General features: G+C 42.2%; 3 protein-coding genes across 22 annotated transcripts; 2 read left to right on the top strand and 1 right to left on the bottom strand.

Moving 5' to 3' along the window:
- Nucleotides 1-57,383: 57,383 nt before the first annotated feature.
- Nucleotides 57,384-105,226, top strand: JAKMIP3 (Janus kinase and microtubule interacting protein 3). 18 transcript variants are annotated; one of them, XM_062579627.1, is made up of 22 exons: nt 57,384-57,518; nt 66,025-66,522; nt 78,422-78,637; nt 80,285-80,404; nt 81,629-81,775; nt 82,247-82,257; nt 82,626-82,755; nt 85,010-85,069; nt 86,178-86,180; nt 86,610-86,735; nt 87,999-88,127; nt 90,964-91,047; nt 95,186-95,248; nt 95,715-95,813; nt 96,486-96,584; nt 96,668-96,721; nt 98,988-99,053; nt 99,458-99,526; nt 99,629-99,706; nt 103,252-103,455; nt 103,808-103,873; nt 105,176-105,226. In XM_062579627.1, exons 1-22 carry the CDS (start codon nt 57,384-57,386, stop codon nt 105,224-105,226), a joined length of 2,508 nt encoding a protein of 835 aa, XP_062435611.1. The 18 variants fall into 18 exon arrangements, with proteins under 18 accessions (XP_062435611.1, XP_062435621.1, XP_062435602.1 ...); XM_062579637.1 differs by lacking the exons at nt 78,422-78,637; nt 82,247-82,257; nt 86,178-86,180 and adding exons at nt 83,819-83,854; nt 87,146 and having other exon boundaries at nt 82,624-82,755; nt 88,087-88,127; nt 96,668-96,727; XM_062579618.1 differs by lacking the exons at nt 82,247-82,257; nt 86,178-86,180 and adding an exon at nt 83,819-83,854 and having other exon boundaries at nt 80,294-80,404; nt 82,624-82,755.
- An 18,726-nt stretch (nt 105,227-123,952) lies between these two features.
- On the top strand, nt 123,953-131,846 carry DPYSL4 (dihydropyrimidinase like 4). Of its 2 annotated transcripts, none has more exons than XM_062579640.1 (14): nt 123,953-124,261; nt 125,422-125,510; nt 125,777-125,955; nt 126,033-126,197; nt 126,286-126,347; nt 126,439-126,519; nt 127,412-127,480; nt 127,596-127,716; nt 128,730-128,886; nt 129,174-129,315; nt 129,505-129,675; nt 130,730-130,909; nt 131,443-131,608; nt 131,755-131,846. In XM_062579640.1, the coding sequence occupies exons 1-14, from the start codon at nt 123,953-123,955 to the stop codon at nt 131,844-131,846; spliced, it is 1,983 nt and encodes a 660-aa protein (XP_062435624.1). The 2 variants fall into 2 exon arrangements, with proteins under 2 accessions (XP_062435624.1, XP_062435625.1); XM_062579641.1 differs by lacking the exon at nt 123,953-124,261 and adding an exon at nt 124,502-124,540.
- A 2,964-nt stretch (nt 131,847-134,810) lies between these two features.
- STK32C (serine/threonine kinase 32C) lies at nt 134,811-244,825 on the bottom strand. Of its 2 annotated transcripts, none has more exons than XM_062579954.1 (12): nt 244,689-244,825; nt 186,198-186,253; nt 150,121-150,272; nt 146,496-146,669; nt 145,897-145,934; nt 142,493-142,582; nt 141,848-141,951; nt 141,628-141,744; nt 138,274-138,399; nt 137,962-138,093; nt 135,845-135,912; nt 134,811-135,582 (listed from the first exon to the last, which is right to left on the bottom strand). In XM_062579954.1, the coding sequence occupies exons 1-12, from the start codon at nt 244,771-244,773 to the stop codon at nt 135,444-135,446; spliced, it is 1,281 nt and encodes a 426-aa protein (XP_062435938.1). In that variant the 5' UTR covers nt 244,774-244,825; the 3' UTR covers nt 134,811-135,443. The 2 variants fall into 2 exon arrangements, with proteins under 2 accessions (XP_062435938.1, XP_062435939.1); XM_062579955.1 differs by lacking the exon at nt 244,689-244,825 and adding an exon at nt 162,750-162,803 and having other exon boundaries at nt 186,198-186,213.
- Nucleotides 244,826-266,331: the final 21,506 nt, after the last annotated feature.

Below are 266,331 nucleotides of genomic sequence, written 5' to 3'. Positions count from 1 at the left end.
AGTTGGAAGGGGGCACGACGTTTCTCGCTGTCCTCATCCGGAAAACGGAGGTGGTGGTCCCGCTCCTGCCCCTCTCTTCCTCACAAAGCAGCGCAGAGACACCCATGGTGCAGGCAAGTGTGAGGTGCCCCGTGTCCACCATGTCCCAAAATCTCGCCATCGCCCATGGGTTAATATGGGTCAGTCAGCCCAGAACGATTGTTTATGTATATTTATACTTTTTACAACTACTTAAAGTAGCTGCTTTGGCTCAAGTATCTTGAACTACCCTATCTGCTGTTAATGTGTGGCTTTGCCAGTTTAATGCCTTAGTATTTTGGCTTGAAGATAGTGTAGAAAGTTGATCTGCTGTGAATTGTGTTCCTCAGTGTTCACTTTCATGGGGGAATTGGACATTACGTAAGCCTCTCTCTGCCTTCATGTCACTATGAATAGCTTAAAATAATGGTGGAGAAAGGAAAACAAAAAATTACACAAGGAGGTCAACATACGTCCTCTGATAGAAAAGGTTAGTTGCAAGCTCAGAGGATCACCTAAGCTGAGAGCAATAACAGACCTTGCATTGGCCAACGTCTAGAATTGGAAAAATAGTAACTGAGGAAGGAACAGGACAGCTTCCTCGGAGAAGTTGGCTGTTTTTCCAGTCCATACGTACTCTGTACTGCATACCACCTTCATGCTACATATCCACATACGTATTTCAACACGTTGCCAACTTTTGTTTGTCAATTGAATATGATGTTTCTTACGTAAAATTATGCAGGACGAATAAAAAGCTGTGCTCGAATTTCAAATGCAACCATATCTGATTGCAAAAGCACAAGCTGTGGCCTTGAAACCAGTCTCTGACAGCTCTAAAATTAATGGCACAGAATCTTAAACAGATAATAATTATTTCTTTTTTTAAAATATTGACTAAGGTTGTAATGTCATCAGAGCAGATAGCAGGGGTTCTCCAAATAGGAGACCACATAGCAAAAAAGAGTGTTGCCATTTGGAAACAGATACTGACTTACTGCAGGGAATTAATCTAATAAACACAAATAAATTTTATTTTTTTTTAGCCAGAGGATGGCTGAAATTTTGCTTACTTGATTGTAGGATGCAATAGGCAGTCGTGAAGCTCGAGTAAAATATATCTCTGGCAAATTTTCAATTAAGTGCCTTGATAGGAAGGAAGATTAATCTATGATCTGCCCTTATGCTGCTTAAGGCATCAAGCGCACATTCTCTGATCGTACTGTCTCAGCATAGCCCCAATGCATAGGGATCCACAAAGATACAAGGTCAGGATTTTACTAATTCGTATAGTATACTGAGTACGGCCAATGGATTATTGGACTAAGAGCAACAACAGGTTGGCCCGTGAAGACATTTTCATAGTCAGTTCTCCAGCTTTGCTTAGTGCATCCTAACACACTATTTTTCCATACCTTGGTCCTAAGCCTTCTGCAACTAAATTAGAGCTTTAACTAGGAATTTACTTAAAGATAATTGGTCTTTTAAGTATGAAGGAAGTCCCTTCATGGTATATTCTGATTGGTATGAATTCTGAATGTGATAAATTCTGTATGTGATAAAAATTTGATTTATGTGTTCATTCACAAGAGAAAAACTGCTTGGATGGTTGCTGGAAAACAACCCCAAAGCCGAAGCAAATCCTTTTAAAAATAATTCTGAGACATCACAAACTTGTGACATTAGTTCAGATGTTTACGGACTGAAGATATTCATGATTTATTTTGCTGACAGATTTTGTACACAGCTCCCTCACTAAGGAGAAATGTTGAAAGTGCAGCATGTTTTGGGGTCAATATATATGCCTTGATTTTGTCTCCACAGTCATTAACAGACATATTATGCCGCAATTAGATTACTGTTAAATTGCATTGGCATGTAATTAAATAGCTTAATCATCTTAATATGTTCATTTAAATACAAGAAATTACAAATGTTATATCTATCTAACAGGCTTTTAATAAAATCCTGTTATTGATGGTCAGTCATTTTTTTTAGCCTGGCTTCCTAAAGGAAACACTGTCTATCCAGTCTGTCAGCCTTCTCACCAGAATAACTTAAATCTACTGGCCAAATCTGAAAGCAGGTATAAGTCTATGAAATAAGTAAGTTCTTGCAATTTTAAGAAGATTTGTGTCTGAGTAAAGAAGAAATATCCAAATCAGTAGCCTAGTGAGGGACAAACAGGTAGAACTCGAGTGTTACGTGCTTAGGCTAGTTATGTACTGGTAGCAGTGTCCAGCCTGCCCTTGTGCAGGGGCTCCAGGGTAGCTGCAGAATGTGCTATCTTTGCCTGCAGGGGTACGGAGGACCTATGAGAGGAACTGGAGTAACAATCATGAGAGAAGTGAGGCATTTGAAAAGATAAGGAACATAATTGTAAGGGTTATAAGGTTTCAACACTTATGTGTAGAATAATTTGCAAGGCTGGAACCTCTGATCTAGACGATCAGGCCCTGAAAGAATTTAGTCTTGGAGATGTCTTGGTGCTCTCCTAGTTGCATATCTAGCCGGACACTGTGCTACGTTCATCTGCACCTGCCCTAAAGGCATGTTTTAACTCATCTGTGGCCTCACTCTGCTACTTCCAATGGTTATGGAAGAGTCAGCGCTCCTCAGTGGCTGCAGCCACTTTCTGTAAGGAAAGGTTCCCAAGCTCCACTTTGACTAAGTGCCTGCTGTGTAGCTGGTAGAAGAGCAGTGCACTAGACACAGAATTTTTATGTTGGCAGAGATAATCCCTTCCAATCTCCAACTTAATTCGTATGGCTTCAGGCCTGCATTGTTCTCTGTAGGGGCATGATTTTCTCTATATGAAGAGAAAATCAGACCCACTAAAGACAGTTTGAGCCTGGTTTCCTGAAACATAAGAACTCTGAAGGTTGCCAGAGAGGAACATCTTTACTTCTTCCTTACTACAGCCCCAAGACAGCTCTTCAGACGCTGTGCCCACAGGTGCAGGTGCAAAGGAAGTGCATCCTTCAGTAGCTGTAGAGCTCCATACATCTGGACACACCTGAAGGGCTAGCTTATTGCCAAGCTGCACTCAGGCATGCACGGAGCAATGAGAGGTGGAACTTGACATGCATATAGCTAGTCCAGAGATTAGTTCTTCAAAACATACCAAAACCTATTTTTTTGTTATTCCTGGCCACAGGAAATCTGTTGAGAAGTTTGTATTTAATTTGTACAGTTAAAGATCTGTTTTGTTCTACTAAGAAGCTTATGGCAAATCTGCCCTTAACAGAACAAAATACGATTTTAAATTAGGTAACTCTTCAAGAAGCAATTTCTTTATACATTCATTTATTTTCTCTTCTTGTATTAGGCCCAATAGCACAGACAGCTGGAGGCTGCCACAAACTGGACTTTGTGTTCATCTATAGCTCTCTGCTGCTCTCTGCTGTCCAGCAAACCTTTGCACCTAGTTCTGAAGAATAATCCACAGAAATAAAAGAAGTCTTGAACACTGAGGAGCAACTTAATCATTCCACAGTACAGACAGAATTGTGTTAGTTTTCTCCATGTCAATATGATATTACGTGTTCCACAGGGACTGTAGCAGCATTTAAGGAACAGAAAGCTAACCACTGTATGAATGAGAATATGAGGCGACTGGCTCAGGAAGAGAGGAAGAAATCACTGAATTGTTTCACCTTTTTCTGTCTCCTCCCGCAGCAAGAAATCTATGGGGAGAAGATTTGCCCTCTGAATATCCACCAATAAACAGTCCTGAATAGTCTTTTCCTGCACTTTGGGAACCAGGAGTAATTCCATGATATTCATAGCAGGTGGAAATCTGTTCTGAAAATGTCTCTTAATAGGACAAAAGAAAGAGACAAATATTTTATCTTTTAGTGCTAAACACTGAACATATCCCATGTGAAGCAATACCTTTACCATGTGCTATTTCCTATTTCAGCAGCATGAATATTACATTGTCTTAGAACTGACTTCCTCTGTTACCAGTTTTTCAGCAGCAACAAGCCCTTCTGTAATTGGAATTTGAGCAAACATAAATCTATGTTAGGATTTCCTGATGAAGTTGCTCCTCTGTTGTTTTACTGGGAAGAAGAGAGGAGAGGAGAGCTTTTCCCCTTCGCAGGATGTGCTTCATAGTTGGGCAACTGTATGGGAACATAACAAGAGACTTGATATTTTCAAGACTTTTTTTTTCCAACCTGATGGAAGTAGCTAGTTTGTATCCCATCTATTTAACATTTCATTAGATTCTTCAGTTGCTCTAGAGTGCTGAATTAAGAAAAGGTCAAGGTGTACAAGACAACTGAGAGCAATGCTCAGATTTATTTATTTGTTATCATTAATGCATAGAGATTTTATTAAGAGAATTCTAGAAATATTCTGAAGTGAAAGTCTGCAGTTTGTGGGTCAACTGTTTGAATGTGAGAACCTTATTCATCCATAATAAAACCATGTTTACTGTTTCTACTAATACCTGACAGCACTTCTTTGTCCTCCATATCGCTGCAAGAATCCCAACCAGAATACCCAGTCACACATGTCTTGGTACCTAAATGCCAGACAGACTATTGGACACACATGTCTTGGTGACTGTGAGTACAGAGATGTGAGAATGTGACTGCGTCAAACTGCTTTTATTTCAAAATAAGATCACCTTCCTCTCCTATAAGGTCTTGCATTGAGATATGTTAAAATGCTACAAAGTTATTTCTGACAAAAAAATATCAGGGAAAGGTCTCTATGTTTAATCTCTGAATATGCATTTATGATTTTACAGTATTACATTTTTATCCTAAATGTCACAGAGAATTCATTTGAATTAAAAATAATTCAATCACAGTAAGGAAAAAGATCATAAATTGCTGAGAAAGGGATTATTTAAGTAGTAAATCCTGAAAGGTTAAAGCTAAGTTTTAAGGAAAGGTTACAATTTTGTTACCAAAACTTCTCTGACTTTGGAAAATAATTAATTCTGCAAACCATGGGCCAGAGTCTGTTCTGATTTTGCTGATCTAAAATTAATGGAAAAAAATGTACTTTTGTAGTAACAGCAAGTGTAATTTTGTAGGTAGTTATAATTAGGTAGTGGTGCATAAAATGTGATGCTATTGTGTAAGAGGTAGCATGAACTCTCCAGAGACCTTGCCAGGATCATCAACACTTCAAAAGGCCTTAATGGTCTTGAGTAGCCACACCTGGGACCCTCCACACTCCATCTGCCCATGGCCTGGGAGCCCTGGACCTTCATTCCCAGCCTGAGTTATACCATAGGTGTACCTGGTCCCAGCCCTGTTCCTGAGTTATTTGGATTTGCTAGTTTGACCTAAGACCTGACCTACTAGCTTGCCTTCACCCAGTGGTTGCTGGACAGTCTATGTGGCTGGTTGCTGTCATCACCCTGCCCCGCTCAGGTGTTGCGGGATCATACCCCATCAGTGGGGATGTTGCGTCCATTGCAGCTGCCCTTGGCTCCTGGCTCATTTCCTGTTGCAGAGTAGCCCAGCTCTTACTGCTCCCTGACAGACCTCAGTATGGCAAAGCATAACAATTACTAGGCTACATGGGGTGGAGAAATGCATGTCATATATTTATTAGTAAGTAAATACCCACAAAGGTAACAAGAAGGTGTGCTTAAACTTGAGCATCTTTAATTCTGCTAGTACTCTGATTTATGATTTAATCAGCAGCTGTCCACTCCTGCTCACAGTCATCATCTTCTCATTGCTGTAGATGAAAATAGCTATAAATCCTAGTTCTTAAACTCCTCACCGTGGGTAGATATCACAGTGCAGATACGGATTAAGAAACCATCTTTGTTAATGGTGGTGAATATTGGTCAGAGAGAGACCAGCCAATCAGCAGGAACTTGAACAAGCTCAGAAAAGCTACAGGCCTTGACAAGAATAAGTGATGCTCGCCCTCAAAAAAGAAGGAGATTAAAATGATAATTTGACAAGTCCTTAGTGTTTAAAGAGCAAAAGGTGCGGCATGTTTGTTAGGCAAAAGTCTGTTGTCAATTCTGCTTGCCCCAGCTCTGTTAGACAGCAGTTTTTTGCATTCTACTGCCACTTATCAGTAATATGTCCCCACCACACAAAATTTTGTTAAAGCTCCCTTTCTCTTTATGCTCTGTTTTCTGTTGACTGACCTTTATTCCAGGAAATCAACTTACTAGAAGTCTTTTCCGCTTTAAGACAGATACAAAGCAGGGTCAAATTAAACTTCAGACATACTAGTAAATATGACAGTAGTGCTGCGACAGCTTACCTCCAGGATCTTTTGTTAGTAATTGGATGCATTTATTTTCATGTAAATCTTTGTGGTAAGTGGTTTTTGATCATTGCCAGAAGAGCACTCTACTGTAATCACTGAAAATTGTAAATTATATTAGACTAAATATTTAAAAGCTTACTGATCTGTTAACCTGTGATCCAGTTTCAAGATGAAACCCACATTAACTTTGTTTACTTGCATGTCAACAGAAAAATCATGCGTTACTTCCTTTTAAATCAGAGACAGTAGTGCACCTCTGTTAACTAGAAAACTGCAGCATTTTAAATGGTTATGAAGTTATGTTTGTGGATCAGACTCACTGAACTTTGCATTTAACTTTGAGCATGTCTTTCTGCACTGTGTCAGCCTGCAACAGTTTTGAGGGAAAATTATTTCAGGCATTATGCAAAACCTGTTAATAATTTTGTTTGAATTAGTTTAAAATAGGTAGTACTGATTAAACTTTCTTTGATTTTTTTATTGATATAAGATAAATCAGATTGAGTAATTTATACCCACTTTATAATGGATACCATGTAATGAAAAGTGCAGACTCAGGGCTGATTTGGGAGAATGAGGCTGTATGGAACAAGTGCCTAAATCACTTGAGATGCTGCTACCACTCTGTACAGTAGAAAAGATGAAGCACGCTATTTTCACAGAATCACAGAATGGTTGAGGTTGGAAGGGAGATCATCTAGTCCAACACACCAGCTCAAACAGGGTCACCTAGGTCATGTTAGACAGGATCACGTCCAAGCTGTTTTTGAATATCTCCAGAGAAGGAGACTTTACTGTTCCAGTGCTCTGTCGCTCTCACAGTAAAGAAGTTCTACCTCATATTCAGGCAGAACTTCCTGTGTTCCAGTTTGTGCCCATTGCCTCTTGTCCTGCCGCATAGCACTACTAAAAAGAGTTTGACCCCATCCCCTTGACACTCTCCCTTCAGGTATCTGTAGACGTTCATAAGATCCCCTCTCAGTTTTCTATTCTCCAGGCTAAAGGGGCCCAGCTCTTGCAGCCGTTTCTCATAAGGCAGATGTTACAGCCCTCTGATCATCTTTGTAGCCCTACACTGGACTCTCTCCATGTCTCTCTTGTACTGGGGAGCCCAGCACTGGATGCACTACTCGAGTTGAGGCCTCAGCAGGGCTGAGTAGAGGGGCAGGATCACCTCCCTCCACCTGCTGGCAGCATTCTTCCCAGTGCAACCCAGGAGACCATTGGCCTTTTTGGCCACAAGGGCACTTTGCTGGCTCACAGTCAATTTGTCATCCACCAGCACTCCCAGGTCCTTCTCTGCAGAACTGCTCTCCACAAGCTCAGCCCCCAGCTTGTACCAGTGCCTAGGGTTATTTTTCACTAGGCGCAGGACTCTGCACTTGCCCTTGTTGAACCTCAGGAGGTTCCTCTCTACCCAACTCTCCAGCCTGTCCAGGTCTCTCTGAATGGCAGCACAGCCCTCCGGTGTGTCAGCCACTCCTCCCAGCTTGGTATCATCTGCAAACTTGCTGAGGAGGCACTCTAATTTTAGTTATGTGCCTCCTACTGTTCTCCAGTGGAACAGTGCAGAGCAGATCTTGTTCACCTATGTAAAACTTAGGTCCTCAAAAGCTTCTAAAATCCAAGAACCATTTATTTCCTTAAGTTTTTTTCACTACCTATAATGGCTTAGTTATTAACTTTATCAGCTGCCTCTGTAAATCAAGTCAGCATATATATTTTCATACCAGGGCATTTCTTGGAATGGTGTTCATCATTAACTTACCAAACTGCTCTGTTACTCATTTCTGAGCTATTCATTCTTATCCAGACTGTTGAGATTAGGAGATGTAACAGATACACATAGTCTACTCATTTGGTGTAGCTCTGATTTAAAAACCAAAACAATCTTGCCAATGTATGTTTTAATATATAATCTAAAGAAGATAAGGAATTAAGAGTTAGGTCTATACATGATAATCATACCAATTTAACCAAATCTATTTTTAAAGTTATTTAAATTAGAACTTGTGGAGACAGTATTAAATTGGTTTAAATTAGATTAGAAGTGGATAGTATTGATCAAACTTTCTTTGATTTCTTAATGGTTTAAGATAAATCATGTTAAGTAATTTATACTTGTTTATCCAACAGCTCTTTCTTATGTCCTGAGCAACATGATGGTGTCCTGCAGTGCACCAGACTGTATCTGAATTGCTTTAGTAATTTGTCCCTGCTGTTTGAGGACAACATTCTGAGCCTTGGGTGGCACAGACTGTCATAGCCTGTCTCCTCAGCTCTGCTTTGCTCCAAACACCCCCCAAAAACAGCAACAACAAACATCATTAGCCCTAAAAGCTGCTGGTGGGGGACCATGATCTCATTCATTTCTTCTGGCAACCTAAGAGTCAACTGATTCAAAGGGTTTGGGCAGAAAGATTGTGAACAAGGCATACATTTTATAAGTGATGAGGGAAGCAAAAGGAGATACTAGCTCCCTAATGCATCAGGATTTTGGAGAAAGTAAATGAACACAAAAGTTTGCTTTGTATCATTTTTATAAGGTTTAAAAGGCAGCAGCACTACAGGGGTGAGGAGTCGGGGGCAATCTTGTAATATATTTCCACGGTTTGTTTTGTTCTTTGTGATTTGTGAGCATGCATCACCATTTCTTGCATTTTTCTTCCTGTGTGCTAGTTGCAACAATCTCTGATGACCCAGTGACAAGAATCCAATCATTAGTATCTTTCAGGCCCTATAGCATCACTGGTTAGCTTTGCATGTTAGAGATGTGCTGGAAACAAGACTCATTGACTGTAAGTAAGAGTAAATTGATTTTAGATATGCAAACAAATACAATACCTGTAAGACTCAGAAATATCTTTCTCTTTCCTTACTTCTATCTGATACATACAGAATCATGTTTGACATTAGAAATGCAGAATGGAGCTTATCTGAAAGACAAATAAAGAAGAGTTCCCTCAGGACATTTCTTTTAACTTGTTACAGACTCAAAGGGTCCTTATATCACTGCTTAGCAGGATATGCAAGGCAACCTGCTGGAGGATATGTAGTGAGTAGGGCCTTCTGTTGCTCCTACCTTGTTTTTATTCTTCAGCCAAGCAGTTTCCGTGGTCATTAAAAGCATCGTTTAATACTCTCCTTCAGGATCTCATCACAATAATCACAATGTTATCTTAACTAATAAGGTTTCATTTTGTTCCATTTGCAGAAGGGTTTTTGTTTGTTTGTTTGTTTGTTTGTTTTAAACTGCTTCTGGCATAGCTACTGTAATCCAAGGGCTGTACGGTGCATTTTGTATGTGTTATACACTTATCTCTAGAAATTACTGAGTAAGAGGCTGAGGAGAAGATTCCTAGCTAGTTTCCTTAGACAGCTGCACAGAATGCTACATCAGAAATCACCTAGCTGACTTACTGATTATTATGGTAAAGTAGTAAACATTAGGCTACAATAGCTGAAAAAAGGAGGTAGATTAGAAATTTAAAAACAGAAGACAGACTTCTGTTGGTTTTTTAACCTCCACTTGTAAAAAATTCTAACTACCTCTAGAGTGAATCAGAAAAGGGGGACAGGAAAATTTCTTCAGCTCTTCTTTTACTTCTAAGTTCAAAATTTTAAAGATTGTTAACTTTTATGTTCTAGTTGATAAAATATTGTGTAGTGGAATGGACAGATTTGTAATGGATACGGTTCAGTAAATGTAAACTACGAAAAGAATGTCCTTTTGTTAGCACTTCCGAGCTGAAAAACAAAAATGGTTCTTTGAATGATGTAAACTAATAATGGTCTCTTGCTTTATATAATTTATAAGACTGTTTTCTATTTTATTCATTTACTTACAAATTCTCACAAAATGTTCTAGTTCAGCTCTAAAAATAGAAAACTGTTCTTAGTACAGCAATTCAAAATCTATTACGTGCACAACTTTATTCAGGTGTCACAGTCAACGAATCAGTCAACCATTGCATTGTGGAAAATGATTCTTTGGTTAAATTGGGGAACTGGATGGGGTGATCTTTGCACTGTGGGATGGGCTGAGCTATAGAAGTGTGGCTGTAGCAAGACGATCTAGTTATTAAGAAATATTTGTGTCATAAAGAAGGTGCAAGGAAAACCACCAAGTTTTTGTCAAAGCTAGAAAAAGAGATGTCCAAAGCTTGTAGTGTATCTTTGCTTGTGTATTGTACTAAATTCAGTAGCTTTGTGTTTGTAGATTGAGGCACTGATTCTGCAGTGTTTCTTGCAGAAAGACTTTGCACTTCCAGGAGGAATTACTGAGTCCAAGTGGATGCCAAACAGGTATAAAGTCCCATCTAAACAGTCAGGATTGAGGCTAAGGAAAAAATGCCTCTCTAATGAGGAGTATGTCTGTGAGTAATCATTACTTTTTCACTTCAGTGCTGTATGAATGGGCAGAGAAAAGGAAAATTCTGGCAAAATCGCAAAAGATAGATAGATTAATAGATTAATAAATAGATAGATAGATTCTGTTCTTGTAGCTTCCTGTTGCTAGGATTTTGATATATTTTTCTCTTTCAGACATTTCTATGAAGTAATCAGAAATTTTATTCTAATTTAATTCTAATTTTCTCAAACTATGACTACATGTTTGTCAAAGGATAAGTAAATTGCAGAGCAGCGAGAGAGAGTATGAGAAATACAACAGCGGTTAACCACAAAAATAGGAACAGGTTTAGGAATAGATTTCTAGGAAGCTGGTTAGAGCAGTCATACAGTACACATTTCCTTCATTGGTGCTCGGATGCTGCACAGTCTGTGGTTCTGGACTCAGGAAAAACTAGAAGATTTTTAAATTGAAAGTTCTAGATACTTAGATATTGCTTTTCAGAAAAAAGAAAATACACACAAAAAACCCCACCCACCTTTCTGAAAACTAAAAATAAGCTTTAGGATAGGTTTCCGATTTCCTGTTCTGTGCTCAGATCACTGTATCGTGCCTGTCAGCAATATGGTGAGTTTACTCTGTGTGGTTCCTAATCTTCACCATCAATAAGAAATTAAAAACATACAAATAGGCCCAGTATCCTATTGGCTTCTAGATAATTTTGCAGTGTGAGGGGCAGTTTTAAGTATCTTGTAACCAAATAGCTTCCGTTCACTTTCTATCTGTATTTGTTACTAAGTACTGAATTAAAGGAGAAACTTCAGTATGATGAGTTTGAATACTCATTTTTCAATCCTGAAAAGTAGTGAGAGACAGTAAGCTAGGGGTTAATGAAAAGCTAGGCTTTTTATTTCTGTAGTGCTTTAATTCTCAAATTGTACCTTACAGGAATTTATAAAGACACCTGCCTCTTTGCCATCATATTTCCATTTCCTCATAATTGCAGAGTAGAGGATTATTCAGTAATAATACTCCTATAAAAGATAATCTCTAATGCTTGGCCCAGAGCTTGCAAATGTTCAAGGATTTCCATGTAACTTCAAATGTTTCCTTTGCTAGGAGCAAGTGCAAAGGCTGCTAGCTATTTTTAAATCCAAATATCCTTCAAATCTTAGCTACCTTTTTCTATAATTTAGCTCCTGCTTCAGAAGGAGTTCAGTTCCAGTTCATACTGTGCTGGATGCAGATCTTTGGCTGAATAAAATCTGAAAATGCAAGCACTTGTGGCAGTATCCAGGTATAAAATGACTTTGGGCTGCCTTGGAGGTGAAATGTTTTTATGTCGGCATGTTTGACTTAGATTTCTCAAAGGGAGGGCTTTCGGTTTTTAGTGAGTCCCTGTGATGACGTGCCTGCACTCAGCTGCTAGCTGCAGTGACACTGCAATGGCTGAGGGGCGGCTGTTGGATGTTCGCAATGAGCTCATTCTCCCAGGAGGGAGCAGGGTTTACAGTGCATCACCCAGCAACTGCAGCGTTCTTGTAAAATCCATCTTTAGCTTCTCCTCAGTTAGGCTGATTTGATTCTTCACTTTTGGGGTGTGTACATGGTGAGCAGATTTTACTGTATGGTTGATTCTTTTTTTTTCTTTTTTTTTCCTCTCTCCTCTAAATGCTTCCCTGGACTGATGAATCATTTCTCGTCTGGTTCCACTATTCAGAGGAGAGAGATGGAAAATATAGTCTTATGCAGCAGGGCTGGATTTTTTTGTTTTTTGCAGTGTGAATCATAAAAATCCTTTTAAATCTGTCTGCTAGGAACAGCCTACAGGTCTTAAAATGAAGTGCACTGCATACAAGAAATGGTGCTGTCCTCAGGTAAAGCAGAAAAGCAGTGTGCATCATGATGGAGCATGCCTGTAAGGTTAGTTCCTATACATGTTTATTCATATATAAATATGTATATAATAAAAGTGTGTTGGGGGGATGTATATGTGTATTAGTTACGTATATGTGATATATACTACATACAGATTTTGTTTAATCCATTTTCAAATGTCCTGTTTTGCATGCTATGTTTGAAATTTTTCCCCTTAATATCTAGTTTCTCTTTGCTTTGGTTAATAAGCATAGCTCTGATTTTACAACAGCTTTGCTTTAGGATGCATGCAATCCCTTCTAACATAATGTCTGTGCATTTCGTTGGTTAAATGGGCTGCACCTTCTTGCTGCGTTTCTTCAGTCCGGATCTTGGTAGAGTTTCCATCACATGTAACTGAGCTGGAATGTCAGAGCCTGTAATTGTAGATAAATCCCCTCCACAACTGTGAATGTTGGTGTTTCAGGGTAATACAATTTGTGATAAATTACTGTAACAAAGTAATCTGGGTTCTTTGCTCATTGAATAATTGATTGGACATTTCCTGTTTTCTGAACTGTGATGCATATACTGTGTTGCTTGAGAACTGTTTCCTGTCCCTTACTGTTTAATCTGTTAGTTTTTTAAAAAGTTTTTTTCCAACTGGTTGCTCCTTTGATGGCTTTAAATGTCACTTATTAAGATTCCTTCTCCTTTCAATTAACGTTGCTGCCTCTGTACTGAAACTGTTTAAAATGCACACAGAGTCTATAGGACAAATACATTGGATTGGAATCAGATTGACTTTTGTTTGTTATTTCTCACATTGCGATACTTTCAGAGAAACCCATGTACTATACAATAGTAATTTATTGGCAAGAGAATTGTTCATTGCTGTCAGTCTGGGCTCACACCTCTTGATCCTCATATAGCATTTTTAATATACTAACTATTCTAAGATTTTGCTTTTCTCTGTATTTTTACATGCATGATGCCTAAATTAGGCACAAAAGAGAAAAGTTTGGCATAGGGGCTGTCTTAATACTTTATTTTTGTGGTGGAATATCCATTTATTTTATACTAGCTTTACCACTTTTCTGACTAGTGACTTCTCTTTCTTCACCTGGAAATATCAGAGTGGTGGAAAGATTAGCATTTGTAGTGATGTTGGATTAAAAGGTAAATGAAACAGATATGAGGATGAAGGAACTCTTTGACTAGAGGAAATTGCACTTGTCACCAGGACCATGATTGAAAAAAAAAGCATCCTATTTTAGATGACTTTTAAGAATGTGTTTAAGGCCCACTGATTGATTTGGAAAACACTAGTATTAAATACATTTGTGGAACTGTGTGCCTGTAAAGCTTTTCCATACTATATACTCTGAAAGTGACAGTTGTCAACACCTCCTAGCTTGTGAAGGTTCAAAAATTTCTAAGTTCATTGTCAATTTATGTGTAATAAAAGAATAAAAATTTACTTTACTTTTTCAAAATGCATCTCTGGAATATTACCCTTTAATGCAGATAGTTCACACTGGAAATCAAATAGTGTCAGCAAATCAATGCTAACAGATAAAAGCTCTAAAAGGTGATCTCTTTTTAATAATTTCCATTAAAACATCTGTCTTTACCTGTGCATAAGCCTTCTAAGTTTATTACTATCTCAGATGCATGCTCTTCATGTATAATCAGCAGCGGAGGTTCAAATTCAATGGAGCAATAAAAGGAAAGAATGATGCAAAAATTTTCCATAAACCAGTTGTTTTGAACTTAGGATTTGAACATAAAATTTCCACCAAACTGTTCTGGTTGTTAGATAGGACTGAATAACTTTAAGACAAATAGTAACACTTGTATTATGGTAAAAGCAGCCAAATAATAGCTAACACTTCAAACTTCCTTTAATCCTATCTTTATTTCTGCAGAACTGACTAATAAACAGCATTTATCTGGATGTTAAGGAAAAAGGAGAGCTTACTCATCTCTAGAGCATCAAATTGGCTATTATTGGAGGCAGAATGCTAAGCAAACTCTATCTGTGGTCTAACTTGGAATGGTAATTCTGTTTTTCCTTTGTCACTTGCAGTCAAGACTTCTATAATCAAATAGACCTAAAACCAAGAAAGATCATAGGAATTTAATATAGTTCTGTAGAAATTATTCTAATGGGAAGTTACATCATTGTAGGGTTTTTTAAAAACACTTAAGTTCTAGAGGAGTTCTACATACTGTTTTCTTCAGGAGCACTTAAGGAGTTCAGCATCACGAATTATCCTGAAGCAAGATAGAGCTTCAGTGAATTCCAGCTGTGTAGTTTCCTGTGGTGTCTAATGTGACGCTCCTTTTTGTATTCTAGCCAAACAGGGCTGGTGTCTAATGTGGAATAATTAAGAAAGACTTGAGAAAATGTTTAGAGAACAAAATTTGTTTCTCAAAACACATACATAAGCTATGGGTCATGGAGTCTTGGCTTATTTTAAATCAAATGAATATTCCTGTGTGTTTCTGTTTCAAGTTATTCCACCTTTTCTATGATCATTGACCTTGACAAGGTCATGTGCAAAAAGGAGACCTTATTTCTCATAGAGCTGAGGTGAACAGAAAGTCGGATTAGGATATAGAATATGTATTTTCTATCCATTTAATTTACGTTTCTGGATTGTTATTTTTCCCCCTTTGCTGGTTCCATGCTGAGCTTCCATTTCCTAATGTAGCTGTGACGCCTAACCATTTGATGGAAGTGGTTTCTGATTCAGAGTTGTATGGAGAATAATAGTCTCTCTAACTCTCCTAAACTTTCCCAGACTTATCTGGGAATGTCCCACCTTGTCTAAAAGCTGCTAGTGACCCTGGATATTTCATGAAGCTTTATTTATCATAATTCATAGCTTGAATTTATTCCCATGGAAGTAGTCTAACATTAATTGAAGAGCAAAGTATTAGCTGTGCGAGACTGCTATGATAGGAGATGCTGTTGAGACCTGTCATCAGTCTGTGGCAATCCTGGATTCTGTTTCAACCTTGTGAAGATCTGTGTAGATGTTATTAATTGATTCAACTTGTGCTTTTGATACACAAAAAGTCTTCTCATCTTTTTGCTTACTGCTCAGTTTTGTCTTTCCTGTCCCTTGGTTGCATAATATATGTATCCTCTAGCACATATTGTAAGTAAGGGAGAGCATTAACACATAACACATGGTACGTGCTATATTTTAGTGGGGTGTAAATCTGAAACAAAAGAAAAATTACAGAGAAAACACCTGTTCCTGATCCCAGCAAGTCAATGTCAGAACTCTTACTGCCTTCAAGGGACTCAGGCTATGCCCAGAAGGAGAATGCAGCCCACAATGCAAAGTGGCTGAAAGATTTACTGAGTTGCACTAACTTTTAATAGGAGCCTTACTCTAAAATCCCCAAAGCCCTTTTAAAAAATTCTAGCTACTTTTCAGTTTAACTAATTTATCATTAAATACATTGATTCACTTAATACTGGGTTACTTCTCTAGCTGTCTCCATGATAAATGAATTCTAGACAAGGTTTATAAGGGTGTGTTTAGTTTGGATGAAAACTGTGCTTTTGAAGCAAATCCGATCATCCTCATCTGCTGCACTTAGTTTGCGTCTTGGTGTGGTCTCAGATGTACATTCTGGATTCCTTTTGGATAGAACTAAATCAGAAGATGTTCTCCAGCCAATAACCAGTGCTCACAGCACAGGACAACGCTAGAGTTTGAAGTACCCTCAAAATGTGTATAGTGTGAATGCCAAGTCTTCAGTCTTAGCTGTTTCGCTTTGCAATACAGTATATATGTTGCACTGCTTGATAATAGAGACACAGCCTAAGACAGTCTGCAAGAAGCATCAACTGTCAATGGGTTAGTAACCTTTCAGTAGGGTGAAAGCTTGAGTTGTACCTCAGAAAATTCACATATTAGTTTGTAAGATTACATGAGGTGTTGGACCATCTCTAATGAGGGCTAAGTCAGGTAATCAGCAACAGAGTCTTTTTAGTTCATGGTAAAGAACTGCAGTTAGTATGGAAGGATATAATACTTCTAATGTGGAAAGGACCTCAAAATACATTAGACATTTAAGTAGGATGCTTATATTTAAAGAATCTATGCATTTAATGCTAGTGTGCCTGTTAATTTCTATAGTAACTGAATGAAAAAGTAATGAAGAGTGCAAATAGATGGTAAATATGAAAGACATTTCTTCTCATAAAGGATTCACAATCCAGGACTGCAGGCTGTGTGACAGAGAGATCTGCTCACACAGAACACAACCGTGGTAATACACCCCAGGCACAAATATTAGTTGTTTACTGAAGAAGGGGAAAATAGATTCTGTATCTTAATGTTGTTAACATTATTCTTAACTCTGTACTTATACAGAGTTAACTCTGTACTTATACTCCTGTACTTATAACTAATTATAATCTTTGCAATTAATGTACAGTAATGTTTTTGCTACATATAAAAATTACTGGTATTTAAGTCATGTATCTTTTCCCATTTAATTCTGAACAGAAGACACAGGTTTTCAGATTTATCAGATATTATGATAGATAGCAGAGAATGCAAATTTAATTAATATGCAAAGAATAATTCACCTCCCAGTCAAAGTGACAACAACGTTTGACAGAGTGTATGGCAGTGATACCCCAGAATTCACTGATGGAGTTCAATTCATTAGTGCTCTATCTTAAATACAACAGGTAGAATATTCAAAATTTTTCAGTTCTGACTGTCAGTGAACTATGTTAGGTCAGTGTGATTTTTTTTCTTTGAGAGGTGCCTTTTGAGATGGAAAAACCTTCAGTTTTTCCTTCTCTTGCTTATGTACTCCTGGAACTTTATGGCACCATGTCAGAATAAGCATTTGTTTTCCAAATTGCTTATTCTATTTAGTCTGTTTTGAGGCTGGGCAAAGTGAATTTCACTCAATCAAATCACAGGGTAGTTTCATAAGAAGCAGATTCATAATTTTCTGGGGAATTATTTCTAACATTAGAAATAGTTGGGTTTAATATGTTAACATAGACTAGAGATTTAGGGAGCATGACAAATGTATGAAATACTTCAAACTTCTACTAGTTTAGTACTGTCATAGTAAAGTTGCCTTTTATTTTTATCAAGAGCCGTTAAACAAGCAATGATAGTGCTGGTGCCACTTCTTAATAAAGGTATTGCCATTCCAAGCTCTCAAAATATTTTATAATGCTGGTTCTTTATACTTGCAGTGTTCTCTTTTTTACTTTTTAAGATTTTTATTTTGACATTGTAAAGAAAGGAAATAACATTGCCAAAAAAATTACAAAAGCAGATCACATCTTTTTCACACAGTCAGTATACTTACAGAAGGTAAGGTGTTGACGTGGAGGATAGGAGAGGACAGGCAGAGGAGAGGAAGGAAACAGGGCGTAGTGCAGCAGCTCTTTCATGTGCCCCAAAGCAGACGTCGCTGGGCAATGCTCATGAAAGATCAGAGGCTGTATGCCCTCAAACCCTGTATTCTCTTGGTGAATCTGTCTCTGCTTATGGTGTGCATGACTGTGAAAGCTCTTCTTTTATTTTCAGATAGCACATGAAGTCCTTGTTATACTACATGGGAACAGCCAGGATACATTTTACCCTGCGGTGCTGTACTCTGAACTGTTTGGGTGCTAGGAACAGCGTAGTTGAATTTGTTGTGATCACGCACAGGTAGCAGTCATTGGGATGACATTTTCTGAAGTTCATATTTTCTGATATTTGCACTAGCCTGCATGGCACTCTTGATAACAATCCCTTATACTATATGGATGAGTCCATAAAGACTGACAGTCCAAGCTTGAAGAGATTATAATCAATTGGTAAAAGGGGGAAAGGAAAAAAGGGAAAACTAAATAGGCCTGTGTCAGACTAGGTAAGAGAACTTTGGCTCCCAGTCGAGCACTCCATGTACTAACACGTGAGACCAGTCATGCAGTGGAGCTAATTTGTTGTTCATTGGGAAGCAACTTGCAACTATTGAGAGTACAGTTATCTGAAGTAGCATTTTCCTTGAAGAAGAAAACAACAAAGGAGTTGAGTTTTCTGGAAATGAAAAAAATTACACAGTGAATGATACATTCATTTTATTTTTATCCAGATTAAAGATTTCAAGTTGTAACCATTGACATGTTACAGAGTAATGAAGTTATGAACTACTGCTCATCCTGGAATATATTGCTATTTATGCAACATTAACTCAACTAAAATATTTTAAAATTAAGACATCTTCCAATATGTCACAGCAAATTAAAGCAATTCTCATGTCTAATGCTGTCATAAAAATAAAGCTTCAGTATTAATAGCTTATGAGTTTTTATATATAAGCTCATTTAAATTTGAGCACTTAATTGTCCCATTCTTTTATCTACCTGGTTTATAAAATGTTTTCTGTGACAGTGCAAACTTCCATCAACTTGGGTTTTTTTATATATAGGATTATTACTCGTATGTGATATTTTCTCACACTGCCTGAGAAGAAACATCTGCAAAGAAAGTTCCTGAGAAACTTGAGGGTGTACTTTAAATCTAATATTGCCATCCAAAGCACAGATTTTTCTTTACCTCAAAGGGTAAATTTCAAACTTCCACATAAATAGAAAAGAGGTTCTCTAAACAGGTTGATGTGGTCATGTGTGCATGTTGAACTATATAGTAACTTTTGGTAATAGCCTTTTTCATTTTGGAGAATTCCAGGGATGGGCATCCCCAGATGTGATATCCAAATTTTGCTCTGGTTCAAAGAAGGGACCTGGCAAGTACCTATTACTTGGTTCATAACAGTAAATATCTATAGTTATTAATGGAGTGATAATTGACATTTTTATTTTTATATTGTGCTTGTTTTATTAGCAAAGTAAAATGATTGATCACTGTCATCTAATAGCAAAACTTCTTGCATGTTAAGGAAGGCCAAATTATTCCAGCAGTATTTCTTGGGTAATGCTTTTTATATTGACTAGGGAGGCAGATTATCTATGTGGTTCAGTTCAACAAAAAAATGGTTGGAGCACACCTGAATAACTAAGCAGGAATGAGGCAGAGTGTGGAATACATTCATGGCTGGAAACCTTCAGGTGCTCCTGAGCACAGGCCACCCCACGCATCGCTTAGCCGTTCCACTCATCGGCAAGAGCTTCCCTGTCTGGGAAATGGAGATAATAGACTGAGCACATGGACATTTGCTGATAGGAAGCATATGAGTGAGAGGCAGATATTGCTACTGTAGGCTTTTGGGATTATTATTGTTAAATTTCAATATTTCTAATTTGTTTGGATTTAAAGCAGAACCAGAAGAATATGCAGGCAAATGAAATATTTGCATGAAGTTAGTAAAGTAAAAGTGCAAAAGGTCGTAAAGAGGAACTGGTTAGCTTTCTCTGGAATACTGATATGTACATGGAAAATTTACTGACGTAACTGTGATAGAATGGATGAATATGGATGGTTAATGTTTGCAATTGTTATAATCCTTTTCCCCCCAACCAGAGTAATTTGGGGATTTGTTGTGTTTTGAATGGTCACCTAAAGTCTTAATTTATGGTGGATCATATGTTGCTTTTTTACTATATAAGCTATCTATTTTAGCAGTTGTTCTTGAGGGGAGCATTATGGATTTTTTTTGTGTAAATAAACATCTGACATTTCCATGAAGATGTTGACTCAAAATGACCATAACTTAAAGCCCTGTTGGGAGCTGCAGGAGATTTCCATTAGCTCAAGTGGATGCCTGCACTTTCTGGATTTGAAGGGCTAAAGCACTGTGTCACGCCAGGGGAGAATGATACATTATTTACATTGTTTGCAGAAGGATATGTTTGCATTAACATTTTCACCTTTTACTTGTATTTGTGTCAATATTTTACACTAGGTCTTATCCCATGCTCTTTCATTCTATGCCTGTTCTGCTGTTTGCATTTACTCGCAGACAGTGAGAGCTAGCTGGGTGTGAGGGGAGAGGGAGAGGCTCTCAGTATTTAGTGGTTTCAGACACTGGATTATTCTTTTTCTGTCCATTTCACTTATTGGCTTATTTTTTCCCCACACTATGATAGAGACTGTAAATTCATTTGGCATCTGATGTTGCATAGGTCAAATAACCGTGCGTTAGGCATTGAGAAAGATTAGCTGACTTTAAAAAGTATAAAAATGGATGGTTTTATCTCTTGTGATCACAGTTAGCAACATTTAGCAGCACAAACAAAAAAATCAAACAAGGTTTTGAAACAAAGAGATTTGTTTCAAGTTGGTTTCCTCTTCATTTCTTGAACTTTCGTGAGCTTGCTGGGCATGTGGTTCCTGGATTTGCGTGCACACACACACACAGATTGTAGTTGAAATTTCAGTTACACATATTGCTCATGCCTATTTGTAAGATTTACATAGACAAAATCAGGAGTGTCAGAGATTTGGACTTAGTTAGCTCAATAGCTTGTAGTGGAGGGGAAATCTCATTATCATCATATAATCTCATTATTCTAGACAGACCATAGGATGCATTTGAGCTTAGTAGGAGTTGAAAACTAGTTGTTTGTTCACAGGTGCCCCTCATTACACTGTCAATTAGCCCAGCAGGCTGAAAACTGTGGACCTCAGCTTAGGCAGGAGCTTGGCAGGGTTGTGCTAGAGAGCCCTCCTGAGCAGGTCTTCTGACTAAAGACAAGTAATCTTGCTGGATTCTCTCTGCCTCCTTACCCCCCCCCCCCCCCCATCAAATATCTGTGTGTTGTTTAAGACTGCCTAATAGTTTTGACCTTCCAAGGTGAGGATGGGTGAGAGTGAGGCAGGCAAAGCAGGCAGGACCACAGAGGAGTGGGCAAGAACCACATTTGGACATCAGGCTCATTATCAGGAGTAGGAGCTGTAAGTGAGATACAAATATGCTTTTTGCCTTCCCTTTTTTTCTTACTTTGTCTGTTCAAAGGAAAAAAAATGAAATAAGAAAGTATATGGAAATTACTTTTTTCAGAAGTGCCCTGTAATAACAGGATAACAGTAGATGGTGAGAACAGATTTGGTGTCATGACAAAGATAGTACATCCTAAATGACAGGAGACCAGCAAGATGACTAGAAACTCCAGAATACACACAAGTAGCTGATGCGAGTTCTGCTGCTGTATTGTGACGCTTATTAAAAGACTTGTAAAAATTTGGGAAAATCCCTTAGCATAAAGCTAATTTCCCCCCTTTATTTGCAAAATACACACTGTGAGGAATTTTTTTTTGTCTCAAAAGTGAAGGAGGAGGAGAGAGAAAATCCCTGTTGCCCTTATTTATGGCCTATGCTATCAGGCCTCATTTACTGTGTTAGATTTTTTTAAAACCTTATGACTGTCTTGAGGTTGCTAGAGTAAGTTAATGTAGTGCCGAGTGTATTAGCTAGTGCTATGGTAATACCCTTTTCAGGTTGATCCTAATCATCTGATGGCTCAGGAGAGCTGTAGACTCCACAATCTCTATGGAAAATATGTATTTTGCTAAGGAGAAGGAAACAATAGGAGCTAAACTTCTTCCTGTTTTCACTCTGTTATCACCATCTCTATCTGGCATTAAAGAGAAGTGTATGTATGGCAAGAAAGTGAAGTGAGCCTTGGGGTGGGATAGGTTTATAGCAGATCATGCATTGGGCCCTGATGTGGCCAACAGGCATTGTGTGAGGGCTAAAGGAAGCAGCTTATGCAGAAAACTAGACTCTCACAGATATGGAAAGAAAACAAGAATGGAATTAAAATAGTGTTTTTACATTATCTGATCTCTCTATTCGAAATTCTGGAGCTAGAGGAATTTTCTGGGTGAATGTTTGGAGCATACTGAAGCACACAGTGTTAGTCACCTTCTGGTTCTTACTGAAGATCATAGACTTTGACTTAGCATTCACTTACCAACATCTCTAGCAGCCTCCTTAAAGCACTCAGGAGCAGAGAGCAGATGTGGCCTGTGATGTGTTCCCTTCCCTAGATAGGCAATGATGGCAGCTGGGCATTTTTCGTGTGTATAGAGTTAACATGAAAAAGATGGAGATAGTTTCTTGCATCTGCTAAAGCTAAAGGCTTGGCTGTTGAAATGCTCAGTAGGACAAGATTTATGCCTGCAATGACTGCTTTTGAAACAACATAAATGGCTTCCAATAAGCAAGACATTCATTGGCATTGGTGTAGTTATTCTTATTGGTGAGTGGGTAGACATTAGTAACAAACCCTGTTTAGCTGTCCATCTGAACATAGTAACTGCACTTTCCATCGACCTGGTCTTATGCCGTCAGAAATGTTTGGATGTATTTTACTGTGAAAGCAGTAACAGGTATGTGAAGAAAAAAGTTGCTAATTAACTCAGTGTTACGAATAAATATGAAATTAAAGAAAAAAGATGCTCTTGCTAAAAATACCATTATTGTCATTTAAAAATAAGTTACTCAATGACTGCCTTTGACACCTAATATTCATGGCCGTATGTTATGAACAGTTTTTTCTTCTGATTATATATCTATGTCAATCAACAAACAGTAATATCAAGTAGTATTGGTCAGCTCAGGAGTAGAAGTAAGAGAGGGAATGTCTACATAGAAATAGCTACATACGTAAATATCCTCACATTTCTTGCTTCTTATCTTTCATTTGTGATTTGGAGATATTAAAACAGCAGAGGCATCTGTGGAACAGAATTTGAAGGCATTGATCCATAACAGCACTAAATGAAATCAGATAATTCAGCTGGTAATAAAAATTGTCCCGGAAAATCTGAAATGCTTTACTCTAGCTTCCGTCCAAACCCTCTAGCTTAAAGCCTCATCTTTTCACTTACTTTAGCATCTATTAACTTTTTTATCTTTTTTTAAACTATCACTGTCTCTAGGAATGTATATAGTAACTCTAGGCCATGATTTAAGAGCATGAGAAAATGTCTTCTGTTCTGTTTTTAGCCATTCTTAAGCGCTTTGTTGCAGTCCCCCATGTCTGTACTCTTTATCTCCAGGCACATCTTGCAATCCATAGACATAACCATTCAAGAGGCTACTCAGGCATTTTTAGAAGCACTTTCTTTAATAACTTAAGTCATCTGAGCCCATGCCTGAGCTAAAATGCCTACTGCAATGGTGAAGCAGTAATGTGATGTGTGCACATGAGCATTTGCTTGTTTGGGCTCAATAAAAGAGATGTTCAGAGTGGCTGAGGAGAAGCAGGCATGCAGGTCCTGCTCGAATTCAGTCTGTGTTCACGTGGCTGGGTGTGCTGTCCTCCGCGAGCCTGCAGTGGCCAACCACCCACACCGCTGAACCCAGCTGAATCTGCTCCTGCTGGTGGCTTTGCTCTCTGCCCTGGCAGCAGTCTGGAGCGTGCAAGGTTGGTTTAAGCTCTTTAGAAGTGAAACAAAAACAAACTCATTTTTTCTAACAAGGTTTGGGTGTTTTTTTTTTTTTTTTTAAACTATGATTAATGTTGAAGAGCTGAAGGATTTTGTCTACTTAATAGCAATAATAACTGTTTTGCCCAGAGGACCCAGTTATATACATCAGCTATATTCACTGACATAAATGGAAACATGTTACCTCACAAATAGAAAAACAGATGGAAAATAAAGAACAGACCATTTTCCCCAGATGAACACTTAGGAAACAATAGGTGATAATATGCAAAACCCTGTTTGCTATTTTAAAAAGGGCAATTTTTTATCAGTGAAATTTCATAAAACTTAGATTTTATTCAGTAGTTCAAGGTTGCGAATATGAAGATCACTCCATGCTTACTTATTTTGTACTAATGTAACTAATTTATTTATTTGAAGTAACAAAAATATAAGCTTAAATCTCTGAAATTTTCTTTGAATTTTGGATTCCTAGCACTACCTTAACTGATTTTAGGTCAAAATTTTGTGATATTATTTCATTTTATTTTCAGCCAAAATTACTTTTTATTACATCTAAAGTTACGCCAACAGTCATTCAGGGGGATTGATAGCAGTTATTGGTTACAAAAATGTAACTGTTTTGTTACAATATTGAAGTTAAATCAAGTTTCTGAATTTGGACTGTATCTGACCTACATCTTGTTTATAAAGTCTTTTTTGACCACAATAAATATGAAAGGGAAAAAAAACCATATATGACTCCAACTTGCCAAATGGACATTAGAGCATTGTTTAATTTTTTTTCTGCAACTCATAAGAGTTTTAAAGCATTGTTTCCCAAAAATAACTTCGTGGAGTAAGTAATAAGCACCCTAAGTGTGCTAGACTGCTTTTCAGAGATATATGAATATCTTAATTGCTAGCTGTCTTGTTCGTGAGAGAAGGACTGGAAAGATGGTTATAGAGACACACTTGCATGTAAGATTTCAATTTGGCAGATTTACAGTACCTTTTCATAAAATTTAATCCTGAAACATTTGCTGTAAAAACAGCATTTGCTACTAAGTTGTCAGAGAGGATAAAAAAAAAAAATCAAGATTTGCAGTTCTCTTTTGTTTGGTAATAGTAGAAATAAAAATTCTTGCTTTCTTTCTGAATAAGATGTTTTCCTCCGCAAACTCTGCCTCTTCCTTGAATCAGCCTGCTTTAGCTGACTAGCTTGAAACATGAAGAGCTCTGCTCTGTGTCCTGACCAGTCTTTAGGCAACAGTTTGATTTTTTTTTTTTAACTTAAAAAAAAAAAAAAAAAAAAAAGTAGATCACATGTAAAGTGTTCCATGCTTTGTGGATTTGCTTCTTGCTGCCTTTTGAGATCCTGCTGTACGAAAGGCGGATGGTACTGTGTGCTGAATGTTGTGTCTGTGCCTCTGCTGCTCGAGATGCTGTTCTGTGAAAGCCTGATCAATCAGATCCGGCTGGTCTAGCAAGACTTCCTGGGATCAGCTTGCATTTTTATCTAGATTCCTTTAAGATTTTGTTTTTCCATAAAGGATAATTTATGTTACCAAAAAAAAGGTGAAAATTATTGGCTTAATTTGTATACTAGACTAACTGAAACATCGTCTCAAATATATTTTCCCCATTTAGAATTTTTTTTTCTCCCTTTAAGACCCTCCCAAATGAAATAGAAAGTTTTCACTTGACACAAATGCATTTGTCTTGGAAGAAAATGTTTTCGTTAGGAGCTTTTAAAATTATTTTTAATTTAAGCAATTCTTTAAAAAAAAGCATTTAAAAACATTTTATTTTAATCTCTGGCATCATTGCTTTTTTATCCTAATATTTTGACTAAATTATTTGAGAAATAAATCCATCATAATTCTTTATTTGCAAAGTTCATAATGATAATTGTGTGTTTTGGTTCTTGCCTTTTGCCTTGTGGTCATCTGATATTGTAGCATAAATATAGCTCACAGATCTAGAGCTGAGTTATTGCCCTTTTTGCAAAAAACAGAATCTCAGAGGAGGAAACATAGCGTAAAGATGCAGTTGTAGTCTGCTGCAAGCTAGGCAGGAAGACATTCTGAAATACAGCAAAAACCAGCACGGACTGCTGTGCTTTAGTCTGGGTAACCTAGCAACTGTGGCCACTTGGATGAGGCAGGATGTAAATGTTCTGCTGGGTTTGGATGTGTTTTTAAGATGCTGCACTGGTAAGAAGTTTTTTTTTTTAATATATATTTGTTTTTAAAATCTTTTGCAAGGAAGAAAGTCATCTTTCCTTTAAATCTCGTTAACAGGAATGATGATACCCATGCAAATAGGTTGAGTATGTCTTAAGCAGCCCTTACAAATCATACCATCTGGGTTGTCTTCTAAATAACTCAGTTGGCAGAGAGCATAACACTAGTTTGTTTTCTTCTGGTAGAGAAGAATATGGATTTATTTGCATCTTGAACTAAGGAGGATGTAGAAAGGAGTGATACAATAGAAATTCCAAACTAGTAGTAGCCCACAAATACTTGTGTTTTCAGAAATCTATGATAAAACTTGTTTTCTTTTTCCTTTGATATGGTCTTATGCTGAAAAATTGTCAAATAATATGGACACCAAAATAAATTTTATTCTCTTAACTTTTGCTATAAAAAGAAGCAGGAAGGGAAGAAGGGTGAGACAAGGCAAACTTTGACCACAGGAAATATCTGTTTGGCCCCCCAAAAGATGTTTTTTCTCCATTTTGAGGATATTATATCAAAAACAAAGCAGTGGAAATACAAAATCAGTGAGGAAGAAATAGAGATCTTTCTGCATTTCCTCCTAGCTTTCTCCACCCCTTCCAAAGACATTATTTTAGCTAGAGCATAATTAGAGGGAGACTAAAGCAATTCTTTCCCTTGTCAGTGGTTTCAAACCCATGTCTCCCACCTCTCTGAAGAAAGGCTTATGTTTCAGCTGGATATAAGGATAACCTTTTTCAGCATGAGGACAGTCAAGCAGCGGAACAGGTTGCCCAGACAGGTTGTTTGGTCTCCTTGGAGGTTTTAAAGACCTGACAGGATAAATCCCTGAGCAAGCTGGTCTGGCCCCAGAGCAGATCCTTTTTCGAGCAGAAGGATAGACTTGGGACCTCCAGCATCCTTTCCCCAGGTTATCCTGTGATCCAAAGGTGGTAATACCAAACGGCAAATTCTTCGCAAGAGACAGAGGCTCAAGACTTTTCCTGGTATCTTGTAGTTTTCTTGATTCCAAGTCTAGGTGCCTCTAGGGTGCTAACAAGGACACAGCATATCAACAGATGTGCTCTCTGCTGCAATTAATAGCCTTTCTTTTAAAGCAAAACACCATTAACAGATTTAAAAGTACTTTATAGCCTGGAGTCTTCTGAGGCTATGGAAGACCTGAGGTTTTTTGGTTTTTGGGTTTTTTTTTTAATAATTCAAAGCCAATTTGAGACCATGAATTCTGGTATTTCGAAAGAGCACCCTCAGTACCCAGCTAGAGTACCATTCTCTGGGCACACCAGTGCAAATTTGGGAGTTCCATGGCAAGTCGAGTAGCATTAGCAGGGGAATATGGAGAGCAGCTCACCACAGCATGCTCTGTGGTGACCCCATGGATGGTAATCAGGCCTGATCACAGATCTTCCCAGACAACAGCTTATGGAAGCTGAGCTCACCTTAGCTAAAAGAAGGAATCAGGTCCAGATGTTTTTATTTTGTTGAGAGCTGTGAAACAAGCCTGAAACCTTTTAGCTTCAAAAACTTCGGCAAATTCAGACTACATCCATTAAAAGTTTTGGATTCACAATTAAGTATAAAGAATATGCCTAAAAAATAATATCCTTTCAAATAATGTAATCCTTCTCTCTGCTGTCACTTATGTTATAAACCTGGTGTTCAGTATTCTATTCAGGCAATCCAAAATTTTAATAGAAGCAATCCTCTGTTTTAAATGGTGATTCGATAAAACTTCAGGCTACTATTGATTTTTGTATTCAAGTATTTTCTTTACTGTATTTCACAAACAGTGAAAATTGTATTCCTCCATTTTCTTACTAACTCACCCATTTAATCCATTGTAAAACTTTACATTAGTGACTCCATCTGCTGTCATTCCTACTGCATGATTATTTAGTTCTATAAATGTTGGTGACAGAAATACTAGATATTTTATTGTGGCTGTAGGCAGGTGTTAAGATTCCCATCAGATGGCCAGTGACGCGCTCACGTACTGCCAGCCTGAGCCTTGTGGGCCTGTGCCCTGTGACACCATGAGGTTTTGTACTGTATCCCTTATAAGAAGTACTTTTGCTCCCAGTGAAGTCCTGTCGTTGTAAACAGGCACCTTTTTTCCCCCCCTCCTCATTGCAAAATGACATGTAAGTGTACTAACTGAGACAGGCGATAGTGTGGCTGCATTGTTTTGGCATTGCATATGGTAGCGTGACAGCATGGAGAATCCCGATATACACTGCAGCACTTTTCTCCTTGTTCTGTGTTACATGAACGTCAGCGTATTAAATGCGGGGATTTTTTGATGATGTTACTTACTGCCACTTGATAGGCAGTGTCCTCACAGGCCTACATCCCATGCACTTCAAAGGCTTCCTGTTCCCCCCTAGTCTGCCTCCGACACCCTGTGGCATTGAGGAGTTATCCTTGAGAGTAATGTTGGCTGTGGGTCACCAAGGCCACCTGTGGAAATACTCATTCCCAGTGGTGGGCAGCAGCCGAAAGCCTCTTGAAATCCACGGATGTCTTCTGTGCGATTGGGAAGCTTTTCTGTTGATGCTGCTTTTTAAGCCCACATTCCCCAAGCATGATCCCTGCCATGAAGCTACATACAAATATGTATAGAATAAATATCCGAAAGTCTTACTGATAAACACCTGTCAAGCTGATGTCAAGCTCTAATATTCTAATGGTTTAAACATATTATGGCTGCAGAGAGTCGTAAAACTTTCTTCTAGCCATCTTTTATGCACTTACTGGCTGATGCTTGAGTATCATGTATCTCGAAAGCTTGTTCAGAAGACTTTTAACTTGGCTCAGCTCAGTTGGTTAGAGCGTGGTGCTACTAATGCCAAGGTCGCAGGTTCAATCCGCATATGGGCTGTGCTGAGGGCTGGACTGGATGGTCCTGAGGTCCCTTCCAACCTTATCATTCCATGATTCTATGAACTTGGGAGGTTATATTATATTTATCTGAGACTTACAGAGTGTGGAAACAATTCAGTTATACTGACAGTGCAACAAGTCCAAGAAAATCCTTGTTTGTAAGTAGCACCAGTACCTTAAATAGAAGATTGAAGAGGATGTATTTAAAAATAATTAACGCATAGATAAAACATGACCATTTGATAATTTGTCACAGACAAAATGCTAGAACACTTCTTGGTCAAACGCTTCTGAAAGTGAGATTTTAGCTTTCATTCTGCAGACACTAACAGGCTATTGAAGGCTTCTTCGTTTGGCTATTCAGAAGGTGATATTGCTGTTAATGTGAAGATTAAAATGTTGTAGCTATTCATGAAAAAGAAACCCATTGCCAAGTGCACACCATGTGGAGGTGCTGACTGGGATGGGAAGTGCTACCAGGTCATGGTAATGGATGTTGTAGTATTGCCTAGCCTGATAAACAGAGCATAGTTCACTTTAGGTTTGAAGGTGGGGTTTAAAAAAATTTTTAATTTTAAAATAAAAAAACTTAATGTTTTAAGTTTTCAATAGCTCCATGTAGATGAAGTTGAGTTCTTACCTGAAACTATTTGCTGCTTTTGCAACATTGGCTTGCAAACTGTCTGCATGATGCATTGTTTTAACAGCTAGTTAATATTTGACTAGGCTTCTTTATGTCCTTTAAAGCATCAGTGACAATGAGCATTAACAAGAACAATACTACTTTTTTCTTTTTAGAGTCACATGCTAGTATGGTATTAAATCTGATTTTATTAATATTTTTAAGATTCTTGCAGGGAAATAAGATGGGGGAGGACCTAAAGTTAAGATTGCCCAGCTGGCACCAAAGAAGAATGTTTTTGTTACTGCTGTTTGCTTTTTATGGTATTGTGATTTTAAATATAATACTTCAAGCATTGTATTGCAACATTGTAAAAGTATCTATTTCTTCATGTAGGTTCAGTTTAACCTAAAAATTATACTAGTCTATACAACTCACTTCACGAAATAGAAAATTTTGTGTATAGTTTTTCTTCCTCCAGTTAACAGGAGATGGGAAATATAATTTACACAAATGTAATAGACTGATTGTGTGGCAAAGAGATAATACTTTCCTAAAACAGGGGGAAACTGTACATTCTGAGGCAGATTCTGACTGTCCTGTTCCCATCGGTTTGGCAGTGAAAAGCGGTTCTCTGCCGGGGAGGAGGTTGGGGTAGCGGCCAGGAGGTCTCTCCTAGCACCTCCTGCGCTCTGTACCACTACTCACACTGCCAGCTCTCCAGCTGATTTATGTCTGGGGAAGGGCAAGAGGGATGGCTTTAGCAGGCATAAACAGCTACCTACCTTCTGGAGTGCTTTCCACTTGGGGCTACCTGTTTGATGGGGATTTTGATGCAGGAGATCATTCTTTTATTCAGCTTTAACTGTGTCACAAATACTCAGAAATCTAAGGATGCTCCACTGTTTAGCAGCATAAGTCCTAATACTAAGACTCTACCTCTTCTTTTAAATACAGTGTGGATTGAGGTTGGGAAAATTTTCCTTTTTCATCAGCCTGATTCACATGCAGACTTGCACTTGATTTTCCAAAAGAAACTGTTTCTGCCTGTCATAATGCAACCAGCTGGGGAGGGTTTAGTGAAAATATCTCAGGAGAGAACGGCAGAGAAATGGATCTGGGAAGCAGGTCCTCCCCTTAATATTGTAACAGTTTGGTAAGTTCCATCTGAAAAATAAAAAGCTGATCTCTCTGCTGAGTCATAGACCCTTTGGAGCCGAAGTGCAGTAGCTGGAGGTCTGGGAAGCCAGGAAACCCTGAGGTTCTTTAGTTGAAGCAAAGGTGAGGTGAGTTCATGTAGAAATATTCTCCAGTATGTTACTAGTATAAAATGATTTTAAAATCTCATCAAAATGTATCGTAAGTTTAATTTGGTCTGTATAACTGTACACTAATATTACAATGTTTAGGATTGCGTGGCTCTTCTAAAGCAAGTGCATGGGAAAATCGTGGTAGTAAACACTCCCTTCTGTACAGGAGGGTCTAGTCCTGCTTCAGGAAACGTGCTGCATGTTTCACTGCCGTTGTAAGCAATTCTTCTGAATGCTGTTTGACATGTACTTGCAACCTACTCTTCCATTTTCCTGACCTGCACGTTAGCAACTCAGATCTAGAAAGTCTGTATCTGTAAGGAGGAAGAGGAGAGGCAGCTGCATGAGAGATTGTTTTGCTGAGAAAGCAGGGTGGTCAGAATAATGAAAAAGATTTGCCTTTGATAGAAAGGCAAATTGCTTTTGTCTGTTTTCCTCTTGCAGATCTGCTAAGCAGACTGAATGATCAAGTTGATTGTTTCCTCCTTGAGTAAAATATCCCTTGCAGCAAGAAGCTGATTTTCAGTTTTAGAGGCCCCCTTCAAAGTGCCCTGAGTCTGTTCTGCTTTGCTCACATTTATAAATCTCTGTAGGTACTTGGCTTTCTACTTTCCCAGTCTTTGGATCGAATTCTGTTTGCTGGAGTTTTAACAGCTTTATACTTGTTTTTGTACTATGTTTTGGTGGTTCAGCTATATACTCAAAATTTTGTTTGCTTTCTGAAGCTTTTCGTCTTCTTAAATCTAGCAAACTGCATATGAGATCCAGGGAACACAGTTACATGGGAAGGAGGCAGTTAAATCTGTTGTAAGAGCTCCAGCTAGATTTCCTAACGCTGGAGAAGCTGTACGTAGTGCATACCTACAAAGCATTCACTGATCACTATTTAAATTAAGCATTTGACGTTTGAAAATAACTTCTTTTTCTGGAAATACTGCTAATATATGTGTTATGTGGCAATTACTTCAAATGCGTATGTGGAGATTTAACTTGCTGTCACTTCACCTGTAAGTTACAGATACATATTTTAGGAGTATGTCAAAAGCAAATGTTACAATTAAGAGACTACAAGTAAATAAGTGTTTTCATATACTTTTTTCTAGGTTTTTGGAAAGTGAACAAAGAACTCATTAATACCCATTAGGGCTATTTGATGCTGCATGGCTGGCCAATCTGCCTGGCTAAAACTTTTTTTCCACTGTGTGTATCTCTGTAGCTTGAGCCAACATTCACTGATGGCAGCAGTAGAAGTTGCCATCAGGTACGTTGTTGGCACAGAAGGCAGAAGAGATGCATTTGACTTCTGGATTTTACAGCTATTTCTTGACAGAAGAGCAGTAATACTGTGCTCCATTCCAGGCTTGGAGCGAGCTTTTGGAAATGGAAACAAACTTTTCTGCAGCTGCTGCATCATTAAAACCTGTGCCTGCATTTATCCCTGCATAAAAGTTGCAATTTTGTCTCTCCAGCTCCACTTGCATTCCCCAACCAAGTTTCTACTTGGCCTTGGAAATCTCTCCAGGTCAGATTAAGTTCATCCCAGGCTTTTGCCTTCTCTCCTAGCTGTCAGATCTCCTGCACAAGATCATCAGTCCTGATTCTTCCATCCAGTCAGTTCCTGTTTCCTTTTCCTCTCCTGAGATGTGTGTTGTCTCACCTTCAGGCATATCCTCTCCCACCCCGCTTTTTTTCCCTCACCGTTGAGCCCCCTTTCTGGTCACCTTACGCAGGCAAGTCCATTTCCAGACTTTCTCTTCATTCTACTCCCTCTCTCGTCAGGATGTTTGCCCCACTTTTTTTTCCTCTCCCCTTTCTGGTTTAATTTTACATTTCTGTATTGAAATTATATGATTTCTTCTTCCATCTCGTATGGTGTCAAAAACAATCTCATTAAGTTGAAGGCTCCAGTAGCTTCGTTGCTGCCATCTTAATGTGCCCCTTGCTCTGCCTGATGCAGTTATTCCAAGGAGAGTCCAAACCTAAGAATATTTTACTGCTTTGTGGAGTTGATGATCATATGGTCATTTTGTACTGGGAACTATGAACTTTTCTGAAAGTTCATTGAAGATGGAATTTTTGGCATATTTTGCCATTGAAGTCAATTTGGTAGCCCCCCTTTTTAACAGTTGATGAATTTTGACTATTTTTTCCCCCGAAACAAATGAAAAATAGTTTCTAGTGGTTGACAGCTGTGCTGAAGGCTAACATGTTGCAGGACTGAAGCAACTGAAACAGTCTCTAAGAACAGAGTGTTAACCCCAGAGTAGACAGTACTGCAAGGAAAGCTGATGTTGCATGCGTTGATATATTCCCTCTTTCTAGTTCTGTGTGATTAAGTTCTAAATACAGTATTATTTGTCTTATTATGCTTACTGAGGGCAAATGTAAACAAATGTAAAGACATGTTAGCTCTATAATGCTCATTTGATGCAAGCTGGCAGTAAGGTGAGACATTGCCAGAAAAGAAGATAAGCTCATTGTCTTCCTTGTTACATTGTGGTTAGACTGTTAGACTCCAAAATCCTATTTATAGACTGTATTCTTATTACTAGACTGAATATTACCTAGCACATGGTCCACAGACTAAGTAAATTTGGGTTCAAGGGGCCGGTCATCCATGTATACACATCAGAGCTGAAAGATGTGGGGCTAATATATTATGAAGGCTTGATGAGGTATAGAATTACGACTGACACAGCAATCCTGGCTGAAATAGTGAGTGAGTATACAGGTGTATTGAGGAGCTTTAAATTCAGAGTTACTTTCTGCAAAACTCCAGATTATGTAGGGGGGATGCTTTAAAGAAATGAAGCTGTGGAAATTAAAATGCGTGTCAGAAAATGTGTAGAAACGATAGCTCACAATGAGAAATGAAGCTGGATCTTACAAATTATGACTGGAAATAAACTGAAACTGCAGTGATTTTTACTGTGAGCCTCATTAAAAAAAAAATCCCCTCTGCACTACAAAGACTACATGATAATTTTAATGATATTTCTATTGTTTTTTTTAGCATCCTTCTGCAGTCACAGTACGTAAAAGCTGGAACAGAGAGGAGAAGCAAAGATCTCTTAATACTGTAAATTTGATGGCTGGCACTGTATCTGTAAACTAGAATAATTATCTCTTCCACTTCCTGCTTTACTTTTTCAGCAGGCCACCCTGTTTCATCTGGAGAGTTGTGTTGTAAAACATCTTTCAATGAAACAGGGGCTCCGTTACCAATGGCATGCTGGGCAAGGAATGCTGTGGTTCTTAATTTGGGAAAGGGATCTCTGTAACATATATTCAAAGCAAGGGTTTCCGAGCAGCTGTTTCGTATGGCTTTGCTCTCGACTATACTTGCAAGGCATTTGCTGCAATGTTCTTTTCACATTCATAATATCAGTCATTTTATAGCTGTCTGTTAAATGTCTCTATCTTCAAAAATCACAGATTGTAACTCTTTCATTGCCTGGTTGTCTCAACTCTGTTTTCTTTAGATGAATCCTGATGTTATAATGAGAACCTACCAGTTGTCTTTCTGCAGCATTACATTGCTTTTCATCTTACTTCCTGTCTCCTGCTATTGCAATCTAATCTGTTATTTACCTTTTAGGCTGCATACACAACAGATGTTCCCAAAGATGACTTGATTTTTACTTCAAAATCTCTGTGTGCAGGATATGTCAAATTGTACTTTTAATATACATTATCTTGTACTTTCCCATATTGAATTTCGTGTTGCCTAGTTACCTACTTTTCCAGTCTGGGGGTTTTACTCTGTTTTCCTTTTATTGTTTTTTTGCTTTATATTCCTCTCTCATCTTGATTGACCTAAATAATCCTATGTTATCTGCAGATTTTGGCATCTTACCCTCCACTCTGTTTTACAGGTTGCCAGCAGAATAGCAAATGCTGCCAGATCTAGTTCTGATCCTTAGCGTTCACAGCCATCGATGCCACCGTTCCAACAGTTTATTCATCCTTTGCATCTAGCTCAGCTCCATGACTCAAATTTATCCTACGCATTGTATTAATAAATGTTCTTAAGCTGGTAAATTATATACCTTTATACAGGTTGCACTGCATACAGTGTGAAACAGATTTAGATTGACAGTCGTATATCCTTTACACATAGTTGTTTCATTCAGATCACACCTGTTAGTGCAAATTCAGCTCAAATCTTAGTTTGTGAAGTCCTTTTGCCTGCTAGCAAGCAGCTGCCTGTGCAGGTAGTCACAGGAGCATCAGTGCATCTGCTTGTGCGTGGGGTTCTTCAGAGGTTATAGGTTTAATGTATAAATGTATTTGTACAGTTCTTACATATGTATTTTTATCATAATGAATTCCTTCTAAAATAGAATAACCATAAACAGTGAAGTTGTGTGTAGATGATCTATCATGCGAATGTGAATGTGTGTTGATGTACTGGAAGAGTAATGAGCCAGGGTAAGGAGAGAACGTAACACGGAGGACTTATCTCCTAGTCTTTCAAGGTTATTCCTCTTGGAATTGTGCTTAAAAGGATTTCCAGCATAAAGTTCCTGATTTACTCTGTGGAAATCTGGATGGTATTTTGAATCAAGTGTTCTCTCTTGAACATTTTCAAGGGCCTGTGTTACGTTCTTATTAAACTATATCTGATCTTGGCCAATCGATTTCTATGTCCCTCACGTATGTAGAAATGGTACTAGCAATGGATTTAGCTGTTTCTGTATTAGAGTTGCATCTGGAGATCTCAGAAATACCTCTCCCCACCCTTACAGCTATTGCACTGCATTATTTGTGATACCATAAATAGAAATTCCATTTTTGTTTGGAGGGTAGAAGGGCACTCTAAATGGGCTGATACATTAGTAAGACTGAAATGTGGATTTGAATTCTTTGTTTGACCATTGTACAAAGAAGAAACAGTGGATCAGATGTTGCACATCAGCTGTCTTCCAGAGTGCTTTACATACTTGTTCCATCTTCCTCCATCAGCAGAGATTTTGCCTCAGTGCAGAAGCAAGAACTCAAGCATCCAGCTTTGGTTCTCACAGACAGTCCACCACCTGCTCTCTTAATGTAGACACTGGCTGGTCTTAGGAGCAAATGTTTGCACTGGAAGTCAGAAGCCAGATGGACACATCCTCTGAGCTAAAGATTGGTACAGTGCAATCCATACTAGAAGTAATGTGCTCCAGAGATGTATGTGCAGAAAGCTAAAAGATTGGAAAATTTTGAGTTCTAATCCCAGATTACCTAGGTGCACCAGTAAACAGAAATAGAAAATTCTTCTGTCTGCTTCCTGTCTGTAAATGAAGACATTTGTGATACGTAGTTAATGTTCTTGCAGTTCTTTTATATAGCATTTTTTCACAATGAAAAGCAAAACTAGCACTTCTAGCTTTTTCTTGCCTGAACAAGTCTTTGAGAGGGATATTATCTACATAGGAGTATATCCTTTCTAGACAAGCTATCAACGGGCACTACTGCCATAAAACGCCACTGAGGAATGAGTGACTTAGTTCCTGGTGCTTTAAATGCCACAGTTTAGGTAGCAAATGGAGGGAAAGAGGGGCACCATTTAAAAAAAAGGCTGATACTTATCTATCATACTGTAGACACTGGAAATACCCATTTTCTTTTTGGTGCTGTGTTATCTCCATTTTCCATTCATTTGAACAACATTGCAAATTTGGAAAATACAACTAGATAACTTTGTTGCTTCAACAGCATTCAGAGTAGAGCTTGGGTATACACAGTTCCTTCCCTTTTGCCTGAAGAGAGCTAGATGCAGTAGATACTTTTTGTTAAAAATGACTTGATTAGTGGGTTGATGGAAAATGTGCATTTGATGATGGCAGGATTTAGCTGTACAAGGACAAGAAATGTTCTTGTTATATTCTATTAAAGAGCTTAGCATCCTATGCTGAATTGTATTTATTTACATCAACACATCTAAAGTTATTTGTACATTTTCTATTACAAGTTTGGTTTCTTAGAAATCATTATTTATCTGCATTTTCAGTGTGAATAAAGCTGCACATGAAAAGGTGAGCTCTAGATCAAATAATCTAAATGGAGAGACCATAAATAAAAGCCAGATATAAACTGAGTACTGTTTATTGAGTAAAATATTTTTACCATTTAATTTACCTTTAGATTTTAGGGGGGGGGGGGGAGAAAGAAAACCTTGTATTGCTTGCTTGTGTGTTTTGAAAATTTTACATATATTAAGCAACCAAATGTAGATCCTGAAATTGAAAATTGTGGTTGCAAATAGATTCCTATATTTCCATTGCATCTAATTTTGGCAGTGTCCGAGTGGCTAACTTCACTAGCAGCTAGCTATTGCATGACTGTAGTGCAGCAGCAGCAGCTTCTAATATGGGCAGATCTTCTAGCCTCATAAAAACAGTGCTGAGCAACATGTAGACAACTTATTTCTGGAGTAGAATCTGATGACTGCAACCAGAGACGTATGTAGACAGCCACAGAAATGAACTCTAGCAAGTAAACTGAAGTGAACCAATAGAGAGGATGAGCAGAAGCTGCTGCTGAGGTGCCCTTCTTCAGAGCAGAGCAATACGGGACATTTATTTACAGTTATCTATTCTAAGATCAATGAGGTTTTGTCCCTTAACACAACTAGCAAATGCACCTCAGCATCAACTTGGCAGTTGCTAGCTGATACTGGTCTAAGCATGTTATGCTGAATTGCTTTGTGCTTTTTATCCTCATAGCTGGTAAGTGACGATCAGGAGTTCATTGAGCCAGCAATGTGCCCTTGTGGCCAAGAATTACTGTTCAATTTTAGTGCTAGTATTCTTTTTTTCTTTTTGTATTGGTCCTTGGATGTCTCCTGTAGGTGGGCAGAGCCACATGGTATTATTCAAGATTTAATTCCCTGTGTACCCTTGTCATTCTTGATCTGATAGCAGAAGGTAGTACTTTTATCTTTATTGCTTGTTACATTTAATATACCATTATAAGGATTGATTTTTATTGTGCTTATTAGTAATTGAAATTATAGGCTCTTGAGTGTGATAAAGTATGTAAACTGGATGTGAGTCAGTCTGTCTTCCCTGTTGTTAGTCTTGTTAAGAAAGTTAGTGAGTTCTTGTATTGAAAATAGGATCCATTCCTTTGGGGAAGTCTTTTGACTTGCAGTGTTAAAGCTAGGTTAAACAACCCTTACCCTTTTTATTCCTTTTAAAAACCTGAATTATTTTAGAATGGGTCTATTTTTGACATGCTGATAGGAAGCCTTAAGCCCGCTTATTGTTCTATTGCATGAAACTACAGAGAAATGCCAGCAATTTGCATGCCAACAAACTGACTAGAAAGATTGATGCAGCATCTCAAATCAAATCAGCTTTTAAAAAATCAGATTATAGCTTAAAAATTCTTAGCCATGTACATCTGGTTAATGCACAAAGAGAAATCACCTTGACAAAGTCAGCAGCAGTGAAAAAAAAATGCATCTGCATGTCTGCAGCGTAACAGTAGATTCAGTTATGTGCCTCATACACAAGAAGACTTTGTTTCATTTTGCACTAAGCATTGCTTGTTCTTTGGTGTGTTCTTTCATATGTGCTTTGCACATTTTTATTTCTAGATGTTGCTTTGTCTCTCCTTTTAGAAGCATGAGCTCTGTTACTGCGAGGTTCATCAGTCTTCCTGCTGCATTATCTGGGAGAGGATTTGTCTTTAGGATTTTAATCAAACATCTTTCTGGAGGTTTCTTTTTTTTTTAACCTTTTTAAATTAGATCCTTTCTTTATAGTTGGAAGTATGTACCTAATGAATCTAACAAGACAGGGAGAAATATTCTTATCTGATCTAAATACTTAGAGTGGATTAAAGGTTCTGCTTTTAGAGTTTGCTTCAAAGCACATGTGTGTCAGTAGGGTTTTTTCCTACTGACTTCAGTGCTTGGGATTTATAGGAGCATCTTTGAGTTCTGCTCTATATGCTGATAAGTTGTTGTTAATTAGAAGGACCTTTTATATACCTGAGGCAAATACAAAAGAATTATTAAAGGAAGGTTAACTTACTAATATTTGGTACATTCATGGCTAAATATTAATTTTCTTTCATACTTAAAATATTGCCACTTTGAAAGAATTTTTCATGGTCATCTGGAAAAAAACACATTTTATTTGATATTATAAGGATTAAGTATTATACGTAAATCCTTAGGTAGTGGTATTCATCAGAGCACTCAACTGACTCGGCTGTCCTTATTCTTCTTGACTACTTTCCTGGTTTTTTTTTGTTTTTTTAATATTTCCCCTGTACCTACAGAGAGATAATAGAGTAAGGGCAGGCCCTGCTGACTTGTATCTGTGCGTTTCCATGCATGGGTCAGGAACGTAGTCACTCTGCCGCCTAGAGACTTGAAGAGATTCTTGCAAAAAAACAGTAGTGACCTCCAAACAGGTGGCCCTTGTGAATCATTGTAGTGCCAACTCTGAGGATAAATAACACCTGAATAATGAAAGCCTTGTTCCCTATCTTTTCATCTGACTTTAAAACAAAGATCTAATTCATCAATGTGTCTTTGCTTAATCCTCTGTAAAATTCTGACTCATGTAAGTGAGCATGGCTTCCAACAGACAGACAAAACATACCCTGTGTAATGCACACGCAGAGTGTGAATATATGCATAGTGATAATGGAAAGGTTTTATGTGTAATCTCAATAAGCTTGAAATGCAACCAAAGTCAGCTGAAGTTTAAATGTAAAATGCAGGAAAGCAAAATTTGATGGGCTACCCATAGCCAACTCTAAACTGAACGTGTTCCTTTTTCTCAGGATACGTTCATACTTCAGCCGTGTATGTCAGTATCAGTTGCTGCTCCCAATTATTTTGTTTCATTCTTCTTTCAAAAATATTACTAGAAATTTCATAGATGACATAAAGACCAGGTAGATAAATGTGAATCATACATTTTTAAGAAATAGAACTTTATTTTTCAGTACTCGTCTTGATACGATTGTCTTTTTCCTTTCATTCTCCTTGGCGCCAAGACAGCATGTGTATAGAAGAGAAAAACTCTACATGCCCTTGGAGAGCAAAGTGTCTACCACCAGCATTAGTGACCTATTCTAAAATCCCAGCAAAACCACTACATGCTGTGTAAGGGCCAAGGCTCTGTTTCTGTCCTCCCTCTACCCACGAGGAAAGCTATGGGGCCATTCTCTTCTGTGCAGGTACCAACATAAGGCAATACATCTCCGGTTGTGTTTCTCTGCCTTAACGGAGTTCTCATTCTGGCTCATATTTTTACACCATCCAGATTTGGTCTGTTTTTAAAGAGATAATTTTTGCTTTTAAATTGATGGTCTTAAGAAATGACTTTTAGGCCCTTATTTTTTGACTTCCTAATGTATTAATGACATGATCATTATCGTGGATAAAAAGTCTCCTACCTACTTAAGTGGAACTTGGCTCAAGTGTCTAATTCATAACTCAGTGAATAAGTGGAAGGAGCCTGATTTCAATGGGCTGAGTGAGACTGCAGCAGAATAACAAAGTTCCCAGATGCATCATGTTTCTGTTGCTACTTCTGCCTTTATCCCTTTCATAGCTGAATTCTTTCCTGATGTGCCTTAGAGCTGTTATATGAAGTTAGCTAATGTGGTTTTCCCTTTTTAAAAACCTCTTACTGCTTGAAAATATTTCTGTATTTATTCTTGTTAACAGGTACATATTCAGTACATAAATTAATGTGTAATGACAGAGCTGTGCGTTTTTGCTGTTTCTTCATAAAATTTCTTAGCTGTGAAAAGAATTGCATAGGTGATCATTGGATGAATCATGGAATCTGTGAAAACTATGAAATTACCTCGACTTCAGCAAGGCTTTTGACACTGTCTCCCATAACATCCTACTAGATAAGCTCAGGAAGTGTGGGTTAGATGAGTGGACAGATAGGTGGATTGAAAACTGGCTGAAAGGCAGAGCTCAGAGGGTCGTCATCAGTGGCGTGGAGTCTAGCTGGAGGCCTGTGGCTAGTGGCGTCCCCCCGGGCTCGGTACTGGGTCCCATCCTGTTCAACTTCATCAGCGACCTGGATGAGGGGACAGAGTGCCTCCTCAGCAAGTTTGCAGATGACACCAAGCTGGGAGGAGTGGCTGACACACCTGAGGGCTGTGCTGCCATTCAGAGAGACCTGGACAGGCTGGAGAGTTGGGTGGAGAAGAACCTCAGGAGGTTCCAGTTCTGGGCTCCCCAGTCCAAGAGAGACATGGAGCTACTGGAGAGAGTCCAGTATAGGGCTACGAAGATGATCGGAGGGCTGGAGCACCTGCCCTACGAGGAACGGCTGCGAGAGCTGGGCCTCTTCAGCCTGGGGAAGAGCAGACTGAGGGGGGATCTTACCAATGTGTACAAGGACCTGAAGGGAGGGTGTCAAGGGGATGGGGACAAACTCTTTCCAGTTGTCCCATGTGACAGGACAAGAGGCAATGGGCAGAAATTGAAGCACACGAAGTTCCGCCTGACCGTGAGGGGGAATTTCTTCCCTGTGAGAGTGACGGAGCCCTGGACCAGGTTGCCCAGAGAGGTTGTGGAGTCTCCTTCTCTGGAGATCTTCAAGGCCCACCTGGATGCAACCCTGTCTGACATGCTGTAGGTGACCCTGCTGAGTGGGGAGGTTGGTCTGGATGATCTCCAGATGTCCCTTCCAACCTTGCTGATTCTCTGATTCTGTGATTCTAAAATGAAACAATTCATTTTAAACAGTGATACTATATTCCTAAGAATGGTAGTGGTAAATTCTGTAGTTTCTTACGCTTTATATATATACACAAACATACATATATATATATATATATATATATATATATATATATAAAATACATGGGGTATGTATATGTGTATACATATATATATACATATGTATATGTAATAGATTTCAATCTGTCCCTATATACCTTACAGTTACATCCAGCACTGCTTAATTATAGTTTGTGTGTTGCAGTGTATTTTGAATCATGTGTGAGCTATATTCAGTGGAATTCAGGAAGCTGTGAAAAGTAATTTATATTGTATGATATGCAGTTAGAAGTGTTCAGGTTTCTGTTGTGTTTTTGTTACCTTTTTTCTTTCTTTTTTTTTTTTTCTTATAAAATATAATCTCCAGGTCAGGATAAGGATTCAATTCTATATATTTTCTGTAGTTTTAATGTTCATGTTTTGTAACAGAATCTAGTAGTAGTAAGCTAAATCCTGAAATTTTGAGCACCTCCGTAAGGTTTACAAATAACAGAAGGTTTTGTGTGTTTCTTTTTCTGAATTTCCCCATAATAAATTTTGACAAGTACTTTTCTCTAAGATTGCACCTTTGTAAACAATGAGAATATATTATCCTAGTAGGTTCATCCTGGTCTCCTTTCAGTATCTAGTAGAGAATTTGCCTAAAACAATGGTGACATGCAGAGGTACTATATGAGGGAAGCATTTTTTTGCTTGAATTATTGAAATATTGCTAGGATGCTCAGGATGTATTTCTAGCTTTGCCATCAGATATATTCCTGACTTCAGGAGTGATCTTATGCCTAAGATCGTTGTCAGTGGAACTTGAGCTCTTCAAATTTTGTACTCTATAAGGTTTACCTGCTGTAGCTGTCGCAGAGCTGTGAGAAGCAATAGTTTTGAACAGGATTTTGGGGTATGGTTTCACAAAGGCAAATGTATATAGAATTACAGAATCAGCCATTAGCAGTTAATGGTCATAACTTTCGAAACAGCTTCGCATTATTTTATGAATTGAATCTGCAGTCAAATAGAGTAAAAAGCTGACTGTCTGCATTTGGATTCCAATTCCTCTCTTGCTGTGATCAGGAGAAGAGGAACGCTGCCCTTGTTTCCCGGGACAGCGCTGCTCTGATTCGGCAGGGCTGAACCTGCCTCCAGCAAGCCAGCAGCACTGCAAGGAGCTCCTCCTTGAAGGGCTCGTAGGTGACGCTGGCCACTGCTCTTGGAGGGGCTGTCCTCTCCTCTCCCCGCAGCATGGTGCAATGTATGCATTCGTTTTCATGCGTTGGTTCCTAAACTCTTTTTTCCGCTTTTAAAAGTACTATAACTCTGCATCTTATTCATTAGACTTACTGTAAGTCATATAATGTGATTTTTGTTCATGCATCATTGCTGACAATCTCTTGTAATAATTACGCTGTTGACATAAAAAGCAACATGCAAAATACAAAAGCTACTGAAATTCTGCTCAGTACCATGACTGGATGCTACCACATGCTAAAATGTATAATTCTATGGAAAAATAGTAATGACTTGCTGTTGCTGAAGTTAGTGCTACTCAAGCTTAAAATTGCTGTTCTGATTTATTAAAACTCTGGCTTTTTAAAGTTAAAAGTGACAGTAGTAAGAGTCTTGCTTTATCTGTTTTATCTGTGTGTAATTGTGGGACTTTTTTGTGGTGTCTCTCTCCTTTGACATCTCTTTACTTTAAGAAGGCAAAATCTCTTACGCTGTTGGCTTGTCTCCCGGTTTATTTTGAGAGATTGTATGAATACGTGGATCAAAATCAATAATTAAAAAGAACTGGTCTCAGTGAATTTTGCAGAGCTCTGTAACATATTGTATTGCCAACTCCCTTCTGGAAGGAATATAAGACTGATTTAATTACCCACAGACCACATAAATGAAAACTGACTCTGGAAATGATTCCCTTCCACCTGCTATGATGTTATCATTTGATAGAAACCTGCTTCATAATAGTTCCAGCTAACTGTATAAGTGTGTAGATGATTCTGTTTTTATATTCATTATTGTTTTGCCACCCTGCTTCCAATGCTCATATTGAATATGCTTTCAGTGCTACCTGCTTCAAATGTTAAGCAGCAAATACCAAGCACCAGTTCTTAAGAAATGGTAATGTGATACTTCAGCAACTTCTCTTCTGAACTCATTTCTCATCTTTAAATTGGAGATCATTCCTGGTTTCATCTTCTCTAGCAGTATTCTTGCCAGAAGTTTGACCAGTGTAGAAAGAAGCATGTTGTCTCTTCAGCTATTGCAAGGTAAAAGACCTCTCATTTCCTAAAATTCACCAATGTGCTCTGTCTTTCACAGGGAACATCTTCCATTTGCAGATCATGTCAAAAGGCTCCTGCTTGATTTGCTGAGATTTTGGACCTCCTGCCCTCACCAGGATTCCTCTCGTCAAGCACATGTTCCTATTCGGAGAGGAATGGTGTTAGTCCCAAGCGCTGTCATCTTTGGTATGTTCTCTGGTCATTTCCTGCTTAAAGCATCATCAGAATAAATCTCCAGGTACTCTGTTGGTTTGATCATATTCTCGCTTTCTTGTTTTGATCAGCTTATGGGTCAGGACCTGAAGCGTAGGAAATGGTTTCAATGTTGCCACTCCCAAGCTGCTTTTTAACACCTCTTCCCAAGTGGACGAGGATGGTTGGGCTCCCCTTGTCTGCTTCTGTACAAAATCAGTCAGTTAGCTCAAGCCACCTTTGCATAACTTCAACTAACTTCTGGCTGACAGCTGGTAGCAAGCACCAAATCACTGCAGCAGATTCAAAAGGCCTGAGTGTGATTTGGTACTCAGATGAAGAAGAGTGCCTTGAAGGAGGACTGAGAGCTGCTACTGAAGGTGATGGCAAGGGCCAAGAGGGACATACTCACTATTAAATAAGCATGCAGTGATGGTCTGAAATTCAGGAGTGGAATCTTAGCAACTGGCAAGAAAAGGTTAATTAAGCTAGGGTACTTAGTACTGGAAAAACAACTCTAATATTTATTCCTCAAAGAATAGCCTTTTTCTGGACAACAAAGCAGCTTCTCATTAGAGGTTGATGGGCATCTAGTAACTTAGATTCGCTTTTCATTTGGGAGATCAGTTGACTTTCTATTTAAATTATTGTCTGTTGCTATTACATGTGAATTTATAACATCAGTTTGAAACTGCACCACACTTCTAATAAGAAATGAAACAAAGTCTCCCAAATAAAAATCTTTTTTTTTTTCATTTGGAAAACTCTGGTCAGTCTAAAAAAAGATTCTGCCTTGCATTAATGTCCTTCCATGCTGGCTAGTTTCTCAATATCCAGTTTACTGAGAATGAGTCATTCTGAAAGTGAGTCTTATTTATGAAATCTAAACCCCAATGTTTTTGTTGCTACAGTAGAGTCTGTTATTTACAAGCTCATTTATAAATTGAATAAGTCCAAGAACTGAAATTCTTTTATAACAGTGTTTCTAGTGAAATGCTGCCTTTTGCCCTCTCAAATCCAGCTGTGTTGTGTATTCACGTAGAAGAGGGTTGGAGCATTAAATAGTTATTTAGGGATGTTAATAACATGCTTAAAATGTTTTCATAAAGAGGTTTTGGATCGTATGATGCCATCTGTGTTTCTGTTGATTGTGGTTAATTATGCAGGCATGAATTCCATGGGAAAATGGATAGTATTACTAGAACAGTTTGTTTGTGTTCAGGATAATGGAATGATACAACATTAAACCAAATGAATTGGGTCTGAAATGCATTCATCTCTAATAACTATACATAAATCAGTGGAATTACTCCAAGTTGCTCCAGTTTGAATCAGAACTTGGATAGGTGTACTATTTTAATGTTATTGTAATAACTCAAATGTATTTTTGATCCTTGAGTATTGAAGAGTGTTTAAGAAAAGGAAAAATTAGCTTTCTATGTAATAGCCACTGTTTCTAATTTACCTGATTTCTTGACTTGTTTTAGTAATTTACACATAAGAGGTGTATAAGTGAAGTGAGTTGCATATTTAGGTAACATTAAATTTATGGTTTTAAAAATCACATGTTCTACATGTTGGGATTTAGTAATAATTGTGTCTTTCAGTACTTAAATTCTATTAATCCCTTCTGTAATCACTATAAAGTCTGCAGTACATTCACACATTTGAGACCAAGCTATGTTTTATGTTTAAAAACATGCTCTTGTGTAAAAATTCAGGATGAAAAATAAATGGATGGGATTTATATGTGTGTTTGTATGCAAACAGCTGTCCACACATACACACAGTAACTCTGCACATATAAATGTGTATAAGCTACATATATGTAGCTTTCAGAATTATGCTTGTAATTTTGTAAACATGGTCCAACCATCAATGAGTTAAAACTAACTACAGCTGAGGGATTTATCTTTGAGGAAAAATTCAGGTCAGTCAGGATTTGACATTTGTCTGTTAAAGCTGCTCTTGGAATTGATCTAATCCTAAGCAAAACTTTGGCTAGACTTCCATCTGGCAAAACTGATTCCTGTATGTTTTGTCAGGGCTGCCAGAAAATCAGAATACCAGTTCATAAAATAAGCTTCAGAATTTATTTCACAATTGGAAAAAATGATTGTTTTTTCTCCTGTGGAAACGCTACAACAGCCAAATGTTGATAAGTGATTGCATTCCCTATGGGATGTTGGAAAATCATGTTCAAATCTCCAGATACAATATGATAAGAAGCAGGGATATGACTGAACTCTTCCAAGTCATAAGTCATGGTCCTAACCATCAGAAAATAGGCTGTTCTGGATGGTACTTCTCAGGAGAGTGATTATTAATACGAAGTGACAAGTCTAAGATCTTAATTTAGAATTTAGTACCCTGAACTTCTCTTTTACATTCAAGTGGATCTCCTATCTTCTAGTCTGAATAAAGGCATTTGATAGCATAATCTAGTGCGTGCTGGCACTGCTTTCATAGTTAATATTTAGTCCTTTATATAGAGTGGAAGTCTTCAAGACAAGACGCTACATTTCCCAGTAAGTTAGGCACTTGTTTAGGGGTAGGGACTTGAATGCAAGTCTCTCACATCCTGAATGATTGCCTTATGCAATTGAGCATTACTTACCCTCAGCTGTCTTCTACTAGCTCTCATGTGACATTTTGTCATCTGTCAAAACTGAAACTTTCTTAGCAGAAGTATGGTCAAAACAGATACGTTCCTTTGGAAGTCTGAGTTGACTTACCTGCATTTTCTCTTTAATCATTATATAAACAACATAAAAACAGATATCTGCATGGAATACATCTAGCAAATGCACAGTATAACTACATTTACATGACAGTATGTGTATCTGCAATTATTTCTTGATCTCTGGTCTTTCAAGGCTGGCTACCTGCTTAATGATTATTTCTATGTAATTTCTATCAGATATTCTTCCCATGTTGCAGCTGAGGAAATGATATGCTGCTCGTGACAAATATTTTTACAGCAAAAAATGTGGTTTCTGGGTGGAAAATTATTTGTGTTGAATTTATCAAGTAGGTTGGGGCTAAAATTTAAGTGTTCATGAAAAGTGGGAAAAATTCACATTAACATTTTGAAACATTTGAAATTTGTATAGTCCAAGAAATGGAAGCCTAGATTACAAAACTTTTGGAGCGGAGGAGTTTTATCTACATACTGCTAGCACATGGAATATTCTGAATCAGGAAGGTAAAGTAGGTTTAAAATAAGGAACAAATCAACCATTTCATCAAAGAAGTCTGTACTGGGATTGCAAAACTTGTGCTTTTGTCTATTGGATCAGCGAATATGTAAGTATATCCTAGAAAGTATTACCTCCAAGCAGAAATTCCACTTGTGATACCCGTTAACACAGCAGTGAGTGCATTCCTGGGAAGTGGCCTGCTCCCTCAGATGAACAGAGAAATTAAGCATCCTTCTCCTGCATCCTGGCTGAGCACTCTAGCAATCCCCTGTCAGCAGCTAAGTTCAATTTATTTTCTGGCTTTTTGTAACTGCCTGAAAACAAATACTGCATCAGAGCTCCAATCGAATGTTTTATTGGACCTCGGCTGGTCATTACTATATTGCGACTTTTGGTCAGATAAGTGACAAACTTCATTTGGGTCAGTCTGACATATGAAAACCTACTTGGCCAGGATTGCTTGATTTAACAACCAAATTATCTGATTATATTGATGTTGTTCTCAGTGTGCTAGAGAAATCGAGGAGCAGATATTTTCTTATTAGGATGTGAACAATAGATCAGACCATATACTGTCCATTTATAGGTGAGCAAACTCTAGAATATGAAAAATTTATAGATTAAGGGAACTAGGTCCATTCTTTGAACTGAATGAAACAGAGGTATTTTTAAATGGTGCATGATCATGAATTAAAGATTTCCATGTGTACAGCAAAATAAGATTGCAGAGGATAATCAGTGTTCTGTGAGCACTAGAAAATGCTCTAAAGCTTCTTGTCAGTATGGGTCATGCCATTAAAATTGAGGATTCACGGAAATGGATCATAGAATCATAGAATCAGTAAGATTGGAAGAGACCTCTGGAGGTCAACTAGTCCAACCTCCCTGTTTGCAAAGGCAAACGTGCCCCGCTTGGTGAGGTGAATCCCATCTCTCCCCACCAGTTGTTGGTCTTCAAACCATGTTCCATGGTCATAGAATCCAAAACCTGTTGCCAACACCAGCAGCGTAGTCAGTTGTTGATTTGGAAAATCTTCCTATTCCTCCTCCCATGCCTTCTCCTAATCAGCAGAACTGATGAGAAGACCACCTCGGCTCCCAGACCCTTGACCACCGTGCCCAAGGCCTTGAAGTCTTCCGTGATCGTCTCTAGTTTGCTCTCTGCATTGTTAGCACCCACATGAAAGAGCAGCAGACAGGAGTAGTCTGAGGAGCGCACAAGCCTTGGTAGCCTTTCAGACACATCTCGTATTCTTGCCCCCGGCAGGCAGCAAACATCTCTAGAGGAACGGTCAGGTCGGCAGATAGGCACCTCTGTCCCCCTCTGCATGGAATCACCCACTACAACCACTCGTCGCCTCTTCCGAGTGGTCACGCAAGGCACAAGCTTAGGCAGCCCAATGAGAATATATATTGAATGAAGAGAGACAAACAAACACACTTCCAGTTATAATCATGAGCAAGTCGTACAGTAAAGCGTGTGCGTGTGTTTCTTGGGAGAATAAAATACCTCGCACACAAAAATAGCACGTGACATGATTACACTAGCAGAGCACTTAGCGTGAAACATCCTTTCTGCAGAAAACTCGTTTTCTTCCCTTCAGACCTATAGACTATTGAAACCCTTAATGAAAATTTGAGATTACTCAAGGAGAGCCTGCACATATGAGGATATGAGAGCTCAGCTATAGACAGTATTGTATTTTATTTTTTTAATGTTTTGAGGCACCATAGAGACAAAAAAAATTAGCCTGAAGTTATTAACTAATAATTTGTCAAGAATAAAAAGAGAAACATTTTCACAAAGTGTTATCATACATTAGAAATTGTCAATATTTGTAAGAATAATGTTTTGTTTAAGGTGTCTGTTTAGCTTGAAGTATTGGTATTCTAGGCAGGGATTTATTTATTTAAGTGCAGTGAACCATTGATTTCAGAAACTGCCATCTAGAAAACACATTTTCCAATTAGCCTTGGTTTTTGAATTGCAATTCAGGAGGCAAAAAGAATGATGAGGCCTGCTAAAGACAGCTGATGATGCATTATTAATGCTGTTTTCAATATCAAACATGCCAGGAATCATAGGCATAATATATTCTCCTAGTCTCAAAAATATGAAGGCTTTACAGCTCTACTAGGATGATATAAGAGGCTTGTAGATGCCCTTCCTACATAACACATTGCAAAAAAGGGTAAAAATTACAATGGCTAGATAACTCTTTTTATTTGAAATGGCTTTTGTGCCCATTGCTGCTGTGCACTGTGAATATAGGGTCTGGCTGAGCTATGTTGTTAGCTGAAGGGCATGGACTCTTTTAAGATTCTGTTTTCGGTTTTGGCATCTAAGGCTTAGCCTTTCGGGCTAACCACGTGTTAGCTATTCAAGCAGAGAGGCTGAACAAATTGGGAATGGCTGTTTTATATTCCTGCTGCAGCATGACAAACTCTCTCTGTGCTGAGGTCTGTATCAGCACAGTGATATTGGCTTGGAAATTTTCTTGGTGGGTTTGGGGGAGTCCCTAAAGCTAAAAAGCTAAAGAATAAAAATCAGAGCATTGTGCAGCTTTTTTTTATTTTTTTTTTCTCCTGAGTGTGTACAGTCTAACAGTATTACAATTTTGAATCTGCCTCCGTTTACTTTAGATATATCTATTTTCATATTCTTTCTTTGTTAACTGCACCTATAAGTTTGCCCAGGCTCTGCTGTAGGCACAGACCCTCTTATTAGAGAGAACTTCTACCAGTCTGAGATGATTCTTGAGCTAGCTGGTAAAACCTGCCTCTGCCAACCTCTGTTCCCAGGGACTTCTCTTACCTTCTCTACCAGGCGCTGTACCTCCCCGGCCATCTCTGCAGGCAGTTGCAGTCACAGTCACTCCTTTTTCCTAACACTCTCAGAGCATTCTGAAGAACCCATCTGTTCTTCAGCACCTTTCTAGTGTGTTGCATTGCTTTCGTGTTGGCTATAAGCAGCTCAGGCGTGCCCATAAAACCTATTCTCTCTTTCCGTGCAGCTCCCTGTAGGACAAACCTCCTGCATAAGCCTTGTTGAATCAAATTTACATGCTCATCTCCTCTTCAGATTAGTTGCCCTTTCTTTGCTCATTAAATGGAAGTGTAACTTCTAAAACTTTCTACTAGCTAACCTGTTTCTTTTCTTTCATTTATAACAGCAAATGTAAACTGTTTTCATCATTCCCTTTAGATCAGAATCAAACATGATAAAATAAGAAAGATTTTTACAAGGCCTTCTGTAAGAAGTGAAGTTTTAAAATACTGAGAGATTAACTACTAAAGTATTTTCTTTGAGAGCGGACAGGTCTTTCTGGCTTTAACCTTCTAATAGTGTTGAATGGTAGTTCTCCAGAAATGTATCTTCACTGAGAATGTTCAAGACTTGGAGAGTTGCCTGAATTTTTCATTTATGGATTTTCTGGGATGCTTGTGACGTTTATTCAGGAAAGAAAGGTGATAACTATAGTTCGAGGTGGGAAAAATTATTCTCGAGTAGTCACAGAAGAGCTCAGTTTTGCTCAGGTGGTGACTTATACATTATGGTATATAGTCACAGGGAGAAAATAGTAGGAGATGGAGGTCATTTTAATCCATTTGATGTTTGCTGTACATTTGTCTTTGTCAGAAACTTTTCGCTGGGAACACTAATGTGAAGGCCGGTATTGCACAGGAGGTCAGACTGAATGATTAAGCATTGCCTTTTGCCTTAAATCTGTGACAAGATGCAATGATTACTTCTTCCACACTTACCACAGATACTCTGCTTTTGCCTGAGAATACCTTTTTCCCAAATCATGTCAGTGATGGTGATCAATATTGTATCTGAATCAATGCCTAGAAACAAAATTGAACAACAGTATTTTAACATCGACAAGGTTTCATGGACTGTTTGTATAATCCACACATGTGGAGATATAAGGTCTTCTAACAAGTGATATATATAGAATAAATGCAAGTACTTTTATTAAATGATAGTGGCATTGGACTGGAGATATTTAATGATGAAACTGCTGAAGCACATATTCAAGCAAGAGCCAATGTCACTGATCCTTTCTGAAATGGCAGTTTGATCATTTAGGTGCAGGTTTCCAGTTGCATTCTGACATCTTTGTATTTTTAATCACAGATAAAAAGAAACCTGAAAACTGACATAAATATTCCTGTGCATATACATTTGAGTAAGGGACTTGGGGAACACTGTACCGTGGTCATGCTGAGTGATCCAGGAAAAGGAAGACATTCCAGTCCAAGTAAACCATCATTTGCACAGTGAGTGAGCCATTTCTTGAGTGACAAGAAATACAGGAAAAGAGAAATAAGAATAGAGAAGAAGGGAGTGAGGCGATGGGACTGGTGTAGAAGCAGTAGGAGGGAAGGGAAGGGAAACCAGCCACAAGGTTAGGAAGGGGGAAAAGAATGACTCATTTTTTTTTTTTAGAGAGAATAATCCCATAAAAATCTTTTGGAGGACCAACATTTAGAGTGCCATTAGCGATATCTGCTAAAATTACACTGTCAGGAGAATTATGCAGGCCTTGCCCAAACTGATACCGATAGCTTTAATTAATTAAAGGCTGGCAGACATAATTGTCTCTGTAGCCCCCGTAACAGCCATATCAGAATCTCATTATATGAGGGGGAATTTCTTCACTGTGAGAGTGACAGAGCACTGGAGCAGGTTGCCCAGAGAGGTTGTGGAGTCTCCTTCTCTGGAGATCTTCAAGGCCCACCTGGATGCAACCCTGTCTAACATGCTCTGGGTGACCCTGCTGAGCAGAGAGGTTGGACTAGATGATCTCCAGAGGTCCCTTCCAACCTTACCAATTCTATGATTCCCTGGAGCTGAGCGGTATGCTGCTGGATCTTGTTAATGATGGTCCCTGCTATCCACGACTTGGGAGCAATATGCTTTTAATCTGAGGGCATTTGTCCCTCAGCTCCCAGATGGCATTAATCACTTGTGTGCACAGACATACATCAACAGACACCATTGTCTCTGTATATTGCAAGACCAAGGCTTTTTAATACAAAAACCTCCTTTTGTAGCTTCAAATAATGATGCTTGTCCAATTGCATACACAAGAAGCTTATGACTGCCACTAGAAAATCACCCTACTCTATCCAGGATGATTTCCCATTATTATCCCTGGGAATGACAATCTTACAGCCACCAGCTGGGCCAATGACTCTAAATCCCATTATGAGCTATAGGACGATGAGTACTGGAGAGGTCCTCTGTGTGTCAGCAATTTTTGAAAATAAAACTGTTGCTTTGGGGGTTTCCCCTTCTACCATCCAGAAGGATCTGGTTGTTTGAGATATTTTGGTGAGGAGCCTTGAACCCTGCAGTTACTTTCTCATGATATGAGCTCTCTGTTTTAACTCCTAGTAACAGATGGGTTTGATGCTTTGTCTTCAGAATCAACATTCTAGCAGGTAAATAGCAACTCTAGTTATATTTCTTGATTTCCCAGAGAGAGATAAATAAGGCTGGTCTATAATAATGTATGTTGTTCATAATGCATTTTAGTCTTTTCATGCTTAGAAGTTCAAAACCATCTATGCATTAGTGTAAGTTCCCATAATATCTTTGAAGTTGGTGGAATTTTATTAATTTAGACTAACTAAAGATCTTTGTACTGCTCACATATTTATCAGTTCATGTAAAATAAAGTAAAATTAGAGTTAAATCATTGAAGTGAGAATTTAGTAATACTGAAACTCCCAGTCCTCACACCCAGTTTAGTTTCCCCACGTTCACTTCTTTGGCATAGATGGATACCTTTTGGTCCCTCTTTTACAGGGAGAGAAAGTGTGAAGCATGCTGTGTGTCAGGACAGCACATGCAGTGAAGGCAGAAACTATTTCTTTTTCTGTTGTTCTTTTCCATCTCAGAGAGTCATAGGCTTCCCTGCTGGGGCAGCTTTGAGGTTTGAGATACTCAGGAATAGATGTAGCCATAGCATCACTGATAGGTACTGCCACTTCTTGACCAGAGCACCTACTTCCCTGCTGATTTCTAAAGGCACTTTGAAACACTGCCATAATCTCTTCTGCAGCAGACTTCACCATTTATCTGAGCAAATCTACAACTCATAGACCCATTTTTTACGTTCAGAAATTGGAAACATGGTTTTCTGCTGGAAGGTCTTCCTCTGAGAAACCTTCTTGGTCTCCCTGAGATCTTGAGTTTGAGATGGTGATGTGCAGAACAGCTTTTCTATTGTTCTGCAGATCTGGTTGATATTAGGGATATTTGGGCCATCAGGTCATTACAAAGATAATCAAATTCCTATTATTAGGATCTCTTAATCCTGGGGTGTTATTAGTGGCTACATTCAAATTTTATCATTGTGTCCTTTTTCATTCCAGAAGACTTAATTAAAAAGAGCCCTCAGGTAATTTTTGTGCAGTTCTTCTTAAAACAGGCTTATTATTTTTAGTCCTGGCAAAGGAGATGATTTTTCTTTGGGAAAATCTCGTTAAAGCTTTAGCATGCTATGCCATGTTGAAAGGCCTTTTCCGATGGCAATTCCCATGCCCCGTTCCCTGATGTAGATCTATAGAATTTGAAAGTTAGTTCTGTCCCCTTTCCTTTGTCACCCAGTTGTGTCATCCCAAATTCAATATGTGGTATTTTCGTAAGAACTATATACTTATCTGCATGATAATAAGTACACTTTTATATCATGCTTCATTTAAAGCATTGAATTAAGCATCTTTCCTATTTTGTGGATTTTATGTGTGTATGTATGATTTTGCGTGCATGTTTACATGATTTTGTAAGAAGGGGATTCCATGGGAGAAGAATGGAAATCTTCATTGAAAATGGCTGTGTATTTAAAGAGAATGTCACTGGCTCAGCCTAAATGCTGGTTTAAATCTGCAGAAGAATGAACTCTAGCACAATATCTGCTTTTTAGGTTTGGGATTTTCTCACCCAATCAAATTCAAAATAGCATTCTATGATTTTACTTTAATCCTACTGCTGTAGAAAATTGGATGGGCTAATTATTAAGGAAAACATTAGTAGTTCCTTCAGGGACAAAAGAATGAATCGAGAAGCACTGGATATCAGAGACATTCAGAAATATACAGACAGGAGCCTCATATTCAAGCACTGGTGAAAATGGAATAAAAACAAACACTGGCAGTGTTTCAGATACTTAGGATTTTTCAGTCTGTGCAGTAGTGTCTCTTTTCCTCGTGTTTAATAAAGCAATTTCACTATAAAAAAAAGATCGTTCAGAAAGTATATGAAGTATAAAAGAAACATTGAGGGAACATTCATATTTTTAGGGTGGACCATACTATGTCAATATTCTACTGACTGGTAATAAACACAGGTCATCTATGACACAGCCTTTTGCACAGAATTTCATGTGAACTTTAAGCTTCTATTGAATTAAACCAGTTCATGCTAGTAATAAATATTAAATACTGATGATAGGAAGAACAGAGAGCAAGCTGATCAGCTTCCTATTGACTATTACATGCTCTAGGTGACCCTGCTGAGCAGGAAGGTTGGACTAGATGATCTCCAGAGGTCCCTTTCAACCTTACTGATTCTATGATTCTATGACTTCTCAGCGCAGAGTTTAATTTCCAGTGATCAAGTACATCATAATATTAACGGACTGTCTTTCTGCATCTACATCTATGTGAAATGACTCAAATCAAATACAGACAAACTTTGACAACCTCAGTGAAGTTCATCTTTGTGCGGACAAAGCAGACCACATGGATTACACTTAATTTGATTAATGTGCCATTACTTTGCTTTACACAGAACTCTGATAGAATTTTCTGAACTGTGGGATGCATGCAGCATAAAAATGACATAAGCATATAGAAAATAGCATATTCCTCCCCATTTTTATCTGTCTTTGTCTCTTTGAGATTGAGAATTCTTTGGAGTGAATCTGTGTTTGCTGTATGTGCTATGTGGCAGAGTTCAACTGCAGTCAGTGGGACAAGGGACAATTCAGTATTTAGTTTGTCTAGCGCTCAGACCTTAGTTGTATCCTGTGGCACTACATTAACTTTCTCCCTGTTCCACAGTAAATTACTCAACAATGTAACTTTGAGTCAATGCATGTTCATGTGTAACTTAAAAGGAAGGGTTCAGAGCCAGATAGACTCTTTAATTAAAAACAGGAAAGAAGTGCTGGCCACAGAGACAATCTTTCTCTGGTTGAGTGAGGGAAGGTTGGAAGTATGAAGAAAGAGCAACGTGTGTGGGAGCGATGAAAGGAGTCAGGCTTTTAGGTACGCTTTCTCTGTGTGTTCAATATTAGGGTACACCTTCATAAGAGTGCTCTGGAGAGATTTCAGAGGTTATCTGAGGCTTCGTCAGGGGGCGTGATGTTTTTGCTGTGAACATTGAGTGCTTTTGAAAGATATTTGTAGGGGAAGATGAAATGGGGAGGAGAAAAGTAAAAAATTTAACCTTAAAAGAAGCAGCACAGTCACATATTAATGAATATGAAGGAAAAAAAAATCCTAGATCAATTCCAGATGACATTTTTTCTAACTCAGAATAGATTTTTTTTGCAAGGATATCAATAACTCTAATATTCTGTCCCTAATAGTATTGATTATAAAAGACCTTTGATTTTCATTGATAATACAATATTTTACCTTTGGCACAGTCTCTACAGACTTTAGTTTACTTACCCATTCCAAAATGTTGTTGTTAAATATCCTTGGGCTAAGTCTCTGTTGGAGAATATTGAACTAAAAATTAATGTATTTAATATTATAGGATATGTTTTGTTGACAAATTTAAAGTTATCATTATGAAATACATACACTGTGTAGTTTGTGAATGGATCCCAGTTGATGGGTTAGACTAGAGCCCAACACTATATTAATATAGGAATTGTTTGAGTTTGGGTCTACTTTTACCAAATCAGTTCTTCACTGTTTAACAGAATGAATTTGGTTATCTCAATTCTGTTTATTCTGGTTTAACCCAAAACCTCTTACTGTGAATAAAACATCTACTTTGATGTCAGGCTCAGATAAACCTATGTATACATATATATTTATCTATCTAAGTTGCTGTGCTGATGCATCACGCATACCTCTATGGGATGCTCTTATTGCCTTTGTATAATCTCTGCTTGCTTCTGTAGCTTCTAATTTTATTATTTTCATTGTGAATTTCTGAACAGTACTTTGAATAAAGCAAACTTTGTTTATCCTAAGACATTTTTTAAAGAGCGTAAGAACATTCTGCCTGTATTGAAAATTGTTTTCTTGGTTGGTGCTTTCTGCAAGCCGTGATAGTGCTAGGGGATGTCCCTCCAGAACATCTATATCATCTGCGCTAAATGAATTTGCATGCAAAAGAAGTGACCCCCCCCCCCAAAAAATCTATGGTTTGTACTTCAAATCTTTTGATGAAAACAAAAATATTATTACACTTGAGCTCTGTCCAGCCCCTATTTCGTGTTAGGATAGAGCCACTCTAACTTTTGTATGAATTTATGCATGCCTCTTTCTTTCCTGAAATGTATGGTATTCAGCTGCCTGCTGTTCCTTCTCTCTGTGTACAGACTGTGATGTAAGGCAAAAAATGGCTCTAAAGTTCATGTTTGAAATGGTCTTCTGTACCCTTAATGTAGTCTCCAGATGGTAATGGGTGGGATGCTTTGTGGCACGCTCTGTTTCTGTGTCATGTGGCCTTTCCTATGAAACATTATCAGAAGTGTTTAGTATAATCTGTCTGACCTGTGTAAATTGAAGTCTGTTTGAAAATGGTGCACTACTGGTTATATACACATGTGATCACAAGAATTACCTTGAGTGAAATACCTTTAAATTCTGTTGAAAACACTTGAAACAAATCTTGCTGTCTTGTTGGCTAACTGTGGAACCTGCTCAACTCTGGCACTTTCACAGCAGTTACGTGATTTCCCTCTTTCTAGGCAAGTAAGAAAATGTAGTGGGACGGAAGCAAGGACGAGAAGCCTCGAGGAGTGGAACAGAGGGGTCTCTGCTTGGGATTTCCCCTTCCCCGTCACGCTGTCTCACAATGTCAAAGAAGGGTGCCAGCATCCGAGCTAAGGGAGAAAAGCCTGATGCCTTAGCTGCCTTGCAAGCTGCCAATGAAGAGCTCAGGGCAAAACTCACAGACATTCAAATAGAGCTCCAACAAGAAAAGAGTAAGGTGTGCATCCTTTTTTCTTCCCCCATTAACTAAAATTAAGATAATCTGTTGTTTCTGCTTTCTAACCGCTATTCACCTTTCCAAAACGATGGATGAGCTGGAACCACTTTTGATATCTGCTGTATAGCTTTCTTCAAGTAGACAGTTAGAACTGTTGGCAAACTAGCCAGGTACTGTGGTTAATTTTGCTAGTGTATGCACAGCATAGTTTAAGAAAGGATTTTCTGACTGTTGTGTTGCTCTACACACGCTTGTGGTCACTGGGTAAGGTAGCTGCAAGTTTAACCTTAAACTCAACAGAATGTAATATGGAATACTTTCATTAAGAAGTTATTTCTGCAAGATACTTTTCCATGCTTTCCTTCTCGCTGTATTATCTAATAGCTCTCCCAGCTGACCTCTGTGGTGGCAGAAGCAGCTGATTCAGCAGCAGACCCCAAGCACTAGAAGAAACAGTTCTACCAGAAAAGAAGGGTGTGCCATAAATCTGCCCAGAAAAGCATATCGTGCAAGTGGGAATGCCAGTTTCTATTCCAGTAGCTTTAGTCTAACTTGACTGAAATTTCTACTGAAATCTGGAATTAACTATCTTTGTGTTGAGATATAGAAAACTTTGAATCTTTAGGAAGGCACTGATAAACTAATTAGAGCTTGTAAATGCATTTTGCACCACACACAGCTGACTTGCAAAGGACGTTAAAAATCAATTTTCAGAGTGCATATACTTCAGTAACTGGAACAAACATTATTTATGAAACAAAAGGTAACTCCTTTATTTCTTATCTTAAAAATTATTTTATTTGTATTTAAAATGAATATGAGAAAAAAGATTCCTTAGCTCTGAAAATGATGGTGCTTCGGAGGTTCAGCTTTAGATGGGAAAATTAAATTGTCAGAATTGCACATTTAAAGGTAAAAATTTAAAGTTGCAAACTAAGTCGAAAAATTACATAACTAAATGTCAGAAAAAGATCTGTAAAAATAAACATCTGTCCAAAATAGATGGCATAATCATAGCAGTAGGCTGAAAGCTGTTTGTATTTCATTTCTCTCACTAGGACTTTTTTCACTAAATATTTACACTTTTTTACATTCTCCTTGAAGATAGTTTTGTGTTATTCAGAAATTCTCTTTGCTTATTCAACTCTGTCATGTTTACATTAATTTTATTTGGGTTTTTTTGGGCTCAAAATCCTTCATGGACAGCAGGTCTACTTTCAGTCTCCTTCTGTGATTGCCAAAGTTTAAGCAGCTACCATTTCACTCTAAGCCTTTGTGAGAGTCAGCCTATGCAGTATGAGCCTGGATTTTAAGAGCTTGTGGAAGTAGCCTTCAGCCCATTTCGCAGTGAGGGCGTGACAAATTTATTGCTTTTCCCTAATTCTCCGAATTATTTCACACTGATGAACTTTGGGATCTTTTGTTCAAAAGTGCTAATACAGACATGCATTATTGTGACAAGGATAAAATTATATTCTACATTTTACCATAAATTTGCATCATTATTTGGCATTGTAGACTATAAATCTCATTTTCAAAGAAGCTTCCCAAGGGTATACATTGTTTTTCTTAAAAAAAAATGTTTTAGAAACATGTTGTGATGCACAGGGTACAATATTAAGATTGAGTACTGATTTTCTGTTCTCCCCACCCTGTCCTTTTTGATATAATGCTTCTAATCATGGCTTCTCTTGTTTTCATGATTTTAAACTGGTTTTAAACTGAAATATCTTTTGCCCCTTCTGTGGTCAGATGCTGTTAGTAATTCTTAATGCATAATTCGTTACTGAAAAAGCATCTGATGAAATGCAGTTATTTTGGCATTCACAGAAGCTTGCGTGGAAGATCTTGTGTCCCACATACACGTGTTCACACAGCAGAGTTCGGGTCTGTGTACCTGAGTGCCAAAGTAATGGCTTGGGTATCTGGCTGTCATGTATTCTTTCTGGAGTATGGTACATCTGCAAATATGCAGCTGAAAACTAAAGTAAGGACTTTGGCTTACTCCGTCAGATGCTGGCTAATTATGAGTGCATGTTGTTTTAAACAATAGTCTGCTTCTAAGCAGTTACCCTGAGAACTGAAAAGAAACTCTTCCTAGTTTTGGTCTAAGTTCAGATTCCTTTCTGCAAGTTTCCTGGTTTGTTCATCCTTTTTCAAGACTTAGTCTTCCTTCTGGTGTGGTTCTGCCAGGCAAAGGGCAAGGAGGAAGAACTGGCTGGTTTTGAACTCGAGCCAGGCACACTGAGAACAAGTTTTTTCCCTCATGGCTGCAACCCAGCGGCCTTCCTGGTGTTCAGCTGCCAGGAGGCATCTGTGGTGATCATACACCCTGTTTGGAATAAAACAGAGATGATGAGGTTGATAGGAATGAGCTGTGTAGATCATTAAATGCAGCATGACCATATCTGTAGGATATATCCCTGTCAGACCACTGGGTAATGTTTTTCATAAAATACCAATGGCTACCTCATATGCTTGATGTAGTGTTTGGATATTAAAGTACACTTGCTTTTTTGTGTGTGAATTTATAATATTTATATTGCATTAACTGATGTTTTTAAGGCACTAAATTTGGCATATTAAAGAGTCTATGAAATTGCAAAGGATTGTTTTTTAATTATTAAAACAAAATATAAGGTGTTAAACTCAACAGTGGTGCTTAGACTATTATCCTTATTATCAATTACTTGCAAAATGACAGCATTATATTTTTCTTTCTATTTTTCTAAATATGCAGATATTTCCATGTATGTTTATCTCTAGCAAAAGAAAGGTCTTTTCTACAAATTTATCAGAGCTCTTTTTCTTATTTTCACAAATTACTTACTGCTTAGAAGACTTCTCTAAGTTGTCTGTAATATCACAGGTTCTTTTCTTTACATTTGCACTGTTTGGGTCTGTAATCTTTAGAGTGTTCTCACTTGTGAGACAAGCTTAGACTTATTATTAGTAAGGAAACCTTATTATGTCAACCAAGGAAGAAAAATGCATTTTTACTAAAGCAAATTGAATTGAGCGTATTTTTTCCAATGAACACTTCCATAATTAATTATGATGTAGCAGAATATCTATTTCTTAATTTCAGTATTTAGGGATGTACACAGACTGTTCTATCAAACATTATAGGGCAGAAAAGATAGAGCAAAAGAGTGGGCACTCCCTGCCCATGGCTCAGTGAAGGCAAGCAGGTATGTAGTTCTCTTTCCTCCCTTTTCCCATAGCACAAACATTTTCTGTTTCTCTTAACATCCATTTTTCAAACGTGACAGGAGAGCATGGACATATATGTCCTATGTCCACCGTCATCTTTACACACTGGACACTTTGACCAGCATTCATAAATGTTTGTCAGTACAGTAATTTCAATTCACTTGAACAGGCTCTGTGGACCAACATGGACCTTCACTCCAGCGTGGCTCCTTTGCAAGACTGGAATGTGTTATGAGACCTCCTGAAAACCATTTAAAACAAGCTTTCAATGGGTTTCTCTAGAAATGATCTCTTTGAAATTCCTTTTTGATGTCTTAAAGCTAATTTTTAAACAGTACATCTCATCGACCTGTATGGAGACAGAACTGAGTGTACAAAGGCTTGCAGTAGGTTAACAAGTCATCACAAAGAATGAATCCCTTCCATCCAAAGCCTGTTCAGATGCTCTCGATAGACTTCAGTGGGGTTTGGATCCTGTCCTAATCCTCTGTTTAATGAAGAATTCCCTTTCCTGTCAGGAACATTGCTTATCATTTCAAATTTCAGTACTCTCAAACGGATGTGACTTTTAGCATGTAAATGAATATTAGAGTTTTAGCACTCACTGGTAACAAGACCTGAATAGTGCAGAACACCCAGGTTAGTCACTGAATGCCAGGATAAACTGCACAAACCTGCCTCGACGTAGGAGAGGCAAGCCAAGCACAAATGATCAGCACAGTGGTACCTGCTCAATGTGGTGCCCAGCAGATGCAAATCAAAAGAAAGGGGTAGTTGGTAGGAAAAAATACAGTTTTATCATATATCTTTTTCACTTTTTAAGCTCAGTGCAAAGCAAATCTTTAACTGTAATGAGAATGGCATTCTTTATGTGAAATGAATCTTTAATGTTTTATTGATATCACTGAACTTTGGTATGATACATATTTGCTATGCAAGTCATTGAACTTATCACTACATGTGAAAATAGAAGCATTTGCATTTTGGAAAGTGAAAAAAGTTGATGAAATATAAGCTGTGAAATATGGTGAGAATCTGCTAAAAAATCTGGAAGTGTATTTGCTTTGATTTTACAAAAGATTTGTTCAGCTGAAATTGAGAAAACTGAGAAAAGACTATTAATGGAGAGAGATTGCATACAACAACTTTTTTTTTTCCCTGAGGATATCTCAGCATTCAAAATGTAACTGAAGAAAATGAGCCTTTGAAAAGATGTTGTTATCAGTGTTCTGCTGTTACCCAGATAATGTTTTATTTGTACATTTGTGTAGCTTGCACTGATGAACTTCTACCATTGTGAACATGGGGTTATCAGAAAACTATTACGATTTCCCAATGACTTCCCAGGAAGTGGCTTCTCAGTGTACAGTAAGTCAATGAAAACAATTAACCAAGCTTTCTTAGTCGTCCTACAGATGCTAATACTTAGAAACCATTTGTAGGTAGGAAAGAAGCCACATGTATGGCAGGGAGGCAGCCTGGGATGGTGGGTAGGTGATTCGAGGTTTCCTCCTGGAGTCTGAACTGTTTACCAATGCACTCATACGTAACCCCGAATTTCTTTTGATTTGCATCTGCTGAGCACCGCGTTGAGCAGGTAACACTGTGCTGATCATTTGTGCTTGGCTTGCTTCTCCTACATGTAGGCTAGGTAGAGTGTGCACGATCAGAAGTGCTTTGCCGCGTGGAGGAGGAGTGTTACCTACACGCAGCCTGCAGCCAGATGCAGTTGAAGGCCACAGTACCAGAAGCAATCTGGCTGTGGCACCACACAAGTTCATCCTTGAATAATCTAGCAAGTCCTTGGGATAAAGCCAGGTTAATTGGCCCGAGTTGCTCTTCGGTGTGGTGCAGCCAGTCCCCAAAAACCGAGCATTTGGTATCTGATCTATTTTATTTGAAGCTAGTTTGATTTTCTCCGTGTGAGGCCTCTTTCCACTCTTTTACTGGAAATTAATATCTTTCTGTTATCTGCCAGCAAAAAGATTATTAGACTGAATGTACAGCCTTTTGACTCTGAAGACTTAAATTTATCTTTACATTTATTTTGTACACAGATATTTGATATTTGTTATCAAATAGCTCTGTTTTCCCACCCTTTTCCCAGAACAGAACCAAATAACTGGTCTTAATTTAGACTGTGTTCCTGCAGCCTTTTAAGGCAACAAATCACAAATCAGTTAGTATTTTTAGAAGAGTAACTGCAACCCATTTGAACTTGCTACTGCTTTGAAGCCACTTGTTAAAAAATAAAAAAAAAAAAAAAATCAACCAAAAAAAGCCTTGTGACCTCCCCTTCTTTGTGTCTAGCTGTCCCTCTGTTCAGCACATCCATGGGGACTTGTGTGGAGCGAACGGTCTGAAGCCTTTTGTGCAGGACCGCTATTTCAAACTTCACCTAAATTGGAAATTTCTGCCCTTGTGTGCTGACTGATTAACTGTCCCAAAGAGCAATCGCTTAAGCCATAATATTTGTCTAAAATTTTTTCCTTTTATGTTTGAACATCTGAAAAGCTGATAGCATGCTCTCATTGGGTTTGGGATAAAACTATCCTGAAACTATAGGATTATTTAAGCAGATAACAGTCAAGATGAGGTAAGCTTTGTTGTTAGCAGGCATTGAAATGTGTGAAAAAAGTAATTTTTTTTCAAGGTGCTATTTGTGGATGCAGTAAAGAGTGAATACACTGTAAATTAAAATGATAAATATTTCACAAGCCTTTTTCTACAGCATTCACAGTAACTGACAGTGAGAGTATTGCTAGAAAAATACACAACTTCTGGGGAAAAAGGGTTTAAGCAGGTTGCTAATATGGTATGATTTCTTAACTTTTATTTCACCAATGTTTAGCTTCTTTAATGCACTTCTATCTCCATTCTTTCATCTCAATAGCAACTTTGTCAAACTAAAATCTGTCTCTGAAAGAAAGCATTTGTCTAGAGCATAGGCAATAATCTTTAGACTCATTTGATAGCCATTCTCAAAGAGCAAGATCTTATTTAGTTTTAGAGCCCTCTCATTTAACTTTTATATTCAATGAAGTGAGCCATTTTACTATTTAATGTGTCATAACAAACTCATGTAATATATATGGCTGTTCAATATACAGATAAAAAATAGTAATTCAGCATTAATTTGGAAGTATTGGATGAGATTTTACAATAAAAATAATTTTAGCAATATAGTTCTACTTACTTCTATTGTTTGAATTTATTTTTTTTTAACTCAGTCATTATTAATCAATACACTCAAGTCAGGTTCATAAATTAACCTTTTCTTTTTTTTTTTTTTTTTCTTTTTCCAAGTTTCTGTTGCTGTGGGAGAGTGACACAGTAACTTCAGTTAAATGCTGGAAATCAGATGATCTTTCTTGCTAGAGATGCAAGTTTGTGAGTGCCCTGTGGCTCACTGCTTTTTTTTGCCCATTTAGACCCAGTTTCAAATCCCATTGAAAAAAATGAATTATTTTAACTGACTGTAGTCGTCTTTAAATCCAACTTTGAACAGTAGGTTTTTCCAGACAGAAACCTCCTTGTAGTAAGCTGTGACCTTTTGATAGCTGCTCAGCCAAGCTCATAGAGCCTACAGGGATCAAGGTCCTCTTAGGAGAACTTTTTATTACTATTTCTGCAGCAGTTTGCTAAGAGGAACCTCTCATTGATCAGTCAAATCTGCTGTCATTTAAAATTTTCTGATGCTTCTTACCCTATTTAATAACCAATTTAGTATATTGTTTTCTGCTCCATTTTCATTTAAATATACTGTGTGGATGAGGAGAAGAAATGCCCTTCTAAAATCCTTCAAGCCAACCATCTAAGAGGATTACTGGGCCAGGGAAACCATAGACCGTGTAACCTTAGTGGATGTTGGACTGTCTTTATGGCTTCATCTGGGACTGAGATTCATTTCCTTTCCATCAGATTCCAAGTTCCTACTTAAATAGGAGCTTCCCAGACCGGATGATTGTACCGATCATAAATTTACACTGCAAAATCGGTCTGAGGCAAAACTGTAGGAATCCTTCTTCGTTAGATTTAATAAGAATCTGGGATAAACCTACAAGTACACAGTTCCTCATATCACCTGGTAGAGAAGATAAGAGAAAAACAGCTTCTGTGTCATTCAAGTTCAGCTCCTCTGTTGCTAGTCACATCTTCTACATTTACTGATTCGGAGACAATTTAGAAGTTACCATAGAAACCATTGCATTTTTTTTCTTTGTTTTCAGTAAAACATAGAGGAAATCAGTGGAAAGGTTTGCTAGAGACACGTCTAAGTGTTTAGGAAAAGAATGGTTCTTTTAGATGTTGCAGAGTTGCTTTGGGGTCTTTAGCGAATTATGCTGAGAGATCACAACTAACATGTTAGAAGGCAGAAGTTGTTTTCACAGGGAATTTCAGAGTTTAGTTTGATTCTGAAGCTGAATAAAAATCTAGTATTTCAAGAACTTCTGAATGGAAAACTCCTCTGAAATATTTTGATGAAAATAAAATGCTTATTTTTTATTTCTTTATTTATTGACTTTTATGCAATGGAATTATGAATGAAATTTTTGTAGAAAAGAATTCTAATTCATGCTTTGGTTTCTCAGGCCCCCATAGATTTCCTGTAATTTTAGACTGACTGACTAGAAGGATGAACTTAACAAAAGAAGAAAGATCTCGTTAGCTGAATCTAAATGAAAAATTAATGTAGTTGTTAGGATTATGACTAAACAAAAAATCAAAATGTGAAAGTAGGACATCTAAAAATATCATTTTATTTTCCAAGATGAAATTCTGCTCAAATCATTTTGATTTTTTAAAACACATGTCAATTTGACCAAATCAGTCTGATGAGGTCTCATTAAAATGTAATGTGTTTAACCACTTAGCAGACTGACTCTTTTTAACTCTTACTGAACTGGGACTGAACCTGGATTTCAGCACGTGAAGCTGTTACTCAAGTGATCAGCAATTTGGGTTAGCAGGGTTTTGGAACTGCAAATACGTGCTGCAAATACTCTTTCTCATGCCTGCCATTATGCAGCAATCACTTAAATATAAAAGTGAAATGGATCATATGTTCCCTGAATGCTCACATGCATTTGATTATAAAGCCTTAACAAAAGGCTAAATGTCTAATTATATGTGTAGTAATCCTAATTCACTGCTTTCACACTGAGGCACAGACATATAATGTTAAATTCGAATATTATAAGGTGGCTCACACTAACAATTTTAGATACTATTGTAATTAGTATTAATCACTTTGTTGATAAATACACTGTACTTTTTTGATTTTGCTTTATAGGTCAGCAAGTTGGAAAGAGAGAAAAACCAGGAAGTTAAGCAGATCAAAGAACACGAACAGCATAAAAGTACAGTAGTGGTAACAGAGCTTAAAGTCAAACTTCATGAAGAAAAAATGAAGGAGCTCCAGGCTGTTCGGGAAGCACTTCTGAGACAGCATGAAGCTGAACTGCTTAGAGTAATAAAAATTAAAGATAATGAAATCCAGAGACTACAGTCCCTTCTGAATGCGGTACGAGATGGGGCTCCCGACAAAGTTAAAACAGTGCTTCTCACAGAGGCGAAAGAGGAGGCCAAGAAAGGATTTGAAGTTGAGAAAATAAAAATGCAGCAAGAAATTTCAGAGCTTAAAGGGGCTAAGAAGCAAGTGGAAGAAGCGTTAACTATGGTAATCCAAGCTGACAAAATTAAAGCTGCGGAGATAAGGAGTGTGTATCACCTGCATCAAGAGGAAATCAGCAGAATTAAGAGAGAGTGTGAAAGAGAAATTCGTAGACTGGTATGTGTTGTTGTCTGTATCTGTGTTTTTCCTAATGCTTATCCTACTGCAGGAGTTAAACCTCCAAAGGTGGACTCAGATGAATGCGTGAGGATAGATGTCCAGACTTTAGGAGCTTGCTTCAAATTAGTTTCCCTTTTACTGGTAGTAAAGTTAAAAATGTCTTTTTTTCTTTTTTTGAGCTGGCAGAGTGTTTTATATGGCTCCCCTCTCCCTACCTCCCCCTGTCAGCACTTGCTGAGATTGTTCATCTTTTTCAAATACTAGGAACAAACCTTGTTTTACTGGGTGAGTTAGGGGAATGCTGCAAAACAGTTGTGCTTTCTGGCCCTGAGATGTGCTTTCATGTTCTGCAGGATATATTTTAATAAGCTGCTTCATACTAGCAGAATCTGTGAGTCTCATGAAGACCTGCATGGGAACAACACACTGAAATTCTAATACCAGCTAAATTCACACTTGTTCTCAAATTTGGGCAGAGATATAACTATCTATAGGGGCTACAGAATGGACAGTCAGCAAATTAAAGGAAAAAATATTTGTGAAAAATTCTCTTCATGAATACACACTGCAGATCCAAGTAGATTTCTTAAATCCACAGGTTCTGTTAAATATTATAAACTTTTCTCCCTTCACAGTATTTGTGAAAGTCGAAATATTAACCCTAAATCTGATCATATGCAAACAAGCTATTTAAGAGGGTTAAGTTTGGGTTGTTAGGGTATGTATCTTTCCTCCAGCATGTGCAACCTCCTTAACATTCCTAAAATTGGCATAGGCAAAAGAGCTAAAACCAGCCCAACCTCAGTAAAAACCCAAGTAATGCTAACTTCCGATGTGTAGCAGATATGGCTGCAAAAGTCAAATGACTATGACTTTAGCTGTTACCACTGCAAAATGCATAACGCAGGTGACATGATAGGAACATTTTCTATAGATGTTCCTTTTCTTTGGAAATAAAGAATCTTCAAATTTGTTTGCAAAATAAAGCACAGTTAATAATATAGTTTTAATAAAAGGGAAAAGTGTAAATCTATTTAGGAATATTGTCATCACACAGTAGGAGCAGCAGGAGAACTTAGTTGTCATTTTGTGTTCTGTAAGGTATAAATAACTTCTGAGGCTTTGCTACACATACGTGATGCTCCTACTGTCAGGACGTATAAACACAAACATTCCCTTGTAAGTGAATATTACATTATCCATAACCGTTTGACCTACACATTCAGACTGCAGAGCCAGATTAACTTCTATGAGCCAGCTTAACATCCACGAGCCGTGAATTTCAGATTACTCCAACATGAGAAAGACACTTATTGTGCATACTTGCCAAGGTGCTCCACAGTGGTGAGCCTTTGGTGTTCACTAAAGGCAATAAGAAGGCCGGAAGAGCTCACGTCATTTAGCGCCTCTAAAGTGCATCATTCTTCTTTCAAAGCATACATATTTGTTATTTGTATTTGTTTGTATCGTTACGATAGTGCTTGGGTTTGCTAATGACAAATGAGTGCATTATTGTCCCCAGCTCGACGGAGACATAACACCATAGACCTGAGGCTGCTGTGGCTCCGTGTCCCAGGCTCAGCCAGCGGTAAGGCTGAGCGTGTATTCTCCGCAGCCGTACACACACGCACGCAGCGTATCTATATGTATACACATGTGCACACACACACACACACACAACTCGTGGCTGGCCACACAAATGGAAAACAGTGCCTTACCAGCACACACATCAACATGCAGTACTCACAACCCCTTCCCCTCTGTTTTCTCTCCATTTGTTCCTCCTTGACCTTACAACTAGGTACTCATGGCTGGCTTCTCTTCTATGTTCTTCAGAAGGACAGATGAAAATGATCCTGATGGTCATGTTTTTAAAAGTCAATATACAATTAAATTGGAATTTCTTTAAAATTTACATTTGAAGTGCAGCTACCTTGTTGCAGATGTGAGTGTTCGTACTAATAGTGCTAAACATCATTGTACAGTTTAAGAACCTGTTCTTTCAAGCCTCAGGTTATTAAGCTTTTATCCTCTCATAGATTATTTTATTTTTATGAAGAGGATATTAAAATAACTTATAACCAACTGATCTATCAATACTGCTCAAATATGCTGCAGTGTAAGTACTTTTCTTATATTACTAGAGGCATTAATTTAATACATCAGAATGAGGGGATGGCTAATATACATCCTAAATAAACTTACTGCCTTACATGAAAAGTCCATGTGAATGGCCTCTAATGTAGGAGATATAAAACAAATATCTTCACAGTTGTAAGGAATAGAGTGGTTTATTGTTATGTTTCCTGAATTGCCTTTGAAAATCAAACTTTTTTTTATTTCTGGTTGCAAGAATCAGATTATCTGACTGTATTAATTAAATAACATGATGCCATCATTTTACTAGGTCCAGAGTGCTTCCTAATTAAATAACATGATACCATCATTTTACTAGGTCCAGAGTGCTTCCTGAGTTGCTTTAAGCACTCTCAGTTCCATTGACTTAACTGTTTTCAGTGGGTGTTTGTTGGCTGCTGGCACCTTGTAGGGAAGGGCCCTGAGGTTTTGAGGGGAAAGGCTGAGGCCACAGCGTAAGATAAAAGCTAAATTCTCTATGCAATTCTCCAAACACTTAACTATTACTGAAAATCAGTGCTTTTGCCCCTTTTTGAGATATGGGTCATACATAAGGTATGTTCACTGGCTCTCATCAGAGGAATGTGAAACAGCTCCAGTCTGAGCTGTTGCATCCCAGATGGATGTTGCCTCTGTCAGACTTTGGCTACGTGGACCCCCCAGCTCAGATCAATGTCAGTTTGAAGATCTCTTGATTGTCTTCTGTCTGGTAGGGTGGAAAAATCAGAAGGTTGCACAAGGACTGATTTTACCTTCCAGTGCTGCTGTTTGTCCTACAGGTTACTCTAAGTGCAATTGGTGAGTTTGTCTGATGTCAGTACAGTGGTTTTTTGAGCTAGTTCTGTACAAATGGAGAGCCATAACCCCATGTATGTATATGTATATATTCTGTGGTGCATTACCTCTAGTCCACATTTGGGGATTACATGTTTATGTAAAGTCCATGGCAGACATCCAGTTCTGAATTGTTAATGGAATTGCATCAGGATTTTAAAAGCTCTGTGATTCACGTACAATGCATTGTGTAGTCATTTTAGCAACCTTCCAGCAAATTATTATTATTTTGCCTTTTGAAAAATACTGCTTTTTTTTAGTCAGAATGGAGAAAGATAAGTTGTACTCTAACACGGGTCATGTTTAGTTTCGCAATGATATTAAGCTATTTAAGATAAAATAATCTTTGGAAGTTATTTATTTCTGATAGGCAAAGTTAATTTTTAATTCAATTTTTTAATTTTTGTATTCACTTCTTCACATAGTCAGGTAGAATTTTTTTAAAAAAGTAATTTTATGTTGTTCCATTATCTTTCTTTCAAACTGAAACTATTTTTTTGCTTTATTGGACAGGCAGAAATAAAGTTATTGGTGTCTCATATTAGATCTTCAAAAAAGTGTTAGATGATCTTTAAAGTAAAAGATATGATAGAGAGATGTAGCAATATGGGAAAAGGAGATCTATAGCCGTGCGAATTTACCTCAAGTGAATAGGAGTTTGTTTTGGTCATGACTAATAGAGCAATTGCAGCATCTGCTTAACTTCAGGCCAAGTGGTCTTCCCAGCTTTTGCCAGATTTTGCCAAGTGGGATGCAGGATGTATATGTTCAGACTTTCAAAGTAACCAACTTTTCCATTTTGTTGACTTACTACAACAAAGTTAGATTGTTGATCCAGCATTACTGGATGAACTTAGTCCTTGTCCCATTTCTAAGGAAAATCCCTGCATCTTTGCCCTCTTGCAGATGAGAGGAGAGCCCTGCTCTCGTATAGACACACTGCCACCAATCAAACCAGCTGTGCCTGGATGAGTGGTGTAGTCCATCTCCAGCAGTGAAACTAAATCCAAAATGTGTCTGTGGTCAAAAAGAGACTTTCAAATGTGACCACTTTATTTATATTCTCCTGCCAAGGCATTTTTACAATGGGCCGTATGCACACAGCAAATATTGTGTCAATACTTACAGTAAAAGTATAATAATTGCAGGTGGTGATTATGTACCATAGGCACTCAGACTGTAACAGCTAACAAGGTGTAATCTCTTTATTTACTATAGTCAATATTGAAAGGAGAAGAATTCTAGCTATTTTTCCTAGTTTTTATATACCAAGTGACAGAAATAGCTATTCCATGTTGATACCAATGGCTTTAGACTAATCCCATTCAGTAGAGCCAAGCGTCCTCCAGTTCTGGGAAAACTGCAGGAAAGCAAGAATGAATTCTGCAAAAGCCTATATTCAAATTATTCTGCAGAATGGACTTAACAGGCATTTCATATCACAACGAGTCAAAAAGTTGTATTTTATGTCTTGTGCTTGGGCACGTCTAAGTAGATCCCATACTAATACCCTGTGCCATCTATCAGCAGGAAAGACACCAGTTTTGGAATACAATTTGTAAGATATTTTGCTGTCCTATTTGGAATAGTTTTTTTTTTATATATATATATAGTAGCATATGACAAATTATTTTTTACTGGCTTATAGAGATATGAGATATGAGTCAGACCTAAAATGTGTCTTCTCTTCACTATAAGGTATTTTATTTAGGGAGCCTTTCCTGGCCACCTACTGAAATAATCAAAGAAAATGGATTCATAGCACATTATGTCCAGAAGATGTCATGACCAACTCCCAAACCCAAGCTGCAGAGCATCTTCTGCAGTTTCTTCCCCAGGCTGACGTACTACGCTCTGTAACTTTGGTCCACTTTTATTTGCTACCTTTTCAGGGAAGAATCATGCCTATATTGCAATCCAGAGTTATGACTGGAGTTCATACCAACCCTAACTTGTAGTTACCATTAGTGTTAGAGACCTGGTGGATGTTTACAGTGGGTGTATTAATGCAAACATAACATTCACCGGGTTAAATGCTGAGCTCAGACTGAATCCCACACTGTTCTGAAACAATACTCAGTATTTAAGTGAATCTGGGTATGTGAACATGAATTGTAATTCTGGGTGGTGATGTATATACACACAAAGAAGGTATCTGTGCCAATGTGATTAGGTACAACTAAATATTTCTAATGTTCAGCCACAAACTGTACTGGATGTTTTTTCATCAACTCATCATGCTGCAAGTAATAGTTTTTTTATGGTGACTCCTGTGGCTGGACTGGCACAGTTAGGCTTTTGGAACCAAATTCAGTAGCTTTAGGAATGGATTGTATTATCTGTAAATTTAACCACCAAATAATTTTTGTTTTATGACCGAGATCAAATCCAACTTTAGGAACGAGGATACCTCAGTATTAAAGGTCAAAAAATGGAATTACAATTCTTGGGAAAATACTGATTATGAGGAAACAAGGAGAAATTATCTGGTGGAGGGCAAAAATGTACAGAGGACAGTTATTATTATTATTGGCTACTTGTAATTGGCTATTTACTTGTAATATCTGATATGAACAATAGTAAGATACAGATTTCACATCTATAATTAGAAACCTTCACTCAGAGTCTTGTCTTTTCTACTAGACACAGCATAATTTAAAGTTATTTTAATCATCATGACATAGTGTTTGATCTCTGTTCACACTTGTAGGTTGTGTTGCTGTTCACGTGTTAGACTCTTCCCTGCAAATTTTCCTTTATGGCTGCTGTCAGTCCTTTTGAAAAATGTTGTAAGGATGTTTCCTACATTTAATGAAAGGAAAGCACTGAGAGGGAATAGTCACAATAGCCTGTTAAATCCGGAGTGAAAATTGTAGTTTCTTAATTTAAGATGTCTTGTCTTTTCTGTTTGCACGTATGGTTTGCACTGTTTGTGTCTGTAAAGTCTGAATTTGATGCTCTCCAGAGAAGTACAGCTAACCAAGTTAAGCTATCTCTGGCTCAGAAGCTTAAGAAATATTAATGTAAAAGATGAAAGTCACATTGCAAATTATAACAGCAGGTATGTTAACAACCTCCTTTTTAAAGAATTTCTAATTTTAATAAACTCTTTTTAAATTTGTGCATTTAAAAACAGCTTAAAATACTACACAAATGTATTTAGTTACAGTCTTATGGTTTCCCACTAATAACATGTCCTATGTTAATTATTCTATGCATGTCAAGGGATAAACAGACTTTTAGTCATGAAAATGGTTTAATGGAGTAATTGGCCTAGAGTTTTGCATAATGTGGGCTAAAATTCAATGGTGTGATGGAAGAACATTTACATTTTACAGAAATGTAGACTGGTCAGAAATGAGAAGTGCCAGACAGCAGGGCAACTGGGACCTCCCTTTCTCCTGTTTCTTTTGCAAGGGAACAAATCAAAAATCAGAAAGATTGCTGAAATCAGATTTATTAGAGATTGGAAATTATTTTCAGTTTAAGATAAACTTTAGTTGACAGTGACTACTGAAAGGTTTAACAAACTAGTCTAATACCTAAAGTAAGACCACGCGGGATTCCAGATGGCTTCCTTATAGTAATCCATTAGCACAGACAAAGAAAATATAAATCTTTTCAATATCCTTCTGAAACTGTATGGCTGCATTTCTTGCTGTTAGGCAGTGGTAAATCATTGAAGATGTGGGAGTTAAAGCACAGTATCAGATGAAATGTGTAGGAGGCTGGCTTTTTAAATGTCCTTTTTAGTGGTGACTGACTTAGTTTTTATCTTTTCCTTTTTTATTCCCTTACACCCCAGTGAAAAAATTACCATATTCAGAATTATAAAGGTATCTTGAAAGTCATCCTGTGGTGAAATCTAAACAAATTATTCAAGATGTCTTGACATCTTGGTATGAATAATTCTTCCTTGCAAATATGGATTTTTTTCATCATTTGTAGTTTGAACTTCATTTACACAAATGCATTTCTTATTCCAACTAACACAAAGCTACTGTGGGATGGTTTTGTACATTAAAAAATATACAATATTGTCCCTACATTTTATAGAGTCAATAAACCTACTGGTTTTGCATTGCTCCTTTTTTGTCTTGCATTCTTAAGAACATTTTTCTGCAAATGGGAAAGAACAGTAGAAGGAACATATGGAGGACCCTTTGCAATCCAAAGCAAGAAGTCTGCTCTCTTCTGTGACAGTGTGTTATTGTTGTGTTGCAGCGCACAATACCACAATACCCAATACCTTGGGTTTCAGGCTTCTGTATTTCTGGAATTGCTTGGAAAGCCAAACATAGCTTCTTGGCACTTCTGTAATGTGAAGCCACCCAGTTAGGTAGCTTAGCCAGTGGAGAGGAGTGGGAGGAAGGGATCTCCCTGGCATCACATTGGTGTAATTTAACTGTGGAACCAGCCACGGAAAAAGCAGGCTGGTTTCATGGGAGAGAGAGAGAAAATGTCTGTGTGTAAGAGCTGAGGTCCTATGTGAGATGGAGAGGACGTAGAGAATATTCAGCAGGGCTAAGGAACGGAGGCAGGGAAACGCACTGCTGTGTTTTCAGTGGGTCTGCGGCAGACGAAATAAAGGCAGGTTGTTTTCTGACTCAGTGCAAAAGTTGTTGCGTTTGTTGGCTTGAATCAATGTGCACTTCCGTAGCAAGGGAGTGTCAGCAAGACCAGACTCTGTGAGCAGGTCTGCCAGAGCTCCTGGGGGTTAGCGTCTGGGGGCACTGGATAGGTGGGCAGGGAGATCTCCTTTCCATGAAAGGGCAGTAAGGAAGCTATAATCATTCCAGCGGGAAGGCACCTTGGGAGGTTGCTGGTCCTTCTGTGTGCTCAAACCATGGCCAGCACCTAATTTAGATGGGGTCGCTCAGGGCTTTGTCTAGCCGTGTCTTGGAAACTTCCAAGGACAGAAATCCTACATCTTTGGACCCTTGTCCCAACACTTGACTGTCTTCATGGGGAAACATTTTTCTTTATATCTAGACTGAATCCTCTCTATTTCCAATATACAGTCTAAGATCTGTACGAGTAATAGCAAGGGAAGTCCACTCAGATGGAAAGAAGTGAGAAAGCATACAGGTCCAAGGTGAAGAGACCCACACATGAAAGTCAGTGGAGCCTCCCTCAGGCAGAGCTCTAATAGCCTTGTAGGACACGTGGGAAATGCTTCATCCTGAAATCTCAGGAGCACAAAACATAATAAAGTGTTGGTTTTGTAGGAAAGCAGTAAAAGTGAAGTATGAATATCCAAATCAGGAGAATGGCTTTTCAAATTGGTTTTACTTCTGTAATTTTTGCTTTCTTGCTTACATCAGTGCTTCATCCAGTAATAAGTCAGTAAGGACACAACTGAAGGGAAAAAGCAAGGCCTAGATTGGGGCTGGCTCCGAGAGGAACAAGAGGGCTGAACTCTCCTGCTTCCCCAGGGTGGGCTCTCAGCTCCTCTATTAATGGGATGGTCCCCTCGTGTCTCTCCCTTCCTGGGACCCCACAGGCTGGACACTGTTGTTTGGGGGCGACATGTAGCCCAGGCTGTCACTGTGAGATGGAGCTGGAGATCTGTCGCAGATCTGTGTTTTCGTGCATGGTACATCAGCCGCTGCAGCTCTGTCCGCTGAGCACTTGTGTGATGACGAGGCAGTAAAGGGGAGGTTGCTGTTTGTGCTGCCCCATTAGTACATTCTTGTTTTTCATATTTTTATTGCATGTGTATCCTACAGAGAAGGACTTACCAAATAATTACACAGAAGGAGAGGTGTTAATACTTTGTATTTTTTTTTTTCTGTACAGAAGTAGGAAGAATTTTTCTCAGGAAAAAAAATGAAATCTGAGCCGGCTCCTCTATGATATCGGCTGTGTTTCCATCATGTGTAATGAAGGGGATCAATGTCAGTTTTGATGCTGTAGCATTGCATGACAGCCTGACTTAGATGTATAGGAATATTAGCAGGAGTAAAAACACATTGAATTAGTCACATTAACTAGTTAGTTAATGCGTACCTATGTATGTTAGCTAGTTGGCATCGTTAGCTATGTATATTAACTGGTTAATTGCTAACTATACTTAAATGCTTATAGCACCACACAATTTGTTTGTTAAAGATAAATCATACTGGTTTATGTAAAGGTGCCTTATCAGACCACTAGTTTGAGTTCTTTGCCAACCAAATACTCTGCAAGAGTGACTCAAACTAGTCGGCTGTTCCTGTTCAATGGCACGTACGACTGACACAATTCAAAGAGCCGGTTGCATTGGTTTGTTTGGGACAGCAAGGGGAAACGTTAGGAAAAAGCAGAAGGAAGCCGAAAGTAAGAGCTGCTGCACTCGGGGGCGTCCCCTGAGTGCCGTCCGCCGTCAGCCGCGTGCACGGGTCCCGTCCCTCGGGGGGAAGGATGCACGCGCGCGAGCTCGAGGAGAGAGGCCCGTCCCCTTCCTGCGGCTCTCGGTGCAGCGCGGAGTGACTGAGCCCCCCTGGCAGGGCGAGGGCTGAGCCAGCTGCCAGCTCTGCCACCGGGCCGTGGGGAGATGCCTGTGTCCTCTAACAGGCTCCAGCTGGAAAGGATTTTCTCATTTGCAGATAAAGCCTGTGTCTAGCAAAGGCTTTGGTTTTTTTTTTTTCCACCGTACATGAGCTTCAAAGGCAGATTTCTGCAGCCTATAGCCATGCTATTATGGGATCCGTAGTGCTGCAAAGGCCCCTTGAGTGTTACAAGGAGAAATTTCTCAACTGTAGAAACTTAGATGTTGATTTTACAGTCACAGAAATAATATATTTAAAAGAACTATAGTGCTTAAAAACAACCCAGTATGAGACCACGCTCGGAATTTCTCCTGGTAACATAAGGAGGGAATAAGAAATGTGAATTTTGTTTGCGTAATTGCTATTAGCTGTGCTCACTGGCTGTTTTTTAATTAGCACTTCCACATTAAAATGCATTCCAGGCAGAGGCAGCCTGCTAAAAACAAAGCGGGAATATCCACACCGTCCGGCCAGGCACTCGCCTCCCGATGGCTGGATGCTCTGCTCACGTGTGTTCACCGACACGGTGTCCCAAGGGCTCCTGTTACCCAAAGCAATCCGATCCCAACCCAGGGAAGGTGGAGCCACGCTCCTGGAGCGGCTCCGTGTTTCCCCGCGGAACGGTGACGCCGGGGGGCACGGTTGCCTCCCGGGCACGTGTGGGCACACTGAGACGCCTCGCAGTGAGCGGGAAGTCGTTCCTTTTTCTAGCGTCTCCCTAACATTGCTACCGCCGTGAAGCAATATCTGCTCCAAATAGCCTTATTTTTGCGAAATATCTTCGTTTGATTCACTCTATAACTCTTTTTTTGTATTTTCTCCAGTTTCTTTGTTTCTCTTAAGATGTTGCCTCTGTTGTGTTGTGTCTTTGTTTTTGTGTAAATAAGGTTGAACTACCCAATATCCTGTTTATTTTAAACAAATAATCATTCGTTCACATGTGTTACTCTTTCATTTATACATCCATTTAGATTTCTACCTCGGGTATTTAGTAGAAAGACATCAAGAGGGTTCAAATTAGTGGACTCCTGCCTCAAGCTAAATTGTGGGAAGCACCTTCGATAAAATGCCATCCAAAATGGGTTTGATTTGCTCCATTTCGTTACGAGAATAAAATTTTTGCCTAATCTTGAATAAAGAAAGGGTGGTTTCCATCCATGTATTCTTCTGCGCTGCCTCGTGGCAAAGATAGGGGCCAAGCAGGATATTGCTCCACGGTGGAAGCGATTGCAGTTCGGTTAACGCCGGAGAAGCCCTCGCGTGGCTGGAGCAGAGCCGCCGCGGCACAGCCTCCCGCACGCGGGCTGTCGCGCAGCGCTGAGCAGGAGCCTCCCCGCAGGGAACACCCAACGGAAGTGATTTCTTGACTCCCTGCCTGGGTCAGAATAAACTGCAACCACTTGGGTTTTGCCTAGAAAAGGGAGAGAAAGCGTAAAAGCCAGTTCTTACTGCCGGTTGTCACAAAGCAAAATGTGCTTATTTCAAGCAGCTGCGTTTGAAAACCTGCTTGCTTGAATTGAATGTGTAAAGTTTCAGAAATATTGCCAAAGATCTTATGTATACAGTGCGTAGGCATGGTGCCTGGAACTGGACCAGCAGGCGTTTTAGGCGATGCATGTGATTTTTTACTTTCCAGAGAACCATCTCTAAGCTGCTCCCACAGCTGGAGCGCAGCCCGTGCCCTGGCGCGGCCAGAACGCTCTAGGTAAATGGAAAGGAGAGAACTGGAGAGAGCTGGCAGTTTTTTAGCTGTGTGTTTAAAAATGCTTCTTTTGCAAAAGCAAAACCTCTCCTAGAAAGGGGATAATTAAAGAAATTACCCAAGTGTAAGACATTTGGAAAAAAATCAAAGATTTCACATCTCTTCTGTATTTTGAAAATTTAAAAGATGTTAAAATTTTAACTTTTTGCTTTTAAATATATTTTCAAATTTTAAAAAGGTGACGTCCAAGCAAAATGTTGCACAATAACTAAAAGTTTGACTAAACCAATCCAAACCAGTATATGAATATTCATTTCTTATTTTTAAAATTTTGTTGTTCATTCAGATTAAAATAGAAGATATTCTGAAATGTTACGGAAAATATTGGTTATTTCCTGATCTTTTTAATGAAACACTTCTGCTGTAAAGGGGGATTTTATTCCTGATGGCATTTAAAATTGGTTGAACACTTCAACGTAGGAGGAGTAATATTCACGAGTTAGTTAAGCAATTTGGTTCAAATATTTTTTGCTATTTTATTTTATTTCATTTTCAAAAGAATGGTGTTGGTATTCAATGTTAAAGGGTGTCAGATCTGTGAAACTGGTTGTGATATGGTTGTTCTGTTGTCAAGCTGCTGCTACAAGGATTGTAACATGCACGCGTGTGTGATTTTATTTTGTTCTCCTTATAGATGGAGGAGATTAAATTTAAAGACAGAGCAGTCTACGTGCTGGAAAGAGAGTTAGGGGCTCAAGCTGGGCATGCTCAGAGACTTCAGCTCCAAAAGGAGGCTTTAGATGAACAACTTTCCCAGATCAAAGAGTCTGACCGGCATCTGAGCAGCCCCAAGCGGGAACTTCCTTATGCAAGTGGTGCAGGAGACGCTTCAGATCATTCGGGAAGCCCCGTAAGCACTTTCACGTGGTTTCACCTAAACAAACAAACAAACAGAATGGCAAAATGACCCAAAAGTCACAAAACGACAAAATCTTGATGAGCGCACCTTTGAGCAACAGCTTTCCCATAGCCGTACGGGGAGAACTGAGAGGCACTGATTTCTTGCTCCGGTTCCTTAGCCGAACGTTTAAGATTTAAAATCAGACCTCTTTATGGGAGAGCTCTTGCTTTTTTGTTGTTTTGTTTTTTGGTTTCTTTTGTTTGTTTTTGGTAGCAGGGTGAAATTCTCTTTTCTCTTTGTTTTTTTTAATGTATCATAGTTCTTTGGCCTGCCTTGATTTGATAGTTTGACACAAACTTTGCCAACAAATGATGCAAATGCTTTTCTATCCAAGTAATGTATGTGTGCTGGTTTTCAGAGCTACTAACAGTATATTTTGTAAGTAGATGTACAAGAACAGTTAACAAAAGGGAATCGGCAAAGGTAGAGTAATCAATGCATGAACACTTTTGAAGTCCTGCATTCCTCCTAGCACATCTCTCTTAGCTAATATTTTTATGCTGTGAAGTTCTCTTGCTTTCAGTGAACCAGCAAGTGAATGAAATACCTGTTAACCTAATCTCTGCTATTTCTTTTGTACAATGCAATACCCAGAACATGAATTTTAGTCACCCTCTCACAGTAGCTTTTTAATGTAACTATGCCACATTTCTGCTTTTGCCTTAATTTGCTAATATTAAAAATATTTCAGTTAATCAACCTCATATGTCTGAGACATATGCAAATTTTCTTCATTGCTGATTCTCATCAAGATTTCTTTTGCAAAAGTCTTAATTTTCTCAGTAGAAGTGTAAGTTGTATATATAAGCAAAACAATCTATTTTATTCTTCGTTCAAAGCCTCTCCTGCACCTGTTGAATGAGGAATCCTAGACCTTCTGAAAGCTCCACTAGACTTGGACTATGGATATTTGCCTGTTCTGATTTGTACTTAACTGCTATTAAATATCAGAATAAGTACTAGAAAAGGATAAAGTCTGTCACATTTACAAATACATATAATTTCTCTCTGATTCTGAAGAATATGAACATGCCTAACATGCCTATCTATATTTCTATTCATTTATAATTTAATTTAAACATTTTCACTCGGATAGATTGAAGTGCTACCTTATTTGCTTTGTGAGTGACCCTTTAGAATTCAATAAGGGCCACAATTTTAAGGAAGAGGAGCTTATGCAATGGTATAATTGCATGGATTTTCCCCATTTGTGCTTTGGTATTTTGAATATCATTTTCTTATAACAAAGTCCTCAGAGTGGGTGACGTGTCTGAAACACTCAGTTCAACAGTGGCATACATTGGAAACATTGCCTTAATTTTGGATATTTTCTTTTGTGATTCCAAGTTTCACATTTTTGTATTTGCATATACATACTTCTGCATTTGCATACTTTGTTACATTCTCACTCTTAACTTTCTGTTGGTCTCATCTTGCAGCTCTCAGGGATCAGTTCCACTAAGGCATAGATTACATTCTTCTGTATAATACTTTTGAAGTATTTGGATTTAGGATGAGAAAAAGTTTGAATTTTGAAAAATGTCGATACTCTGTTTACGCTTATGAACAGTTATTTGCAGTTGATCTTTGTTTTAGGAACAGCAGTTGGATGAAAAAGATGCCCGGCGTTTCCAACTTAAAATTGCTGAGCTAAGCGCAATCATCAGGAAACTGGAAGATCGGAACGCGCTGCTGTCGGAAGAAAGGAATGAGCTTGTGAGTAGCAGCGGCTGGCGCGTGGTTTTCACTGCTTATGAAAGCTATTGGCAGCTATGTCTTGCCAATACCGATATTAAGATATTTTATCCTGTATTATCCGGAAATTATTGCAGGACGTTCACACAGTCCTGTGTGAAGTAAGTGGCATATCAGTTCACACAGATATAGGATTTAGGAGAATTCAGCAATTAGGTGATATCTATTCATAGTATTTTCCTAAGTGGCTACATCACTCAGGTAGCCAGAAGGACGTTATCAAATCTGTTTTTAGGAAAAAGTAAAGCGCTCCACTTGCAATGTATCAGAAAGACTGAAAATTAGGTTTTGTATATGGAGGATATGCCTGGCAGAAATAGACTGCATTCGTCCTTTCGTACATGTGAAATGCAAAATGGTATGAGGATTGGGAAAAGGTGCTTTATAAACATTTGATATCTTGTGGCATCCATGCTGCTGGCCACAGCACACCCTTTGCAGAACTGAGCTAGGAAAGTAGATCAGCACATAGGACAACTCCAGCTAGACGAGATTTAAGGTGGATATTAGACTAGCGGTTCGGGGCTATGACTTGGCACTACTTGTAGCGTGCATATTAAATGAGAATTGCTAGGAATGTATGTATAGATATTTGGCTCCTCTTTATGTTCTGTTTTTGGTAATAAGCCATGTTAGACTATCTACCTTATATTTGCTTACAAAGCAATGAATTTTTAGATGAAATTGGCTGGAATTTATTTATAGTTTTGGGGGGGTTCTTTTTTTGTTTTTAGTAAATATATTCCCCAAGAGGTATGTTTTTCCCATAGATGACTGTGTATCTCATGACAGAGGAGCCATCTGCTTCCCAATGGACTCTACTAGGAATGTTTGACAAGTTCTAGTATTAGAAAAACTCTTCAAAGTTTCTTTGCTTCTTACTAATAATCTTCTATAAACATAGAGAAACTCAGTCATAGCGTCTAAACTTACCATTTGAGCCAGTAGCAGGAATGAGTCCGAGGCCTGAATTTGCACGCGGGAAGGCACAGAGGGGCTTCATCTCTGGTGCTCACAAGGCTGGAAAGTAAGGAAACAGCTGAGGCACAAACAGTGCCAATGGACACAAGACCTGTGTGTTGTGTTAAGAGAATGTACTGCTAGTGTGCTAGTTAAAGAAAACGGTTAATATACTTGATAAATAAGAGCAGCCCTGGAGGTGTTCATTCTTTCTTAATGTTTCAGTTAAAACGTCTTAGAGAAGCTGAAAGTCAGTATAAGCCCCTCTTGGACAAAAATAAACGTCTCAGTAGGAAGAATGAAGATTTGTCACATGCCGTACGTCGACTGGAAAATAAATTAAAATTTGTAACGCAAGAAAACATAGCAATGGTAAGTCTCTAGGCTGTCACTGTACGTTCCAGGGAGAAAATGTGGTTTAGTATTTGCAGAGTTGTTGAAGTCAGACATTTGACAAAAATATTGTTACAAACTTGCAAAGCGCTTCCACTTTACTGGAGTTTGCTGCACTCTCCTGCAGTGCCCACGGAATGGTTTGTGGTGGGATCACACTCGCTGCTCCGTCCCATTCACAGCTACAGGGTGAACACGAGCTACCTCACTTTGGCATTTGTATGACATTTGCCACCTGTGTTTGTATGACATTTTATTACCAAAGACATGTGACATTTAACACCTTGTAATGATTGGGAAAAATACACTTGTGACTCACTTCCCTTGTTCAAAATTGAGTACTGGGAGTGGGTAATAGCTGCTGGCTATGTGCTTGTGAAACTACACGACCATGGGAGAATGCAGATCATTTGCTAAGTGCTGCACTCCCTGCCTCTGAAAGCGATCCAGAAGGAAGTGATGTTGAGCCCTGCTCTGTGCATTCCTCCTCCAGCAACATAAAGCCATAAGGCTTTTGGCAGAGCAAAGGAGAAGGTGTTGCTGGAAGCTGATGCTATCATCTGCCTTTGGCAGGCTGGCAGACGGCGTGTGACAGCTCTGCATGCTGGCACGTCTTGCTGCTGATGGCTGCAGTCGGAGGAGCAAGAACGCTTCCCTTCTTTGTAACCTGGATTTATCGCTTAGTAAAGGAGAGAGCCAGATCATAGCTAGTACAGCAACTCGATTAGATAACTCACCGGTTGTGAAAGGGAAGGATTATGTACAACATATCCTTTGCCAACAACTTGTAATTGTTTCCTTTTTTTTGCCACGTGGGTTTCTTTTAGAGGCAAAGAGCTGGAACAATAAGGAGACCAAGCTCTTTAAATGACCTTGACCACAGCCAAGAAGAAAGAGAAGTTGAATCCCTGAGACTGCAAGTTATCGAACAGCAAAATGTCATTGATGAACTCTTCAAGGTAAGATGGAGAGTTCCTTTCCAACTTCTCTTACCTCATACCTTTCTTATGAGAAGTTGACTACGGTCATAGCAAAAGAAGAGGAAACCTAAGCGTGGGTGTACTTGAGGAAAACTGGCGTAGTTTGCGGTAGTAGAAAGATGCCAAGACTTTAAAGAGAAAAAAGTGCTTATTATTTTCCTCCTTCTCATTATTAGTGAAGTGAGGCCTGGATATTGTTAGAAATCTCACAAATATCCAAAGTCACCTTCAAGGGCATCAGCTGAATTTAGGGTTCTTGAGCCACAAAGTACAACTTCACAGAGCTGCATCCTATGGGTAGACATGGAGTTGTGCTGGTCCGTGGGCTGCTAGCTAATGTCAGCAGACCCTCACACCCATCTGCATGTGTAGCTATGTCCATGCCGCAGCAAAGCTACAAAACCCTGGGGGTATTACTGGCAGCTCCCATACCAAACTCCCTCCCCTCCAAAATACGCCTTGTCTTTCACACTGTTCCCAGTTCTAGGAAGATTTTGGTGGGAACAGGAAAACTGCCCATCCTTGGCATGTGTTACCTCCATGATGATCACATCAAAGGTGCTGCCCAGATTACAGCAAGGTTAAGCTTTTCCCGTTCTGGGAATATGAGGACACTTCCACCAAGAATTACACTGAGGAATTTTTACAAGGATGGGAAGTACGTAGTCCATAAAGTGAGTGTTCTCTTGGTTTAATCTTGGCATGGAAAGATCACAAGCTCCATAAGAGAAGGGGATTACTACGCTAAGTAAGTGGCATACGTTTCCACATGTATTCTTGTCCCATTAAAGCTTTGTAATGCCACACCGCAGGATGCTAACCACATGCTCTGGAGCGTTCTTGTCTACTCTTTGTGGGCACATTCTCAGCCTTTGGAAAGAGTAAATGCAATGATTCGTGTGGGTGTTTTTGATTACAGCTAAAAAGGAAAGAATGAAATCCATATACTGGAATAATAATGTTTCTTAAGATTTCTTCAAGAAAATACTTTTTTATATGGATTTACACTTACTGACATTATTTTATTCCATTTTTTTATTAGACCCTGGAAACTGCTGGCTATGTGAAGAGTGTCATAGTAAGTAAAGTATGAAGTTAACTTCCTATTCATTTTTGTACACTTTAAATTGCTGTTCATGAAAACCATGTAAAATATAATGATACTTATTATTACTTTCTTTATATTCAGAGAGCAGGTTAACCCAGTATTTTTGTCAGTGTAGATTTTATGAAAGGCTCCATCAGCAGGGGTTCTTCATCAGAGAAGAAGCTTTGATAGTGGAGGGGAAAGCCAGGATGTCTGTGGAGGCTACAGTCAGCGTGGCCAGGCGAGCGCTAGCGAGGAGCTCATGGTCTCTGCGGAAGGCGTGCTGCTCTTGAGGAACATGAGAACACTAGTTTGGGGTGCTGACTTCACTGGGCTGCCATAAGTGGCACATTAGTGATGCATCCCACAGTGCCTCGCTCACCCTTTAACAAGTGAATAAGCCAGGAGATCACAGGAATTTTTGTTTTAGAAATTCACCGTCTCTTTAATTGTAGAGTTTGCCTGTGCTGTCAATTCAGAATAAACCCAGCAGTCCAGCTGAGGTTTTTTTCAGTATTGTAAAAAAAACAACAAATAACTCTGTGAAGAGTGTCCTAATTTCCACTGCATAGAAGCATTTGCTGGGTGCAATGAATGTTCAGCCCCCTTTTCAGAGATATTGAGAATCTGTGGATCCTGTGAGAAGTCAGCCAAGAGTGGTCTTTTTTTAAAGTGCTGAGTTCAGACAGCTTCAAATTTTTGTACAGCTTGGCACAAGTGGTGTGTGTGCACGTTGCAGATGACAGTGATAGAAGCTGCATAGACAGTTGAAGCGAGAATTCAGTCTTTGCTTCTGAATCCTGCCAGAACAGGCCATCTATCAGAGAACAGCAGCATAGATTTAAATGAGGATGCTTGTTCACAGAGCAGCTGTAAAATGAGGCTTATGTTGTCAGTATGTGGTATTAATTATAATCAGTTGTGTTTTGCTGTTTTGATTTTCGTGTATATACCCAAGCAATTGCCACTAGTCTGTTGCAGACTTAGAAGCTGTTTGAGCACAAGCAGCATGGAACCAGAGATTATGGGGAGTGGCCAGCACTGATATTACTATATTTTTTTTTTCACAAATTTTATTACAAATGCTAACATAGATAATTTAAATAATAGATTCCTGAAAATAGCTAATGTGTCTGATTCTTTCAGGAACGTGATAAGCTGTTAAGATATAGGAAGCAAAGGAGAAAAATGACAAGAATTCCTAAGGTAAAGAAAAACACTCCTATTGTAATGTGCTGATGAACATGCTGTCTTCACTAGAGAGGGTGAGAGCCTCAAAACCAAGCGCAGGTGAAGTGTTAGCCTCGCTGGCTTCGAAACAGAAACCCTTGAGCACCGTCAGCTGGCACCCACAGTAGAGTATGCAAAATTAGAAATCGCTTTTGAAACTTTGGGCCATTAATCTTACATCTGGGTCAAGTTGTCTGAGGACATTCATAGACAGAATATTCTGATACTTTAAAGAAAAAAAAACTGGTACAGCTTAGTTTAGTGATGTGGTACAGGCGAATCACTGCCTCTCAAACATTTCCCCTCCGATTTGAGGCTTTGAATCAAGATTATCCATTAATGACATTTAATCCCCTTGCAATAGACAGGGAGCTGTTTACATTGGATGTTATTAGCATTCAAATGTTCTGCATCTACCCCAAACACTTTCAGCATCCCATGGGACCTCGATAGCACGATTGTTTAAGGCAAGACAGATTTTTTTTTTTAATTAACTCATCACTAAACTATCTTCTAATGGCACTGCTTGAAAAATATGTAGCTTGTAAATAATTCATTATGAAGTTCAGTGACATGTGGAAATTGTTGGTTACAGTCAGCAGCTGCAGAATATTTAGAGCTTGGGGAAAAAGAAAATGTTAGTTAATGAATAATTGCTATGGTAATGTTTATATTATCATTCTGCCAATGACATCAGGAGGTGTAAAGTCATGGAACTGACAATAAGCTGGCTCTATGTATGAAGAATTAAAGCAGTGGTGGAATTACTGAATCTATAAATAACACATTATGATTGATGTGAAATCAAATTCTGAACACCTATTGTGTAGCAAATGAGCACCAGAGAAATTCCAAGTGGCCAGTTATGTGTTAGTGTCTACAGACAGAAATACTGTTGAAGGAGAGTTGGTTTTTTTACTCCTTTGAAAATTATCCACGACGATTTGAAACAAAGCCAAAATCCAGAAATGTTTGGTAAATCACCATTTTAAAAAATCTGTTTAAAAAATGGGTTCATAATGTCTTCTTTGACTCTCGAGCATTTAAAAATAAATACTTCCTTACTACCATTAGCATTAAACAGAAAGTAGCTTTGAGTGGGAAAAAAATGGATTTCTTTAAATAGTAACAATATTGCTGTAATAAGTAACTTCAACAGATTTTTCAAATAGAGTACTTCAAAATCTAACTTTTTTCTGTGAAAATTATAATGACAGAAAGGACATTATGGTAATGGCAACAGAATAAAGGAAAGTCATTTTAACGAAGAATTCCTATCTCTATCTAAGACAAATTACACAGAAGAAAGTAAAAAATAGTAATTTGGATTGAGGTGAATTCAGCTTCACCTCAAGGTGTGTATGCATATTCAAAACCTAGAAAGGCACAGAGTTTAGAAATGTTTTCCGAATCTTTGTTACTTCCCCACAAATTATCAGGATGGTCCAGTTAACTATCCTGTAAGACACTTTGCATGGTTCAGCTGTACTTACCCATTTTATCCTTTGATCACAAGCCGGTTGCAGAGACGTTTTTTGGCTATGATGAAGAAACATCCTTGGAGTCTGATGGTTCTTCTATCTCGTATCAGACCGACCGAACAGATCAGACCCCTTGCACGCCTGAGGATGACTTGGAAGAGGTATTCATCGAACGTGTGTGATAATATTTGACTACTTCTCTGTGTGTTTTAAACCCAACTCTGAATTTTTAATAATATTCCTGGTCAGTTATACCATGCATCTGGCACCACCAACTGAAAAATTAAACATTGATATTAAATTTAATGCTGTGAATGTTGATTAATGTTCTGTGCATCAAGTTTTCAGCAATATCATAGCTTTTGGCAAAGCCAGAAATATTTTGCCTTAAGAGAATTAGATGTAGGATATGCTTATAAGTCAGAAGTCAAAGACTGATGAGTTGGTTGACTGTAAGAAGTACTACCCATATTGAGTTTTATTGAAGGTTGGGGCGTATGTGTAGTTTGGGTTCAAGTTCTTTCATTTGTCATCTGGACCTAAGTACAGAAATATTTCCTGTGTTTCGCAGGGTTTTCCTACAAATACGTTCCTCCTGAATGTATGCCACATTAGTGTACCGTTGCTTGTTTCTGGATTTAACAAAAAACTTGTTTTTTTTTTTTTTTTTTTTTAAGCTTCCTAATAATGATTTGCAATCTTTTTAGGATATGATGGCTCTGATTTCTGATCTGCTATTTAATCTGTTTCATGGATTGTACTGCACTACAGGAAATCTGAATTTTTTAATATATATCATATGGATTTATTTATTTTTCATTTATGTGTGGAAATCTTTTTTTTTCCCTGCTCAGATAACATGAAGTTCATGCATGCAGCCAGCAGAATTATTTAATTTTATGTTGAATGAAATATTCCAGTCAATATCACATGAAACCATTTGATTTTGGATATTGCAAGGAAAGTAAGGCAGATGAAGAGCCCTTTTCATGTTGATGTCATCATTCCTACAAGTTTTAAGTCTAGATTAGTATTTGGATATCTTAGCAAGACAACTAGACTTGGCCTTTTTCCACCGCTTGGAAACTTGTTTTTTCAAGAAATTTTCCCTGTTAAATGTGATGACTCTACAGTAATAGAGGCTGATTCAACAGTTAGTGTGATGCATGGATGGCAAGTTCTGCATCTTTCCAAAGGAAAAAAAAAGCTTTCTTTTTGTTATTCTTGCATTTCATTGAGGTAAGTGCATGACAAGAGAGAAATGATGTGAGAGCACAGAGGCACTGTGCCTCTGAAATTGCGTTTTAAAAGTAATGTTAATTTTTGCACTTTTTAAAGAAAACAGACACCCTTAACTCCTATGACTTTCATTGCAGGGGGAAACAGCCAGCTGGTATAATTAATACTTGTTTTATTGATACCAGGGTATGGCCAAGGAAGAAACGGAGCTGAGATTTCGGCAGCTGACGATGGAATACCAGGCTTTGCAACGAGCATACGCCCTATTGCAAGAACAGGTCGGAGGAACATTGGATGCAGAACGAGAAGTTAAGGTCTAAATGGCTTATATTACGTGAAAATAAAGGATTGTGATTTTATACAGTTTTCTAATTTTGCTTGCTCAGGTTGTTTTCAGATTTTAAAGGTCTCTGCGATCTAGATATACTGATAGAAAAGGTGGACACAAGATTGTGTCACAAACAGTTTAGGAAAGGAGGTGAAGATTACTTTCCAATCACAACTGAAGATATAATGCAGATGAACCACAAGACTTTGCGCTGTTACAGTCTGGACATCAGCTAACAACAAATTCAGAGTCTTTCAGGATGACACTCTTCCCTGCCTTCCTCTGTCTTTTGTATTCATCCTTAGTAGTTTCTCACTGGAGAGCTTGGAGAAGCCTGTCGATAAACTCGGTGACGTTGTCCCTCCGGCGCGTTGCCCGTAGTGAGTGCGGTGCAGGTCCACTTGGCCACTGTGGCTGCCAGCGTGTGCTTTATCTCCAAAGCCAGCTAGATGTCCAGTCTCCTGCAAGGAAGTGCTGGTTTGCTGAAGAAACTTTTAAGGAAAATCCTTAAAGTAAACTTCCTTTCTATACAAAAATCTAGTATGGATAGCTTTAAATATGTAAAGTCTGCTATTTAAATCCTTCTGGATTCTGTGAGATTGCATGGTTCCTCATAAAATGCTTAGAAGGCTTGTTGTTTAGAGATTCATTTCCTTAATCAGGTTGCAAAGTGTCTAATCTGCCTCGGATAGCCCGTGTAACTTCAGCCATCTAGTGTAGCACTTGATTATCTAGAATAAAACATTACATTTAAGTTTGTTGTATGTTTTAGGGAGTCAGGAGGTGTTACTGTAGCATATTAACTGCTTGGGACAAAGAATGCAGTGCTGAATACAATAAATTAAGGGACAAAATCTGTTTGGGGCAAACAATTTGAAGTCTAAGAGGAGAAGAGAATCTAGAAGGTTTTAATTTGGCTTTACAAATGTTTGGTAAATATGCTGACCAGGAACGCTAAATGTAGGTGTGGGTGACGATGGCAATGTAAGGTGACATTCACATCAGCTAGTCTGGTCCACCCTGTCTGCTCTGAGAGATTCCTTTATTTTTCCTTATAGTCAGTAGGGAGAAATAAACCTGCTCGGAGATCCAATTAGGAAGGGATTTGGACAGCTTCTTGCCCGGAGCGGTTCAGACAGTGCCTCCCCTCGGCAGCTGAGCTGCCCTGGCTGCGCACACCCTGAGGAACAGTGTCGCATCCAGAAGTGCCCCTCACGCACTGACTTCCCAGGCAAAGGCAGTTCCTGGCTCCAGCGAAATATGAAACAAACGGCCATATTTCTCCAACAGAATTCCATCGTTAAAATAGTATTTTACCTTTCCTGGCTTAGCTATATAACTTGTCCTTTGCTTTCCCCATTGATAAATTCAAAGCTGGTAATTTCACCACCATCTCCACTGGTGAGTACCTCTGGTTAGTTTGGCAGCATCCCTTGTCTCCTGGTTACCTCCGCACCCAGAAATATATCATCTCCCTCCTTCTGAATGCTAAATTTCTTTTAAAATTAATTTTTCCCAGGAGGATGGGAAGTGTTAGGAATTGCTCATGTAAAGAACATCATCATAAAACAGGAAATGTCTAACAAAAATGACTCAATTTTACTTTTTTCCATAGTAAAACAAAAAGAATAAGCAATATAAATAATGCAAACAAATAAGATGATTTTCACCATAAAAAAGTGAGGTAAATCGCAAATAAATGGTTTGGCACTACTTAGCTAAGTGCTTGGTGGGTACAAAAACTGGAAAAAAAAATCTTAGGACTGTATTTGGGGAAGATAATAAGAAAAAAAATGTTTCTTTCTGAGATGTTTTCTTTATTATTCAGCAATATAGGCCAAGTAAGCTCCTTCTGAGCTTCTCCTTCAGAGTCACTGTGCTCAGAAGACACTTTTTTAAAGCTGAGGCTGAAGACATACAGAATTTTCATTGTATCTTAGCTGAGATTTTTCTGCTGTTGTAAGGGAAGCAGAAGACCCGGAGAAATACTATAGTGTACTGCTTTTGTGTACACAACTTTCCTTAAATTCCAGACTGAAGAGATCTGGTTTTGCTGACTCAGGGCTCTCTGTTCCTCCTAGAGGATATGGCTTCATCATTAAAGTTTAGAGTTACAGGCTGTAGCCCCTGCTCTATTTTTATCTTTTTAGTGGAGACATCACTGTGTCATGAATACAGTCCTTGGAAGGAAAATGAAGGAGGAACTGAATTTGGTCTTTTTTTGATTTTTCAGATGTTTGTTACAGTCTCCAAATTTCTCTCTTGTCCAGAATTCTTTTGCTCTGAAAGTTTATAGATTATTCTAACCTAAACAGAGTGCTGGTATGAAGAAAGAAAGTATTCCATAAAACCATATTCCATGTTTAAAATGCTTAATTATTATTAAATTCATTGTCCAGGAAAAAAGGATAAAAAAGTGTTAAGAATAAATGGATGTGCCCATAAACCTGTCACAGTTGTGGTTTTTTGCTTTTTTCTGTGGAGAAATGGATCTTTCTATTTCATCAGCTTTTTTTAAACATACTGTTCTAAAACAGGAAAGACTGTCATATTCAGCTGTAAGAAGCAATTCATCTTCTACTATCCTAATATCTACTTAATAGGATGCTGTTCATTTTAATCTTAACTTAAATCTTAAAATTACCCCATCTTATACGTTTCTCTCTGTGGCTGACTGATACTGTGCTTGGCTGCAAATTAACTCTGCCAAAGAGCTTTAAAAATCATTTGTTATAAGTATCTGATGTATATAAAATATTATCTGCATTTCTGTATTAGCTTTTCAGAGAAAGTTTGATGTATTCTTTTCTCATCTCCTACAGACACGTGAGCAGCTCCAAGCAGAAATACATAGATCCCAGGCTCAGATAGAAGACCTGGAAAAGGCACTTGCTGAGCAGGGTCAGGTAATGTATGCTGACAACCTACTGTTCGTTCTCCAGTCTTGTTCTGGAAACAGCCATAATGTGTGGATTTGTTTCTAAAAAAAGAGTGTACCTGCTGTTGTATAATACTGAAGATCATAGTGGCAACTAAGTGTTTATATTTCTGTAGAATAATTCTGATGCTAGTTTTTGATAGCTGTTTCGTACTAACTGCAAAACAGATATACTAAAGGAGCAATTACAACTGCTTGTCAATGTGTACAGTAGATGAGTGAACTGCCCTTGCAGAATCACAAAACCACAGAGCAACTGAGGTTGGCAGGGACCTCTGGAGATCACCTAGACCCTGCTCAACCAGGGTCAGCTGGAGCAGGTTGCTCAGGGCCACATCTAGTCGGGATCTGAATATCTCCTAGGCTGGAGATTCCACAACCTCTCTGGGAAATCTGTTCCAGTGCTCAGTCGCCCTCACGATAATCTTTTCTTATGTTCAGATGCAATTTCCTGTGCTTCAGTTTGTGCCTCTTGTCCTGTCACTGTGCACCACTGAGAACAGTCTGGCCCCATCTTCTTTACACCCTCCCTTCAGATATTTGTACACACTGCTGAGATCCTCCTGAGCCTTCTCTTCTCAGAGGCTGAACAGTCCCAGCTCTCTCAGCATCTCCTCATATGAGAGATGCCCCAGTCCCTTGGTCATCTTTGTGGCCTTCACTGGACTTGATTCACTAGGTCTATATCTCTCCTGTACTGGGGAGCCCAGCACAGTACTCCAGATGTGGCCTCACTGGTGCTGAATAAAGGGAAAGTATCACCTTCCCCACCCTACTGTCAATGCTCTTCCTAATGCAGCCCAGGATGCTGCTGTCTTCTTTGCCATGATGCCAGGTTTTTCTCTGCCAAGCTGCTCTCCAGGTGGCCAGCCCCCATCCTGTCCTGGTGGCTGGGGTTATTCCTCTCCAGGGACAGGACCCTGCACTTCCCTTTGAACTTCACAAGATTCCTCTCTGACCATTTCTCCAACTTTCTGAAGTCCCTCTGAGCATCAGCACACCCATCGGTGTATCAGCTACTCCTTCTAGTTTTGTATCATCTGCAAACTTCCTGCAGGTCGTTAATAAAGATGTTGAACAGTGTTGGCCCCAGTATCAACCCCTGGGAGATATCACTAGTGACTGACCTGCAGCTGGATTTCATGCCACTGATCACAACCCTCTCAGCACTGCACTGGCTGTGCAGCTAGTTTTCAGTTCACCTCACTGACCACTTAGCTAGCCCGTATCTCATCAGTTTGTATATGAAGATGTTATAGCAGACAGTGTCAAAAGCCTTGCTAGAATCAGACTAAATATCCACTGCTCTCCCCTTGTCCATCAAGGCAGTCAACTCATTATAGAAGGCCATGTGATTGGGTAAGCATGATTTCCCTTTCATAAATGGATGCTGACTGCTCCTGATTATCTGCCATGGGATTACCTTCCCATGTCTGGAAATAGTATCCAGGACTAGTTGCTCCATCACCTTACCAAGGATTGAGATGGTGATAAGTGGGCTGTAGTTCCCTGGATCCTCCTTATTCCCCTTCTTGAAGATAGGGAATGGCATTTGCTTTCTTCCTGTCCTTGGGAACCTCTGCTGATCACCATGGCCTGTCAAAGATAATTGAGAGTGACGCAGTGACGCAGTGACGTCGGCCAACTCTCTCAGCACTTGTGGGTGCATCCTGTCAGGTCCTGCTCCTCTTCATCACTGTACTTCTGATTTAGGAGGTGTTAATGTAATCTCCTGGGTAATGTTTCAATAGATGTGTTAGTTAATTCAGAAGAAAGCATTTAATGCATACAGTCTAGTTGATGTCAAGAGGAGTTAGGCATCCAAGTGCTTTTGAAAAGCCCGCTCTTCACACTTGCATACTTTAGTATCTTAAATATCAGCCCCCAAATCCTCATCAGTGTTTGTGTACTAACTCCCACTGAAATCAACAACAATTAAAGCTCTATATATCTTTTCTGATATGAATCTTAATGCCTCACTTGCTTCAGAATAATGAAGATAACAATAGACAATAAATGCATTAAAGATTCTGAGATGCTCGGATATAACAGTCAAGGAAGGCATAAGTTAGTTGATCAAGGAGTGCCTGAATTAGATAAGTGTGTAGCTGTGAAGTCAAAATAAATACATCTATAGAACACCGAATTTCTCTGCACAACCAGAGAGGAACTGAGTTTGCGTGCACGTTCCTTATCACTGCTTGAAGCCTCAAAGCAAAGCCCTGCCTGTTAGTCTCAGTCTGAAGACTGCAGCTCTTACTTGGGCTAAGGAATCTATACGTTCTGCCTGAATGAAAAGTGGCTGAAATCTTTAGTATTGAAGGTCGAGAGGAGAAAATGACATGGTGGACATGTGCTGCATGCTAATCAATGAGGTTGCAAGCACACATTTATTTTTAGAACTGTGCATTTTTGTTTTAACACATATTTATAGATAAGTGAACAGATAACTGAGCGCATAGGCTCAGTTTGCTCTCCTGCACTTAACAAATCTAGGGCGTCTGCATCAATTAATCAATTAATGCATCTGCATCTCTCCCCTAACTGTCACTAGTTTTAATTGCCCTCTGCTCTCTTATTGTGTACCCCTAGAAAACCAGATCTGTGGGTCATCGTGCTTGTAGCTTTCCTTGTGCCTCCACAAGTTTTTGCTTTGTTTTTGCTTTGGAAGAGAAAAGCGGGTGTTAAATAGAAACAAACATTTTAAGCAGAGGAGGAAATACATAGTGTTGGCTGGGTAATTTTTAGCAAAAGGTTGCTTCTTACAGTGTGAAAGCCTTTGCTCTAAATGCTTTCTTTAAATTCAGAATAAATTCTTGTGCTAAGGATAACTGAAGTGTTCGGTTCAGCTGTTTACACAGTTTGTTGTACGGTATGTTCCTGCAATAAGCTATCAAATCATCTTAATCTTTCTTACCAACAAGAGAAATTTAAAATGTAATTGTATAATCTATGCAATAGCATTCTGGGAAATTTAGCTTACATCATTAAAGGAGTAACATAAAGCACATCACGTTCAGCCAAATGTCCGTTGAACTCTGCCTATTTCATGCCATTAGGCATTATTAAAGTGTTTAATTCTGGCTTTGATTTGTTAAGGTTTACAGTTGGGTAATGTGGGTTTCTGCTGTTTCAAGCTTTTCTTCATGCTTGCAGAGCTGGGACGGCTCTGATTCTTGTAGCAGAGTCTTGGGCTCTCCTGGAGACAGGAAATTCTCAGCCCAAATCTGTGCTGGTGCCACCAATAAACACCCTGACAGTGAGACGATGCAAAATTGTTAGAAGGTGAATACACCCCATGCTGGAGGGGTACAGAGTTTAAAACACCTTGCACACTAGCATCCAGAGGTGGTAAAGAAGTAGCTACGTTAGACCTTGACTAGCCTGGAGAATGAAATATTGCAGACTGCAAATATTCATTTTCCAAGGTGAAAATCCAAGAAATGTTGCCAGGCTGTTTCTAGCTTGTGTCTTACTTATCCAGCCCCACCCTCCCCCCCAAAAAAAGTGTTTTTTAAGAACTTATTTTAAAATAATGCCAAATCATTTCATCATTAGCTTTCCAGCTTAACTGCTTATCATTACTTTACTGATAAAGATCCAACTGTTTTATGAGGGTTTTTTATATCCAGCAAAATAAATAATTATTTTAAAAATAAGGTTTATTTTGTTTAATCTTGGGAAATATGTTATTGTTTTCAGTGTAAATGAAGTTCAGTAGTAATTGAATTCAATAACTCAATAATTAGACACATTTTTTTTATCTGAAATATTTTAAATCTTGGAGTGCTTATACTCCACCTACATTCTGCAAACTTCATTACGATAAGATTGAAGAGTCAAGCTTTCATATGATAGGAAATAATGAAACTCCAGTTTCCTATGCAATATTATCCCATATGTCCTCTCTGTAAGCATGATTTAATGAAACATTTGCTGTGTGCTTGCATTATATTATTGTGTGTTATTGTATTATTTTTAGATAAATATTATATAAATAATATAATATTTATTATATTGTGTATTATATTATTGTGTATTATTGTGCTTGTACTATATTACTGTGTGCCAGCCTCAAATATAATATTGTTGGTTTGTTTTTCAAGGACATGAAGTGGATTGAGGAGAAGCAAGCGCTGTACAGAAGAAATCAAGAACTTGTAGAAAAGGTGTTGAACGTTTCTATTTGTATTATTCAAGTAATTGTTGTTTAAGGAATGCGCAAGGTGTGGTATTTTAAATTCTAACCTAATTCACACAGCTGGACTGGAAGTAATTCACATGTAATAACTAGATCTTTATAAACTCACCAGAAAAAGCTGCTTTTTAGAGGCCCTGGCTCTAGGAAGTGGGCCCCGAGCTCTCCACGGCCTGTGTAGTGTCCCTGCAATGAGGATGGCCAGTGGCAGAGTGGCAGCCTTAAATAATACCTTTTTCAGGAAGTCATCTTAAAATAACGTGAAAAACTGGCTTGGCAAAGATCCTAGCTGATCAGTCCCCTCTGACATGCCTGGAGCAGAATAATGTTCTTTTAGGAAGGACTAAAGCTGAATACACACAGAGTTGCAGAATCCAGAATCAGATCTCAAGTGAAATTGTGAAAAAAGTGTTAACACATATTACTTTATTTTACAGATAAAACAAATGGAAGCTGAGGAAGCTCGTTTAAAACACGATGTCCAGGATGTCAAAGATCAAAATGAGCTCCTGGAGTTCAGAATATTAGAGCTTGAAGTGAGCAAATGTTAAAATTACTGTCCTTTTCAGCCGCTCTGTGCTCTGCTATCTAAAACCAGAACGCAACAAGGATCTTGGAGTTCCTCAAAGTGTATTCTAAAGATCAGCATTTCAATGAACCTGTCTAAAGCATTTGATTCAAAGTGATAGCAAAATTAAAAAAAAAAGCAGGGATCCATACTGGTATTCTTGATAGGTTATTCTGACTGTTTTACTACATAAGCAGTTTTCAGAGCCAGAAGATTGCTTCATGATACAGATGCACTTTTTACTATATTCCATCTGTTCTTAAAAGGGGGGGGGGAGAGAAAATCAAATGGAACATATCAGAAAATAACCATAAACTTTTTATTTTCATTGCCAAAATCATCCTACTCTATCCTACCTCTTACTAAACCTGCAGAGAGGGAATCCTATGGCCTAGACTGCTACCTTTTCTACATTTTTATACTATTAATTGTATAAACAGAATCTGACAACCCTTGGAAACCAGCTGATGAGGAACAAAGGTGCTCCATTCTCTCTGCAAGACATAAGGCCGGTTTGTGACATTTCCGATGTATTTGTGTGTAATAGGCGCTTTTGAGATAATGTTTATCTGGGTCTTTGTGAAGTTGAAATTTGTAACTTACAGTGGTGAGTAATCAAGCATAATTATTTTGATTTCAGGAGAGAGAAAGAAGATCACCTGCTATCAACTTCCATCACATTCCTTTTACAGAGGGGAAAAGCCCTCTCCAAGTTTACTGCGAGGCAGAAGGTGTTACAGTAAGGGATTCTCGTTTCTTATTTTCCTTTGTCTAAAAAAAATCAAACTCTCTGATCAAACTCTTGGTTTTCTCTCTTCTTAGGATATACAAGTAGCAGAGCTGATGAAAAAATTGGACATTTTAGGGGATAACGCCGTAAGTGTATGTTCCTTTAATAAATTGTGCATGCTTTGGTGAATATTTGTCCTTCTGTTAATGTAGTAAAGCATTATTGGTTTTCTATTGCATGACTTGTCTTTGTTGTGAGCAAAATACTGGGCTGCAAGCTAAGTGTTTTGCAGCTTTTTAAGATTTTTGTTAACAGCCTTCTTAGATGTGTCACAGAATATCTTAATGTTATAAAATTGCTTTTAAATTGTCAATAATTTGGAAAATTTTTGGTGTTTTGATTTTTCTTTTTTTTTCCTGGCAACTGTTCATGTATGTCTGCTTATTTGCTCACTCTGCATTGGCTTTGCTGCTACATTTTAATAGCTGTGCATTTAGTTTCATCTAACACCGTAAATCTTAGATATTAATGAGGATATTAAACAGAAAGGGTTACAACAAAAAAAAGTGAAAAGAAAAACCACACTCATGTGTAGCAGGATGACTCTATTAACACCTGCAGTGGTGTCATCTCCCATAGAATTATTCAAGTCAGGTTAGTCCCACGCAAAGTGTTTTGAGGTAGGGTCCTAAACAGGCAATTTGGACATGAAGGGGAATAGAAAGCGTTAGCTTTCCTCACGTTTCTTATTGCCTTTGCTCTTAGCTTATTTGCTTTTATTCACACTAAAAAAAACTCTAGCCATCTCTAGTCAATGCCTTTTCTATTCCTTCCTATTTTATTTCCCTTTTTATGTACAAAAATTAACTTGCAAATGAGCAACAATTGTTAGTTCCCAGCTATAGTTCTCATCTGTATTTTTCTTGCTATGACATAGAATCATAGAATTCTATGCTTAATTCTTATGCCTAACTGTGTCATAGACTCAGCCTCTAAAGGCGGATTCTGCCCCTTGGTTGTGCAGACAGGGAATATCAACTGAGATAATAACTGATAAAACAAGAAAGACAACCATTAATATTCTGTGTGAGTGGTTTATTTTTAATATGATGTTACCTGTTTTCAGGAAAAAAAAATACTTACACTTATGCAAGAGACAATTATTTACATTTGTCTTTAAGGTCCTTGGAAAATGTCTCCTGCCATCCTGCCTCTCACTGTTCCCAGCCTTCTACAGAAAATTAAAGTTCACCATAATCACACTGCTTATCAATTTCCTAATGTCCGTTCTTGGAAAGATAACTGATGGAGATGGGCCCATCCTCTTTTATATGACATTATTGACCTGCAATTGGCTGTCTGGATCGGAAAAAAAAACCTCTCCCAAACTAGAAGCATTCACTTCCTTTAGTGCTTTCAAACATATCCCAAAATAGTGCAATTCTTGCAGAAGCAAGGATGGGACATCAACGAAAAAAAGGTTGTATCATAATGGACATCCAAATACTTCTATCCAGAGGGCTGAAATTTCATAAAAATTCAGTTTTTGCAATATTCCTTGTGTGTCAGCATCTAGCTCTAAGACTCACTGAAGTATGATCTTCACTTCATACAAGTCCACAGTGAGTCCTTGGTCTGGGATGAGAGGCCTTACAATCTGTAGATGTTTCATGGCCAAACAGTCTGAGAGCTGCTCAAGACGTAACCCCTAGTTTATAATTTATAGTGTCAGCACCTTCGACAATATCAACTAAGCAGCAGCAGCAAAAGTGGTCTCTTTGGCGACCATTTGATGAAACACATCAGGTGGGTCATGGGAGCATTTCCAATCATTTCAGAGCAACTGGTAACTGACTGTTAAGCTATGGTTCTCAAACGTAATTTTAATAATTGAAGACTGCAAACAATAACCAACCAGTACATGATGTGAATATTTTAATTAAAAAAAAACCATGAATTGAAAAACTCACATCTTAATGAATTTTCCAGAATCATGACTTTTGGCAGGGCAAGATAAGGATTGTATATTAACCTGTTGCACATAGAATGAAACACAGGCAACTTACCATTGCATCTGAGTAGCACACCCTGTTAGGTTTGATCTTGTCTTGCACAACTATATGTTTATTCCCTATTGGGAGAAGAAAAGATCCAATGTCTACACTTTTTTGGGTTTTTTGGTAGCTGTCAAAGTTTTAAAAGAATTAATCAGGTATATGATCACAGTTCAGCATTAACAGTTCCAGTTGGTTTTGCAACAACATTGCATCAGAATATTGATTTTATTTGCATTGGTTTGTTGTTCCTCAAATATATTTAATTTCATGTTTATTCAATACAGCAGTGGCCCAAGTAGTGGATTGATAATGAGACACTGGGATTTGTTGTAATTATATTCTGCTTTTGGTGCAGAATCTGACCAATGAAGAGCAAGTAGTTGTCATACAAGCAAGGACAGTTCTCACGTTGGCTGAAAAGGTAATAACGATTGCGTTGCTCGTAAGTTAACTTACATCATAAAAGCATGTGGCCTTCTGAGAGTAGTTCACTTGAAAACACTGGTAATGTAAAGAATATTTTTTTCACCAAATGCCATGATTCTTTGTGTGGAATTATATTTCAACTAGTTTCTGTCAAGATAAAGGTCTCATTCAGACTGTATGGATAGACATTGTTTATTTTAAAATGTTGCTTAATTAGCAAAATGTTAAAAGGTTAGAATGGGTAGGCTTTGAAATAATCCTTCTTTTCCATCACCAATTTGTATAGAATAAAATACGTAATAGATTTGATTTTTTGCTTTATTTATTGCGTTAAAATTAATAGTTGAAGTATATGATGGCATCTCCTAAAGTGAGGCGCCTGTCTGTTTGTGTCTGCAGTGGCTACAGCAGATAGAAGTGACCGAAGCCGCACTGCAGCAGAAGATGCTAGATCTTGAGAACGAAAAGGTATTGAATGATGACAGGAAGGCAAAGGAATGGCAGATGACAAAAAGAACGGTCATTTCATTGCCAGTCATTGCACTAACTTAATCTTCATTGTGTCCATAGGAACTCTTTAGTAAGCAGAAGGGTTACCTGGATGATGAACTTGACTTCCGGAAACAGTCCTTGGATCAAGCTCATAAGGTAAGAAAAATCAGTCTTGTTTTATGCCGTCTTGATTAAATTGCATCATGTAATATGTTTAATTTGTTGTCAGGAGAAAAGCTCCCTGCTCTTGACAGTGTTGCTTATGAAGGGATTTAAGGTCTAAATGCATTGAATTTTAAACAAATCATTTATGTCCTGATCTAATAATGAGTTCAGTATGGATGGAGTTGCTTGTGTTTGCACAGTCCTTGCAGGGTTAAGATTTAGCTATGAATTTATTAAACATGCCATTTAATTTAGCAGACGATCTAGATCACAACTGATAAGAAAATGATGTTTTTAGTAATTTCGGTTTTCCTTCCAGAATAGAGATTTTACCTTAGATCTTAGATTAAGGCATCTCCAACTAAAAACAGGTGAAGATATTAACATCACTTTGTAAATTAGAAATGAAACTGCTTTTAGGTCATGTTCAACTAGCATGTTAGCTAATGCTGACCCATTGCAACCAACTCTTTAGTCATCAGCTGATTGACTTTCTTCAATTTATAGAAAAAAAGTTTTACGTATACTGATGAAAGAAACAAACACATATATTTTCATATAAGTTTGTTTCATTCTTTTTTGTATTTTGATCATGGTTACACTTTCTGGGAAGCAATAGATTTTTATACCTCTTTTTTGAATACCTAGCATCAGCTTGGATGTGTAAGCATTTGGGAGAGTTTACACAATATTCTTTCTGGTCCTTTACTGATTATTTTTAAGACTCTGATTTTGCCGAGTGCTCAGCTTTACCTGGAACTGATGTGCATGCACAGTAGACTCCCTGGAAGATATATAAGCCCCACCATACCTGTAGGCACAGTCCTAATACAACCCAAAAGGCACAGAGCATGGATACGAACTCATCCTAGTTATCCAGCTACACACAGCGCACACGGGACTTGTACCTCAGACCCTCTTCCTGCAGCTTCACTGCTGAGGCAGAATATCACATATAGACCCAGGAGCAGGCTGGCTGCGCTCAGTGAGTAAATCCGGTGCAGGCATTTTGGCCGGACGGAAGGGTAGTGGTGATGAGGCTTGCAGCTTTCTGTTAGATATTTGGTAGATGCTGCAATTCATTTCAACCAAAGTATCTTGCAGTACCTTGAGAGCATAGTAAACTCTTCCTGTTAAAAGAAAAATGGAGATAGTTGTAGAGCTAGTGCTGCTACTGCAGCCCTGAATTTGTCTAAGAATCAGCTTGGTGCAGCTGAAGAATGAGCCTCTAGGATTCATCTTCAAAAATAAGTCCTTACAGCAGTGGTCTGTGCATCAGTCGCCTGTATTTTGCAAGCATATTGAAATAGATTCATAAATCTGAATACTCTGAAAATGGGAACAGTAATGTAGTGGGGAAAATCATATGGTGATGCTTGAAACTCCTTCTTATGTAATGGACTTTGCAGCCCAGCTCAGTCACTAAGCTGTGGACGTTGATTTGCTTGAAAGGGACTTCTGTGGTATTGCTGTGGCTTACAGCTTCTTGCTCTTTCACTTCCCACTTCCTTGCACAGTCAGTTCTAGGAGGTCATATTTACTACAAGATCTAAGAGCAAATAGTTGCACCTTATTTTGCTGCTCACTGAGAACGAATGAGTGCAATGAATTGTGTGATAGCACATTTAGAATTAGCTGAAGATTATTTGCATTTTCCTGTATTCCTAAATATATCATGCAAATATCCTCAGGCAGAGCAATGGACTTTACTCATACATGCAAATATGTAATGTAAATATAGAAAGAAGGCTTTATTATTTCTAGAAATGCTAAGAGCAAAAGCACTTTTTATAATAGAAGTTTAACTTCCAAGTTTCCCTCTGTACTCCTCAAGATGAAGACCCACTAATCTTCCCTCCTCTTTTTACAACCAACAACATTAGCAGCTATAATTGGTAAGTTTTTTGTCAGTTTTTCACTCTGTTTTGTTCCTGACCAAGGATTTTACTATGAAAAATATTTGGCTAGCACAGTGACTACTGATACTTTAACAATAGTGAATCTCCCTACTCTTTTTTTCCTAATAAGTCACCATAATTAGAGAGGTATAATCAAGGCTAGTTTACTAGGCTTGTTACTCAATAGTAACAAGCTCGTTACTTCAACAATCAAGGCTTGTTACTCAATAGTAACATGTTTGAAATAATGGCATTTTGTTACACAGTTAAGTTTAGCAAGAACACTAGCATTATTTGAAAAGTGAATGCAGAATCTTCTTTTGATATCTGACTTGGAGGGGCAGAATTTTGTCCATAGTTTCAGCCGTCATTGCAGCAGAGACAACGTGGTTATTGTCCTTCAAGCTTCACCAATATCTGTAAGTCCTGATGTGTTGTACTATCCTTTATTATTCTTACAAAGTCAGCACTTCTTTCCCTGAGTCTGCTAAATCAGTTAGTAAAAAGTCAAGAACCTCAAATGGAGAAATCTGTTGATACCAATTCTGAATTGAGCCAAACTATTGTAAAAGTCATCTATGGCCTTTTCACACAGGTTGTCCAGAGGTTCAGACATACAATTGCAGTCACGGTCTTCTGCAGGCACAGAGAGCTCTACAAGACACGTTACCATCTTAGGAAAGTCTGTGCAAAGGGGGCATCGCTTACTGTTTTGTCTCTTGCTCTCTGTCAAGTTTGCTGACAAAAATCCAACTTGTTTTTGGCCTATGTGAGGGGAACATCATTTATCTTGGCCTTTGAAATAGAAGATACTATCTGGCAAGGTGGCATGCCGTAGGAGGGTACCCGGTTCGGTGATCCTGTGGAATTTTTTTCAGTCCTGTTTCTAAGCCCTTGTATTTCCATACTGGTCTCAATAAATCTGCAGGGCATATCCATGAGTGTGTGTGAGAGAACTTTTCTAAAGTAGCAAAGTAAAAGATAAGCATGCACAGTGGGTGCAACCTGAGAACACAGGAACATTGACTAGCTACCAGAGGGTTTTTTCCCGAAAATGAGGCTTCTCGGATCTTAGAAATCTCCCAGAGGAAGTGCTGGGAACTCTTAAGACTTCTTAAACTAGCTGGTGCAAGACACTGGTAACTGTACAACAAGGAGCCACTCTTTTCTGACAAGAGCATGAAGTGGTGCTGTTTTCTGCCTCTGATGACAGAATAGATGGCAAAGGTGAACTGAGAGAATGATCAACAAACGTAAAAGATAACCGCAACTCATTTCAGAAATGAGTCTTTTACAAGCCCTTTTCTCTGTCTTTCTTTTCTCCCCATGGCCATCTCAGCATCTCCAGGAAAGGAGAAGTTGACACCTATATAGGTTTTGACTAGCAGACTGTGGGATTAGCAGGCTGTTCCAGTTGCTGGTAGTGTTCAGAGCCCTGACAGCGTAAAAGTGGCTTGAAGCGTTTTCCCTGTGGATTGTTTTTCCCTACTGCCCTGTGCAGGAGGAGGTGCAGCACACAACCCCTCTGTCACTTTCTCTAGAGTCCCACTGTTCGTGGTAGGATCTTCAATTCCTCACAAAATCCTCGACTGACCAGAGAAAAGGTTAAGCTGACAGCCTTATATTGTTTTTGATTAGCAAATTCTGGAATTAGAAGCCATGCTCTATGATGCCCTGCAGCAAGAAGCTGGAGCCAAAATTTCCGAACTTCTTTCAGAAGAGGAGAAAGACAAACTGAAGAGCGCTGTAGAGCAGTGGAAACGTCAGGTTATGAGTGAACTCCGAGAGCGGGATGCCCAGATACTGCGCGAAAGAATGGAGCTCATTCAGCACGCCCAGCAGGTACCCCCAGGGCAAAGGCAGGCAGACACTAATGCTATGACTGTCTATCACATGGCAACGTAATGACCTTGTGAGCTCCAGCCCTTTCACCATGGAGAGCTCCACCAGAACTGTCTGATTTCAGGGCCAGATTTTGGGTTGCCTTGAATAATTCCTCAAAATAGGGCGTTTGGATTTTCATGGATTTGTCACACAGACTGTGTGACTACTCCACTCAGGGAGGACTCATCTGCAGCTTAAAACACAAATTTGTTTAGAAGCACAGTATATACCATTTATATCTATGAAAATAATGTATCTTCTGGGTGCATCTCTGCTTGATTAATAAATATCTTTATTTTAAATCTGACAGAGAATTAAAGAGCTAGAAGAAAGGATTGAAGGACAAAAAAGACAAATAAAAGAGTTAGAGGAAAAGGTAAGGTAATACAGATGAAGCAGTTGTATGTAACCATATATTCATTTCACCCTTGCTGAGAAAAACAATCTTATAAAATGTAATGTTGTGAACACTTTTTTTCTATAATCTTTGTTCTTGCTAACATTGTATATGGCAACATTATTGTAAATTCCAGTTTTGTAGCTGGAAGTAGTTTTCCTCAGCTACGCAGCTGAAATGCCCAAAGCTTGAACAGTGTGCAATGTTGATTCTCCCATTTGTGCCTAACTAGGGAGCATTAGGACTGTTGCTTCCTCCCACTGAAACTTCAACACTCTTTGGCTGAAAACAGCTAGCACAGAGACAAGCGGAAAAAAAGGGGGGGGGGAGAAAAAGAAAAGAAAAGAAAAATACATACAAAAAGTGCCCTTTCCAGATCTTTCATTCCCAGCTTATGTTTATTGGTTCAATGAGCCAATGTCACAGTGCTGGAGGGAACCATTTCACGTTAACATTAGTCCATCTGAGAAAGAGCAGTTGACAGTTTAAAGCCAGTCTTTCCTTCCCTGTCCATCACTGAAGTCCTGAACACAGGCCTTTATGTGCCGTTAGGAACTCAGCAAGAGCTCGGGGGCGTCCGTCCACCTGGGGTAGCAGGTGGCACAGAGGCACAGCAGTGACAGGTGATGGAGTTGTGTACACTTCATGGGGAAGGATTTGCAATCATTGTTCCTGCCTCCCACGTTTGCTGGTGCAGATGCACTAACTTGCTTCATTTCCCAACAGTGGATTAAGAAGCTGCTTGCTCCTCACTTCCCCGCAGTCGCATCCGTGGTCGGCATCAAAGGAGAGTGCAGGGCGTTGGGTGCCGTAGATAGCTTGGCTCCGGGCAAGCGATGGCTGTTGTGTTTTACCCTAAGGAGCAAACAGCATGAAGCCATCTATTTCTAGGGAAATTGCACTGGGAGAACTTGTTCAGATACAGTAGAGATTGATCTAAACTTTCTCCCAAAACTCAACTCAAGTGTAAATGATGCTTTTGTTGAAGTGTCAAAAGAATTCAGTTGATTTTTTTTTCCTGAGCTACGTGGGCGCAGTTGGGCTGGGTTTTACTGTGCAGGAGATGCGGTCCTCAGCGCTGGGACAGACTCTGGGAGTCCAGCTGAAGAATGGGACAGAGTCTAGGACCCCGTGGGAGTGACTTGTCACTATATGTTTCTTCTTAGCTGAAAGTTTTGTTGTACTCTATAGCCAGGGCCTGTACCTCTCACTAAACACACTGTAAAATCTTACTCTCTTTCTTTTCTTCCATTTTTTTCCTCTCCTCCCTTCCCTTTTCAGTTTTTATTTTTGTTTTTATTTTTCTCTTTAGCTTTCATTCTTTGGTCATAGTCCATCAGGCTACGTGCAAAAGGTAAGCGTTTTGATTCTCTCTGGTGTCTACTGCCCCTCGTACAGAGCATCAGGGTTGTGTAAATAGGAGGTAAAAAGCCAGCACATTTGTGCTTCTGGAGGTGGCATTTTCGGGTATCATCACCATTGTATGGAAGGCACTGAAAGGACTAATTCCTATTGTACAGTAATATTAGAAGAATGTAACACAAATCCCTTTATATTAATTGTATAATTCAAACACATGTTAATATAAATAAATATAACCCTTACAGAAATTTCATGTTATTTTTAACTGTGTGTGCTTTTCTTTGATCTATGTTTTTATCTATTTTCTTGTTTCAGCCTGCTGAGGAAGCTAGAAATGCTCATACTGTTATTAACAGGAAGACAGCATTGCTTACCAAGATAGAAAAAGAAAACTTACAATTTCAAAAAACCCCAATATATCTCATATTTTTCTGCTAAAGATGGAAGAACTGATCTTTATGACCCATAGGATATCTGAAAATGTCTGCATATGTGGAGTCTGCACTGCAGAAATCTCTGACTGTGCATTTTCAACTAAACCAACAAAGAAGAAAGCCAAAAACCCCCCTTCCCTCTATTTTATTAACAGTTACAGGCTTCCTCTGAGGAAGTCCTATCTCTGATGCTTGAAATAACTTTCAGCTTTACATAAAAAGCAGTATACTAATTCAGAAAACTGAATGTGTTTTGGTTCCCTGCTAAGCAGGTGGTAAATTGCTTCTCTGTGGAAGTGAACATGTCCTGTTTTGTATGTCACTCATTTATATTTGTTATTCATAGTTATTTAAAAACCTGTCTTGAAAGATTTTAAAAAGAGTTTCAGAGTAGTAACCCACAAAAACCTAAATGCAAATGAAAACAGTGTTTTGTTCCAAGGTATTTTGCATCCAGTTCGAATGAGGAGAACAAACTCCTTTGTGGAGGATCTCAGAAGAATGTATTCATCTCTCAAACCCATGCTCCATCCAACAGTTTGTTGGATATCCCACACACCCAGTTTTGGGGAAAGAAATGAAGCTGTGTTTGGACTCTTTCGGAAATAAGGTTGTCATTAGTTTGGAGGTCTCAGTAGACCATGCCCTATGGTCTATGCACTATGAGAAGAATAGCACAATAATTTATAATTTGCAGATCCTGAATGATGACCAAGACTTACCGTTGTCCCATTGAAAAGTTCAGCTTGAAGAAAAATGAAACTAAAAAGCATGTAATCCCTGTTCCAAACAGCCTAAATCTGGCAAGGTAGAAAAAAAGAGAGAAGAAGATTTTATTACCTTAAGCAAAGGAAGCACAAACACTGCAGAGTACACTTCCCAGAAGGCTGGGTTCAGCAGACAGAAAAGAAAAATGCATCCTCTATAAAAAGAAAGGAAGGAGGAAGGAATCTGCAAGAAATGACACCAAATGATGATTCACCAAAGGCAATTGAAGCTAAGTGCGCAAATCTGGATTTATTAGAGATTAATAAGAACAACATCTCACCTGGAATTTTCCGTGATTAGGATGTTCCTCAAACACCCAGATGGACAGAATGGCGATGAAGAAGCTCCGTCTGTTCCTTGGAAGTATAACACAGAAAGTAAAACCAAAGAATTACTGAAAGGTAAGATGGATTGATTAACAGAAGACTCATTTATTTTATAATTATATATATTTTATAACTGTTTCATAATCACATAACTAGGAGTCAGTCTTTTTAGGTCAAAATATTTAATAAAATAACACAAGCAAATTTTTATCTGACAGGCTTCTTTATGTAAAAATTATTTATCTGTATTTTGCTTTAATCTGTAATTCAGGTATTGTATTCCTGTATGATATAAAACAAATGCTAATTTTATTTTTTAGATTAGTGGTCACTTAGCAAGAAATTACTAGCTAGATAACGAAATAACACATCAAATTTGTATCAACAGCAAGCAGTCATAGTACTTCTAAAAATAAGTATTTCAAATGCAATAGAAGAAAATGATTGTTTCATTTTGGAATAAAAAGACAAAATGCTTTCCTGAATAATATTTATTTTCCTAACACTTTCACTTCCCTTTTTTTCTAATTTCTGCTGGTAATGAGTTACTTGCCTGGTAACCATAATGACCTCAGCAGAGGCTGTCACTGTATCACCGTTTGAAACTTGTCTTTTTTGACTTCTGATCTGGAAATCACATGATGTAGTTCCCACAGTCAACCTCGCAGTGACCAGTTCAGTCCATTTTTCAGAGGGTAATATTATTTCTTATTTGAGTGGCCTCAGGATATTGGAGAAATCCAAAGTAAAAGAACATTAGAAGTAAAATGATATCTTTTCTCCCTCCCTGTTCCTGGTCATCCTCTGGCTCCCCTACTGTCTGTCTTTGAGCCCAATAGTGTAAAACACAAGTTATAACTTAGATCTTGCTTAAGCAGCAAAAGAAAGAAAAGGTTCTGTTCTGGGCTATTTATAAAAGTTTTTGATACAAATTTAAGAATAAAATTACGCTGATGGGGGGGCCTAGAAACTGAGTGAATAGCTGATTAGAAATCCCATGGGATAGCCTGGGGGCAGTTTGTCATGCTCAGGAAGAGAAGTGCTTCATCGACTTCTTTCTCCCTCCCCAAAAGAGGAGAAACATTAAAATCTCCAAAATAATGCTCTCAAACAGAATTCTTGTCATGCAATCAGCCCTGCAGTTGCTACTTAGGGTAAGTCGATCAGCAGTGAGATCTGTGCCAGTAATGAGAGCAAGCGTAATACTGCTTGGAGCCAGCTCTTTTCTTCAGTTTTGTTGGGACTGTCCTGTTACTTGTGGATGCTATACTTCTTAGAGCAACTTTAAGGACTTGTGTTTCAGCCTTGAAGGAGGAATCATCTCTTGGTACTTCATCCCATCAGTTTTCTTTTTTTTTTCCCCCTCCAAAGTACTTTTTCTAAACCGAACGTCTGTTCAAATCTTTGTTTGAATATCTGTCAGATCTTGATATGGTTGAACGCAGGTTATTGATTTGCTGCTCCGGATAGGATTGCTACTTTTGAAGTTAAACAGGCATAGGAAGTCCGCATGCAGAGAGATGCATACAAGAAGTATTAGAATAATTTGTCTTAAATGGTACTTGTTGGAAATAATTTGGGCTTAGTGTTAGATTCGATGATGCAAACTGTTCTTGAAAAGTTAGACTTGTGCATTTCAGGCACGTCTGTTTTTAAAGAAGGGTCTTCCACTGGCTCAGATCCTTCCTTTCTGCCATGCCACGCTGGTCTGCCAGGGGCTGGCATTTCCTAGATGTAGCGGTCAACTTGAAAGTGTGAAGAACAGTGAGATTGATGTATTTAGTAACCAAAAGGAGAAACTTCATGCAGTCACAGAAAGGAAAATTGAGATGAATATATGACAATGGAGGAGCTTTTTATAAAAAAAGAGCAGATTTGTAAAGATGGCAAAGTGAAACCATGAAGAAATAAGCATATATCTTTGATCAGACTGGTTCAAGGTTCATGCATATGCCATAGCTATAGCTATAAACGTAAGCATCTCTTTCAATATCCAGTTAGATTTGCAATAGTTACAAATAAAAATGCATTACATTATGATTAGAGCTGTCTGGCAATGTCTGTTGAAACGACTTTTCAGCAGAAAGCTAGATTTCCTGGCCAGTGCCGGCACTGGCTCAGGTCTGCGCGAGCCCAAGCACCGGCACAGCAGGAGCTGCCCAGTGGGAGCAGCTCCTCCTCCTCCTCCTCCTCCTCTCCCTCCCCGCGAGGCTGGCGAGGGTACCTCCGCACAGCAGCAGCTGCCCGAAAATACCCTCCGCTTTATCCGCTCTGCAACGCGCTCGGCGTCGCTGCCGCCCTGGAGCCAGCTGGAATGGCTGCCGGGCCTGGTGGCTCCCAGGCAGGTTCTCAGGAGCTCCTCAGAGCCGTGGTGTTGAACCAAGGCCATCAGCCTTTTCCTTTTGCATGAGACAGGACGTGGTTCCCCAGCACGGTCCACACTTCCGTACGTAGGACATGGAAGAGCCTTTCAGGATAATCAACTTCTGCCTTCCCAGCTGCCCAGCTTTGCCTGCAACGAGATGTCACAGGCATCTGCTGAAGCAAAAATTGAGTGACCACACATGGCACTGGCAAACCTAGGGCTTTGCCTTTGTATATATTAATATGAGCTCATTATTACAGGCTGTCGGGGTAATACCCTCGGGCTTGCAGGCTTCTGCAGGCTTCAGCAGTGCTCGCGCGTGATGGGGATTACACTATGGCAAAATCTCCCAGGTGTCCTGGAGAGCTATAGCTGTACGAGTGAAGGTCCAGTGAAAGGCACCTGAGGACTGCTCGCTGCGAATCTCGTGATAATGAAAGGGTATTCGGTGCAGGATCTGGCTGTTTGCCTTAGACTAGCTCGCAGGCCGTGCCTAGAACGGGAAATGTAGTCGGTATTGAGTAACATTCTGCTCAGGCGCAGAAGGACACGGGCCACCTGCCAACGTGTGACAGCGATGCTAGGGCAGACCCAAGGGTCCTGCGAGGGCTCCCCAAATGCCTTTACTTCTGGCTTCTCTTCATTTCTCAGCATGCTTTTAGCAACATTTTGTTTTAAGTGTGCGTGTATATACATATGCACAGAGAAAGCTGCAGTTTCAAAGATTTCACAGAAATCGCAGCATGTTGTATATGCTGAGGGTATTTAAATACATATGTCTATAGCCTTTATTTCCCTTAAATACCTATGTATAGAGCCTTTATTTCCCTTTGTTTTTCATTTTGATAACTCATCTGTCTTCTCTCAGATTCATGGCAAACTTTGTGGAAAGTCCTAGGTCTTCCAGCACCTACACGCTGTCTAACCCACCAGGAGCTCCGTGCTGCTCTGAATGACCGCAACAAGAGCAAACGCGCAAAAGATCTATTTGGTATTTTTAATCCTGAGTTTGCATGCCTCCAGTTTGTCTCATAACGCCAAGAACAGTGGCAAACACTGTTTTTGTGCAACGAGACGGGATTTTTTCCTTTAGTTAGACACCAAATCTAAATCTCTCTCCAAGCCTAAGCACTCCTATTCGACTGCTGGATTTAAGCGAAACCAGGCGCCCGCCCACGAGCACCCGGCGGTACCGTGGGAAGCGCAAGGAGGTTGTAAAGCCGGACTAGCTCGGGGGACGCGAGTCGGGGAGAGCCAACGGAGGGGCCGAGTCAGCCACGGGAGGGTGCTGCACGCAAAAGGAGGCTGCGGAGGTCCGCGCGGTGGGCGGCAGCCGCGGGAGCCGCTCTGCTCTCCGGGGCGGCTTGAGGAAGCCCGTCTAGGCAGCGCCACCGTAGTCACTTCGTAGCGTAGATTTACGTTAGGAACTGCAGGCTTTCAAGGATAGGTAATACTAGCTTGTTTTCAAATGAATGAGTAAACTCAGGAAAATAAGCAATTTTCCTTGACGTTAGCTTTTAGATCTACCGAGCATCCTCAAAAATGTAAATTTTCTGATTATCTTAGCTTAATTAAAAAAGAATAGCATTTTTATTAAAATTTCTGTTAAATAGTTGTTCAAATTAAATAAGAACTGAACAAATAAATAGAATTTTATAAGGAATCTACTTAGAAATGTTACATTGCTGTTCTGTCATAAAAATCTGCTATTTCTTTTCTATATTTCAGTCACAGAAATAGAATCTGCTGAAATAACCATTAACTGACAAAGGCAGTAATTAATAAGTACTTAAATAAGTAAGAGGAGTTCTAATGCAATGTCATTTTTCTGTAACCAGTTCTGCTTAGGAGGAGTGTTCCCAGGGACTGGATTTCTCCATGGGCTTGGTGCACAGTGCTTTCTAGCAGAAATTGTATGTAGGAAGCGTTGGGCAGAGTGCAGCCACTAATTCCTTTGCACTTGCTAGCGATTATGATTTGACTAAGAAAATTTGTCACAAATTCAGAATAGGCTGTTAGGATGAGTTTTGCAGTATATTGGTGCTAAAGATTTTTACCAAACATCCATCGTGTGTGTGTGTGTGTGTATGCATGCATGCGTGCATAAAATGAGGACATTGAAGACTAGTCCTTGAAGAAGTCCACGTATGCATTTGAGAGAGAGAAGTCATTGCCTGTCACTATTCCTCAACATCTTTCTTAAATAAACTCCTTCTGATAAATAAATTAGAGGTGTTCCCTCATGTTAAATTATATGGAAGACTGATGCAGAAAAAAATGGAATGCCAAAAATAGGTCCTGTGTCCAGCCTTGTACAGAGATCATTCACTTCATAACGAAGGATCACATCTGTGCAGTGATCCAGTTTGATTCACGACTGCGAAGGCTTCCAGTTAGTAATAGACATTATGAATTAAATTAACATGCTGATTATTTTAATATTAATTAAAATACTAAAACATTAAAATAAGATTATTTAAAATTTGTCAATGATAAAAGGATCATCTAAAAGATCACCTCCTTTTTTTTGAACACTGAGTACTTCACAACCATAGCTAAATGGCTTTCTCCCCAAAATCAATAATTTTGATCAATAGTAAACCAACTATAAACCAACTTTTCCTCATTATAGAGTATAATCTTATATAATGCATATATTTTTCAGATTCTTTAGCCCTTGTGTTTGTTACATCTGTATAAATTCTTTTTAGGATGGTAGAGTGGCATTAACATTTTTAGGAAAGAATTTAAAAACAAACTATATATTTGCTAGTGTAGGCACTATATGTGAGATAGAAATACCAGTTTCGCATCTTTATGCTTTTATTTAAATGTGAATAATACATAAGACTGTCTTTACATCCTCTATTACAGCGGCATTGGTCTGAAGTGGGGGTGGCTATTCCCACCAGGGAGCACGTATGGAGCCTCCTCCCATTGCACCAGTGCTGACTCCCTCCCTGTGATCCTGTTCCTTTTGTGGATGGTTATTTTCCGTAGATCACTTTCTTGCGCTTTTTTATTATTTTCCTTTAGTTGTCAGAAATTATTCTTTTTTTTTAAGGTCAGCAGCACATTTTTCCAAAGAGGATCTATAGGGGAGATTATGAGCTGCTAGAGCTTAATTTTGCTTGATTGCTCTATCAGATGTATTCTGCACATACGTTTCCAAGCATTTTAAAAAGATCATAACTGGCTTGTGTTGCAGGGGTGCAAAGATAAGGGTAATGACCTACTTTGTTAGAATACTAATTGACAAGTCTTTGCTGAACCATACAACCCAAACCACCCTCAAAAATCTTTGTTTAGAGTGACTTAGGGGAATTTCAAGCTTTTGAGAAGCCTACAATTTAGAAAAGGGGCTTAATGGGAAGATAAAGTGAATGGTTCAAAGCCTGTTCATTTTTAGCCTGATTTAATTCTTCTGTAGCTGTCTTGATACCAGTAAAGAGTAGACTATGCTCAATAATAATACAGTGATTTCCTGCAGATTAGTGAACAACAATGTCTATGAAACTGTAGGATGTCGTGCTGCATAGCATTTCTGCTTTAATGTTTCCACCATTGATATAAACTGAAATACATAGAAATGACAATGTCAGTCTGAATTTACAGCATCCAGAGACGAGCTTAGACGGAGAGCCTGAGGCAGGAATAACGACGCCATTGAGGTTAAGGATGGTTTCAGCGCAGAGAAGTAGGTTTGAGGCATGTCTGGGAAGACTACTGGATCGTGGCAAGGTTTGAGTTCATAAAGTGAAAGGCTGCTATTTACTGGTTTTGCTAATTCCCACTGGAAAAAGAATTTGAAGCAGACCTACTGGGATTCTCCTTGTGATTTGAATGTTTATTTTATTACGGTAGTCATGCTTAGAATTAACATTGTTGGCATGAAAATGTTTTGCATGGACTGTTGTTTAGAAGCAGTTTGCGGTCAGGTATATCAGTAAGACAAATAGATATATGTTGCACTACTCTTTCAGGCAGCTCTATTTTTATATTGGTTAAAAGAAAAAGTCAAATTCCATGGAGCACTGGACACAAGCAAATAACCCATAGCAAAGAGTCCAGAGGTGGGGGAAGGGATTTTAATGGTTCAGACTGAAGCAGAGGGAAGGAGTATACGTGTCTCAGTAAATAGCAGGGTATATGTGTGTATTTCCCAGCGTACCACTTGCAAAGCAGACCCCTGGGAGCTTGCTTAGGAAAAGGCAAACGGCAATGGAAGGATATGCTGGCAGCTCAGCACAGTGCTTGCTGTCAGCGCTCTGCAGCGCACGGTGCCTGGTGGAGCTACCCGCCAGGGTATAGCACTGCTTCGGTGCAAGCTGTCCCTCCACATCCCTTGCATTGGAGTAGGGCAAGCTTTGATCCGCTTTTGCTTCGAGAGTGGAGGTGAAAATGAACTTCAAACCTAAAAGTAGAAGCAGCCTAGAAATCCTGTTTGGATTTCACCTGGTTTTCAAAGATAGCTCTGTAAATGATGAAAGTCTCATGGTCAAAGCATAAACCAACAAATAGCCAAGGAAATATATATATATGTATATATGTATATATATAGAGAGAGATTTATTAAAGGCCACATCTGCCCAAAAAATTGTTGACCTTTCTCTAATCTAAGTAAGATTTCAAACTTGGTAATGACACTGGAAAGGGGGGATGCTTGACTTCTTGCTGGCTGATGTCCCTGTGGTATTTTCAGGAGTCCATCTCCTAGCCCTGTGGCAGAATGCTCTTCAGAAACTGGGGTTTGAAACCTGCTTATGCTGCTGGGACAGCTCTGAAGCTGCATCCTAAGTTTCCCCTTAGGCCGTCGGAGCTGCCAGGCTTTGAGGTCTGAGCATCACCGATGGCCCAGGTGACCCCATCAGCCAAGCCCACGAGCTGAGGCGGCTCATGCCACGCTGATACCCTGGGTTTCATTGAGACCATCCTTTCCGTTGTACATGGACAGATTAAGCAAGGGCAGTAACTGGGACAACTCTTTACATCCTTTACTCTGTGATCAAGAAGTCAGTAACTCCTGTTTTGTTGTGTAGATATCTGATGTACAGCATATAATTCATGCAAGTGTTCTTATATGCATGATAGCTAGAGAAGAGCTTTCTCTGAATTTAAAGATGCTGTAAATTGGTGTACAGTAATGGCAATTCTTTTGTGGTGCCTACTTCGCCTTCAGAATACAGTGATCTTCTGTTCCATACTTTTCTCTTGGAAAGATTCAATTTCGAGTCTGTTAGGCAGTATAAAATACCAAGTTAAACACCTTAATTAACGTTTAAAAGGGCCCTTAGGTCTGTTGAGCTTTCTCGTGGTGCTGCTGCTGCGTTTGAGGTAGTTACAGTGTTTTCAGGCAAAGCTTTGGCTGCTCCCATCCGCCGGTGTTTGGGGTTTTGGCCGGAGGTCCTTCCTCCAGGGCCGGCAACACGCCGCTGTGAACTCTGTGTACTTGTGTTTGTCTCTACGGACTAGAAATCGTCCGAAGGATTCAGGACAGGAACTGTAAGTTGGGGAAAAAACCTGTCCATGGAGACCTTTTGCTGCAGGACGAGTTGCAGGAAACCCCTGCGCAAGGTGGCAGCTTGGGGACACACCGGCAGGGAGGGAGCCGCAGGAGCATGGCTGTTCTTCCCCTTCCTTTGACTCCTGCTAAATTCGTGTAAGAAAGGCCCTAAAGGCCAGAGATACTTGATCAGCTAAACCGGAACCATCTTCATCAATCGTCCGGCTTTAGTTGGCGCCGGTGGGCGTCCGTTCTCCGGCGCGGTCACGCATTACGTGTGCTCTGCAGGTGCAGGTCTTCGCAGCGAGGCGTCGGTCGAGGCCAGTTTGGCCAGGCAGGGGTTTCTGCAAGCCTTGAACTCCAGCTTTTCCAATGACTTTTAAAGTGTGGAAAAGATCCTATCAAGAATAATAATAAATTATTCTTTAATACCCTTTATTTTGTCCATATTAGCAACAGATATATTATTTTAGAAAAAATGAAAACCTCCTTATTCCTCTACCAGGACATTTTAATCTACCTTTTTATAATACGAAATACTTTTTGTACTGATTATTCTTGTGTTCTTTAAATATCAAAACTGAGAACCTCCCTTTATCTACTTTTTATAAAGTTATTATAAGTCTGTCGTAATCGGAGAAGATGAGGCAAGCGCCGGGCAACTTTAGAACCTGGTGGAAGCTGAGCTGTACTTTTCTCCCGGAAAATAACACTTTTGTCAGCAGATAGGGAAGACGCGGGAAGCAGACGGCAGCGGGCGCCTCTGGAGACCTAACGCACTGGTGGAACGAGAGCTGCAAGGCGCGCCAAGGCGGTGCCAGCTCGCGCTGCAGTGCGGAGCGGGTCGCTGCCGTAGAAGGACTGCGACGTAGTCACGCTCTCGATTCGGAGTCTCTCCCGCTCCCAAGAAGAACATTAAAACCTGCAAAGGGAATATATTTTTTAAGGCAGTGTGCTTTTATTCTGCCTGGGCTAATTTACCAAGAGAGTGACTGCCGAATCCTAAAGGCTGTAAACTGGGCAGGTTTATGAAAGCATTAATTACAACTCGGTTTTCTAAAAACTGCTACAAAAAGGTCACATGCAAAAGAGAACTAACTACATTTAAGTAAGGTTAAGCCGCTGTCCGAGACGCACAGGAGCAAGGGAATTCCCTGTCAAGGCTGAAATCTAGGCTGACGTTTTGCCCTTAATTCCTGCCACTAGGCTGCTTTCCCCCCGGGGAGAAGCAGGAATTACAGCCAGTGTGTCAGCCTGCATTTTCTGCATTAATTCTGCGTTTGTGACTTGAGTGGGCTCTGCCCTGCTTTGAAATGCAAACGCCTCCTTTCTAAATGTCAGGCTTTAATGCAGCAACCGATCCTAAATCTGTGACCCGGTGATCAATAGTAAAAAAATAATTGGGGGGAATAACTAGGTTCATGAGAGATCTGTCTCATTTTTATCATTCTCTGTCTCTCAGAGCTCTTTCAGGCGTCGGTTTCTTTGCATCTCCCTCAGTTTTCATTTCGTACAGCACACGCGAACCAAATGCATCTTTTTCGTCGTATCCTGTAGCAGGTAGCTGGCATTTCCAGGCGGTGCAGAAGGCGTAGCAGTGGATTTAGCAGCAGAGCCCACGTTCAGCTGACGAGCTGGCGGGGGCCGCGGCAGCGCCCCGGCAAAACGCCGGCAGGGCGGCTGCCCGACCGCAGAGGCGGGCGCGAGGGGTGCCTGCGGCCGGCACCCAACGGCGCGCGCCGCTCGCCTGCTGGGTAGCGCTGATGGTGCAAAATATCTGTTGGAGCGGGTTCGGCAGAAGCCCAATGGCTTCTTTGTCTACAGCTTTGACGCGAGTCCTGCAAATACGAAATCTCAAAATCTCGTGCAGAATCCATGGAGAGAATCCCAGTGAGGAGCTTCAGGCCCTCCTCTGTCTCCTGAGCCCCTCTGGCTGGGGCAGCGGGTAGATGCCCAGGCTGCATAATGCGCCCTGGTCACGTGCTTATTGCTTGCGCATTAAAATTAGACATTCCTGTAGAGATATGCGTGAATAAAAAAGTTTAAAATCTGTATTATTACAAATATCACAAGACAAATATTTTAAACTACTTTTCTTTCTTTACAGAGAAAATAAACACCACTTATATATTCCAGATACGTCATAAGCAGTGATATATCATCTAATATTTTACTAACACAGCATGTAGATATATTTTACATCTACCTTACCATATCTTCCAATACCAGAATGACTGCTTTTTAATAGATCTGTCTTCTAAAAAAGCATTCTAACATCACTTACCAATTATATGAAAATTATGTAAAAGCGAACTAGAGAGTAACCCGTAATAAGCAATACATGCTACAAAATTTGGAAGAAATGACTTTGCTGATTTTGAATTTTGCTGTTCAAGAACCACATTAACATCAGATTTGGAGTCCCAAAGTAATTTATGCCAACCTGTCTTAGAAGTTTTGAGTAACTTCTATATCCCCATTATTGCGTGGTATATCCACTATAAAACCATTTTCTTAACAGATGTGTTTACTTACATGCGGCCTAGATAACGCACATTTATCATCAGATTTGAATTTGCACTGAGATCTTGTATGTGCTGTGAGTTATGGGGGTAGAAGGGTTCGCCTGAACAGGAGATGCAGCAGTGCCTTCACACCTCATAGATGCACGTATATAAATACAACAGCCAGCTGATTTCCGAAGGATTTTATCACTTAATTATAACAAGTAAATCATCTGTAATGGACTAACATGACTTCTAAATACCCTGCTATTCAGCATCAAAGCACTGTGTCATCCTCCAGCAACGTGGTTTACATGCGTCGGCGCTGGACTTCCCCAGGTCCCTGCTGAAGAAAGGTGGGTGAGCTAAATCAGCGGCCAGAGCCCGGCATTCGGCAGCTGCGCTTTATAGGCGTGCTGAGATGCACACTTAAATGTCTTAATTTATACATGCATCTGCTTGCGGTAGGAAGCCGTAAAGATGAGGCGGTGGAAACGGTTAAACATCGGGCCTGCCCTGCTCAGTAAGCAGGGTGAGGAGCGCGGTCGGTGACCGTGAACGGCGGCGGAGGCGCCGCAGGGCCGGTATCTGGGTCAGCGTCCCCGCGCGCCGGGCGCCGTGCGGGGCGGCGGGCTGGCACGCGGCGCCCGGGGGCTGCTTGGCGTCCCCAGGCTTTCGTACTCGCAAATAGTGAGAAACTGCTGGTAGTTAATTTTTCTTCAGAGGGTTTATTTGTCTAATTTAGAAGGGAAAAAAATAGAGTTTCCCAAAGCCACAAGCTCAGCAACAAAATACATGATAAACATATTCAGAGCTATCTTGCAAAAAGTGCACTGAGAAACTGAGAAATGCTTAAATGCCAAAATCGAAATAGCAAGTCGCTGATTTAGGGACAAAATAAGGTTCTTGCATTGTGATAAAATAGTCTATACATGTGGCAAGAATACTGCTTTTTTCATCAAGGGGACGGCAAAAACATTGTTCCTTAGTTGCTGGCTGCTGAGATGCTCGGAGCTGACAGTTGATATTCGTGCCCCAAAAGCCATTTGAAAATGGCCTTAAATGTGGTCTCAGTGCCAAATACTTACTACTGCCTTGGCACCTCTGAAGACGCGTAAGTAGCCCGTAGCTACCCAAGGCAGAGAGACTGCAAAGGAATTTAAGCAGCAGCAATCTTGGCCTCTCCGTCTCTCCCACACTCGTGGCGGCCGGGAAACTGAGGCCAGTTTACAGCAGCTGAGGATCTGGCTTTTCCTTGCAGCACAAAAGTTAACCAGTATTGGATTAAATTTTCTGCCAAAAGGAGGAGAAAGTGAAGCTTGCCTGCATGCATTTGTTTCTAATCATCACTGCTGGCAGCCAGATGTAAACATTGGGGCAAAACGTGTAATGAAGGCTTTATACCCGAACTAGCGTCGCCCACGGTTAGCATCTCACTTAGCTTTGCGCGCAATGATGCTCCTGCAGGGGATTCTGAATATTTTTGCAGATTCATTTTTGCTCAGTAGAGAATTAAAGAAGGAAAACTGCATGAGTGGTCTTCAGCCACTCGCGTGGCTCAGATAGTCAGATGCCTGCAAAAAATGAGGCCGGCTTGCTCTGGCTCGCAAGTCGCTCATGTACGGTGGTCTAATTTGTGCCGCCTGAGCCCCCAGCAGAGTTCCTGCGGGCCAGCTCGAGGCGCCCGCTTGGCTGCCCCGTGCTTTGCGCGGCAGCCGTCCGGGACGGCGGCTGCGACGCCGGGCACGCCGCGACCGCCTCGCTGCTTCAGTCGCTTCGCGTGACCGAGGGCCTCAGTCAAACGCGAGTGCAGATTTTCAGCCAAATTAAACTTGCACTTCTATTGCGGCTGGGTTTTTCCAAGACAGTTCTATGGCTTTGCTCAATGCAGCGGTTACTAAATCTGTTTTTTTCTGCATGTAGCACATTTTCCGTATTTTCATTCCCTGGGAACAGCATTCAGAATAATTATTAATGTAATTTATGGCTGATTCAAGAAATACAGCCACTCTTGCAGGCTGTATTACAGAGCTGGCATCGCAGAGAAAGACCCTCCCGTGCCTCGCAGTTCAGGCAGGAGCCCGACCTGTCCCCGGGGAGCTTTCACTCGTCCGGGCTGTTACTGTCCTGAACGTCTCTTGGAACTTGGTGCCAAGTTCAGTATTTTCCTCAACAAGAAAAGTATTTCTGGTGTTGGCAGCTGTCTTGCACCTTATATTTAAAACACATAGATTTAACCTTGCAGCTATAAGCCCTGTTAAATAGCTACTCTTCAGACTGGGTAGCGTTGCATTTTCTCCAGCTGCAATATATGTAGAAAATATTACCTAGCATTCCTAATAGTTGTTTTGAATTTTCCTTGAGTTATCTTGTCTAGGATAACGTTATCATACGCTCAGATACAAAAAGAAGATGTATTTTTGCATTAACTAGCAAAAATCCAGCTACATAAGCAGAACAAGATGCTATAAAGCTGTTAACTTAGCTCTTTGAAATACCTGTGTGTTTTAGCTACTTCTCATTATTCCTCGGAAATTTTTCATACTTTCCCCAAGAAATTGCAAAATACGCACTTAGAATATTAATGGTGTCTGTTTCCCTAAACCGCGTGGCAGCTGCTGCTGCTGACGCGGGCCCCTCTGCGCGGGCCGTCGGGGCAGAGGGAGCAGCTGCCGCGGCCCGCTGGGGACGGCGCTCGCCGGTGGCCGCCAGCCCCCTCCTCCTCCCGGCAGCGTACGAGCGGCCAGATCATGCCCAAAGGGGACTTCCAGCTCGGGATGGTGGGTTCTGGCGAAATTCTGGTAAACCCGTTTAGCTACCTCGGCGTGTGTATATATACGCACACACTTACACAGGCCTGTGTGTGTGTATGTGTGTATACAAATTTCCTTCAATTAAGGATGTAATAATAATAGTAGGAGGCTAATTAAGGCAGTCATTCGGTTTCAGTATGAAATTTTGTTCACAGCGTGTGATGAACCGCGCTTTTGGACTGCTCTGTTTTAGTGAGGCTGCACGTTTTCGCTGGCGCTGAAAGCTCAGCTGCTCAGAATGCTGTGGCTCCGTTCATGACAATTTTTGAGAAGTTTGCCTTGCTGCGTCTTCTGCCATGGTTTTTTATAGCTTTCCGGAAAACAGTCTCTTTGGTGGAAGACTGCCCGGTGTGAGAACAGTAACTACGCTCCTTTTAAAATAAGCAAGCGTAAGAGCCCAGACGGTGCCCGGGGCCGAGGTCCGAGCAGCCACGCGCCCCCGCGGGAACGGGCCGCGGGAACGGGCCGCCCGCGCTCACGCCTCCGCGCCGGGGAGTTCGCCCCGCTGGTTCCTCTCCGCCAGGAGCCGGCCGCGGCGACGAGCCCCTCTCCTCGAGGTCGTTTCCACCAGGAGAGCACGTGCTGCAGCTGCACGGAGCCTCCTCGGCACTCGCTGCGTCTAGAAATCCCGCTAGATTCGTCTTAGCTGTTTTCTCCTTTGATTTCCGAAGGGAGAATGTTCTGTACCGCGCAGCAGTCGCTGCAGAGAACAGCTGCCCAGGAAATGGTCCTTCTGCTGGGCACCGCCTCTAGCGCAGAAGCCTCGGTGTGTGGGGGGCTGCGGCTCGCCCCCGCTCTGGGGGGCGATGCCCGCGCCCCCCGCCGCCGGAGGGGCCGTGCGGAGCGAGGGCAGCCCCGGGGGGCGGAGGTGCTGCCCCGCGGGACGCCGGAGCCCCGGGGCTGCGGCGGGGTGCAGCACGCTGCGAGGGAGCACTCCGCCGGGGGCCTGAAACCGCTCGGGGCAGGGCTGGGTGGCAGAAGTGATTTCTGTAACGTATGGCAGAGGCTACAGCAAATAATACGCTTTCCACTGAGTACGTTACCTCTGCAGAGAAAAACCATCGCTTCGGTGAGTCTGCTCTAACTATAGGTTTCCTTGAGAGCGACCTAGCTCGATCTACCAAAGCCCAGGAAACAGAAATGCTTGGGACTAAATAAACATCACGCGTTGCAGGGAGGATCCCACCCGTCGTTAATCCTCCTGTCCCTCTTCTTCTGTAGGTATCTGCACCGCCTCCAAATTTGTGCCGATTTTACAAATGAAGCTAAGAAGAAAAGCCCTTAATATGGAAATTGGAAAAAAAAATCCTGTGGATATTTGCACATCCAGTGTATGTTTTAAACAAAACATTGTGAACAGCAAGCGGAGCTAAACTACCAGGATGTACGAAAATGAGTTGTTCATAAAATTGTTATATTTGTACTGAAGCAGTATGATAAAACATTTTAAGTCAAAGGTTATGGATTTTGATATCAGCATATGACTATATTATAAAAGTAACTTAACTAATAACAGTTCTACCAGATAAAAATGCCGGTACTGGGTTGAGCTAAATTTTTACTTTTGCATTTCCTGCTTGCAATATTGTTAAACCCTAAATGTCCATTTTGAGTTCTGCCAAAATACTTCATGTCTTACAATATTTTATTTACTTAGAACAACAGCAAACAACAGTATACCCATCCTTAATGCAAGAAATTACCAAACTGCTACAAAGAAGTTGTTGGATTGAAATCTGATGGCTGTACTATGCTGGCATCTATAAAAATGCCTTAAATTAAATGCCTGACTATACAGACCTAATGTTCCAGGTGAGCATAGGAATTCAGGTGCTGCTATGGTGTGAATATGCATGACATTTGATGCACTGTTTAGGACTTAAAAAAAAACAAAGATTATAGCATTTGAAAGTAGCTTGGATACATTTCATTTTTTGTTTACTCAGGCCATGCTTTTGCATGTTGTGGATACATGTCTAGAAATTTCAGTTCTGTTTCCCCACGAACTAGACTTTCTTAATCAGTGGGGTTTTTTAAATAAAAAGCTAACTGTACAGGACAGATAAGTATTTAAATAAGTGACTAGCTTCTGTATATGTTAATATTTATATGTAAAAAGATATGTACAAAGGAAAGAAAAATGGCTCAAAGAATGTTGTAAAAAATGTTTCTTTCTTATAAATACACAGAAAATTTACATAAATGTGCTACTTAATTTAAACAGAAGTATTTTTCACCCAGTTTGCAGTCCCTTTCGAGCTGCTAGCGGGTTAATTTGCACGGCGAGCAGCTCGCCAGGCTGCGCGCAGTCCCCGCCGCAGCAGGAGCCGGCGGGAGAGCGGAGATGCCCGGCGCCGGCCTCGCTGCCGCCGCGGCGCGCCCGGCTCCCGGGCTCCTTTCAAGCCACGCAGGGGCCCGGCTGAAGCAAGCGCACGTTTGGGTCGTCCCTGAGGTACCGCGATGGGCACGGTTCGCCCAGGAGAATTCGCGCGGTACGCACGAGCGCGCCCACGGGCGAGCGCCGCACGTCACGCACGCCGGCGCGGCGCTCGGCTTTGCGTCCCGCGGGGTTTGCACTGATCGATCGCTGCTCCGCGCGGGTGGGGGGTTAATTACGTCTAAACTAGAATCCATTCAAATTGCAGCTTACTTGCCAACGACTGTACGTTGTGTATTCCCAGCCTGTGCGTAGCGTTCAAGCTGTTGAAGGACTGTGGCTATTATTTAAAGTCTCCTACTCGAGTAATATCTGTAGCCTTCAGTGTATCCCTGAGTGCCTTACACGGCTTGTTAACAGAAATACTTACAGATAGGAAAAAGCGTACCTGAGTTTCGTCTGGGTGGACGGATGCCAAGTCACTTCGCTTCTCCGATGCCGCCAGAAAACCTTGCAGCGGGCAGTGTGTTTTAGCACAGTAATGGATTTAGTTTAGACTCAGGAAACTGTATTGTGAATATGTGTATTAAACCCTGTATTTAAGTATTGTACATTTTATAAAAAGCAACTATTGTAAATTTATGCAAAATATAAACAAGAGCAAATGTTTTTTTCCAAAGGCCGGTGTGCCATGACTTATTTGTGTTCCCTGATATAATCTCTTACTAACCATATCCAAAACACGTAATGTTTGGTCCAGTGCTGAATTGACAGTAATTGACAGGCCCGAAGTAGGGGTGGATGTTGATCAATTACAAAATTTTACACATATTTTTGTATTGTGATTCATATGATATATATATATATATATATATATCAAGAGACTTTCTATTCATTTGTAAAATACATAAATTATTGTAAACTTTTAATAAAAAGAACTGTTTTAAGCCTTCAAAATAGATAAATTGTTTTGCTTTTCTGTGTTGCAAAAAGGAAGCCTTTGGTCCATTGTATTAACTTGGCTGGTAGTTTTTACACGGCAGCTTTCTGCACTGGTCAAGTTCTGCCTGAATAACTGATTATTATCAGTTTTTATCCATCTAATAACTGTCAGTTATGATTAGCGTGGATAAGAAAATATTCTTGCGAATGCATATGAAGTAATTTACATCCTACTGGCCTAAACACTAAATTCTCGTTTTCTAGTTGCTTCGCTCCCAGCGGGACCAAGCGCACCTAAAACCCGCCGCAGTCACTGGGAAGCGTTTGAGACCAGCCCCAGGCGGGAAGTCACAGTCTGGGAAGCGAGACGACTCGGCTCCGCTTGCGACGGGGGGTGCGGTGGGGGGGTCGCCCCGCGGGTACCGCTCTGCCCGGGCGGGGGGGAGGGGGGTCCCGGGGGAGGTGCGGAGCGGGGCGGGATGGGGCGGGGCGGCCGCTGCCGGGAGCCGCCGCGAGCCCCGACGCCAGGCGGGAGCCGCGCGGGACGCTCCGGCCGCGCTGCGCCCCGACGTGCCCGGCCCCGCCGAGCCCCGCCGAGCCCCCCGGCCCCGCCGAGCCCGGCCCGCTGCCCCCGGCCCCGCCGAGCCCTGCCGAGCCCGGCCCGATGGCGGCGCGGCGCGAGGAGCCGCTGCCCGCCTGCTTCGCGGGGCTGGGCGCCGGCAGCCCGCGGCCGCGGCAGAAGCGCGGCGGGATGTTCTGCAGCGTCGTCGACGCCTTCGACAGCAAAACCTTAGACCTGGCCTCGCTGCGCGGCGGCCCCGACGGCCACGGCGACGGCGACGGCCGCAGCGCCCCGGCTCCGGCCCCGGCCCCAGACCCGGTCCCGGCTCCGACCCCGGCTGAAGCCCCCGACGTGGCTGCGCCGCTCCCCCGCTCTCCGGGGGCCGCCGACGTGCCCGGGGGCTGCGAGCAGGTACGGCGAGGGGAGGAGGGGGGCGCCGTCCCTGCGGTCCTGCCCGCCCCGGCTCGGCGCGGCTCGGCTCGGCTCGGGGGGTCTCGCGGGGGGAAGCGGGCCGGGCCGGGGCCGGGGCCGGGGCAGCCGCGCCGCGCCGCGCCGCCGCGGGGAGGCAGCGCCGCGCCGCCGCCGAGGCGCGCGGGGCCGCGCGCGGACACAAAGGCCCGCGGCGGCGGAGCGGAGCGGCGCGGAGCGGCGATGTCGTTCCCGGGCCAGAAGAGCGGCGGCCGCAGCGCGGTGAGCGCGGAGCGGGCGCGGAGCGGGGACAAAGGCCGGAGCCGCCGCCGCCCCTTGGGGTCGCGGCGCTGAGGCGCCCGGGGCCCGGCCCGGCCCGGCCCGGCCCGGCCCGGCGCCGCGGGGCTGGAAGCTGGCGGTGCCGGCGGCGCGTCCCCGAGCGGCCCGCGCGCGGCCGGCGGAGCGGCGGCCGCGGCTGGGCCGTCGCGGGGCGAAGCCGCGCCGGGAGCCCCCTTCGCGCTGCCTTGTCCCGGCGGGGCCGGGCTCTGCGGCGCGGCCCGGCCCGGCCCCGGCGAGGAGGAGACCGCCCGGCCCGGGAGCCGCGGCGGGCGGCGGCGGGCGGCTCCTTCCCGACGGCTGCGAGCACCGGCACCTGCCGCTGATGCAGCGGGCCCGCAGGACGCACCTGGAAGCGCGCACAGCGGGAGGCACCGGCGCCGTGACCTGCCCGCAAAACGTCCCCTTGCGAAGCCAAGACCAGCGGCGCTTGGAGACCCGAGTCCCTGAGGAGGGTGCGGGGGGGGGGTCTGCTCGGGGGTGGTTCCTGGCGCTGCAGCGAGGGTCGTTCGCAAACTGCCCCGCGCGAGACGGGCGCTCAGCGGGCGCGGGGGGCGCAGGGCTCAAAGCGGGGCCGCCCCTGCCCCCCATACCAGCGCTCGCCGGCCCCGTGTGCCCCCAACCCGCGCTCCCCTCGGCGGGGACGTTGTGGCGCCTCTGCAAAACGCTGCTGGGCTGCAGCACGGAGGAGCTGGGATGGCGCTGAGCTCTGGCGCCTGAAGTGCAAAATGTTACGGCCCCGGCTCGGGGAAAGCTCATGGTGAGTAAAGCAGCGTCTAAATAGAGAAACCTTAAAGAGAAAAAACGGCAGCATTTTTTTCCACTAGAGTGACCAGCTTCTAATCAAAGGAGGAAAAATTGTCAACGATGATCAGTCGTTTTATGCAGACGTCCTCGTGGAAGACGGTTTGATAAAGTAAGTTGAAAATCTGTGTGTCGCAGTGCAATTCCCACATGTGACTCAGTGTTGTCTGCTGCGAGCAAGGCCCTTTCCTTGCGCTTTCCTGGGAAAAACTGAGTGATCCTGCTTTGGAAAAGCAAAGCTGGTTTCTGGACTGGTGTCTGGAAGAAGCTGGTGGGGCAGGGCAGGGCAGGGGCAGGGGCAGGGGCGGGTTGGCTCGGCCGAGTGCCGCCGGCGCCGCTCGCCCCGGTCCCCAGCGGGACGCCCCGGTGTCGTTGCAGGCAGATCGGGGAGAAGCTGCCGGCGCCCGCCGGGGCGCGGAGCCTGGACGCCCGCGGGCGGCTGGTGCTGCCCGGCGGCTTGGACGCGCACACGCGGCTGTGGGCGCTGGGCACGGCCCCCGCCGACGGCTTCCAGCAGGGCACGCGGGCGGCGCTGGCCGGCGGCACCACCACCATCGGTAAGGGACCCCGCGGCGGGGAAGCGCGCGCGTCCCCGCTTCCCCGCGCCGGGCTCACGCGCGCCCCGTCCCCGCAGTCGACCACGTGCTGCCGGAGGCCGGAGCGACGCTGCTGGCCGCCTACGAGCGCTGGCGAGAGGTTGCCGACGGCCAGGCCTGCTGCGACTACTCGCTGCACCTCGACGTGCCCCGCTGGCACGAGGGCCTCCGCGAGGAGCTGGAAGCCCTGGCGAGGGACAAGGGTACGGCAGCCCCGGCCGGCCCAGGCGCGGCCCCGCGGCCCGCCAGCGCCGCGCCGGGCGGCCGCTCACCCGCGGCTTCTTTCCCTAGGGGTGAACTCCTTCCTGGTCTTCATGGCTTACAAGGACAAGCTGCAGTGCACCGATGCCCAGGTGGGGCGGGCGGGCGGGCGGCGGGCTGTGGGCGCGGGCTCCACCGGAGTCAAATCCGGCGGACACGGGGCAGCCCCTTCTGTCCTGACAGATGTACGAGATATTCAGCGTTATCCGAGACCTGGGAGCCGTTGCCCAAGTGCACGCGGAGAATGGAGACATCATCGAGGAGGTACGGGGCTTGCGCGGGGCGCGGGTCGAGCGGGCTGCCGCGGCTGAAGGCAGAGCCCCCGACGGCTTTGCGTGCGCTGGCTTTTCCTCGTGGAGGTGCCGCGGGAGGCGGCAGGTCGCGAGCTGCCCTACGCGGTGTTTTATCAGGCTGTTCGTGTTTTCCAGGCGCCCTGAGCGCGTTGCCACCGGAGAGCGTTGCCTCCTCCAGAAGGGCACGCGATGCGCTCGGGCGTCTCGGTCTCCAAAACTGGCACCCGAGGAGTTATTTAGCGTTGCAAGCTTTGCTTATATTCGTTATTTTTACCTTTGGGGAAAAAAATGGTAAATACATGCTGGAAATAGATGATACAAAGTAGAACCGGACTTGCGATTGGTCGCTTAACTGGCCAATATTGTGTGGGTGAAGAGTTCAAAATGAAAGTAAATCCCGGACCCTCAGACAGCTTTATGAGGTGGGTTTATGTGAGCAAACAGGATAGGGGAGGCTAACCCCCGCTGCCCCGGACCTGCGCTGGCAGAGCTCTTCTTCCGCTGCCCGGGGAGCGCGAGCGAGCCGGGCGGCTCCGGGAGCCCCCGCCCCGGGCGCAGCGGAGCAGCGGAGCAGCGCTGGCGTCTGTCCCGCTCCGGAGGCGTTGAGCGTGCGGCGAGGGGGCCCAGCTGGTGGCGCGGCTGGAAGGAAAGCAGCCCGGGCGTGCAAGGCAGCGCTTACACGCGCTCGCCCTTGCCAAGCTCTTGCACGTGTGATGCTCTGTAAGTGCTACAAGTGGCGTTTCGTAGCAGCACGCGGGGATTTCTGTCATCCTGCGGGTACTTCTGAACGGGGGGCTTCGTGCTGCACGTTGTTGCAGACGGACTTTACTCACTGTTTCTTTCGTTCGTCTCCGCTCGCTTAGGAGCAAAAGCGGCTGCTGGAGCTCGGGATTACGGGGCCGGAAGGGCACGTCCTCAGCCGCCCGGAGGAGGTAACGCCGTCGCTGCTTCCAAAGGACCTGCTCAGAGTTTGAGAAGAGTCTCTCCTCGTGGCTCTTCAGCTCCGAAAGAGATGTCCTAAGGCACCTTGTCTCCCTGCTCCCTCAGGTCGAGGCGGAGGCAGTGTACCGCGCCATTACGATAGCCAGACAAGCCAACTGCCCCTTGTACGTCACCAAAATAATGAGCAAAGGTGCCGCGGACGTGTTAGCCCAGGCAAAGAGGAGAGGTAACGCGCTGCGTGGTGCCTGCACGCTGCCTGACCCGGTGCCGGTGCTCCTGGGCGCGCTTAAATAACTGCGAGGTTGAAGAGCTCGTTATGGGCTGAGGTCCCTGGCGAGCGCGTGGAGACAGGTAGCGGTCCGCGCCGGCCCCCCAGCAGTGTCGCCCCGCTGGGGAGGCGCCGATCTGCACCACGTTGACCTGACGCTCCGTTTGGCTGCGTCATCTCCCAACGCTGACAGCTGCCAGATTTTGCAAGAAAGCCTCCGCGTGCGTTTTCCACGCACGTTAGGGCCCCCAAGAGAACGAAGGGGCGGGAGCATCCCTCGTACGCGGGGAGGCGGAGAGAGCTGGGGCTGTTGCGCCTGGAGGGGAGCAGGCTCGGGGGCTCTCGCGGTGAAACCTGACAGGGCAAGAGGCAGGGGGCACATGCTGAAACACAGGAAATCCCCTCTGAATGCAGGAGAAACGCTTCTTTATTGCGGGGGTGACTGAGCGCTGGAGCAGGTTTTGCAGGGAGGCTGTTGTGCCTCTTCTCCATCCTCGGAGATCTTCAGCTCCACCTGGACGCGGTCCTGGGCGAGCTGCTGCAGCTGAGCCTGCTTGAGCAGGGCTTGGCCCAGACCACCTCCAGAGGTCCCTGCTGGCCTCGGCCCTTCTGTGGGTCGGTAATACAGCATTACGTTTGCGAGATAGGCTGCGTGGCACGTCAGGTCCGTAACGGTTTTGAGCGTGGTGGTGTCAGATGGAGCGCATAACGACTTCTAGATGTAAATGTCTAAGGAGATGTAATTGTCTAAGGAGAGAATAGACAGATTGAGAAATTTGTTTTGGCAACTGTAATCCGAGATGGTCTGAGTGCCTGGTGTGAATTCAAAAAGCTGAAATACTGAGGATGGATTAAATTGTCTTCTAATGATGTTCACCATAGGGTTCGCATGTATTGTGTGAAAAAACAAGCTCGAGGAGGTCCTGTCCTGACCATTCACGGCTCTCTTCGTTACTGCTGACCCCCTCTAGGTGCCGTGGTGTATGGGGAACCAATTACCGCCAGCCTGGGCACTGACGGGTCCCACTACTGGAGCAAGAACTGGGCCAAGGCTGCGGCCTTCGTCACCTCGCCGCCCATCAGCCCCGACCCCACGACACCCGACTATCTCGCGTCCCTTTTGGCCTGGTAGGTTGGTGAGGCCGAGAGGCTCCTGCCTGACATCCCAAGGGTCCAAGGGCAGCGTTAAAATAATATTAATGGCGTTGGCTACAGAGTGGTGGCCAGGCTTGAGGTGGCTGCTGCTTGGCTGGTGCGTGCCTCAGTTAGGTCACCCGTCCCATGAAGGACCACCTCATCCTCGAGACGGGGGTGTTTTTATCCATAAGGAGTAACGGAACAGGAGGGTGGGGGTTTTTGGCAGTGCCTGCATTAGTCATTGGTTGTGTCCTCCGTCCCGTCCCGCTTGACCGCAGCGGGGACCTGCAGGTCGCGAGCAGCGCTCACTGCACGTTCACCACCGCGCAGAAGGCGGTGGGAAAGGACAACTTCACCCTGATTCCGGAGGGAACCAACGGCATCGAGGAGCGAATGTCCATAATTTGGGAGAAGTGCGTGGTAGGTACTGAGACAACGCAGCTCAGGCGATGCCGAGTTTCCCGTTAGCTCGAGCGAGAGAATCTCGGCATCGTCTTGCACCGGGATGAACGGTGCTCTGCGAGGCCACCGAAACACGGGTGGCTTCTGGCAAGGGCCTCGCGCTTCCCCTTAGCGAGCGCTCCCCCCCCTTCCCTTCCCCTCCCCCAGGTCTCGGGGAAGATGGACGAGAACGATTTTGTAGCAGTGACCAGCACAAACGCAGCCAAAATCTTCAACTGCTACCCCAGGAAGGGGCGCGTTGCCGTCGGGTCTGATGCCGACCTGGTTTTGTGGAATCCCAAGGCTACAAAGATTATCTCGGCAAAATCCCACAATTCGGTAAAACGTTTTTAGAATGATCTTTTCTGAGTTAGAGGCAGAGGATAACGGTGAAGGAAGGTTTCTGCGGCGCGGGAAGGGCTGAGCTCGTTCCCCGGGAGAGGAATAGCGTGGGTAAAGCGATGAAGGACCTTGCAGCTCCTCCCTTAGAAACCAGGCGGTCACGGCATCCTTCAGGCACCGTAGAGCTGGAGCTTTCCGAAGCGCTGGGGCTGTGAGGGAGGGGCGGCAGAGCCGGGTCCGTGCTTTCTGCCCCTCCTTAGAGCCTTCGCGCGCTCCATCGTCCGTGGATTTCCCGGTCACTGGCGTCCCCGGTTAGTTTCCAACATGCGCCTCGGACATAGAGCTGCAGGTGGAGGTTAGGGGGTGCGTTCGAGGTGTTACGGGTGGTGTGAGAGCTGATTTAAATTAAGGTAGCAACGCTTTCTGAAAAATGTGGGGTTTTTTTTTCACCAAAATGTTTTTAACTGAAGGAAACCATTCTTAGGATTGAAACGTTCCATTGCTTTGTATTAAAAACAGACACAGATTGTTTCACCAGTGCAGAAAAGGCTCCTTTGCTCTTTGGAAACAGCATCTTTTCAAACTGCAAAGTTCATTTTGGAAAAGTTTGGGTTTTTTGGAAGAGGTTGGTAGTGATAGTAATGGGAAGATTTGGAAAGAAAATGGCATGATTTTGCATTTCCCAAAGAGTATAACCGACCGTTCATATTTATTTTGGTAGAAGACTTGCAATGGCTCAGCAAAAAATACAAGAACCTCTGTCACCATGTAGAGATTGAGCAGGGCTCCCTGGGGTTTGGAGGTGGTGAATTGGTCGCTGAGAGTAAACATCTCGTGTGCTTCAGGGAGGCTGGATGGTTGGAGGATTTTGCTTTAGTTCATCCAGTTAGAACTTTGTTGCTTCAAAACTGAAGGGTAAATTACGGGACAACTAGTTGTCCAAGTAAGTGGAGCAACATGCAGAAATGTGTGCGTGCGGGGGTTGCGTCAGCGGTGACCTTCTCTTCCCAAATCCCGAATTCACTCGCCGCCGTGGCTCTTTTTTTCCCAGGACCTGGAGTACAACATCTTTGAAGGACTCGAATGCCGCGGGGCTCCCAGCGTGGTCATCAGCCGCGGGAGGGTCGTGCTGGAGGACGGGAGCCTCTTCGTCACCCCAGGCTCCGGCCGCTTCATTCCTAGAAAGCCGTTCCCGGATTTTGTTTATAAACGAATAAAGGCAAGAAACCGGGTAAGTGGAGCTCTGCTGCTCATGTTGCATATGTGGTGTTGCGCGCCTCGCGCTGCTCGTGTTGCACGCCTGGTGATGCTCGTGTTGCACGCCTGGTGTTGCACACCTGGCGCTGCTCGTGTTGCACGCCTGGTGATGCTCATGTTGCACGCCTGGTGTTGCACACCTGGCGCTGCTCGTGTTGCACGCTTGGCACTGCTCATGTTGCATGCTTGGTGTTGCGCGCCTCGCGCTGCTCGTGTTGCACGCCTGGTGATGCTCATGTTGCACGCCTGGTGTTGCACACCTGGCGCTGCTCGTGTTGCACGCTTGGCACTGCTCATGTTGCATGCTTGGTGTTGCGCGCCTCGCGCTGCTCGTGTTGCACGCCTGGTGCTGCTCGTGTTGCACGCCTGCTGCTGCTCGTGTTGCACGCGTGGTGTTGCGCGCCTCGCTGCTCGTGTTGCACGCGTGGTGTTGCGTGCTTGGCGCTGCCGGCGTTGCACCCGGCCCGGTGCCGGCTTCGCCGCCCTGCCCGTCGCTTTGCCCCGTAGCTGGCCGAGGTCCATGGCGTGCCCCGCGGGCTCTACGACGGGCCGGTGCACGACGCCGCCGTCGCGGCGAGGGCCGCGGCGCCCGCTGCCCGGGTGCCTCCCAGCGCCGGCAAAGCCGCGGCAGCCCCCGTCCGCAACCTGCACCGCTCGGGGTTCAGCCTCTCGGGTAAGTCGCTGCCGCCGGCGGTGTGGTGCATCGCGGTGCGTCGCGGTGCGTCGCGGTGCATCGCGGTGCGTCGCGGTGCGTCGCGGCGCGCGCGGGGGCTGGCGGCGCAGCGCGCCGGAGCCGCCCCCCGCCTCCGCCCGCTGCAGGCTCGCAGGCCGACGACCACGTGGCCAGGCGCACGGCGCAGAAGATCATCGCACCGCCGGGCGGCCGCTCCAACATCACCTCCCTGTCGTAGCTCCGCGCCGGGACCGGCGCCGTCCCGCGGCCCCCGGCGCCCCCCTCCTCGGGGGGCTGTCCAGGCCCCGGCGGCGGCGAGCCGGGCCGGCCGCGCTCGTGGAGGGTGTCGCGTTTGAAGCGTGGGCAGCGGAGGCACCGCCCGGGCCACGTCGCCCCGCGATGTGCGCGCGCCCCTCACCCGGCGTCTGGCCTGTGCCCGTTCCTTTCAATAAAGCCTGTTGGAAAACGCGCCTGCAGCCGCGGCCGATTCTGCCACGCGCCGCGGGAAGGCGGCAGCGGGGTGCCGCCGCGGCGAGGGCGGCCCGGCACCGCGGCTTCGCGCACGGGCGTTCTGTGCAAAAACCTTCCGCGGAGCCCCGGCGCCTCCAGCCGCCGCCGCTGCACCGCGGCCCCCAGCCCGCCCCGGGGTGCGGAGGGAAAAACCGTCTCGGGAGCAACCTGCACGTGAAAGGCTGCAAAACGCTGCTGCCCACGGTGCTCCCGCGAGCAAAATGCGGCGTGGGGCGAGCAGCCGCGCTCGGCGCTGCGCAAGCAGGAGCGGCGACTGCAGCACAGGCTGCTTTGGAGAGTCAATTTTTTTTTTGTTTGATTTTCCTGCTAGAGATCTCTAACCTAGAAATGAGTACAAAGGTTTGGCAGTGTTAAAAATACACATTTATTACTCCACATATGCAATGGCCTCTCGCAGTGTCTGCAAAAACACGGATCCGTTGTCATAACTTAAATCTCCTCCTGTGAGGTGGTAGTGTTTCTCATGCAATAAGAATTACAGAAATGTATTAACATAAAATACGAAGCTATACTTTATACATATCTGATTTCCACTGAAGTAATTTTTTAAAAAGAGCCCACCAAGGCATCAGGATTTCAGCACGGGCCAAGGTCAAGTTCATAGGGTAGGTGGTTTTGCTATTATTTGATTTTTTTTGGGGGGGGGCAAGGTATAGGCTAAGAGAGAATTAGCATCAAAAGAAACATTACAGCCTGATCTGGCATTTATTTTTTATGCAGAATTCCCAGTGACATCTGCAGAATTCAATGGAAACATTTAAAAACACACAACTTTGTAAAACAACAGAGGTAAGAAAACACCTTATGGCAAGGAACCTAAGGAGAATAATTCATAGATGATGGAGGCTTTTCACAGCGGATAATGGAGCACCCTGTATAAATCCATCATACAAAAAATACACATATTTAAATATTTATATGCAGAAAAATACCACATCCTGGGTCTCATGGAGCTGTAAACCAGCGCAGGCTACCAACACACTTCAAGCTCTGCATCACGGGGTTTTGCAATGGTATTCCAGGACTTCAGCACGCGCTTCGCTTGTATCTGGAGCTGAATCGGGCTCAAAAACGGTGACTTCCAGAGCACTGCGCTTTGACAGGAGCGGGTGGCAGCAGTGGGGAGGAGGGGGGGGAGGAGGAGGAGGAGGAGGAGGAGGAGGAGCAGGGCCGATGGCAGCGGCAGGCGCCAGCGGCAGCACAGCGCGGCGCGAGCACCCATCACGGGCTTTGAGGCCAGCGAACCTGTTCCTCACCGTCTTCCCTCTTCATGGGCCCTCTTCTCTTGCGATTTTTTTCTCCAGGGACTTTGCACAAATAGGCATCGATAAAGCCTATTCCCCACCTAGGTATTAGGGCAGTAGCTCTGCTATTTTTGCTACTGAAAACCCATTTACAAAAGGAAGATAAATAAGGAAATGGCACTTACAGAAAAGAATTAAAAAAGGCCTATTCATCCCAGTCGACACCCTCCCCCCCCAGCCATTCGTGCTCCCCAGGTGGACGCGTGTTTTGACCCGATCCTGCCTCGGCTGCACCCACTGGCACCGCGCCAGGCATCGGGGTTCGTGTGTGCCCCGTGCAGCCTGGGGGGCACCAGACCCCTCCTATCAGGAGCAAAACATTTCAGGCCATTTTATTATTCCCTGAAGTTCACAGGACCGTGACGAACCAGCAGCACACGGCAGGCTGCCTACATCCACCTGCGCCCTTGGCACGAGCACTGCCCCCCCCTCACCACACAAGTCAGGCCCCCACACTTGCAGGCTTCTTTAAAGTATATATTTTTTTTTAATGAAAATGGGGTTCTGCACAATTTTTTTTAAGCCATCTACTAATTTCCACATAAAACTGTGGAAAATAGTTGTGTTTGTATCTATCTTTTTTTTTTTTTTTTTTTGGTATAAAATGGTTTTACACTGGTTACGCCTTTTTATTTCATTAATGGGACCTGAAAACGAGGAAAAATTTGCTCTGAAAGAATGTGCATCTGTTGAAAACATTTTCTATCCATTTTTGCCTTACGAATACACAGTAAGGATACAAACCCAACAACCTCCTGAACAGCTGGCAGCAAACAGCTCACGATAGTTTGGATGTGAACAGAGTTATAATAAAAATCTATGTATGTGCATCACAAGAGGAGTTGTACGGTATGGTAGAACCAAGGGCTCATTTTAGCAGTAGTAACTAAAAGGCCCCATACAGCAGATATCAAGCAACACTACAGTAAAGGCTCCTGAAGCAATAGGAAAGGCAATATTCACAGCTGAACACAGTCGAAGAGCTCGCCTGTCGCACCAAGAAGTTAAAACAGGTAGTGGTAAACTATATACAGTGCTTTCGCTTTACGCTTAAAATAAAGGAAATCGAAGGGTGACGTAAGGTATTCCCCGCTCAGGCGCAGCCGCTGCCAGCGAAGCCTGCCCACGGCGAGCCGACCCGTCCCCACCGGGCAGGCGGGCGCAGCGCAGCCCGGGCCGCGCTGCACCGTGCACCGCACCGCACCGCACCGTGCACCGCACACACGTGCACCGCACCGTGCACCGCACACACGTGCACTGCGCCGTGCACCGCACACACGTGCACCGCACCATGCACCGCGCCGCACCGTGCACCGCACCATGCACCGCGCCGCACCGTGCACCGCACCGTGCACCACGCCGCACCGTGCACACGTGCCAAGCCCCACGCACGGCCCCATCGCGCCTCCACCGCCCCCAGCCCCAGAAGGACCCCCTGGGGCGCACGGGGACGCGTTCGCCGGGGAAGCGGCTCGGACGCGGCCGGGACGTCCCCGCGCCGCGGGACCGCGGCTCTCGGCGCCCGCGCGGCCGGTCCCACCCGCCACGGGCCAGGAGCGCCCCGAGGATCGTCCACCGGCACGGCAGCCGCCACTGCTGGTCGCCACAGTAAAATCCGCATCGCCCTCCCCACACCTACTCCTTGCGCTCCCTTGCTGAATCCAAGGACGTAACGCATTAACTTTTTGTATTAAAAACATGCCCAGAGCAGCAATCTGATGTTAAAAACAAGAACGAAACCGCTCTCCTTCCCCCGCCGCGTTGCATAGCGAGTATCTTTACTCGTAGCAGCGACCCAGCGCGCAGACCTGGCAGTCGCCGCAGCCCACGGCCGCAGTTCTCTAAGAACTATCATCTGTTTTGCTACAGCTTTGCAAGACTGGTTTTCGTATCTGTTCTTCAGGCGTACTCCGAGTACGGCCCGCGTTACTCAACGCAACCTGAGAAAGATTGATCGAGGGTGGCGCCGGCTCGCGGCTCCGTGCCTTGCCGCTGCAGTCCTAGCTGCTGCCCGCAGAGGAGCAGACGGAGCTGCACATGTTCAAGTTCGAGCTCTCGGACTCGGCCTCCGTCTCGGCCTCGTCGGTGGTTTCCGGAGGAGACGCGGACTCGCTCGTCTGCTCTTGACTCTTCTTTAACCTGCGCAGAACAGAGGAGCGATGCATTTTTTTCTAAATCCCACAAGTGTGGCGTGTTTCATTTAACCGCAGCAGTGACTAATCACTGATGCTGTCTCCCCTTCCGGCACAGCTTCTCGGCTACCCAGACGCAGCCCCTGAGCTCGCTCAGCTGAAGCCGTCACCCAGAATCCAGCCCCCTGTGAGACTAGCAACAGCACTCTGATTCCTAACATAGGCGGGAAAAAGAACCTTTCAGTCCCAAAATACCCACGCACACTCACTTCTCTCTGTTAAAAATGACAAAATCTTGCTGGATAGCTTCAAGGCATTCTTGGAGATAGTCATTTTCCTGTTGAAGAAAAAAAAAAGTGTGTAAGAAGTCCTTGCTTTTCTGCATTGCTTTTCTACAGCACCACAGTGCTTGAATCTGTATGCACAGGATGTATTCAGCCACTAGCAACTTCAGGCTAAACAGATGATGGAAATAGCACAACTTGATTGCTTTCATGTCTCTTATTGGCAGTTTGTTTCATCTGCGGTGTGCACAGTTTGCCAACTTACACAAACAACATATTTATCTGTATATTCCGTTTTCATAAGCACTCTCTGTTCCTACTGATGAAAAAGTCAGCCGGGCCGAGGGGACCAGCCCAAAGCCAGTATTTTAACTTCTTGAAGGAATAATGCACAAGCCTTTCAGGTCGTCCCGCGCGCAGGGCTGATGGTTGCCCTGGGGCTGCTCACCCGCCAGCCCCCGCCGAGCCGCCCGCCCACGCGTGCGCGGCGGGGAAGCGCTCAGCGCCCGCCGAGCCCGCGGGAAGGGCCCACGTGCAGGGAGTTTGTGCCTTCCGATTTTTACCTTCCTCTTCTGTATCACATCCTTCTACGTACGGAGCCCTCATCTGAAGTCAGACACTGTGACTGCACCATGCCTCCAAAGCCGGCATGGGTCCCCCCCCTCCCACTCTCCTGTATACATAAATTTTCTCACCGCTTTCTTCCCCAGCTGTCGAACAGCTGCTCCTGCTCCACAGTGCCATACCCCATCCTCGATGCAGGCGACCGCCCGTGCGCAGTCACCCACCCACGCTCGCACGTTTCTACAGCTGCTTCTCCACCTCCGTGGAGCTCCTTCTCCCCCTGAGCAGGGTCGGCTGCCCCAGTCTGACCCCAAACTCCTGCCCTTCTCGGCTGCAGGGCAGCACGTCCACCAAAGCCCTGAGAACTGCATAAAACGGACAGCTAAAATACGCAGTCGTACTGGAAATCATGCCCTAGGTCTTGGCGTACAAAGTGCCTTCAACTGTCTTAGCAGCAAAACCTCGGAGAGTTATTTTCAGGTTTGCTTATTCTGAGTTTTTCCTCTGGCTTCCCGATTCATTCCTCAGCCTTTACAGTAACTCTCATTGATTGCAACATTAACTGCGGCTGAAGAAGGAAGTGATCCATTGCAGTTAATTGATGCAGACGACAAGCCAGGCAAAAATGCTAACAACAGCGGATACATCCTGCTGCTTCACAGATAATGGGTATTCTTATTCTCACTGGAGGGGGTGGGCAGCAGAAATGTTGTATAACCAAGAAAGGGAGAGAGCACTGAGGCAGGCGTTCAGGCATAACCAATATTCCCTCACACAGGCCTCCCCTTGAACATCAGCTTTATCTCCAAATATCCCTACAAAATACTGATTTTTCTCCAAGAGTAAATACCTACTGTGCTTCATGATGAGATGGTTTTATTCCAGGGGTATTTGTGATCTGTGAAACGGAGATTACTGCATTCATCCTCCTCACGACACAGAAATGCCAGACTTCCACGGTGAAGAACAGAAACAAATGCATCCTATCTATCTCCAATGCAATTTTCCCCAATAATGGGTTTTCTCCAAAAAGTACTTGTGTGTTCACTTTTTCAAGGACAAGTATTACGTTTCCTCAGTCAACACCCTGAGAATATGTCCACCTCAAAGTAATCTGAGAGTACTGAACAGGCTTATACAGATGTAAACTAAGGTGACAGAAAAAAAAAGAATTAAATATAAAGGACTCCATTCTGTGATTCTGTGTGATTCTGTGGCTCAGCTACCCCAACATCAGGACTGAGTCATTGGATGTTTCTGAGTGCCATCATCCAGCGCTTGGGTAAGGTACTATGAGGTAACCCCATCCCCAGCTCTCAGAAACTGGCTATTTCCTCCCAGGAAGATCAGCATCATTTGGGCTTTTTATTTATTTACCTGCTTCTTCTCTTGACCAGTGCGTGCCTCAATCTCTCTTGCTCTCCTTTCATGTTACAACACCACGTTACGAAGTCGTTGCCACAGCAACTACCACTACCCACCTCCAGATTCAGTACCTCTGCTTTTCCTGCCATTGACTTACTCCAGAAGGCACTTACGGACTGTGAACTGTCTTTGCTGTTATCCCTCGACTTGTTCTTTGCAAGTCTTTTCTTCTTTTTATGCAGGGGTCTTGACTCCAGAATCATCTCTTCCAACTCAAAGGTGGGATCGCAGTGCAGGCGACCTTTCTGTTAGGGGGTACAAAGACACCATAGGTAGATTTTGGTCACATAAGAGATTCTCTCTTTCAACAAAATGTTCAGAAATTACTTCCAAGTCAGAAAGCCTCTGCTGCATGTAACAGCTAATCGTAGGCTGTAAACGGATCACTGGCCAGAAGAGGGAAACTAAGGCACTCCTTTACTCACGTTAGGGACAAAGCCTGGCTCCACCTTTTTCTCGCAGACATCGCTCCAGATCACACTTGATAAGTAAACTGAAGCTTGAACGTCAGCGAGGCAGGAAAAACGATGCTCGGGGTTCACGGTCAGCAGCTGAAATGACAAGCATTCCCGGAGCGCTCGAGCGAGAAAGAGGAGAGAGGATCACCCTGTCTTCTAAACGCGCTCGCGTAATTCAGCAATAGAGCAAAGACTCAGTTGTGAGAAGCATGTAAGCACATCATAGATAAAACCAGAAAAATGTTCTGAAGGTTGACAAGTCCAACACTCAAAAACCAGGAACTGTGAGAACTCCGATGAGCACGGGTTTGTGCCGCTTGTGCCTGCTTACGATGCATCATCTTCCACTGCGCCGCCACTTACAGTCTGCCCTACAGACGCTTCCTCGTTCAAGGATGAGCGGTGGAACAGACATTGCATCTTGTAGTTCTGCCTCACTGGGGGCCCTGCTCTTTTGGAAAAATGTTGATTCCTTAGAGCCTCATCATTTCAGCATCAAGCTTCACATGTCCTATTTTCAAAACACTTCTGTGAAATGGGAGGATATTATTCTGTTCATGGCACGTAGAAAAATAATTCAAAACAATCTCTTAGCCTGGCTGCTCACCTGAGACACTGACTTGAGGACAGATGTGATTTTTCAAAGAACTTGGCACTGTATACTGCACTATATGTTCAAAGCGTGGCTGCCACCAATTTCAGTTATTGCTTTTAGGACTGTTTTAGGTATCTCTAAGAAGGAATTCATATAGGGCTCCCCAAAAAAACTGTAAGATTAGCATTTGCCTGTGAAAATTTTAACTGAAGCTTTATCGATAGCAACTTTGCAGCTTGTTTACAGAATCCTCCCGCGTTCTCCCTTCTCCTAGCAGCCTGACGTTGCTGGCTCGTAAGCCACGGCGGCCCTCGTGCTCTTTGCAGGAGTGCTGCTCTCTCACCGGTCGCTCCCATTGCACGTTTGTGCAGCTGGTTATAAAGTCTTGAACTTACAGGTATGGAGCTGCATCCCGCTGTTACTCTGAGACTATTTCTTGCAGTTTTTCAAGAGCATTTAGAATTTTAATCCAGCCTCCCCAGCTCAGTTCTGGGCATTTACAAATGTAGTGAGTAGCACCTTTTGACTAATGGCCTATGCATAGCAATAACTCTACAGAATGCCCATCTATGACTGTGTCTTTCCTTTAAAAAATGACAGTGTTGTTCTAAGCAGGGTAATTACAGATGGTTATGGCCTTTTTGCAGAAAATAAAATCAGTCTTTAATATTTCTCCAATGCCAAAGGTGATCATCCTCGAAGAAGGCAGCATGCACCCCACTGCCCCAGCCTGGTCAATGTATCCACAGTCTAATAAAAATTCAACCCACGGGTGTTTGTGAACTAAAGCATGCCAATGTGTGGCGGTGTCCTGCCTACAAAAATCAAAATGCAATACTCCTGACAGCAGCACAGTGAAGGAAAAGCACTTCAATATCAAAGCCTCACCATGGTAATACTAATTACTTGATAATCTATTGGGACTAAGAAATGTTCCTTCACGCTCTTTGTTTTGCTGTGCAACAGATCTGCTGTTGGCTGTGGCACGCAACAGTCTTTTATGGTAACAGCACCGCTCCCTTTTGGATGCTTTTTTAGTTTTTGTTACATAAAAGCAGGTCTCATCCCCTTCTGGTGTATTCTGGAGTCTATACAATTCCCTGGGCAGTAAAAATTGCCACCATCAAGTCCCCTAAACCTCTCTACAACCTTCTGTAAAATGCTGTTGAGATACATCCAGTTCCAGTTAAAATTACCTCTGTTAGCAGCTACTGTCTGGATGAACTTTTAAGGTAATTTTTTCATTGCACAAAATTGTCTTTAAAATTACAGTGAGGGTATTTATCATTAGAGAGTAAAGTCACCATGAGTCTATACACTTACCCAGCAGTAAGTTCTCCTTGAGTGCTGCAGAGATACCAAGATACTGGACTTTGATGCCATGACAGCTCTAGATGTGTGTAGTGCATATATATATAGTGTGTGCATATGTGTGTGCATATATGCATATATTATATGCATACACATACATATACTTATAGACACACACATATATAGGTATACATACATGTGCATACAGCGTATGTAGCTCACAGCTGCCCCAGGTGGGGCTGGAGCCCGTGCCACAGAAATTCAGTATGCAGACTAGCCAGCTTCTTAGTCGAGGTGCGGTAAGCAAAGAAGCACGCGCAGCCCAGCGGGGCAAAGCAGTGTCTGACGTGACTCCAGGCTTCGCCTCCAGCGGGGCGTCCCCGGGCGTCGAGGAGGACCGCACTGGGCTCTCCTCGGCAGGGAAGACCCCCGCTGTGGCGCTTCAAGAACGGAAATTCCAGTGATTTGGGAGAATATGAAGGGTCTTTCTAGTTTCAGGTGGTTACTGGTATTTTTCTGATTAGACATTTAATTTCCATAGTCTTGTTCAAAGCATGTATTCCTCAACTCAGCCCAGCAGATGGCATTGTGATCTTGCTGAATACTTCCTATTGCAGTGACTAACAAACAACTCTGTTTCTCACTAAAATAAAATCTAATTATGTAAATTGTCCACCCAACATTAACTTATATTGTAATCGCTTATTTGTTGTCAGCACTATGTGTATCTTTTCTACAGCTTACTGATCAGCTATTTTTTCTGAGCAAGCAAAAGCTAACCAGTTTCTACAACAAATCAAAACTTCCTAGCTGTAACAGTAAAATTAAAGCAACAGACTGCCCCATATAGGCATACATATGTATCACATATGTACATACATATACATGTGTAAATACACACACACGCACATATATAAAATATAAAACTTCACAGACATTTACAATAACTAAATGCACCTGAAACTGGTTCTTCAGTCTTGCAGAATTGTGGAGAAAGCAGTTACCGCAGCAGGGTGAGCAAACACTTATATGTATTTTACACTGCTATTTCAGTTATCGTTATTACCTTTTAAAGCTGTGAAGATCATACACTAGATGCTAAACAAACACAATTCTAGCCTCGGTAACAATTTGATTGTTACACCAAAATCAGTCTTTTTCTTCATTTGCTACCAAACATAATGCATTTTATGACAGAGATAAGTCATCAAATGAAACACAATTTGCAGAGATTAATTTGTGCTTAAGATGATTGAATGAAGTCATAAAGAATTAGTCCTACTTCAACATTTCATTATTAATACCATGAAAAAGTTTCTCATCAGTCCTGTAAGCTTATAGCTAACAGCCACAGTTATAGCTTATAGCTGTAGCTTAGGTACAATTTGAACTATGCCAAAAAGACTATTATTTACCTTTCTTAAGAGTGCAACCATTTCTTTTGACCATGCAGATGAGTACTGAACACTCACAGTACTGAAGAGCTGAACTAAAGACTCTACTGGGTTACTGGAGTGGATATCATACGGTCTCTGAGAAAAAAAATAGAAATATGTCAGGAGATAAAGACTTTTCTCGCTGAAGTTCCTAAGAAAGCATGGTTCTTAGAGTATGAGACAGCACAGAACACCTTACCCATCCTCGAAGAAGTTCATAAGCCATAATTCCCAAGGACCACCAATCAACTTCAAAGGAGTAACCTGTCCCACCGTTCATAAATGAATGAAAAATCTCCGGAGCTGAACAGAAAGAACAAAAATAGGACGATTTATTCACAGACTGCTGTTTGTTTCTCTTTCAGCCACCTGTTTCACATAAGCCACTACGTGAATGTTATCATTATTTTCATGCATTAATGCCACAGGTGAGGCTTTACAAGCACATTCAAGACTCAGAGCCTCTCTCCTCCCTGAGCAGGTCGCTGTCAAGCCACGTGGCTACAGAGCACCTTGGGAGCCCTCACTCCCCGCCGAGGGGCAGGAGAAACCTGGCAGCTGCCCTGGGAAGGGCCAGGCCCCAGCCCTGAACAGCACCAGTGAGGAGACCGGGAGAGGGAGGCAGGCAAACACAAGAGGATCACGAGCGATCTTCCGAGAAAAATTCATTCATTTCGAGAGTTTCACTTTTCACATAATTCGGTTCTGCTGAATGACTTAAGTGCATGCATTAAGGTGTTAAATTAATTCAGTTCCTTGTGGCAGACACAGATTATAACACGGCATGCTGCGAGTGTTCTCCGAATGTAAAGTAGAAATGTAACGAGCAGCTATTATTTCTTACCCATGTATGGCTTGGTTCCAGCTAAGGCGGTTGCTCTTTCACCATCCCTAATTATTGTTGCAATATTAAAATCTGTTAAATGTGCATGACCTTAAATAAAGACAGATTTCAAGAAGGAATTAATGGCAGAACAAACAATCGCCACGTAGAGTTACAATACAAAATTTTTCAACAGCATTTGCTATCAGACAGTGTAGCACAGGTGGAGGCAGCTCAGAATCTAGATCCCACTAAATAGCTCTAAGATCCTAAAATTTTCTCCAGATCTCAGACTTGTCAGATGGAAAACATTTAAATGGTAGCTAGCTTTGTGTCTTGACTTTCAAATCTAACTTGGAGCTTCACATTTTGAATAGTGGTCATTTAAAATATCCAGCCTCTTCCATCCTACTTGGATACTCTCCATTTTGTTCCAAGTTATCTGAGCTGAGATTCACAATGATTCTTCAAAGGTTTCCATGGCATAAACGTATCAGCTCTCAGAATCCATCTAAATTACATGGACATTCAGAAAATCAACAGGCTTCCTTTAGGACTACAGTGCCTATTCCCCACTTTCTAAAATATCATTAACCCCTACATGGAGCACTGTTTAGACAGACTAAATTTCAAGGATGACCATGAGAAAAGATTAAAAAAAAAAAAAAAAAGAAAGAAAAAGAAGAAAAGAAAAAAAGATTTGTAGACTCTTATGGGATTTTGAGCTTCAAACTTGGGACAAAAACAAGTCCAACTTTAAACATCCAATTTTTAACCATTTGGAAAACCTGAGTTCAACTTTTAGTTCGTATGAGTGAACACGAGGTATGTGACAACATTGACCCAAGGTGCAGCACAAAAATACAGGGATGCATAAGGTAGTGAGAAAAGGAATGGTAACAGTTTAAGCTTGCAAAGCTTAAACATTACTAATAAGCCTACCTTGGGAACTAGTAACCTACATCAGCTCCAGCGTTTGGTCATATTGATATATCCAGACCTATATTTAGCAAAGAAGACAATAGGGAAATGCTATACTAAGATAATGCCGTGGTAGCATTGATTAAAAGAAAGAAAATCTGGAATTGCATTTGGATGAAAGCCATTCAGCCACGACTACCTCCAAATAGCTACAGTAAAATAGTATTGACACTCTGTGCATAACATAGCAGATTTGGACATCCTAGTCCAAATGGAATCAGAACAACATTTTCCAAACTCTAAAACTTTATCAAGAAATCATTAAGATTTTTTGAAAAGTCCTGGAATACTTTCTTCATTTCTACATTCTTTGTCATTAGGACAGAAAATTCTAGGAAAAAGGGAGGGGGGAGCATGAAAAAAAAGTCTCATTATCAAACTTTGGAAAACACCTACTCTTCTTAAATCTGCAGCCTAGACTTGGACAGCCAAATAAAGGCAAATTAGATAAACACTCAAGTGGTGATAGGGTATTTTTTTGCACAGATCAGACATTTCCAAGTCTTTTACTATAATATTGTTGTTGAAGATGCTGTTTACCTCACACACAAACTATAGAGAATCAGGAATAATAAGCATAAGCTGAAGCCACAGAGATTTCTGTAAGACACCAGAAAAAACTTTTTAGCAATAGTCAAACACACGGGTAACTTGCTTAGGGAAGTGACAGTCTATCAACAGTCTTCCAAAAACTTTGCAAGACAAATGGAGGCCAGGAACATCTAGACAGAGTTGACATTGCTTTGAAACCGTGACATGACTTTTGCTACACGCCAGCCTGCTCTTCCATGATTTTCTAACTACCGTGTAGAGCTGTCTTAGAGGTGAGCCAGAGCAAACGCCTGCACACTGGGCTGCACAGGGAGGCACTGCACTGCTGGGAACTGCCAGCCACCGAGTCCAAGTGTGATGAGAGGACTGGCTGATCCCACTGCTAGTGTTTGTTATTCCTCACTGGTGAATACTCGGGCAATGCATGGGACAACTCTCCAATGCTTGGAGAAAAATGGCTCTCTGAGACAGGACAAATCTCCTTCCCCATACACCGAAGAAGACTTAAATATGGAGGGGCTGCTATTGGAGTGTGTAGCGCAAGGTGTCCGTGGTTTCATTAGGACATCCTTCCCTGTCCATTCTTTTTGCAAAGAAGTTGTCTGATATGAACTATACACATGAAAAATCATGCTATCTGACCTCAAAAGAGCCAAAGACACACATTACAGATGAACAAATTGTTGAGCAGTTGATTAGGGATTATCACTAGCCAGTCTGTGTTCAAATGTCTTCTTCAGATCAAAGACACTCTCTGTGAGGTCCTTGAAAGAGATACTATATGGAGAGAAAAACAGACCTCCCTACAGCTCAATCTAATACAACAGGATTTTCACTCTGGGGAATACCACTGTTCTTTAATCCTTTAATTCAGACCACGCTTCCAATACAAACAAGAATGTTCTATAAAAGAGACCAGCCAGTTTAATGCTCTCTTCCATACTGCTCAGATGACTTTTCATAGATTCCTTATATTGCAATCACAACAAACTAATGATTACCTCAAATACCGTACGTAATCTGAGACGAGCATTAAGAAAAAAATCAAATATGAGTGTTGGCAGATAAACAACTAGTCTCAAAACTTGCTTGTGGGTCATTATTTTCAAACCAATGTGAAATACAGAAAATCTACCCATTTTTTTCTGCATCTGTCAGGCAGCTCTGCAAATGTTGTGTAAATCACAAATGGTTTTGTCCTATTACTTAAATCTTCTCTTTCTCATTTATGTTTGGGCATTATACCCTGCGCTGTTTTCTAATAAGCTTCCATGCAAGTGGCAGCTTTGGTTTTGATGAGCCTGTATGACAAAACGTGGTCTGGAGCCTGCCGTTTTGAGAGATTGTGCCTTCATTTTGTAAGTTCTGCTAGGGGAATAGAGGTCAATATAGGACCTCACAAGTAAGTTCTCCTGTGGAGACCTCGGAGAGCCATTATCAGGATGCTCTTAGTGAAGGTTTTTGAACTTACTCTGCCTGGCTCAGTCTAGATCTTGACTCAGAAGAATCTAGATCAAGAAAACATCAAAACTATCTTTTTTCCTGCTCAAAGCATATGTTCAGAGCACTCACTTTAAAACTCAGTGTTTTTTCACACTGGAAAGCATTGTATTTCTTGCATGGACAACCTGTGCAAAATAAGAGGCACTGGAGCTACTAGTGAGAGGAGAAGTAGACTGGAGGTGAACAGAGTCAGACGGGTTTTTGAGGAGAGGAGTTCGTGCACTTCCCTTTGCGATACAAGGCATAAGACCAAGCAAAGCCCACTCAAATAAATGGAGTGGTGCCTTTTACACCCTTTTTCCAAATAAAGAGACACACAGCATGTGAGACACTAAAAAAACAGCACCTCATGTGAAGGAGGTAGAAAAAGCTAGAAATATAGTTCCTACCTTGCTCATCAAGGAGAATGTTGTCCGGTTTTACATCTCTGCAAAAACAAACAAGGTTATAGTAAGATGAAGTCTCAGTCACATTAAAGATGCAACTCAACAACAAAAGCAACTTTTAATCTATCAAAAATTAGAAAGATATAAAACAAAAATAGTAGTCCCTCACAGATGGATTAGAAATATGCTTTTCCTGGGCAATCAAACCAAAATGTGGGAGCACCTGTCCGGTTTAAGCGTCCACTTCCATGAAAATTAATATTGCAAGATTAGACCTATTTCTACCAAGCCCCTGATCATGTTAAAAATAAATCCCGGAAGGCACTGCTTTCAGTTATGCCAGTAAAAATTGAGATTTCTTCCCTCACTGACCAACAGACAGGTCTAGCAGCCAGGATGACGTCCAGAGCCGGCCGCTGCCAGGTGCAGTTTAACGGAAGGGCTCCCCGGCTCGGCAGCACTAAGAGCACGAGGGGCCCCACCGCAGCGAGCAGAGGCCCCGCAGCTCACGGGGGCACCACCCGCGGGCTGCTCCGGGCCGACGCCAGCTTCCCGCAGCTCCAGACCCGCCCCGGGCTCGGAGGAGCGGGCTTTGGCGTCACCTGTGAATGATGTGCTGGCTTCGCAAGTAGTCCAGAGCCAGAGCCATTTCACAGATGTAGAGCTTGACCGTTTCTTCCGTGAACTGAACGTTTTGCTGCAGATGATAGCGGAGGTCACCACCGAGCAGCAAGTCCACGACCATGAACATGTCCTCCTCGTCCTGAAAGGAGTACCTGCGGGCACAAGGCGCAGTGAGCGAGCCGCCCGGCGCCTGCTGAGCTCCGCACGCCTTACCCAAGGAGGTCGGGCTTCCTCTCTCTTAATTACACAGCACCTGTGGAAAACTGCAAACATTCCCACTACGAGCATATGTTGGCTTCAATGTTTACAGCTTTTTAATTAAGCAAGCGTAATTCAAGATGTTGTCTTCTTTTTAACCTACTGCCGTCTGAGCAGCATCTCCTCTGGGGAGGCAGCTACGGCCTCCCGGCCCAGGTCGCATCGAGGGTTTGGGGTCTACTCCTTCAGCTCTTCAGAAAACCGCCCAACGCGAACGGATTCTCGAGCACCTCGTTTCTCAGGGACGGGGTTATCCCAAGGCAAGTTCTCTGCATAGGCAGAAGCTTTCCAGTACCCCTCCTGCCTTAATTTGTCCGTGTCTAATCTATCTACTTGCTCTTGTGCCAATGCTGTTCTCCTGATGCATGCTCAGGGGTATCTTTCTTCCTCTCCATCTTTCTTTCCTTACGCTAAAACTGCCGGTCTTGGCTTAGCCTGGAAGTAAGGTCCCCGCGTGCAGCGCCCGCCGCAGCCGGGGCTCTCTCTGGAACGGGGGAGCGCCAGGCTCTGCGGATTCCCCCGTCCCGCCCCCGGGTGCTGGGCACAACGGCAGCGTCTTTGCTTCCCCGCTCCTGCTGAAGACGAGCAGAAGCACAGCTCTTCCAGAGCCACTTCACACGGCTTTCGGTCCTCGTGCAGAACTGCAGAACTAGTTTCGAAAATGATGTGTACAGTAAAAATTATTGTTAAAGCAACTCCTGCTGGCTGCTCGGTCGCTCAGCAAGAGCTGCTCAGTTCACATTTATGCCTTATGAATGAGTCATCTCATTAGCGGATAAAGTTTGGAGCTTTGCTAACAAGTTATTTCTGAGCAACTTCAGACTTTTGCTTATAAAACACATGATAAACCTATACTTAAATTATCTCTGGATATTCTGAAAATGAATTAGAAAACACAAATGCTAACTTAGCCATAAAGACCAGAAAAAGAGCCTTATATTTATTGTAGAGTAAAACGCCTCTATAAATCTGAAGCAGATTCACTGACAGCAGTGAGGATACACTACAGAATCACATTTGATTGTTATATTTGGCTACGGCATTTCTAGGGAAAGAATATGTGGGATTGTATAATACTTATGAATCACATACTTCTGATCTTATCCCAAATGTATGCTTATTCTAAATGTACAAGCTGAAAGGGAAAAAATTGCTAACAGAACAAATTTTCTCAAAAATGTCATTACCTCCCCAAAAAATTATTTGCAATTGTTAAAATGTTGAAAAAAAATCAATATGCAGTCTGGCTATTCTGGAGTAAACAATGAATAAAAGCTATATAGAATATTATTAACTTTCATCCCTTTCCTTTGATTGTTATATGTTTTGAATTTTTGAAAATACTCCTGCTCATCAAGCTGTCTGGAAGGTAGCAATCAGTGAGAGAAAGTGGATGCCCACAGCAATGCAGTTCCTGGAGGTTCAGTCCATCCCGTTACCAGCGTGGAACTTTCCTGAGCAAAACTGTTCCTTTTGCCCCTGCTGTGTCTTTATGAAATCCAGGAACCGTTCACAAGGGACTAATTTTAGCCTTAAAAGCACATTTTGATAGTGATATAAGCCTTGTAATCTCTGAGGTAAAACCATGTGCATTGCACTTCGCTGCATTTTTACACAGCATATCATTTTTGCTTATCCACTATTTTCTCAGTAAGCACAGCCTTTATTTTACAATTACAGTTTGTTCCTGTTAACAGTAGAGAAGTCGTGGCTGTAAGAATTTTAGGTAATATCTGAAAAACGGCTGGGCTGGAAATCCTGGCTACCTGACTCAAACACACTCTCTAAACTGCAATACTACATACTAACTCAATGCTCCTATACTACAGGTACAAGCTTGCGCTACGTGGAAGGCACTTGGGAAATAAACCCTCGGCAAAATTTCAACCTACTCAGGTCACATTTCTAGCAAAGATAAAGGACCACTCTTCTTTTTCCTTGTCAATCTCTCATCACTCTTCTTATGGTCTATGAATCCAAGCTATGAGTTTCTTACTTCTATAATCTTGCCACATGTCATGTATTATTTGCCCTTTTCCCCTTCCTAACAGTGTTCAAAGAGGTTTGCTAGCACAGGTTCAGTTTTTGGTGTGCTGGTCTTACACGGGTAATGATGACGGGTTTCGTGGTCCCTGCCACACTTCAGGTGCTCCTTCACATACCAGAGAGCACAGGACCACCTCAGTGCAGGCAGCATGGGAGGATCACGAATCTAACTGCTACACACTCATTCAAAATTGACTAATAATCTTAGGATTTAATGCACCATTTTCTAAAATCTGCAAATGAATTTACATTGTGAAAAATCTGATAATGATATATTTGAGCTCTAAATATTGTATTTCAGTTGACCAATGAACCTGTTCTAAAGAACTTTCCCATTAGCTATTCTCTAGCAAAAGGCCAAACACTGGTAATTTCAAGAGATTTTTCTCAAAAATAGATTACTGCTCTTCGGGCACAGCGGGCCCCCGCAGGTGGGCTGTGCAGCCGGCGCTGCCTTCAGCCGAGCACGCCCGGGCCTGCACACGCTGCTGGCTCTGCAGAGGCTGCAGCACAGCTCCTACAGCAAAGCATGTTTAAAATCCTCCAGTGAATGCTAAAGTCTCTTGAAGAATCACGACTTTTCTTGGTAACACTTTCTGCTGAACACGGTGGTTATGCTTGGGCACAGTTCTGTTTATTTACTCTATTAGCAAATCTCTGAGAGACTGAGTTCTTAGAGGGACTGGATCTTTAACGTCTGTTTAAAACACTACACATTTTGTATAATCTCTGCATTAATAAAAGTTATAAATCAGTATCTCTGAAAAATGCTAGTTTCTTCAGATTTTCAAGATATTATTTGGTTCAAAGATTGCCCACACGCAGGATACAATTCACCATGAAGTGCAACAGACTGCCCCAGCCTGTCCCTATCTACATGCAAAAGGCATGGACTATTTCTTTAATGGCAATCACTGTGAGTGTCTTAGTGCACCAGGATACCTTCATCAAACAGCACACTCTCAAATTACAAAAATACAGTTAAACTGGCAGGTGGTACCTTAGTAGGTATATGATATCGGCAGCTTTGCAGGAAGGCTTGCTTAAAAAAACAAAAAGATTTATAATGGAAACAGATAAGCTGTTTTAAAATGTTTGATGACATAACATTTGGATAGCTTCTGCTTCAAGCTATGCTTCCTCCACTACACTTTCTGTATCCTTAGGGATTTTATGACAACGGCTCCCTGGACTTCTCTCATGGATCTTGCTGAAGTGCACGAGGACCAGCAGAGCGTTGCTTAATGCGTGTGCGAACGCATGCAGCCACCCAGAAGAAACCCGAGAAGAGACACTCACCAGAGGTTCACCAGGAACACGTGCTCGATTTCCTGCAGGATTTCCAGTTCTCTGAACACGTTGCGAACCTCATCTCTTTCAATGCACTGCTGTTTGTTCATATACTTCATGGCATACATCTTCTCAGTGTCTCTCTTCTGGACAATACACACCTAAAATACCCCAAAAGCAAAAAAAAATATATATATATATAAAAAAAAAAGATTTAGCCAGGCATGCTATAGCCTCATTTGCAGCATTACCCGACTGAAATGAACATTTGATGTTTTGCTGTGAACGGACGTGGTGCTCCAGGCAAGGCGGCTCGGCGCGAGGACTGCCCAGGTCCAGCCTGCAGCGGACTCGCGCTCCTTGGATGTGTATCTGCAGACAGCCCGGCCAACAAGCGCTTGTTGAATGCCCATCTGGATCAGTGGTTTCTACCACATCTTGTTCTTACAACAAATTCAGCTGACACCTCCCATCCCAGCACCTCCCAGGCAGGTGGGATTTGAGCGGTCACCATGCACTTTTTCACGCCTCCTCCCAGATCTGCTCCTAGGCACTCCACAGCTTAGAAAACTCAAACCAAAGTACCTTGAAATAAAGAGAAAATGAGTGCAAAATACATACAGCAGGGCCAGAGAAGGTGATTAGATATGGATGACTGCCTGCCTGCAGTCAAGTCAAAGCACAGTATTTCTGTGGCTCATGTTTTATTTTTACCAAAAATTTGCCAACACAGTCCATTTTCTCAAAAGCACAAGTCAAACAGAGTCTCAAAGAAAATAAAAAAATGCCCAGAGGTATGTCAGAAATAATTAGATTAAACAAGACCCCAAATCTCAGACCCCATGCCTCATCCGGCAGGGTAGCCCGGGTACCACCCTGTACCACAGCCCCCAGACCTCAAAGGGAGCCACGGACACAGCAGGAACAGCTTGGAGAGCTTCCGAGGCAGGATTCAGGAGAGTTTTTAAGCTTCACAACACGCTATCTTCCAGGCAGCTGGCAAGCAGGAGTCCATAGCCTCTAAACTCCAGAAGCACCAAATGTCACATTTCCATTATCCATTTAAACCCTTATCGCCCTGACATGAAGAGTCATGACTTCTTGGCCATGATGTGCCCTGAGATGCAGCATGCATAAAGCTATTAATTTTTGGTATCAGAGAGGTTAATCTGTCACCAGGCCTCCACCTACTCTAGGTGGAGTACACCAGGCCTACTCTATCAAGAAGTATCTATCAAGAAGTAAAAAATCAGTAGGTTTGAATCTATTTCCCAACTAGTATTTCCTTTGGCGTATCTCCCTACAATTTTTCTGAGTACTAATGACACTTTAATTATCAAGGTAACTGTTTTTAAATGAGCTAATGAAAACTCTACATCTGGTATAATTATGTCTGTCCTCCTTTAATTGTCAGGCATGGTTACGATTACAACATACTGGATATATTTTCATTGGAAAAAAATTATTTGGCGTTTTGGTCACACAGCCCTCATTTGGAACAGCAAACTGAGACAAGACTGACCTCGAGGTGACTCCACACAACCCATTAGAGAGAGGAAAACATTTCTACGACGCTGGAAGCAGGCAGACAGGATGGTTTGTATAGATGGCAGAAAAAACCACAGATGAGACCTAAGCCACTGAACTGTTCTGCACTTCTAAAAACACTCCCATTAATAACAATTTGCAAGTGCTAATGGCACATAATGTAATATCATCAAGGACACATTACAGCAAGAAGGTGACAGAATAATAGGTTGTTATCATTAGCCAGATAAAAACATCCCAATTAGGGGTACACATTGAAATTACGGGTATTATTTTGCAGTTGTCACTACAATTACCATTTGAGCAGAAAATTATGGATTTAAATAACTATACACACACCTCAGGTTGAGAAGATTACTTCTCAAACGGTTTGTCCTAAACAATTTTAGCTTGAGTGAAATCACATACAGTCCAACCCCAGGTTCCATTCGCAGATACAAACTGCAGCTTACATTAAGACAAGCCCGACCAAGCTAGCTCATCAGGAGCAAAGCAAGCGGAGGGGTGAAGTGTGGAAAAGGGAGTCCTTTTCTCCAGCCTGAACCTCTCACTTTTCACCTTCTGCCCATGACTGCTTGTCCCGTCTGTCACCTCCGCGAAGAGCCCAGCCGTGTCCCAACAGCCTCCCCGCATGTCCGGGGCACTCACCGCACTGTGCCAGCAGCTCTCCTCTAAGTTCCTCTTTATCTGCTTTATTCCTTTTCCTTATCTTCATCAGATGATTTCCATCATGCCTCTTCACTTTCATGTTCCTATTAAAAACTGCTTTGTGCTTTGTAACAGTACAGTATACCCTCGACCAGGAAGCTTTAATCATTGAATAGCTGTCCTTTAAAAGCAAACTGAAACGTAATTTTAAATAGAGCTATCAGATTTGGGGAAAACAGAACATGCCAGAGGCTTCTTGCGGTTTTCCATCTTGCCATTTCTTGAACCAGTCGGAAAGCCAAGCAGAGATCAGCAGCGATCAGCTGACGTGGGAGTCAGAACGCGCATCAGGATTTCTGTCTTTCAGACACAACAAGGCAGCAGCAGGGAGGTGACGTAAGCAAACAGGAAAGAGACCAGGCAAAGTTTTAAAATATCCGTAGCCATCACAACCCATAGGCTTTTTACTGCAAGTTACGGTTTGCTCTAGTACATGAGCCAGCAATGTGCCCTTGTGGCCAAGAAGGCCAATGGTCTCCTGGGGTGCATTGGGAAGAGTGTTGCCAGCAGGTCGAGGGAGGTGATCCTGCCCCTCCACTCAGCCCTGGGGAGGCCTCATCTGGAGCCCTGTGTCCAGTTCTGGGCTGCCCAGTCCAAGAGAGACATGGAGCTACTGGAGAGAGTCCAGCGTAGGGCTACGAGGATGATCAGAGGGCTGGAGCATCTGCCCTACAAGGAACGGCTGCGAGAGCTGGGCATCTTCAGCCTGGAGAAGGGAAGACTGAGGGGGGGATCTTACCAATGTGTACAAGGACCTGAAGGGAGGGTGTCAAGGGGACAGGGACAAACTCTTTCCAGTTGTCCCATGTGAATGGACAAGAGGCAATGGGCACAAACTGAACCACAGGAAGTTCTGCCTGAACGTGAGGAGGAATTTCTTCCCTGTTAGAGTGATGGAGCCCTGGACCAGGTTGCCCAGAGAGGTTGTGAAGTCTCCTTCTCTGGAGATATTCAAGGCCTGCCTGGATGCAACCCTGTCTAACATGCTGTAGGTGACCCTGCTGAGCAGGGAGGTTGGACTAGATGATCTCCAGAGCTCCCTTCCAAACTTACCGATTCTATAATTCTGTGTGAGCAGGGTGGCTACACAGACTAAGATGCTTGCTGTTTTTCTGACTTGCTCTGTGTGCGAACGCTGAAAGAATCATCTGCCTTGAAGACAACCTTCTGAGACTAATTCTTACAATAAAACCTTCTTTCTGTTATTAACGTTCATGTAATGTGGCACCAGATTCCATCCCACGCTGGACCTCTGCTCTGTTCAAGACAAAGGGTGGTCAGTTCAGCGACGGACGGCTTTCTGGCCACGGATGCTGACCTCCAGGAGCCAAATGAAAACGGTGGGTGTCCTCTGCAACTGCGAGAAGCCTAAACCAAGCTGGTGTCAGGAAGAGCAAAGCTTCCACTCCCAGGTGTGCTATTTCCAGTAACCTGCCCACTGTGCAGTTAATAAGTAGCAGCAGTACTGGTCTAGCAGTAATGGACTAGGAGCATGAGACACACTAGGTTACAGGTGGAGGTGAGTCTTCTCCAATCTGGTGACAACACTGGGAAAGGCAGAGAGCTTCCAGGCCTGGTGACCTGCTGGAGAGGCTCTGGGCTCCGTAATTTTTCCCTTATTTGTAACCATATCAGCAGCTCTGTTATGTGTTGACAACTACATTGCAATCAGACAGCCCGTTTCACCATGCTCACATCTCCACGGCCATCTAAGTTGTGCTGATCAGCAGACGACAGGACATCTCGACTGCTGTTCCCTGTGACCTGCACTGCTCCCATCAAGCACATGTGAAAGTGCAAAATTAGATCATCTACAACTGCCAGAAACCATTTATAATACAAAAGCATAAGGTTAAATCCCCATTTAGCAAATTTAATAATAATAATAATAATGAATTACCTAGCCCAATGCAAAGCAGCAGTATGATCTGACTTCTGCCTAAAGCAGACTAAACTGGTTGTATATTTTTTTTAAAAAAGTGTCAAAATAACTTAATCTTTTATAATTTCTTTGAGCAGAAAAGATCTAACTATATCTCTTTAAAACATGGCCATTGCTATATAACGTCTCTAAAAACAAGCCTCTGAGCAATTACCATCCAGGCACCGAACAACATTCTTCTCTGATTTCAGTTTATTTCACATGAAGGCTAGAAGCTCATTAATTTCCCAGTAATTTTTTTTGTTTAAGTTTTTGTTTTCAAAGAACAAGAAATAGAACCAAGCATCAAGTAATTCCAATTTGCTCTATCTTAATATGTATTGCTTTTTATAATAACATCACTTGCTCTGTGTTTACCTAAGGAGGAAAAAACCCTAGTATAATAAACGAGAAAATGATGGAAGCTGCTTGGATTTGGTAATCACAATAAACAGCTTTCTGAACTGCAACCATTATCGTCTACATACAAAATCATTCCAGTTTCAAGCTCTCTAGAAATTTTTCTCTATAGGGGCAGGGGCAGAGAGGCGAAGAGAGGGCGGTAGCTGAGCTCTGGCAGCTGGCAGTGCTGGTGCTCCCTGGGCCGCGTCCCGGCTGGGGAGCTGCTCCGTTTGTGGGGTCGACTCGCAACGCGTCCCCCCACAGCTGCCCAGCCCCACGGGAACCTGCGCCGGACTCAGCCAGCAGCAGCAAGAGGGCATTTTCTCTGGTGCTCTACACGTGCATGTTTGCATTGCTATGATTACTACAGTTAATAATAGTTAATGGTAGCATTAATGCAATTATTGACAGAGATCTAATGCTAGGCTAACGAATGTAAGGAACTCGGTCAGTTCTGGGCTTACCAGGGCGTGACCATTCAGGTCCTCCATGACAAGCAGGACTCCTTCATAAAATGTCTCTGATTACAGAAATGTGTCACATGCAGAAATGTTAAGTGCCCCAACATATATCTTTTTGCTACTTCTCTATTCATGCATCTGCTTCTGTGGAAGGAATAAATACCTATTTGGTAACAAGTCAAAGTGCTTTTATCTTTAATTAATCTAGATGCATTTTTCAAGCGGATCTAGGTTTCATGACAATGTAAAGCAATGCAAGAAAGCAGAAAGATTGCTTTGTCCTCATTTCTGCATAATGCGGTTCCTCACTGCACAAAGGAAATTTTTTTTCAGTGGTTAAATACAGCCATTAGAAAAAATTGTATGTAATGCTGCCAGATTTGTGCTGCAGAAGGCAGGCATCAGCTGGTCGTATATTGCTCAAGACATGGCATATAAAAGATTTAATAGAGTCCCAGATACCCTGAACGTTCAGCTGATGCCAAATGGTTCATATACAGCTGCCTTTGCTTTTATTGCATTAAAGGCATAAAGGGTTTGGAACATACATTTGCTATTCAGGACATGAGATATGCATTTACATCTCCCGTTCGGATCTCACTTTCGGAGGCCCTAGACAACGGCAACGCCTGTACCGTCATCACAGCTGGCAGCCTGTTTTCTTCTGAAGCTGGGGCAATCCAGGTCTCCACTCAACAACCTACTTTTTTTCTCTGCAGTCTCTTGGTACACTCCCAAAGTCCTCGTGTATCCCACACCAGTCAGAGTGGAGGCACTCAGCACACGCAGCACCTTACAAACAGCTTTACTAAGATTTTTTTTAAAGCAGTCTCAACCGCACAGAAGGAAAGAGATGAGCTTTTTAACCAAACAGGCTAGTATTTGATAAAACTTACTCTGCTCGTTGCAATATTTTTGTGTTTAAGCTGGTTTTGATTTAAATAAGAGTGAAAAGGCCAAAAACACCTTGCAGGAACAGCAGATGGCCAGTAGTTCTGGTCACCAAACCATGCAACGAGAACTTCCGAGTTCTGTACGGCCTGGGGAGGGTCACGGGGAGCTCCATTTCTTCAGTTTTTCTATCTGTAAAATACTATTTTGTGAATTACGGTTTAGGATGTGTATATTACTTACATATCTGAAGCATTCCACAAAACATTCAATGAAATTACTCATGATAGGTGTAGGCGAGTTGTTCCTTTACAGCATTCTTCCATGAACAGTTAGAGCAGCCTCTACATTTTGTGCATAAAGTTTGTCTTCATTGGTAAGAGTAGTCCAGGATTTAGCCTTAATTTGTTTGACTTTCACTTTACACCCTGGTGATTTTAGTCATTGATACGTTGCCTTTCTTGACGGCAGAACAGCGACTGCATTGCTCTCCCTGCCGCTATTGCTGCGTCACTCAGCGCAGCCCGGCTCCTCTCCCCGTGGCTTCCCAATGTCAGAAGACTTCACTCTCTTGAGCCGACAGCAAATCCGTCCATTTAAACTTCCCTACTAATCAACAAAATGCCCAAATGTCAAGCAGGCTGATGCACGAACCGATCTGCAGCTGCAACGCTGGATTTCAGATGAAGCTACTGAACGTGCACAAAAAGGCTCCGTTGTGAAGCCTGCAGAGTTGGAGGCAATGTCAAGCAAGCGTGGGCGAAGGGTGTTTGTGGGCGCTCGCGGCCCCGGCAGGGAGCTGCGGAGGAGCCGAGGCCCTCGGGGCTCCTGCTCCGAGCTCCCGGCGCGGCGGCCGGCCGCCTCGGCGCTGCTCAGCCGCCTCTCGGGCGAGCACAGTGCCGCAGCGCAACGGCTGCTTACTCCTAGCACTTACTGAGCTACTCCAACAAGAGTTATTTCCATTTTCCGCCCAACCATGGCACGAGTTGGAACGGAAATAGCAGGAATGTAGGTGTTTTTGGTGTCCAGGTGACTCAGAAATTTGCTAGAACTTTTTTATTTCCTTATTTCAGGATTCTTTCCCCGCTCCCCTACATTTTTGCTGTTCTGTACATTTTTCAGTCCAACTTACTTGCTACCTCTTAGGCTTTGACTTTTCCCCTTAGATTTTTTTTTCTTTTAACTTTTTTCCTGCTGATTCTGAATGAATCCAGTGTGCTAAAATCCCCACTCAGATTAAAGGTCACCTACTCGTTTAATAGCATGGCCTGCGTTATCTCAAACTAATTATAACAAGAGCACGATTTGTCTGTAGGCTCAAACAAAAGCGGTTTCTAGGCAGTATCTAGCAATTCTAGGCAGTGTCTGTGAAGCTGATAATACTTGAGATTGGTTAATCTCTGCTGTACAAAGATTATTTCTTCCTTCTGCAAATGCAGATGTCATTCTAAACTAAAGACCTCATGATCCTGTCCTCTGTAGGATATTATTGTCAGATCTGATGCAAATACTCACAGTCAGATTCAAGAGACTTTCCTTTTGCTCTTGAAATTTGAGTGGCAGATTTTCTTTTCGAATCTTTTAATGGCTTCTACCTTTGAAAGACCAGGCAAACGCACCGCAATCCCTACATACGTACAAGCTTTACTGACTTGGGCTGACAGCCATCAGAAGCTGCAGTGTACCAACTTGGATTTCACTTATTTTGCTTTTAGAGTAGAGGTCAATTGATATCAAACACCTTAATCCTACATGATAGTAAACCAGAGGCAAATTCTGCTCTAGTTCATGAAATGCTTATTCGGAGCAGTTGTACTTTACGCAAAAGCAGTGATTTATCCTCCCGTTTCTGCTGACTTTCCCTGGGTATTCACATCCAGACTCCTAGATCTGGAAAACCTAATAAACTCAGATCAGATATTCAAGCGGTTTAAATACTCCCCATCCTGCCCATTCTCCAGAGAAGCGAAGCGCTGCAGGCAGGAGCGGTCGTTTCTGGGACGGGCCGAGACTCTCGGCTGACACGCCGGCTCCGCCGACCGGGCTCATCCGATGCCGGCAGCTCGTGCCGATCAGCCCGCTCACAGGCACTTTCAAAGGCAGGGTCTGACTGAGGGACCGGCCGAGGGAGGTGCGTAAGGACCACGACGGAGGGACCTCGCGGTGCCACCAGCAGGGATGCGAGGTGGCTCCACTCATCCTCCTCCTCTTGCCTAGAAGGGCCCCAAGTCCCTCCCAGTACCCAGAAGGTCTCCCACCAGCGCTCGCTGCTGTGGTCGGGGAAGCACATGGGCCCTCTGCCCAGTCTGAAGATAAACCAGCCAATTTGGATGGGCAGCTCTCCTGGCTGGGCATGCTCCTGTGTTACTACTGACCTGGTGTCACTCAGGAAATTGATCTCCCATCTGCTTAATGACTTTTGATTATTACTTCGGGAACAAAAATAAATGCTATTTACCTAAGCCTGCTTACCCTCAGTGCTTGGTATCTCTGCCACCCGGAGTAACCGTCTTCAGCAATCTCTCTCTCTTCAGAGTTGCTGTATCTGTTCAAAAGTGAGACCCTCGGGTTTACTGCCCCCCAACCATCACATCACCCAGGTGACGCCGTGACTGGGCACAGCGAAGCCCGCAGTCCGCAGACACGCTAATGAGGACCTGTTTGCAGAGTACAGCTACCAAATCTCAAACGTGTGCGACAATATTTTTCATGATGATTGTTTTGTTTGCACGATTTTTTATACAAAGGCCTACACAGTCATCCTGCTTGCACAGTTGAAACTAGAAATTTGAAGCATAAATGTAGAACTGCCCTCGGCAGCCGAAAGCCTCAATAGGCTTAGGGACTGCCCGAGGAGAAGTGTCTTCGTTACGGGGGATGGACATCTAGGGAACCTCACTATGGATGGACGCTGCCAAAGAAATGATCTTGGTCTTGCGATCTCTCTAGTAGAAAGAACAAAGTTCTTGGGTCTTGGAGAACTTAGGGTTGATGAATAAACAACTAAGCTTTTTTAGAGACCAGGGTTCAGTTCTGACCACTAAACAATGCAACAGGAACAGCGGGGAAAGGGAAAGAACCGCGACTTTTTGCTAGAGCCCTGGCTCAGGAAGGCACGTACGCACGTGCTTACATGCACCTCCACAGAGCTCACCCTGATTTCTGAGGCTAACCTGAAGCAGAAAGTTTAAATTTCAGTCACCCCAGCGAGACTGAAGTGATTAATAAGTGATGGATAAGGATTTGGGGCTATGAGGAGAGACTGCAAAACCAGAAATAGTAAATTCCTCTTCCTCACAGTGCAGAGGAACAAGGTTGTGATTAGTTTCTGTTTTCTTGTTGAACAGAGTGAGCTTGTTAAGCAAACAAAGACAGTAAAAAAGATATGATAGTTTACTGTAAATTATGCATTACACATTCTGTTGCTGAAGAAGCACTCAAATACTGATTTCTAATGAGTTCATCTTACTTAGACCAGCCTTCTTCTATGAGCTCATCTGTTAAAACTAAGAATGACAATAAACTGTTCATTTCTCTGAGTACATTCATGCTTTAAAAAGTGGCCACGTATGATCAACTGCAATTAAATCATTTCTACATAGACTTTCAGGAAGAAGAGCTGGAGAGGACTTGACTTGGTAATTAACTTCATAATGGGTAGAGGGCAAATGTATCACTCGTAACTACGCTGCCCTATCGTGCAAGACCACAGGATCACAAATGCAGAAAAAATAAAAGGAAATCTCTGTATTACCTTTGGTAAGGAACTTTCTCTCCAACTACTTCTTAAAAAAAGAGTGCAGTTTCCATTAAACCAGAAATAATTCTGTTGCCTCTCTCCATCCCTTTGTATTGGGAAAATAAAAATACTGTATTCATTTTTTGTTTAGTTGAAAGCCCAGAAGGGCAGAGTGATAAAAATACTGTGAGTAAAATCTTTCTCTGTTGCTGCAAGCCACTGAAGTCAATGGAGCTCTAATGACTTATCACTGCAGGGTGCTGCTCATTTGGATTCAGAAGACCTCCTTATTTTCTATATGTGACATAGGTTTACTTCTTTGTTCAGGACCGGGCCTAGGAAGGCTTTGAGAGTGAAACAATCAAGTTCAGTGCAGGATTCAGATGAGTTTGGATACAATTAACTAAAACCATCAAGCACTTTGGATATGATGAATTCCATCCATTTGGATAATGAATACAAAGTAAAAATTTCTGGCAGCTGCAAAGGTTTATGAACGAGAACACTTTCCAGTTCTCAGCTCTCCCAGGCTGGAGTCTGGCTGCGCTTGTTGCCAACACCATTCGCTGAGCGCTTCACAGATTTTCTAAACGTGGAAGACCTTGAGATTCAAACCACCACTACCCTGTGCCTCCTCCAACAGTGCAGTGCACACAGCAGTGCGAGAACCACAGAAGGGTCGAGGCCAGCAGACCTCTGGCAATGGTCTGGTCCAAGCCCTGCTCGAGCAAGCTCACCTGGAGCAGGTTGCCCAGGACCTTGTCCAGTTGGGTTTGAGTACCTCCAAGGATGGAGACTCCACTGCCTCTCTCAGCAACATGCTTCAGTGTGTAACCACCCTCACAGTAGAGAAGATTTTTCTTATTTTAAGTGGAATTTCTTATACTTTGATTTCTTCTATTTCCGGAAGTGTCAAACTAAAAAAAAAAAAAAAGGGGGGGGTGGGACAGCTTGGGAGTAATCTTTCACAAAAAAGATGCCTCATGAGTACTGTTTAAGATTGTAATAAGACTGAACAACGCTTTCTGGTCATCTTTCTGCGCTGGGACAATTTGATGCATCTTAGTCAGATATGCATAATGCTGTCTTCAAAGCTATAGTGCAAGGACTATGTTGTATCTGTTATTCCCGTCCTGCAGATGATGAGGATTCACCTGTATTGCCATAATGCCTAGGTGTTGTACAAACACAGAAAAAGACACGTGCAGGTTGTGAGCTTTCGGAGCAGGTAACAAAACAGAATGCAGTCTGAAAGCTGACGCTGAGTGTAGACGTTACCAACGCCAAAGAACGAGTAATTCCGCTCCCTTTGCTTTTGAGAGGATGGAAGAAATACCTACCATGCTCCTTGCAGTGGTAAGGAATATGCACAGAATACAACTAAAAAATATGCTAAGCTGATATTAATTGAGAGCTAATAGCAAGGACAGCCTCTTTTAACATTTATCCAAAAAACGAACAGCTACCACCTCTGCGTCACCTCAAAATCCTTTAAGCAAGACAGAAGACACAAGGCATGAAGTCCACTATCGTTCAAGCGGGACACCTTAACTGAAGTCAAAGTGGGGAGCCACCACTGGGCAGATCCGACCTCTCCCTGCACGCACAGGCCCTGGCGCCAGGCGCACGCGATGCTGCAGGAACATGGGCGACGAGCCGCGCAGCCTTACCAGCATCACCTACGGGGCTCACAGCAAATTCACGCTTGGCCCCAAACGTCTTATACGTTTTCTAGTCTCCAGGGACTAGCTCCTGTCAGTACCACGCGCTCATTCTCTTTTTCAGAGCAGCCCTACACCGATAACTGAAAACACAATCTTGCAAATTATCTTTTAAAAAATAAAATCAATTATCAACTGCTAACAGAAAAGCAATAAAACAAGATCATGTTATTTTGCATAGAGAAACCAAAGGCATTTGACATGGCCACAAAATGCCCATTGCGTAGTTTAAAGCAATGGCTGATGCTATTTAAAAGCAATCTTAATATATATATTTATATATATATAGTATTATGACTACATTCATGGTAATTGAAATACAATCTCTGCTTGGTAATTAATATCCGTGCAAGATTTGTAATTAAAAAGATAACATTAATTTGTTCTTCAGTTCTAATAAACATTAAGAATAAAAATAACTAATCAAAATCTTTTTTAGGCAAAGCCAAGATAACAAAGCTTCAGATGTCTCCCATGCATATTTTCAGAGAAATAATTAAGACATCAAGGCTTCACGAACTGATGTTCCCTGGCAAGCAACTGCATGAATTTCTGCTAGAAGTGTGTAGCTGCCTTCCATAGGATGACCCATCAGTTTGGTGTCCAGAGGGAAGGAACCTGAAGAACCAAAGTCTCCCTCGCAGCATTTTGAACAAATGTAACTCCGAGCTCTGGCTGACTTGTAAGAGCTGGAGACTCTGCCAAGGTTGCGTTTCCACTCGAAGCAGCACTGCAGTCCCTGCTCGTGCTATAGTTAGAACGCTTATCAATTACTGCCAGGTAACGGCTCCCAGCAGAGGAGTGCGGTGAAGGACATGATACTCAGTCGATAAATAATGTGGTTCATCTGGAATCAGGAAGCTTAATTTCCTAAGTCTTCCTTTTCTGGTCACGGTCATAACCCCTGAGGGCCACCAGTGACTGTAAATGACCTACACCAAAACCATCATCTGTCTTGCCTTGATGCGACTTGCTTAGTCTTTCTGATTGTTTTGATCCCTATAATTGTTGGTTCCCCAAAAACTGTCTTTGACAAGTCAAGGAAAACAACACCTCCCATAAAGGGGAGAAAAGACCTTGAGTTATAGGTTGTTCTGTGGGACAGCTAGTATCAGGTGTGAAACACTGGTAATCTCCACTGAAAATCACCCCACATTTACCAAATCAAATTTATCAGATCAAAAGCATTCTCATAAAGGTGACAATTTCTAATAAAAGCAATAACCTGAGAGCTGAATACTGAGTACCTGATTATATTGACTGAGCCTGTAGTGGCTGTAGGCTTTTTCCTCTTACAACACCTAGAAAAGAGAAAATAATGGATGACTTTTACATTTCCTATACAAAAGCAATTCAAGGGAAGTCTGGAGTAGCAGAGGGAGTAGTAAAAATGGAGGAGAAATTAACAGTGCAATGTTTGCTTGCGGATGATCAGGGTACCTTGGAGGTTCACTTCACTGCACTAGTGGCTCATGGACACAACCAAAGACACAAATCTCAGCCAAGATACCATTCCTGGGCAGCCAGACTCTGCTGAAGTGCCATAACTGTTCTCAACCCTTGTCTTGCAAAGTTTTCATGGCTGAAGTCAACAGTGAATGAGGATTTTGCAGTAGCAAAGAAGACCAGAAGGTCTGCAGGTGTCATTTGGGTTCAATATCCCAGTCAACTGCATGTTGTGTTTGCTGAGTGAAGGGATTTTCCATAGCAGGATCAGGCAAACAGAAAGGGTGTCAGTCTGGAAGGGAAAAGAGTTCTGCATAAACTGGCTCAGACTCCTTAAGACTGGGAAGGGACTACCTTTCATCCAGACTCTAAAAGCATCTTAAGCAACTCCCAGAAGCTTCCCCAATTTTTCAGTTCGACTCCAAATCATGCTCCTTCCAGTCTCTACCTCAAAGGGTATGCTCTGGAAAATGGGTCTGGCATAATTTAGAGCAACTTTGTGGCACCCTAATTTGAACCTGCAGACGTTGTTCACTGCTCCACAGCCCAGAATCCACAAACCAGCAGAACATCCTGGCCCCGCTGCTGGATGCTGGAAGCCCCAGGGAGGCTGCTTCCCCCGCAGCTGAACACAAAGCCAGTGCGATCAGCACTGAAGAGTTTTGTACAAAACTTACCCACAAAGAGCATTCAGAGAGGACACACTGCTATAATACAGTCTGATCCTGAATAAAAACATACCTTAAAGCAATACAAAAACTTTCATTGCTTTGATTATGTATCTTCTTTAATCAGAACTTTGTTCTGGGAACAGTTTTGACAATCGTGTCTCTGGCAGTGTTTTTCCCAACTATTATCTCTAGTACACAAAGACCCGTTTAAATGAATGGGCCATCTGCAGCACCGAGCTCGACGGCAATCTGCATAGCAACATTAGATATTATGCAACGCTGCTGCGTGAGGCATGGCGATACAAACACTTTCCTGGCTGCTGCCTGTGACCACGGCATTTCTGCTCCACGCCACGCTTCTTTCAGCTCTCAGCAGTGCCTCTGGAGCGGCTCCGGCGTAAGTCGCTGCCCAGGGCTAGCCCTGCACCGGGCAGCTTTCCTGCATTTGGATGCATACCTGGGCAGCTGTGATCTCTCCAAATACACTTGTTCCTCGCATACCACTAAGTGCTTCCCAAAGTATATGTAGTATAATAACACAATTAACACTTTTAGGTATAATCTTCAAACTGCTGCTCTTGCCTACTTTAAAAATGGGTCCAGGTCAGATGCAGAGGCTCACAGATTGAGATCTCTGGCACAAATGGTGCTCTGCCTACACTCTGGGTTGTTTTTTTTCTTTTTTCTTTTCTTTTCCTTTTTTCTGGTGACTACCTCCACATTTTGGGGCTCCACACACGTGCACATCAGCTGGTACACCAGTGCTGAACCAGCCTTCGTGACAGGGATCTGCTCAGTGCACATCTAATGGGCCACCACCACAGGCAGTGGACAGCATGGGGATCTGGCCCTTGCAGCCAACCTGATACCTTAGGCAGATTTTCTGGTCATTTCTTAAACTAAATTTGTGAGGAATAAAAACTTTATTTCCTTCCTATATCCCACATTCCTAAAGGAATAGTATCGTTCAACACTCCCTACCAGAACCCTATATCAGACCACTAACTACCAAGTAGATCTTCATCCTAATAGTCCTGCGAGCAAGTCCTCAGCACTCTGAAGACCTAATTTGTAATTAATGGTTTCAGCCCGCTAGGACCATACTATAGCTACATTTCAAGTATTTTATACATGAAGTATTTTAGTAACATAGTCTCCTTATCAGAGAAAAAGGTCAAAAACAGAAACTAGCTACTCAGGTACAAAGGAAACTGAAATATGTAAAGTTGCAATGAATGGGGAAAGACTCATCTTTAGGAGATATGCTCCAAGTCCAAGGTTACCAGCTTAAGAAATCTGCTTTCAAATCTTCAGTTCTAGAGTTGATTGCCTTTTTTATTCCAAATATCTCACCATGTTTCACTCCTTAAGAGTCTCACAGAGTCTTATGAATACACTTTCTCCCTGCTGAAAGTTATGCTTTATCACAAAACTGATGAAGGACTGATTTGTCAGAACACCATAAATCTTTAAAATCCCTTTAATTCAGTATTGCTGTTTGCAACAGTCAAATTGTAATAGTACCTCATAAAACTTTTATGCATAGCAAGCCTGTTTGTGTTTTCAGGTTGTGTCAACACTTCCACTAAAATCCATTTTTCAGTTGCTTATGTTAGAGATAAAAACCTCTTCTGACCTAAAACAAAAACTTGTTCAAGATTGCACCTCAGTGTGCGGTACATCAATAACTTAGAATCATAGAATCACAGAATCGGTAAGGTTGGAAGGGACCTCTGGAGATCATCTAGTCCAACCTCCCCGCTCAGCAGGGTCACCTGGAGCATGTTAGCCAGGAATGTGTTCTTAAAATTCTTAAAAATGTGTTCATATTCTTACCTGGGATAAATTCACAGAACTCCTGTAAACAGGCCCAGAGTTACTCATACCACCTACAAATGTAGTCAGCTCTCTGTGCATCAGGGAAGGTAAAATACACCTAATAGCTATTGCAGATATAGTTTGAAGTGCACTAAAAACAGATTTCAAACCAGGCTTGCACATTTTTTTTTTTTTTTTTCAAAATGAATCTTACTTCTGTCCTGTTGTTAACGTAAATGGTATCTAAAATGTAACATAACCAGCACACTAAATCTGTCTCAGGAAAACCTCTCATTATTGGCATCCGTGTAGAGTAAGTAGGGAGCTGAGTTCTTTTTGGCATCTGTAACAGAATTGCTTCCAATTTTCCTGCAAGAATACATCAGGGGAGGGAAATATAGAATGTTATTCTACACTCTCCGAATCCTATGATTTAAAGCAATTTTAGCTGGTTCAGATTAAGCACTTCCTTCTTATGTCACACTGAAAAAAAACCTATCTAGTCAGACAGCAAGCAGAAGCTTCCATAACCAGTTTTCGGATTTAGGTGGTTATTAAACCTGCAAGGCAATAAGCAGCTCCCACACCAGACAGACTTCAGTACCTCACGAGAGACATTAATCTAAATAAACAAGGAAAAATAAGGATTGGACAGCATATAAAACTAAGCAACAAAAAGGAAAAGGAGTACTTTTCTTTAGTTTTGCTTGTGCTCTTTCTCCATCTTCTCTCTCCTCTTGCACTCTGGTTTCCTCATTTTATAGAAATTACAGACAGGTTTCCAGAAGATATCTGAAAATCTGTTTTCGTTACTAAATTTTAAAGCAATGCGAAGGCAGACTGCTTCCCTGGCCACAGTGTTGAGCAAGCCCTCCCGAGGTGACGCGGCGCAGACTCGGCGCCTGCGGACGCAGAACAGACCACGCTCACCCGAGACGTCCGCGTGGGCTGGGACCTGCCCTCCAGCACGCGGACCGGCCTGCCGAACGGAGGGGCGGGAGAGAAGGGGACTAGTGCTTCGCAGTGGCGAGTAGAAAAGCTACTGTAGAAAAAGCTGTTTGGCTTTCAGATTTTTGTAAAGCTTTAATCATGTGCCTGAGTCTTTGCTGGGTTTTTCTTTTGACGTTTTTTGAAGACCAATAATGAAAAATCATACCATGCCGCAGAAAACCTTTAAGACACGGGGAGCCGTTCTTCTGCCATTTGGACAAATCCAACCCTGGATTTAACCATCTGTCCAGTTCAGGAGCACTACGGATTTACACCAGGATCTGGACCTCTGTACACAACTACAACTTTTTTTCTGAAGATAAAAGGTGAAAACTACAGCCTCCTATGACCGATGTACCTTCTGACTAAGTCTTGCATTTGGAGCAATCGTTCACTATGACCATAATTAGATTCTGCAATGTTTTATAAGGCTGTCGAAGAGGCAGGCCAAACGATTTTTTTTAGTTACACGTTTGATAAAAATTGAGGAACAGGGAGAAATCTAATTACTTCCAGTGAAGAATGGGTGGCATTCTTTAATATCCGAACATAAATGAACGCTGAAGCTTTCCCCGATCCCGAGGCAGAAGCACGCAATACGCTATTAGGGACAACCTCATCGCTCATCTTGAAAAGCTGTTGCCAGGCGATGGCTGAGAGCGATGTGCTCTGAAGCCCTGGTTCCCGTACCGCAGCTGTAATGTGCCTCCAGACATTAAAGTTGCCATTTTTTATGCTGAAATAAATAAATAGAGACAAAACTTCTCAACTAAGAAAGAAGGGGCGACATTGCCAAACTGAGGAGGAATTTAACGCAGCCTGCAGCCAAACGCTCACCGTTTCATCGGCAGAGGCTTGCTGCCTGCCCACGTGCTGCAGAGGGTCCTGCCCTGGCCCCCTTCCTGGCTAGTGAGGCTCCCCCACACTGAAAGGCCTTGCTTTTGAGCAGCGCGTCCCCGCAGCATCGCCAGCAACCAGAAGAGCCGTCGTGCCGCACGCAGCTGTACTCGGATGCCAGTAAATCGCCCAGTGGTTCCCAGTACAAAGGTGAGCACTGCTCACTGCAGCTCACTGTGAACGGCCACTGCGCCGGAGCTGGAAGAAGTCCCAGACGTGACCACCAGCTGGCAGGTCCACCAGGCAGCCGTGGGAAAGCAGGGTGAGCGCGGGCACGGGCTTCGGGGGCGCGCGCCGGGCACGCTGCACCAGGCACTCGTTTCCCCTCCAGCAGCAGCAGCGCTCTCCGGGTTCAAAGCCAGTGACCCAGCAGGAGGGACGTTTGGCCAGATTACTGTCCCAGACACTCAGGTGTCCTCTGAGGTACTGCACTGAAATTGCTGCTTTCTTTCCCTTGTGAGAAAGGACGGATTAAATCTAGACCTCGTAGGGTCTGACCAACCACAGCTTCACTTCTCCTCCGTCCCAGACTCACAACACTCAAAGCACGGGAGGTGCCAGCAGCAGGAGAGTACTCCAAGGGTCCACTGCTACCCCAGCACTTCGCCCAGGGGCCCCTGCAAGACGAGGGAAACTAAGCAAAACTCCTCAATTCTTTCCACACGACATCGCCAGAACGACAGCTGTTAAGAACGGGTTGGTTGTTTTTCATCTCCATTGCTGCTTGGTTTAACGCACTATTCGCTGAAGATGAACAGATGTGTATTTTATAGAGCTTTGCCCTTTATTTAGGGCATTTTAGGTGTTTACTTTCAAAAAGAATTTTTAGGAATCAAAACTAATAAAACAAGAGCACAACAGTCTCACTGCAACTATGTGAGCGAACAGCAGCGCTAACAGAAGGATGATGGCTGTTGTATGTGAGTAGCAATTTTACGGGGAGGTGTGAGTGATGACCAGATATACAACAGAACTCTGGTTAATAAATAGTTTCCTTCCTTTTTTTTCTTTTTCAAAAACTCATGTGTTTACAGTCCAGAGTGCTTCCCTGAAGGAGGTAAAATTACTGATCATAGAGAAAAAAATAATACTTACTGCAATTCTGAAGGGTCAACAAGACTAGAAAAGTACACCAGAAAAAACACATTTACAATTATCAAAGCCATACCAAACCTCAGATTTCATTTCAGAGAAGAAAATCTCTAGTTTGTATAAAAATGGAAATCATTAAATTGTAGAATTCATCAACGCTTTCATGCCTAATCTTTCACTTTAATTATTTGAGACTACTAAAATAGCTAATATTTTTGCTATCCACATTATGTTTATGAACAAGATGTCTAAAACTTTTCAGTAGACTCATCAGAATTGCATTTAGATGTTTACATAAAAGTCTACTTTTTTAAATGATCATGTCAGAGGCTGAAATACTGAATTCTAGGTGTTTTTTCCATATATTTGCCAACGAATGTGAATAAAACTTAAACTGTCACTTGACAGTTCTGTGCATACATATTACTCGCTCTCTTTTCTTTCTATACTTGGTAATATCTGACACTTTAAAAGCATTTCCAAAGTTGTTCAGTTCATCTTTTGTCTTTGGCATCGAAGTTTGCTCTTACTTACTAACATGATCTTAAGAAGTTCCTAAAATATCATATTTAGTTGTTATAACCAAATAACCTTTATTATCTTTCCCATGAGCTGGGCTGCCTAGTATCTTACATTATTCACTGCACAATATGGATCCAAAATTATTGTGTACAAGACCTTCCCTCTAACTGAAAGATTCCATTAGACATGAAAGGTTAGGCATCTTGCAAGTCCAACAGAAGAGAATTTGAGCTATAAAGATTAAAATCACTTCTCATCTCAAAACAAAACACCCTGCAATGAATGGCACCTCGGCAGCTACGCAGCTCATCCAGTTCGGAGTAGTAGACCAACCGTAAGACGGTGTAGTTACCCTCACTGTTCAGCTGGGAGCCTCTACGACGTTGCTGAGCGCTAACAGAGTTTATTTTCAAATTCCATTTTGAAGGTTTTGTAAGAAAGGGTCAACAGGTATTTTCATTTACCCACTTTTCTTTTTTATTATGTACGTACATTGTTCTTATTTTTATTTGTATTGTAATCTTTTATTATAATAGCATTTTAAATCAAGTACAGTTATATATTTAAATGAAATCTAAGGCTGTGTTTTCCATGCTTTAAGAAAGTTGATATAGATGCATATTATTAGAATTTTATTGATTTACTGAATTTTATTGAGTTTATTGACAACTCTTGTCAAGAGCTGGTTCCCTCACCAATCCACCTGATTTCTTATAAAACAGTATAGCACATTTATATGAACTGAGTGTATATCTGAGGTGTGAGGTCTCTAACATAACTCCAGAACTGATTCAATAATTTGACCCAGTCTGAGGGAAAAGAAAATACCAATCTGGTATCACAGGAACTGCATCTTAGGATAGATGTTTTCTTTCCGCCTCTGAGATACTGATCTATGCAAAAAAATCTCTCACGTTAATTAACAAATAACTCAGAGAATTCAGAAGAAATCTTAATTCTAAGGATAGCTAAAAAACCTAGTAGAGACAATAAAATTCCCCAAAGGATTTGGCTTTTGAAAGAACAACTGAAACATAGTTATTTGAGACTCTGCCTTTCTGGAAATGCTCTCAAACTTGGCATCAGGAGCACATGATCTAAGGAAAATGATCGGGTCGTCTCAATCATGGAAAAGACAGCAGTTTGCCATCTGAATATAAACAGATACTGAAAGAGAATCTGCAGAGGTCTGTCTGCATCCGGTGCTGTTTACTGTTTTCACTAATGATCTTGATAATGGAATAAAAGCAGCCTCCTAAGTACTCTGAGGACAGCAAGCCGGGGAGAGGGCAAGTACACTATGGACTAGATTAAGGATGCACGACAGTCTTGACAAATTGGGTCTTGAAAAAAAGGAGGATGAGCCCTTGAGGACAAATGCTATGTACTACAATTAGGCAAGAATAATCAACCATAGCTTCCAAAAGTAATCAGAAGAGTGTCTTATGAAGAAAAATCCATCAAAATGTCCTGGTTAGCTTGAAAAAGAGATGAAGGAGAACATAAATTCTTAATTACACCAAAGGCTGCTGCAAAGTGGAAGAGAATGATCTGTTCTCTTCCAAATTCAGATTAGACATTGGGAGAAAGCTTCTAAAGGTAAGGACAACAAGATGATGGAACAGGGTGCTGAGGGGTCCTGAGGCATGAATGTAAAACTTCCAGCACTGGAAGTCTTTACAAATTGGCCAGATAAATATCAGCTAAAAATGACATAGATGATCCTCCCTTGGAATGGAAAAAAGCTAAAACAACCCTTCAGATCTCCAACAGATCTGACTTTATACAGAGTTTTTGAGGAAATAAGGCTTTTGCATCAGGTTGTCTGTTCATCTGTCTAGTTCCTTCTTTCTCTAGTAACTTTTGAACTCAGTAGTTGACTTCAGCCAAGACTGAAAGAAAGTCAATGTCTTAAACAAAACGAATTTGCTATAGGTTCTGTGAAAACAGAAAGCCAGGCACAGAGAAGCCCTAAGCAATGCTTCCACTGAGGAAAAAGCAGGTGAATTATTGTAGTTATGTTCTATTTGACAACAACTAACTGGCCCAAGAGCACCTATACAGCTGCAAAACAGTCAGGCCACATGATGGGTTTTGCTGACAGTGTTATTAGCAGAAAATAGATGGAGCAAAGCAATATCAGATTATCAAATACATCAAAAATCACATGTTATTCCTTCTGCTGCTCAAAAAACAACTTGTTCTTTCGATTTTCTGGACATTTTCTCATAACCGCTTCACTAGCTTACAGGCTGAGAACCTGTGACCTTCCTCTTTTCCTGCTCTTCACTCCTCTGTTTTCCAAAGCTTGAAAGAAGTGAAAAAACACAACAATAGAGACAAAGAAAGAGCAGGTGCCTAAAGGACAGAATAGAATATAGCTAAGGTGTGGGAACTAGTCATTTCTGTCTCTTCTCCCCCAAAACCCACCAATCTTGGGCAGAGAATGAAATGAGAAACAGAGAAGGACTGGTGCACAACTTCTGATAGTACGTTTCGATGCATTAGGAATAAGTTTTCCATTTTTCAAGTGTAGGGTGTTTAGCAGCACACGCCCTGATGTGCTCCGAAGCAATACATTTTGATCTACGTGAGCGAGCTCCTCCTCTCCGCCTCAGAAGCTGTGTTCGTTGTGTGTTAAAGGAAAGGGACCCAGCCAGCTCATCCACTGCAGTCACTGTCACCGGGCTTCAACTGAGCTGTTTCCTGAACAAATTTTGGGGAACTAAACTGGACTTGGCTGAATTAATTTATTATTTGAAAACAGTCAAACAAATGTCAGGTTCTGAGAAATCTGAGAGAGTGGCATCCACTTGTTATTGCAACAAATATGCATTGCTGATGTCCTTAAATGAAGGCTTCCTAATGAAGCAGGTATCCTATACCCCAGAGATCACATTTTCAGGAAGCTTCTTCCAGGTACTCAGGGAAGGAATCCGTTCTCAAAAGGAGGTTTTGTACTGAGTTTTGCACTCGGACAATTCCAGGCATTTTCTGATCACTGTGGACAGGCCTCAAACGCCACCATGTTCATGGGTCATATAGCTGAACACAGAGCAAAGCAATGCTGGGAGGGGTAGGACTGCAGTGGCACGCTTTGGCACTAGGAATTCATTATGCAGAACTACTGCATGAAAATTAAAAAGTGTATCAAAACATTTATCTATATTTGTACTGAAGGACTCCAGGATCCCCAGGTTTTGTAACGGATATGGTCAGACATATTGGTTCTCAGCTATACCGTAAATAACCAGGGTTGAGATAAACCTGGCTAGATGTATAAGCCAAACAGCAAAGCTTTTACCATGCAGTTAGGCAGCGAGACTGTGGAAGTCCTTGGCTTCCAAGGGAATAAGAGCTAAAAATATCAACTGCCTGGAAAAACACAGATGATTTTGAAGAGGAAGATGTCAGCACCATATTCTACCATTTTTGAAGGATATACACCATACAGGGGGATCTGGCACATCACACAGTTTAAGGAATAGCATGTAGCCCACAGCATGCTGTTACTCCAGTCCTTACATCTGCAACGACTTATCAACCAACCAGGAGGGAACCAGCCAAGCCTGTCAACTAACACAAAGCCGTTCTACCCTTCCATCATCTGTCTATCCTTCTCTCACGTGAAATACCCAGTCTTTCTGATCCACCTGTCAAGGTTTTATTCTACAATAGCAATGCCCTCTTTTTGTGTATCACAGTTCACTGGAGAAACAAGGCAAATCGCTACCAAGTTCTTAAGACCAGAAAAGAGGCAATTTCAAAGGAGAAACTCAAGCAGGAAAACTGAGAGGAATAAAAGCCCATAATGTACTCATCGCTGGGAAAGACATCTTCTGAGAAGCCTGGCTCATGAGAAGCTTCCTGCCTGGGGCAAGCCGAGCCGACAAGCTGCTGCTGACTTCTGGTACACAGTACCAACTGAAAGTCTCCTTGCCTGCAGCTGATTTATATTAAATCTATCACTAGAACAACAGTTTCTTTGTTAATTGTGTATCAGCTGCATGAGTTTCCATTTATATTTCCTATTTTCACTTTTTTCCCCATCATTGATACACCAAAAATAACAATAAAGCGTTACTCACTTGTGGGCAGCTCCTGAACTTGTCATAGTAAAACCAGAACTGCATCCACTACAGCTTCTCTGGATTTATTTCAGTACAACTGCAATTAGACATTGATTTGTTTTCAGGCAGTGCATAAATACTTAAATAGGAAGTCATAAACTTTGGACTTCTTTGAGTGCTGATCCAAACTATGAGAAGAAAAAAAAAGTCAGGCTAAGAAAGGGAAGAGCTCTCCCTTTTCAGACATCACTGAATTATGGTACTGCCATAAGAAAAAGAATAAATCCTAGAATTCTTTGGGTAATTCCAGACAATATTGACTTCAATAAACTGATATAAAAGTACTTAGGGAATCTTTGTTACATCACATTAATATAGTCAAAATCTCGTAAGAACAGAGGACGTGGTTCCTTATCGTTTCTGACATCAAATGGTTCATAACTGTGTTGTCCAACCACCGGCATTAACAGAGCATTCAGAACTCCCAACCTGCAGCTCCTAAGGACTTGCAGATGATCGAGACATCCAGTCTTGCTTCAGCTGAATTGTTGCCGAAGCCCGTATATGAAATATCTCATTCTCGTGGTCCAACTAACTAGCTTGTGGGAGTGAACCGCATGATGGCAGGTCTAAACAAAAAAGCAGATCCAAATGCTGGTCACATTTAAGCCATGGAGAGACTTATAATCAACGTTAGTAAAACAAGGCATATTTTAAACTATAAAAATAAGCGGGATTTTTTAATGTTGTTCGTTAGAAAATAAAGAAGTTGGTGGCTGCTGTTGCGCTCCTGCCCGCGGAAGCAGAGCAGCGCGTCGGCCGCGCCGCTGGCTCACAGCCCGGACAAGCCGACACGCACCACCGCGCCGCTGCTTTTGGTAGCTCGCAGGTGAACACGGCCGAACCAGGATTTCTCTTGAGAGTAATGCTTAACGAAGGATTCGCAAAGCTTTCACTCCTCTGCTTCTGCTGCTGCTAATGCGACGGCCGGTGAGGACGACCGGGAAGGGAACGGCTGGGGCGTCCTGCCGTGCGGCTCTGCGCCTCTCTGCGCAGGTCCCACGCGTGCAAATGTGCACGCCGCACGGAAAACTCCTCGCGCCGGCGTGGAAGAAGCCCCAGCGCGCACTCCGGCAGCGGGCGATACCAGCGCCTGCTCGAACGCCACGTGCTGCCGCTGCAGAGAGGAGCTGGAGTCAGAGGATTCATCCTGGGCTATAATTACCTTCCTCGCTCTCAAATGTACCGAAAAACAAAGAAATACAATGGGAGAGGAGTGAGAATCATAGTTCAAATTACAAGTGCAATCAAGTGCCAAAATGTTCTCCTCTTTGTTCTCACAAACAGCAGATATCTTATGAAATTCAGTAATGAATTTAATTCTGGTTTCTCTGTAATCACGCCGCGTAAGTCAGCTCTATCCTTCCATACTCAGAGCTTTTCTTGTGAGATGCCGTACAATTCCTGCAGAATCTACAGATTTCCTATTCTGCAACATCTCCTCCTCTGGCAAATAAAGATCTTGAGCTCTTCTTCCCCTTACCAAATAATGAGGTTGGTCCTTGAGAGCAGGTATTTTTGTCTGATTCAAAGACACCTGCCCTTCAACAGACAGCATACGTTAAATTCGTAAAAGGCCTCCTTAATCAAAGACCTGGAACTGGGACTGCATTTGTGACTTAGATGAGGCAGTAAAAAGGAAGATGTTGATAAAAGTTATTATTGAAAAAAGTCACAGGTAAGAAGAGCTAGGAAACATCTAAATAGGAAATAACCATTTAGTCTTGATGAATACACTGTAACAATTAATTTAAGCTGATGCAAGCTAAGGCAAGCTTTGATTGCATGGATGGACAAAAGCAGCTCTTTGGTTCACTTTATAAAGTTGCTGCTGCTTCTGGTCTAAGAGGACCTCAACTGCAGCAATGCACAACCAGCAAACCCAGCCACATTTCGGATACTGTTGTTGATCATGTCTGTCGTAGCGACTACCCATTTTTCTATCTGAGTGCTCCAGACAGCAACTGAGGGTCTGTCAGCCCTGGAGGCTTCCCTGGTGCCGAATTTCTCGTAATTTCTTAGATATTTATAAGCTGTTATGCAAACAGTTAAGCAGTGGTGATAGCAGCGAATGAAACGCTAACTCTGTGTTACCTTCAGACCCAGGATACACAGCACTGCCTTTGCCTGGCAGAAGGAGGCCACGTAGGAGAGCTAAAGGTTCAACCAGGTCAAGGCTGATATAATGGGGAAAGAATATGGCAGAGAGAGATGCCTTAAATGGTCCCGTCTGTACTTCTTACACATTTTCATGACCATTTTTATCATTTATTTTAAATCCATAAATGCTTATATGACCCTATATTGTCAGAGATCTAACTTGGATTTGGATGTCATTTAAATTGTGATGAGAAAGTAGCAAATACAACTAAAGCCGCATTTACAATGTTCACATGTAATGGGGAAAAAAATCCTTACTTGAAAAGAATTTGCAAGACTCTGTCAGACATTCCTGCTCATTAGGACTTCATTGCAACTCTCCTTTTGGGCAGCTAGAGAAAAACATGGGACTCTGACAAGGGATTTGGTGGAGGAAATGGAAAAGGCCCCTAAGAAAGTTTGGCTTTCTGCATACAGGACTAAGCTGTATCCTCTTGGGAGCAGTTTCTTTGGTGTACCTTGTAATGGCACTACATCAATTTACTGTTTACAGCAAACAAGGACTTTACAGCCTCTATGGAAACACGTCATGGATTTGCTGTCTAGGCTTCCACCTAGGCCACTAACGGCCTTTTTACGGACTGCTGTACAGAAGCAGTACACATGCTTGCCATTGGATGACTTCAACCTCCGAACTGAGAAAGCACTGAAAAAGGTTACTTGGGACCTGGTGAAGCCCTGGGCCAGCTCCAAACAAACCTTCACCTCCTCTACTGTTTCCAGGAATCAGCTAAATCACAGGTCTGTGTTTTGCAGAGTAGGTCAAGTGGAAAGCAGACTCTTCAAATGAAAATGTGATTACGAGCTCCAGAACACCTCCTCTTGTTCAAAGCAGTATTTTCACAACAACGCTAGGTTTATAAACTTGCTGGTCACAGCTTCTAGCACGCATCTCTGGTACGGCAAAAGGTACTCAGGTGCAAGGAGCTGTGCTGCTGCTCCGGGCTTCCTTTGTTAACTGGACCTATTTTTACTTTTGTTTATTCAGTCTGAACGGTACATTTAGCTGGAATGTCACAGCAAGGCTGTTTAACCAATTCAGTCACTCGAAATTATATAACCCTGTTGCCATAGAAATGACTATGTACTTTTATCTTGCTCTGCTCAGGCGCAAAGTGTAAACTGTAGGTACTTGCATTGTGCCTCTGAGGCATCAAAGGTCTGGCCAGAAGATCCATCTATCTCTCCTGACTCACACGTGGCTTGAAAACTTGATTAACCACGTAGCAATTACATTAATTTAGAAATTGGTTTGTGTCTGAGAAATGCATTTGTTGCCAAAGGGAGGCTCTAGCCATATGGATATGTCATCTGGGGGAACACACTTTTTCTGAGAGGGATAAAGCCGATTCAGAGAAGTAAGATACTACCGAGCAGAAGTCCGTGGGCAGAGGAGTCCAAGTGGCCACTGGTGCCAGCGAGTGCGTCAGCGCTCCTGCGGCACGCCGTATTTCGCTCTGAGCTAACGGGCCGCGCAATCCAGCATGCCCACACGCTGGTGCTGTGGGTTACCCAAGACTGTTTAGCTGCCAGAATACAACCATTTTTAGCCTGCAGAGGTCGATTTTAATGTTCCACTTACTAACGCAGACATCAGTAAGGAATGATAGATAATTAGATCTTCAAGAAACAGCAGGAGCTTGATGCTGTGCCACTTAAGTCAATGGGATTATTCTCATTGATTTAAGAGACAGCAGGATACAGTCCAGATCTTATCACAAGAGAGACAGGTTGTTTATTATATTTTGCTTCTAAGTCTCTGGAATATAAAGAATTAAAAAAAAATCAATGTCAGAACAGTAAATAATATATCCTTTCCAACAGACATTTTTAATAACACAAGAACTTCTGGTAGAACAGACTGGCTTACACCAACAGTAATAGTTGACGAGCTGCTGTATCCCACCCCCTCGTAGCCAGCCAGCTATTCCTAAGGCAGCATGATGACCAACTTGTCTCTAGAGAGCCAGTGAGGTGAGCGTGATGCACCAACAGCGGCGGGCGGTGTGCTTTGCACGTGGCCTCATTTCTGCGGTCCCGCTGGCAGTAGCTGCGGTGGGGAGAGCACAAGTGCGCAGAGGACACCAGGGTTTCCTTCTCAGCGGAGCTGCAGCAATTAGCGCTTTTGAAGCAGATCTCTATAGGAAGGCCCAGGCAAAAGACAGATACAGAAGAATAAACAGAGCTGTCCCCATGTTTACCTCCGTTTGCAAAAGCAGACATCTGGGTACACCTGACGGACAACACGCCTTGCTCCTGAAGAGACGCGGGAGCTCCACGCTGCACCGGTGCTGTAATGACTATGGGGAACCGGGGGAGTAAGGTGAAATTGCGGATTCACCCCGGCGCAGGAAAGCACGCAGGGCAGCAGCTGCAAACTGCCTGTCTCGAAACCAGCAGGCACTGGAGGAAAGCGAAGACCCGCTCCACGCCAGCCTGTCTGCAGCTCCTCGCTGGCGCTGCCAGCTGCGGGCCGCTGCCAGCCAGCCCGGCACGTTCGCACCTGCCCGCAGGCACCGCGGCCGCCGAGCAGCCGCCCGCGTCACCGGGGCCCTCCAGCACATCCGCACCCCTGCCCTCGAGGCGGAGGTCCACTCGCCCCTTGCCCAGCCTGGGAGCAATCCACTCCCCCAAGGCCATTTAAATGTCGTCTACTACTTGGTATTTCAAAAGCTCTCTAGAGGTGAACAGTTTCCTTTTCCTTTTTATTTAATGCTAGCCTTTTAAAAATTAAAACATTTTATATTTGATGTTTCAGAGCTGTGCAGAGGCTGTAGGGGTAGGAAAAAAAAAGTCTTTGGAAACGAATCCCAGAGGAAGACACCAGTTTTATCATGGAGGCCAACAAAATTAAAGAACGAGAGTAAGGCAAGAATGAAAGACATGAGACACAGGATCATTCAGCACCCTTTTGTTCTTCATTTTTCAATCAGTTACTACCATTACAATTGCTAGTGACAGCTGATCATACCGCCAACGTACGATGTATAAATAGCACCGGAGTACTGAAGCCAGCACACCCCGAGGTATCACCATTAATACCATGCCAGGCTGAATTAGTGCATCCTGTCGGGAGATCTTCACTCACGCTCCCCGAGGCGGACACCGTGCCCCGGAGCGGCACAGTCTGCTCCAAAGGACACATCCGTACGGCGGCTTTGCCCCCGCTCCCTGCAGGCGACGGGCTGCCAAGATCCGTGAGGGTGGAATTAGGGATAAAGCTACAGAATCACGCTCCACCCCAGCTCCTCCTACCAGCGAAGGAAACAGGTTTTTAAGAAGAGGAGTTCTGCTGTGAATTGTATTATAATGCAAGCTCACGGCAGCAGGGATCAAGTGTACTGCACCTGCTTATGGCTTCATGAATTAAACATTTCAGTCTGGCTCCCTAAGAAAATGAGGTTATGCGATTTTTCTGTTCACCTCTACTGACTTTTAAAACTGCTGGCCAACTTCAGCTACATTTTACAGAAGGACAGATGTTTTAAAGCTCTGTGAAAATAGACGAGATGCAGAAAGACGGAAATGCTCCACCATTAATTAAATCGTATTATCAGACACCAGAGAATTCTTATAATAAAGAAGCTTACCAAATCAGGCTTCACTGCTACATATTAATTAAAACAGACAGGCTTTGTTATGGCAACAAGACTCTAAATCTTCTCCAGTGTCGGTGAACTTTGATGACAGAAGACAACTTGACAAGCGAACATGACAAAATCTCAGCAGAGGAGTAAACAAGGGCATTCCCTCACAACGCTGAGCACAACCTAGAACGTGTCTATAAAGTAGAGGGGAATAAACTGACAGAAAACATCTTACTCATTGTTTTATAGCTGATAAAGGAGACAGGTCGGTTCACATACAGATTTTCTTCTCGTTTGTGCATACAAACTGCGAAGAACTTGACTACCGAAGCCCAGCTAGCAAAACCAGCATGCCCTCTGCTTCTGTCCTTCATGGTCCATCAAGGCAAGCATATGGGGAAGAAAGTAAACAACGAGGGAAGCAGGTCTGTGAATAAACAGCGGGTCACAGAGATGACCCCAGATGAGCCATCCTTACCCCGCTATGAAGTCTCAGTGACAGACCCTGGACGCTTATCCTGCCACAAGCTGTAATGAATCAGTGGAGACCTGACCTCAGTGAGCTCTGGGTTAGATCCTGTTTGAGAAAAAAGATCATACACAAATCCCATGTATTCTACCTGACATCTCATTTTCCTCCAAGCTTTCTGACAAATAGGAAAGAGCAGGTTTGGGGACCGTGGAGGAACAGAGGCCATCTGAACACTAAGCCGAGCAATTACATGAGTAAGGGGTGAATTTGGCAAAAAAAGCTCAAATACATTTGTAATACTCATGATAGTGCTCACAAGGCAGCTGCTGGGAACTGCTGCTCTCCTGCGTAGCTCTGAAGCAGCCGGCACATTTCTCTGAGGGCTTACTGGGCTTATTTAGCAGGTCTGAGCAAAGGCAACGCAGCAGCTGGGCAGCCCCAGAAGAGATGAGGCCTCGGCAGGCACCACCTTCTTCTCTGGGCAACTCCAGCATCTGCTCATGGAGAACAGCCTAGAAGGTGGCCCAAAGGGCCACGAGTGTTTCTTTGGATGGAAGAAAGCATATCAATCCATCATTTCCCCCCTCTGCTTCATTACGCCATTTTGCCTGGGCACAGGCTCTCCCGTCCTTCACCCACAGCAGCAGCTCCAGCCTCCCGTCCCACGTCCTTACTCACGGCCAATGTGACTGTTATGACTAATCCAGAGTAAATGAAGGGGGCTGAAATAAATCTTGTGTGGTTTCTAATGGAAATGTTAATAAAGCACTGGGTATATAATAATAATAAAGTGGGTAGCTTTTACTATAAATCACTGTCTTAATAAGTTCTATCCTTCAGAAACTCAGAACATGTTCCTGGAGGCGTAGTGAGCAGTATCATGTACCAGGCCTCATTTGAGCTGAAGTTACTATTCATTTTTTCACTGAAAACTATTTAGTAGCATTTCCTGCTCCACAATTTTACTCCTGCTGCTCTCAGAACTCAAGAGCTAGACAGTAAGTGACTGTTAGACTGCACTGTTGTTTTGGCTTTTAATTCTTAGCCATTCTCTCTCCCATGCCATTTAGTGGTGCCACACTTACAGCTTAACAATGCCCAAACACAATAAAAACACGAAATAGTATCTAGGAGGTTGTACCAGAAGGAAGATCAATCTTCACATGCTTTGTTTCTCATGCTGTTTTCCTAAGTATCCATTCTTGGTTACTGGTGGAGGCAACAGATTTAGCTAGACGTATTTCTTCTTCGATCTAATGTATAGTTCCTCCACTATCCTCCATAGTGGAGGTGGTAAACCAGTGCTAGTTATGGTAATGGTGAGTGATATCCTGAAATACTCCCGTTTTGGTCTCTAGGTCTGACCAGGTGAAACCCTGGACCATGATAATCCTCCTTCTTGCAATATAAACTCAGCAGCACTGCCCCTAGATTTACAAATACTGGGACTTTGGGACAGGGTAGCACTCTTGTCTGCTGTGCCCTCACCTACAAGGAGGCAGAGACACTGCATCTGGTGACTAGCCAGTCCCACCAAATACTCTTCAAACTACTGAAGCTGCAGGGATGGAGGAAGTCTGACTCTGGCGAATACACACAGCTCAGCTGGGCTGGCCAAGGCAAGTCCTCGCCCACCTGCCCCATGGACCGTGCTGGTTCTGCTGCAGTCAGGACTTTCTAAATCTCTGGAGAGCAAGATCTAGTACTTACCATATAGGCAAAAAAACACAGATGAGAACAGAAGTCTGCTTGTTTTGTTTTGTTTTGTTTTTCCAGATAGCTTGACGTGGGTTTCTGCAGCTGCAGCATACCTTGGTGTCTTTTCACAAAAGGTTGTGCTAAAGGAGACTGCACGGAAACAAGTGCTATCCACGCAAGTTTTTACACCACTGATTCGACCGTCAGCTTCAAACCTGCTCCTAATTATTGCAGTGTAAGATGATCTTCAGAATGGAAACACAATACTGAGCTACAGTTTCTTACAGCATGGATATGAAGAAAAGCATTTTCTTTACATTACTACTCAAGCAATTATGTTTTTCTTGCCTAGAGGGCCTCTTATGTCCTATACAATATTCTATTTACCTTCTGGTGCCAAACAAGATGGTGCCTGAACTGTTTAAGTTTGAAACTACCTTTTGTTCCTCCAAGCCTAAGGCCACCCAGTACAACTTCACTCACTCTCAACGTATTGCTACGTCAAGGAAGACAGGAGGAGAACAGACTTAACTCGTTATGAAGACTCCATACAACACCCAGACATTCTTTGGTGTCCTAGGATTCACAGATGTCCATCTGCAGTAGTTTTCAGATCGCTTTGTATGCTGAACTTTATAGGAGGACAAAGTTTCAGCTGGCTTATTTCCACATTGCTGCCACTGCTCTTCTCATACGCACCAGTAGCGTATTCTGGACATAGCACAACTGCAGTCGGATGATTTAAGTCCTTTGTGTGCTGTTCATAACCTAAGCCCCAGGAAGCTAGTATCAGCATAGTTTATCTGACCATCTCCTACAACTACTGCCAAGGCAAGACTGTACCCTACAGTTGCAGCGTTCAGTCTGATCTCACTTCAGTTCTCACAGTATGGGCAAGGTGGAGCATTCATCTTCTTTCCAATGCTGCTATCACATCCTTCTTCGTTTTTCAGCCCAACTGTCCCTTCTCAGTTTAAGCTCATTGCTCCTTCTATAAAATAACAGTATTTGTACTTCCAATGTAACCTTGACATTCCTGAAGATAGGGCACATTTGCCAAAACTACCTCTGGCATACACCTGACCACGCGGTATCCACGAGGCACAGCAGCAGATCCGAGTGCGAGAATGAGCCATGGTGCTGGCATCGTGGAGGGACAGGGGTATGTATTTTGAAAACCCATCTATGGCTACAACAAAACCCTGGCCTCAGACAGCTTAACCTCACATATGCTTCAGTATAGGTAAAGAAAAAATACCTGACAAAAATATCCATGGTATTTTAACACAAAGGGATTATGTTTTTAGGCTTTTAGTGGGGAAAAACTCTTGCATGTATAAAGTTGGAAAAAAAGACAAAGGATAAAACTTGCATTGAGTATCAAAGAGATTCAATTGAGGAGAGACTTCAAGGGAATTTTATTTATGGTGTATCTACTAGGTGGGCATTTATGTCCTTTGGAAAACAGACATAAAGCTTTAGTATACCTGTTTCAAGCTTTGTGAATTATTAAAGCAACAAAACCATAAAGTTAAAGTACTTCAGCAAAGCAAACAACGTTAAAAGTGAGCTTTCTTTGGAAAGGTCACTCAAAAGCCACCTTCCACCGAGGTGGCACGAAGTCTCCTGCAGCCAGCTAAGCAAGGCTCTCTTCAGAAGCCTCCTCTACCACCCAGAAGTAAAGAAGCTGGTATGCAGAATAGAACTGAAATGCAATTTTAAATAAAATACTTTAAATAAAGTAATAAATTTATTAAGTAAACAAACTTATTTTTCATCCTTATAACTTAGTTGTTTTCATGAATCTTCATTAACTATTTATTATATTGGCCAATTCAAATGTAATTAAAAAACACAGCTCAAAACAAATCACAGCTAAGGGTAAAATCCTGCTAGCAAGGCTGGGCCAAACCTCTCGGGCGACTGGCTCTCGCCGAAGCGCCTGCTGAAGGGTGGGTTGCCGCACACGAGCAGCGAGGCTCCTTGGAGGCAGGCTGCGGCCAGAGCGCCGATCCTGGGAACCGTCTCAGGATCTCCTTCCCCACCGGTGTTCCGAGTCGCTCCGCAACCTGCCCCTTGCTCCCCCATCATCAGGGACACGTCAGATCACAGAATCACAGCAGTGTCCCCCAAGCCCCCACACAGGCTGTCTGCAAATGTCCCACATTTCTGAAGACGCATTTGTTCTCTCTGGAAAATTTCATTTCACGTTGCTCTTCAGGCCCGCCTGGACCCTCTGATTTGATCTTGTATTTCCAACAGCAGATCAAGACACGAATTTGTGCTGAAGAACTCCTGATATGTTTTTATTTCATAGCAGTAAAATGAAAATAATAAAAGATAAATTCTCCATAACCCTAGCAAATTCTTTATCCCTTGGAAAAAAACAGCAGAAGGCTGATTCAGACTGAGTAGGATAGCTCACATAAAAGGAATACCTTGGGAAGAATAATTTAACATTCTGCCTACCCATTTGAACTGAAAAAGATTCAGCCAGGAAAGGTCAATTTTAAAAAAGGGAGATGTCAGGATACCTACAGTGCAGCTAGCATCTTCTGAGATTTCAGCAGTCTCATGAGCTCTCTTGCTTGCCCTCATGAAGCACAATAAAAATCCGAGTTGGTTCCCATTATAACAGTGAGTCCTAATGTAGGACCTAATGACCAGTAACGATGAAATGATTTTCAGAATTCAACGTACATTAGGACTCACTGTTATAATGGGAACCAACTAGGTAAAACCTGATCAATCTCTGTTCCCTGAGAAGCAAGTCTGGGCTACAGAAAAACATAATGTTCTTCTTAAAGTCAAATAATATTATTTCTAATATATATATGGAAAATATTATACATAAGCTAATTTGAATAAACATAGAATTAAGCATGACCTTCATTTGATTAAGAGTACCTTAAAGATGATAGAAATAGTATCTTAAAGACAATTAAACTCATCTGTAGGGAAAAAAAATAAACAGGTTTTTTTGCAGATATTTCAGAACCTCAGTCCTAAGACTCTTCAGTCTCCTCAAAGTCAATTTCTGAATTGCATTTTGCATGGTTTTGTACAGTTTCTGTACTGAAAACCATACACAATCTGTCTTGAGAGGTAAACAAAAGTGAGAATGGAAACAGAAAACTGGCCCAAAGCCACACAGAAGTTTCTTTGTCTATGAGCTCCCGTGATGACTACATCACATGCTTTACAAATTTCACAGGCCACAGATCAGCACATTGAGGGGTCATACTCTAATTCTGAAATAGATAGCACATTGGCTCCCAAATAACTTTCTGAATATGGGCCCATAGTACTTACATGAACCAAAAAAAAAAACCTAAATTACTCATGAATTTCAAATAATAGCTTTCAGGTAGGTAGTTCTTCATTTTCCATAATTAAATGTCAGTTGTAGAAGACTTTGTAAATGTAAAATTGCTTTTCTCAGTATTAAAGAAAATTCAGCATAGTGATATAATTATCCAGAAAGACAACTGATGACTCATTTCAGCAGTTTGTTGAAACTACTCACAATTCTGATGCCTGCTGGACCACTAGGTGCTAGACTTAACCTGTTGTTAACATAAACAGGTAGAAAAGGAAGCAGCTACGAGAAGCAGCTCTCTTCAAAGCCAAAAAGGTCCTGTCTTGGGATAAAGATTTTTTCCTTTTCATATTTTAACTGGAATTAATTAGTTTTCCAGCACCTGGTGCTGCAACACACCAGGCTCAATCTCCTTCTTTTGGAAAGTTTACATTTGGAAGGATGAGCCATCTCATATGAGGTTGAAAAAATGTCACGATACTTTTTGGTAAGGTTTTGTGCTGGCTTTTTGGTCCTTCACAACCAGCAGAAGCCACAAGACACTGAGAGTTCCCGTTCTAGCAGCGGCACTTCCAGGAGACTCTCCCTTGTTGCGGGGGCAACAGGATGTTTCATCTCCTGGGCCAGATTCGGAGTCTCTCACGCGCTGTGGACAGCGCTGGGCTGTGTGTCTCAGCGACCCTCACTGAATGAGCTGCTCACCAAAATCAGACAGGCAGGATCTGGCCAAGCTGGACAGATCAGCAGAAAGAAAAGCGAGAGGATACAGCTTTCTTCTGATTGTTCAACTTCTTTTTAAGTTTATTTTAGTACTGTGTGGAGATAAGAAGGCGTTTGCACCAACCTCTAAAGCAGTCTGTGCTATTTTACAAGTTTGATATTTTGCATTTTACACAATTTCAAAGACCTATTTCTATGCCCCGTCCTGTCACATCATAACATTCAGTTCTGGCACAAAGCCCACACCAACAAACTGTCACATGAGAAGATTATGGTAACCGAATTCAACAATTTTCATGAATCACGACCACAGCTATTGCTCATACCATTCCTGTCCGCTGGGTGTAGATGCCTCAGAGAGGTGGAGGCAACTTGCTGGGAGGACACAGTAAAATGCAGATGATGGAAGAAATACGGAAGAATACCAATGCAAGGAAGTCAGAGAGGAACATGTCCTGAATTCAAGGCCATATACACATACCCACACATATACACATGGAGCTTTGGGCTTGTGATGCAAATGAACAGTATAAAACTCAAATTTCATGACAAAAGTTGCTTAAACTGTTGCTTAAACAGGAAGAGAGCAAGAAAGTCAGTAAATAGAGGAATGAGAAAGGAATACGAACTTGGCAATTAACCAACAACTAATTTCCAGAGCCATCCATCTTTTTGGACATCTCCCATCTTCTCCCACACACTACTTGGCAAAAAAATTACTTAAAAAAAAATCAAAACCCCTCCCCAGAGCAATGCATTTCTCAGTGGGAGAACAGCTCAGGGCTTCAGAGGATCTTCTTGACCACATCATCTCAGTTCAGTCGATCACCCAGAACAACATCCAGCATTTTTTAGACTTACTGTGACCAATCACAATCAGTAAACCCATTTAGGAAACAGCAAACATGATGCATATATTTCCCATGAAATGTTCGCAGTTGTCCTGGCAGTTGAAAATGCAGCCATTTCCCACCATACCAAGAATTAAAACAATACCAAATGGCAACAAAGTATTTTCCTGAGTACATTTTGCCTGTCTTACTCAGCAGCCATCATATGACAACAAAAATGATTTTTTGCAGCACCATTACTGTTACAATAAATGGTAAGCACATAACAGCTTAGTCCTGATAAAACATATAAGCAAACTCAAAACTAAATATTCAAGCCTACCTTGCCAAAGCTTCCCTTCCCAATTGCTCGGAGAATCTGGAAGTGGTCAAAGTTCACTACAAGATAAAGAAAAAAGAATTTAAATTTGTACACGTCATAGTACAAAGATCTTGCATCTATAAGGAGACCCCCCGGGCGGCTGGGCACCAAGGGAACAGAAGCAGGAGCGAGCCCCCGGGCCGGAGCGGGGGGACCGCCGCGGGCACGACGCGGCACACAGCACGCTGCCTGCTACTGCTGCCGCCGAGCTTAATAAAAAAGCAGAAAAAAAGGCTGCAGGCAGAGCTTAACCAAACCGCAACTGCTAGGGCCGTATGGTGACCACAACGCACGAGAACCGGCGACTATCGGGCGTGCGAACGCGGACCAACACACTCGAGCGGTTCGTGCACCGGTGCTCTAGCACAAGCTCAAACACAACAGTCCCTCTCAGGACACAGGAGGAGTTGCACAGAAACCCAGCAGCCGCTAACAACGTCTATCCGCTGAAGGGCTGCAGCGATCTAGTCTCTCTCGTATCAGCCTCCAACAAAAAATCCCACTGACAGGTCTATTTGTGTCAGTACGGAGATAATCCCCACTCCGGCATCGCTCGAGCGCCTCGCAGGCGGACGCGCAAGCGCCCCGGGCGGGAGCCTGGTCCCTGGGGAGCCGCCGAAGCCCGTGAGGCTTCACACGGGGATCGCCTCGCAGGCAACTCCAAAGTGCTTCGGGCAACGGATCCCATTTTTCCACAGGCCAACAAATCCATTAGTGAACTTCCGTCACTAAGAGATATTCCAGGAGGAAACCCAGTTGCAATGAGCAGGTTTAAAGCACAAGGTTTCTTTGGCGATTAAACCCTACGCAAACGCTCATGGGGTGGGAGCTTCTAGCATCACTTCCGTACGGCAATTTTCCGTAATTCTTTATTATACTGCTTGAAATCTTGTGTAAAACAGCATCGTCACTTAGAAAACAAAAAAAATGCAATTTTAATGTATCCATGACTACAAACAATCTAGAAAGCATGCTCTAGTCCACAGTCACGAAACAAAATGCAGATATGAATATTCACCAGCCCCTAAAACCAATCTGCAAAGATGTCATTTTTAATAAATTAAATGCACAGCTCTGCTGATCTGAAGTTCAGAAGATGTTAAGTGAACAAGCACTGACTTTTTTTTCCCCAGCTGCTGTATTTCCTTTAGGAATTAGTAATTCATTCCAATAAAAAAAAAAAAAAAGAAATGAGCAAATTTCAACATTTTGGGGAAAAAATCGTAGCAGCGTATTACTTTCTGAACACAATATATTTGAATTTCTAAATACGACAACATGCTGCTACAGAACACGTGCTTGTCCCTAAAACAGGAAACCTGAAGCTGCCTGGAACAATGCTGTACGCTCCAGAGACTCCGCTTTTTATGAGAAAGCTGTCTTTCACCAACAGCTAGAATGGCTTATTATTTTGGGGTGACTTGTACGAGCCTGAGTCATAAGCGCTATGAGGAACTTCATGACACACTCGCAGCGAGCAGGGAGATGACAGCTGTTGCCTGTTCACAGGACATAGACACCCACCACTTTGACTTCACTGTGGCACAGTTTTGACAGCCGCAATCTGTAAGTACAATAATGGTTTTGGCTTGAGGTTGAACCAAAGGAACCTGGAGGAGGGGGAGAGGGAGCCAGAAAGTATTTTATAAATTATAAATGAAAGGAGCGTTGCACAGTAATGTAGCCACATTAACTTGTTGGTAGCACTGCAGCTCCGCACTGTCTGCTGTGTCGGAACACCCCAATGGGTATTTTGCTAGCAAAATACGCAGCTCCTCATCAGACACCCCAGTGAGGTATTCCCAGGGACTCCTCCAACAGCTCGCTGTCAATACGTTACCTCCGCAGTTAAGTGGAGTTGCAGGACATGAAGCCTTAGTATTTACCAGGAGAGAGACTTGGCCGACATCAAATAACAAACCATGAATCACAAATGAAGATAAACATCATGATCTGGATTTGCTTACTTCAGGCTGTTTTTATGTCAAGGAACGCAGGAAAAGCAGGATGACGGGGTTGTATGCCCTGCTGAACTTCACCAAACTCCACGCATTCCAGCCCAGCCCGCCTCCCAAGAGCGTGCCCGGTGCTGCAGTGACAGCTATGTAATTACGACCTCATTGCACTCACAAATGTATTACATCTTAAAGACGACTGCATCCACAGCTTCTCTTTCCCAGTAAAACGAAGAGAACGAAGACTAGTATCCTTTCATACCAGTAACGTTTGTACAAAAGGATGAGCATGTTGCATCATAACGTGTGAGTTTGTTGTCTCTTTACTATCCTAAAATCGTGAACATTTTCTTATTTTTCTGTTTATTCTGTATTTATTTACAAAACAGTTAAAAGTATGGCAAGATAAAAGTATAATAAAACTTCAGCTAGATAACGGACAGTCAGTGACATTCCAACATCAGGGCCTGGTGTTAATGCCTGACAGCAGCAAAACAACAGATGCAGTTACTACACTCGGCATCCAACATCCTCAAATTTGGGAAAGACTGAAAACTAAAATGAAATGTTAAAGATCAAACGAATCTTCCACTCTTTATTTATCTGCATGTTTTTCCAGCTTCATCAATGAAAATAAAGGTGCCAGCATAACTTTTAACTCTAAGAACAACTGTCTACAACACTAAAGACCTAAGAAACCCTTTTTCAAGCCTTACAACAGCAAATTTTTAAGGCCAGTTTGGTACGATCGGGTTTCTCTTTCTATGAATGCATTCCTATATGGTGGTGTAATTATTAGCATTTTTCTACCTATTATTATACCACTGCAGTCTAACACTGGAAGAAAGCGTCATTGTAATTGATGTAGGGACATTAACACCAAGCCACAACAACCACAAGTTTGCTGCCACAAAACGCCCAGACTTTCAACTAACAGAAAGAGAGCTACAGTCTAGACTTAAAAGTCATGACATCTGTTGCAGCCAGAAAGAAAAGACCACTTCTCCAAAGCTGTGAGCCACCGGAGAGACGCAGAGAGAAGACGGCCAGTTTGCATCCACATGGCAGACAGCCCACAGGAGAACACAGGGTCGTTGGAATGAGATCAAAACGGTCATAAAATCAAAGGATGATGAAAACAAACCAGAGCAGGATTAGCAGATGTCGTGATTCAGAAAATATTTAAGAGCAAGGAGAAGGGCTGGCATGCGGCTGTGAGACAGACCAGGGAATTAGTGTAGAAAGATCCTGTAAGGAAAATATAGATATCACTGCAAATGAAAACTCACAGAAGATTCCCAAAGAAAGCGGTGAGCCTGCTAAAAATAGGGGGAGAGAGAAGTAGGACAACAGGAGAGACAGGAAGGATTCAGTATCAAAAGCTTTTGAATTGGAAAATGAATCCGAATGAAGTGGAAAGATCAGGAAAACTTGAAGTGAGATTAGAGATGAGGTAAAAGTCACTTAGATAGGGAAAAATCTGGAAGCATCTGAAGACAGGGGAGCAGAAAAACAACAGGGAACAGTAACATCAGTCCTCTCCAAATCTGAAACCCTTCTGCTCTGTTCTTCCCTTTCCAGCGGCCTTACAACTGTCAGCAGCAAGGCATCAATCTTGCTGTAGCCGGGTGGCTCCACACTGCGCAAGAAACCACGGCTTTCCTTTGTACCACTGAAAAAAAAGCACAAGCAAAACGTTTGGTCTCCAGCATGTATGGCTGATCTGTTTTGCCTATTCATATCTGCAGAGAAGATTACACGGCTAAGAAAAATGGAAATATAGTATAGTGTGAGTGACAGGAAACTCGAAGTGAGCATTAACTACCCAGGAATTCAGGGAATGCTGGTAGATAACAAAAGAAATTAAAGGTATAATACAAGCCCAGGGCTATAAATGACCCCCTTTAGGCACTAAGGATTCAAACATACTATTAAGAAGTAACTTTGAAATCATGTAAAAACAGTGAGTTATTGTGTGATTAAAAATGAATCTCTATGCCTCTCTAAGGAATCAAACATACTATGCAAACCAACTGCTAAGTCATTTCAGGAAGACTGAGTTATTGACACTAGGTAGAATAATGTTTGCATTGGCCAGAAACCATTCCTAATTTGTACAACTGTATTACATTCATCTGATTCTTCATCAACGAACTCAGGAGGCACTAGCGAACCCTGCGAAAAATAAAATACCTTTTCGGCTTCTTGCTGTATGCTTTACAAATGTTATTTATGTTAGAAAACCTCTGTTACTTTGTAATAACATCCCAAAGGAGCGCACTGGCTATTCATTAACAACTCAGTGGAGCTCTCTGTCGAGGCAGATTAACGAGCACTAAAGGAGCTCGCAGCGGTCTCGCCCAAAAACCCAGGGGCACGCTACCTCGCGCGTGCACACGAGCGGACGCAGAAGGCCGGCTGCGCACGCCGCGCACCGCTCACGACAACCCGCCGCCCGGCCCCGGGGAAAGGCCTTCTTTCTGACGCTCGTTACAGAAGGGTGAACACCACGTAACACGACCAACGTCCTTCCGAGTGACCCGCCACGAAACGAGCAACTGACGCCCAGAGGTCACTACCGAAGACATTTTCGTTTCTTGGTGCTCCTACACGTCCAGAATGGTACTGCCTCGCTGCAAAACTCTTATTTTGGTAAACGATGCATTTTATGTTGGTGTTGCTTGTTAAACAACTACTAAGCAGCTTCAAAAAAACCCTTAACCTTTAAGCTTTTTTCTTAAAAAAGAAGGAAAAACTGCAACAGATGGGTCACTTTATGAATGATGGGGGCACTTTTTCCAGTCTGACCTCAGCCACAAGGAACTGACCCCAAGCTCGCATCCTCCCCTCTCCAAATCCAGAAGAAAAGAGACAGCACCCTGCAGAACAGGGTTGTCCAGACAGGCTGTGACATCTCCACCGTGGAGATGTTCAAACCCGACTGGACACGGTCCTGGAAAAATCTGCTCCAGCTGACTCTGCTTGGGCAGTGCTTGGAGCAGACCATCTCCAGTGGTGCCTGCCGGCCTCAGCCCTTCCGTGGTTCTGTGATTCAACTACAGTAACAGATCTTGCCTGACTTCAGATGAATTTGGGAGTCAGCTGGAAGCTTTCCCCACGTGTGGGTTGCTTTTGCAGTCAGGACTCTTAGCACTCACAGTTTTCATTATGTAACAGTTTATTCCTTTGTATCTTCTGGGGGTTTTTGTTCTGTACTGGCTAGGTTATTATTTTTAAATTCTAACATTTGGAGACCTTCCTGTATTATTACCAAAAACGATCCACTCAACACAAGGAGGCTATTTAGTGAAGCAAGATACTAATTATTTTGAAGGTACTTTCTCTAGATTGGCATAACGTTCAGATGAAGATGTGATGGTTGGTAAATGTTATTTAGGCAATCTATGGTATTTAGGTATTCTGTGGCTTGCACCTAAAGTGTTATTTTCTCCATTGTACACTGCTGAAAGTATGCATTCGTCTTTATGTTAAAAACACTACTTAAAATCTACATATGGAGTTATTATTCTTAATGATTATTATTATTACTGTAAAGCAAATGCTAATTGTTCATTCTTAAAACACAATAAAAGGAAAATATTCCTTAGCTGTGACTGCGTATCACATTAAGAGCTTGGTGCCGCAGTTAAGCAAATGGCATAGCAGATCTCAGGTGCCCATACCTGCTGTCAAATGAGAACCTAACAGCGACGAACAGGGCCACGAGAAGGAGACCGCAGCATCTTTTCTCCTCACGCTGGCACACCACAATACAAAGCACGCAGCGGATCAAAGGCTGGAAGTGCCGCGCACAGAGCACACAAACAGGCAGCCTTTTCGTGCTAATGCCAGGAAACAAGCAAAACGAAATGGCAAGAGAAGAGAGAGCAGCTGGCAAGAGAGAGAAATTGGAAGACCAAGAATATATGCAGCTAAGAACGAACACGGGGAAAAATAATAAAAAGGTAAAAGATGAGGAGAATGAGGGAACACAAAAGAACACTTTGCAGTGAGTGAGAAACGAAAGAGGCCACGGACGCTAAGAGCGTAAGGCAGCATAACTAGGCACATCCAGTTTCTCTTGGTCCCTCTGCTACACATGGCCATTACCTGGCTGCACACCGCGGGGCTTCCGCTATGGCCACAACTGCCTCTCTGGATCTCCCGACCCCGGGGAGACCACTCTTTCAGACCAGGAATCTGCATAATGAGACAAGCATTTTCCAGTCTCACACCAGGCTGAAGAGCAGCAGTGTGTAACAGCGTCTCTAGTTTTCAGCTAACAAATAAAGCAGCACCACACAAAGGATTGCCTTCTACCGTCTTCAGACTGCCTAGAAGGACAAAGCCCAAGGCTTCCTACCTCTGCATTCAACACGGAGCCTCGTCTCTGGAACGGGGGATAGCAATGCTATTTATCTACTTCTGTGGGGCAGAAGTGCTTCCCAGGACTATGCAGAGGGCTGGTGGCAAGCTCCGTGGGAGATGTTCCAGGGGAGAGCCCCTCCGCTGCAAGTGACGACAACGCCTCGTAACCACAGCAGCACCAGTTCCACCGGGGGCTCAGACCTCTGCCTCAGAGGCATCACTTCACTTTTTGCAGCAGAGCAGAGAAAACACCTGACAGCTGAGCTGGATCTTCCACTCGTGCAGATGAGCGTGGACCAACCTCGCTTCACATCAGTTGAGGCCTGGTCCTCGTCAAGCATTTAAAATGATCGTGTTGAAGGTATTTACCCAACTGTTACTGCTTCAGCTCTTTGGGTCAAGTCTCAGATATTCCTCTGGCTGCTAATGCTCTATCACCCACTCGCCATCCCTCTTCCTCTGCACAAGATTGGATGTGGCTTCACCCTCATTATGAAGGAGGAGAAAAGATGCAGACTGTAGTTTTGCCTATCCCATACTCTGCAACCCATCTACACAGAGCACCTTCCACCACTGTAACCAAGCAGCAACCACGGGGCTTTGCTCCTGCCAAGCACCAAGTCTGCAATGTTCAGTGTTGTCATAGCACTTGAAGCAGGTAGAATTCATGTTCTACATATCACAGTTTTATATAAAATACATTCTAGAAGGCAAAAACAATACAATTTTTCATATATTAAGGAGACAAGGAGATTCAGCACCAGAGTCTCAGCTAAGACAGAATGATTTGGCAAGACTCAAGCATACTGAGACAGCCCTTTCCCTGCCAGACATTATTTGGGAGAAGACTGTGAGCAGTCAGTTCTGATTTATTCTAGGAATCCTTCTCTGCTCCCTGGCAGCACAAAGCGGTGTTAACACTGAGTGGAAATGCCCCTGCCTCAGCATCTCCCCAGCTCAGCCGAGCATCCTGAAAAAAAGGAACTTCCAGTACTTTTGCCAGTTCTGTAGTGCAGAGGTTTAAGATGTTGAAAAAAGCAGAGAGGTAAGGACTGGAGAAATAAGGTATTCTTGTTTAATCTGACGTGCGATTTGGTCTGCTTTAACTTAGCTGTACTCACCCCGCAGCCTCCTCTGCCGCTGAGCAGGCACACGCGCGAAGTCTGGGAATGTCAATCCCCCCGCAGAGAGCAGGATGGATAAAGCTAGGTGGCCCAGGCTAGGGCAACATCAAAGTGTGGGAAGAGCAAAGCGTGCACACACGCTCCTTAGGAACGGAGTATAGACCGAGTGCCAAACATTACATTAAATCCACGCGACTGTGATGACCTGAGCACTGCCCTTCTAGACAGCTGAGCGAAAGGGTATTCTCCGTCCTCTTCTGAGCACTCCCACACTTCACATAAGCACAGCCTCCTGAGTCAGTCCGACACCCATCTGTGCCTTTCCATTTACAGGCAAAGACTGCTTAATGGGCACAGCAAAAGGCCTAGAGCGAATCTTCCATGCTGAATTATTTAAGTCTGCTCGCATACAGGCCAGGGCTGTGCAAAGGTAATCTCATTTTGGTCTGTGACATTACTCCGGGCTTGCTTAGCGCAAGCAGCCAGGCTCTGCAAGGATCCAGCACAGAGAGAACAAGACTCGCAGAAATGAGCCGTGGGCATGACTCTGCTCTGAGGTATCCACTCGCAGTAACAGCACCAGAACTTCCATACACTATTGAAATCAATAGAGATTATACTGGTGGCAAAACAGTAGAAACGGGAGTAGGCCTAACCCCAAATGGGGTTGGGCTATGATTCTCTGATGCACTTCCACATCCACTGCCAGCTCAGACACATGGCTGCGGGGCCTGCTTTACAGTATAATCACCGCTTTTCATTTCACGGCACTAGTAATTATTTTTTCTTTATCTCCCTCTGCTCTTTCTCCCAGAATAGAACAGGAGGATCAGGAAGGTTATTTGAACCATTTAATTCTGGGACAGTTCTATCATAATTACAAAGCTTGATTCTTTTTTCCAGCCGCACAAGGGAAAAAGAAGTAACAAAATTTCCCTTCTCGGCTGCCTTCTCACCTCTCAAAGCACAGCTACAGTTCTGTGCCACAGTCAGTGATGTTCTACTACTGTCCTTGGTCTGTCCTAAAGCCAGGCCATCTATGAGGATACGTTTATTGGATGGGTTTTCACAGGCAACAAATGGGAAAATTTACTAATATGGTAGAAATAAAGGGCCTGATCCCGCTCAGTTTTAGTCTGGATCAAAGCAGGACCAAGTTTTTAGAACATGTGCAGCCATCATTACATTTGTTTGCAGCAAGTGATAGTTTTACATTTTTCATATAAAATGTTTGCAGAAAAGGCCTCTATAAAAGCATGCACACATGCCTGAAAGAGCTAACCAGGGATCAGGCAGAAAGGCTCTTCACTGTCCCTCTCTTTCCTAACTACTGAATAGAATCTGATTCTATCATCTCAGGCCAGCAAAGCCGCACGTAGGGACACAAGCTATGCACAAAACAAGGTGGTGTTAGAGGAACAGACATGTTGATTGGAAGGAAACTCAACTGCCCAGCTAGTGAACATTGCAATAGCTAATTTTTACACACTGCACACAAAACTCCTGGATTCAGAATATAAACCTCAGGGCAGGCGCTGAAACCTGGGTTTGTCTCCCAGGCAAGTGAATTGCTAGAGAAGTCGCGCTCCTCCTGCCCGCTCCCTGGTCTGCGGTGGTTGAGTTGTCTCCCGCATGCTGGGGCCGTTCCACCGCTGAGCACCCTCAGGTACAGAACCAAACCTGGGCCTCGGCATGAGGACTGCGGTGTGGGGCGGAGAGCGCCACATTCCCTCAGGAAACGGAGAGAATTGAACGCGGACCTCCAACCTAAGTGCTCTAACCACACAAATCACGGGGAGCAGCTCGTCTTGTCAGCCTGACATCAGTGTGCCCAGCTCGATCCACAGCGCGCGACACGAAACGGCTGCAGCGCCAAGCACGGCCGGGGAGAAGAGAGACGTGGCAGGGTGCCTCGCGGCAGTCCGAGGATGAAGCTGCAGAGACGAGCAGGTCTGCTGGGAAGCACAGCGACGCTAGGAACCCTCGAGCAAGCACTGTGCTAACAGAGGAAGGAAGCATTAGGTATGCAGAGAGAAGATTAAAAGCATCGGAAGAGAAGCAGAGAGAGCGCTAAGGTCAGCAAGAGTGAGCAGGTCAGGAACTGCCTTGGAGCAGCACTTGAAGATCAAAGCAGCCCGAGGGAGGACAGAGATACCATCAATGTGGTGGCAAACATTCAAACAACACATCTATGTGGCAGTGAAAGCAAGTACAAAGAAGCAGAGTACATCAGTAACATCTGTGGGTCTGTCCACGAATGAGTAGTAACACTTGTAAATATTGTCTTTAAGACTTTCAGATAGGGTGAGAAGTGAAAAACTCACGCAGCTCCATCAAACTCAAACTGAAGAAATAGCAAAGTGAGAAACGCCTTGGGGAACTTCAACTTCTGTGGAAAGCAGCAGTGTGCCTTGGAAACAGAAGTAATTAAGAGCGTAAGAACATGCATCCAGGTCAGACCAGCAGCCCACCTAGTGCTCTGTTTCTTGCAGCGCAGGATACTCAAGCAAAGCGCGTTAGCTTGGGCCCCCTCTGCACGCGACTGTCCTTGCCACTAGCCTACCAAATCCTGTCTTTGCCAGGGGCAAAAGCAACGCTATTTAGGAAGAGTGAGCCTGGCCACACGCTGCCCTGGGTCCCTTACCCAGCATCGACAGCCCTGGCAGAAGGAGCGGGCGAGGGTGCGGCCCGTCCTGCCCGATCCTGCCGTGCCCGCACGCGGACCTGCTGGGCACGCGCTCGTCTGACCCGCCGCTGCCGCGTCCCGTGGCAATGGGTTCCCGAGGTTCACTACCTAAGCATGAAGTATTTTCTTTCATCTGTTTGAAACTCAAAAACTAGTTTCAGTGAGCATTCCCTAGTTATCTTATAAACACGATTCATCCCTCTCTGACTTCCCAAATGCAAGTGAAAGTGTTTGGCTTTTTTTTTTTTTTTTTTTTAATGTAGATTCTCCTGTCTCAGTATTCAAAACCAGACAGATTCCAGTGGGCACTCAGATAGTGAAAATTACCACTAAAATGTATGAGGACAGTCTTGAATACCTCAAATGCATAGTATTTTGCATTAGAAAGTAAGTTTAATTAAATACAGAATCAACTTCCATGTCTAACGAAGCTGACAGATTGCACTTTTACTTCAGCCTTTCATTTTATTTCATTTCTATAGCTCAGGAAATTTTATTTCAAGTAACTGAAATTGATCTACCAAAAAGAGTAACATCTTTATAGTACACTTTTATAGTAATATAACATTAGCAATAAACATCTGCTAAATGTTACTTACTGTTTTTGCAACATATGTTATAAATGATAAATGGATGACTTTAGGTACCCTATAAAACATTTAGGATGTATTGTGTTTAACACTAGGCTGCAGCTATTAAAAAACCTAAAGTGAATAAAAAGCAGAAGTTATGAATATATTCCTTAATAAAGCTAAATAAATAGTTTTAAACAAACTTATTTTAACAAAAATCATAGATCTGCCTATAACAAAGCATATAACACATTTTCTCAGTTTAGATTCATTTTTATGGTGTGTAAGGAAGAGGAAAAATCTGTTCTGTTGCAATGTTTTCAAAACTGAACATGAGAACGCTTTTCTATATAATAAAACCTCTTTTTGATTTTACTTTCAAAAGGGAAGAAGATTAAAAAAAAACAAAATGAAATGCTTGATGCAAAATGAAGTTTTGACTTCTCTTTTTGCTGAAAAATCTGAATTCCAGGTCATACGAAACAGGCGTTTTTTGCAAAATCTCTGAAATGCCAGTGAACTATAGTCTCATTAACTCCACTTCACACACCTCCACCCTCAACCATACAAAAGGTGAAATTCGCACAGTACTGAATAATTTGCACTCTAGATTGGCCAACTTTAACCAATACTCGTTCCAAAAACCAACTTCAATAACTGCTCTTGCAACAGCTGAGTTGCAGTTACAGTGCAGGACACCACTCATCCTCAAACCCACCAAGTGCAGTAACTTCAGATACGCTGCCTTGCATTTTTCCTTTCAGATATTTCGACTGCAGCCTAGCTCCTCCTCAGCATTTCTGCACCTTCTTTTGATGTCTGCATTAATGGCTCTTTCAGCAAAGGGAGCAGTGCCAGAGTCCTATCAGCGCTTCAGATGCAACTCTTTCCCTCTTAACTACAGCTGACAGACAAGATTTGACGGAAAAACTCTCCCATCAAATAAAAAAGTTCTTAAAAACAAGTCTGCTTAACTTAAACTCATTGCAAACAAGTAGTTTGGGGCAGCTTTGCTATTTCTTCCATTTAAAATTGAAAGCTGGTGATCTATTTTGCTCAGGAGAAACTAAAAGTTCGGCTTTTGTCAGCCTCAGTTCACTTGAAACAGTGTGAAAAATTGTTTCATTTTTTTATGTATGCACCATATGTTTTGGCACTGCAGCAGTAAGGTTTGTTGAGCCTTACAATTAAAGATCTCTCCATAAGAGGAGACTGAAACTTTTAGTAATCAGAAATAGAATTCAGTCAGTAAAGAAATACACTGTTTCTACAAAGAAACTTACTGCTGCAATGAATCAGCTTCAATGCTCCAAATTTTAGGAGAAGCCAGCTAATAACTTCAAATTAACTAGAGGTCCACAGCGGGCTCACGTGATGAAACAGAAAGCAAGAGGTGGAAATGGAAAAGAAAGAAAAGTTGGCTTGTAATAAACCAGAGAAGTTGGTTGTAATCAAGAACAGTCTCCAAAATTAAACTAAAAGATACGTGGAAAGAAATGATTTTTTAAAAATCCAATTAAGTAATTTAACCGTTAACTCCCTTGATGTTGGATCAGAGGTTTTCTCGTTTTGCTTTCTATGAGGCCGCATGTCTAGCCTCATGGGAGCCCAATTCTTAACTTTATGTCTGTATCTCTGCGTATGACATGCACGCACACAGAGTTTTCATTTGTTCTATATTTACTAAATTTGAGGGTTGTGTTATATACAGAAATACTCCTAAGTTAATTTAGCAATTTCGTCCTACAGATACTTCCAAATTCTGTGTCTGCCTTAAAGTTAGACCTCTCCTAAGAACATAAACTACTTCTGTTTGGAAGCCTCACGATGACAGTCTGTTTCTTTATCTAGGTAGATCAAATAAAATGTTTCAAAAGATACTGGACCACTCAGAATATCACAAATACATGAGTAGATTAGATTGTTGAGAGATTTTCCCGTAATTTCCATACAGAGAGGCTACACTGGAGGCTAAAGTTTCCAATGTTTGAAAGACAAAAACAATGACATTTGAGTAAAGTTTATGAAATAATGCACATTTTCCAGCAAACAAGCTTCTCAAAGCTCCTACCTCTACAGCTTTCAGGATGATGGGGGATACGAAAGACAGTTAGAACCTCTTAAGAAAAACTTGAACTGGGATCTAGTTGTCCCCTACATCAGTTTTATTTATTTGCAACTCGGTCGATCTCAAGGAAAATGTTCCTGAATTACCCTTATTTGCTCCAGTATGGAAGGAATATCACGCTCCGTATCTTTGCAAAAGGACTTTGCAAAGTATGAAAAATAAGGTACATGTCGAACAGCTTTTCTCAATGTACTTTAGAACAATGTCAGTCCTGAACTCATCTGTCATCTTTCAACTTTCTCCATTTCATTCTATACTTTTGTCTACATACAAAGGCAGAACATTATAACCAGAGATCTATTTCTGAAGATAAATGAAGAAATGCCACAAAAAACTGCTTACCCATCACAGAATCACAAAATAGCTGAGGTTGGAAGGGACCTCCGGCCTGAAGACCATCTAGTCCAACCCCCCTGCTCATGCAGGGTCACCTAGACCACGCTGCACAGGCTCTTGTAGATACACACATGCAGCATTAGAACAGACTAACTTGTATGACAGGTATATTCAGTCCAAAGAAACTTTTTTGTTGCCTACTTTAAAAATCCACAATTAATTCCACCTACTGAGAGAGCATAATAATCATCTACAAAAAATTATTTTCTCAGGACTCAAATTTATGTGGTAGTGTCTTTTCCCGGAGGTGTCTGGTTTTCACCCTGCAGTGTTTTGCAATGTCAGGGATCTGGAGCTTGAAAGAGCACAAAATGGGAATGCACAGTTGCTGGGACAGAATGTGCTGTACCAGGTATAACTCGTTCCTGCTTTCACAATTTCACACCTGCTTGCCAGAAAAGGGATTTTTTAAAATTATCTCTTTATATGTATGACTTTTAAGTAGATTTCTGTGTCACATTATCTCAACTCCAGATAAACACTTTTTACACAGCTAACATGAGTTTTTATTACTACCGTCTGTGCACAGAAACCTTCCTTGTAATATTTTCTTCTAAAAGTCACCTGGATCAGACCCCACTACGTCAGCCCGCGGGGGGGGCGCCGCCTGCGATAGCATCGCTCTGCTCCTAGACCGGCCTCCGCACAACAGCAACAAAACAAAACGCCCGTGTCTCGGCAGCGGGGCTCCATTTTCAAGAACGGTAGACGAACGCGAGCAGAGACCATAGCCCACCCGGCTGCTCCCGTCGCGCCCATCTGCTGACGAAGCCAGAGCTTCCGAGCAAGCCCAGCGCCGGCCCCCGCGCATCGCGCAGCTCCCCGGACAGCACCGCTCGTACGCTGCACGAGGACCCGCACACAGGCAACAACCCTAACAACAACATCGCTGCCGAGTTCTGCTGAACAGAGGTCTTCAAAGTCAGAAACATTCAGCCTACTGCGAGTTCTACTAAAGTATTATTTCCAACTTGAGAAAGCAATCTTCCTGAGTAAAAGGGGCTCTTTTGTTTTTTCATCTCCACTATCTTCAGTTGTAATTATGCAAGAACATCTTTCAATTTTAACATTAGCCATAAAATTATAGCTGAAGTTATGTCCCAGGTAAGGTTCTGCAGGCAATTTCTATTTTCACGGGAGTTATTCTGACAATTAGTATCACTCTTTGCAACCATAATTACATATTTATTAATTACATAACCTTTTAAGATCATTTGGCAACATGAATTTGATATAGAATATATGTAAGAGCGCATGTTTATGCCTAAAAAAAACCCAAAAAGACACAGCACGATTTTGTGGTTTATGCTGCCTTTAAACTGACTTGAGGGAGAACAGATAAAATCTGATCTGGAAAAAATCTGTTGAGACAAAGTTATTCCCTTCAAAACTGTCTGAACAAATTTGAACCTGCAGGATAAGTTTATACCAGTTTGTTTTGCATAATTTGATTTTAACATTTTTGCTCAAGTGCTGTATGCCCTAAATCTGGATTCACTGCTGCAGAGACTCGCAGGCTGAACGACACCAGAAAGCCCCGCTATCACCCAGAGTTAGAGGCCGATGCCTTTTCTCATCCATCTCTCAGTGCTCTAGGTGTTGCTAAAGCCAGACACAGTGAACCAGCTGGAACATGAATTTGATACAGAATATATGCAAGAGCTCATGTTTATGCCCTGTCTTTTTGATTCTGTTCATCCCACAAACACATCTTGCCTTTCAGTCTACCTTTAGCTCCACTGGAACAAAACTGCTCAAACGCAACCATTAAAATCTTGAAGGAGTTTGTGTATCATGCATTTTCTAATTCCTACTTCACTTCTTCAGCCTTTTAATTTTAAAAGGACAAATTTTACGAACATGCAATCGCTGCTGTAGTTGACAGGCAAAACTCAACAACCACAGGTAAAATCATCTCTTGCTGACTTCAGAGGCATACACAGCTGCTGTGCACGACTAACTAAGGCAGGCCGTGAACTGTGGGTAAATTACACCGAGTGAATAAAAATAAGTATTTTGCAGGGTACTGACTTTTATAAAAGAAAGGAGAACGAAAATGTCATTGCAGCTGTTGGGGACCATTCTCTTTCGTATCTCAAAGCAATGCTATTGCTTCAAACTAACGCACATTCAAATTATTTTCTGCAGCACACATTAAGAGCTGGCGTGTCACTGCAGCGTGCTCCTCTCCCGCAGACGGGAGCCCAGAACCACCACCTGGGAAATCGCCACCCAGCACGCCGCGCATCGCGGCTGATTTACCGAGAATCAGTCTGCGGATAGCTCCTGAAAACTTGGAAAACTGTAATTCAGACAGGGAAAAATATCCGTGAAAACAAGTAAACCTAGCTTTCCACGATATGGAATCAATCCATAGTAACTACAGAGACTGCTTGAATTCCATAAAGAAAATGGGGGGGGGGGGGGAGGGAAGGAGCAGATTTAGGCTTTGACACACATCCAGAGACCAAAAGGAAAACTCCCACCAAAAAAAATGTTTTTACCAATATCATTCAGTTTTCAGACTTTTGCAGATGATGGGACGGGAAGGAGTGTGACTCATAAAGAGTTCAAAATCTAACGAGAAAGGCAGGCAGCAGAGACACGTTTGTGAGCGCAGACACCGAGAAGTGACGTCTCCTTTGCTGACACAACGAGTACAACCCCCAAAGGAAAACAGGGCCACCCGGGCTGTGACACCGCAAAGCCACCGCGGCCCTGCACCCGGCGTCCCTGCCTCGGCCCCTGCCCCGGGACGTCCGAGCGCGGACAGGGGCCTCCGACCACCATGCAGAGACGACGCTGAAGAAGTTAGGGGTTCAAGCGTGTGAAATACATGGGATGAGCCACCATCTTTCTCTAACTCCATGAGAGCGCTCCAGTTAGTCGTTCGTCATCTTGCTTTGCGGAGGTATTCATTCCTCTTCAGATATTTTTTTAGTTCTAGCCAATTCATTTCACTGTCACCTCTTCTTGGGTTGGTCGGTGTGAGAATTAAGAGACAAGGTGAACCCATTCTGAGGTTTTGAACCACAGGAAGAGCCATCTGTAACACCGAAAAAAATAATGGAGATGGTCTGAATGACACAGTATCTCCGCGACTAGAGCCGTCACGGGGAGGAAAGGAACCCCAGACAACGTGGCACTGCTAAACACAATTTGTTAAGTGGCCCAAGCGAGGGGAAGGCTGTATCAAGGGAGAGCTCTGCGCACGCACCTGCACACTCACGCACGACGACCGAGTTAACGGCGATGCACACCAATCCCACTGCCGCGAGTGAGCACAGTCAAGCCCGGGGAAAGGCAATGCTCGCTCCTACTACTTGCAGTCAGGCTCTGGGCACTAACACCTAACAGTCCCACCTTGGGCCCTTGGCGTCTAAGCAGGCTGGGACACCTGCGTGACATTGCTTGTCCCAATCTCCATTACTGAGGGGTTTTATAGCCAGGTACTGGCACAGGCCACCCATCAAACCAGTCCACAACGAAACCAGGCTATACCTTTCCGGCAAGTTAAGGAGTTTTCTCCTGTCAGGTGCTAACTCATGGCCCATGCTAATGGCCACCATGCTCAGTTCCTCTTTGCATTGCCCTGTCAGCTACAGCTCATTAAAATTGGTTACTCAAGTCTTTGATCATGGCAAGGTCACGATGCTCCCCTGAAAGCCTTAAATAAGTCCAGCTTTTAAGAGTGCAAATGCAAATGAAAGATGTCCAACTCTTCAGCATTTCACCACCCTTAATGGAACAAGATTGCTAACCCAGTCCGAAAAGGGTTGACTCTCCATACGAAAAATAAGCTAGACAATGGGTTTTGCCATGCTGTGCAGAACCTGTCACCTACTGCAAAAGTTTAAATAACATTAAGGTTTGCAACCTCATCGTGATCCTTGTGGTAACTGATTCTTCATTTGAAGTGTCATCTCTGCACAAATATTGTAGTATTTGTCCATACTTGTGAAGAAAAGCTGAACCGCACCATAAAAGCCATATATGAATTGTAAGATATTTAAGTGAATCCAGTGATACACAACGAATTCTGAAAACATACAAATACCAGCACAGTTTGCAGTGAAGCTTATGCAAGACCACAGCTGAGTAGAAAGAAGTACCGTAAGACCTGCCAGAGAGCAGGTGCAGAGAGCTGGCTGTCTCGAGGACACCACCGCTCTCCCAACGGTACCCTGCTCACGGGGTCAAGGGAGGAGAACTGCTCCTCAGAGCTCCCCGTCCAAGGGTCTGATGGGAACCCAGCTGCGGGTGAACACGGCAACAATTCCAAACCTCTAACTGCTCATGAAAAGTACTGGATCGTCTACGGCCCAGAGTGGATTCTTTGGTATTTCTGTTGTGATAAGAATTTTTCACTGATCGTGATGTTTTGAAGATACCAGAGAAATTCCGAAAGACTGAACAGATGCTCAAGTTGTGCAACTGTCCAAAGGAAGAGAGTAAATTGCTGTAGAGACCTGAATATATTTGATCTTACTCCTGGATATTACAAGAAAGACTTTCCAGGATTCTGTTAATAAAGATGACTGGAAAAATAACTAACGCCACCGAATACACTTCTGTGGGAAAGAGATTCAGACACACTCAGCTGCATTACTTGAAACGGCAACCGAAGTTAGGAGCACGGGCTTGTTAGTCTGCACTAAACAGTCAGTATACCATGAATGCAGTTAAAACCCTGCTCCGTAGGTATCAATAAAACATACATTAAATGGATTAAGAGCAGAATGAGCTGCGACTTTCTTTCACAGTTTTTAAAGCATTAACTAGTTTTCTGTGCTGTCTAATACAGCAAGGACAGAATTTTTCAAATTTATGCTACAGTACTAGTTTCATTTAATGTCTTGAACTTGCAGTGTAATAAATTTTAAAATTTGTTTTATCTGAGAAATAAAATCTGCTTATATTCACGAACTTAGCTCTCCCTATGGTTTTGACAGTACATGGGAGACCATGAATCTTTAAATTATTTCAATCCACAATTTAAGTAGAAACTGAAGAGCAGCAAAGAGATCTTTGAGGGCCTGATTCTACGAACTGCTGAGATCCTCTTATCTTTAATTCATCTCTGTCTCAAGGACCAGCACAAGCCTAAACCTAATATTTCTTTTAGTAAGAACCTCCTTTGAGTGTGATTAAGCAGATTTTAAAGAATGCAAGCAGTTCGTGCAGGCCTGCTGCACGGAAGCATCATTTTGCTCAGAAAGCACACTACCTCGTATGCCACCGTTTCTTGTCTATGTTAATCACTCTAAAGTCACTAAATTATTCACTGCTCAGAAAATAGATTTTCATTGCCCAGAGTTAGCAATTGAAAATAACTTACAGAAATAGGTCATCTCTATCCCACAGAAGAATTAACATAGATTCCCCATGCTTTATTTCCCCACAGATTCTATTTTTAAACTGTTCCATGTGATGAGGGACCAAATTAAAACTGCCTGGATTTTTCATGGTGTTCCACCATGCCAGCTCTACAGTATTCACAAAATGGCCCAAATTCGTATTTTTAATAAACTGCACTCAGCAACAAATTAATAAGCCCTCTTTTGCCAGGTACTCCAACAAACTGTTAGCAAAGAAACAGCAACTTCACAGCACAGGACCTGGTTTCCCAAAGATTCTCTCTGAGCTAGGACGAGCTCCCTCCCACCTGGAGCCCAAGCCACCCAGCTCCAGTCAGACTTTTCTTCTTTTAATCTGCCTCTTTTTTGGAGGGAAGGGGGTGCTACTTGCATGCCTCCAAAATAACAGGTTTTACCGTATTTAAAAAAAACAAACAAAAAAACAGACATCTTGGTGGTCTCATTTAATTTGCAGCTGGAGGTGGAGGGGAGGACCGCATGCACCAGCTACCAGCCTCGTGCTCGATTCCCGGCTCTGCATCGCATCTGAGTGAACTGAGCTGACCCCCTCCGCGCTGCGTGCCGAAAAGCCTCCTTTCCAGCACGAAGAATGCCTCTCGCTGTGCATCGACCTCCACGAGCCAGCACCGTGGGGTCTTATTCGCAACAGAAAGAGGGCAAAGATGTCAGAGGAAAATTATATAAAATGTGGACAATTTACTGTTGGTTGGTCAATATTTGTATTCCCCAGGTGGATAAAAAGCAGGAATGATTAGAAGAGGTTCATAAATGATTTGGGAAGTCAAAGGTCCAAACTGAACTATACCTACAACAGCAGTGTTAGACTTTGGGGGTGATATTTTGGCCCAGCAGAATTGACTGAAGGCTTTTTTTACTGACTTCAGTGAGATAATGATTTTCTCCTTGGTAAAGACCTGGAAGGAGTCCATCTCACAGCTTTGAAAAAGATAAACCTTGCATCCAATTTTGTCAAGCACCAGGGATCTGCCTTACACCAAGCTTACAGCGTTACATAACTTAATTAACTGACTGCTTTCAGTAGAGTCCACAGAAGCAGAACTGGCATAGAAACCATGGCAAAATCAGGTCCTTCAGGCTTAATACTTTCCCATGGGATCCTACTTATTTATGGGTGTACATAGCAAACAAGAGTGATGTTGACCATGGAATAAAATCTGTATTGTTATATGCAGTAGATTAATTACCACATCATTTGGTTCCTGCAGCAGGTCAAAATGATCATTATCTACTCTGGAAAAGAGCGCTAATAACAGTACTGCTCACAATCTTGCTCTAGCATTCAATTCAAACCAACTGTTCAGCTCAAGAGCTAACAGCTACGCTAATTCCTACTAACATTTAATGCTCATATATTGAGAAATAAAGTGTTCACATTGAAATGGCACAAATTCTAATATGCAGCAGGATTAATCCTTCTTGTTTTAAATGCAATTATTTGCAGACAGGTGACACACGATATTCTTTCTTCCTTAGCTAAACCTAACAACATGCTTTTAATGACTTGAGAGTACATATGCTGATGGAGCTAATTAGGACTCCTGTAGGGCTGAGCTCAACTTTCTCAACGTTGTCTAAACTGAAAACAAAATGTTCTAGAAATCATACTGTGTAGCTCAGACTCTGTACAGACAACTCATCTCTATGAATCTACAATAACTCAATAATGTTTGTTGGGAAAAATGAAAATATCTGTGATTCTACGATCTCAGAAGATAAATACTTAACACTCCATTCCCTGTGGATACTTTCAAATCACTTCGAGTCCAGTTTGAAGAAGATCAAACTGAGAACCAAATCAAAAATTTGCTTATATGCTACAAAAATGATTATTTAGCTAAAGGCTAAATAAAATAAAAGCTTGATTTAAAATTATAGGAAATACACATCAAATTCCTCTGTTTGTGACTTTGTATTGAATGTGCAAAAGGGCATGCTGCTTAGTCAAGGTAGACATTAGTCTAGTGGTCTATTAGATTACTATCATCTATTAGATCTATCACTGACCAAATTGTACCGTATCTCACGCTGTTTAAACTCCAGAACATATTATGTTTGGAGCATATTAACTGGCCATGCTGTGGTATACATCTTTCAACATAACCTAAAGGAATCAGCCAAGAATGTAAAGGTACTATCTAAGAGCAGCTTCTGCCATCTGACAACGCCACTCCTGAGGCATACAAACTGCATGTCTTAGCTATTGCTCTGTAACTTCCACAGTGCCATCCACTGCATTTAGCACTAGCCCCCCGTAAACAGTGGCATGCAGCCACACCAGCTCCTGGCTGCACCCCAGAAAACCTCCTTTCAGGAAGGCAGGAGGATTTAATCACCTTCCCCCAGCCTGTGTTTGAGGGCTGGTCACCTTGAGCTAGCTCCATCAGGCTGCTCTGGGCATAGACATATGGAAGGGAAAACTCAAGGCCATGCCTTGCCAGGCTCAGAGACGGGATTACAGAGGTGAAACTTCTGCTCCGCTCCAGGCTGTGCCCTTGAGATTCAGAACGGGCACACAGAGGCAAGTCTGAACCATGTTTTACTCCTGCAGCTGTGGTTCTAAGCATCTTTTTCTCATTGGCGTCGTGAATTTAAAGTTCCCACCAGCTCACCTCCCTCCCCCCTGCTTTCTGCAGGTATTTTTAACCCACACCTGTTCCCTGAGCCAGTATAGAGAGCATTCCCACAAATACCACCAACAAAGAAAGTTAATGGGAAAGAATAGCTGGAATGATCACATAGATTAATTCATCAGATATGGCCCCAGGGTTTAGGGAAACAGAGTAAAATGACAGGCATACTAGCCAGTTCTTGCTGCCACCACACTCCTACACAATTACTCCACAGTGTTCCAGTATGTTCCTGTATCAACTAGGAACCCTGTCTAGCAGCTGTTGCTCATCTTCATATCGATGTTAATGGTCTATACAGTGTTTTGATGGGCGTTCTTAGACCTTAAGGCCATATTCACTTTCTCCCCATGCAGTTCGGGGGCACCCTGAGCACCCTGCAGAGGTTAGCATTAGCTGTTCATGCGCTGTTAGACAGTTTGGTCACAAATAAGCACTCCGGAAAGCATGACAGCATTTGCACGTGTTTGCTGGGCCACCTGTGGACAGGAGACGCGGCGTCTGCAGAGCTGACTTCACTCATGAAAGCTGCCCTCACGGTTCTGCATGAGCTAACGGGCTTGCCTGACAAAGTAATTATAGCTCATGTGAATAATCATTTGCAGGGTTGATGCCACTAAGAAAAACAAGGCAGAATATTTTGCATGTTTTCTAGAGCTGGCAAAGTTAGCTATTTGTGACATGTTGGACTGCGTGATTATGCTTTTAGAAATGCATATTTGGAAATGCTTGTTAGGAAATCCTGCTTTCTGAGAAACTGATTACATGTTATGAGACTCTACAGACAGAAATTCTTCAAAACATTACACTTATATCAAGATATTATTGATTAATGGAATGAATCCAAACTCAGGGTTTCTTTCCATCATTTGTAAAGGAAGTGACAATAATCAGCAACAACAAACTCAGGGACAAACTCCTTTCAGTTGTCCCGTGTGACAGGACAAGAGGCAATGGGCAGAAATTGAAGCACAGGCAGTTCCGCCTGAACGTGAGGGGGAATTTCTTCCCTGTGAGAGTGACGGAGCCCTGGACCAGGTTGCCCAGAGAGGTTGTGGAGTCTCCTTCTCTGGAGATCTTCAAGGCCCGCCTGGATGCAACCCTGTCTGACATGTTCCAGGTGACCCTGCTGAGCAGGGGGGTTGGACTAGATGATCTCCAGAGGTCCCTTCCAACCTTACCGATTCTATGATTCTATGATTTGTGCATACAAAAGCTATATTACAAATGTTTTTTTTTTTTTGATTATATCAGCTTATTAAACAACATCTTTGTTCACTCTGGTCATGAGGACCAATCATCTAGTCCTGAATTCAAGTGCCATTTTCCACACTTTCATAAACGACTGCAAGCCTAATGAAAGTTGATGCCTGAAAAGTTATGGAGAAGATAGTATAACATTTCCAAAAGAATTACCTCATGAACAGAGCAAGTAATGTTCTATTTAAGGTTCATGACTTTAGGTCAACAGTGATTCAGGCAGAACAAGAGTTGTGTCTTCCAGTGGAAAACCTGCAGCCCTCTATTCCTACTAGATAGCAATAAAATATAGATACAGTAAAAATAACAAAGATAATACAGCTTTGCTGTATGCAGAACAGATTAAATACATGAACTGACCTACTGTTATGACATAACTGACATAAAGCCCAATTTTTTTAAACACACATATAGACCAAAGGGTTCGTTCACTGTAGTTTAATTAAAGATATAGTTTAATTAATGATATGAACATGGAGTTATTGAGTGTAACTATCATTCTAGAAGCACAGATGCTGTGAGAGATGCCCTCTGCCTTTTACAGGGGCTTAAACCCTGTAAAGACTGGAGGGCATGGACATCACCCACCAGTGTGCCTTCTGCAATCCAAAGCTGGATCTTCCTGCAGACCAGCCATGCCCAGCCAGGCAGTGTGGGCAGTGCCCAGGATCCCAAAGCAGGAGCAGAGGCAGCTCTGAGCACATCTGGGCTGGCGCTGGCCCAAGAACAACCGCTAATGAGAGGTGGGCAACCACCTAAGGTGAGGAGGTCCCTGCAAGGGTGGCTGACTGACATCCCAGAGGCCTCTGAACTAGCTGCTGCGATTCCTGAGCAAGTTCAGCCTGTTCCCAAACAACACTTAAAAGCTGATTTGCATATCTCAGCAGTGCCTTCTAATGGGAAGCTGAGACCTTGTTGGGATTGCACATACCTGTCCAGTGCTGGGATGTACTACCCTGGGTAGCCTGTCTACCTCCCTGAGCATGGGTGCATGCACACACTGATGGAGCAGGATAGCAGCAGACTCTTTTGACGTCGACGAGTAAAGGATTTACTGCTAAGATTCCAATATTTAAATCTAGATTTCTCTTTTCTTCAGCACAGGTTCCTGGAGTTTGGGCTAGGTATCATTTTAGAAACAGAACATCTCTAGCTGACAGCTGTTTCAAGCACAGAGAAGCCTTTTCATGGAGGTCCCCTTGTCTTACGAAAAGTGTTTGCCATATTCCCTTCTGTACTCCCCATGGCTAGGCCATTTCAAAACCAGCAGGTGGAAGTAAACAGCCTAAACACTCTAACGAGCACACAGCGTAACGCTCATCACCCTGCCTTCCAAGCAGCCCACCTTCCTCCCTTCTCACGTCTCTCCCTCTTCATCACAGGAGACATGCACAGTACTAACAGCCCAAAACCAACTCCAAAAAAGCCCAGACTGTAATCTCTGAGATTAAAAAAACAGAAAAGGGTGATAGCCCCACTAACATCTGATGGAGATTCTTCTTAGTTCAGAAAACAGAACAGTTATTTTTGGACGTTCAGACTCACACTTCTAATGTGAGCAAATTTATTTCTCTTCTCCAGTATGTATCAAAACATTCTGGACAGTTAGGAAATAAATTTTGCTTACTGACTGCATTACTCCACCTAACAGACTTTGCTAATGGCATGATTTCCACATTGTTCCGAGGCTCTGAAACCCCTCGTGCCTGCAGCAAGCGCTCTGGACACTCAGCAGCTCTCCAGAAGTAGGTCATGAAAGACCTGTTTCTACCCAGCAGCTAGTGCAGATTCTTCCAACTTTCTTCTACTCTAGAAAAAGACTTAGTTAGGTTAATGGCTAACTTCTAACAAAATGACAAATGTTGAATAAAATCTCCAAAAGATGATGCCTTCTGCCAGTTCAGAGCTTTTTCCTTTGTTTCCCCACAGAAGCACAAGAGATCTTCAAATATAAAACCCTACAGTAAGCAACTGATTTTTAATTGTTTCTACATTATTATTAAATGACTACTCAGTCATGATACAAGACTATAAAAACTGATGGCTGTTCAAATGATATCAGTGTCTTCCTTTTCTGGAAAATGTAAGGTCTATAGTATATATAATTCGTCAAAACAGAAAATTCATACAATGTGAAATTCACCAGATGACACAATCATATGCACAGAGGAAAATATAGGTCTAGCCAGATTCTGATATTAAACGGTCCTCTATCTTCTTCCCCCCTTACCTTTATTTTTTAAATCTCACGGGTTTGGGGTTTTTTTTATTTTATTTTATTTTATTTTTTGCTTACAGATCTGCTTTTCTTTCTTCCCACTCAAATACAGCAGCAAACCGGTACTCAACTCCTGCTAGAAATGCAGTGGTCAAGCCATACTCATTCATGTAAAATCCTTTCCACTTTTCTACACCGGCAAGTAGAAAAAAAAATCATTCTGAAGTTTGAGATAAGTAACTATGCTGTTCTTACAGAATTGGCTATCACAGTAGGTGACACTGTTATTTGCAGCATTATTGTAAAGAGAGCTGGTCAAACCATTCATTATTAGATTAGCCCCTTTCTTGTCTAATAATCTACAGACTCACTCCTGTATATCACAGATATATTCATTCTGTTAGTGGTGGCCGGACTCAGTACTGAAAATACGTAGAGCCCCAAGAGTAAAGCTCAGTCAGTTCACTTCCTAGTAGATAAAAACCAACCTTAAGCAACGGGAGAACATCTTTTTTCTTCAGAGAATGAAGTCTCAGGGTGAGTACTTCATGAGAGCTGCTCCACAAAGATGGTATTTATATCCAGCTCATTAAAACATACAACAGCCACTCACCCAGACTAATCCATAACTACAGCTGTTCTGACCAGCGTGTCTCTGCTTGTGATCAGACTCAGACAAACATGAAGGTCACTGCACGGTCTTCTCTCCTCTTCAGTGCCCGTCAGTGTAGTAGTCACCACCTCTATTTGTTACACACAGCTCGGAAGTCTGACGAACTCTGACATCTCTGAACACGTCTAGTATAACAAGACGCCCTGTGAATACCAACCAACTGAAAAATAAGGAAGCTCTTAATGGTTAGAACTGATATATTACTACCTCACACAGATGTGAGTATTAACATTAAAGTATCACTGGTTATTCCGAAACTGCATGACTTCAGTAAATGTAAGGATGTTGACTACATGTCACTTCCACCCTATATAGAAAACAAAAGCACAATTTCAGTATAGTTTTTCAGACAAATAATTACTGGTATAATAATGCTAGACCATTTCTGAGATCTGAGAAAACCTACCTGTCTACCAGTGGACATCCGTATATTCTTAAAACTAATACAACAAATCATAGTAAATAGAGTTCTGCAATTTCATTTGTGGGGGAAAAGCGTAACTTCTACTGCAGACCAAAGTGACCTTTTAATAAAGAATTTGAGGTACATGGCAGCTTTGTGTATGAGTCTAGAAAGGCAATAACTTTATAATTCTTGTTTCTGATGATGGCTTTAGACAGCAGGGACCATCAACTCCAGAGGGCTTCCTGGGCCATCCTAAGTTCATCTCCAAAGCAGCAGCAAGAAGAACTGTGCCAACACAGTTGTGGCAAACACTTCTTAAATGGTGCTTACAGGGTTTTCAGATTATAAATTTTTCTGAGATCATTTTTACTTGTACATTTCATACAAACTATTAATAATTGGAGAACATTAGAAAGACTCCTAAAAGTATAATTCATTTTCTAACATGTGGCTAGACTCTGATCATTTTTGTTTCTATCTCCACTTTATAATACGGCAGAAATATTGCTCAGAGCGAGAAAAAGTCATTACTATATGGGAGAATTATGAAGCTCCACCTGCGCTCTTGAAACTGCTCTTTTTTCCTGGGACACTGGGTATAGAAACAGCGGTATAATTCATCCTCTGTACAATGTATATAGAGAGCACTATAGTGCTGGATTTTCACTTACAGTCTTCTGGCATTAGAAGCCTCTTTAAATGGAACAGAAAATGGAAATATGAACAAGATTTTTTCAGATCATTTTCTGTGATTTTTCAATACAAATGCAATCAGTTATATTACAATTTAGAAAAGATTTTCCTTTTTTTATCCTCATTTTCCTCTGTTTGAAGTTTAACAGTTTTCAATAGGAACATACCAATTTAAAAATGTTCCCGTTCCCTTCTTGCTCTCTCCTTATATTTTCTCCACTGAACTAACAGATTTTCAACCAACATGTAGCTGTCCCCACTCTTCACACGCGTCAGAAGAGGGGATCTCATTACCAGGTATTACAGGAGGAAATTGTAAAGCCCTTCGCATCCAGAGAAACGTGACCTCCAAGTGTGAGACAGAGATAAGACTCTTGCTAATGACTGACTACTACAGGCAAAACGTGAACACAACGGAAGCAAGTCTTTAGGCCCCGGATCAGTGAAAATCAGCTCGTTCCAGAAGTGGTGAGAGTTGCAGGGACTCCTCCGAGCGGCTCGGAGCGCTGGCCCGGAGGTTGGGCTGACCGAGGGATCCTTTCTGGTGTAACAGCCCGCCTAGGTTTATCGACCGGCGGCAGCGGCAAGGGACCAGGAACACGAAGGCACGTGACTTGCAACATCCCGGCGTGCAAAAGGACCACCGCGAGCCCTGAGAAGTGACACGGGCTGCCAAACGCGCTGCGATGCCTCCAAAGAACAAACTGCACGTGAAATGCTTCGACCTGAACTGCAACTTCCTCGCTGTGTCTCAGTCCCAGCCATTTCAATAGCTCTCTGAGAGCTCAAGTAACCAAGAGGAAATAGCAAGCCAAAAAGGTTGCTACAGATATATCAGGAAAAAACATAATCAATATAACAATTACAATCAAGGGAAAATCGTGCCATCCAGAGTAGATGGGTTTTCCAGTTACATGTCAATGCAAAGTCTCTTCCAGATAATTTATCTGTTGATGCAGAATTAAGGAATTCCTCCTTAATTTAGGATGTTGTTCTTATATAGCACCTACAAACTAAAAAGCTGCACATTTTCACTAAAAAAAATACAGAAGAAAAACAAGCGTAGGAAAGGAGAACATGCAGCTGTGGAAAACACAGGGCTCTGTTCAGGGGCTAGTCACTGTCTGTAATCAGCCGTGGCAGAAATCTCTCCGACTCTCGTTACAGGCAACCTGGACAGATGAAGAACACCACTGCAAACTCACAGGTTTCCACCATCACCCCAGTATCCCTTTTGCCCTTGTTATTGGATTCAGCAACTTTGCATATCTTTTGAACACAGAGTGAAGATAAGCCTAATACCAGGGAAAAAAAAATAACTGATGCCAAAAGCCTCCAAGTAAATAAATGAAAGAAAAATCCCCTACGAAGTAAGTATCCTAGACGTAGTCTTGAAATACACTAAGTTCCAGTGAAATCTTTGCTTCACTGAAACCAGTGCAAAATCCTCCCAAGGAAAAGTGGACAGGGTTTCATCTCTAAGAATGGCAATGATGAAGGTTATCGTTGTGGGTTACTTCTGCCATTAAAATCTTCATCAAGGACAGAAAGGGAAAACTATCTGGTGATCTCACCTATTTATCACACTATTCCACAATTCCCTCCATTCTTTGTCTCTCCTTCTTGCTCTGTTTTGTTTGTCTATGGCAGGATTATGTCTTCTTCTGTGCACCTCCTGCATCCACTGCACTATGAACAATGTTAAGAATAGATTGTTTATATTTTTCCTTGTTTATCAAGCTCAGAAATTTCTGATAAATAAGTCAGCTGAAAAAAACAACCAAAAAAAAAACTTTCCTTTCTCTAAGCCTCCATTTTCACAGCTATCTTCATCACTTCCCAGTTAGATTTAATAAATGGAAAATGTTCTCTCCTTATTCCCTAAAGGCAGATACTTGCTGTTTTCCTACCTCCCCATGGAAAAAAATTGGATCAAATCTGCTTCCTTTCTAGAGCATAAAATTTGCTAGACAGGAAGACTAAATATTTCCTAAATTAGCTGAATGGTACCCAGAAATATTTAGAAAGTCATTACAATGGAAATATATATCCATATATATATATATATATATGTGTGTGTGTATGTGTATGTGTATATATATATATTATTCACATCACAGTTAATCACTGAAAGGAAAGAATTTGTTGCTGCAGGAGTGACACAGTCTCCTGCTCCTAGTGTGAATGGAGTGTCACTGCTTGACAGACTCTACATATATACTCGTACAGGAAAAGCTTCAAGAACACAACCTTTAATATCTTTGTCTTACCACAGTTAATTTTAGCACAAGTGATACCTGTGGGACCATGGAATGAGAAAGTTTCATATTTCTAAAATTCCGTAATTGTTCTTGCTTTTTATCTCTTCTTAGTCTGCTGTTTTTCTTTGAGATATTTTAAGATGTTAATTCTTAGGGCTTATTCTAGCTGGTAACATACTCATCCAAGCACAGAAAGAAGTCTGTCATACAACTTGCACGGTAATCACAACAACGCCAAAAGTCTGAGTGAACCGAGCTTTTGCCCTTCTCCAGTCACTGTACCTTGATTCATTACATTCACAATTTACCAGTTGTGCTCAATCTGCATGATTAAAATTTTCAAAAAGCGAGAAGAAACTCTCCAAGCAACAACAACATGCAATTAGATCAGTTTGGTCTCCACTTCTACAAGCGTAAGAGTATCACCATCATGAATGGTTTCTCAATTTTTACTACTGAGACAACATACTGCGTACAGAAACGTCCAGCCTTCTTGGTAATGAAATATTTATGCTTGTTCAAAGTATTTAAACATTCTTTTACTCATACACACATTTTTGCTCAAATACACATCTGCCCAAAAAGATTCAGTACGAATGTCATCCACCATCCCAGCAAAGAAACACTTAAATCTTTTTTAACAATACCGACGTCTTTCATCCACCTCCTTGGAATTCACATGAAGCATGTCTTAGGGCGATAGCTCTAAGTACTGACACTGAACCACCTCCAGACAGGAAGCTCTCTCTCATAAAGTCATTTACTGGCCAAAGCTTTTAAGTGAGTGAAGGCAAAGTTTTGCAAATCCTCAGGCATTCTTTTCTCTTTTTACAATTGCCATGTTACCCCAGGGCTGACTTCAGCGAGCTCCAACGCGAGCAGAGGGGCTCGGGAGCCATTGCTCTTGCACCACCCGGTGCAGGAACACACCTTTTCCAGCCGGTGCTACCCCCCGGACAGCACCCACAAACCAGCTAAACTCACCTGATCATGTCTCTCATCCACGGGTTAAACTATAGCTGCTAATTTTTATTTTCTTTTAAAAAGCAGATTGCATATCCATGTTTGAATCAAAAACCCAAATGTTCTCCAAGTCTGTGGGGATTCAGGTTTAAAATCTCTATTCAGCTCTGTATCTACATATTTTATTTTTTAAATAAGTATGTAATTTACAATATTGAACAAAATATGGAATAAATACCACTTGTCACTATCCAATGCTACAAATTCATTTAAGCCTATAATTACTCACAAAAGCCTTTTACTACTGTGTAAGTCTCCCACAGATTTCTCCCTAAGTAAGTTCAGGCTGAATCTGAACACTGTCATCTGGAAAGTCATGATTTCACTGTAACTCATTTGCCTCTCCAGTCTGACCTATCCCAAGGCTGGTGGTGGGCAAATCTAACCAGGCTTGACCGAGGGACCGTGCCTCGAGCGACCTCCCCGTACAAACGCCATCGCGGGGCTTCCGCAGAGCCCGACGCTGCGGCCCCGCTACAGCAGACCAGAGGCACTACGGGAGAGCGGTACCTCCTCTCCCCTCAGCCGCAACCCCAAAACACCAAGGTGCGTAAGAATTTTTTTTTAATATTGAAAATTAAAAAAAAAATGTAGCCTACTTATGTTTATCCAAAGCCCTTTAAAAGTTCACTCCAAACATAATATTCTGCGGGTCTCTGCTCCACACCGCTCGCTGCTACCACTCCACCACGCGAGCGGTCCTCTTCAGGGACATGCCCTGTCCTCAGCCGTCAGGCAGCGAAGGAGGGAGGGATGAAAAGACTACGGCTGGGTCTGGTTCTTACTGCTGAGTAGTGTCAGTGAGCAGTAACGGTACTTCAGTTATGCACAGCTCAGCTCCAACTGCAGCATTTCACCCCCCGCCTGCCCCTTCCCTGCTCTCCCCGAGCCGCAACGGCACGGCCGCGGCTGCGTGGAGAGCCAGCTCAGGAAGCCGACCCAGCAGAAAACTTAATTCTGCAGAAGAGATTTCCACGGACTGAGCTCCCTGAACCAGCTCACCGTGAGGTCAGATGAACGCTGATTAGTTACAGGATTAAAAAAGCCCCTATTGTTAGAAAGTTCTGCACACTCCGAAATAGCTAAATTTAAATGAAAACTGCCTGCTACTTTTGCCTATACAAGACATGTTTTCTTCTCTCCCTGACATTTTTTTATCCTTCACCCTAGTGCAAACATATTGAAACTAAAAATGAGAAGGCAACCGCAGCATGTCTTCTTTGCACAAAAAAGAGGTGGATACCTACAAACGGAGAGCACCTCCGCAGCCCTGCACGCTGCTCGAAGTTCACCAGCCATGCTCCAGGTGCTTTCCACCAAGTTTCAGCGTTCAGAAAATTGCTGAGGGCTCCACACTCCATTTGAGTGGCCCCATCAACATTTCCCAGAGTCACCACTGAGCAAGTTTTGCGAAGCATAGAATACATCAGGGCTAAGTTCAACAGTTTTGCATCTGTGTAAAACTATGTCTTACATATTAAGAAATGCAGGCCCTGCGGGGACAGCATGTTGTATGCAGATGGAAAGCTAGCTTTGCTTTTCTTTTAGCAAGTCTGAGTCAGTGTTTTTAAACATGGGGTATTTTTCCACGTCCTTGGGGCAAGAAGCGCTCAAAATGCATGTCTTGCTCTATTAACAAGGCAGCTATGGCAACATACACACAGCTGCCAGCAGAATTACTGAACCAGGTTTCACAGTTAATAAGCAGCCCGATGAGGTCAGACTGATCTATTAAGACCACTTCACACCTGCCTATTAGAACTTAACGTCCCAGAAAGTTAGGATGGCTCGTATTAAACACTCTTACTTTTAGTTCATCTACCAGTTATAAAACCAATTTTCTACAGAACAGGGTAGAGTTGCACAAAATGTAGCCAGGCCAGACCATGCCTTTATTTCACAGTAAACTGTTTTGCTCCTTTTGTTAATAAGTAATTTTCCACATGTCACAGATGTGAATTAAAATTTAAAGTAATGTGTGTGCTATAAAAAAAGGAAATCACAGAAACATCCTGCAGAACGTGATGACTGCCATTAACCTACAGCATGCATGGACATAAATGCAAGAGGAAATAAAAAGAACTTGCTAAATTAATATTTATGCCAATAGATTTTTTTAAGTATACACTATTGATTGTTTTAACTAAGGTAATCAAAAGTTCTCAACAAATAATTTTCAGTGAAAATTAGTTTCAAAAATGCAATAATTCTTTTGGGCAAAAATACTAAGTTGGCATGTCTGTTTGTAGATTGCTTGTTGTGCTTTCTTAATTTGGTAAAAAAGTTTGAATGATTTTTGAAAGTTCTTCCTGTCTTTTGTTCTCTTTTTCTCTTGTATCCACAAAGGAAGAAAAAAATAGCTTTGTTTGGATGAAAACCTGCAATTTCCAGGGAGTGAAAGAGTACACATTTTGATCAGCATTAAGCCCAGCTTAGTGCCAAGAAAGCATTTACACATATTCCTTTCCTTTACCACTGTAAATATTTTCCTTAAACGAATCTAATTGGAAAACTCGAAAAAAAATTAATGTGTAGTATAATAAACATAACTCCATTTTTGTATTTTTATTTTAAAATATCTCTATATATACGATCTGTTTCCTGATTACAATGCACTTTAGCCCCGATAAGATTTTTGTATGTTTTACTTCAACTATGAAGTATTTTATGCATGGAGAATCAGGAGTTTGCCATGCATAATTTCTTGGACATAGTCTCCACCCAGGTGGTCAAAACACTTAAAATCTTTATCCAAGCATAGAAATAGAACACGTAGCCTGAGCTGTACATCTCAAATGCACTCACTAACACAGTAAGGTATAAAGGCTTGTTGGTTAGCAAGTGACAGCATTAAAAAAAAAGAAAAAGAAAAGGAAAAAGGGATCTCCTGAATGCTGAGGAATTTGTTGCTTTTATCCACTTTGTACCATCAACCAGGACGAGCTACACCAACCTGCTGTGCGCGACGGTCCGGAAGTGAAAGGCCGCAGGGCCCTCATCCATAACTCACTAACTCCGGGCTTTAGTTCAGAGACAAACGCCGGCTTCTGCAGAGGACAAGCTGGAAAGCATGAAACAACGAAGCGTTGACACTGCTGGAAGAGCTCCTGCCATCTAGCTGAGGTGGCGGCTCCCCTGCCAAATCTAAATACCAGCACCCAAAAGTTCAAACAATGCCAGGAGATAAATGCACCAAACTCTCACTGGTTCTACTTGGCAAGTATACATTATTTTTTTCCAGTTCCATGCAATTCATTTTGAGTTTTTGTCTTTTATTCAAGAACACTTTTTACATCTACACATCTGAAAATCTCAGAAGAATCTTAGAGATTTTGCATGTAAAATACAGTCACTCCACATAAAAAGTCTACAGAAATTTTAGAAAACAAAACATGCTTAGTCTATAAAATTTAGCTTAATGTTTTACAACGTGGTTGTCTTGTCGGCTTGAAATGCAAATTCCTTAACACAAGCCAGGCAAACAAAGCTATTCCAAAAGCTGTAAAGTTGTTCACGTCTCAGGGAGAGCCGAGAAACACTCTCAGAAGTCAAAGAAAAATCACCATGACATCCTCTTTCAGCAGTGCTTTCACTGACACAAGACGTGGAGGTTTCCGCGTGCCCGGCCGTGCCGCCCGCGCGCGAGGCACGGCAAGGCTCCGGGCAGCGGAAGGCTGCTTGGGCCGAAGGCCTCCAATTACCGCCCAGCGTGGAAAGCGCTGTGCCCCTTTTCACCCACGCCTGCTCCAAAGCACTTGTTGACACAGTAATTGATAAGCAGGGAGCACGGACACAGACAACATCCCTACAATTTTCAGGGGGGGCTCAAGGAAAGGCCCCGAGTATAAGCCTACATCAAACGCCCAGACCTTCTCCTGCGAGTTGCTCGGTGACCGGACGCTAAACCGGACAGGCCGAGGCTTTGATCCACTCTCCGCTGGGTAAACCCGCGCTGCGTCAGGCAAAGGGCCAACCAAAGCCGCACAGAAACGCGGGCTTGTGCACCTGCTTCTTTAATAAAGCAAGCAAAGGGTTAACAAGTAAACACAGTAAGGATACGTGGAAAAGAAAATGGATTCGGGTTTGGAGACCAGCTTGGAAAGACCGTCGGAAACACGTGACACGCGGAAATTTTACCCCCGCGGCTCTGGGGACAACACGGCACCTCCGGAGGCGCACAGAAGCGCTGCCTTTCCCATCACGGCCTTCAGACGCCGCGGGTGGTGCCGCTGGCATCGCTCCGCTCGCCTCCTCGCTGCTTCTGGCTCCCACCACGAGACCCTCTGGTCTTCACACAGGTCCTCGCCATAAGCAGAACCACGACCAGTAACATCGCTACTCGCAAATCTCGATCCGTTAAGGACTGCCGGTTACGTTCCTTCCTGAAACTGAAGGGAAACATGCTGGAAGAGCAAGTCTTCAATTCAGCATTTTGGAAGCTCTGCAGACCTGAAGTAATCCACACCTCTTTTAATCAAATTGCTTTAGCCAGCATTACCTTAAAACTGTAAGGTGTAAAAATGAAAGTAATGTGCTACACATTGAACACCAAATAACTGAAAAAATAATATAGGTTACCAGTTAATGCATGCACAAAACCTGTCCCATGCGTTTGTCAACAAATCACTGCATCAGGGTTACCAGAATAAAGAATAGGGTTTCAAAATCTGTTTTCTTCTATTAAGATAAGGGTTTTTGCAAATACCACGGGAGACAACCCTTGCACTGAAAAACGCTGCACTTCTAATTAGGCAGGGTAGAAAAGCATCATGAGTCAAGACAAAGTGAAGCAAATCCGAAACCGGCCGGGGCGAGAGCGCAGCTCGGGAGCAGAAGCGGAAGCTGTCGGTAGAGCTGCTGCTTCCCGCCCGGTTCCTGCTCCGCAGCCTCCTCTCCGCTCGCCCAGGGCGTTACCAGCCTCTCCAGGGAATGACACCAGCCCCGAGCTAAGAAACCAGATGAAAAGGGAGACTTTAGTGCAGTACCAGGAGATTAATGTTATCGTGAGATTCAAGTTTCTCTGCTCCTGCTGAAGGCAGTATCTACAGGAGCAGAGCTCGAGTTTGAACAGGTTTCGAGCCGCCTGTATGTGTTTTTCACACAGGAAACTCCACAGGATCGTGGAACATTTCCGAAAAGTCAGCTCGCCTATCCCAAGCTCTGAGAAAGGAGAAACTTTAAATCATTCACCATGGGCTCTGCTCCTTGAACTTCCAAAACTGCAATTACCCAGGAAGCCTTCTGCATCAGGTCGACTATCTGTACCGCTAGAAAGTTCTTCAAAACATCCAACCTCTATTTCCTTCCTACTTACAAAATCAGCTATCGCTTGTTCTACTGATAATGGGAATGGATGAAAACATGTTCCCTTCCCCTGAGCAGTCCTCTCCTCTGCCACTGCCTCTTCATATTGGGGGAGTTTTGTCTTCGGTCTCTCTTCTCTTTCTTCACGTGCCATCTTACCCAGTTAGTGGTCGCCCCCAGTCCATCCCCAGCTAGCCACAGTTTTCCCAGAGAGCTGCATCCAGCTGAGGCTTCGTTACTGCTCACGACCGACTACACATTCCAGGTACCACTATTAGTTTGCAGAACTGCTCTCTAACCACTTTTTTCAAAGCACTCATCTCAGCTGCTGCTGTCATCACTGCAGACACTATGTCTACATGGGCATCCCATCAAATTACCTTTTGCTTCACTTTGTCTCTGGTGTGCTCTATTCTTAGTGACTCAACAGCTACTGATCCTTTAAATGAGCTCATCTTTGACTTACTATGTCTTCTACAACTTTCATTTTAGACTCCAATGCTGCTTCCCCTGAAATTAGTCATAAAACTCTCACGATGAATCAATCATGCTTTCAAAGAGAAAGACTGGCCCTTTATCTCTGGTCTACTTCCAGCTTTCTCATCATTACATCCAAGTTTGCTGCCCTTACACTACACTGGAAACTTAAAGTCCTCTGGAAACAAATTCCCCCTTCACTTCTCAAAGCTTTTTGTACCATGTATCTATCAAGTTGGAAGCCAAAAATCTCTATTCATCATCTGAACTTCAACACAATCAACAGCAATTGCAAAACAATTTAGAGGGCAGCAAGATAAGTTGAAGAAACATTAGAAGGAACAAGATTTTCCCAGGCAATGCTTCAGATTCACAACATGCTGTGATCTGCCTAGGGCACAGCTGCACTAACGCGGGAGCAGGGAAGACAGGGAATTACCAGTCAGTCACGCATTGCCCCAGAGCCAGGCAGCAACTGCAGCCACCAAGGAGCGCGGCACGGAGCTGGGCACCTCTCGCCCAACCCTGCCCTCCTACCTTCTGGGCAGGCTACAATGTCCATCTGGACAGGACTGCACATAGAGATTCTACTAAGCAAGAGACCTTACGAGCTAGGTATCAGAAAGGAGCTTACAAAGTCTTTCTAAAGTCCACTGTCAGCTCAGAAAAGAATGACTGTACGTGACTTCAGCTCACCTGGCAAGTTCATACTATGATACCGCAAACTGAAAGACAGATGCATAAACTTGTGATTTTCCACAGATGCTACCTGATTTATGAGACCACAAAGGAGACGACCATGAGTGATGATGATGTGCAGAAGCTATGGTGCTCACAAGTGCCACGTTTCTTTACTACTAAAGTGCTTTAGCAACTCGGACATTTCAGGAATGTAAAAAATTTACTGAAATTTCTCATGAGTTAGCACCTGTTCCATAAAAAAAAATAAAAATAAGCAAACAGCCTCTGACAACTCAGTGCTTTATGTGGACGTCACATGAGAGAGAAGCAAACATTCTCTTCTCTATGAAACGAGCAGCTTAATAACAGATAACAGATGGATCACATTCAGATCTTTCTATCATAAAACTAAGATTCACTGTTTGGAATATACAGAGCAGTACAGCTGTCCATTACTCCTACCCCGAGAGGGTTTTTTTTGTTGATTAGTAAGTAGAAAATCAAGTGACTGTGGAAGCATGTCTTATACAACAATCTGGTAACTCTCAGAACAGCTTTGCACAGACCTTTCACCATTCATAGTCACAGAAATCAAAATATGATTCTACAGACCCTTCCGAAGTGAAGACATCTCCTGTGAGTAGTACCACTGAAATGAAAAAGACTGTTCACCTAAGTAATTGCTCAAAGAAAAGCCTGTAGTTTAAGAGGGGTTGCTTCTCCTTTGTGCATTTTGCTATACAATCCTTAAAACAATTACAAAAATGAGCAATAATTAATTGCCAGTGCCCACATAAGTTAATAGTCTTATATGACTTTAGAAGCCAGCATCAGGCCCTACTTGGCAGAATCGGGTCCTGTTGGAAGTAGCTGCAGAAAAGGGTATAAATCTAAACTAAGGATGAAATGAGTCAGACAAGACACATTTGAAAAAGAGACAGAAGATAAAAATACTCTAAAGACGTAATACAAATTGTAAAAACACTAACTTGGTTCTAAACCAATAAGACTGGGCCCACTTTTTGTTGTTTGCTGCTTAATGAAACTCTAAAATGAAATATAAATAATGTTGAGGGTGAGCCATAAAGAGACTGAGAGTAATATAAACATATGGTACTCCCCTTAGCATGTATATACTCTTTATGCCAGCCGTACCATATGAAGTGCAATTTCACTGCTACAACATGGAGAGATGGTTGAAAAGACGGCATTGTGGCTATGAGCTCTTCCCTTTTTAAAATTGTTATCTTCCCATCATTACTCTAATCTCCCTGCTCTAGTAAATGAACCCTTTCTAAATAGTTCTGAAGCTGATAGGAAAATAATGGAAAATTTTCTAAGTGGTAAGAAAAAGACTACCAAAAATATAGAAAAGTATGGTATGTTATTAAATCAAGAAAAAGCAGATTAATTAGCTTTGCACTAGGCTAAGAACAAAATGCTAAGAACATACTCTGAGAGTATGACTTCCTTCATACTAGTGTGAGTAGAAAGCTAATGTTTTTCACTTTTAAAATTAAAATTCTCTAAAGACAGAGATTAATTTCTTTTAAGTTTCAGATATAAGTGGAATAAACTATTTTTATCTTATTATTTTAGACAGCAAGTTTTGTTAGGAAACTGGAGATTCACTTCTTTCAGAAGTAACGTATTTCTCTGTATAATTGCCATTAAGCAATGGACATTCATTTAATGAAAGATTTTTTGGTAATCTGACAAGAATCTATAGATATAGTTTCTCTCTCAGCTTATCACCTTGAAAAATGTTCTGCCAAGATGTAATTTAGAAAACGGCCTTCAGCATGAACGGAGGGAATTCAAGTATGTCAGAATGAAGTTCGGCCGTGGCATTAACCCCAACATCGGCTTTTCCTACATGTCTCTGGGATGAAGGCTGCTCATCTTCGTATAAATCATGGGATATTTAAGATGCTGTCAGTAAACTACCAAGAGCCCTTTAATCACGCTAGAAACCCGAAGTATTTTCCAGAAAGAGATTCAGAAACTTGGCTTAATTTGTTCTCATTTATGTCAATGGCCTAACGTAGTGGAAATGAAAACTGTCTCTAGGAGCTTTTGAAAATCCTATTCTTTATTAATAATGTGTCAAATATGTGCTGCACATTTTAATGACATTTTGAAAGACATATATTGTAAGTTATTCCTCATTAACTAATTATTAAATGCAAAGTCATTGCCAATTTAGCACTGTAAGACAATGTTAAAGCTGCTTTTATGTTGACACAATAGCCTCAGACTTTAAAATAACAGATTATTCAAAGGCAATAAATGATTAACAGAGGGGAAAAAAAATCAGGCCATTTTCATGGCAAATGACTACAAATTACATTTTAACTTACTAGATTTCAGTTTGATGGTCTATCTTTAATAGCTATATCTCACATTAGCAGAACATCTTTGTTTATGCCAAATATACCATGTAACACTCAGCAATACACGAAGAAGAGGTATCAATTAAAACTGCACTAGAGCTGTCAAAACAAACAAGCAACATTTATTTTGCTCATTTGCTGATATAAACATGCAATGAAAATGAATGGCTGTTGGTTGGTGGATTTAACTGATATAGAGGAGGAATAAAATCAGAGCTGTGGGTTATAAGATTGGGTGACGACTGATGGAGTGACTTTACAACATGTACAGCTAGGTATGGCTAGCTCTGTTCATGTAGATACCAGACCAGCTCTTATATTCTCCTAAGGAAGGGCCCTTAAAAAATATGCAAGTTTTATTCTACACAAAAGAGTAACAGAAAACAATAAGTATATTATAATTAGAAAAAGTAGGGAGAATAAACCAAAACAAGCAAATGAAAAGCCTTGCTCAAGTCCCTAAAAGAACTTTCCTCTTATTTGCTTTTTAATTAATTGCCAATAATTAGCATCATCGAAGCAACCTCAGCAGAGTACTTCTTTATAGCTTTTCAGCGTCCTACAAATGAGGTGCTTTTTAATTACAGATCAATCACAGCTAGGCTGGGAGGTTTGCACTCCTCTGACACCAAACTTCATTCTATAGCTTTAATCCACAGGTGAAACAAAATAAGTATTTTTTTAAAAACAAACTTGGACATTTATCAGAATTGTCTTGGAACAGCAATTCACTGTACATATTGGACACGTCATGAAAGATGGAGGAATTAGTCTACGCTGCCTTACTTAGGGCGTACTTATCTCAGGCAACTTAAACCACAAAGGCGAATACAAACAGGCCACACTTCAGCCTTCTGGTGGAAAGCCACCGCACAGTACTCGGCAAGAAGAAATACCTCGGTGTCACAGATGCTAAAATGTCCAAAAGACAGGGAACCTCCAAATGCCAGAAGGAAAATTACATCTGACTTTCCCATTCCGCGTATTTCTTCCCCTAGTTTATTTTTTTCTTTCTCAATAAGCCTGCCGTACAGTCCTCCCGTTCACCCATCACACCGCCCTTTCCAAAGGCGCTGTGATTTTACTGGTGACCAGTGCTAGTTTCAGGGAGCAAGAATTTGATACGGAGGCAAAAGACTGGTATGAGAGGTCTGATTTGAATTCTCGCAGACAGCAGATGCTTCACACATGTCTAGTAGGACCCTTCTTTGAACCAGTCTCGTTAGCACAACGGGCTGGCTGTAACCCCTAGGGAACTCTCACAAGCATTAAAGGGGTCACCTTGTGGCCTAATACAGCATTGAGATACTACAGCACACAATCCGCCAACGTAATCTCCTCACTTACATTTACAGAGGCTTCGTAGGGTTTTTTCCTGATCCCCACTGCCCCTTCTCCTTCCTTCCTCTATCATGGTTCAATCAAGGTATAATGAAATCAATGCACTGCAAATATCTGAAGACACTTCCCTGTTCTTCCAGGGATGGGTGAGCGCTGAAGCAGACAGGTGAAGTGTGCACACCAGAGGAATACGCAACAGCTGTGAAGATACTCTGTGGGGTAAAAGTGCACAAGGACAGAACTGACACAGCCTTTATGACAAATGTCATATTTTCTAGAACACCATTTTAAGACTGTGCTAGTAGGCAGATGCCTGTATCATTTGGGTAAACATTTTTGTGTGTTCAAAGTCAACAAAAATAATTTGGTAGAGTTTATCTGCAAGGGCTGTGTTCTCCTGATCGTGATGTGTCAATCTAACATTATCTGAGAAGCATTTGCAGGAAGGAGTGTATATATGTGGGATGGATATTGTACCATGCTAAAAAGGCTTTATTTGAGCTCAAAGCCTACACATTGTTTGTTTAAAGCTCACTTTTGCAATAGGCCTTATGCAAAATTCGCAACATTTTAGGGCACAAAGAGGGCTCAGCAAGCACTGAGGCTTTCAAAAAAAAACTTGAAAAAAATTTAGGAAGAATTTTTACTTTTATGTTAGATACAGGAAATCTGATCCTAGATCTATCAAAGCAACCGCAGTTCCACCCTCAGTTCACGTCACACCTTGCAGGTAGTCAAAGGCATGGGGTGTGATGCATTTGCAGAGACTCATTGCATCTCCTACAGCACAGCAGCTGAACACAATAGACAGAGGAGCAATGATCTATGCAGAAACAACCATATATGCAGATGACCACCTGTTCCTCAGTAATTAAGAGAGACAAAGGAACAAATATTCAGGGAGACCTGTATATCAATGTTTGCTATATTATTCCCTGCTATAAATGACAATGCATGCTTGCTATTTTTCTTTTTTTCTTCGGTGATATTAAGAGAGTAAGTTTAGAAACAGCAGTCTACTTCTTTACATAGCAGTAGTAAACCTGTAGAATTCAGTGTCCCGAGACTTCAGCAGAAAAGATTCTCCAGTCTTTTTTTTTTAAGGAATGTCAAGTCATATTACCACTAATACATTCACAAGCTAAGAGAGCAATGACCACATTTCTTTTTCAAGATACAAACTGAAGAGGAAGAGATATTTCTTCCCTAAGGTACCATACTGAACATCTCTTTCATTAGCTGCTGGTATTGGCTGCTTGTGGAGATGAGATGTTTAACAAACTGGTCCATAGATCTAATTTAATGTAGGAACTGTAAGAAAGAACTGATATCATCTGTATAAGAAAAATTCAGAAAAAAAAAGCTTTCAGTAGCTTTTTACAAAATGAAAAGAACTAGAGTGGAGCACTGCAGAATGAAGAGACGAAGCCCTGCTACAGTGCTGAGTGGCACAGATACCTGATCAACTACAAAGAAGCTGCTAAGTATGTGATGAAACTACACTGGGATCTTGTCTTCAGCCTAGCAATGACAGCTCTTGTGCTTCTATTGCACCAAGCACAACAGCATCAGGTCCATGACTGGAGCTACTAGTTGCTATGGAAATATAGATCACAACAACAGTGAGCATAAGAGTAACTGTAGAGAGACACCAGTCGCTAACATGAAATCCAATGCACTTTGTAACGCTGTAATAATCTTCCAACCCTTGACAGATGCTGTTATATAAATGCATTGTAGAGAGATGGAGACATTTGGGAAGAGGAGACAATGATGCTCTGTAATAACAATCAGGAGAATGCCTTACTGGAACATTCAAGGTAGACCAACTGTTGTTAATGTCAGTATCGTACCTTTTGGACAGGATGACACAGTATTTGGAGCATTTTAAACATCAGTTAACAGAAAAACTGGCAATATTAACAACAATGCTTTTCTAAGAATAGTTAGTGAGCCACATCAAACCTAGATGCCATAGCTAATTGCTAAAGTCCTCAGATTCCGGGCGTATTTCTATGTACCTAAAGAAAGCAACAAAAATCACTTAAAGAAAAAAAAAAGGAACCATCTACTTGTTTGACTTCATGTTTTATGTAGAAACAAATGCTGGAGTATTGTGAAAAAATAATTTGGCTCACAGTGGTAACCGGTGTGTGATTGTTCATACACCAACAAGAAACATCGCCTTTATTTTTATGATAATAGCCCTACATCTGTTTATGCTGCGGGATTTAATTCTCCCTGAAAGTCTTGTGCTACAAGTACGTAACGCCATACAACAAGCAGAAAAAGCCCTGGCTCTCTGCAGAGCACCTCGGGGTTTCATACCTTGATCAAGTGCTGATGAAGCCTCTGGCCCTGCACTCGGGTACACGGCAAGTTCCTGCATCTACACAAGACTCATCAGGCTGCAGCACAACTCTCCAAGGCAGGCGAGGATCTACCTGCATGAAGCTGTCGGCTCTCCCACAAACACTCACTAAGCAAGCACCAATACACTAACGAAGCAGGCAATTATCCCCTGTTCATTAATGGGCAATCAAATCAAGCAACTTTAAGAGAATCTTCCAATCTTAAAAATGTTTCTAGCTATACAATCCAGGACTAGGTTATCATAAAAAATGCAGTAAAAATTCACATTACCATGGAAGTGCATAACACGATTCCAAAACTCACTGCAGTCTGACAGATCTAATGTCTTTGTCAAAAGCTTTTGTTCCAGCTGTCAGCTGCAGACTTCCCGGAGGAGGGCTCAGGAGAGCTCAGCACGCTGACCACCGCACGGCATAAGGCACCTGTCCCTGCTCAGAGGACATGGGTAGGAGCTGCACAGTCCCATACTTGCCTTCTGCTCACAGCTGCATTTGCCCTTGCAGCAGGAACATCAAGAGCTAATGGTGTCAAAGGACATATTTGACACATGCACCAGAACGTAATAACCACAGGGAAAACAAGAGAAATCGTTCAAGTGATTTTTTATGTTTTACTGCTGTTAAAAAAAAAAGAGAGAGAGAAAAGTGTTTTCATTCATCTCAGCTGATAAAGACATGTGCTTCTATAAATATCTTCAATGCCGCAGACAAGGGTGGAATATCTAATAAGGTCTACATAGGTTTTTAAATAGAAGTCTGCCCCTTTCAGATGTAAAGATCTGCTGAATACCCAAACAAGGAGAGCAAAAATAGCAAAAGCGACTGCTTCTCATTATTTATTAAATGTACGTATTCTGAAAGACCAATTTTATACACACGAGCACGCTTGTTCACAGGCATGCTGTAATTAGCAGTACACCTGAGTGGATGAGAGTATAACCTCACTGATAACAGGACCGCGTGCCGGACTCATTAGCAGGGTCACACCTGCTAAATTGCCACCGCATCTGCGGGAACCAGGCTGAAGTCAATGCCAGGTCGCTTTCGAGTCACTGGAGGGGAGCCAGCACAAGCGGACCGTCCCAAGCACCACGGAGCGACCGACTAACGCCGAGAAACGCCATCAATTTCCACCAAATTCTTCAGCAACTGAACTGCGTCGCTCCTGACACAGTCCAGGGATCCCTCGTGTTCCAGAGTCTGCTGTACCATACTGGAAATGTTTCACTACTTGAGGAGTTTCCCGTACCTTGGGAACACTCCTCCTGTACCGGGGGTAAGATACACATGCAGAACATTTTAATCCTTTTTGTTCCTCAAATTGGTGGTCAGATCAGTTGATCACTGAAGGTCTGCCATTCCCTGCCTCTTGTCTCCCAATCTGCACCAAATCCTTCAGCTTTACATTACTCACTGAGTAAACTCTGACTCAGAAGTATCTCCAGTCAAAGAGATCACAAAAGAGTCTTCAAGAAGTCTAAGACTGGAAAAAATGTTTTGAGGGAACTTTCATTATTCTATTCAATACGATTTAGTCTATGCTTCATAAATATCTTTTCCCCAAATAAATCTAGTACTGTTAGAGTTTCCTATGAACTTTGTGTATGACAGTCCTAAAAAAAGAAATCTTTGTAAAGGGCTTTCAGATTTCCAAGAATATTGCCAGAATTCTTCCAGCTGGGCCAGCTTCTGTATCAGGAGAGGCTTTTATTACTCACCACACCAACAAATTCACCGCAGGACATGAAAGTCAACCCTGTTCTTCCTGCTGTTTCAGTGTAGCTGGCAATGGGTGTGAGGCCACTGCAAAGAAACACTGCTCATACATGGGATGGAGCAGAAGCTACCGCATCACTGAATCTACAGGGTTAAGAGCACAGAACATTTTGCTTTTATGTGAAAGTAATCACACATGAACTGCACAAAGGCTCACAGTCACAGTTATCCTTTTATATTACTGCTTATTGTCTCCGGGTCCCTATGAAACATTTTATCTGCAAGAACTGCAATGAATGAGTATTTTAGCTACAGATACACTTTAAAAGTTCAGTTTTCTTGCTTTTTAACAGGTAGTTACTGTAGCTCTTGCAATGCTGCATATACCATAATTACTGTATTTCAAGGGTGGCCTCTGCTACAACTTTCCGTAACAGCATTTAATTAGAATTGAGTATTAAGAAGAAAATCACCAAGAAAATCATCTAAAACAGGGCTGACGTCAATTATACTCATTTCCTGCCAAATAAATATATTAACATCATGGAACTACAGTTAATGTCCCTTTTTCCTTTTTTTCTTTTGTTTTCTCATGTGTGACTCCCCCGGAGCGAACCATACGCTGCCCTATCGCCGCAGCGGCTGGTTAAGGAGCAGAGCGGGGGTGCTCAGGCTCGGAGGAACGATTCTCTCCGCACGCAAGGTACGCGGTGGCAACACCGTGACCAGGAACCTCCAATGCACTCCAAGCAACAGCAAGAGCTGTGCTTGCGCCGACGGCATCGCGGCCAAGCTGCTGAGCCCCTCTGGGCACCAGGGCCCAAAGGAGCTCGCTCAGACAGCCTGCATATGTGCATACATATGTGCACACACACCGAACTCAGATCACAAAAACAGCTTTTCTACCTCAATAGGCAAGCAATTACATAAAAAGCTAATGAGTTCTTTATTTACTTACATTGTGATGTGAGTAGTGTGGGATTTCTGCATGTGTGTACATTGTACTTGCAGTTAATTTATACATTACCAAGTTCGCATAGCTTGCCATGCGACAGTGCTGTCAACACAATTATGATATCTTGAAAACAAACTCTGGGTTTTTTTTCTAACCAGAAGCCACTGGTGCACGTATTGTTAGTACACAGCTCCAGAATGCTATTTAAAGCACCCGATCCTATCTTTGTCCTGGAAACTCATGAGCAACAGACGCACTCTCTCAAAATAGTTTTAGCTTGGATAAATGACTGTGCTGTTCAGTCAGAGGGGGCTCGGTATTTTAATGCCTGTGGGGAATGCTGCTGCTCAAGCGACCTCCAATTTCTTCTGATAAATAGAGCTTAGCAGAGGATACGTACACACCACAGGCCAGCAATGTCAATTGCTCACCAGGGCTTTGAAAGGAAAAACAAATCATAATAAACAGTCTGCTGCATGAATGCTTTGATGAATTCAGCCAGAATAACTCCGTGCAAGCAGAGCAGCACACGGCTGAGGCTGCTAAGCAGCAGTGAGCAGCTCAGAGGTAGGGCCCACATGAAAACTTTACCAGAAAGGAGACAACGTAAAGCCAACAGCAATCATGAGGTTTGGATGCGTGTTTTTTACAACCTTTCTAGGATTTCTGATCTCTCCACATGCACTTCTATACTCTGCCATCCATCTCTGGGACGCAAACATAAATTAGCGATGTAATCTATTGTACAGAACTGACAATTCAAAGTGGACATCATTCTTCCCTGCAAAGAAAGAAAAACTGACATCAAGACAGCATTAATTAGTGGCCACTAGTTACACAAGCTTGCAATTTTGACAAACCCGCAATGGAAGAGAAGACATAGCCACAAGTGATTCATGAATACTTTAAAACGCAGCCAGGCCAGACTACTGGCTAGCTAGTACTTCCCAACTTCTTTAGCACAAAGACCCCCCAAAAGACAGGCGTTCCCGGCTTGCTGGAGCCTCAGGACATTGATAGGACCCAACAGCCTGCAGGCAGCTTGCGTTTACCCAACCAGCGCTCGCACCGCTCCTGCCTAGGAATTCCAGTCCTAGGGCTGTCGGCCTGCTTGCTTGCCACCAGTACTGATCCGCGTGTAGGAATAAAACCCTCGCCCAACCCCAATAATGTTCTCCTTACACGGAATACACAGTTCTAGAATTGAGGAGAGCTCTTTTCTGCTGTCGCTGGTTTCTGAAGTGTTACTGCTGAATTGGCCATTACAAATCACTGTTTGATGCAGTAACTAACACCTTAAGGAAGCCCCCATGTTACCAGTGGGTCTATACCATTAGTTAAAACGTAAGGGCAGAGCCCTCACCTGCACCGAGCGGGAATGGCACAGCCGTAGGCACCACAGGACTCAGCAGTTACTCCAAGAATTCCAGCATACACCTGACAGGTAATATCTGCATTGGAGGGATAAGCCAAACACTTCATACACGAGGGAAGAAAAACAAATCAGATCTTTCATAAGACACATTCTATTATACCATTGTACCCTGCATACTACTAAAAGTAGAACAGACATGAAGCACAGACTAAAAGGTATTGAGTCATAAAGGTAATGCCACCTCCAACGTACACATTTAATGGCAGCCCCAGAAAAAAGATCATTTACCTGCCAATAATTTGATTCAAGAGATTGCTGTACTCCTATTGCCAGCTGAAAGGTTGTAGCATGCAAAGACCAACTGAAAAGCCATGGATTTACTTGGGCACATTTAATTTCTGCTCAGTTGTCATGGCAGTGGCTTGTGGGTGTTTGCAATATGTACTGGTGGGGAGCGTGACACTTCTGTAACACATTTGCTATCCAGTGCTTCGAAAGTGTTTGTTCTGTACCTGAAATAGCACAGAAATGATAGTAGCAATAAAAAGCTACTTGTAAGGAAAAGAAAAATGTGCTTCACTAAATGTCCAGAGAATCCTGAGTTGTGCAGATGTGCTGCACTACTTGTTAAGTCTTTGGAAAACAGGGTTAGTCAAGATCCTTCAATATCTGATGGTGTTCTGGATGATTAATTAACATTTAATGCATGTGACTTAAAACTATATCATTTACTTCACTTTTATTGATAAATATAATTAGCTGTCATTGTAACCCACATTTCCTAAAATGCTTTACCTAATCCTTAAAGAGAACTGCTGAGCTTCAGCCCAGGCTTCTAAGTCTTCGTTCCGACTTTTGTTAGTATATTCACACACTAGAATTACAAACACCTCGAAACTCTTCGGGTGACCTTTCCACATGCCCCTATATTGAGTATCATTCCAGAACACCAGTAACAGCAAAGTCCAACGCTAGGAAATGTCTCGGGTGCTAAGTTCCTAAATATCACAACAGTCTATTTTCAGTGTAATTTCTTCCTAGTTACTACCGCGTTTCTCTGTTCTAAGTTAATCATAAAGCTTTCTTTTCTCTCTTCTAGGCATGTGAAATATATATATGATGGCCTTTTTATTGTCACCAGCTAATCCCTCTAAACTCATGGGACACAGGTCATGGCCAAAGCTTTAAGAAATAGCGCTAACTTTTGTTTAGTTGTGGGGTTTTTTTTGTTTTTTGGGGTTTTTTTGTTTTTTGAGTCAAGGATTAAGCTGAAGTGAAGGAAAATGTTTTTCTAAGCTCAAAGACAGTTTTACCTTCTCCTTAAGCAGACCGTGCAGAAATAGGGACCCAAAGAAAATCACCAATATATACAGAGCAATAGCTTTGTGCTTTTATATCTTTATTCTTATCCCCACTGCTTTACATCAAAGTTATCCAGTACACCTTCTCCAACACTCCAAAGCACTGTAACCGGAACATTACACATACAAATTACATTTACATCTTTGGAAAGTGAGGGTGTAATGAAATAAAAACCTCAACAATAAGGTAGCTTGTCATGCTGGAATAATGTTTTGCACATTAATCTGATAGCTGCTTAGAGCACATATCTTAACCTCAGAAGCACACAAACTCTGCCAGGACCACCAGAACCAACTGGGTGTATTTTTGGAATAATAAATAAAAGCTATCAGCTTCCAGAACTGTCTTCCGAGCTCTAAATACATTAATAACTGCTGTTTAACTTAATTACACAGGATGGCTAATCATGAGCCTATAAGGATTCAGTGGGCATAGTCAAACCAGCAAAATGCCGAATTCAGTACATCATTCAGTACTTGCATCGCTTTACTAGTCCCAGGTCTTGAAAAGACCCTGAACAACAGAGTAGATGTAAATTAGCACATCAACATTCACACACTGTCATATCTTATTGCTTAACAGTATTCAGAACCGTCTGTTCCCACACATCCTAAGCACTTTTAATTTTCCGTAACTGTCACCTAAAGCAATTTAATTCCTGAAGAACAGTGGGAGAGGAAAAGAGGACACTGACATTCATCGTCTCTTGTTAGGAGAAGCTAAGCTGCTGGCAAGCTATCCCCCTCTCGCTGCTTAGGGAGATAAATGCCAAAACAGAGATTAGCTATCGTTGTTCTCACCAGCTTCCAGGCACCTCCGTTCAGCTGTAGTAGCTCACTGGCTCTCCACTGAGACCTCAGCTGCAGACATCCGTGGAAACGCCGGTGCACATGGAAAGGTTATCTCACCAATGCTGGGAACGTGATCAATAAGGTGTCTAGATCCATAAAAGAGTGCTCTTAGTTATATTCACAGAAAGTCTGTTTTAAACAGATTGTAAGTATTTTGGCCTTTAGAGAACAGAGAAAGTATTAATTTGGTCTAACATTTTGTGATCTGTATTTATGATTATTTTTTCTTGAGCTGCCCTTTTCCCTCGCTATAAATCAAGTGTTCCATGAATTGCAGCTGGGTTTGCCACAGCATTTTTTAATTTAATTTCAGGCAAACAGCCTCAATTGCCTTCAAGATCTGTTTTAACCTGATGTTCTCTTAGATTTCCCATAAACTAATTTGCCCCTCAAGGCCTTGCATAATCTTTCTTCCTTTGCTTTAAAAGATATCTGGGTGATTCTCACATGAGAAAGGATTGGATTAAAGCTGTATGTTGTAACTGACATTACAAACATTGTCAGGATGGAGCAAAACTTATCAGGATCCTCTAATTGTATTAAGTGAGAAGAATATTATCACATCGCAGTTAGAAAACGGGCCAGATGCTCCACTCTCCTCTGGCTGACACGGGCTGTGACAGTGACACCAAGCAGGCACAAACCTGGCGTAACTCGATGGGAACAGGATGTTTGCAGTGGCTTTGACTCGGAGGCACTGGTCAGCTGGAGGATACCAACGAAATCCCCATCTCTGCTTTACTGCACTGCTGGTTCTCCATAGCATGACACAAAAAGATGAGGTACCATTTTCCATACTCCATGTCACATGAATCACCCTCTGGGTCTAAGCCAACCACCACCCTTAAACCATTTTTTCTCTATCCTCCTGAACTCTCCCTTTACACAGAGGAGCAGCATTTTGGCCTTTCTCAACAGCTGGCTGCTCTCTGGGCTCACTGGATACCTCCACACCAACACTCAGGGATGCGCTTCAGCTACTTCCAGTACTCCAGCATCCCATTTCCCCATATACTGCATCAGTGACTGGTCAGAGCTCTTCAGTCCTTCATGCTCCTCTATTACACTAAAGATAGGGTCTAATTCTCTGCAACAGTCTTCAGCATTGCAGGATCAGTGTCTTAGTGGACTAAGGAAGAATCCTTATAAAGTTGCACACATGAAGCACCTAAAGTGCACCAAGCAACAAAGTCACAGCGCTTGTCTTGTTCTTCTACATCTTCTCTTCCCATGCCTGTTGTGACTGCCTGTAGAAGCAGCTGGTTGTAAAATATACTCCCTTTCTGGAGTAAAATACAATGCTCAAAGCAGGCTGGCTGCCAGTCTCACAGAACAAGTCTTCCTCAGCGAGAGCAAACTATCTGGGGCCTCTCTAACTTCATTCCCCATTGCATAAAGTTAAGTGACCTGTATGCCTCAACGCTCTCTTTCTTAAGCTTGTCTGGAGTTCAAAATCTGGTTAGCCTCTGCTAACAGAATAGTCAGAGGGCTTCTCTCAATGGAAATCATGCAAAAGTTCAAGAGCTCCAGATGTGATTTAAATACAGAAGTTTGGGGGAAAAAATTAAAGGGCAAGGAAACAATAAGGGTGCCAGATATGACATACAAGATTTCCAAGGCAGAGAAACAAAAATACTTCATCTATTAGGAATTAAACAAAGATTTGGAAAAATAAAGTCCCATGACTGAATAAGGTATATCTGATACATATCCCCTAATATCCCCACTGAAATCACGGAGATTTTGCATGCATATCATGGGCATCATATGGCTTACATTTGGAATACAATTATTTTGTGACATAATCATGATACTGATTTAACTGGTAAATCATAGCTGTTGTGATATGGATTCTCTAGACCACTAAGAGTAACTGCAACTTGCACTTAATTGTAAAACAGAAAACAACAAAGTAAACGTGAAGGAACAAAACATCTGTGAAAGGCAGGAAAAATCATGTTTCTGGTCTCTATGCATATAGTATTATTTCTTCAAAAGAGAGCTCATTTTGGGGGGGGGGTTTGGGGTTCTTTTTAACTGTTTAATTATTTTTTCAAGTTATAAATTAGAAGTTTTAAACAAAAATATATGGTCTTAAACTAACACATGTGAAAAAAACATGGTCTTCAGTGAGCAGTATTAACAGTTTCACATAACTGCTTTTGCTATGTTCAAGGGACAAGTTTTGTACCTTTTATTGTTGTAAATCCAGAATGGTATTTCTCCAGATTTATTTCAGTCCTATTGACAATGGATTATGGCTTTGAATGAAGATAGTAAAGTGACAGCAAAATTACTAATTATTTCTGAAAGGAAAAGAGAGCCAATAATCCAGATGTTGTGCATGTTACCATACACTTCCATGATTTTCAATTACTAAATTAGCTGGATTTAAACTATTTCTGCATTACTCAACATGGAAGAGCTCTCCAGGCGCTGAGCTCCCCTCACCAGGAAGCCGGCGGGAATGGCTCATTTTTGCAGAACTCTTTCCACCACGGATTCGGTGATCTCACAACCCCACCATTTCCCATAGGTTCTAGCCACATCTTAAAATCCACCTGGCTCAACAAGTGTACCCCTCCTCTCCTCTCTTCTTCTAAAAGGAAGAGAGATGCAAATCAAGGCTCATCATTTCTTCTCCTTCATGAGCAATATAGCGTATTATTTTCCACCTGTGTTCAGATATATCACTATGACCTAGAATCAGAGAAAAACATGGTATGACAGACATTCCTAAACACACACAGGTAATGCAGATTTATGTTAAAAGGGAGTCTAAGTGAGCCTCTTAGGCCTGCTTCACTGCAGTGGGAAGCCTGTCAGTAGCCATTCGACAGCGTTACCTTTAGAAAACACCTCCGTGACGGGTCACACTCAAACCCAAGGTCCTGAGCAGGCCACACCGAGGCAGCAGTGCTAGATCCTCCACCGACTGACCATCATTTTACAAAACAAGCAGTATGAAGTTTTGAACCACTAGTCTGAACAAACAGCATCTGCTTTTTTAGGGAGTTTACGCAGTAGCCAATGTGGGACAGAAACCTGTATCTGGATAAACTATGCAAAAAAGAGCCATGAGTATGCAAAAAGTAAGACTTAAATGACAATATCAAACAGCTCCTCCAACACCTCCTTATAATCTTCACTCCTCCCTCCCCCCCACATACATACTTACCATTTTGATACATCAGGGTTTTTTCACCCTCTTGTTTTTAAATAACAGGCAAAGGCATCTGTGCTCCCAACCCACAGCCACAAAAGAGTCAAGCTCTGAAAAAAGTTTGCCTTGCAATCTGGTAAAGGTTTTTACAGATTACTAAGTTATACAGGCCTAGAGATATGGCTCCTGTGGTTATCAAAATAGGCTCATTTTCCTCTCTTAAAAAAAAATTTTAAAAGCACTGTAGTAAGTAATATAGAGAACACAGAAGCTTAACATATCTGTATTTGACCCTAAATAAATAGGATTTGGGATTTTATAGCTGCCTTACTGGGCATTAGGCCATAGTTTTCTAATCAAAACCACAGTATTCATTCAACAAATTCAACAGAGTTTGAAAACCCTGCTTAGAGGAGATTAAAAAGCTATGCAAAAGAATCAGTTTTTGATTCTTGACCTCCTCAATGGTGGTGAAGCCGAGCCCGATACACGTGGCACTTCTGGGGCTCCCGGGCACGAGCCAAACCCTAGAGACAGGCAACAGCGCTGACTCAGGCCAGCCTCCCCCACCGGAGACGGGGAAACAGCCGCAGGCACTTTGTGCGGCTCCGACCCGGCAGCTCGAGCGACGCAGAAGTCAGAAGTCCTCATTTCAGAGTCCTAAAAACGCTGCACGCTCTCAGTGCGAGCACCGAGTTAGGTATACAAGATCCACTAATGAGACAAACACAGTTTTAGTCTTCAGAAATCACATTTCACGTGTGCTTGTCATCTTCTGGAACAGCCCGTCTCCTCCGCCCTGGAACGGAGCGGGGAGGGCCGTCAGCTCTGACCCCCGCTGTGCCTCTGCCCGGAGCGAAAGGTCCTGCCTGGCAACTCAAGGGTTTTAATCGGAAAACAGTAAGATGCAATTCAGTGAAGCGACGGGACGAAGAGGACACTCGCTTTCCGCTGAAGCAGGACTTTTAAAGCGTCACACCACTTCACTGTATTTTAAGGAAACCAAATACCAGTTACAGCTAACTTACTGTTGTAATTTTGAGTTATTTGCAACTGGAGCAAACCAGGCGCAGTGATTTACCTCCGTGGCTAACTATAGTGAAAACAGGAATTGACTCTTGTCTTTTCCGTAAGTATGATTCACTCTGGCTCTGCCGGTGTTGATACGTGACTGGTACTTAACCAAATGCACAGCAGCTCGGGGTATTTGCTAAAGTCAAAATGTATGGGCATGGCATATGCTAACACAGAAGGAAAATCTAACAAGCTAATCTTACTGCTCACATACCGGACCTTCTTTGTTTACATAACTGTACTTCTCACTACTCAATTAAGCAGTGTAATAAATCTCTATCTGCAAAAATACGGAATGTAAATCACTCATTACTTGACTGCAGTTTTTGAGGGATGCATTTGTTCAACAACATTCCACTTCGTTTCACAGAAACAAACATCTGAATTATTTCTGCACAAAACAAGATGTTGCGAAAAAGTAAGTACATGATAGAAAATAGTTAAACTACGTAAAGTTTCCACGTTCCAAAGATTCCTGACTCCTGTTCCTTCCCCTGAGCAGCTAGGCTCTTACGGAAGATGCACAACACACAGGTTTGAACCTCTGCAGAGGCTGAAGACTCAAATGAGGCTTTGTTCCCGTCCCTGCTCTCCTGCAGGGCTGCCACTCTGATAGCACCGACAGTCTCAAAACACCTGTTTGGTTCTCTTAAGGTCTCAATTTGGGGGGCGAGAGGGGATCTCAACCTTAAGAAATAATGCTTAGCACTGTTGAAAAAGCTGGACATTTTGATCTCACTGGATCGGAAAATAGGAAGCAAAGGTGAACTATAAGCATAGCTTTCCAACCTACTCATGATTTAGAAATGATTCAAGTTGATAATTAAACTTCAGTCTGAGAATTTCTGCCCTTTCCTGAACTTCTGACTGGGAGCAGCAGCATCCAACAAGAGCAGATTCAAAAGGCAAAGGCCCCAAGAATGGCACGCAGGAGCAAGGCACGGGTCAAGCACTGGCAAACGCGATTATTCGTGAGACTGATGTACAGAGAAATAAACTCCTTGTGTTTTTGCTCTCTAGAATATCACAGTGTAGTAATAAGGATGTATTTTCTGATGTGAGTGTAACCCTATAGCCTGCCAGTACCTCGTCTGAAATTAAAATGGAGATTATTTTAAGCACGTTACCCCAGGTTTTGCAACTTCTTGCCGGTTTCCATGGGGATGGGAGCAGCGCGGTGGCAGCTGCAGAAGGCCTCCTCAGACTCCTGTAAATTTCTGCCACGACCCCAAGGAGGAGAAGGAAGTACCATTTCTCAAACACCACTTAGACCTGAAGAGTCTTCTGTGCCCAATATATTCCTGAAGCTGAACTACTTCAACTGCCACAAACTCAATGGCTAAGAAAACGTTTTTAAGATGCTTTTTACTTCACCATGAAAATATGCTCTTACAGAATAGTATTTCTCAGCTTGAGAATTTGCAATGGCTATTCTTAAAGCTGGACTCTTATAAGTTATACCACTTTTAGAGCTACATGTATAAACACTCCCAGGTATGGGAAGAGACCGAGTCCATGACAGTGTTATGATTTTGTCAGCCCATATTCTAGATGCCTCTCTCAAAACTGACAGAAGAAAGCTGTAAGTACCATCCAAATTACTCAAGTCCAGCGTGACCAAGGCTGAGTCATTCAAGAGCCAGGCAGTCCATTCCTTGTAGTTCTGTGACACTGGATTTGCAATTCCACAGGAGCTTCCACAGGCCCCTTTGAAAAACAGAAGCCTTGCCATGACGACGCTTGACAACACTTTAATTACTTCCCCTTTAAGGAGAAAGGCTTCCTTCATTTTCTTTTAAAACACTGTATGTTTCCGCTGTAGATATAAAAGATGAATAAACCTCCAAAAAGGAGCTGCCCTCTATAAAAAAAACAAAACCAAAACAAAACTACGTCCCTGTCAGATGCTTCTCCGGGTAGAGGCCACGCGGATTGCGCTCAGCACAGGTCTAGGAGCTCCTGGTGCTCAGAGCAAGGAAAAGGGGATCCGCGGATACCAAAGTCGAGCCCTCTTGTAAAGCAGAATTAGGTACCCAGGTACAAAAAACAAGCACCTCCTTACTCTTCAAAGAGAATGGCTGTAACCAGTAATACCCTTTATTTTCATACTTCAATTTGATCAGTTTTCCTAATACTGCTTGAGCTAAAGAATTTCAAATTGATTATTTTTAAAGAAGAAAACTTCCATGCTCATTTCATCCAATCTGAGGACTAATGCTATAGCATACATTTTAGTCAGACTAAATTAGTGTTAGAGCTGTTCACACCTGTGAACTGTAAAACTGGGAACTATTTTAAAAAGTTGACTTTAAACCAAATAAAATAAACTGCATTTGCTCCCCTTAAAAAAAGCCATAAGCACATTGGTAGAGAAGCAGTCAAAGAAGGGGCTGGCAATCACAGGATCAGGAGAAAATACTAATTATGATTAAAATAATTAGCCTGCAGCATTAAACCCCCTTAAATCAGCTGGAAGGCTAATTTCAGCTGGCACTGCATTGATGTGGCACGACAGGCAAAAAGGCCTCAGACCCATCGCCTCAGTTTAAATGAGCGAAAGAACAGCTCAACTGATAGCACCAGATGGCTTTACATATTTTTATTCATATTTATATCCTCTTTCTTAGTAAGCCACTTTGATCCAGGAGGATCCATAACCAAAACTCGCTTTTTAAATCTTTCTTAGGTATAACTGCATATCAAGACGCATCATGCTGTAATTTTAGCCCCTTCCCTCACGTAACCTAACTGTGAGCACAGCTAATAACCCCAAGTGTAAGAGTTCCTAGTATTTTCTGTTACTCAGACATTTTTCAATTGCTAGCAACTTTGCTAACTTCAAGGACATTTGGGCCAAAATAATCTTGTTGGCTTCACAATGATGGTTTTACCTCTTGGTTAAAAATGTCAACAAAAATATGTCTGATAATTTCCCAGAAGGACAGCGAAAATATTTTGTACCTACATTAAAAGCAACTCTTACAACTGCCTTGTTGAGAAATTCTAGTGTTTCTCTGCTTTGGAGCAGAGATTTGGAACTTCAGAACAGGGAAATAACTTTGAGGAGAAGAAAACAAGCAAACAGAAAACAGAGGCAACCTGGGACCCTGACTGTGCCGTCTTCGGTTTCAGTGAAGACATTCACAGATAAAGTGACAAGGTTCTTACGAGAATAAGTAACAAATCCAAAAAAGGCCTTACAGACAGAGACCTGTTTTTCCTGAGGGAAAACAGTACATGCTTATATGATCTAAGCATGTACCATAAATTCACAAGCCTACACGATTCACTTAAGCTTTCTGAGGTCACCTTAATTCCAGCACGGTATTACTAGGTAGTATAGGTATATGACGCATGCTCAGCCTTATAGCCCAAACATTCTTCTTCCAGTTGTGTATAACAACAACGTAACAACATCCTTTGTGTAGGTTAAGAAACACAGCATTCCCCCCAAAAAAATCAATTTACAGTTTGATTTTTACAAAGAGAACTACTGCTGAAAAGCTTTGCATGTATTTTTGTAATGCAAAATTTGGACAAGAAAGTGGCAACTGAACTAGTTTCAATCAAAGAACTTAGCAGACCTGAGCTCGGTTTATGCTGTTACACACATTAACCTGCTCTGTTCAGAAACAGGGTATAACTCACTGTTAGAGACTTTTTGTCAGATTATGCAACTATCTAGTATCTCTAGATGGATAGCTGGAGCATGTACTTGGGACTGGTGCATTTTTAGCAATTACTGCACATACAAACTTTTCTATATAGATAATACTACTTGAAGATAACGTTCGTCAGTGAGGGGAACCACTCTTTGCATGAATTAAAGCTTTCTATAAGGAATCAGAAAGCATGAAGACACTCTCCTGTCAAACTCAGCTTTCCCATTAACTGGATCATAACTCTGAAATGCTCTAAAATATTTCAAAGATTCTACCAGCAAACAAGAAACATCAAAATGTGCATGCTGCAGTCAAGCAAATACCAAAAACACGAGTGTCAGAAAAAGATACATTATCCATTCTTTCACATTAGTTCAGACAAAATTCTACAGAACTTGTCCCACTTGGCCTATACTGAGTTCACAATTAAGAGAAATTTTATTTCCAGTAATACCAATATTCTTATTGGTATTTTCCAGTAGAAGGGAATCTGCCCTGAAAAACAGTACCTGAAAAAGTTCAGTTCCAGTGCTACCAAAAGTGATGCTGAAAGAACTGAAGAGGATTGAGAGAAAACCCACAAGAGAGACTTAAATAGATCATTTACCTTCAGAGCTCTCTGATTTTCAGTTTCTATGCCATTTATCAAAGAAAATGCTGGATAGATTTGATCACAGTCTGCTACCACACAAACACAGAAATATGACAACACAAAATCCTTCTCTCTCTCATGCTAATATCCCATAGCAGGAAGCGGAACTTGGGCAGATTCAGAGCGTAGAGAAAGCACTGATTTGTACCTGGGAGGTTAACCGCACAGAAAACCCACCACGGGTCGTAACGGCTCTCCAACTCTGGAGAGCTTCAGATCTGGAACAGATTCATCTCCCTCCCAGAACTATGCTCTGGTTTAGCTGCATCCGCTTGACCTGAAGCAGTAAGTCAGTAGTCTCGTAACCCACCCTAGCAAAGTCAGTACGACGACTGTAATGATTTTTTTTTCCTTAAAAGTCTATGCATTTGTAGTTAGATTTATACGCAGATATATTTTGGACTTTGTGTTATTACTCACTAGAATAGAGGTTAACCTTATATTGACATAACCCCCTTTTTATTAAAATTAATTTAACCACTTACTTGAGACTTCAGTTAGGCTCATTCTTGTATATCCAGCACTGAGAACCTTTAGGTGAAATTTCACGTGCTAACCCATTCTGCTCAGTTTCTTTTCCCGTTTAAGTTGTCAGGACTAATAATTCTTTCACATTATGTCACACTCAAAGCTAAAGTCTTAACTGGCTTCTTTATTTGAAGAAGTTATTGGAATGTCTTAAGAGATCGCCATAGCAACCATGCCGTGCCAGTAAATACGAGTTCACCAGAACAACACTGTAATTGCTCTGAACACACTAACAAACGGTGAAGAGCAGGCAACATTAGGAGAATAAGGCATCACAAGTCTCCGCTGTTGCAAGCGCTGCTCAAGAACACCTCGCTTTGTATATTCAGATTTCTGACCACGCTTGCTCATCTGCAAAGTTTACCGTCCTCTCTCACCGGGTGCATGCGGGCTCGGCTCAAAATTGAAAGTTTTCCGAATTAATCAGCAAAGCCTCCAGTTCAAACGCCCCCAGCCGACCCGCTCGCTGTTCCTGTCGACCCGCCGCCGCCGAGAGCGGCGAACCGCGGCCCGGCCCGGCCCGCCGGCCGCCGCCACCGCACGGGCGCTGCCCGCCGCCCTTCCCGCGCCGCCCCGCGCCCCCCTCGGCCGGCGCGACCGGGGCCGCCCCCTCCGCGCTCCCGCTGCGGCGGGAGCACCGCGAACCCCCTCCCCGCGCCGCCGCTCCGCAGCCCCTCGGCGCCCGCAGTCCCGCCCGGACCTTCCCGCGCCGCCAACAACTTCGCCGCGGCCCCGCGGGCGCGGCCGCCGCGCTCACCGTCCTCGCGCTCGTCGAACACGGGTCTCCGGGAGGACGAGGCGCTCGCTCCCATCCTCTTCTTCCACTTGCCCCAGTGAAACATCGGGAGCCGCGCCGCGGGGCATGCCCTGCGCCCCGGCCCGCCGCCGCCGCCGCCCTCAGGCGCCCCGCGCCCCGCCGCCGCCGCCCGCCCGCATGGCAGCGCCCGCCGCAGCGCAGCGCAGCGCAGCGCAGCGGAGCCGAGCGCAGGGCGGCAGCGCCCGCCGAGCCGAGCCGAGCCGCGCCGAGCCGGGCTGAGCCGGGCCGCGCAGCGCCCCCCGGCGGGCAGCGGCGGCGGCGCCGCCCCCAGGTGCGGGCAGGGCCGCGCCGCGCCGCGCCGGGCCGGGCGGCACCGCCCCGCGCCGCCGTTACCTTTCACCCGCCGAGCGCATGGCGGGGCGGCGGCGGCGGCAGCGCCCGCCCCGGCCCGGCCCGGCCCGGCCCTCCGCCCCGCCCTGCTCCGCCCCGCACCGCCCCGCACCGCCCCGCACCGCACAGCCGAGTCTAGCTGGGCCGCGGCCGAAAGGGGCCGGCGGCGGCGGCGGCGGGAAGGGGGCGGCCGCCCTCAGGGCGGCGTGGGCGGGAAGGGACCGGCCCCCTCGGGGCGGCGGGAAGGGACCGGCCCCCTCGGGGCGTTGGGAAGGGACCGGCCCCCCTCGGGGCGGCGGGAAGGGACCGGCCCCCCTCGGGGCGGCGGGAAGGGACCGGCCCCCCTCGGGGCGTTGGGAAGGGACCGGCCCCCTCGGGGCGGCGGGAAGGGACCGGCCCCCTCGGGGCGGCGGGAAGGGACCGGCCCCCTCGGGGCGGCGGGAAGGGACCGGCCCCCTCGGGGCGGCGGGAAGGGACCGGCCCCCCTCGGGGCGGCGGGAAGGGACCGGCCCCCTCGGGGCGGCGGGAAGGGACCGGCCCCCCTCGGGGCGGCGGGAAGGGACCGGCCCCCTCGGGGCGTTGGGAAGGGACCGGCCCCCCTCGGGGCGGCGGGAAGGGACCGGCCCCCCTCGGGGCGGCGGGAAGGGACCGGCCCCTTCGGGGCGGCGGGAAGGGACCGGCCCCCCTCGGGGCGTTGGGAAGGGACCGGCCCCCTCGGGGCGGCGGGAAGGGACCGGCCCCCCTCGGGGCGGCGGGAAGGGACCGGCCCCCCTCGGGGCGTTGGGAAGGGACCGGCCCCCCTCGGGGCGGCGGGAAGGGACCGGCCCCCTCGGGGCGGCGGGAAGGGACCGGCCCCCTCGGGGCGTTGGGAAGGGACCGGCCCCCTCGGGGCGGCGGGAAGGGACCGGCCCCCCTCGGGGCGTTGGGAAGGGACCGGCCCCCCTCGGGGCGGCGGGAAGGGACCGGCCCCCCTCGGGGCGGCGGGAAGGGACCGGCCCCCTCGGGGCGGCAGGAAGGGACCGGCCCCCTCGGGGCGTTGGCAGGAAGGCGCCCGTTCCCGCCCGGAAGCAGAGGCCGAAGCTCGGGTGGTTTTCAGCCAGCCTCGCTGGTCGGCGCGCGGCCGGCCCCAGGGGCCCCCTGCGCGGCCGCCTGCGCGGCGGAGGCCCGGGCGTCCCGCCGCGGGGGCCGGCAGCGCGCGCGGCTGCCTGGGGAGCCGCTGCACGGTGGCGGGGGCGAAGCCGGCCTGCCCGCCGGGGCGGGAGGAGCAGCGGGGCGTCTCCCTCCTGCTGCTCGACGCCGTGCTGATTTCCAAGCGGATGCGGCTCCCCGGGTGCGGGCGACCCCCCAGAGAAGCGCTGTTTTCTGCTCCCAGGCGTGCTGTCGGCGGTGCGCCCCCGGCCCGGCCTCGGCAAGGCTTTGGGGCGCCGTGGTGAGCGTCCCGCCGCCCCCCTTCGCCGCTCACGCTTCGGAGCGCCGCGGCGGGCCTGTCCCAGGAGATCCTCCCCCTGGGATCGCGCCCACGGCAGGTCGGCGCGGTGCCCCCCGTGCCGTGGGGCTGCCGTTGCGTCGGGGCCGTCTTCGCTGTGAGCGGCTGTCTCGCCGAGTTTAGTTATCTTTAAACTCGGGCAGAAGCATCACGACGACTGCGAGAGGCAATCAGATTGCATTACGGCTCGGTCGTTTACGGCGTGCGGTTATTTATGAAAGCACAACTAGCACATCTTAAATCAGTCACTAATATCTGCGGCTGCTGCTTTTTTACCTTATTAACGTAAAGAGAGACACACTGATTTTTCTTCACCTATTGTAATAAAATAAGGACTCCGTTTGAGTTTGTGGATAGCTTAGAAAATCAATGTTTTTCTCATATATAGATTCCACAGCATTTCAGAGGCTTCCCTGCTACAGAGATCTTTACTGCGTTGCATCTGAAGATGTTATATGTGGAGCTTCAATACAGTGGAGAAGAAAAACAGGCCTGAGGTCGGCTGTTTGGGCCTGGAATGGTTGTGTGTTGTCACCGTAACGGGTGCGGTACAAGGACCTTAGCTAAAGCTGTGCGCTCCGCGGAGGCACCTTTGAGCCCCGGAGCTGTCTTCAGTGCGCCTTAAGGAGCGTCGATGCTCCGTCTAGTCACGCCCTGAGAAAGCGCGGTGACCTTCAGCAGGCGCAGCGCAGGCTGGTCGCGGTGTCACCTCTGCAGGTCACCAGGGGAGCGGAGCTGAGGAAGGGTGGCCAGGGACTGGCGTCTGCCCGTTTCTGCGGCTGCGCTGAGAGCAGCGCGGCGGAGGCAGGAAACATGCGCAGAACCAAATGGTCCAGCCTCTCCAAACCTGCATCTCCACGCCACGCGTTTCTGTGCAGCCCCACCAGACTCCTTACTGCTGTTGCTCCAGAGCCCTCAAGACTTGCTTCATGATTTTGAAACGGGACAAAAACACGGTTATGTCACATGCCTTGTTTTCCCAGAAATACCCAGAGCGACTCTCCATTACCTTCAGTAAATTCCTGGGCCCGTGACTTCCCACTCAAGTAACAGGAGAGAAGAGTGGTCCACCGTTACCATCCCAAAGAGTCTGCCAACACACCAGTACCCAAATACATCCTCTCATGTTCCGTTCTGCTGTATGAACTGTTAAGAGGAAGAGAAGTTCTGACCGGGAACTTCATGCTGCATTTTTGTTCGATGTAGTACTATGTCATGGAGAAGCTGTACACACCGTACAATGTACACATCGATCAGTGTCTGTATCTCACTAGCTCTAGTGGTTTTCTGCTTTTGTAGACAACAAAACTCACTATTGCAGCAGAGCTCCTCAATAAAATAGTTATAATTCACTCTAAGAAATTACAGACTTGTTTTCACCTTTGCTCAGTGTTGAGAAGTAACATGCTTATGGTACCATTTTTATAGCTTGTTGAAATGAAGGGTTTCATGAAAAGTCTAGTTAAATAATTTTCTCATAAATTATTTTTAATGTTTGCATTGCCACCAGTGCAAGACGGATTGTCAAAGAAAGAGACAGCTCTGTAGCCATTAGATTGTATTTGTTATCCCATGAGTGCTTTCACAATTTCTTAGCTGCTGCTTCATAACTGCTACTTCAATTTAAAATTTATGTGGCTTTCTTCTATACTATGTTTTAAAATGGATATATGTTCGTTATTGTGCTCTTTATAGAATATTTGTTAGAAGTTAGTCATTATTTTAAAGGGCCCCAAAGTTGTATTTGAAGGGTGTAATTTAAGAACTTTCTCCCAAAGGCAAAGAATAGTTCTTAAAGGATATTTCTTCGAGAAATCAGAAAGAATAGTTCCCAGATAAAAAGACAGAACACTTTTATAGAAGACAGTAATTTTTGCTTTGTTTAGGGGTAGTTTTGGTTTTAAATATGTTGCAAATCTCTGAGCTATCAGATTTCACTCCTTCCTTTTTCTTTCCATTACATTCTGTAGGCAAATTACGAGAGGTGCCTTTAAACAGCTTCAGTATATCTGCCATTCTGTTGTCATTTCTCTGTCATTCTGCACTAATATTTGGAATTTGGACAATCAAATCCATGGTGTAGAATTATAGCCTTTTTTTTTTTTTTTTTTTTTTTTTTTTTTTGCTAAATATACAAGATTTACTGATGTAAGAAAAAAAGAGTGGGAAATAAGGATTTGATTGTCCAAACATCAGAGGAGAATTTCATTTCACCTTTCTTCTTGATTTTTTTACCTGGGAAATTGAAGAGGTTTCAACCAGCTTTTCTAAGTTACGCTTCATTACAAATATAATAAGGAGTTTCCAGATTACAAGGATAATCCAAATAGGAAGGAAATAAAGGGCCTTTTAAGTTTTTTACCAGTGCAATTCAGAGCACTGACAACCAAGTGCTACTCAAAACTCTTGAGAGTAATATAGACTAATTAAAAGTAGATCCTCTTGTTTCTTTGCTTTCTTGGAAATCAACCATAGGCATACATACGTGTTCTAACAAACACTACAAAATCTCAGGAAATGAGGATCATCCCTATGATGAGATCTGCCTGCACATGAGGCCTGCCTAACACATAGCCAAGAAAACTGGATTTCTAGTGTTGTTTTTAACAGAGGCTTCTCTCTATTCAGAACAAAGCAGCAAGAGCTGCACTGTCATCAAGAGTTAAGGCCTGTGCTGAGCCACAAGATCTTGTGACTTCTGTTAGATGTTCTACCTCAAAAAGATGACCATATCTGAATCCCAATGCCTACTCTTTCCTCTAAATAACAATACTGAAATTGTCAGGGAGAATGTTGTCTTCAGTAGTAAACTGGGTGAGTTTTGCCATGAATTAGATCAGGCACTTCTGATCACGTATAAGTTCATTTGATTTTTTTCCTCTGCTTTGATTTGGGAGAGGATATTCCTACTCTAAATACCAAATTTGGAGACTGTTATGCCATACTTGTGTCTTATACTAGGACCGTTAAAGATCATATGTCACAGAGATGCGAGAAAAAGAGTTTAGTAAAGTTACTCCAGACTTCTGTGGCATGGCTAAGAGTCTGGGCCACTAACAATGGCATTTGGGTGTATTTCATCCATGGAAAATATGTTTTGATCTAAATTGTTCCTGATGTTCCGGTTGGAAAAACAGCGGTTTTGCTTGTAATCTTAAACCACATTTGACAACATCCAAATGATGAAAAGACGATTGTGTTGGAGGGAAAATGAGAGATAAATAAATACTGGCTTTAGAGAACACATGGAAGGAAAAGGGCAGAGAAATGACACTGCTGTCATTAAACATGGTCTTTGTTGTATAGACTCTAAATTGTGTAGTGGTGGTCTTTCCTTTGGGCAAAACCACCACAGCTGCTCATTTCATTAGTACAGGTGAACTTTGTATTTAATTTGCAAAGACTTTGTATAAATAGTATTATACAATCTTTTCCATTTTAGATATTTTAATTCCTTCCAAATACATTCTAATTTGTTTAGCATTCTAACTCTCTTTGTACTCTTGAATAATTCAGACAGAGCTCTATTGTTGTCTCCTTCTTTATACCAAAAGAAATTGAGAGAAGGATCAAGTACTTACTATCTCAAATCAGTTTCTCTGTTTGTGAACAAGAAAATACTGGGTCATGATTGCCAGTCCACAGTCACTGCTAATTGTGCAAAATCAGTACCAAAAAAGGGCAAATTTAACCCTTTTGTTTTCTCTCAGGCTGCAGTATTTGCTGTCAGCCCACAGTACAAAGTATGTTGGAGGTTCAAGATACAGGTCTTTGTTATTTCTATAGTAGAACTGTATTCATTTTTTATTTCTAAAATCTGAAAATAGGGTTCTCTTTTTTTTTAGTGAGCACACATATCTAATACCAGTATTCAGAACCGGTATAGTAACGTACTGTGAAAGATGTCCATCTGTCAGTGAAGCACTGCACTTTGAAGAAGAGTATCAGCACAGATTACCCACCACACCCACAGTGACAGTAATTTACAGTAATATTATGAAAATGTGCATTCAGGAACGGATACTAAAGATGTTGTATGATAGTCTTTTATACAGATGTAAGGAGAGACTTGCAAAAGGCAGAGCAAGGGATCTACGTTTGGAAGAGTTTGTCTTTTCCCATCTGTGTTTACTTTTGCATATTTTCTTTTTTCCTCACTGATTTCAGGAGACCATCTTTTTCATTTATTTCACCAGCTAGGAAATCATCTCTAACTTACAGAATTACATATGCTCAAACCAAACTCATCAGGTTTTTGTATATTCCGTATCACCTGTGTTGTATCTCATCAAAATCTCACTGATACTCAACAGGCAGAGCTGCTGTTCATTCATTTAAAGAGGAGATGTGATTCCTATTCTAATCGAGGCCAGACCAAATAAATTCTACAATTACTCTTCTAACCAAAGGATTTGTATCAGGAATTACGTTACCTAATTATTCTAATATGAGGGAATCTAAAGATAATGTTTGAATTTTTGATCCTTAATCTCATGTAAATTAACCAGCCTAGGTCCTGCAGTTTATCACTTTATTCTAGCCTCTACTGGTAGCTATTATTTACAGTTCCTATTGTGCCTTTCTACTGGTTGCATGGAGTGGAGATTATTTTCTTCTTCTGTCAGTATAAATCAGGATGAATTTCCTTGGTATTAATGAAGTTATGTTGAATAAAATCAGCGTAAATAAAAAGTGAACTGCCTGAAATGGCATTAGATTCCTCAGTGGTTTCTAAACAAAAATGCTACTATTTATCATAAAACAGCAAAGGAAACAAGTGTTATAAGATACTCCTGAATTTAAGACAACAAAAGGAGTATTACTGTGATACTTAAAATTCACATGCTTTCTTCATCAAGAAGAAAGCCTACAGAGAGAAGCCTATGTTTATTTTGAATAAGCCCTCTAAAAGAACACATAATTCTTTGAAAAACATTAGAGATTTCACACATTTTCCTATCATTAGTGTTTCTGTAAATAGTGCCAATTCTATTTTTAAAGATGCTAATGATAATAGCTCTGATCCAGCTGTTTCAAAATCTTTTTACATCAGTAGAGTTAACTAATAATATTCTTCTGTTTGGATCACCTGCAATGGCCTGCATGAAGTGTGAACAGGCACTAACAGCTGTCATGCAGCTTTAAATTTAAGATCTTATCCAGACTGGTACAATAAGGGTTACAGACTTCATTGCCAGTGTAAGGCTCCTGCTGATTCCACAGGTGCAAGCTGTAGTGCAGATGGATTACATGTATTTCACCAGCAGGTGTTCAAAGCCTACAGAGTAATACAAGTGCCTACCTCCCTCTCTACCAAACTTCTGCCTCTTCTACTTGTGAGGTAACTGCATGCTAGATGAGTTACTTGTTCTGTTTTAGCTATTTGCAGCCTAAAATGTGTATTTATCTTCATGTTTAATTTTCATTATTCAATAATGGTCTTTCTTGACTAATTCTGTCTAACCTTTTAGAAAAAAAAATATTTTTCTGGTACAATCTGAGCAACTCAGCCCTTTAAATTCTGTGTTATTTCTGTCTTCTTTCATTCTCTTGTGTTTACTCTCACTTACATGTCTGTTCACTTTTCTGCTTGTAATGTTACTTATCTAGGTTACCCAAATATCTCACTAAGAAATTAAGAGCATATGTTACTGCATTTAAATAAGACTCATTCTTAGAATTTGATCATCCAGTTCTTTCATTTATTAGCATATTAGGAATCTATATAAAGCTATAGGAAGTAACTTTACATAGAAAGAAAGGGCTTCTTTTGCATTATTCAATGAGTCTTATTGTGGAAAGCTGAGGAAAAGCTTTGCAGCCTGACTTAAATCGTAGGCAAATGAGGTTTCAGTAACTTAGGTACCTGGTAATTTGATCAAGTAGGCGATGAACACTTCTCTCTGAAGTTTGATTGTCACTTGCTTCTTATGTATTTCAATTTCTAAAATAACGCCATAGGGCAGTATCATTAGAGTCCATAATCAAACAATTCATCTGCATCGGGATCTCTCTGGCGCCGTTCGTCCTGTCAGTCTCCGAGCAGGGGAAGGAGTGCTAGAGGTGTCTACAGCCACGGCCTTCAGCAGCAAAGCAGCACCGTGAGGATCTCGGCTTCGCTTTGCAGTGCCCTAGCGAGGCTCTCGCACCAAGATGCCAAGAGGCGCCCGCTCAGGCTGGTCGCCGAGCGCTGGGGGATAACTAGCTGCTGTGATTAAAAAATGTACGCTAATAGCTATGAAATTCCTACTCTGTGTTTTGCTGAGACAGTTCTAGCCATTGCAAGGGGGAACTTCACCCTCAGGGTGCTGTGGTCACTCCCCCCCCCCCCCAAAAAAAAAATAATCACGTATCTAAAGTCTCAAATTCATTTTCCATATTTTAAACCTTGCTAGTGCTGCAGATCAAACTATTGATTGGCCAGATTATGGGGAACATAATTATCTGGTTTTGTAAGATTAAATTATTTTTATGTCGCAATAATGGATTTATACCAACAGCTTAATTTATTTTTTAAAAAATTCAGACCAGTGTACCCGTTGCTGATCTCTGTTGCTCATTTCAGTTTAGAGAGGATCTGTAGGATACTGCTATCAAACAACAGCCTAGAAACAGCCGCAGCACCAGGCAGAGAGCCGCCGCGATCGGGAAGGAGGTTTTCCCTCACGGCGTGCGTTTGTGAGGACGCAGCCCCGTACATCCCAGCAATGAGGAAATTAATACGAACGTTAAAGCAAGTTGACGACGTACGCGGCAGCCTGAGAAGAGGGTGTGATGATCCCGAGGGTCTCGAGCAAATGCTTGAAGTCTGGGAATAACTCTGTCTAGTCACTGAAAAGCGAAAGCGCCTTTAACTGTGTGCGGGACTGAAAGCAGGTCGCTCTTCGTCGCTCTCCTTTGAGATGCTGCGTGGCAGCTCCCGTTCCCTGCACTCTTCCCTACCAATGCGGGTATTTTTCTTCCTTGTAAGGTTTATCGTGGGGGGGGGGGGGGAACTCCATCACTGAAAATGGCTTTTTTGGGGGGGGGGGGAGGGAATAACGTTGCTCTCCCCCGTGCTGTTTGTGCAGGAGGGTTTGTGAACGTTTACAGGGAAAACTTGTCCTGAAGGAAATGGAACCGCCGCTCGCAGCGGGACCTCGGCGGGGCGGGGCCTGGCGGGCGCCGGGCGTTGCCATGGCGACGCGGGCGCGGCGCGCGCGCAGGGCAGGCGCTGAGGCGGCGGCGGGCGCGTCCCGAGCTGGGGCGGGGGGCCGCGGCCGGGCGTGGGGGGGGGGGGTGGGGGGAGAGCGTCGAGCTGCTCTTCTAGAAAATTCCCGATGGGTTTTTGCGGTTGCCGACGCGGTGCGGCAGGCCGCCGGGACGGTCCGCGTTAGCAGCGCGGGAGGACAAACCCAGGAGGGGGCGAGGAGGGAGGGTGGCGCAGCGGCCGCAGAGCCCTTACCGCGGGTTGGAGACGGCGGGCTTCGCTTCCAGTTGTTCAGGGCGTCTGTATGTCAGTGCTTCAACCACGCGCATACGGAAACCTGCAGAAAAAACAGCCACGGGGCCCTTCTTTATAACATATATAAAATTCAGAATAATTGCATTGTTTTCTATCTTACATCACATAGCCCTAGGGAAAATCTGCAAATTAATAATGCAAGAAGCAGCTCGTTTGATATGTACTGTTTTTTCCATTTTTTTTTGTTGTTTTTCTCAGCTCATGACTTGCCTTCAGTTGATCGATTTGGTTTACTGAGTCAGTACTTCAGGCCTGCTGGCAAATGGATGACAGCTATTCTAAAGAGTTTCACGGCCATGGCGATAACTGGGAAGATGAATGTCTCGGAAAGAGAAGTTCATCTGGTCCGAGCTCATCAGAAGAGATCAGGAACGCTGTTGAGGAGTGTTGGTCATCCTCATCAAATGCGCTGGATGTCAGTAGAAAAAACATTCAGCATCTTACTGAGGAAATATATAAAGTGCCCGACATAAAGGTGAGTAAATTATTACGAGTAGTTCCAATAGCCATGGCTTAAGTAAGTGCAGCACGGAACATTTAAGGGTTCGTTACTTTTCAGATGAAAACTGAAAATCTGACCTATATTTTTTAATCTCTACTTTTCTTTAAGAAAAGGAACCTTATTAATGAAATCACTAGTATGTGTAATTTGTAGAGTTGTGTACCCTTCAACCCCCTTTAGCAATATTCTTTTTGTAAAAGCGTAGAGCAGTTTCAGTTTTCACGTTTAGCATTTTGCACACCAAGGAACAGTCTGTATATCTGTTTAAGACATATTTATGCTTTTCTTTATTAGCACTTCCATCTGGAAGGAAATGTCATATCAGCGATTCCTGAGGATTTATTTCAAAAGCTGCCCCATCTTGTTTGGCTGGATCTCCGGTACAACAAGATTAAAACTATTCCCCCTGGGGTTGGCTACCACAGGTAAGATGCTGGTCATGTTGATAATTTAATAATAACTGTATCTTTCTTCTATTTGCATTACTACAATTTCATTGAAACAGTAAGACTTTTATATACTTCTGTTTGGCATTGACCTCTGTTCAAGAGAGCAGTAATTAAGCTTTATTTAAAAACAAACAAACAAAAAAAAAAAAAAACCCAAAAATGTTAGTGAATTTCTAAACTTGTCTTCCCTTAGGAATGTAAGACCTGTTACGCTTTTGAGATAAGTTTTGCACCTTTTTTTTTCTACTATAGCTGATTCTATTTATAATGTTTTAAGAGAGATGAAAACTGGGACCCATAGTGCCAAACCTCTCACATCGCTTCAGGACAATGAGTGATAGTTTAGTCGATCAAAGAATATATTATCCGTTAATCTTTTTGGTGATTGTCTGGCATGCTACTAACTGCAGGAAGGATTAGTTAGCAGTCACTGCTGTACCCACGTGTTGCAGTGAACCTAAAAAGCGCATTTGATCTTGTGTTGCCATGATCACCAAAATTAACTCCTCACCAATTTTTTAAATGTCCCTGGACAGTTCCTTGCTTCTCACTACAAAAATGGAAGACCACAGATCATAATACATGTTAATTAACAAGGACAAAGAAAAGAATTTATTACTGGGAGAAGAAAAGCCCCAACACTGCGCAAAGTTAGCTTGCATTTATGGTTCTAAAAGATTAATTTCTGTGAAGTATGGGTAAGGAGGAAAAGGAGGCAACCTTTGAACAGTATGTGCTGCAGAATTTTCCAGTACAATTTCATGTTATTTTGTGATAAGGATAAGATGTCTAAATGTATTTTAAGATCATTTGTTCTACATGATTTGTTAACCATTATATATTCAACATTTGATTATGAAAATACAGTAAATGAACATTAAGCCTCTGAAAATAGCTGAAAATGTCAAGTTTAATGATGTTTTTGTATCTTTTAAATACAGTTTTCATAAATACTGTCAATCTTGTCCAATTTAAAAATAACTTTCCTTCCACATATTTTTCCATAGAGAACTGGAGTTGTATGTAAATAGTTTAGTGTAGTTTAGTATAGTTCATGAATAACATGATTATCATTGTATGAGTGGTTGAAAGCTTTTGAGATGAAAGCATTCTCTGTGTGTGCTTTCCAAGAAATTAATCTGTGTTGCTCATTCGTCCACCATATGCTCTATTTTCTTTGTATTTGTCCCTTGACTTCAAACAAACCCCAGTTTTTAGAAAATGCTATCAAAAGTACTAATTATTAGTTAATTTCTCAACATTAGTGTAATTTTACTTCATTCCTATCACATGCCTGAGTGTGGTGTGTATTTTAAGATGTTCAGAAATTCCATGGATGTTCTTGACTGTAGAAGAAGCTGAAAGGGTTGTTTTCATTGAAAAGCAGAGACTGATTGAAACATTTTGCTAGTTAGGGACCTCTTCCATTGATGCTCGAATTTGTTTGAGAATCTTTTCCATTGATTTTAATAGATGTTTTGGTTAGAATTTGGCCAAGTCAACACAAAAACATCACCTCAATTGTGGAAGGGGTGTCCTGGAGTAGTGTGCAGATTTGGATTTTGGAGCATGGAATCCCTTTATGTTTTCACTTAGCTTTTCGCTCTCAACAGGATTGAATATTCTGCCTCAAAAATAATGATTGTGAATATGATGTTTTAATTTCTTGATTGAATTGAAATGTCTTAAAATACTGCCACAAATATTGCCAGAGTTGAGCAGCTGCCAAAATGTTTGTTTTGGGTTTTTCTTTCTTAGAGGTAAAGAAATATTATGACAGAAACTACTAACCCTTCTTTTTTGTTTGTTTTGTTGAATTTTAGCAGTAAACAAGCTAAAAAATGACATCATTTAGAAAAGTTAATGGTTTTTCATTTGCAGTATGATGAGATCTCATATATGGCATGTGCAGTGCATTGTGTCTATAGTTTGATAAGTGGCGGATATTAAAATCTGTTTAAAAGAATGCTATTAAATTGCAAAATGAAGCATTCAAAAAAATCAAAAATTTTAGAAGTATGGGTCTCTGTATAGTCTCTGTTTATATTAGCTTCCAGACCGTTACTTTATCTGTGCTTTTTCACCCAGTCTGGATGTTTTCTATTCATTCTTCTTCACCAGGTTCCTATCCCATTTTGTTTAGAGTGATCCGTATCTTCATACATGTTATGCTTTCTTGAGAACTGGTTTGTAATGGGCTTCTTTTTCATCCTGTCCGTATCTGAATTTGTTCATTTGCTTCCTTGCTGCGTCTGAATATCAGTAGGTTTGTACTGCAAGGGGAAAAAGAGGCGACTTCCCTTCTTTTGTATGAAATGTCCGCTGTATCCTAAATACTCCATAGCTCAGAGGCTGATGGAGGCAGTCTGTATAACAGACTACATTTACTGTATACAGCAACTCTGGACATCTGATTTGCTAAACAGTACAAACTGTTTTCTGAGCACAGGCAAACTGAGATTTTTCAAAAACTTAGAATTTGTCCAAATGTTCACAAATTTTCATAGAGATATCGGAAAAATACAAATGTGACATAAATGCCTGATCCATGCTAATTTTTTAGACTTGTTCCCAAGAATGGGAAGACTAGAGCTTCACAAAAAAAAATGTTGATAAAATTAAATATAGATAGGATAAATTTCTTTCTAATCTCATTATCAAAAATAGCTGAGTAGTTTTAGCTCAAATTTAGCATGAGAAAAAGCACTCAACAACCCAAACATTTGAAGCTCAGCACAATTTTAACAAACAACTGCAAACAACATGTTTATAATTGAAACAGTCAGCAGTTGTATCAGCCCTTACAGTGATAAACGAGCTTTGCAGAAAAAGACCAAATGCTAGATATTGAAATAGTATATAGAGGTTCATGGGTGTAAATGCAGACTTCAGATTGTCATACCAGAACAATTTAGGATGTGCCAGTCAAGTCATTTTCTAGCACTCGTGTTAGCGATAGACTAGCATGGATTTGCCTTGAGGGGTTCATTCTGTAGTAGGAAAAAAAAGGAAGAAAAAATTAAGGAGGAAAAATATTCTTGTGTTTCTTTTTACTTTAACTTTGTTTTTACAGTTACTACTATTTTCTCTTATTGCACAGGCAATTGAAAACTCTACTTTTAGAAAGAAATCCTATAAAAGAGCTACCCACAGAACTTGGTAAGTACTCACTTCTTTTCTGAAAGTCTTTCTTTGTATATTGGCCCTTAATGTTTAATTCTGTGATTAGGCTTTGGAATACATTAACATTTATCTAAAGAAAGATTGTTCTTAATTTATCATGAACGTGTGCTTTAAGAGGAAAAAGATAGATATGTTAAAACGTTAAAATGATTGCCTTCCTTGAAGTGAGAGAAAAAATTGTAATAATAACCTGTAGTGTTTCGGTCACAAACATTCAGCATTATTTCTCAGAGTGAGGCTGGAGCAAAAAGCATGCAAAAGTTGCAAGGACGTGGCATGGCATCTGCCATCTGCATACTAAGACATGCTACGAAATGTGAGTAGAGCTGAGAACTTCTACAGGAGTTTCTTGCATTTAAAAATGTCTTCTCAGCTTGTAACTTAGATTTTTACTTTTTGGATTAGCAGTAACCACTTTAGAAAACAACTATTTCCAAATCAACCTTTCATAAGCAAAATAGAGCAGGTTGCCTGGACTCCAGGGACTGCCTGAGGCTGCCCCTCAGTAGCTGGAGATGAGACAAGAGTGAGTTCTCAGGAGGCATCCCCACTTCTTGCCCTTGCCATCGAAGTGCTGAGTCCAGTGGGGCTGCTTGGGCTGTCAGAGTCCTCGCAGCATTAGCTTTGATTTTTTTGTCTCGTCCCTGTTTGATGTTCTCTACAGTTTGAAGCTTCCTACTGTAGTACTGGGCAACTAACCTCCAAAGCTACATTTTGAGTCTAGCCTCTGTAACCAAGACAAAAAACTTGAACCAAATAAGGCCATACAATTAGGCCTAATTTTCCGTTGCTTATGTTGCAGATGTTCAGACTGCACTTTGGCAGGCTTGAACTGAGTGCTGCTTGTTGTTCCATATGTTTTTGCAGCTGCTTGTGCTAGACCATATGGGCTCATTGGACTCTGTTATATAAATTTTGACTTTCTGGTACTGCCTATGTAAAATACTGTGCCTGTCTCAGTCCTTGAAGTGACATGTCTACTAGGAAATGAAATGTGCCCATGAATGTTCCCGTGTTCTGAGGCCAACTGGTGCAGAATGACCTGTTCCTATACAATTAAACTGTCTCAATCTGAAGCAGGGTGGCAGTGTGCAAGCTCTCTAGTGGAACTTGATCTGAAGATTCTTGGTTTCCAAGTCATGCTCAGGAATTGCTTAGAAGAGACCTACCTGGCCTGTTGGAAACCATTCTATGTAGTGATACAGACAATCATATTCTAAGGCTCAGGAATGTTCTGAGGTGCTATTGTGTTTGCTGTTATTTTATCAGTGCTTTATTATTCATGCTAAACTGTATGCAGGTGTACCCCCTCCTGCTCCTTGGGCAATGCACGAAGAAAATAACCAGATGCAGCAGTAAATACTCCTTCCTCGTAGCCATGCTAGCCAAGAGACTACTTGTACCTTTGCTAAAATTTCAGCAAAAGAGGTTGCTGGTGTCCTGGTCTTTTTGCTTTCCCTGTAGCAGTTATTCTGGGGGGCAGCACACACTAGTGGTGACTACATTTTCCCTTGAAAGTGAGCTGTTTATCTGCAGAAATTTGGAATCTAGCATTCTTTCATATCTTAAAGTGCTGCTCTCCTGAGAGTTAGTATTTTCCTTCCAAGTGTTAGTACGACACATTGAGAGACTTTGCCTGGTGCCCAGGAGGGCAGCCATCATCCTCTGAAATTTAACTATCTTTGTTTTCAGTCATTTAATCATGATGTAGCAAGGCTGAATCATTAAGCTATCTTAATAGAGATTGATGTCTTAGCCAAGGTTGTGATAAGAGCAGGCATGTTGTCTCTGAGTGTTAGCTAGAAGCTTCACTTGACATGAATCCCGTGCAGGTAACATTCATTGCCTTTATTGAAGGACTACTTTGCCATGCCCAGTCCAAGGTCTTGTTCAATACTGCAGCCATTTACTGCATGGAAGAATGTTTACTGTATATGAGAGTGGTTTCCACCAGCAACATACATAACATACTATCTTCAGAAATTTGGGCACCTTTACTATGAAACAAGCCACTGCCTTTGTTCCACTCCCAAAGGGATACATTAGGGGTATTGGGTTCCAGCTAGTGTTGTGCATGACCATACTGTGTCGGTCCTTGTATCTCTGTCAGACAACAAGGAATCTGGTGGTCAGTTAATGCTACACCAGGCATTTTATTTCACAGGACCTGGAATCAGGCTAGCTGAGAGGCCAGTCAATAGACCAAAAAAAGTTTCCATTTTTCAGTGACTGTCTGATGGTGGTCCTCTTCCTCTAGATCTTCCTTCAGTTAGGCCTCCTCCCATCCTTTGGGATTTCTCTTTATGCTGTGTATGGAATTTCTCTGTTAGAAATTTTGCAGCCGGGTATCATTCCATCACAAGAAAATAGCTGTGCTGTGACAGAACTGCTGTGTAGGAGAATGGAAGTCCTAAGGGGGGCTGCAGTAACAAACAACTTTTAACAGATTGATTACAACACAAGCTGAAAGAGAAACAAAAGCCCCTGCTGTGTCAACCTGGAAAACTGACAAGAAAATGGTTTGGACCAGTATGATGCAAAGGTATTTCTCAGAATTCAGGAGACAAGGTAAATCAAAGTGTATAGAAGGCAAATATTTGCCAACTACAGTTCCAAGGGGATGTGAAAAATAGCTAGGACCGTGTATTTTATCCCGAATAAGAACAAGTCAGTAATACGAACCGCAATGAGCGTGGTCTGTCTGCTTCAAAAGGAACATTGCCTCTCATAGAATCATAGAATCGGTAAGGTTGGAAGGGACCTCTGGAGATCATCTAGTCCAACCCCCCTGCTCAGAGTCACCCAGAGCATGGTAGACAGAGTTGCATCCAGGTGGGCCTTGAAGATCTCCGGAAAAGGAGACTCCACAACCTCTCTGGGCAACCTGTTCCAGTGCTCCGTCACTCTCACAGGGAAGAAATTCCCCCTCACGCTCAGGCAGAACTTCCTGTGCTTCAGTTTCTGCCCATTGCCTGTTGTCCTGTCACACGGGACAACTGAAAAGAGTGTGTCCTCATCCCCTTGACACCTACCTGCAGGTTGTAGGGCTGCTTCCTCCTGCTGGGCCACAATCCCCTCTTGCCTTTCAGAGCTCTATGCTGAAATCATCCACAGCCAATGTGTGGGAGGGTACAGACATGCTGCTAATCCGTTGACCTGGTGCCGTCCTCTGATATATATACAGAAGAAGAACATAACTGACTCCCTCAATTCAAATGCTGTTTACTCAGATTCAGTTTACCTGTACTACGAACTCTACTAGTTGGTTTTTAGCTGTGTCCTGAGGCTGGGCTTATTCCTGCAGAGTCTATCTTCTAGGAGAATTATTTGAAGGGGAGCTCTGAACAGGGTATTGAAGCATATCAGTAAGAGTCCAGGGAGATGGTCTCCAACCAGAGTTGCACTTAATTGCCTCTGAAGTCCTACAGTTGTGCATTAGGCTGCTGGGGAGGAATGGCTGACTTTTCCCAGGAAGGGAAAGGATAGAGAGCATGAGCTATTCCATTCCTTCTGTAAGTGATACAAACTTGCTACTGAGATAACCCTGTTGTTTCTACCCTTAGCTCAGTAGTGACTGAATCAACATATATTTTTGATAATTTAAACATCCTTGCACCTCTCAAAGTAGAACAGATCACTGAGAAACTGGCCTTTTTGCAGTAAAATGGTTTCATGTAAAATGTTTCATGATTTTCTGGACAGATCTTAGATCAGGGCTCTCTTCTACCATAATACTTTAATCATTATGGGATTCCCAGGTGGATTCTGAGCTGCAGGGAATTCCTACCATACAAGATGTTTATCGGTTTCTCCTGTTTCACTCTCTCTATAGCTCATGGGTACCAGAAAAAGGATGCCAGCATTCTTGCTGTGTTTGAGGTTTTGTGCAAGCCACAGCACTTGGAAAAGAGCACTGCAGGTTTTTCAGGGCAGGTTTTGTTGGGCAGCAGTGAAGTGGTGACAGATGGCTGGAGGCATTTGTAGAGGGTAGCTGCAGCCAGGCTTTTCAAAGTTGTGTATATGCTCGTTAGAGCAGGTGGTGCAATGATCCTCTGACTGTAGGAGTGGCTCAAGCCATGCCAGAGTCTGCTGTGGCGGTTGTGCTTGCAGAACTTTCAACATAATTTGCATTAATAACTTGCATGCATTCACTTCAGTATTTTTAGCAGTCTCGAGGATCCTGGTTAAGAGTGGCAGGATTATTGTGCCGGGGTGATGCTGTCCTACCATATGCCTTACCTTGGATGTGTGTGTTCCGTTGGCAAGCCTGTATGTCCATGACCTTGCTGCCTGCAGTGTGGTATATACAGAAACAGTAGAGCTGTCTCCCTAACAGAGAGCTGTGTGGAGGGTCCTGTGGAGGGTTCTGGAGAGATGGCTTGAGGAGTTACCACCTGACTTGTTCTCTTCTATGCCCCATGGAGCACCACGGTCAGCCTTGGTAGCATAGTGCAGGCCCTGGGGTTCCAGGTTATGCTCTGGTGTCAAGGGTGGCCAGCATGGGCTCCTGGGCTCTACTGAAAGTCTCGATGAAGAATAGCTATGTCTCTTGTCCCAAGATATTTTTAGTTTTCATCCTTAGTTTCAGCATATGTCTGTCCAGCCTTTTGTTTTGTGCATGAACTTCTAATGCTTACTTTGCCACAGAGAAGAGGAAGTAAATCCCCAAATTGGAGCTCAACCCTAGCAAGTTCCTCTCAAGTGGTGCCAGGGAAGTTTCCCAGAGCCAGTTGCTCTGCAGCCCACTTTTGAAGGGTATTTTTGTAGCTGGGTGCTGGAGGTGGGTTAGAAGAGGGTGATATAGAATAAAAACATGTCATGATATGCAGCTTGCAGGGTTTATCTTTGGAGTGTTGGTGTAAAACAATTTGAGCCAGTCTGCCATGCCTCTGAACCATGGACCCCTTCTTTCCCCTACAGCAGCTGAGCTGCTTCAGACTTCATTCCTTACATAGTGGATAATGCAAGAGGTGGTCTAGCACTATGGTTTGAACTGTAACTGAAGGACAGCATAGACATAATCCAAGGATCTGCCTTAATCCAGATTAATAAAGGCTTTTTTCCCCTGCTGTGGACCTGTGCTTGTCAGAATTTTTAAGCCTCATGTATATCCCAGTCAGCCTACATAGTGGAGTTTCACCAATCACGGAGACCTTGGGAGCTTCTCAAGCAGTCCACCTGGGAAGCTGGTAGAAGACTAGGGAATTGTGCCTGTGACACAGTGAGAGATTGTCAAAACCTGATGTATTTCCACATGTATTTCCATGTTTTGATAAGACAGCTTTTTCTGACAAAATCATATTTCTTGAGCTAATTCCCAGCCCACTCTTCCTCCCACCCTTCCCTATTGCTCTCTTCTCTGTACATTTGCCATCATAACCTCCTATATCAAGAAACAGAGTAGGAGCTAATGCTGACAGGTTTGGCACTAACTTTAGTTACCATCCTGCAGTGACCATTCCATGGTTCTTTGTCTTTTCATAATCAGTAGAGCACCAACTTTATGATGTTTGTATTGTAAATACCAGATTAAAAGTTTGTAATATATACTGAGAGAAGTCTGAGGGGATGATGTATGATAATTTATCTCAGTTGTTAGTCTCCTTCTGTACTTTTTTTTAATTATTATTATTAATCTAGACCTGGAATGGATTTGCAACATTTACCCTCAGTTACTGAACATTTCTGTTAAAAGCTACCTGTTCTATGACATGTATAGTTTTTGGAAGAGGAGCTGAAGTTTGAATGATAACAGAACATTTTAATTTTTTACCTAGTAAACGTTTTTACTAGTTCATGTGATTTGTGTAGAACTGTCATTTATTCTGAAATCCATTATCAGAGATGAAAAACTTGTTGCCAACCAACATGTTTCCAAAAATGATCTCTCAGACTTCACAGCGTGTACTATGCACTAGTTCAGCTAGTGCTGCATGGTAGCTGGAACTGCCATGGATACTGCTGGATGCATGCATTCTGTTTCCAGATCTGCTATTGGCTTACTGAATAAGAACAGCTGAATTACCAGACTTTGAGTAAGTCTCCTCACTGTCCATGCATTAGTTCCACATGCTGTTTTAAAAAAATAAACAAAAGAAACCCTTTGAAGAATCGCAGTTGGTGATACACTATAAAATTTACTTAAATAACTTACGTAAGAGTGCTGAAAGGTAGAGTACCTGTTTGCCATCCTCCAAATGTGCGAGTTTTTGTGCACCACATCATGCGCTGTCATTGCATGATCTGTGAGCTTACATGTTCTGTGTAGTTCCCCTATTACATTCAAACCACGTTAAACTTGAATGGTTTTCAGCAATACAAAATTGAGATTTCATTTTTCTAATACAGAAGTTATCTGTATGATTAATTTTGATCATTTCTGTTTAAAAATACACTTAATTTTTTAAGACTAAACTATTTTAAATTTAATTGCATTCCCAATTAGTTCTTTACAAGGTACATTTTCAAAGCCGTTTCTTTTTGATGATAATGTAGCTCTGTCATTTCTACGTTGTGTTTTATGATTATTTGAAGTAATTTTCTAATTTGTGAATCATGGCTGTATGAAAAGGCATGTTTGTAATTGTAGCTTACTTAGCAAATTTTTGTTTTTATAATGTTAGAATGCATTCCATTTACTAAATCTCTAAACCATAGCATTCCTTATAATCAATGCCATATTGAGAGCAGTCAATGTGGTTGTTAAGAGCATTGGGAATGCTTGTTTGTTTGACAAAAAGATATGCTCATATGTGAAATCTGTGGATATATTTCTTCACAAAACCAACAGCAGTAATTGCACCACAACATATTTAGTCTCTGTGCATTAAACATAGATTTTCAATTTTATTCACTTTTGTTACTCTAACATAATTATGTATACAGCACTGCAGATCTGTGGTATTTTTAGTTTGTAGTGAAGCTATTCCTCTTTTTATGCCTCTCTTCTTTTTTGACTAGTTTGCCTGCCTGCAGCGTTTCCATTGATCTGTGATGCCAAGCAACTCCTCTCTTTTAGACTTCTCCTTAAAGTTTTTCTCCTTCCATAAGACATTATGGAATGCTAATTCTACACTATTCCCTTGTAAACAGCAAGAAGGTAATACAACCAGCATGTGCTACATGTGCGGTTAACTTTTCATCAAAATGTTTCCCTAGGGTTTTCAAACAATAATTCTTTCTGTCCCATTCCTGTTCAGTTTCAGTTTCTCTAAATCAATTCTGTTTCAATGTGAGTGTAATTTCAAAATAATGATTTAGACACAGTTCTGATTTTTCTCAGTTCTCAGTTTGAGTTTGAATTCAGCAGAATTCAAAATAATAATTATGATTAATATTTGAGAATTCTAGTTCTAAGTACAGTCTCTGCGAGAAAAAAAGTTTTACGTGTTTTTGACCAAGATTTGAATTGAATTTGCTTCAATTCCCAAGAAAGTTACTTTTATGTTGGTGCTCAGATGGCAAAATTTAATTTTTCTTACACTGCTAAGGAGTTACCAGTCAGCTCTGACCCTGTGGCTGATCAAAGATCAGGTAGATTAGAAAGAAAGTAGAATGTAATTGAAAATAGATATTTCTTTTAGGTGCATTTGTTCTTAAATTCATTGAAACTAGAACAGCTCTACATTCTGTGACAGAAAGAGGGTTTTGCGTTGAATCTTCCCTGTTAGTTGGGTATATTTTTGTGTATAATAGCTTGTACCTACTCCTTAATGCGGAGAATCCATTTGCACTTGGATCTCAAGTTTTGCTTCCACAGGAAGGGACTGAGAAGGATCAGACAGTTCTCTCCATCCTGATGCTTGGAAGAATTCCTTTGTATTTACCAGCTTCCCAGAGAACCCTAGTACCTACTTCAGCTGCTCATTTTATTCAGTTATTTTCATGCTGTTTTTTATATTTTCTTTCTGTTAAGTGCACTTTGTTGTCAATATTGCTACAGTTAACATTTCTAGAGAACTGATGTCAAATGCAGTTGTTAATATCATTGTAAAATTTGTTTTATAACATTCCTTTCAGCTTTAATTACTGGCAATTTAAAATCAAATAACTGTGCTCTTAGTAATGTATTTGTCATTCCTGCAAGTAAGGTTATACAAAAAAAAATTCAAAGAACTAATGTACTGTAA

The sequence above is a fragment of the Rhea pennata genome, chromosome 7, assembly GCF_028389875.1.
Source record: "Rhea pennata isolate bPtePen1 chromosome 7, bPtePen1.pri, whole genome shotgun sequence".
NCBI classification, from domain to species: Eukaryota; Metazoa; Chordata; class Aves; order Rheiformes; family Rheidae; genus Rhea; species Rhea pennata.
This window is presented reverse-complemented; position numbering and strand designations above follow the sequence as displayed.

What these genes read in the sequence shown, in the direction of transcription:
- JAKMIP3 (XM_062579619.1), top strand. Translation starts at nt 57,384, where the DNA reads ATGTCAAAGAAGGGTGCCAGCATCCGAGCTAAGGGAGAAAAGCCTGAT. An exon ending in TCCAACAAGAAAAGAGTAAG is followed by an intron (nt 57,519 to 66,024) that starts GTGTGCATCCTT and finishes TTTGCTTTATAG; the next exon opens with GTCAGCAAGTTGGAAAGAGA. An exon ending in TAGGGGATAACGCCGTAAGT is followed by an intron (nt 96,728 to 98,987) that starts GTATGTTCCTTT and finishes CTTTTGGTGCAG; the next exon opens with AATCTGACCAATGAAGAGCA.
- DPYSL4 (XM_062579640.1), top strand. Translation starts at nt 123,953, where the DNA reads ATGGCGGCGCGGCGCGAGGAGCCGCTGCCCGCCTGCTTCGCGGGGCTG. An exon ending in TGCCCGGGGGCTGCGAGCAG is followed by an intron (nt 124,262 to 125,421) that starts GTACGGCGAGGG and finishes TTTTTCCACTAG; the next exon opens with AGTGACCAGCTTCTAATCAA. An exon ending in GAATAAAGGCAAGAAACCGG is followed by an intron (nt 130,910 to 131,442) that starts GTAAGTGGAGCT and finishes TTTGCCCCGTAG; the next exon opens with CTGGCCGAGGTCCATGGCGT.
- STK32C (XM_062579954.1), bottom strand. Translation starts at nt 244,773, where the DNA reads ATGTTTCACTGGGGCAAGTGGAAGAAGAGGATGGGAGCGAGCGCCTCG. An exon ending in GGAAGGGAAGCTTTGGCAAG is followed by an intron (nt 150,273 to 186,197) that starts GTAGGCTTGAAT and finishes GGGGTATTTTAG; the next exon opens with GTGTGTATTGTCCAGAAGAG. An exon ending in AGCCAGGCTTTGTCCCTAAC is followed by an intron (nt 138,094 to 138,273) that starts GTGAGTAAAGGA and finishes ACCCCCTAACAG; the next exon opens with AAAGGTCGCCTGCACTGCGA.